The following is a 226,304-nucleotide window of genomic DNA, read 5'->3' on the forward strand; positions in this document are numbered from 1 at the left end:
TATATTGACAATATATGGCTATTTGAAAAGATGCTCCACCGCTGGAATGGATTTTTTACTATCAAAAACAGAAGCAGACGATTTGGTATTGTTTTTTTTTCAGTTACAAAAAGTTACTTTATTACACCTTTTCCACCATTGAAAAGTTTGGGCTTCTACTTCTAATAGTTTAAAAATTAAAAAATAATTAATTGATCCCGAAAAAATTCCCTCATATCCTATATATAGTACTAATTGCGCATGCACTAAAATGAAACAATTTATTTTATATTATTAATTAGACATACATATACAGATTATTTCAAATTGAGTATCATTTAACTTTAAAGTTTCAATTTAAAGTTTAATAGTATTCATGTCACACTGTGCCTTTGTAATGAACATGGAGACTTTAAGGTAAAGTGAAATGTTTTTTTTTCTCCCCAGACCATGACGACTGTACCACTGATGCATGTAATGGCGGTACGTGTATAGACGGTTTGAACACATACAGCTGTGAATGTCCAATTGGATTAAAGGGAGATCACTGTGAAATCAACATTGACGACTGTGCTGACAATGTTTGTGAGAACAACTCCACGTGTGTTGATGGTATTGGGAGTTACAAGTGTCTTTGTGATCTAAACTTCAAAGGAGAATTTTGTGAAATTGCAATTGGTATGAACATTTTTGTACTAAATCACAGCTTGATGGGTGTTTTTCAAAATAACATATAAAAAATGGTTAAACGATCAAAGAAATAATCATCATTTTGTGGTTGTCTCTCTGCATTTGATCCTTTAATTACAGATTCCTAGTTCAACTTCATTACAATAAAACAACATCTAGATCTCAGTAAAAATCAGAAAGCTTCCATAAAAATATTACAGCGTCGGCTTAATTTATACATTGTACATCTGAATAATTCGTACTTATTCGATTTTCAAAACAGTCCTGGTAAATGATCTCGAAAGAATTAGTTGATGGTGAGTGGGACGTGTTGGAGTAATTGGGACGACTTTGTCTACCAACTGTGGAGTAAGTACCACCTCCATTGTAAGGCTATGTGACAGCCCCTACTCCTGATAATGGCGGAGGAGATTGGTCCCCAAGCGATTGCTAACGAACACGACCATTTGAGTTTTTGTGACAATTGTCAAGGTAAACAATTCATTCAAATATAGCGTGACAACTGTAAATATTCAAGCTTTTACAGTGGCAGGACAATACATAATAGCAAAAGCGTAATATGATTAAGAAAAAAAAAAACCCCCCCCCCCCCCCCCCCCCCAAAAACTTTAACTACAGCCATTATAACTGTTGTCTTGTAAGTCGATAAACGGTACATAATTAGCAAGCTGACGTATACATATATCATCTGTTTGTATAGGTGTCGGAATGTGAGATACTCAACTTGGATCTGTATGAATGACTGTTCAGTAACAGCGTTGTACAAATCTGACACACTCCAGCCCACGCCGTTCCCTCAAGTGTCTGTGCGGACACGTCTGACGATCGCCATCATCTGTTGATACTTCTGTGAATATGGCTAGTATGGTGCTAGCACGCGCCCAAAAGGAGGTATCGGTTTGGACCGGATACCTTACATCTCTGTGACTGTTCAAACCGACGACAAATCCGATATTAGTAGACGTCCGATGCGTGACGGAGTATGTTGTATACCAAAAACGGGATTTGACTATATGCATACAAGTCATGTAAACAAGAGCAAATTCCCTGAGATAATGCGGACAATGTTTTGGCCCGCCTTTTTAGTTATTTTGTTTAGCATTAGCATCATATGGTTTTTATGTCTAATGTAAGTGGATACAGTTGAATACTATGAGATTTTGTTTGCACTGGGATATATCTTTTTTTTAACAAAAGGGTAATTAACGATTAAAAACTTGTATTTATCATGATATGTTCTCAAAATATACTTAACTATTTGTTCTTTATATCAAATGAAATAAAGAGTTATATATGAAGATTTCGGATCTCGATTTGAAGGTTTTATTTTTCAATGTTTGGATGTAGTTTTAATATAGAAATATTTAGATAAGCATTGCAGTAAAAAAATTATTATTCTTTTTTACCGTTTTGGCTCGCCTAATCAGATCTCGATACATTGAGATTAACGTATATCATTTATAATGATGACATAATCATCAAACTAATATATTGCATCGTAATCAAAATTAAAGTAAAACTCATTGTAATAGCTTGGAGGGGATTTTAAATTTAGTAATCATATTTACTGAGAAAATAGTCCCCAACAAACTGGAGTGGAAGTTCTTGGCATCCTAACGGTCGACCTGGGTTGTGACACCGATAACAAAAGTAGATCATATGTAGAGAGGGAAATATAAAGAAAGTAGGGTATGAACGCGACGGACTCTTTGACGTGCCAAAGTGACGGTTCGTCTTTCCTGGTAATCATTAGAATTGACGCGATGTCCTAATAAACGTGTTAAAACATGTCAAGAGAGCCAAACAACTAGACGGGGATCTCGCTGCAGATTTTAAATTGTGTTGCAACAAAGTGTAAAGTAGTTCTCTAATTAGTCTTTATCCGAATATTTTGATAATCAAAGTAAAAGTAAAATTACCGATATCGAGATTTGGAAATTTTCGAAAATGAAGTTGTCTTCGGTTAATTGTTTCATTAGAAATTTCGTGTAATTAAGAATTTCGGATAAATTATAAATGTCAAATATCGAAATACTCTTTGATTCATTTTAAGAAAAATGGAATGACTACAGTATCATGAAATTAATATATGCTGCATTTACAGTTCCATTTATTTAATTTTAAAATAATGTTTATGTCAGAGTTATGACTTATGTTGTGATGCGGTCCGAAATATTGTGTTTATCTCCATTAGTGAAATAAAAAACCGACACGACTTTTCCTACTTCAGTTAATTCCGATGGCTTGCAAAGAAGTCGGTTATCAAGGTATTATGAGATGAAATGCGTCGCGAAAACTATCAATATACCCGTTTGATTTCGACATAGTTCGATGGTAACGAATACCCTCATCAGGGAGAACAGTTCAATGTTCGGCGGGTCGGTCCTTAACTGCAGGGCTGGAATGGTCCCTGTTAACAACATGTAATTGTGGTAAGTCAAATGTTCTGGGGTCGATTCTCTTACTGTAAATGGGTCACGACGTTTTTCGTGTATTATTACGTCATTAATAATGGCCGAAAAGTCCCAGAGCAGGAACGGTGATTTTTTAAGCAAATTGAAAGATTTCATAAATGGATATTTGAATACAACAAGAAAATAATCTTTTGCTCTTTTTATATGCTTGGTTATAAAATAATATGCAAACCCAGTAATTAAGGAAGCCGAATTCGTGATCAACACAAAAAGTTGCCATAGCGAACAGTTAAACGTGACAGTATCAGCTAAATAAATTTCTCAATAAATAAATGCTAACATGTAACGAGTTTATAGTGACGCAAGTGTGCATGACATAAGTACTGTATGGAACCTTGGCATATGGTAAATTTAAATACCATAAGGAATTGAGGCGATTATTCCTGTGTTGATCTGCGGTTATATGACTTTATTATTAAATTGGTCCAATACTGTAAGTCATTAGCATGGGACCATAACGAATGTAATACTAGCGATTAATGCATGGTTTATTTCATATTAGTACCATGTAGCCGTGGTAGAATTCCCACAAAATACGCGACGAGTATGTAGCAGTGTAATGAGAGGATACGTTATCAGGGTTCTGATAGGGGAGTAAGAGATTCGTATCCCACTGTCCCTCCCAGCAAGCTTCACCCCACGAGAGGTCAGATCGGTGTGCTATGCTGCTACGAGGAATTTGAATTGTTTTTGTTAATGGTAATTTGCCAATAACTAGACAAGTTAACTTTAACGTGGGCAAAGTTGTAGGAGCGCGACCTGAATAGTAAAAAAAAAATCTATTGCGTGTGTGAACGGCAATAGTAATTGATCGTGCAGGATACGCTGAAAATTTTGCGTGTGAATCTCATTAAAAATATTATATTGGGCGTGCGTGTACGAAATCGTAATGCGGTGGCGATCCGAATTTGTTTGCCGTTCGGAGAATCGATAAATAAATTTTGCGTTTAGTGAAATCGCGATTAGGTATTAGCGGTAGCGAACGGAATAATTATTGTCGTGCGAACGGAAATAATTATTGCCTGTAGAACGCATATAAAGTAGTGGCGCGTGTAGAGAAAACGCAATAATTTCATTGCGTATTTTTTATTGCGGATAGTGATTGCGAACGCAGATTATTTGATGTCTGCGTGTGTGAACGTAAAAAGCGTTATTTAGCGTGTTGGCGAAACGCAATAAATTTAGATGCGCTAGAGTGGAACAAGTGTAGTATTTTCAGTGTGATTTATATTTTGGTTCTTTCGGTTGGTATTTATGCGTTCCACTACGGCAATAATTATGGATATGCGGGGTGGTTCAAGCGATTTTGGGACCTAGGAGAAGGTGTTATCTATTTTGATCGATGGTCTTAGCCAGACAATACGATCGTTTGTTAGCGTGGTAACGGCAAAAAAAGATCTAAGTGTGTGGCGTGCTGAGTAACATATATCTTCTCGCGTCATCGCTGACATAACTTTATCTATGGGATCGACCGGGTTAGGTGTACGGGTAGCAGCACATCTGTAGTTTGTGGCAAGGTGTACGTGCGAACACGGCAATGACAGTTACTTTTGGGCGTTGCAGCCACGCACAAATTATTGATACGGCACGGAGTAGATAGTTCTGGTGTCAACATCTGGTTGTTCTGTCGGTTACTAGTCTCAAACTATCTCACGTTGTGGACTGCCACTCCAATATTTTTGCGTTTTGAACCGCAAATTAATATTTGCGTTCACTCGCATTACTTTGTGCAGTGCCGCAACGCATTGCTATTTCGTTCGCACGCAATTATTTTTTCTTTAGGTCATGTCGCGCTCCCACGCCACCGTACATAACACATTATCCTCGAAACGTAACATTAAACACTACCTTTAAAACATTAAAATGAAACGGAAAATAATTTTCTATAATTTTCTGACGTATCTTATATTTATAGGACACCATTTTATGCCGTACATGCATGCTCCAATTAATCCATTACGCTCAAATGCACGCATTTAATCCCCCCAAAAGATATATTTACTACAGTACTTATAAATGTATAGTGTCGTCATGGAAATATAAAATATTACTAAAAGGTATAGATATATGAATAGTTATAAGAAAATAAACAGCAAACGGTTATATCTGTTAGACAATCGATGTTTCTCATTGACGAACTAATCATTATAAGACCGTGAATTTTCGTGTTGTTATTCATACTTATTTAATCATAAGCCTGGACTGTGATATCATACTTTGCGGTGAAAAAAAAAATCAAAACGCAAAACAGTTTAAGAGAAGAATATATTCATTCACCCCATTGAGATAGAGACAAAGTACATCTCAATCGTCAAGGTAAGATTCCTAAGCTATCAAACAATCAGCAAGCCTCGTGTTTGACAACTTCAAAGAATCTTACTCCTCGGATTGGAGATTTACCTGTCTCGCCCTCGAGGGGATGAGCGATTTTAAAATCTGAGTTCTTTACAATAGACCATTCTCTTAACCTGACATAATTTACCTAATTTTGAAATGAAAGGAATACTTACGATAACACAAATAAATGTTTTCCATTTACGAAAGATAGTAAAAGATGTCCAGATAGACACTTTCTCCGAACGAAACTCATTACAATTAGAGGGTCGACGACTGGATAATATATGTTACATACCACAATGTATGGTATCAAAATAAAACTTCAAACAATCTTTTTCATGTTTTCATTTAAAACATAAAGTATTCACTAAAGCAAATTATTACTCCATAGATGTTTTTTTATTTAAAAAAATGCTTCTTTAAATGCTTTCTAACTTTAATTCCGAAATTTCAGTGGGTTATTGAGGAACCTTCACATCATGGTAAGTAAACTCTATGCTTAAGTAAGAATCATCGAGATACATAACTACAGGATCGGGACGTGAAGTTTTCCCTTCATATTATCAATGTAGATTTATAATACGAGTTTAGTACTTTTTCATCAAGGCTCGCAAAAAATTGAAAAATTTGAAACTAGTATCATAAATCTAATATGAAGGAAAACTCATTACAGATTCTATTTATCGTATCTTGACTAATAGTTTGCCTTTTGTTTCTTACCGTTTGGAGGTTTTACGCAATGATGGATCAAATCAATCGAATCGGTTCCGATTCGTACCCACGATCTACTAAAAATCAATAGTCGGTCAAGTACCATTGCGCCGTAATAAAATAGTGCGTAAAATAGCCAGCTGTAATTTAAAATATTAATGTAGTTTTTTATCATGCAGATTATCTATCAAACTTAACTTTTCTTTATTGATTTATAACGTAAAGCGGAAAATTTATTGCAAAGAGAAAATTTGAAATTTATTACTTTTGTAGAGCATTAGCGACATTTTCTATTGTGGACTTTTTCATGACGTCCCACAGATTGACGTTTGGCGCGAAAACACATTCCCCAACAGGTCATTTATGGTTATCGTCAAGCACGACTATCGGGGTGTCGTTCTTTTTAGCTAAGTTTCTCTGTTTGATTAAGGAGATTTGAACGATGTTTTTCATTGATTATCATGTTTAAATCGATACGATGAAGGTGAGAATTGATGCTAGCTGGTACGCACCGTTTATGAATCAACAGATTAGTGTGTGGTCATCATAGTAAAATTCGTTTAGTAAATATAGGTCGTTACCCACGCGTAGAAATATTGTACCATTCATTGGGAACAACCACTCACTATAGCAGAGAGGGCAATATTACACGTCGTGTGTAATAAATCAATAGTATACATTTATGAAAGGGCTTTATTGAACTGGAAAAACACGGAAGTCATATGCATGAATGATGGATTATATGTGGTTTTAACACACAAATGCTGAAAAATATTGTATCGCGTACATGAAAGGTTAATTTTGAAGGTCTACAAATGTACACAATTTTGATTTTAGAATGTATTTTAACCATCTCAATAAACGCTAGACGGTGTCAAATCATCTCTTCTCGATACCACCATAGCAAATTGTCAACCTTCCTGTGAGTCGATGCATGACTAGAATGATATGATTGGTTGATAATAAAACTTATTTTGAATATTTTTAGAACAATACCTTTTCGTCGTGTTACCTCTAGGTATGAGAAATATATATCAAAAATTTTACGAACTGTTTTTCTACGGTCCTTTTATTCTATTTCATATCTGTGTTAAAATAATGGTATCAGTACTATTTATTCGTTACTCGCACAAATGTATATATAATTAACCGACCATTGGTGAACTTGTCTTCATGAGTGCGGCCTGTGTGTATGGGATTGCCGATCGGACTTTGTGTTGGGAGTTGCCAGTTTCTTTTTATTTCTGGCCATAATGCTTTTGAGGAAGGAGAGAAAAAACAGGGTATGAAACTTTATAGTCATTCACATTCTATCAATTTTTACAATATATTAAAATGTACGTTGCTCCTTTTGGTTTGACACAGTTATCGAAACACATCTAATATTATACGGATCCGGAATTTGCACTTATCGTTTAAAACTATAAATAGAAGTGAAAAGTTGCCGTCGGTGCATAACCAGACTTTCGTGTTATGCGACCAGCGGATTGAAGTGCATTCAATTTTTAGTTTACAATTCGCATCATAAACTTCTGGCAATGTTAAAACTGCAATGTTTACGATTGCAATATCTAAATACAACTACCAAATCTTTAACGTTATTTGATAATGTACGAAAAATTACTATTTTCGGAAAGCGCCGCTGACTTAGGGACCATACAATTTTTAATAGCTTTTAATTATTAACTGCCCATTTACCGTGCATGATAAATATTCATGTCTAATCATTGGGAGTTATAGGAAATAAAATTACACTGATGTCTTGCTATAAAAAATACTCGGTCGTCATTTGAGCTTGTCGTTTGTAGTTTTTGTGAAAAGATCGAGATAATAGAAAAGCCAAAGCTATAGAAATAATGATTTATTGCTAATCATTATAGGACCTCTTTTATTCGACTTTCTGTTGACCAAATGTCAGGTGTGACCTTTCACCTTTTAGGAAAAGTTAATGGCATTACTATAGGTGAAATATCAAACTTTAATCTTTTAAACTTTTTAGACCAATTAATTATCACTGTTATACAACGTTCAATATATGTAGAGAATATATGGTTAATATGTAACAGTACATAGTTTATTTTGTGTTCGACACAAAAATCAAAATGGACTCGGCAAAGTCTCGTCATCTCAAGCTTTTCTAACTCTCTCACCAAAATACACATTGAAATAACCATGCATTCTGTCTATCCTGTGACAATCTTTTCATAATATAGATTGCATTCTGAACGAAAGCAAATTACCGCTTATTTGCATGGTTTCGTCTGAAGCAAGATTTATTTACATAAACTTGACTAAAGAGTGTAGTTTCGTTTTACTGCACAGGAAATATATAAGGCAGTTCCAGTAATACACTGTTATGGTGCATATATCAGTGAAACAGACACGTGGTTTCGGACTGAATGGTTTGGGGTCAAATTACAAAAGTTCCGTCAGATGTGGAACCAAAGTACGTGGATCGTATTTACGGATAAAGCCATTTTCTTTTTTCCTAATTTTAACACTTGATCGTCACTTTAAGTTTCACAGAGAAAGGAAAACAGAAGAGGGAATTGAAGGATTTAGATGATTTTGTCAGTAGAATTAAAGGAAGACCAAAACACTTGCCTCCTGCGTAAGTTTATTAAAACTATACATGATTTTATTTGTTTCTTGATATATATAGGCCTATTATATATATTAATAAGATATCACTTAACATTTTTGCTCTTTGTATAAAATGATATCCGGTTAGTCAATTTAAAAACTTTTAAGGTATTCGTCGTAAACTCTATCTATTTGAAGTTTGCATACCGTATATATCTAAAGTGTACTTGAACATACTTAATTTAATAAAGAGTGTGTACGCGTCGGGCGGCTATCATCAGGTAATACCGTTGATTGGAATATTCTTGTGTAGCTATGTAAATTCTGAGAAAACATTCGAACAAAATGTTAGGGATTTCATGAATGCATAAGACTATTTATTAACTTATTAAGTTATGTTCAGTACACCTAAGAATGTGTTATATAGGCATACAACATATCACTAGTTTAAACAGGGGCTAATATCGTTACGTTTAATTAGACATTTCCCTCAAATGCAGCATTTTTATACTAACTGCTAGCATGGTATAATTCTTGTATTATTCTGATTTCTGTACAAATCCATGGCACAATCCTAATAAAATGCCAAAAAGAATGAAACATTACATTAGATATATGGTAAAAAATTAAAACGTTTCTTCATCTCATACCGCTTAATACATTTAGTAACTGTTTCTTTATAATAATTTTCTTTTTAACAATTTAGTTATTTCAAGTTACATGTAGCTTCAGATGATATTGTTTCTATGTATTATTAGATTCATTTACGCCAATTGGTAAATGTCAATTAACAAGATTCATACTATGAATTTCTGGCCACGCTAAAGTATTCATAGAAAATTAGACCATTTGCTTTTCAGTTTCATCAACATTTTTACAATAACAGAAAAAAGGTTTCAATTACCAAGGGTTATGGACTTATAATGAAGGTGCCTCACACCGACGACTATAGCCCGCTAGTGTTGAAATGTTATATACAGAATGATAATTTTCGTATTAAAATATAGAAATATTTTCTCAGTGGAAGTTTTTGACGAAATATAATCCAAAGTATATTATAACACAATGATAAAGTGACTCTTATAATTCAATAAAATATGTCGTAATAATTTGTTTACCATTTCAGTGACGAAATATTTCCAGTAGCAGAAGATTCAGTGGCCTAAGAGACATAATCCGAAAGATAAACATAAGTTCAGTTGGATTCACAGACGTATTATAAGTGATATACTATATAATTATCATTATCAATGTATAATTAAATCTTGCTTGCAACAAGCATTTACATGGCTTAAAATGAAGTTCATAAAGTAAAAAATGGCGTCGCTGTTTATAACGTTGCAGTTGATTGGTTGATACGACAGCGTAGTAATCTCTAAGAGAAACTAGTTCATCAATAAAAGTACAAAGAAAGGTAAAAAGATTAATTAAAAGGATTAACTTTATTATTTTATGGATATAATACACAATATCGGAGTGTACTCTCAACGTTAACCGCTTTGCGTTTTTCTAGTGTATACTAGGTACTAAGGTCTATTAGTTATACACTGTATCTCCATAACATAAGGAAGGATATTCTTTATATTTATTTTTTCACTATTGTAGATAATGTCTCTATGTTTCTAAACAACTTGTGTTATAATAAAAGAATGTGAAACAATTGTTGTTTAATTATTGACAACACTTATCTCCAACAAAATTCCTCCATATTTTTAAAGGGATGCTGTTTTTTCATATCAGGTTAACCGATTCATACATATCATGATAGCTTAAGTGACAACACGACATATCAAAGGAAAAATCTTTACAAGTCAGTAACTAGAAGAAACATCGAAGGCGAATCATGTAGCGTAAACTATATACAGATTTACCCACACTTTTCACACGGAGTTATTGCCCTTTGCACTTATAATTATTATTGGACTTTGTGAACGCAATAACTTGAGTAAATATAAGCCAGGCTTAATGAAACGTTCGCTGTCGAACCTGTGTTGCGTGCATTGTTGGGAGGCTGAAGTTGGTTCCGAGTTCCGAGTTCCGAGTTCCGTTTAAGCTAAACGGAACTCGGAACCAGTTCCGAGTTCCGTTTAAGGATTTTGTTTTTTAAACGAAATTTAAAAAATTCAATTTATGTAATTTGAACATATTACAAATGTTTTCTGTTGTGTTTTTTTCATGGATAATTTGTGATAGAGCTAGTTTAAATACGTTTTCAAATAACATCTATTTCCGTTTAAGTAAAACGGAACTCGGAACCAGTTCCGAGTTCCGTTTAAGGAAAATTCTCTATCATTTTACATAAAAGTTGTCAATGTGCTTTGGATATATTAGAAATGTTGCCTGTTGGCTTTTTTAATGGATTAATATTGGTAAATCCTCTTTAATTTAGTTTTCGATCAACTCCCATTTCCGAGTTCCGTTTAAGTAACACGGAACTCGGAACCAGTTCCGAGTTCCGTTTAAGGAAATTTTCTATCTATTTAGATAAAATCATTCTATATGTCTAAGACATATGAGAAATGTAGCCAGTTGTCTTTTTTCATGGGTTACTAGTGATGAATCCACTTTAATTCAGTTTTCGATCAACTCCTATTTCCCAGTTCCGTTTAAGTAAAACGGAACTCGGAACCAGTTTAGCTTAAACGGAACTCGGAACTCGGAACCAACTTCAGCCTCCCAACAATGCACGCAACACAGGTTCGACAGCGAACGTCTGAGAGAAAATTTATACTTATAAATACTTTTGTATTTTGTGAGTGCAACTGTGTTGTCAAAATCGTCAAGATGTGGTATATAGTTCTGTTAAAACAGCACTTTTTTCAAAATTAGAACGTATGTGGTATTAGGATGAACATTGTAAAACATTGAATAAATCATCTGGGAATGTGAATGTACATGAGATATATTTAGACAAGCACATTTACGTATCCATTTTTATATATATTAGATATTCATTTTGGTCGGAAATGAGAATATTTGAAAAAGAGAAGATCAATTCATAATGAATATGAATGCTTATATATAATTAGTTTGAAAATTGAAATTCACTGATTTAAGGAAGAGTCCTTAACTTAAAATTGTTTCCTTAACTTCTGTAATGCTTTCCCATGGGAATTTTAAGCTAATGAATTCCTTAAATTTAAGAAATTTCGGGAAACTGGGTACTGTTCAATTATTTAATAAACTAATATATCTCTCCATAAATCAACAAAAAAACTACAGCATGTTTTATGTGTAAATGAATTAATTTAAAAAGTATCCTGCGTTCAATGACCATATGACTAGTGTTATATCATGTTGTGCTGGACAGGACATTATTAGTTAATATAGATATTGGATCTAAAATAAACTTTTATAGGGCGAGGCGAAGATGACCCTGATAATGTTTATTAAAGACTCATTTTTTTTTTCGTTTTAGGTCACTCACTGTGTATGTGTAACGAATTTATCCCCTCGAAGGTCCCTTCAATTGAATAACTATATGATACATTATGTATGGAAACACAAAATGACTCAGAACTTCACTTCATTGATTAAATGACTCGAATGCATTGCAATGATCCATTTCTGTTAAATCACTCCTAGATAAGTCTTGCCGATGTCGTTTGCCTTTGAAGAGGTCATTATTATTCATATGTTTTGTTTCCATCTCTCTAAGCGCTGTTGTCGAGAAGCGTTACCTGACCGCCACCTTGTTGCTGATTACGTTAGTGGCAAAGAACGATAACTCTATCGTCCAAACCTAATAGAAATTCTACTAACTTAAAACAACTAAATCTTGGATATATAACATGACGTCTCTTTACCAAAGAGGAATACACTATTCTTTTCTGAGGCGGGATAAGGATTATGTGGACATTCCCAGTATCACGAGGTGCTGTGTGGTAATTAATTATTATCGTTTGTGTTATTGTGTAACAGCCCTACGCCGGTAGATGCGATCTTCGGTATAGTTTTGAAAAGTTAAAACATGAAATTCACCTGATTTAGTATAATGTCATCATAATTGCTATTTCCCTACATGAGATACATAAATGATAAGAAACAGATTTTATAATTCAGTATTTAAGTTGAAAATGAAAGTTGAATTTTTATATGCTTAGAAGTATAGTAATACTTTATATAGCTGTATTATTATCTCCATGTTGATTATCTACGTACATTTTTATTGACTCTGGCATGTGTGTGAGCTATATCGATATTACATTTATTTGCGAACATGTTGTTGTGCTTGTACACATTAAGACATGTAATGCTACAAACCGATGTGTTTTGTATAGATGAAGCTTTTATTTCACCATTGACAAATCACTGTACAACTCATGTCCGCTCATTCTTATTTCATTAGCCAAACTAATCAATAATACACAAATAAAACCTTTTATTCAAGACTATAGTATAGCATATAGCCAATTATAATATATATTTTTGCGGTTTTGCAGGCTATCGTCTTCGCCGTGAAAGTTGATCCATATAATCAAAACCAGATGCCGACATTTTGATTCACAAAGATTTCATCTTCTAGTTTCAAAGGATTTGTGCAGCCAAAAATTTTTTTTTGATAATACGTCAGGATATTGCTTTGGATGAATGAAAAATCAAGTCCCACCCAACGAATCGCCTAGCTTTTAGCGCTATCGGTTGATTTTGGTCGTGATTTATGGGTAGTGTCGACTACGGTTCAGAGATAATGAGCTAGGCGGTCACGTGGTCTTGTGATGTCAGAGTAGTCCGCGGCTACACAAGGTAAGCCTAGTACTATACATTTATACAGCATATATACGTATACATTAGATCTATAATTTGAGTTTTTCGAGTAAATGGTTATTCTAGCTTTATGATGTAGATATTTTCAGTTTCAAAACATTCCATTTACACCATTTCAAACATTCAAACAAGTATATATCTAACTTTAGATTAGATAATCAGTCCACTTTGATAACGATATCAAAATGATGTTCGGATCAGTCTGGACTGAGATTTAGATAGAATATTAATATTATGTTAATTTCTGTGTAATAAAAAACAGTATAATGTAACACTATCTTTTTACGAGTAAAATCACAAAAATAAGCATAAATATATCTATAATGCGTGTTTTTATTTCAAACTTCTGCTATAACAATGCAAACATGGCATAGTTTTTGAGTAAAAATAAAATGTGGACGGTTGCCAGTTATGTGATATTGGAGTAGCAGTACAGGGCCCGGCACCATAAAACTATTTACAGACAGATTTTTTACTCAAGTATATGATTTTACATAGACTTGAGTAAAAAATCTGTCTGAGAAAGTTTTATGGTCCCGAGCCCCGATCTTATACCGAAAATAATATGTTTATCTATATCGTTGCCTTTGAAACTTTATCCATAACGTTTATTAAAAAGCAGACATACAACAATGATATTTCTGATATATGATTTTAGATACAGTATAAGTGTAGATTTAAAAAAAAAAGTCATTATTTTAAAAATTATACTAATCCTTAAAATAGCCTATTCATTGTCGATCCTTTTGTATATCAATATTTTGATCTTTTATAATATCAAAAATAAATTCTTTCTACCACATGTTGAAACGTATTACGGTATTGTAATAAATGTATCTCAATTTATTCGGTTAGAAACACACAACACAATGTTTGTAATGATCAATCATCAGTGTGTACGTACATGTACGTCAAGCATCATATCCTCGATGCTTTAATCAAGGATTTCTTTACTTGTTACGTAAAATTTCATTTTACAGTCACAAACTTTGCAATTCACAATGTATCAAAGATACAGACTACAGGAAAATATTATCTAATTAAAGCTTATTCGTTGCTGAATTCCTCGACAATAAAAATCCGAAACTTTTATTTCTGTGCGGATTTTCTTTCATAATTACACGAAGATACCTGCAATTAGAGCATAAATTAGAGTATTTGAAACATCGAATTTCACTCTTTTAGTTATTTACATTCGAGCCAAAGTCATTGTACGATTAACTTCACTCAAAAGTAATCATAAAAAAATCTTTGATCGGCTTTTCCTGTGACCGTCGATATAAGTGATAGCACATCAGTTATGGTACAGCGATGAGCCACGGACTATTGTGACGTCACACGCTTTAGAGCTAGAAAATATGCATAATCGGGTGGTCAGAAAATTTGACCCCGATATCGACGGCTTACGGGTTATTCCGGTCGCGCACGGTACGGAGAGGTTTCTACACGTGCTAATAAAGCCATTTCCAGCATAAACTGAAATTATCATTTTTGACTGCACAAATCCCACAAGTCCACAACGCGAAAAGGTTGGCTCGCAAAAATAATTGACTATACAATATTATACAAATGTGGTTCGAAATTGAAAAGGAAAAATAATATGGTTACGAAACATACTTCATATACTGTGCAATGTTGAAACAAAATCAAATAAAACGATAGTAAAAGATAGTTACAAACAAATTTTAATGTATATATTGTTGATATCACAGGAAGGCTGTGCATGTCACAAGAAAAGCACACAGAACAATACCAAACGACTTAAACAGCAATATATGCACACTATACCTGCATACATACACATAAGAATACATATACATGAACATTTTATGTAGCTAAATATAAATTTTTAAAAAGAAGGTTATAATCATCACATACAAATAATGTATAGTTGTTTTGTATTAGTACTAGGACAATAATTATAATAAATATATGAATATATCACAGTTTAAATGATTATCACAAAGTGTGCATTGCCTAACGCTTTTGACGAACGTCATTATCACGTTGTTCTCAGGCTAGATATGTATTCTTGGGTGGTCTCGCACTTTGAACCATATTCATGGTGGCAAAACTCCCATCTTTGATTTCCTTGCTCTGGATCTGGAAAAATATAAATCCTTTAATTAGATATGGTTTTGATATCAAATATTTCAAATCGTTATTTTTCAGCTATATCATTGTACAATACACATTATGAATAGCTGCCTGATCAAATTATGATATACATGTTTATTATATGACTAATGCTTTTGCTGTCTTTTGATTGGCCGATACGCTTCTCAGAAGTATTCATCAACTGCGATATCAATCCCGAAATCGGCGGCGAAAAGCACGCGAGGTTACTGGATACCTCTCGCGAGTCCAGTAACCTGTGTCAAAAATAGATCGAGGAAAACTCCCTTGAATGTGACGTCATAATCACTTTTTAACATCGAGTCGTACCCAAATATAGCGTAACCGGAGTTTCCCTCATTCAATGACGTCGGGATAGTCTATTGTGACGTCATTATTATAGACGGCAACATATATGATACATAAATATATATATTTAAAAATTTAGATTATCATTATTCATTCACACGTTTTTTACAAATTAATGATAATGAACTTCAGAACAACTGATTAACGAATTTAAAAAATCATTAACATTGCTGTCTTTCTTCCTCTGTTACCTAGTACATATGTATATAACACGCATCAACTACTTAATTTACCAGAAGCAGTTTTTCAACTATGTAAAATTACTTATTTATTAAAGGAACAACGCTGAGATAAAATGCCAAACCTATATGTTATACATGTATAAATATGATATACAATCATGTATATGCTATTCACAGTGATTTATTTTCGCACTTCAGAGACAGAAATGATTCTTATGCCCTCTGTTCCATGCATTTTCGCAATAATTGATTTTCACGATTTTCACGATTTCAATCGCTAATGAAATAAGCTAAATCTAATCGCACGTGAACATACCGGAAGTTATTTCGCAGTATTGTACCAGAAGTTAGTTCGCTATTATTGATTATAAAAACATTTTTAAAATTACTAAAATTCTGACTGGTAAGTCACGTCCTTGCTGTAGTTTTATCTGCCTGTATGATTATACTGAGAATTTTTATTGTAAAATTCTAAATTATTACCGGAGATGGTTACGGATGCAGACTCCCAAAACAATTGCGCAAAGCACCACCGCGCCAACTGTACAGCCAATGATAACTCCAAGACTCCTATCATGATCATCGTCTGATTAAGGAATAAAATGCATATGCATGTGTAATTATATATATCATAATACTAAATAAAAAAGCACCCCCCAAACAAAAATAATCAAAAAATCCCAGTACAAATTAAGGAGTCCACTGTAGATATCTTAAGTAGTATTGGAAAATTGTTATTATAAAAATGAATGTTTTACTGAAAATTACCTGTACCTGGATATCCTATTTGAAATACATGTAAATATTATAGAAACTCAATGAATGAGAAATATTCAGTGCTATTCACATGACATCATTTATTGGGGATTTTTTAAATGCATTGCTAGATACTATGTAGCATTTGACATGTGACCATAAAAGATTTATATATAAACATATCATAATAGGAATTTACCTTCAGAGGTCGGTTCATCTTCCCAAGGAACTGCGACTGAAGTAATGAAAAATACATAATGTAAAATGTTAAATAAAGGGAGTAAACCAATAGATGTTAACAAAAGTGTTCTGGACATTAAATGTCAGAATATGACAGTATAATTACCATCTTAATTACAGATTACCTGTTGGTTAATGTTGATTTAATGTATGTATCACCTTAATTACAGGTTACCTGTGGGTTAATGTTGAGTTAATATATTTATCATCTTAATTGAGCAATTAAATACGTGGATATAAAATATATACGAGTAGGCCTATCTCCGTTGTTCCCGTTTTGCTTCCCTGTTTCTTTCTTTCTTTATGATTTATTGTAACGTTTTATCTTTCTTACTTTTCCTGTCGTTGTTCCATGTTATGTATGCATTCAAAAAGCCATAAGATAATCTAGTCTAACTTCTTCTTTCTATCTTTCTTTCTTAATTCATTTTTTTTATTTCTTCACTCCGTTTTTCTTTCCTTCTTAATCACTTTTTCACATTGGAATGCTGTTTCTTTGTTTTAATTTTTGATTTTAATTATTGTTTAGTTTTAATTTGTATTTTTTTTTTACATTTTCTTTCAGAATAATTAATAAATATATATCTGTATAGGAACATTGAAATTGCTAAATGAAATTGCTAACCTGAACAATCGCTTTGTGCCGAAGACCCTATGAAGGCCGTCGACAGCCCTTTGGGACATATTTTGCAGGTTTCTGCTCCTGATTGGTCTTGGTACTCTCCGTACGGACAGGGAAGGCATGTATCCCGGCCAGAACCGTAAGTCCCTAGGGAACAGTCGACTGCAAAGAACATGGAAGAGCGGTATGACGCACACAACCACATACTTATTAGGATTTTATGCAGGCACTTTTTCGGAATGGGAATCGTAAATCCTTCTTATACCACATAATTAACCATATTCAATTCGTAAACTATATATTGTTAGTTCTTGCCAGATCGAGCTGCTACAATGTGTTGTTTTAATTCCATGCAATACTCTACGAGATACGATCACAGACGTAGACTAATCATTTTTGTTGATATATTCATTGATTCTGTTACTAAAGACATAATATTTTTCCAAAACTGATAGTGTTCAAAGTTTAAACATGTTCTTCGAAGCTTCACATTAATCAGAGTCTTGTGTTGTTTACCACTTGGAATCTGAAATGGCTTTGTAATACAAATATACAAAAATTAAAAAATTAAATACTATTACGCGAGAGCAATACAAAGAAAAACAACGCAACAGCGTAGTTATTTACAAAATGTGTATTGATATGTAGACAACTGAGAAAGTCACAAACACATCAGGTGACCCGGTAGGGAAAAGTTCTTTTTTCGTCAAACACACAAATTATTCAAACTGAATTTTCTAAGAAAATGCGGCGATATCATAATAATGCTTTACCTACGCACCGTACTGAAAACGGGCCAAAATTAAGCTAATGATAGGCGTAATTATCATGGAAGAAAATAGTCAACTTTAGTCAATGTGTGACCTACTTACTACATACAGCCCCCAATCTGACCTTGCCCTTATTACAGCCGACACTGCTGGTGGATATTACAGTGAGGACGTTGTATGTTCTGCCATCCACGTTAAACTGTAGTATGTCCTGGGATGTGTTTAATTGTTGAACCGATCTCTCTAGGTCAGTAACAGCCTGTAGGAGCTTCAACATGGCCGGACTCACTAAAGCAGACAAAAACCTCAACAAATTGATTGACATAATGGTACATATACTAATTTGCATTCAACATCACTTTATCTGGTATGGCAACATCGATATTAGTGACTTCTAGTGTTCTAACTGTAAACAATTTCATCATTTTCTGTACAAACGTATCATTTCATGTTTTAATAATCAATAAGTGATGGAAGTCGTACCTGTGTTTGTGTTCGCAATGTCTTCCAAATCAAGATTGTCACCCTTCACAAGTGGTACTCGAAGAGTGATAACAGCTTTCACTCCACTTAGAGACCGTTTCGACCGATCACTGGAACAGCCTGAGGAACCAAAAACGTCGATGTTAATAAAATGGTGCTGATCGAATGGTAAATTACCAGTTGCCTTACATCTTAAGCTGTGGTAATAGGACATTAAACAAAACAAAAATAATGTTTAAAATTATATTTAAGTAGAAATAACGGTGGAAAAAGGTACATGTTGACCTGCTCTGTATACTTGACATATCTAAATTGGTAATATTTGTTTACCTTCAATGCTGACCGATATGTCACAGGTTTTGTTATTAGAGCATTGAAGCTTTTCTTTGGACTTCTGCAACAGCGCATCTTTGAACTTTTCCGGATCCTGACATGATGTTGCTGAACTATATTGTAGTGTAGTTGAAGTTTCTAACTCTGCAGGACTGTACACGCCTAATAAACATATATATCCTTAATTATTTAAATCAAATTTTGAATCTAGAGGTTAAGCAATTATTTCCATTCATCAAGTTCGAAAGCAACGGGAAAAAATCGTAATGATGGATCAATATTTCTATGTCATATGTACACTTTATACTCTAAAGCTACAGCTCACCTAAATAATTGAAGGCTCTTGTATGTTCTTATTTGAACATTTTATCTAAAAAAAATGGTCCAGTAGAACAAATATATTTATTAATTTGTTGTCCTCCCATAAGAAGGCTCTCATTAATCACTTATCATACTTTGTATACATTTAACATATCTAATCTCTGTTACTCACGAGAACAGGATGGTGGTTTTCCGTTCCATTGGTAGGCTGTTTCTTTGCCACATTTATACACATCAAGGGGGGTAAATCCCGGTGTAAACCACATACCATCCCGACAACTGGCTTCACAGGTAATCATGTCGTCAGAAGTATTACAGGACATGTGAGATCCGTAGGAGTGTGGCGTTGGTGGACAAACTTTGGGAAATAAAGTGATGATGGAGGTTATAATACATTCTTGATAATTCATAATTGAAGCATTGCAAAGCACAGAACTTATAATTGAATTAAGAATAAGGAGAAAACAAATTCATTGTTCTTTGTTTTCATATCAAATCTGGCTTTCTGATATGCCTATTAGTTTTTCAAACCACTATGAAATCCGAGAATGGCGCGAAAACCCGACGTTATCGTGAAACATTCACGTTGCATATCAATTTGGAAAAAAAATCCTTGACTTGAAAAAAAAGTGGAACGGTACATTAAAACGCATTATATTTTCTCAAAAGTAATTATAACCATTGATGTCACTATTTTTTTCATTTCATCGGAGTATAAATACAGCGTAGCGGATTCTCACAGTTTGCAAACATTTTTTTTCATACCCCAATTAATTAAAAAACATCAATGCTTAAATGAAAAGTCCACTATGATTACTCATTTAAAACATTTATGTGTCTCATTTAAAAGGCAGATATGGTGACTTCTATTAAGAACTAGTAGGTTTTTTTATCAACTGCGTTCGCCAAATAAATACAAGCAAACGTTAATCCGTACTACTTCTTAATCTTAAATGGTTACAAAACAAATGAAATTAAACTCCATCTATACCTGGGCACGCATTCGTATTGCATGCGCCTGTTTCCGTTGTCGGACCTGCACATGGTTTGCCATCAGGTTCTGGGGCTGGACTGTCACACTCCCGTATCCTCATCATTTGGCCCCCAGCACATGATTTTGAACATTGCGACCATTCTCCCCACGGACCAAATTTACCATCAACTGATAGTCAAAAGATACCGATTGCTGTGTGTCACCATTATATGAAGAGGATTTACGATAAAGACGAAATAAATATTAACATTATCTATGGTATGGGAACAGTGTGTATTACTTAATATAGTTATATTGTCATGGAACAACACGTGCAGTATTCAAAGGCAGTCATCATCATACTTGATTTCCTTCTGTTTGCTGTTATAAGTGAATACAATAAACAAAATATCTGTTGTCTTTAAATGCATAATTTTCATACAAACGGCTAGCATTACATTTTTTTTAATTGAAATCACGAATACCTATCCTGGACTCGCAGAATTGTCCCTTGAAGCCAGCGGAACACGAGCACGTGTAATTAGCGTGCATGTTGTGACAGGTGGCGCCGTTTTCACACTCGTGGTTCCTACAGTAGTCGGGTGGCACCTCACACGTATCCCCAGTATAAACCATTAGTACAATGACAGGTGAAAGTCTTCATTCCATCTATACATAAATGGCCATGGCATGGGTCGGGATTACAGTCGTCTTTTGCTTTAATGACAAATGAGAAATATGTATATAATTAAACGATTTATCATATCATTTTTTCTGTTAGTAAATTAAACCTTGTCATAGATATATCATAGATATATGGATGAGCAATATGGCCAGGATTTTTAAATTTTAAATCCATTGCAGTAGTAACAGATATTGCATAACCAGATAGGAAAACATTAATATACTTGATACAAAGTCTACAACATTAAGTAATATTTGTCATTAACTATACTGTAAAGTGCTTTAATACAGAGGTGTCGCTAAATATCGTGTTTATTAATTCTTAGTTCGGATTTATTAGTTTAACATCCTATTATCAGACAGTGTCATTTTAAGGACGTGCCAGGTTTGTTGGTGGAGGAAAACCGGAGTACGCAGAGAAAGCCACTGGCCAGTGGTCAGTACTTGTCAACTGCCCCACATGGACTTATAACTCGCAAAACAGAGGTGGAGGGTTCGTGGTACTATATCGGGACATCCTAACCATTCACCCATCTCGGCCCTATTTTGTATATTTAATATTTAGATTGAATTTAATTATTTAAATAATGAAAAGAAATATATTTATCTTTACATATCAAACCTACCTATATAAAATGATGTTATATATAAACGTTCACTTCCTGTATCGGTACTAGAATTTGAAAAAAAAAACTTCGCAAAATAAAAACACTTTAAAGTATAATTGTCGATATATATCACTTTATAGTTACTTTGACCTACTTATGGTATAACACAATGTTCACAATACCGTCACATGTAACTTGGTGATATGAGATCGAGACCATCAACTTCCGTCTCTAAGAGACGGCTCATCTCAAACTCTCCTATTTCTGTGTTGTAGCAGGTTGCCGTCAATGTCTTTATATCAGTATTCGACAAAACGGAGGCTTTCAGTAAAAATCCGGATATGTGTCCGACTGTAAAGTAATGCAAACTATATTTTTTTTAAAAAGAAAGAAAAAAAGATGCACATCTGGTAAAAAAATCGATGATAATTTAAGTACGAAATAAATGTACAAATTATTAATGGCATATAATGAACCGACCTAAACATGGTTTCATGGCATGATTTAGCAAATACAATAGTTCATAAGCCCTGCAATTATATCTGTTCTCATTTCTCATGAGTAATTTGAGCACATAACTTTAATCTATGAAAATGTAAACTATGAGATAATATATGTTACCGATACATATATGAATCTTACATGGAGTTGTTCATTTCATATGAGATTTTTATGAAACGAGTCTAAGAAGTATTTTTTATTTTTGCAAGGCTTCGGAGGCCGACCATCATTCAAATCTATATGAATTAAACTACAAAGGTAGGTGATCAAGCTAATGTTAAAAATCGAATAGAAACTGCCCACAGCCCAGTTTTCTTGAAACTTTGCATATTGAAAGTATTTAACTACTAGTTTTTTCCCTTTAAAAATGACAATTCTTTTTCCATTTGTAATTTTAAAAAGGCATAAAAGGGCCTGAATTCTTTGTAGTTCATTTTTCATTAAAACTACTAGCACATTACATGCCAAAAAAAAAGTTAGCCTTTGTTAATATTCTACTATTCATTTATTCATAAAGCTCATTTGACTAATTCCAAATTTAAAATATGAAATAGTTATATTTATCTACATAAAGAGAAGATTATCTTAATCATCTAGTTGTTAGCGCTTTTTGTACTGTTTGGAAAAAATGCTCATATGAAATTAACACAAAAAAAATAGTTAACAAAAAAAGCTATCACAACTTGTTGTTGTTTATTTTGGTGTCTAATAACAATATTAAATTTAAAGATCAACTTGAGCAATATTGAGTTTTTAAAAATTTAGCCCTGTCCTTACATACTATGAAATGCTTTTTTTCCATTTTTTTTTTTATATCCTGTTTATAATAACTACAAAAACCTACATAATCCTCAAATGACAAAGGATTTTTTTGCCGTGACTAGTTCTACACTAAGTGCTTACCGCAACAATTGGGAAATCACTTGGACCGTACTAAGCTTAATGACAGGGCTACATCTGCCCCTGATGGTGCCGTTATTGTTCCGACAGCTACAGTCGTTAGTTGTGTCGAGGATTGCTCAGTGCCCTGGACGTACACTTTCAATACAGTAGACGATGAGTCCCCACACTACCGCTACATGTTGCCAGATTCCTCTTTTTATCATTAACACCAGTCGACTTTGATGACCTGTAATCAAGTGATAAACATTGCAGTTAAAAACAAAACACACTAGCCAACACTTAATTTCTAATCTCGGTGTGATGGTTGGTTGTTTAGTTCCACTACGTGTGACCTCTAAATTGCCAAAATAATTGCAGATTAGAAATAATGTTTTCGGAACAACCGTCACTTCCAATGATGATTTTTAAGTTAATTTGAACAAGGAGTCAAAAATCGAAAAAATTAAAATAACTAACTTTTACTCTACTTTAGTGATTGTACAATTTTGTCACTGAATAACAAAAATATTAATTGTATTTAAAACCTTGGATTGAAAATTTCGCACTGGGTTCTTACCACAAAATGTCTACTGATACTTTTCGGCATTTTATGAGATTTTATGCCTCTCTCCAACTAGCAGATAAAAACTAATTTTTCGCAGGATATCTCAAATATATTTCTGAATATTTATATATATATATATATATATATATACCCTGATACGAAATACATATTTTTTTTTAATAATTAGTCTGATTGCCTTCAGGAAAATATAAACATATAAACAAACAGAAAGAAAGTGAAATAGTGTGAAAGAGATATTTTGATTGATTTGAAATAAAGAATGAAAGGAGAATGATATGTGAAAGCCCTCCTGCGAGAGGACAAGAGTTGTAGAAAAAAATGTCTTCTTTTTTCGAAGATAAAATATATTGCTTAAGAAAAGAGATTTTATGCCTCAATTTGAGTATTTATTGCAATAAAGAAACTGTTTGCTTTGTCAGGTAAATCAAAATAAAACTTCTGCAAACAATCATAAAACTAATGCAATGCATATATTTTTTTCACGATAATAAAATAAAGATAGAAAAAAACATGGTAAAACACATCACAAAATATATAGATATTGATGCCTCCTAACAAAATTGGTTACAAAACGGAATAATTTTTCATACCTGTGTAAAGATATATTGACCTGTTGTCCAAAGTCAATCATCAGTTTTTTGCGCTGCTCTACCGATGGATACATGTAGACTGACATCACCAAACCTTGGAAGTTTAACCCATGACGCCAAAGTGAAGCTCATGATGTCGTTTTTAACACTGCCCACTGTTGTCAGCAAAGTACCTCCCGGAATAGCAACGTCAAAGGCTGTAAGTTGTTAAAATAAATAGGTAAATGTTATATGTCATCTACTTTGTTTCTTATACAGCATATGATTATCTCAAAGTTGTTAGAAATAACGTGTTTTCCTTTCTTTACAGTTTGGTTAAAACATGTTGTGTTGACCAGCCAAAGACAATTTTGTGATATGAATTTGATCGACATTAAACTCGAAACTGTATCTAAAAAAGAAATTTGAAAAAAAAAAGTTAATTCGATTTGAGATACCTCTAGGCCATGGGCTGGGAGGGTCCCACATGCACCCCCCCCCCCCCAAATCTCCGAACCAATATTTTTCCTAACCCTCATGACCCACTGATCACAAATCAAAATGTTAACATTGCATAAGTTGGGATGAACTTCCAGTTATGACGTCATCAAGATGGCCGCCAACTCGAATTTCACTAAAAAATGTAAAATAATTATAACATTGACATTTTTCAACCGAAGTAGACAAATGAGATATCAAAATGACCACAATAGAACAACAAATACATATCAGGACCAAATAATCCAATATTTGTAGTGATTCTTACACAGGAAAAAAATTGGATTTTAAGCTCAAAAATGGTTAATTTTAGCAAATTGTTCATATTTGGCTTGACGCAGCAAAAAATGTTTTCCAACAGCAAACTATTATTTTTAATCTGTTTTTACCACTTATCAATCAGTTTAAACAACAACAGCAACAAAAACCAATGTTAACATTGTCCAGGTTCCGGCTATGACGTCATCAAAATGGCCGCCATCTCGAATTTCACTAAAAAGTGAAAAATAGTCATAACAATGACATTTTTCAACTGAAGTAGACAAATGAGGTATCAAAATGACCACAACAGAACAAAAAATACATATCAGGACCAAATAATCCATTATATGTAGTGATTTTTGCTATGTTAACATTTGATTTGTGATCAGTGGGTCATAAGGGTTAAGAAAAATATTGGTTCGGAGGTTGGGGGGTGCATGTGGGACCCTCCTAGCCCATGGCCTACTCTGTCAACCTGATCGACCCATGTGAGATTATATTAGAGACCAATCAACTAAAGGATTTCCCATTAGACCACATGTTAAAGTTTTGAATGTTCTATTCAAACTGCTGATTGAAATCCAGTTATCGTGCTCATTAACTAAAATTTAGGTTCTCATTAAACACCAGATATATCAGAACAGAACGATTGTGTCCTTCAGCTCAAACTCAAACAAGTTAGCCCTTTTGAAATAAGTTGCATTCTGCATTGAAAAAATTTGATATTCTATTTTACCTATTATTTATCAAAATTGATATTTTGAGCCTTAATCCCAATCTGGATTTCAAAATTCATATTATTGTTACCTATTGAATTATTTCTTGTAAGAAAAACGGAAGAAAAAAACATTTGTTTTTAACTTTTGAAACTCATAATTCTCTAATGACCCGGAATGTTCTTGTCCGAGTCTCAATTTTCTATATGAATGCGTCATTTCGAAGGTTTATTTTGCATTTAGCTGGTTATTTCCTATCAATCTATTCCATAACCAACCGCGGGATAGCCTTGTCTAGTAAAAGTGAAAGCCATATCTCAACATTAATGAATGGGTAGCACTCGACGACCGCCGTGTTGACACGTCGTGTTTACACTCAGTAATAATTACGTGGCTACCATACACGCAGCATAAAGTTGACGCCATCTATTTTGACACATAATGATAACCGCGGTAAAAATCCTTCTAATAAAAATTCATACTTTCAAACGTGGAAGGAAAAATATCTTTTAAAAAAAAAAGGATATCTAAACCCTCGAAAAAGATTTGTGTTACTCGCCAATTTGCTATTATTCTGGTAGATATACACTGCTAGACCGAGCCATGTAAGATTTTATTAATCTTTCTACTTATCGAGAAGCAAATAACTAAACTAGAGCCATAACATCGCTTTCATCAATATTCAGATTATACTTTCATGGAATATTTTATTGTTAGTAAATATTAAAATAACCCTTGCATCCAAAATAGTACCCAAAGTTAATTATAACACTTAACCAACCTAAGCAATCTGAAGCTTGTGTGCTTGCCGACGAATTTGTCATCAAACCTTTTCCGCATTTTTCACATTTTGTGGCCATATTGTTTGGGCCGTATTCCAGACGTGAACAAGGAGCACATGGTTCGACACCATCAAGAGAATAAAACCCCTTCTTGCATATCGCTGTAAACAAAAATCATTTCACGTATTATTGGACATGTTATGTATACGGTTTCGCTGCTGTCTATAAGTAGGTGTACATGTACATCAATATATACTATTTATATGAAATATCCTGCATATTATCAAAAATCGCTATAATAACATGAATTGTACCGGCATTATGCCGCTGGTTACTTGCAAAGGAAAACTTAACGCAAATTTCGTTAAAAACAGAAAGCGGTTTTAATTTTTTTGATATCTGACTTTAAAGATACATATACAATTCAACCATATCTCTTTTTCATTCGCGATAAAATAACCAGATATACGATATTTAAGATTTATTTGAAGTGTATATATACCCACGTGTACACTCTGTCGAGTTGATTGTTCCGTTGGTATGTGTAGATGTCCCTGGAGGACACGGTGAACAGTTAACATCACCATCATCATCACGGTACATTCCTTTTGGACAAAGGGTACACTGTCTTGTAGTAGCATCGTATATGGATCCCAGCGGACAAGATGCTGTGAAAAGTGTGGTACATTGTTTATAAAGCAAAACAGTATGTCATTGTGCTGAAGTGGTACACAAATTGTATATGTTCTGATGTTAAACTTTTAAGTAAAGGGTCTATTATCCCCTCGAATTCATTGTTATCATATGTTTTGTTGTTTAAGTGTGCAATGCAAAGTTGGGGAGTGGAAAAAAGTCTATTGATGACTTAATATTTCTTATACTTGATTCCTAGCACTAGATGATATATTTGACTTCAATGTAACAACATTTATAATGTTGTTTAAAAAAATCAATTATTTTCTTATAGCAATACAAGATTACCGCAAGTTCTCGTAGAGAGACGTGGGTATCTGCCTTTTTCGCATTCTATTCCTAGTTGTCCGAACAGAAGGGATGATGTATCAACTGAAGAATTAGCAACATCAAATGATCCTGAGCTGACTTTGGCTTGGATCATCGAACCGAGTTTTCTTGCAAGATTATCAAAGCCTTGGAAGTTGTCTGAACTAGAGTTTCCGATATTCCTCCATTGAAGTTGTATTTCAAATGTCAGCAAGATGGATGTGTCTCTGGCTCGGCGATATCGTCTATTGTACACTGCTCCTCGTCGTCGACGAGTTGTTCCACAAGTGATTTCCACGTTTTGGACATTACAGTCGTTTGCGTTCGGACATATTCCCTGATGTCCAGGATCTGTTTGTAAAAGCTGCATCTCCTGAATGAAATGGGCCTTGATTGTATCCTGTGTAGCTTTATCACTGCATGATCCAGAATAATAGTAGACTTCACCCGGCAACACAAAATTATTTGGATTTCGCCGCACTGAAATGGAACATGGCTGATATTTTTATCTAGGCAGACATTGAATTCAAGAAATATATTAATTTTGCTTAAATAAAAAAAGTATCAGCATTCTTAATAAATTACAATCCTGGCAAATTGTATCCTTGTACATGAAAGAAATCACCTGAACAATCTGGTACTGTATCAACAGGGCTCCATTTCCCAGAACTTGTAGAACAGGAGAACTGCCCGGTGAATCTAGCGACACTCCCTCCTCCAGCACCAGCCGGAATATCATAATGGTCATTACAGTGTAACATACACTGAAATCCATACATCCATTGATCGCAGGTCAGGGCTCCGTGGGCAGGGGCGGTCAGCAAGGGACATTTGTTTTCTGAGTCATTTAAAATACACATGTAAACAACACTATTTGCTAATATTCTCATAATTTCAATATTGCGTTACTTAACCAAGATGACGTTTTATAAAGAATTATGACATAAGAATACACAAATATTTAAGTAGAAAGAAGAAAATAATTATAATTAAGTAGAAAAATTAAGTAGAATAATATCCATAGAAATGATTTTTAAAAAATGATTTTGATTTTACTTTGAATTTATTTTGGCTTTTATTTCGGATTATTAATATACTAGCTTTATACCGTTTTTCCTCATTATGAGAAAAATAAGCCTTCAACAAAATACAAAAAATAATTAATTACACGCAGTTAAATAACTGAATATATTAATATGGTAATGTTAGACTATGGATTGAAATATCAAACTAATATTGTTATCACAAAACACCCACATTAAAAATCGTCGAATGGAATGCAAAAAAAAATAAATACGTAAAAATAAAGTTACACGTAACTAACGTTTACAGTAGGGTGTTGGACCACTTCCCCAGTTCCAATATGTTAACTTTGGGTTGGTTGAATTCCTGTCACAGTACATCTTGTCATTCCCTATCAGAGGGTAGCTCCCTCTACATGACACTGTACAGCTCGACCCGTAGGTGTATCCGTTAGGACAAGTAATGACCACGTACGGATTCTGTATAACTGGAGGTCCGCACTGCAACACTGTAGTGTAACGAATTACACAATTATCACCCATACAATTCTGAATACCACATACGTATAGTTGGTGATTCGTTTAGGATTCATCATATATACCAATGATCAAAAGACATTGATTATGAGAGGCGACCAAATGCGAATGCAAGATACATCTGTCGCTCTTAGCTTTGGAATTTAATAGTGGCTGATGATCTTAATACCTTTTATAATTATAATGTTGGTTTAATCATATCTGTATGTTTTCTAACAATATTACTTCCAAATCCTATATATACTAATTGCTATTTATATGTGATACATAAGCAATATCACCCATATGTGTTTGCATTTATCACAAATCGGGTACCGTTATTATTATGACGTTTTAATGATTTTTTAGAGTTTTGTAAGTTTTAATCATAACCGCTTACTTGTGAGTAATCTTAACACAGTGTCACGAGAACGTAAATTATCCGTACTGTTTGCAAATCACGCGAAACTTCATTTAGTCTACATTGTGCAAAATATAATCAGTATCTAAATATCAATTTCACATTGATGTGAAGCTGGTCAAACTATAATTCAAGAAACGAACACATTAAAAGTTCTTGAAACTAATGCTTTCTCATCTATAACATAAATTCTCCCAACATAGTCACTACATCATAGCTAGTCAAACCACGTCACAATTCATTTGCATTTTACTGTGTTTCTTGAAAACATTTAGTGTGTGCTATGAGAAGGAAGATGTGCAAGTATATAAAAAGGACTATGAAACGTTTGCAGTAACATTTTAGTCGCTAGATGACCTCGTCATCGTGGCCGGTTTATGCTACTTGTGTTGTAGTTTCCATGATTTAATGTTCATAGTCTAGCTAGTGTTCAGTTGGACGCATGGATAGCAACAGTTTAAAGAAATTGGATAGATTTGTTTCCTATCAGGTGAGTAGAGTAATCTACAGTTTGTTTCTTAAATCAAATTTGCTAGTTTCATCTGTACTGTACCGCGGGCTAAATTTAGACGGCGAACCCGTGGTCGACCGAACGCAATACTTACATTGATAGATACAGTATATCCAGAATTTACGGGATATGCTCTATTAAGCTATGTTGATAAACACATATGCAACCTACTTCTAGATTATTAGCATGGTATTTCAAGAATGCATTTTAATTACAGGTGCTATGTTCTTGATTTTTTGTTATTTCATGCTTCGACTGCAGCGGGGATTTCCCTAAAATGCGTGTATTCTGTGAAAAGAGAATTCCCTTTAGAAGTACTCCCGGCTAGTAGGGTGATTGAAGATCTTGTATCCAAATGTGTGATACAAACCAACAGAAAATATTCCGCGAAGTTAGTTGTATCTATATTGTAACATAAAATAGGTATGTGATTCATTGTTTGGATATAAATAATCAAACAAACAATGCTGTTCACAATTCTACGAAAGTGACTTGAGCCTAATGATTTGAGAAAAAAAAAACATCTACCGTTTCATCCTTGTATGACTCCTTGATGATACGGACAATATATCTATTTTAAGTTACGACCAAATGAAAAACAACTGGCTTAAAGCCTTGGTAAAGTGTAAGGTGCTTGACACATTATCTGAAATTAAAGTATACTTTTCCCAATAAAATAAACAATATATACATTGTAGAGTACTTACTCTCAACGATGACAAAAAATATACATTCCGGAGATTTGTTCCCTGTTGGGTCTGTAGCTATATATCGAATTTCATTGATTCCAACATCAAAGTGACTTCCGCTGGACTTTCCGACCGTTTGTGTTATAGTTACTATCCCACCAGAGTTGTCTGTGCCTGACGGAATTGTCCAATTCACACTTGCGTAAGTTTGACCCCTATCTGTATTGGCATGGATACTGGTTGGACAGTCTACTATTTCTGGAGGTTCAGCATCTACAATGAGAGACGAGAAATCATGCGATAACTGACTTTCGGCATGCTTCCTAACCTCGAACAAAAAGACAGGTTAACAGAAAAAAAAAATTTTAATTTGAAAAATATTACTAAATATATTTCAAAAGTATTTCTAATTGTATCTTTAATGTAAACTTCAGCTGAATAGTCTTAGTATAATTGATTCGTAATTCTGTAATTATTACTACTTTTCCAATATAATTTGAACCGGATAATGTGAACAATACCTTAGTTCGTTTATTTTCATTCATCAATGCATTAAGTATGCCAATTAGCCTCAGCAATAATTTTAATTCATCAATAATATAATATATACAACAGTATTTTATGAAAGTATATATTCAATTAAATATCCTCTTACCTTATTTTAAGATATTATAATTAGGTGATAAAAGATTCTATACATTTCATAAAAGTTAATAACTACAAGGAAATTTATGTGCACATATATTTGCATTTTAAGTAAAAGAAATAGCATCCATGGATGATAGAATTGGATTAAATATGTTACTTACCCTGACAAGAAGGTAAAGTCGTTGACCACGTTCCCCTGCTGGTGCACTTCGTCAGTTTGAAATTACTAGAAGGTAAACTGTAGCCCTTGTCACAACGCGTGGCACAAACATCATTATACTCAAATGTCGAGTCTGTGCACGTAAAATTTCCGTGGCTAGGATGTATGTTTGGCGCATTTCTTGGGCATTTCATAGCTAGGATATTTTAAAATAAAGAGATTAGGGAGTAGTTCTGAATTGAATCAACTTGCACATAAAACAAAATAAAGATTTAAAAAAATATTGATTTCAAATTTGCTTGCAAGAGTTGTTGAACTTTCTCTGGCTCTATGTTTGGAGCGATTCTTGGGCATTTCACAGCTAGGATATTTAAAGAAATATGATTAAGGAGTAGTTCTGAATTGAAGTAACTTGCAATACTGCTACAGTACCCGTCCTTCCAAAACTATTATATTAATTAAAATAACTGAGTTCTACAAACAGCTTCTAATATTCATTGCCTCAACAAAGGTGCAGGATAAGGATATCCGTTGAAATATATGTGCATCTAGTGACGAATTGTTTTACTGGAAAGTTATGATTTTAATTAAATTGTTACGGAATAATTGACGATCAATGACAATTTATCGCATATTTATTGTATTGATATAATTGATTTTTACCTTTACACTGAGGAGCACTACCGGAGAAAGCCCCATTAGTCTGACATTGTCTACGTGTATTGCCATACAATTGAAACCCATCCAAACAACTGTAGTAACATGTCGATCCCGTTATCCTTTCAGGGTTCTCACACTGCACAAAGCCATTGTGTGGACGTTAAGAGGTGTTTTGCAACTATGAACTAAAAATAAAGCAACAGAATGATCATAAAGAATACATGTTTCAAGGGTTTTGAGAAAAATAGAAATGTATTATAAAACATGATTATTTGTGTGCGTATACCTTCCACCTCAAAACTGTAGTACTTATAACCAATAAGTCCTCCGCTATCTACCGCCTGATATATGATGGTATGACTTCCTCTGCTGAAAGAACTTCCTGACGGTTGGCTAGCGACGAGGTCTACCCTGGAAGCATATAAATGTTTCAGACCTATCAGATTGTTAATGTCTATTTTCTTTCAAACACTCAGAAAGATGTCAGTTTCCAAACAGTTTTATTTGATTCCAACTTTGTAAACAATGGAATTTGATTTAAGACATTACAGTAATTATAAATATGTTTCACGATATGATACATTTCTTCGCACAATATACATGTATGATAAATTTTTATTAATCAATTGTCTCTTGAGTTAATCTATGATCACATGGAGAACAATAGAAACGACCATTTTTTAATGGCATATGTCATCGTTTAAATTTACTTGACATTGCCATCCTCGGGGTCTGATGCCGTCGGTGGTGGCCAGGTAACCTTCTTGGTTGTTTTTCCTAAATCCGCAATGTAGACGACGGTTTTTGGCATATTCCATGAGATGATAGGAGGATGGTTCGGTGGTCGTCGGTGGCCTAGGTATCGTATTGAATAAAAAAATATATATTCTTTCTAGATTTCAGTTATTAAAATAATCAAACTACTTACTAGTCGGTGGTCTTCATTTATATATGTTATATCGTCGCAAAATCGCAAAATCTTTATTGATTTCCAAACCCGGAAAAATATAAATGTAAAGAAAGCCGCATAATGCCGCAATGAATAAACAATTTAGAGCTTCTCTTTGGTTTTAAATAAATTTTCCTATTTGATAGTAAAACATCATATAGAACATTTCTGCATTGTTTGTTTCAATCGGTAATTTATACTTTGAATAAACGGGAAAGAAAAACATAGTTAGTAAACAATATCACTTACTGCAAAAAAGGAGGAAACACCATATTTTGTGTAGTCCTTTTCCGATTTCTTTGAATATTGATCTCTTTGTTAATTTGTGGGTCATGGGTTGTTTTGGAATGCTTAAGATGCGTTTTGCTGGAAAAGAACAACACAGAAAACATTCGATTGCAATAGTGTTTAGATTAATAAATATGATCAAGATTTTAAAGACATTATAAAGATAAATGGCAAGATAAAGGTTCAGAAGCATTAATATCTTTGAATATTTACATTTACTTGTTACTTCTACTGTATACACTAACCAAGACAAAGTGAAGTATATGTGGGTATAACTGACACCAAAACGTGTCTATTATGACGTCACTAATGTTGACGTGGTGACGTCAACTGATCACCGTCTAAATGGTTGTTCCATCCCGTGGATTAAATCGTAGTTGATAAACGGTTTTCCTGGTCTAGCTTAAACAATGTTAATGCAGAGACCCCAAAATGAGTTGATAATGTAAATATAAGCATTAAACTATCTTCCTATGGCATCTATGGTCTATATAGATGCCAGAGCTAGCGCATTATGAAGATTGTCTGCAAAGCTCTGGCATCTATATAGACCATAGATGCCATAGGAAGATAGTTAAATGCTTAAAAGGAGCATTGAATAGAAGTTCGGGAAGAGTAAGCGTTCTTACATCATGTAGATTCTCCGCCGACATCCGGCGTACAAACAAAAAATTAAAATCGGCTTAAGTTACGTACATCAAAATCTAAAAAAAAACAGTTGTCCGAAGATATATAAAGAACACCGAAGTTCACATTGCATACTGGAACATCATTTTCCCTGACAATTCCTTAGTTAACGTTATCCTAGTCCAAACAATCTTCATTATTTATCAGTCAGAATCCTACAACATTCACCAAATAATTTCAGCCCAATAAGATGATCAACGTCGTTTTCACATATTTTAAAACAAAACGGTTTATAAAGCATGTGATCTAATAAATGGCTTACTGTTCTGTAGATTAGCTTCACAAATCGTGAATCATTACCATGCCGCTGACGATCGCCCACGTCTTTGTATTTGCTGAAATAATGGACTATTCTTTAGCCCATATCAGACAAAACCTTACTAACCAAAATGTATATTTATTATAAACAACCAAGGAGTTACTGAATTCGAAAAAGCCATTTTTCATAACACTATGCCTGTAAATAATATAATAAAATTTATATAATCAGATAATAAGCAATATGTCCCAACGACAAGGCATGAAAATATATTACCCTACAGGGTATAATCCTACTATAAGTTACATTATCACACCATGGCCCTATTAGTGAAATTAAACAATCTTAAAGTATATAACACTTATCACACCATGGCCCTATTAGTGAAATTAAACAATCTTAAAGTATAAATTGTGATGTTATGATGAAGGAAAACAAAACATATCGTAGTTATACAAAAGTTCCATCATACAGTATTACACGTCTGTTTTATGCTTCTTTTGCCAAATCGCCAGAAGCCGTGACCGGCATACTTATGTTCGCGAATTTGGTTGTAATTGTCAAAAAATAATCAGTTCAATGATAACTAGGCGATTAGTCAATCAAATTTTATAGCAGAATCCCAAAATCAAGTTAGGGAAAACCCATTTCAACTTTTCACATAAAATCGCAAAGTTGTGACCAAGGAAACAACCGACTATGCAATTATGCAAAAAGCATGAAGTAAGAATACTAACTTAAGTTGTACCTCTAAACAGCATGTGAACTGTAATACCATTTTTCACTATTTAAATGTTACCTGTAGGGTTTTCAATCCAGACGCCATCCCAGCAGGTTATTACACGTGAAGTGTTTCTGTTGGTGTCATTTACTTTGCATGTGTGCCCATGGTTGGTTACTGAATTGGTCATGCAATCCGTCCTACTTATCGCAACATCTGTTGCGTTGCATGGTTTTGGTAGCGTGGGTGATATGACGCCCTTGACAAAGAAAAAGAGTATACATGTACATTTTGTATGTATTAACCTCTGTTATGTGATATGTTGATAACAACGACAGCAATACTATACAAACGATTTTCTAAATACTAATCGTTAGTTATGCTAATGGTAAATATCGTATTTATATGAACACTTGTCTGATGGCTTTCTCATTTTGCATTTTAACAAATGTTATTGACATGATATTGCAGTCAAAAGGATTGAATAACAGGCAAAGCATAGAAAGTATAACGCACGTTGGCGTGGTCATAAATTTTAAATTTTGTTCAAAAACTAAAGAATGGAACAATGGCACTTATTCGGTCTGGTGCTCATCCTAAGACCCTTAATCCTCTTACTATTGCTTAGGTTATTAAATGTAAAGTATTTCCATCTGTTTTACATGGGTGTGAATTATGCCAACTATCTAAAACAGAATTACATTTAATTAATTTAGATAGGACACAAAGTTTAATTGCAAAATCTATTCAGGGTCTTAATATGTGAACTAGAACTGATATGGCCAATTCCTTAATTGGATGGACATCCATAGAAGGATATATTGATATTATAAAGCTTTTATTACTTGGTCGTCTATGTAGGAATGAATAGTAAGTACATGTACCTATCTCATACTATATTTCTAAAACGGTTATTTATGTACCTTTTGAGTAATTCTTGTCAGCACGGCTTCATACCTGATATTGTAAGAATACTCTGTAAATATGATTTGTTCGACTATCGTTTGCATTATATTTCTGATGCCGTTTTTCCAAATCGTTCACAATGGAAGTCACGTGTTTATACCGCTGTCTGCAGCTTTGAAGAAATCAAAATGTTTAACAGAATGCAAAACGATACAGATTTTACTATATTTGTGCTCATTCATAACGTGATTACTCCACATATTATTATTTTTTTGGTATTTTCAATTATGACCGTATAACACATATATTTCTACATTGCTCCAAAACTGAAAGTCTTAGAGGCGATTTATGTTGTATTATTTGTACGGATTTTGATCCAGAATTAAGCATTTTCCTCCACTCTTCATCAGATTATAATCTTATTCATATACTTCTAGGAGGAATCCTACACTTCCAGTTGAATTCTACTGATAGAATGAAGTTAACTGAGTGCTCTATATATTCTATAAAAAAAGATGTTGCTACAATACGAACGATAGTGCAAACAATTAGTAAATGTAATAAAATCATATACATTAGATGTATTCGCATGGAACTGATCTTTTCCGAATTATTATATAAGATGTTATTATAAATCCTTGATTTTGTGTGTGTTTTTTTTTTATTATTAAATACTATTATTAATAATATTATCTAATTAACTGAGGATGGATTTATTTATTTATTCTCAGTAAATGCTATGTAATTTGTACCTGTACTTTGCTACTTAAATGTATCATGTTGTATTATATTATGTAATCTTCATTATGGAGGCAAATAAAGAAATAATAATAAAAAAGCGACTACACAAGCAATAGTTTTAATATTGTAACGTTTTCGTGACGTCACATTCTGACGTTTGGCACGAAATACACGTTTGCCAAAAGTCATTCATGGTTGTCGTCATGATAGACTTTCGGATGTTGTTTTTCACTGTCAGGTTTTAGTTTTACTGTTTGATATAGGATATTTAAAAGATGTTTCCATCAATTATGACGAGAAAGAATTATGACGAGGAAGTGAGAGTTTTACGCACCGTTATGAATCTACAAATTTGGTGTCTGGTTATGTCTCATTGTTTCGTAGTAAAAATTCGTAGTAAAAAAGAAGGTCGTTTGCCATGCGTATGAATATGTACAATTCATCGGAATCAACCAATACCGATGCAGACATTACACGCGTGTAATAAATAACATTTATGATTCCGTTTTATTAAATAGGAAAACTCGAAAGTCATAAATATAAATATAAATATAAATGTATCTGCGTAATGGTCTTACAATTGTAATTTAAACTTCCTAAATTATAAATGTATACCACTAATGTTTTGTCGTAATTTTCAAAATCATGTCAAGATTTGAAGTAGATCATTTACTGATTAACTTATATACTGGTATCTGCTTCACTGCGGGACCAAAAAATCATATTTTCTGAGTGATAAGCATCACTGAACGATAACATGCAACAAAAATATCAAGCCTTATTCCTATACAATCAACTACAGCACACACTCATTAACCGTAGCTCTTAATCTTTCTACTATACCAGTGACTTCGTTCGAGTGTCCGACCAGCACCAACACGGGTCCAATAGCGTCAGGTAACTAAACAGGTACAATAGTTTAAGGTCTGCTACCATTCTGGTGATGATAGTTCCTCTGTAAACTATATAGACTGAAACAAAAACAAGACCTTTACGTAACACGTACTACTATACAGCGCAGTAGGAGATGGTATAATGGTATTTACAGCTGCTTAATACCTATTGTATCTTTAATGTGATGAAATATTTTGAAATGAAACTACAGAGCTGTCAGACTGAATATTTATTCCCTTATACTGAAATTTATTTTTCGTCAGAAATGTCCATCTATAGAAAATGAATTTATGTTGAAAATACTACATATACACTCACCTGTGTCACTGTAAGCCTCGTATGATCGAAATGCGCCTTGGCGTCCCTTTTTGTTATCAGCTATATAAAGCCACGCCTTTGTGAACGCCTCTATTCCTCATTGGTTGAATAAAATGCTATAGATAAGAACATAAAGGGTGAACTTACCAGCGCGCTCGGGAGGAGGCTATGAGTTTTGAACAATGAAGAACACTCAGGTAAGATGTTGTTTATTGTAGCAGTGTAATGCTATATCATACTGTAATATTTACAATATTTACAAAATCACCGCAACTCCCCTTTTTCTTCTGAAATATTTTCTCTGTTTACTTTTTTGCATAGAGAGCTTTTTTCTGATATGCCATTTATAAATCAACTAGAGATTAAAAGCGAAGCCCATCATTTATACTAATTCGATCTTAACAAAATGTAGGAGAAACAAAGTTCAGGATTTCAATTAATCAGAAAGTTATTACAATAAGCAATTTAATGTACACAGACAAAGGTATCATTTTACCATATGTAAAAACTATTTAAAGCGTCGTAAGTGTCACAATAAAAAAAAGTTATTAAATTATGCATTCAATTTGTCAAGAATGTTCAAAATAATCTATTGTTTTTTATCGTATTGATTTTCTTGAATAATCTTTATCTTGATTTTATGACAGGTTAAACATGTCTTTACTTAACTTTATATCATACAGATATTTATCCTGGTATTTTTGACATCTGATCTTGTGATAGCGGGTAGAAGCTCAAAGTGGGACCACTGCGGTTGTCGCTGGGGCTCCTGGCAGAGCTGGAGTGATTGTACTAGGTCATGTGGAGGAGGAACTCATAGACGGGAGCGGCAGGTTTGGAATCACAACTGGCCGGAGTGTGAAGGTTTTACAGCATGTGCTACGGGTGACATGGCTTTTGATCATCGAGCATGTAACAATTTCTGTTACAACGGTGGAACTGTTCGATCGGGGTATTGTAGGTGTCCTGACGGATGGAGGGGAACATGCTGTGGTGAAAGTAAGTTATCGAGGGAATGTTACCGAACTGTACAGTCGATATATATGCATTTTCGATTATTGACAAAACGAATACTGACCTGTTTTTATTTTTGACTCTATCTTCTTATCTAGCGTATGGTTGTTTGAGTTCAGTCATCAACACATGTTTTCCCAAAACAACAGCAATATTTAAAGTACAGAAACAAAGAACACGTTTTTAAATTATCTGCAGAATTCTGTAATACTTTTTTCAAGGATCTAAATGATGGTCTCTCTAGTGGTAGGCTATTTTAACTTTGTTTTCGAATATTATGCCATTTCAGAAAAGATTTGCTTGGAAATCATGTTAGCTTTAATCAAAATGTTTCATTGTAAGTTCATATGTACTGTATATTATTTGATTAAGATTTTTTTATATTCCTAAATGCTTACATGTTAGCGTATCGTCATTCTGAAAACGAAACAAACAAACATGTTTGTGTTTCAGAAGGATGGAACTACACATACTTCTTTATAAATATTTCTTTATTAATCTCACCACTGTAAATTAGTTCAACTAACGATCTTGAACGCGTTTCTACTAAATATACGTCTCTATGACCAAGACAAATACAAACTTAAATGTTTATTTCAGAAACAACAAAGTAATAAGAAAATATATTGCCATATTCTCATATATAAACACATACACTCCACATATACTCCCTTACACACTTATCTATCTCAAATTGTGTACAAGTAGAGAACACTGAAATCGATACGTCATCAACTTATGTCCATTACGTATCGACCATGTAAGGCTTGGTCATGTGACCACTATTTCTACTAAATATACGTCACTATGACAGAGACAAATATAAGTTTAAATGATTATTTCATAAATAACAAAATAATTACAAAACGTATTGCAATTATAACGAGAAATAAAAATGATAGCTCACACTCTGGAAAAGAACGTGGAAAATAAACTATGTTTTAACATATTATAAAAGTTAACATATTATAATAAGTTAACATATCATAACTATAAAACTATATCAACTCCAATACCTTTTTATCACCACAAAAATCTTATAAAGTAATTATAAGCACATCTTCAACTTTGACTTTCTATCAATGTCATTCAACAGTGCGTATATACTAGTATGACTAAATTTACACATGATTCAAAAATATCGCAGGTGAAGTTAGCTGGGGTCTGAAAGTGCACATAATGTGCAAAAAACACCTCTGCGTTTTTCCATCTCCGAACCTTTCTGACTATTTCTGGGTCAATATTTTGTTCGATGGCTTAAGTATGCCCGTTGGTCTTAAGTACTTGGCACTGTACCCTTGATTCCCCAACCCACCTAACACAATTGCTTCATCGAGTATTTTAGCAATGGATGAAGCTTCAAGCGCTTTATATGGTGATTTTAATGTCAGGAATACTGGACCATCAGTAGCTCTTTATTTGTTTGTTCTAATACTATAGTCCTCAATTGTTTTAACTGGATCAATGACGGGGTTATTTCCCCTTGTTAGGTGCACTGTGAAACCAGTTCGTTGGATGTCATTTTTATCGCAAACAGTGTCACATTTGCTTAATCATTCATAAAGTTAACGCTGTTCACAGAAAATATTATTTTCTCTGATTTACCACTGTCAACATTGAAATTTACACCCTTAGGTGCAATGTCAGAAGGTCTCAACATTAATGTGGGAGATAACAGTGTTATTGTCTTTAACCTTAATGACTTGATGTCAATCTCCTGATTCACTGGCCACTTTATAAACATGTTATGAAAAGGTTTCACTTGCATTGCCTTAGATTTGTTCATTGGTACACCTGTGCCGGATTTTACTAGAGCAGTTACGACACCACGTATTTCACTAGAGTGTGTAAAATCGTCCTGTTGTTTGGTCTTATACCAGTTGCCTAGCGCGAAACATGTAGTATTAAGTACAGAACTAGGTCTTTCTGATGTATTAGCTATAGAACACGAATATTCTGCTAGACATACGGTACTATCAAGTGGAAAGTTATGCTTTCATTTCTGGCAATACTCAGAACAATGAATAAGGGAGCTATTGTAGGATTTAAGACTACTAGGGGCTAACCAGAATTTACACCTATCTGTACACTTCTCAGACCACCCGATATCTTTTAATTGTGCTTGCCACACACCATGCAGGCATATATCTTCAATTTAAGATTCCGGCTCGGTTCGGGAGTCGCTCCCATTACATGGCACGTATTGTGATTGTTCGGAATTTTCATAGGTGGCGCTATCGACATGTTTATTAGCCTTCTGAACCATGCCTGAGCTGGTCATTTTGGCGCTATTATTTTCGCTTACGCATTTTGATTTGACACTATTTCTAGAATTTGTGAAAGAATGCAGAAAGGCGGGTTTACAAAATTGTTTTCCACAGCCTAGTTGTCCTGTGCAATAGCGTCCAATCCTTCTGTGAGTGGCTCGCAGTACCGACTGTTGAATCTTGGTAATTGTGCGTTTTGACAATTCGCAAACCGATCGATTGTGTGGGGATCCCACAGTTTGTCTATGTATGCGAATAGGCGCGGATGAAGCATCCAGTTGTGTTTTTCCGCGGCTCGAGACCAATAATCGGCTTCACGATTCATTATGCCGGATATAAGCGCATACTTTATGGAACTTCCATTCGAGAACGCCTCTGTCCATATCGCTAATGCTAGTTTTGACAACTGTAAACTTGAAGTATTATTGAAGTAATATGGTGAACAGGACAGGCCAAATGGGAGAACTTTCCACTTGAAGTACAGCATTTCCAGTTTAAACTTAAATAATCTTTACATTCATCAGTTACAGGTATATACAAAAAACCGTCCTGAATGTCCACAGTAGTATACTTGTCCCCTTGTTGTAGAGTTCGAGCTACCTGTCGTATATCTTCATTTCAGTATTTTGGCACGCTGCAGAATTAATTTAAGTGTCTCAGATCAGTAATTAGTCTAAACTTTCCACTCTTCTTAGCTACACAGTAATTTTTTGTTACACTTTTCTATACAATCGTTGTCAATTAGTCTGTTGATTTCATCTGAAACAAACGTTGATTGTTTATGCGTAAGTTCATAATTGTGTAATTCAAACGTTGGTGGTTGTGAACTAGGCGGTATTTGAACGCCGCCTTCGATCCATATTAACACGTGATGTACCAATTAACCTCCAGATACTCAAATTGCCACGGATGGCTCCAATGCACATCAGTACAGACAGGAAACCACGTTAATCGTCATTCTCTATTGATGACTGCTCGCGATGTCTTCCACCGCGACCGCGATTCCCGTAATAACGTCTGGATGGGAATCGATTCTGAGAAAAACTGGAGAACACGTAATGTCCTTGAGCTCTGTACGACCCACGTCCACGACCACGTGCGCTGTACGTAATGTGGTAAGATGTACGTTTTTGGCTTGGTTTACCGGCTGCTGACAATGCCGCAGCTGATCAGCACGTGATATTCCCTGACGTGACTCATTTAGTTTTTAGTTCACTCGGTGATTTCAGTTAACTAACCGAATCTCTTAGTGCCTGTAAGTCACATTGAATATCTTCGCCGTCCCCAAAGGCACGAGGCTTGTTGTAGGCCCAAGTGGGTAAGGGTGGCCCCGCTAAATTCCACTGAGTTTTGGGGCTTAATCTATCCTCTTCCGCCCGATTCTCGGTTTCCATGGGTTGCAATGATACCTTCTTCTATTTTCGCATCGATTACCCTCAACTTGATATACACATCCTCAATAAGTTTGTCCAATTTTCCGTCATCGATCCAGTGCGTCGATCCGTCTTGTTGGAGCGTACAAGTAGAGAACACAGAAATCGATACGTCATCAACTTATGTGTATGATGTATCGACCATGTTAGGCTTGGTCATGTGACTACTTTTACACAATGTAAATACAATACCAAAAGTGTTTCGAGCGGTAAAACTTGTTAGTTTCGATTTCTGCTTTCTCTCTCTCTCCCTCATTTTATCTTATATTTTTCTTTAAAAATTATAATGATTTTCAACGAATTAAGGTATGAAAACATAATACTTGAATGTTATAAGAGGTTACCTGTGGAAACCCTGGAACGCTGACAAATGGACAAAGGCATGGCGATGCGTTTGACTTCGGTAAAACTGTTACCTACACGTGCAGAGACCAATACAACATGACTCGAGGTACTAGTGTAAGAACCTGTGACAAATACGGACGATGGACAGGATCTATGCCTCGGTGTATTTGTAAGTATGCTATGTACTTTCAACACCCGTTACCATGTAAGATCAATTTTATCAAATACTTTCATACCCATTTAGACTAAAACGTATCATATTTGGTAAAGACAGTGAGCAAACACATATATTTGTCGTATAGAAATAACGGAAACACATAGAGATCAGTGTGCTATAATTGTCATTATGATAAATATTTGTATTTATAGTCGCACAAACCTGCCTCAGTAATCCCTGTCAGAACGGAGGAACCTGTGTAGATGGTCTGGATCGGTATAGTTGTCTGTGTCTAACCGGCTGGAGTGGAATCAATTGTGAACGGGGTATGGGAATCATTGATTCAAAAATATTTCATTATATGTGAATACTTAATGGAATCTCGAATGATAATCGATGTGATCGATAGCCTGATCCTGATTGACTTAACCAAGAACTTTTTTATTATTCAGTCATCATCTGTTCAAGCATATAGACAAAAAACGTCCACCTGTTTTTTCAAAATGAAGAAATAGATAGTATCACAGATTTTGATTTGTACTAAACTTAAATTCACATGTGGTTCAAAATAAAAGGCATTGATATTCTAATCAATCAATTAGATTGAAAAGTATTTGTTCCACATTAAGTACAACTTTCTGAATCCCATTAAATTTGCTGCGAACATTTATTATTTGTTGAACTGTAAAAGCAAAACAATCCGAAAATCAACAAGTAGAAACAAAAAGTCAATTCGATTCAAATATAAAGCAAATTACATTACGGAATAAGTTTTTTTTTTCAGTTTTGAAATATTGTTTGTTACAAAACATGAATATGTATTTGCATAATTCGATGTCAGCAATAATAACTTAGTATATATTTCATAGATAGTATTAGTTTATATTTCACTGGTAGTATTTGTTTATTTTGCTTCAAGTCGTTACATTAGAATATTCGACTTATTTTAACTTTTGTTCAGATATACAACCTCCAGTTATGACAGACTGTCCTTCCAACATAAAGATGAACGTGTCCAAGCCCACCGTCCGCGTTAACTGGACTATTCCAACATTTACGGATCCAATGAAAACAACCTTGAAGAAAACACATAACTATCCCTCCAACCACTGGGAGTTTCCCTGGGGAGACTATACCGTCCAGTACTCTGCTGTGAAGCCGTCAAATGGTCTTAGGACCGAATGTGTATTCAACATTACAGTGCGCCGTAAGTACAGGAAGCATTGACAAACAATTACCGCGATAATTAATAGTAGCATAAACTCACCCCAAAGGATACATAAATATATAAAAAGACAATGTACGGCTCGATGGTACGAATTTTTCTGTAAAATCAGATTAATGCAATTGACTTGCACGGAAAAAAGTTTGATTATATCTTTCTATAACTAATTATCTTAAGTTTTCCTAAAGGCAGCACATTGAACAGAACCATATACATGTACATACCTCGGATACAATTCACATTTCTTTGGACTTTTTTTTTTAACTTTAAGTTTGATCTCTATTTAGTTTGTATTATTCAAACCAAAGTTTGCACTATGATTAAGATAATACATTTAGCAATACTGATTTTTTTTCCGTTATAGCCCATCCTTTGTCCTATCCTGAATGTTCCTGCTAGTGGTGCTAGAGTTTGCAATGGTTGGAAGAAAGACTTTGGACAATACTGTATGGTGTTTTGTGATAACAATCACGACGTTTATCCCGGAATTGACATCAACCAATGGTTTGTGTGTGGAGCAAGTGGCATCTGGAAACCAGGTAGTCAACTTCCCAACTGTGAAGGTAAGCATTTGTATTTTCTTCTGAGTACATTCGGTACCACGCTAAAGGTCATTTTCGAATTACAGAATTACAGAAATATCACTTACTTTTCGTCTAAAAAATTATTGGAAACTGATAATGCTTTCGGTAAATATATGCAAGCAGCAATGATTGAATTTGTTGAATATAATACAAATGATGCCATTTGATGTTTTTTGTTTCCTCGGCTTATACTTATGCTATCAAGATGCAGTTTTAAAAATCTTTGTTCCAGCGTCCTTGCCATTATCAGGAAATGGAGAAATACACTTCCGATCATGTAACGATACCATTGATGTACGTGTCCTACAAGACGAGTTCATTAGAAGACTTAAGAACTCTCGCTATTCCTACTTTTGCCACGCCTTCCAAGACGCATGTACACCAGAAAACGTGGAGGTTGTTTGTTAGTATAAGGCCAGATTATAGCATAAATAATATGAAACCAAACTCAATAAGTATTACTTATGAAAGGAATATTAATTCCAATTTTATCATTGAACTTATTTTAATTAATAAGCAATTTTGTATTTCATATAAATTAATGTTCTGATATTTTTACAAAGATTTTTTCTTGGTGTAAAAGATATGAATTGTATTCAGCCTCCAAATAAAAAGAAGAGTTTTCAAAGATATCAGACAGTGATTTCCACGAATATGGAAAATAGAAGATGAAAATGTATAATTTGAATGTCAAACCATGGCCTGAAATAACCACGACGACATAACATTATATTAAAGATGCTCCACCGCTGACGACTGGTATTTTTTCTCTATCAAAAACAGGAGCAGGCGAATTTGAATTTTTCTTCAGCTACAAAGGTTACTTTCTTTACACCATTGCCATCATTGAAAAGTTTGAGCTTCTTCTTTTGCTTCAAAAAAAAATATTTAAAATAATAAATTGCCTCCCGAAAAAAATCCACGGCATTATGCCCTATATGGAATGAAGTACTGATTGTGCATGTACCAAAATCGTGACGATCATATTATCGTAATTCAAGCTTTTATCTATTTTAAAAAGTCCAAAAACATCTGAAAACATAAAACTAAGATTATTTAATATAAACCTTATTAGTTGGAAAATTACGATAATATGCTGATCAGGGTAATAGGCATGTACCCGGCTGTAATAGTCATAAGATAATGACCATTGAAAACCAATATTCTGCTCAAACCTAATGACATTACCTTTTAGTCGAATTCCGGATGAGTCGAATTATTTTCGTTGGTCCGTTGAATTTCGAGATAACGAGTTTCGACTGTAGATTATTTTATAATTATTTTTTTGTGTTAATTAGACACAAACATGTATATGCACGATTAAACACCACTTGTCGGTATAAAACAAAAACGCCCTGACTGAGCGTTAGTATTGTCATGTTACAGTAGAAGGCGGACATGTTTAAAGCCAATGGCAGGGCGTCAATCTCATGTCTCATACTTATCTAACATTTCTACATCGTTATATAGAAAACTAGACATGGAAACTGAATGGCAATACGCCGATTCCGGGATACAAGGAACTCTTCTGGGTAGGAGGTAGAAAACGTTGATTTGGTCATGTGACCGCGAAAAATTTAGGGCACATTTTTCCGTCATGGCGGTGACACTTATAGGCAGAGAATATCAATGTCCGGGTAAAGGTCATAGTCGGTAATACTTGCTCGATAACGGAACTAAGATAAACTGTTATGTTTTGTGTTTCTTATTTGTTATTGATTTTTGGAAAAATGCACCAAGGTAAGTTATAAAATATATGTGAGTGAGACGTCAGCTACCGTTGATTTCCAACTGCTAGGCGACAGCTCCATTTGATGCTATAATTTACATGTCATTCCCTTATTAAGTGTCCAATTTCAATTTTCGTCCATATGAAGAGTAAATTAAATTTAATACAATTTGTTCTGATAATTAATGTTAAATGTTCTGTCATGATAGGTAATTTTCCACCCGTGTACAATCATTACATATGCCGCCATTTTGTTTCAAATGTGCCCTAAATTAAGTCACGTGGTGATGAAAGTCACATGACTAAACTGACTGAATGTTGTATCCCGGAATCGGCGTATTGATTTGCACATGACTCTTATGACCGACTGTTAAACCAAAGTGTAGACGAAACGAAAGTCCACCGGGAAAGCTGATTATGTTTTTTTGCCAGCATAAACGAACATTTTGCAATCAAAACATCAATACATGTATTTCTATTGAATATATCTGCACTTAGATTTTTGTTCAAATCCCCAAAAGTCTCGAAAATAATCACTAGGTAATTCTCATCCATTTGACGACTTTAAACACGCACTTGTAAAATACAAAAGAACGAAGTATCAATAAGTAGAAAATAAACCCCTCTGAAAGCTCTGAAAACTTGTCATACTCTGCAATTAAATATAATTTACTAATTTCTACCACAATTGGTGGGTATTATTCAACTCTCAGGGTATCAACTAAACAATGCATCCGTTTATTAACAATTTGTTTATACCACACGTTGTATAAACTCTATACACATTGTGATTGTCTCGTGAACTTTGACCGAACTACTTATTCCTCTGTGCCATGTCATCATTTATCAACGTCATCAATAATTGAGTGGCGTCATGCTATGTTGTGATCGCATTCATGATACCAAAATTGCTGTTCAAAAGCGCATGTGTCGTGGTCGTTGACATTTTTATGCGGGGTATAAAGTAATCTGTGTAACCTGTTTTGACGGAAAAGGATTTTACTGAATTATTTGGCAGACCTGATTGCAATGACTTGCTGATTATTTGGCGGGAAGTAGACGGCACGGTCCTGTCGTGTGCATGGTTTTATACATTGTATATCCTACAATGAGTGATATATGTTTGATAAAACTATGAAAAGTTAAACTCAATAAAACGATAAAATTTGAAATATTTGATCTTAAAAAATTACCATTTAGACCAATTTAATATCAATGGAATCTTTTTATCAGAATATGACTTTTGAAAATTAAGACGTGCTTTTTGCTGATGAAAATATCATTACATCTTATTTGCATACACGCTACCTTATCTTCGTCGTATTTCTATTGAATAAAAGCAGTAGAAACAGGTCACTCTACACTCGTAAATTATTTCTTTAACTTTTAAAAAATAACTCGCTTACATGGAATTAATTTAATAGCAAGCAAGCACTCTTTATGGGACTCGTTATGTACCTTCGAACTCGTTTTTAAGCAAAAAGAAGCTCGTAAATTATCACTATACCTTATGTTTAGCAGTGTCAATATTTCACGCAAATACAATATTTCACTCTCTCGCGCGCATTTAACAAAATGGTGTAACGGATCCGATAAACAGTTGTTATCAAAGCATCACAAACAATAACTCCTTTAATCAAAATATAAAGTATTAGTCACTTTAACAAAACTTAACATTTCGTTGATGTACTGGGATGTTTCCTTGTTCATTTTAATGTTGATTTTAACCAACAATTACTGATGTTTGATCTTTTAGTAGAATCAGAATGTCAAACGAAGTTTGGAGCCATGTAGGAGTCTTGTTTGTTTTTCTTCAAACTTCATAAAAATTCTGATTATAAGTTGGTTTTTTAATATGTTGAGGATCAAAAATAAAATGTTTTCTCTCACAGGTAAATAAGATATTGTTATTTTTAATATTTCGGAGTGAAAATTCAATATAAAAATTGAAGATAAATAGAACATGCAAACACGCATTTTCAAAATGACTGCAAAATAGGTCATTGCTTAACATTTTTGATTGATAATCTACAAACATTTGAAATACATTGTGATACACTATTCGTGTGTGACATCTGCAACAACTAAGGCGATTCTTTCTTTTTTCTTTCTTTCTTTCTTATACAAGTGTATTTTTGTTTTTAAATCTCAATCGCTCTTTGACTATGGATCGATGTAAGGCTCAACGAGATTGAAACGCCATAAAAACGTGTCTTTGTTTATACCATAAAAGTCTACGTCTCTATGGTGTCATGGAACTAATCAGTTGGATCTGTGACAGAGGAGGTAAAACAAGCAAAGTAAATTCCGCTTTATTGATCCATTTCTGTCATGTCTTCAATTCCAAATTTCTGAACACTGTGATCTTATACATGTTGACGATATCAACCCGGAAAATGCGAGGTTCTTATTTCAGGAACATGCACCTAAGTAAATCCTCTTCGTTTGAGAAAAATACATATATGTATATATGACGTGTCAGATATACTAAGTATATATATATATATATATTACAATGGCCAATATACGCCTTGTCAATATACACTTAAACAACATAATTTTGACAGTAGTTTACACAAAAACGTTGTCAGCAACCACAAAAGCAGTCGATTTTGTCAAGTGTTGTACAATTCTTTCTTGACAAATTCTGCTTTGCTTTTAGTCTCACTTTCCTAGCATTACAGTCATTTACTTAAAGCTATTTCTTTCCAGAAAAAAGACACGTGTCCGTCTTTTCGCATTCCGCTTAATAAGTCTTTATTTTTTGTCGTTGTTATCTTGTTTTCACGTTCTTCTTCTCTGTTGCATAGCTCGTGAACACAAAATATGGTATCATATATACAGATAGCACGCTCACGATGTTAAACTTTGATAATACTATGGTTATTGAGTCGATATGTATTGTTGTAATTGGAGATAGGAGAGTTTAAAACACGATAACTTTTGTATGTTTTGTGTGAGAGTGTGTGTAAAAGTTACCAATTTTCATGGTTCAATGTCGGCAGCTCTCATGAGCATGTATATAAAGAATATTTCTCCCCAAGGAAGTCCTCTTAAAATGTGCCTTTATTAAAAAAAATAAAAATTGCAAGAAAATCAACATATGACATATTCTGTCTTTGCATATTACAGTTTTTCGACTGGTATTAATTGTGAAGTCATGTGTTTGCGAGAGTAAAGTCATAGTTTTCAAAGAAAACGGCATGAATTTCGCTCACAAAAAATAACTTCACAATGGATAACTACCAACGAGGTAGCTAACTCTGTAATATTCAAAAACGGAATTCTTACATGTCATCACAGTAGAAATTTTAATGCTTTCTGAGATCCCCCCTCTTTAGATAAGTAAAATATAAAACACTTCGAATATACATTGCCCATACGTAAAATCGATTAAACAAAAAAAATGTATTAACTATATTTTAGATGTTTCGTTTCTACAAAATGATCTATATTGTTACAATTATAAACATTTTAATGTATATAGAACTTCTATTCTACTGAAAACTAAACATTACCTGACTTACAATCCATGTACCATATCAACAGTAGTATTTTTGCTACCTGGAATCCTGGTGATTGATTTTTCAGTCAAAATGTTATGCTAATCCTTTCAAATTTGAAAATTACGTAATTCACCCTTGGTGACCAATCTCTACCGGGTGTTGATATTACTGAATGTAAATAACAAAAGGATTTGTTAAAATCGATAACTGTTGGAATGAATTCAAGATCTTTAAAGAAGTGATTTAGTTCAAATATGATGTATAAAACCATAATGCTTTCCTCCTATAACCATAATAATTCATTTTAATAAAATTATTATGTCTTTTCTCGAGCACGTTATCAAACCAATAATACGAAGTTTTGAATAGGTAGCCTTCCAATGATTATATCTATATTTCATTTTAAATCACAGGTGTATGCTTTGGACGGTGCTTTCTTTAATTGATCAGTATATTTTTAAATAATTTAGTTTTGGTTAGTTTGTTTCCTGTGACTATCTATTATTCCTGTTTTTTATTCATGAAACTGTTAATATGCATGCTTTTGTCTTTGGTAAATTCATATTTTATTATGCCCACAGTTCCACATCTTTCTAATATTTTTATTAAAGCGGCCACATGTTGACATTTTTTGGCATTTAGGTATTACATTATACTGGAAATGAGGTGTTTGCTGTGCGGGACACAATTTAATCTATAACAACAGAAATTTCGACTCTTACTTACAACTAAATTGTCGAGTCTTTGTTATTGTCAACATATTTGCGAAATATACGTGTTCGAGCTCAGTCCCGAAATTACTCGAAATTTTGTATCTCGGGAAAACGAGGTGGTTTACAGTATGAAGAATGCGAAAATCAATTTTATCACCAGATGGTTCATTGCATGAATTGGCAAATACTAGTACTATTTAGATTTTGGAATATGACCTTCCAGTGATTTGATTGGTTTAGTTTATTTTCTTTTTGCTGTGTCTCGTCACAATTTGTTTTCGTCATCAATATTCGAATGACGCCATATACATCTAACAACTGCTTGAAGTATACGAACTCACGATGAAACAGACCTTTTACGGAAATCGCCATGCTTGCCCATCCGTAGCAAAAATATCTAATCAAAATACTATTGACTAGTATTGATGTTCACGCATCAATACACTGCTTTGATGATTTGATGACGGGAAGATGATGTCACTGCACCTTACATATGCCCCACATATTGTTATAAACATTGCGTCGTTTACTGTTAAAGTAACTATAGAAATCAACATTCCTAACGAATTACCTAAATAGGGTTCATCAAATAGTTATATACTGTATATTAAAACACTTGTAACTAATAATTCTTTATGCAATTGATACTTTTAAGCATCAAAAAGTGCATTTGCTAATGAAAATATCACTTTGCATATGTCGGCAATTGCAAGCTTACCATCTAGCCATACTTTACATTATTAAACTGTGGATGTTTCCTGTGTCTATCCATTATTCTTTAATTGATCAGTATATTTTAATTAATTTAGTTTTGGTTAGTTTGTTTCCTGTGTCTATCCATTATTCTTTAATTGATCAGTATATTTTAATTAATTTAGTTTTGGTTAGTTTGTTTCCTGTGTCTATCCATTATTCTTTAATTGATCAGTATATTTTAATTAATTTAGTTTTGGTTAGTTTGTTTCCTGTGTCTATCCATTATTCTTTAATTGATCAGTATATTTTAATTAATTTAGTTTTTGGTTAGTTTGTTTCCTGTGTCCTATCCATTATTCTTTAATTGATCAGTATATTTTAATTAATTTAGTTTTGGTTAGTTTGTTTCCTGTGTCTATCCATTATTCTTTAATTGATCAGTATATTTTAATTAATTTAGTTTTGGTTAGTTTGTTTCCTGTGTCTATCCATTATTCTTTAATTGATCAGTATATTTTAATTAATTTAGTTTTGGTTAGTTTGTTTCCTGTGTCTATCCATTATTCTTTAATTGATCAGTATATTTTAATTAATTTAGTTTTGGTTAGTTTGTTTCCTGTGTCTATCCATTATTCTTTAATTGATCAGTATATTTTAATTAATTTAGTTTTGGTTTAGTTTGTTTCCTGTGTCTATCCATTATTCTTTAATTGATCAGTATATTTTAATTAATTTAGTTTTGGTTAGTTTGTTTCCTGTGTCTATCCATTATTCTTTAATTGATCAGTATATTTTAATTAATTTAGTTTTGGTTAGTTTGTTTCCTGTGTCTATCCATTATTCTTTAATTGATCAGTATATTTTAATTAATTTAGTTTTGGTTAGTTTGTTTCCTGTGTCTATCCATTATTCTTTAATTGATCAGTATATTTTAATTAATTTAGTTTTGGTTAGTTTGTTTCCTGTGTCTATCCATTATTCTTTAATTGATCAGTATATTTTAATTAATTTAGTTTTGGTTAGTTTGTTTCCTGTGTCTATCCATTATTCTTTAATTGATCAGTATATTTTAATTAATTTAGTTTTGGTTAGTTTGTTTCCTGTGTCTATCCATTATTCTTTAATTGATCAGTATATTTTAATTAATTTAGTTTTGGTTAGTTTGTTTCCTGTGTCTATCCATTATTCTTTAATTGATCAGTATATTTTAATTAATTTAGTTTTGGTTAGTTTGTTTCCTGTGTCTATCCATTATTCTTTAATTGATCAGTATATTTTAATTAATTTAGTTTTTGGTTAGTTTGTTTCCTGTGTCTATCCATTATTCTTTAATTGATCAGTATATTTTAATTAATTTAGTTTTTGGTTAGTTTGTTTCCTGTGTCTATCCATTATTCTTTAATTGATCAGTATATTTTAATTAATTTAGTTTTGGTTAGTTTGTTTCCTGTGTCTATCCATTATTCTTTAATTGATCAGTATATTTTAATTAATTTAGTTTTGGTTAGTTTGTTTCCTGTGTCTATCCATTATTCTTTAATTGATCAGTATATTTTAATTAATTTAGTTTTGGTTAGTTTGTTTCCTGTGTCTATCCATTATTCTTTAATTGATCAGTATATTTTAATTAATTTAGTTTTGGTTAGTTTGTTTCCTGTGTCTATCCATTATTCTTTAATTGATCAGTATATTTTAATTAATTTAGTTTTGGTTAGTTTGTTTCCTGTGTCTATCCATTATTCTTTAATTGATCAGTATATTTTAATTAATTTAGTTTTGGTTAGTTTGTTTCCTGTGTCTATCCATTATTCTTTAATTGATCAGTATATTTTAATTAATTTAGTTTTGGTTAGTTTGTTTCCTGTGTCTATCCATTATTCTTTAATTGATCAGTATATTTTAATTAATTTAGTTTTGGTTAGTTTGTTTCCTGTGTCTATCCATTATTCTTTAATTGATCAGTATATTTTAATTAATTTAGTTTTGGTTAGTTTGTTTCCTGTGTCTATCCATTATTCTTTAATGATCAGTATTTTTAATTAATTTAGTTTTGTTAGTTTGTTCTGTGTCTATCCATTTTCTTTAATTTGATCAGTATATTTTAATTAATTTAGTTTTGGTTAGTTTGTTTCCTGTGTCTATCCATTATTCTTTAATTGATCAGTATATTTTAATTAATTTAGTTTTGGTTAGTTTGTTTCCTGTGTCTATCCATTATTCTTTAATTGATCAGTATATTTTAATTAATTTAGTTTTGGTTAGTTTGTTTCCTGTGTCTATCCATTATTCTTTAATTGATCAGTATATTTTAATTAATTTAGTTTGGTTAGTTTGTTTCCTGTTGTCTATCCATTATTCTTTAATTGATCAGTCTATTTTAATTAATTTAGTTTTGGTTAGTTTTGTTTCCTGTGTCTATCCATTATTCTTTAATTGATCAGTATATTTTAATTAATTTAGTTTTGGTTAGTTTGTTTCCTGTGTCTATCCATTATTCTTTAATTGATCAGTATATTTTAATTAATTTAGTTTTGGTTAGTTTGTTTCCTGTGTCTATCCATTATTCTTTAATTGATCAGTATATTTTAATTAATTTAGTTTTGGTTAGTTTTGTTTCCTGTGTCTATCCATTATTCTTTAATTGATCAGTATATTTTAATTAATTTAGTTTTGGTTAGTTTGTTTCCTGTGTCTATCCATTATTCTTTAATTGATCAGTATATTTTAATTAATTTAGTTTTGGTTAGTTTGTTTCCTGTGTCTATCCATTATTCTTTAATTGATCAGTATATTTTAATTAATTTAGTTTTGGTTAGTTTGTTTCCTGTGTCTATCCATTATTCTTTAATTGATCAGTATATTTTAATTAATTTAGTTTTGGTTAGTTTGTTTCCTGTGTCTATCCATTATTCTTTAATTGATCAGTATATTTTAATTAATTTAGTTTTGGTTAGTTTGTTTCCTGTGTCTATCCATTATTCTTTAATTGATCAGTATATTTTAATTAATTTAGTTTTGGTTAGTTTGTTTCCTGTGTCTATCCATTATTCTTTAATTGATCAGTTTATTTTAATTAATTTAGTTTTGGTTAGTTTGTTTCCTGTGTCTATCCATTATTCTTTAATTGATCAGTATATTTTAATTAATTTAGTTTTGGTTAGTTTGTTTCCTGTGTCTATCCATTATTCTTTAATTGATCAGTATATTTTAATTAATTTAGTTTTTGGTTAGTTTGTTTCCTGTGTCTATCCATTATTCTTTAATTGATCAGTATATTTTAATTAATTTAGTTTTGGTTAGTTTGTTTCCTGTGTCTATCCATTATTCTTTAATTGATCAGTATATTTTTTAATTAATTTAGTTTTGGTTAGTTTGTTTCCTGTGTCTATCCATTATTCTTTAATTGATCAGTATATTTTAATTAATTTAGTTTTGGTTAGTTTGTTTCCTGTGTCTATCCATTATTCTTTAATTGATCAGTATATTTTAATTAATTTAGTTTTGGTTAGTTTGTTTCCTGTGTCTATCCATTATTCTTTAATTGATCAGTCTATTTTAATTAATTTAGTTTTGGTTAGTTTGTTTCCTGTGTCTATCCATTATTCTTTAATTGATCAGTATATTTTTAATTAATTTAGTTTTGGTTAGTTTGTTTCCTGTGTCTATCCATTATTCTTTAATTGATCAGTATATTTTAATTAATTTAGTTTTGGTTAGTTTGTTTCCTGTGTCTATCCATTATTCTTTAATTGATCAGTATATTTTAATTAATTTAGTTTTGGTTAGTTTGTTTCCTGTGTCTATCCATTATTCTTTAATTGATCAGTATATTTTTAATTAATTTAGTTTTGGTTAGTTTGTTTTCTGTGTCTATCCATTATTCTTTAATTGATCAGTATATTTTAATTAAGTTTAGTTTGGTTAGTTTGTTTCCTGTGTCTATCCATTATTCTTTAATTGATCAGTATATTTTAATTAATTTAGTTTTGGTTAGTTTGTTTCCTGTGTCTATCCATTATTCTTTAATTGATCAGTATATTTTAATTAATTTAGTTTTGGTTAGTTTGTTTCCTGTGTCTATCCATTATTCTTTAATTGATCAGTATATTTTAATTAATTTAGTTTTGGTTAGTTTGTTTCCTGTGTCTATCCATTATTCTTTAATTGATCAGTATATTTTAATTAATTTAGTTTTGGTTAGTTTGTTTCCTGTGTCTATCCATTATTCTTTAATTGATCAGTATATTTTAATTAATTTAGTTTTGGTTAGTTTGTTTCCTGTGTCTATCCATTATTCTTTAATTGATCAGTATATTTTATAATTAATTTAGTTTTGTTAGTTTTGTTGTCCCTGTGTCTATCCATTATCACTTTAATTGATCAGTATATTTTAATTAATTTAGTTTTGGTTAGTTTGTTTCCTGTGTCTATCCATTATTCTTTAATTGATCAGTATATTTTAATTAATTTAGTTTTGGTTAGTTTGTTTCCTGTGTCTATCCATTATTCTTTAATTGATCAGTATATTTTAATTAATTTAGTTTTGGTTAGTTTGTTTCCTGTGTCTATCCATTATTCTTTAATTGATCAGTATATTTTAATTAATTTAGTTTTGGTTAGTTTGTTTCCTGTGTCTATCCATTATTCTTTAATTGATCAGTATATTTTAATTAATTTAGTTTTGGTTAGTTTGTTTCCTGTGTCTATCCATTATTCTTTAATTGATCAGTATATTTTAATTAATTTAGTTTTGGTTAGTTTGTTTCCTGTGTCTATCCATTATTCTTTAATTGATCAGTATATTTTAATTAATTTAGTTTTGGTTAGTTTGTTTCCTGTGTCTAATCCATTATTCTTTAATTGATCAGTATATTTTAATTAATTTAGTTTTGGTTAGTTTGTTTCCTGTGTCTATCCATTATTCTTTAATGTGATCTATCTATATAATATTTTAATTAATTTAGTTTTGGTTAGTTTGTTTCCTGTGTCTATCCATTATTCTTTAATTGATCAGTATATTTTAATTAATTTAGTTTTGGTTAGTTTGTTTCCTGTGTCTATCCATTTTTCTTTAATTGATCAGTATATTTTAATTAATTTAGTTTTGGTTAGTTTGTTTCCTGTGTCTATCCATTATTCTAAACTTTCTTTTTAATTGCATCATAATATTTTAATTAATTTAGTTTTGTTAGATTTGTTTCCTGTGTCTATCCATTATTCTTTAATTGATCAGTAATATTTTAATTAATTTTTTTGGTCCTAGTTTTGTTTACTGTGTCTATTCCATTAATTCTTTAATTATCAGTATATTTTAATTAATTTAGTTTTTGTTAGTTTGTTTCCTGTGTCCCTATCCATTATTCTTTAATTGATCAGTATATTTTTAATTTAATTTAGTTTTTTGGTTAGTTTGGTTTCCTGTGTCTATCCATTATTCTTTAATTGATTCAGTATTATTTTAATTAATTTAGTTTTGGTTATCAGTATATTTTAACGAGTTTTGGTTTTAAAGTGTCTATCCATTTATTCTTTAACAGTATATGAATTAAATATTTTGTTTTGTTTGGAAATATTATTACTTTTTTTTCGTTTGTTATCCATCTTTAAAAGTGATTTTTATTTTATTTGGTTATTTCAATTGTGTAATTTTATTAATTTAATTATGAATCCATTAATGGATCGATATATTTTAAAATACGAGGTTAGGAAACCAATGGTCTATCCATTTTGATCAGTTTTAGTTGAGTTTTGATTTTAAAGTATTTTTTAAAAATTTAGTTTTGGTTAGTTTGATTTTGTCAAACCAACGATGAAATTTCCTTTGAATTGATCCTGTGTCTATCAGTATATATAAAATAATTTTCGCAATCGGACGGAGTTGTACTATTTACTTTTTCGCAGCGAAAACTGGAAAAATCGTTATCATGCAAATGAATGGCGTTTTTTAAAAAGAGGTGTGCATCATTTTATAACTACCAACTATAACCCGATTCCGATAATGAAAACCGGAAATCAATAAGATTATAACTGTTAATTATTCAATTCTAACTAAGTGATTTTTCTACATCTTCATCAGAATGTACTCCTCAGAAATGTTATGCTAATTTAAAATGAATAGAAGAAAAGCACCATTTATTTCTTCCCCCGTACATCACAGCCTGTCCGCCCTCTTGAAGTCTTGGTCGAAGCGTAACGTCATAATGACGTCATATAATAGTTGCGTCAAAATACATTCGCGTTAAATATCGCGCCACTTCAATAGTGGCCGCTTCCCCAGGCACCCATCTGTGTAGCCAATCAGTTCAAGATTTTTTTGTGAAAACATGCATTTATATAGGTATGTGATTATAAATCACCTTTAGTGGATATCTATATTTTAAAGTGTTGTCTGTGTATCGATATGGCTTCAAATCCAATCACGTTGGTGTTCCAATGCTGAGGATCTATGCATACAGACAAAATGACCGCTGTGTTATGGGCTCGAAGTAATCCTCTAAAATTTCGATCTTCGAATATTTATTGAACATAAAGAAACGCATAATTTAAACGCACCAATATTTAACCAGAGAAGGCTTCGAGAAGTAACTTCGAGCAAAGATATTTCGATTAAGAAGTAATTGCTTATTTGTACAGGTATTTTCGAATTGGTCAGATACTGTTTTTTTAATAATTATTTTATAGAAATTAGTAAAGTATTGCATACCATAAAAATAACCATAACTATTGTTATACGATTTGTCGAGAAAACAAAACATAAATACAGCAGTGTAATCCAGTCTTGTACAAATCAATACCATGTTACATGGACACACACCTGTCTATCAATTTTTGAATAAAGGTACGTGTTTACCTGTACAGGTAGGGATACACGAGCCGTCTTCCGTGGAACCTACAGCAATGCACTCACTGATAACACTGGCGTTGAGCATTATCATCTTTCACAAAGCGGTAAGGAACTTTTTTTTTACATTAATCTAATATTAAAGTTATCCATAATATTACAAATGGCAGTAAAGTATTTTGTATTTATTTATATTTTCAAACAGTCATAAAACTCATATTGAATAACAGGAATGTTGTGATTAAACATACATGTACCTCAAACTATATGATTAACTGAATTGCGATTAAATAATTAATGCCCGACCTCTCCGACACAACACATTCTATGTTTACATTTTAATCACGATGTTTATTCTAATTTCATAAAAAGGATGTGTAAAATTTGCCACTAAATAGTTAAAAACATTTACTGTTTACTCTTGCTTTCCATTTTATTCCGAAAAAGCTTGCTCTTGTGACGTTTGATAAAATCATTTTTGTTTGTCTACTTTGTTTGAAATAATCTAGTGGTTGTGCCCGAACTATGCTTTGATATATCTTTTGCTGAAGTTGTGCGATGAAGGACATTCAGTAAGCTTCTTAGTATCTAGACAATTCCGTTCTTTGTCTAACGTTCTTTTTGCTACTAATGACCTAATGACTATAATTTTTATTGGTAGTGATATCAAGTTTGAATAGTACTCATAATTTTCTTTCATCTTACATGAGTGGCTATGTTATATGAAATTTATCAAGCGAGTATAATATTCAATAAATATTCAAATTTCAACTAATTATTTAACGAGTTTGACAAATTTACTATAACATAGTTACGAGTGTAAGATTCTACTTATCACATAACTTTTATTAATACAAATATAAGTCAAAATTTAAATTTCGTCTCCATATAAAACAGTAGAAATCCGGTTTGGATATGACGTTTCGTCTACTGAGACAATCATGCGATGTGATATATAGATTATGACGTCAAAGCTACATGTGGCGTCGTAATTGTGTTATTACTATTGTGTCTTACGACCTTAATGACATGGCCGTATGACAGTGGTGATGGAACGTAGCCTTTTAAAATCTTCCCGCTGAAATGACATTAGAACGGGATATTATCTTCTGACATCGGTTCATCACAAATAGAAACACACAATCGTTATCGGGTATCACGTAGTGCGTGAATTATTCCCATTATTGCATAACTAGTATTTTTATCAAATCTAAGCAGAATTCTCAGCAGAAGATAATTATGCTATGCCTCATATTTATCGGTTATGACCTGATTTAGAGGGCACTATCCCATCACGAGACAATAGAAATAAGCAATGTTACATCACGTGACAGAATACCGGATTCTGATTGGCTACACACATGGGCACTATTGAAGTGGCACGAAATTGAACGTGAATGTATTGTGACATCACCATTACAGGACGTCATTATCACGTTGCGCTTCGACCAAGATGTCAAGATTGCGGACAGGCTGTTGTGTGCGGGGATGGAAGCAAATGTTGCTTCTACAGAAGACAATTTACTCTTGCTCTATATTGATCTACTTTTACATGTAATCTTCATGGAGCTGAATCCCGTTTTATAGAAACACAGATTTCTGCGACAATTCATATGTTGTACTACATTATATGTTAATGTAACAACGTGGTGTGAAAATGCAGATAGTGTTGCGAGGTGTCGTTTGACGTGCTTCTTCTACGATGACATGAAAACGGGTCTCATATGAGGGTGATGTCTTGGGAAGACATAGTACCCTCACCCGCTTCCCCGGGCACTATTGGAAATACAGATGTAGCACCCATGTGAGTAGCCAATCAGAATCTAGTATTTTATCACGTGATATACTAAAATACGCTAGTGTACTCTTCGGTACCTTATTTTTTTAGGTTATGACGCATGTGTCTGCATAGAATTACAACAGTGTGTTTGCAATACTTCGTACACTTTTCAGTGACGTGCCAAAAGTCTTTCGTCATTTTGCGATTATGGATATTGCAACTTTAAAGAAATATAACTCAAAAACCATGAAGCACACCTACCTGAAATTTTATTATTTTGTTGCATGATCCTTTGCCTTAATTAAAGCCTGGATTCGTTTCGGTAACATTGTATGTAGCGCAGCAATATACCCCGGAGTAAAATAAGTCCAAATCTGAGTTACAGTATCGATAAGTTCTTTGTGACTTTTAATAGTATGTTGCATTCGCTGTAGACGAATCATTCTCCATACATTTTCTATAATGTTTTATATCTGGAGACTTAGCGGACCAGGTTAAACAATTAATATTGTTTTCTGTTTTTTTTCCACTGCTGGGCCGTTCCGACATGTGTGCAGGACAGTTATCATGTTGGAATATTCAAGGCTTATCAGGAAAATAGTTCAAGACAGCAGGCCATAGATTTTGATCTAATAATTCAATGTACCTATCTGTATTTAAATTTTCTTCTATTGGTCTTAGCACACCTACTCCGAAGGCACAAACACCCCCTCAAAACGACACCAACACACGGGAACTACCGTGACGTACAGTCCTGATCCCCAAACACTCGGGACGCCATTTCTCGTCGGCTTTTCTCCACACATACACTTTTTGATCAGTACCTAAAATTACTTGTGTCTCATCAGAGAATATTAAAGTGTTCAATTTTTCAGAAATTGTCCTATTTTTATGTCTACGGCACCACTCAACTCGGTTTTTTTTCCTGTTAACTGCCGATGTCGTCAACGTCTTACATACAGACCGCCTAGAATAACTCTCAAAATGTAATCTTCTCTGTACAGTACGTTTTGAAACTTTAACAGGAGTAAATTAATTAAATTGTGTAGATAAATCTGTCAATGTTTGCCGACGATCATGTTTTACTAGGCGAAAAAGTTGTCGATCCCCCTGTTCACTTGTTAATCTGGCCGCCCGCTTCGCTGCTTTATTTCAACACTTTTCCTACAATTTTGGCAATGTCTACAACTTTCCTACCGTCTTGTTTCACTTGTTCCTTTTCAGCCAATGTCAATTCCCGGCGAACCATCCTTCATTATTGTTGACGTCTGCTACAACACTAAAAATAGCCCCACGCGAATTTGACAGATATGGGAGATAACCCCCGCACTACATTTTGCACAACACAAAAGAGTTCCGATTCTAGTACCAATTATTAAATCGCGAGGAAAGAACCTGTAATTACTTCCTGGTATTGACCGACGACGCGTCATAAAAATGTGAAGGACTTTTGGCACGACACTGTATGTGTTGAGACATATTTAGATTTTGATTTTTGAAAACAAAACGTATTTAATAGAACAAAATATCGTTTTAATGATTTAGTAGAAAATAAAGTAACAATTTTGTTGATGTTAATACAAAAATATCGCAAAATATTTTATACAATCATGGCTATTCAAATCTTATGAACAATGAATTCAAAAATAGTTTTTGACCTTGACATTTTCCATCTCTCTCCTAGTTTCCCCACGCATCCCCCTCTCCCCCACCCTAATCCTAGTGTTTAAAATTCAGTCCCCATTATCCGGAATCAATGTACTAATTAAACGCTTTGAGAAAATCCAACCCTTCCTACACCCATGGATAACAATTAACACAAATGAATAAAAACACTTTCATTAAAGCAATAACAACACATGCTTTCTTTCTTTAATTTCTTCAAGGAATGGGGGTAGTTTTATTTATTTCTTAGTGAGAATCGGATATAGTATTAAAACATATGTTTGTTTGCACTATACAGATCGGAAAATGCATGATTAAAAATGAAGATTTGTGTGATGTCATGCAATGTACTGATAATAGTGGCAGACTGTACATCAGTAGAACGCACGCAGTAGATGGGTCGACTTGTTTTTTCCGATGTGCCAATGAAACCTTTACTACACGGAAATCATGTTCCGACGGAACTTGGTCCTTATCTCACTCAAAAGGTAAATATTTAAAGTTGTATGGTCTATAACTTTCGCTCTTTTTGTCATAGGGAAAACTGTTTAAGTGTTTTACACACTTTTCTCCGTATGTCTGAGGTTTAAACTTTCTACTTTTACCACTTTTTATAAAGTTGCAGCACTGGAAGCATTTTTAATTATAAAAATAAAAAATCTTTTTAACGTGTATACGTATAAAATAGGCTCCAAAGATGCCGAATCATTCCAAACTCTTCCGAACATCGTCGCGGCAATCTCGAAGTAACACGCGAGTTGTGAAACCAAGAGAAAATGTCAACAATTTTTCATAAACAAAACATGTACTCTGTGGACATATACCAGCATGATTTGCTCATATTAGCCAGAAGGAAAACGTAAACAAACACGTGTGCGCTTACGCTAGTTACCTGGCTCACCACGTGCAGGTCGTTTCGATGTCAGTCACGTGAGACGATTCGGAATTCCAACAATACCCGAAAGTACTGAACATGGCGGTGATTGAAGGCGCTTTATTCAAAACCAGGAATACATGATCCCTTGATTTCAGCTCTCTTATAGGCCGACATACGCTTTTGGGGAGCTAAATCATCAAGTTACATGTCCATGTTCAAATATCAAATGTTTAAGCGACATATCGTTACAGTGAAATTAGCATGAAATATAACTTTAAATAAATTCCTTATATTTTAATGTTTATTTTCTCGAAGTAATTACAGAATGTTTAATTATGTCATTTTGTGTTTGGCCTCACACATAAATATATAATCTAAATATACATTGAAATGGATGTCTACTTAATGAAAGTTTATAATGTTTTATTATATAGGGTACAATTTGCAAACTAGGCATGGTCATGAACAATTAGTGAGGGCAAAAAGAGGATTTTTGGGCAGTATAGGCGGATTTTTTGGAGGCATTATCAAGGGAGTAGCATGCGCAGCAACACTTGGAGCGCTATGTGGAGGACGACATCGTAAGTATCTCTCGATGTTAAAATTAGCAATCAAAATGAACAAAACTAGAATCTCCTACAAAATGTTTAAATAAAATTATGTGACATGATAATAATAATAACAACACCATTCATAAGTTTGATCAACAAATGAATTAGTGGTCTATTCTTAAGCCTACATTTTTTGTATATGCCGTTATACTCGTACAATGCATATGTCCATAGATCTTCGTATATATATCAGGTAACTACTAACTTATTAGCATATACGACATTGTGTTATTTTTCAAGGATGTGTTCAAATATAAAAGATATTTATGATTAATTTTATATCAATACTATCTGCATTAGAGGGTACCAGTACTTAGTGTCACCCCGAGGATATAACTGTCACCAGAGGCGAAGCCGAGTTTTCAAGTATTTGTATTCTATTGAAACATTTTAATTTCCATAGCAAAATAACTCACCGTCTGCAGTAAAATAACATATCAGCTTTCATACTGTACCGCTTTATAACAATTGCAATGTAAAAAAGAATATTTACATTGTGGTAGTAATTATATTTCAAAATGTCAACAAAACTGTAAAAACCTGTTTTGGAAAGATGTTTTCAAAAGTTGGTGTAAACTTACTTTAAAGTCTGAAAATATTAAAAAAAAAATGATAATGTTCTTAAAGTTCCTATTTGGCATAATAAATCAATAAAAATTAACAATAAAAGTTTTTTATAAAGAATGGTTTCAGAAGGGTGTTGTAGTCATGAATGATATGATAAAAAATAGTGAAAATGTTGTGTTTTACAGTCTATATGAGTTTAATCAGAAATTTAGTATGCATACAGATTTTCTTACATATCAAGTTGTAATCAATGCCATTAAAAAACTTTCTCATCAGATGAAATTTCCAATAGGATTTTAAATTACCCATTCATCCCAAAAAACTTAGAAATATTTGTTAAGCATAAAAAAGGAGCAAGTGATTTTTATAAGGCACTTTGCCAGAATACTATTGCTGCTACAGGAAAAAAAAAAAGGGATGATATTTTTGGTTTTGACAATCAAAAATGGAGACAAAAATACATTATTCCTTTTATCAGTACCAGAAGCACAAAATTGCAGTGGCTTCAGTTTAGAATTTATCAGTATATTTTAACCACAAATTCATATCTGTTTAAAATAGGCCTTGTAGACACTCCTTACTGTTATCAGTGTAAAACTGAAATTGAGACTATAGTTCATACATTATGGGACTGTCAAAATGTTCAGTTATTCCTATCAAATTTTGAATCCATATTAGAGATGCTTTTAATTCCATTTTCGTTTAATAAGAAATCTTTCATTTTTGGACTCTCTAATTGTAAAAATACTACAGATAATGTTGTCATTTTAGTACTAAAGCAGTATATTTATAGTGCTAGATGTCTCCAAATTGGTTTATCAATGAATGCGTTTAAAAATCTTTTGAGGGATATATACAGGACTGAAAAATACATTGCAACCACCAAGGGTGAAACACATACTATGAAATTTGTCAATGAGTGGAGAAAATGGGAAAGTTTTTTAGAATAATGTCACTTCTTAAACTTTTTCTCTTAATATACTTTAATTTCTTTTTTGCATGATCTTGGTGTGGTATCTAATCTTTTTACATATGATTTTATAAATCTCATTGAGAATAATGAGCCTTGTCAGTCCATTGCCACTTCTTCCTTCTCTCAGTTCTTTCTACTGTTCTTCTTTTTTACTTAATCTCTTCTTTTGCTTTTCTAAAAAAATGCAACTTGCAAATTTCTGTCATTAATCGTTCAATTAAAACTCAAGAAAATTACTATCATATTGTATAGGGAATACCTGGTACTGTAAACCACTTTATCTACACGGCAAATATTTTTTTCCCTTTTCAGATTTGATATAATCCAGTCGAGTATTATATATATGTGAAAACACATAATAACTAATTAATATATATAAAGCATATATACATATCTACAGAGAGAGTAAACTTTGTTTTTTTCAATGAACACCTTGAGAGTGCATTATATCTAGCAGCCCTTGTAAATAACTTCGTTTACAGTATTAGAGAAGTTCAAAGTTTATAAATGAATATTACGATTTAAATAATGAATATTGAATATCATATGTAAATGCTTTTTGTACCCAAAAAATAAAAAAATACAAAAAAAAAAAAGAATATTTACAATATGCATTCAGAAAGTATATTTTTGTTGTCTTGCCTGCATTTGTTAAAATGTTTTTCTTTTAAAGAGCAAATCCCAGTGAATTTGTGTTTCGTCCCGTCGTTTGTTTACAACATAAGTAACGTCACGAATACGCTTGTAATTGTATGCCTTCCGTTTACCTTATCACTGATGATAAAAACATAGCGTTTGAATGGTAAAAGAAAAGATATAAACGGAAAGCTCAGGACTTTGTGTGAAAAACAAATGTTGGTTAACAGACTAATTTGGCAAACGTATTAATAAATAGCTTCAAACAAAATATGGATGCGTCGCTTCAAAAAAAACAAAGATAACGTCGAAAAAAAAACGAATCCTCATCTTGTTCGGGCTGTTAACATTGTATGGTCTATAACTTTTGCTATTTTTGTCATCATGAAAACTGTTTAAGTGTTTTACACATTTTTCTCCGTCTGTCTAAGGTTTAAACTTTCTAACTTTACCACTTTTTTTAAAGTTGCAGAACTGGAAGTATTTTTAATTATAAAAGTAAAAAAATCTTCTTTTTTCAAATTCTATTAATCCCTCTCTTGTAGGCCGACATGTGCTTTTAGGGAGCTAAATCATCAATTTACAAGTCCATATTAAAATATCAAATGTTTAAGTGACATACCTGTATCGTTACGATGAAATTAGCATGAAATAAAACTTCAGTATTTATCACAGTCAAAATTACGCTATCAATCGTTGATATGGGGTTGCTATGAATGTGTCTATTGTCTCTTATTGTTCTAATGCTTACTGCTAAGTGACAGCGGGAAATGCTAAATATCTCTCGACCAATCAGAATGCATGATTCACGCCTGAGGTGTAATAAAACAAATTCTGACCGGATCGAAAGTTCTCAATTTTATAATTAGATAAAGAGTTTCGTTAACAAAAGTCAAAAGGAGTATTGTGATGTTCATGTCAAGACGATGACAATGAAGTTCACAAGCGCAATATCAATCTAGTTGTGACGTCACTATGTCTCGGTGTGTCTAAAAAGCAAACACCGGGTTCAGATATTATATATCGACATCCGCATAACATGTATAAGCCATTTTGAAAAAATAGAGCATATCTAATATGAAAGATCCTAATTTTTCATAAAGGAGATTCGAAATTATTTCACGATCATGCACTGGGGCAGCAGACACAATTCTAACGTTCTACCTTCAGTGAATGCTTGCCTTTTGTCTCATCCCTTTATTTAATAAAATTTGTTGAAATGAAATAAATTCAAGCTATCAAATTGTTGAACAATCTTAGTTTTCAGCAAAAATATTAAAGTTTTTAATGCTAAAATAGAACAAATATTTAACTAGGTCACTTTGACCTACTTTTTCAGTTGTCCTAACTGAACGTCACAAACCTAACATTTACATGCAAAAACAGCAAAAATATTATCCCTATTCTAATATTTAATTAAGTAGGACTTAAACTATGAAAATGTGAATTTTCACCCTTTGACCTTTGACCTCTGAAATTACCATGAGAGCAGAAAAAAATTGGATATTCTGATTAGCATACAATATGCAGCTGACCCTAAAGTATCTTTATGCAAAATATTTTGCTTATCACTGAGTGGCCATAAAACGACCCAAAGTGATACCCCTCTTTTACTTGATATCTATAAAGTTTTGAGATAACCTATCAAAACGTTTCAAAATAACTGCACCTACCACATTTCCTTTTCTATTTTACGTGTAAAAGCGTAATAATAGACATAAAAAGAAGATTGTCTTTTTAAAATTTGTGTATGGTTCAAAGCGAATATTTGATGGCGCCATTATTCTCACATGTAGTACTGGACGCAGGAAACGATGACATTCGGATGATCGATGCATTTTGAAGGAAATTTGATGCATAAAAAATCTTCTCGATACACAACCATATCAGAGTGAGACATTTTGAATAGAAGAAGGTATTAATGAAATAACGTTGAATCAAATCATTTACGTTCATCTAAAACTTCCTAGAAGCTCGTTCATTTCAGATATATATTTGAAAAATTATAGATCAATATAGTTGCTTTATGTGCTTTTGTTTATATGATACCATATCATAACATGTTAAAGGTATCATTTTTTTAAATCTTAAGCGTGTTAGACCAAAAGGTGAAACACACACGTTTTGATGGCGTCACAAAATTATTTCTTGGTCGTTATGCGTCTAAGAAACGAAATTATTCCAGATGTTATATTATTTTGAAGGTATGTTTGTTAAGGAATGCATGCGATAATCAATCTAGCCTTTTGATTAAAAGACCGATAACTGAAGCAAACATACTGTTAATAAACGCAAATTGGATTATGAAAAATGACCCTAGTTTTAAGTCAATATACCAAAATTTAATTCACTTTCTGAAAAGGCATTTGCTTTGTCTGGGGTTAATAGAATTTAGGTTTTATTGTTGAACAATGGTGCATAATTGTTGTAAAGTGTGTTAATTAGACTTAAAATTTAGGTATCTCAGATGGAATATGTTCTATGCAATAAAAGACTAACGTTCATATACTTTTTTAATATCATAATAAGGTAAAAACGGTATAAAGCTAGTATATTAATAATCCGAAATAAAAGACCAAAATAAATTCAAAGGAAAATAAAAAAAATCATCTCTATGGAATATATATTCAGCCACTATAGGGCCTTCTTCAGTCCAAAATAACACTAACACAACGTGTTCGTCTACATGTTTGTTTACAGTTTTAATTTACATCTATTGTGCGTACATGTACATGTAGGTCCGAAATGTCTAGACCCGCTTAATGTTTATGGCGGGTTATTTCGACACAACATGCTATGTGAACTAAATCACCCCCAGTCTGTTTAAAGAACAGTTATAATCACAAGATATTTTGCCAGATAGACATATACAGTAAACTGACGTATCAAATGGGATATTATATGCAATCACATGCGCGGTCGAAACGTCGGACGTATCACTTTATCAGTGATAAGGTGGCAGTCAAAACAAATTCAAAATTGCGGTCGAAATGTCTGAAAATCGACGAAGGGTGCGTTATTATTTTGAGATAACTCGTACCTTACACTATGCTGCAGACATAGTGCCTATCACATCAATCAAATAACATTTAGATTCCAATTACCATCACGTTTGATAAAAGGATCCGAGAAAATTCCACTAGGGTCCGCGTTCACGTAACCCTTGATAACAGTCAATCAAATTGCTGCCTGCAAAAACAAAAAAACTTTTGACAGTGATGTAGTCATCTCGCCCCAAGAACACAATATAGCTAACCTTATATAGGTACACTGATAGGAAATGTCGTTTTCACTTGATGCATCAAGGTGTAGAACATGCATGTGATCTTAAATACACATGGTAAAAAGGTCATCTGAACATGACCCCCATGGGACGTTGTCAGATCCTCTATTCACCGGAGTTGTAATAAGAATCTGCATTTTAATCAGATTGCCTTTCACATATTGCTGTTCACAGCCGTGGTTCCAAAGTGATCACCAATCTCTCTACGGCAGGTTGCTCCCATTCCGACTTGGAATTGAGGAGCTTGTCGGCAACTGATCCGTGTATAGCGACCGCCTCTGATACTTGTCGTCGTTCGAGTGGCTTGGAGAAGGGCTTGATGACTTCAAACTTGAAGTTTCTAATGTCACCGTTGTATTCTGGGTGCTGTTCGAGCAAGTGCGTAACCGGAGCATTAGAGAGATTACCGCTCTCTACTTGGCGCCTATGTTCCTGAAACCGTGTATAGGCATTCCGGCCAGTTTAACCAATATACTTATCCACTCTGTTGTGCTTGTCACAGATTTTGCATGTGGGTTTGTACAGCGCACTGTACCGGAAGTCCAATGGACCAACCCCAGAACCAGGGTTGCTCTGACATAGCACACACTCCCCTCGTTGACACTCATCACCAGATTTAGTGTCAGTACGAACAAGTTGCTGCTTGATCATCTCCCCACCTGTTTCAAACACCCTGATGTTAACGCCAACTCTGGGCCCCTAGACCGCGTACACGTCTGGCACCAGGAGTTGATGGTACGAAAATTATGGTGTTAGCTGGTCGAAACCACGATGCCATTTTCATGTTCTTCCTAGACCTGCGCTCATTCTCCTTCCAAGATCTAGGCTTATATAGGGGCGTATCACCGCGCTCGAAAGCGGATACCTGATTGGCATAGCCTCTGAGGGCAGCAATGATAACATTGGCCCTGAGAGACTTTGGGTATCCTGAGATGAGCATCATCTCTGCCAGATCTTCTATAAGCTCTTGGCGCAGTTCAGGTACCACATACACCGCTTTCTTGTAGATCTTCCCGTCCACAGACCTATCCTCGTCGCAAATATGGACCTGAATGTCGAGCAACGGCATAAATCCAAAATCATGGGGTAGTCAACCTCCATTCTTGTATATGTGCATACTGAGTTGGCAACCCTTTAATTATCTGCGCCGTCCTCTCATCTGCCGGTCTTATTCCATCCCCATCCACCTATTCATCCACAATCACTATCTTGCTCTCAACAAACCTACTACCTGGTGGTAACGCCTCCACAACAAGGTTCTGGTCACCTGGTGGTTATGGAAATTTGACACCATGGCTGCTGCTATTTTCTACCTGAACTGTCGGTACCAGAAAATCATATGGACCTAGGCCAACGCTCCAGATAATTTAAGACCAATGGGACCCCCCTTCTATTGGTGGTGTAAGTCTTCCCGAAACTTGTAGACATGGTGGCTCATTACCATTTTGATCCCCTCTTCCAAGGCTTACGTGAACATGAGACGTGTCTCGTCTGGACTAGACGTTCTCTAAATAGACTCTTGTCGGAGCCTGAGCTTAATATATTTTATAATATGACACGGATTATGGTAAGAGTACAATCATATTTTGTGTTATTGTTTCATAACATAAAACATTTATTCAAATTAATCCTTATTATTCTATTTCCTGTTTGGAGAGTTATTCACCTTTATAAATTAGGAAACAATGAACTGTTCAACTTTCAGTAATTAGTTTATTACATTTACTTATATCTCGTTACATATCTTATCCTTATGTATCTCTGACACAACTTCTATGTCTTGTACGATTTATTCAGTTATCAAATTGTTTTTTTAAATCAATAAATAATAACTTAACCTACTAAAGACAAAATTCTAAATTCCTTAGTAACTCTTTTTTATGAAATCATTACACAGAAGCGGTGTTACAAACGACAATGTCATTTTAAACTTTATTGGTTGATAAATGGAGAATACATGGTTAGTATCTTACAATACAAGGTTTATTTTGCTGGAAGACTTAGAAAAGCCGAGATGAGCACCAAAATGGCCATTGTGTTATACGATACTAACCGTGTATTCTGTTTATCCTGCAACAATTAAAATTGTATAACATTCAAATCAAACAGTCCGAGCCGCCGTTTGTTTACCTTTCTCGGGCTGGGGCAACGCTCGCTTCACCGCGCAGTAAAATATCCATTTATTGCCCTGAACCACAGAGATATCATTGCGTAATTACAAAATAGTTCCATTGTGTTTACTTAAAAAAGAAATTTATGTGACTTAAACATGTATGAAAATATGACATGTATACAGTAAAATCATAGAATTGTTTAATTTACAATTCAATCAAGTATCAATTCAAGGAAATATTTTACATATCGCAGGTTACACATTCAGGTTAGAGTTTATGATCATGTTGTAAGTAGTTACATCAGACATGGAACAAATTCACGTGAATCGCATTGACAGACAAAGCAATCGTATAGAAGAATAAAGCATAAATTTATCCGGCAGTAGTTATCAATAAGTATGCGGGACAGTTGCAGGATAAAAGTAAATATTAAAATCAATGAAATGCTAAACTGATTACTATTACCTTAACATGTCTTTATATATAATAATTTGCATTAATTTAACTTAGATGATAAGGAGGCCCCTGCAATTGCATGCCCACCTGATATAAGAAAGATTTCCGACGATTTGCAAGAGTACGCGACTGTTTCATGGATCGAACCCATGGCCAGTGACAACGGCCATTCCATCAGGTAGTTATTGCTTTAATGAAAACTTTCCGTTGATATTATTTTAACTACTTTACAATACGCAATAAATGTCCGTTTCTGTTTTTTCCTCAATGCATCAAAATAAGACGTTTAGGAAAATTGATATAGATGTTAGACAACGATTAGGGGCGGGGCCAAAAGGGGTCAAATAGGCTAAATCTTCTTCTGAAATTCTGGAACTGGTAAGATCAAATACTCTTCATAGATGGAATAGTCTTAAGGTCCTTTACAAAATGTGTGAATTATATGACCCTGGGGTCTTATGTTTCCCCCTGGGAAGGGGGTTAAGTTTACTTTAGTTTATATAGGAAAACATATTAATGAACGTTACTTGCCTATTTTTCATAGGTAATAAGTCAAACTGGGTAAGAATTTTTAGCCTGAGATAGCATTTTATCGTCATATCCATATTGGTCCTGGCCGACGCCCAGGGGCCATAGGGACAGGGCCTGAATTCACAGATTTGATGGAACCAAATACTCTTCATAGAGTTGAAAATCTTACGGCCCTTTACAAAAATTGTGGATTTCATGGCCCTGGAACATCATATCCATATTAGTCCTGATCGACCCCCAGGGGCCAAAGGGGCGGGGCCAAAAGGGGTCAAATTGGCTAATTTCCAAAAATCATTCTTCTGAATTCACAGATTCGTTGGAAAGAAATACTCTTCATAGATTGAGAGGTCGTAAGGCCCTTTACAAAATCTGTGAATTTCATGGCCCTTGGATCTCAGATTTTCCCCTGGGGAGGAAGTCAAATTTACTATAGTTTATGTAGGAAAAACACATTTATGAACATTATTTGCTTACTTTTAATAGGACATGAGTCAAACTGGGTTAGACATATTAGCCTGAAATAGCATTTTAAGACCATATCCATCTTGGTCCTAGCTGACCCTCAGGGACCAGAGGGGCGGGGCCAAAATGGGTCAAATTGGCTAAAATTTCAAAAATCTTTCCTCTGAACTCATAGGTTTGATGGAACCAAATAATCTTCATAGATCAAAAGGTGAAATTTATAAAATCACTGGCACTGACTGACTTTGGCAACATAAGAATCTAACCCTCGTGTTGAGATTCTCCTGTCTCACACCAAAGGTGGTGAAAAATGATGAAAGATGAACGATTCTATTAGTCTGTCTGTTCCATGTTCACTATATTGAAAGTGGTAGGGACTGCAAAATATCTGTGAAATAAGAATAGCGCATCTATTAAATGATAGATAATAAAAATGACATCTACATATTATACACCTAATTAAAATATTTAAAATATTAACCTAGGTAATATACATACTAAACATTTAACAATATTTATACAAAATACAATTGTTCAATGGTTAGGTAATAGATCAAGCACAAAATACACTTTGAAGAAATTCAAACGGATACTAGTATGATGGTTTACATATATGGATTCTTCTTTAAGGCCTTCACGTAACGGTCCTGCTCCAGGACTGCAGTTCTCCAGAGGCGAAACTACCATCAGCTACTATGCCAGAGACAGACATGGAAACATGGGCAGTTGTTCATTTAACATTCATGTAACAGGTAAGATAACCTGGCACCGGACTCACAACAATTGAACTATTATTCATTATTCTATCTATTTAAGTAGACTCGTGTTCTCTTTTTGTGTACACTCTTTTTAAAACTATTTAGTCCCCAGTCAAGATTCTGGCAGCAGCAATTTGATTGGCCATACCCAAAGATTACCAGAACGTGACCCCTAATGGGATGTTGTCAGACCCTCTAATCCAACGACGTTTGTTGTTCATGTACATTTCTATGATACACATCTGATCACTTTTTGTTTAGTTCCAATATGTCCTGATCTGTCAAATATAAGGAATGGATGGTACATGTGCCACACAAGTTTTGAGATGCGGAAAGGGACTCTATGTAACTTTGGATGCTACGAAGGTCATATACTCCGCGGGGAAAGATCTATAAGATGCACAGCGTCAGGCACATGGACAGGACGCCAACCAACTTGCGAGAGTACGTACGCGAGCTATAAGGCATTGCTTTCTTCTAGTACATTATCAACTATTTATACCATTATTTAGATATGTTCAATTTTAATGATTATTTAGATACGATTTAAATATATAATAGAGTTAATTGCACGTAACGTATGCGAAGAGTTTTCTTTTATTGCTCAATAATACTAAAACGTTTGGACGTGAAAATATACAAGAGATCAATGTCAGTCACCTCAAGGTATTATTAATGAGAATAAATTTAACAAACAACATAACGACATTTTGAGAAATGAATCAATGTGCGCTACACTTTTCTTTTATAGCCGTGACTTGTCAAAAGCTGATATCACCACCTGGAATGGCCATAAAATGTTCAGATAGTAATAACTTTCGAAGCAAATGTGCATACAGTTGTGGTGAGGGTTTCGATATCAGGCCAGGCATGACCAGAGTTCGAGTGTGTACTTCATCGGGACAATGGAGAGGGAACATACCGACCTGTATTGGTAATATAGCTATCTTAAGGAAAAGTCGTATTAAAGGATTCATATTTTTTACTCACTAAGTGAGATGACTTAACAAGGCCTCGTCATCTCAGTTTCCCGTGTCTCGCACCAAAATAAACCTTGCATTGTAAGACACTAAAATAACCGTGTATCATGTTTATCTCGCAACCATTTCCATAAAGTCAAATTATCGGTTATTTTACTCGGTTTTGCTCGTTACCAGACGCTTCTTTTTGGAGTGCATGAAAAAATCATTCACTAGACCAAATATGAATGTGTAATTTCTGTTACTGCTGTGGGAAATATATAAGTGCCTTTACAACAGTTTTAGTAATTCAGTGTTTAAGGTTCAGAGTGTACTTTCACTAAAATAACATGGAAATACTTATAAAAACTATCATGCCAGATCAACGAATTATTTACATTACATACCTTTGTCATGAGCCAAGAAAAAGTTGACACCACATATTACGTCGTTCCGGTAAATGTGACGTCACGTTTGGCGCGACTCAATGACTATCCATTGATAGAAAAAAAAAATCCGTCAGACATGAAACAAACTCACATGATCATGAACATTGACGGATAAAGCATTTCGTATCGACGGATAAAGCACCAGTTTGTCCGGCAGTAGTTATTGCTCAGTATGCGCGGCAGTTACTTGATAAAAGAACATTTTCTGATTCATGAATTTGACGATAAGACAAAAAGAACAAAAAGGAAAATAATATTTGAAAATAGATCAACATCAGTCAACATTCAGTCAGAAAGAGACGTCAGGATACTTAGTGTCTCTTTTTATTAACAAAGCTGTTTGTTTTTACTAGATATCCTACCTCCGGTAATAACCAACTGTAATGGTGCGATATACGGATACGCTGACCGTGGAAGTGTCACTGGACGTTTGGTGTGGAACGAACCGTCGGTTTCTGATAATGCTGACAAAAGGATATCACTACAGCAAACGGCTGGACCAGATAACTACATGAACAACCTGAAGGCGGGATCATACCTCGTCACATACGATGCTACAGATAGTGCCGGCAATAAGGCATTGCAGTGTCAAATGAAGATTGTGATGAAAGGTACGATCCATTGATGACCTAAAACCCAACATAAAATTTCAAACAATGTCATTACTTCTGCATATTCAAACAGGGGATAATACAAAAAAAGTTGAAAATAAGACGCGGCTTATTTTCTTTAATAAGAAGAAATTGCGTGCTTATTTACGAGTTTTTTTATTGATTTCTTTATTACTTTTACGTTTTCAATTAAATTTTTACAGTAAAAAGTCATTATTTTTTATAACAATGGCAAAGATAATACAAGAAACTGAACATATATCTAAACTTTATTTTGAATTATTTTCAATTATTATTTTTTTATATACAATTACGTTTAGATTTGACTTCGTATTAAAACGGAATATCCCATCCCCGTTAGTCAGATTACAGGTGATGTAAGCAAGCATACCGAGGTATCGCTCCGTATATCTTGAACTATAGGTGTGTGCGTTCAGGCGTGAATGTGTGATACCCTGACCAAATCAAACAATAGGCAGTGATCTAGTGTTGGCTGCTCTATTGTTTAGAGGACTACGAGCCACTCTATAAAGACATCCTAACGTTTGATTGCTTATAATTTTAACGCAGATTTAGAAATCATATACTGTAAGTAAAATTGTAACACGTGATATTTAAAACAAATTTACAAGATCTATCTACTGTGTTGTAACATATATATGTACAATGTACTTATACCATGTATACAGTGTAATTGGATGTATACACTTTGTATCTCTGCTAATGTAAATGTATATCAATGAATTATAAAAGTACAAGTACTCTTTCTGGAACATATATCGAATTGCACCAAATGATTATATACGTTATTATATGTTATATACACAGTTATTGCTAACAAGTATTATGGGTTTCATTTTGTAAATTTATCTGATAGATTATAGAAAAAAATATATACATTGTCAAGAAACCGATGACATCAATTGTGGAATTTGACTACCTGTATACGATTTCCGTCAGTTACTTTAAACAGGCTTATTTTCGAATCAGGCTTATTTTCAAGATGGTTTTCCCGTAGGTAGTTACAGGCTTATTTTCGAGTACGGCTTATTTGCGAAGTCGGCTTATTATCAAGTTTTTAGGGTACGTCCTTATATGATAAGTCTAGCATTTTAACATAGAGTACAACAATATCAACGCAAACTTCCGAATGAGTAATTCTGTCTGCATGCTTTAGTTTTAAGATGCCCGAAAATCTATAGTCTGCCTCTACAAACGGTGACGTGCGAAGGCGGAATAAAGTTCGGAGCTTTATGCAACTTTACATGCGCAAACGGGTCTGTGATCAATGGATCAAGTGAAGCGAGTTGTGAGAAAGACAGCAATGGCCAGTACGTGTCCTGGAGATGGGGTTCACAGCAACCCTTTTGTGAAGGTATGTGGTTTGTTTCATTATAGTTATAAGTAAAGGGTGCGTATTGTGTCTTCTTGTGTGGTGCAACTTTTGCCCTTTTTAGAATGCTATATCATTGAAGCATTCCACCGAAGACACCAAGAAAACACACGGCACCCGGTCACATTATACTGACAACGGGCGAACCAGTCGTCCCACTCCCTTATCACCACTGTTATAGAAGGGCGAGAGCTCAACCAAATGTCAAAAGTGAAGAAAGTGAAGTGAAGAGAACGTTAGTGAAGGTATGTGCATAGGTCTAACCACCGTAACACTTTGGTGTGGCAAACGCAGAAATTGTTGCATAAAAAGAGATTATTAGACATTTAGTTTTGTTAGTTTGTAGCATCAAATCCTGAAGTTAATTTGGATTTAAGGCTTTGTGAATATTTGTCATCAAATATATGATACTACTCTTAATCCCCTTATCGATTTGAATTTGTAGCCAAACATCTTTGTGAGGATCGACTGGAACCCCCATCACATGGTGCTGTTGCTTGTGATTACTGGTTGGGAGGACAGTTTTGTCAGATGTTGTGTAGAAAAGGCTACGATGTACCTGTAGGTTATCAGTTCCCAGACATGTATGTGTGTGGTACAAATACTGGGAAATGGACACCCGAATCCATACTGCCTAGTTGCGCACGTACGTTGTAATACTTTATTAAAGATAAGACAGTATGGCGATCATAATTAGGTACACCCCTTATAATGTTTTAAAGTATAGTCAAATACATTTGAAAAAGGAATATTTCATAAACGAAGTTACATTCAAATAATCATAAGACATATTGAAATACCATTATACACATTAAAAAGAAACGATTTTTGAAAAATTAATTGTAAGGAACAATAATTGCATATTGTTCATATAGTATACTATTTGCATTTCTTGTTTTCATATTGTCATTAATACAATCTTATTCAAAATCTATCAAAGCAGTTTATTCAAATCCATGTGAATGTAATAATATCGGACCTATCCCAAATCTGCATTAAGCATACATATCCACATCCTTTGTATCAGTTCATTTAAATTTATTATCATTTGACTTGCATAGGGATCATCTCAAGTCATCAAGCAATCGTTGGCTTAAGTATGGACTATTATTTTGATGGAGACTGTAGTAATACCACTGTTGCTAATACCATCCGACAGCAGTTTATACAGGCTCTGAACCAGTCATCCTACAAAGATGCATGCATCATCAACGAGGAAAGCTGTTCTCCTAGAAATGTTGAGGTGGTTACATTGTTTAATTCATTATTGTCATTATTTAACCGAAAACGACATAATAAGTTACCATTGTCTCCTACAATGTGCATACATATGAAATAATTCCAATGCTATTAACATCTAGATATTTATGATAAAATGCACATAAAGGTGCAGGACATATCAATGTATTAGAAAAAAACCATCGTTTAGAGTATTTTGTTTCTTATTTTATTCGTAAAAAGATTTTGCATTCTAGTGAAAATGTTCAGATCATAAAATGTTCGTCAAAACGTTTTAGCCTAATGCTCCTAATTTTATTTGTAGATTCGCAATATAATTATATTTGTTCATGTGTTAAATAAAGAAATCTGACTTTGTAGGTAAAATGTGGCATACAATCTGGTAAACGATCCGCCGGTATCACCATTGATTTTAACATAGAAATAACTACAAAGAATGCTTTCGGAAACCATTCTTTTGCCAAGTTAAACGAGAAGATTAAGTCTTGGGTTGTCAAATCTCGCGAGGGAAACGATTCCCTGGATCTACAGTTGGACAATCATACTCTCATCGTTCAGGACGTCCATAGTGATGCTCTACAGATTGTTTGTGAAGGCCAAACCATTCCATCAGAGGCCAGCGAATCCTGTGGTATGTTGGCAAATACATACTGTGAACGAAATTATTTCAACGACGTCTTCATTTTGCGATGTAGTGTCATAAGGTTCCATTGTAATTATACCTCCTACTTTTTTCTGCCGCCATTTAATCCAAAACTGTATTTCTTGTTTTATTTGACGAAAACATAAAATTAACCTCTTACTTTTTTGGCATTAATTTATTTTCGGGATTTTTATTTGTCTTGAAATCTAATCTATCGCATTCAACTCAGTTGGTTTACAATACACTGCAATTGTTTTAATTGTCGGCTTCTGCTGTTGATAATATGGACACACTGTCATATCGTCAGAGCAAACATTTTTATTACGTACCATCAAGATTCCGCCATCCAGCCTTTCTCTTTTTAAAGGATGTGTAACGATACAAATAATACGTATATCAATGAAACATACCAAAAATCACATCTCATATGATTACTACAGGATTAACATATGTTTAGTTACAATTTCACAGACCCTTCCACATTTTACTACTGCCCTAACATTTTTTCCAGTTGAGTGTCCACCTGGAACCTTCTATGATGAAGATATACAGGAATGTCCTCTCTGTCCCACTGGTCAGTACCAACCAGCAGCAGCCCAGACCGATTGTATTCAGTGTCCAGTTGGCAAAACTACACGGCATAAAGGGGCAAAATCAGGAACGGAATGTGAAGGTAATGAATATAAGTACGGGTGTTTTTGAGATTATTTTGGAAGCTGTAGTATCACTGATTTTGCATAACGTATTGTTACGTTATTGTGTAATGCTAAATAATCCTTTAATCTTTTTGTAGTATAATAGGATTTTTTTTATATAAAACAAAACAAAAAAGATTGGTATAGAAGTTCCCAACAAGAAAAAAAAAATGATCAGACATTGTGTGATCTATGTGGTGTCATCTGTCAAAACAGCATCCGCAATGCAAATCAAAGATCATATCTAGGTCAAGATACAAACAATAAATATACTATTAAGAATTTCGGGTAACGGTGAGGTTAAGTCGAAAAGGAAACATAGATTTATGCGATAATAATTGCAACATAAATCTTTCAATAACAAATCTGTTGGCGGGTAGCTTTCAGCGACCATGCGGTTGTCTTCTTCAATCCTAACTGGCCAATCCTAACTGTGGCCAGTTAGGAGCTTTATCTTTATATGGTATGATTGTGTTGCTGCAAGATCGCACAATTAAACTTGGAAATGTAGGAAACGAATGCCTTATGTTGAAATTTGTAGTTGCCTGTAGCCCCGAGACGTATTCCATAAACGGCTCGCAAAAATGAAAACTTCTTAGACTCGTTTCATAAAATCTCACATGAAATGTACACTAATGTAAGATCCTATATACCTGTAATCTGCAGTTGCCTGTAGCCTGGGACGTATTCCATAAGCGGACTACCACCGTGTTCTCTGTGTGATGTTGGGTCGTTCACAGATACGTATGGTTCCACGGAGTGTTCTTCATGTCCGGGATCTCGTACAACATCCACGAAGGAGAAACTTCTGAGGCGAGCTGTGAAGGTCAGTAATGACAAAATCTTCCCGGACAAAAGTCTAGATATAATGTAAAGTATGTTTTCCTGTAGGTGTAAAACAAGACCTAAGCTTATAACTAAAGCAATTGATTTTCGCGGTGACGTATTTTCGCTTTTTTATTTTTCACAGCGATTTAATTTCGCCATTTATAGTTCAAAAAAGTTATTTGATTTGTTCAGAAATTTCAAATTAAGTTGAATTGATTTTGAAACGTTTTCGCGGCTATTTGTTTTCACGAATTTTAATTGGCCGTTAAAAACGCTAACTTTAGTCACGTGCAAAAATGAATTGATTTACAGTATATTTACCATTTGTGGAAGCAACGTTGATTTTATAAAAGCTTCATGCATTTTTATATCAAATACAATACTTATGTTACGAACTCACTTGTCATTTATTTACTAATAAACCCATGACGATTATTTCAGATTTTGACCTTGTAATTACAAGTAATAATGGAAGTGCTGTACATCCGTTAACCTCTACCTTAAGCCGAGGTAATGGATTTACTGTCAGTTTCTGGATAAAGATACAGGACGATGTTGAGTTAGGGTCAGTTATAAAGGTTATATATCCAGACCAAAAACTTAAAGTTGCATTGAATCGAAGTAGTGTGGAGATCGAAGGAAATAGGTAAGTTAATGTGTCATGTTTGTTTTATATTAGTCGCTTTTTCAAGAGTAAAGGCGATTTTATTTAAGAAGCCGATACTCATTTGAAATAGTCCCCTTGCTTAGATTTTGACTTAAATAGTAGATGCTGTCGGTGATGCAGTTTACTGTTACCATCAGGAAACGCATGGTTATATCATCTTATTTTTTTTTTGAAATATTTAAATTTACTTCTTCATGTTTTGTTAAATTACTGATCATTTTTTGCTTCGATTTTCGTAACCATATCGGATTTAAATAATCTTGATCCAAGAGCAAAAACAGTATCAAAGGATTGCTGATATGATTAGCTTTTCGCTATCTTTTGTTTCTTTTTTAAATATTTTGTATATTATCATTTCGGATGTTGTAATTAAATGAGTTATCAAATTATTATTCGGGGTTTTATGTTACATTTATCTTTCAATACAGTACTTAATTTTTCATTTTTTTCAGATTTAAGGCGACATCAGATCTAACTATAAATGACACTAGGTGGCACACCATTGTGGTCCACGTGAACAAGTCAGATGTAAAGTTATATGTGGACTCAGCGGTGATTGGTCTCCAGCACCATGCACACAGCCAATCAGCTCTTTCTATCAACCACCATCCGCGAGTTGTTGTAGCTGGTATGTTGATTGAAAGTTGATATTATATATTATCAATAAATCAGTCAAATTAATGTTGTTTGAATTTTACAAAAAACATCTTCGTGAAATGACATGTAATTATGTAAATTTGTACATATGACATTACCGCACACACCATCCTTAAGTTGGCTAATGAATAATAACTATTGTATGTTGAACGATTCTTAATACAGTATCTAAAACATTTTAGAACAATTCTTCATGCTTTACTTTTTCGATATTGTGATAAAAGGCTAAGTATGCATCATGTTATATATTTGGCATCGCATGTGTGAGTCTTACAATGGTATGTTCTTTGCTATGTGTATTGAAAACCATTGATTACAGTCTACTGATTCTTGTTGTTTACAGAAGGAGATTTTGTAGGCAGTTTATCCCAACTAAATATATGGTCCCAACATCGTGACGTCAGATCGATAGTGAAGGAGACCTCGCATTGCCACAGTACCACACGAGGGGATATACTAGGCTGGAAACAATTCGAGACAATCGATGATGACCATGTCTTTTTACAAATACCAAGTGAATGTGACGGTAATTCAGAGCTTTCGTGTTAGATTTATTACAAATATATGTGGATACCAATAAACGTGCTGTAAGTTTTGATAACATTGATTACCTAGAGCTTAGTTTAAATCATTTAAAACATTCATGTTTATATCGATATATATATATATAAAATATCTTATATCCCATATTGTGCCTTTGTAATGAACATGAAGACTTTAAGGTAAAATTAAATATTCTGCTGTCACCAGACCATGACGATTGTACCACTGATGCATGTAATGGTGGTACGTGTCTAGACGGTTTGAACACATACAGCTGTGAATGTCCGATTGGATTAAGGGGAGATCACTGTGAAATCAACATTGACGACTGTACTGACAATGTTTGTGAGAACAACTCCACGTGCGTTGACGGTGTTGGTGGTTACAAGTGTCATTGTGATGTTAACTTCAAAGGAACTCTTTGTGAAATCGCAAGCGGTATGAATTTGTTCTTACATCATCCTCAGCTTTATTTTTTTATTAATTGAATTAGAAAAAATATGTTTCAATTACAAAACCTTATGTTTCTTAATCACGCAGGTGGTTAATGCGATAGGTTAAAATGTTTGTTCACGTTTGAGCTTAACGTGAAAATAGTATCAGATGTCTAAAAAAACAAACACTAAAGCTCTATAATATGTACAATATTTCGGCGTTAATATACTTGTGATGATGTACATTGTTTATTCACATACAATAAGTAATTAATGTTAATTAATTTCTAACCGTTTTAATGATAGTTGATGGCGAATGGAGCGTGTGGAGTAATTGGACGACGTGTTCTACAACCTGTGGAGAAGGAACCACCTCCAGAGCGAGGCTATGTAACAGCCCCACTCCGGATAATGGCGGGAAAAATTGTCAGGGAAATGCTATCGAATACGACACATGCTTTTTTGGAAAATTGTACAAGTAATACATCTTGACAACATTTACAAAAACAGCGCAGTCCCACAGGCGATGTAAACTTATAGAATTATAGAGTTATAGAATGATCTGCCAGATATCCGGTGACTTTGCCCATGTCATAATTATGCATGTGACTCTTTGTGATATAACTTGAAGTGCATATTATTGGTTGAAATTATATTGTGATGTCATGAAAATATCTTGAAGTTATTTTTATTTCATATTAAATGATATAAAAGTCGACGTTTTACGTTTTGCTTGCACAAGGCTTTACCAGATTCGCCAATAAAAAGTCTACGAATCGTTTTATAAAGTCTCATACAAAATGAACACTCATTTAAGATCCTGTATATATGCGAGATTAACCTTTAATATTTTGTGATGGCCGCCATTTTTTATCTTAATGAAATGACTGTCTTCGTAGAATGTACCAATCTGACAACTCCCGCACACGCTATCCTTGACTGTCTATGGGACACCTCTGACGATGCCATCAACTGTAGCCTGTCGTGTGAAGATGGATATGATTTCGATCACGCTGCCAAAGAGAGTTACCGCTGTGGACCGGATACCTTCCATCTCTGGGACTTCCAAACCGACGACAATCCGTACGGGAGACTTCCGGATTGTACAAGTATATTTCATTCTGCTAAAATGCAGACAGAGCAGAATTAGAAGTTATGATTGGGACAATAAATGGCTTTTTACAGAGTGTATGTCTAATTCATGCCAACAATTCATGGATTATTTATATTTTTCCATTCGTTACGGAGATGTAGCGCAAATGGTGTTCTTTTACTTCTCTTTACATGTTTTATTTAAAAGTGAAATATAACTATTGCAATTTTAATGTAAACCTTATTACGCTATCAGAATCGTAATATGTATATATATATTGTTTTGTGTTTGTATGTACATTCGTTTATATTACTCTTTATACATCATGGTATTTCGCCGCTTCATTTTCGATAGATAATAATACAGTTTTGGTTTTTCAAACTGATATTCTCAAACATCAATGGAAAAATCCAAAACAATTTTTTCAATGAGGAAGTAAATATAATATGTTGAGAAAGTTTGGAAGAACTCACGATAATATATTTTGTTTTAAAATGTTATTAAAAGAGTTTAAAAAATAGTGAAATTACGGAAACTGGCGGTAAAAGTTCCCATTAATTTGTTTACCAATTGTTCGGATGCTCATACAAATACTTTACCAAAGTATTTTCCTTTCGATCTTTACCTTGTCCAAATGTTTACTTGTGTACCGTAAGTTACCCGTAACATCTTTAACAAGCTCAGCTTTTCAGTGTAAATTACGGTAGGCTGATTGTGGGTCATGTTACAGAGAAAATGGACGGAAACAAACTGGACTGGAAGTTCATGGCATCCTACGTCGACCTGGTGTGTGACACCGAAACAAAAGCTGACATTGTAAAGAGGAAAATAAAGAAAGCTGTGTATGAGGGGAACGGAATCGTTGACGTGCCAAAGGGACGGTTCATGTTCCCTTGTGGACATAGAAGTGACCGGATGTTCTAAGGACCGATTTAAACGTTCTGTAAGCCAATCAACTGCGGGCTTCGCTGCAGACTTTACATGCGATTCAATAAAATGTAAGACGTAATGATGTTTTCTTTTAATGTGAAAAAGGAAATAAAACATATAAAATAATCAAATGAGTTTAAAACTTTAAATTACGTTCTTCTGGTTTTAATTTTTCTTAAAAAATAAACCAAAAATATAACATGACGTGAAATAAGCATTCAAAATCGTAATCAATTAAACAGTTTAAAGAAAGTGATACATGTAATATACAGAAAACATAAACCATATTTTCGCAACTTGCTTGGTTAAGTACTCGAAATCTAATAATGGTTAAATCATTAATATGACATGATACGTGTTGGTTTGTTTATACATATCGTATTTCATCAACGTGTAACTCCAGGTTTAATAAAACTAACACTTTTTATCCACTGCAGTTACTTCTGATGGCTGTAAAGACGTCGTTATCAGTGTATTGAATGAGATGCTCGCTAAGATAGCGGGAAACGCCTTTAATACGCTAGTGGACGGGGCAGAATACACCATCATGGAGAACAGTTCAATGTTCGGGGGTCGGTCTTACTGCAAGGTCGGCATGGTCCCTGTACAACATTACTGTGGTAAGTCGAATGTTCGGGGTCGGTTTTATTTAAGGCATTATTAATTTTATTCTAAGGAACTTGGATATAATAATACAACATCCAATTTAAATAAGAGCTTTCGAGAGCGATTTATTTTTTCGTTTTGCAAAAAAAATGTTTGTATTTAATTGCTAGGGAAAATGAAATGGGCTTTAAACACGCCATATGCCAACTGTGTCAATGTTTTTCTCCCTCAAAATTGCAGCAGAAATGTAAAACATATGTAAATGTTTCAGTACCATGTAGTCGTGGTAGATTCCAGCAGGGCGACGAGTGTGAGAAGTGTACTGAGGGGACGTATCAGGGTCAGATAGGGAGTACAACATGTACCCACTGTCCGGAAGGCTTCACCACAGAAGGGCGCGCCTCTAAAAGCATCAAGGACTGTACTGGTAATATTAATACTAAACATTTTCGAATTTCAAGACTTTGTTAGCGGACAGGTGCATCGGAAATAATCTCAAACATTTACTCGTTAGTAAATTTGACTACTCGATGGAAAGCAAAATAAGTTCAATATCGTCTTTAGTCTCTCCAATCAAGTGATATTAAGTCCATTTTCTTAAAAATCGGAAATATCACGTATTCTTCCAAAATTAAAATACCATTCAACAGATATTTAGTGAAATCATAATTAAGCATTTAGATGCGATGGAAATATTTCTGATAAAATTACGACAGACTTGGGTTAAGTTTCCATGTGTAGCATATTAAAGAGGCATTTATAACAATGTTACCAAGTACCGGAACTTGCTATGTAAGTGATTGACAGTTAATTAAAGTGAACAGTCGGGCAAGGATGACTAAAGTCGGTAATTTCTTATGGAATAGAAAAATAAACTTTCTCGTCAAAATCTGTCTGCGTAAGTAGAAATTGATTTAAAGTTTGGGAATCCTAAAACATCCTCCCGGCTGACTATGTCCGTGGTTACATTTCCACGCAGCCTCGCTTTCAATGCTTTCAACTTTCCTTTATTTTAATGGTCAGAACTAGGAAACGTAAGCAGAACTTGGCCGTCGTATTAATATGTGAGAACTTTTGGAAGGCCATTGGACGCATTTAGACTGTTTTTCTTTGCCCGACTATTCACTTTAACATTTTTGTATCTATGATAGATTTTAGAAATTGTTAATTTTTTTTTTTTTTTTTTTTGAAAATTCACGTTTGGAAATGAATTTGATTTTATTTGAACAACGAAGTCAAAGGTGTTTGTGAATGATGTAAATTGAGCGCAGGGACACGTATCTGATAACATCTTTGTTGAATTTCCTCTAATAAATCCACAAGAAATTCATGGTTATAAATTTTCCGGTTTCGTGGTTGAATAAAAAATCTTCTAAACGCGGGAACCCATCTTTAAGAATAGACCATGCATACGTCAATTTGTTATTGTAATAAACTATGTAAGTACATTTTGGTAAGGTACTTGAATAGAACACAACATAACAAGGAATAACAAACGATCGAAAGATGCTGATCAATGTACCTAATCGAAGTAGTTTGGATTGATTATTCCCTAAATATGTGTCGTGATTTAATTTAGGTAATAAAAATGAAGAATTAATAAAAACTGAAAAAATAGAATTCAAGCAAGACAGATTTTAAAAGTATTCAGATCGAACACTTTGCAAACACAATGAATTAAATTGATTCAAACGAAATTTACTATGGAATGAATTTGCGCAATTCAAGCAGTGATTAAATTACTGATAGATGTAATCGTTTCTTTTAGAAGCAAAGTAAAACACATTGATTTCTTCCTATTTTTGAGAAAAATATTAAGACAAAGTGTAAACAAGAGCAAAGGAATGCTTCCATATACGAACATTGGATCCTAATGATGTTAATTACGTGTATTTTTCTTAATATGTCTTAATATGTATAAATCCAAAATTTCAGTGCCCCTGAAAAGAGCATCTGATTATGGTAAGTTTAAAAATCAATTTCTTTGCTAAATTAACCCCAATAAATAAATACTTATATATATCTCTCTCATGATAATGCTAGATAATATAAAAAAAAAAAGATTTTATTAGAATTTTTAGATATACAGATAATTATTTTGAAACTTTTTTTTTTTCTTTTTTTAATTGCATCGCAATTTCTCCTATCATGTTTGACTATAATGACATTTTTTAAACTTTCGACAATGCCATTTACTCATTTACCCCTGAAGACCCATTTAGGCACTTCTAAATCAAAGAATAGAGCAGTCCATTGTGAACTTTCAGAGGTAAATGGATTAATGGGTGTGATCTATCTTCATTAAGTGCCTGACTGGGTGTATGGATTGTCCATTGGACTTGGTGTTGGGATTCTTTGCATTCTGACAATTTTACTTTGGAGGAAAAACAGGTATGAATTCATTGTCGACTTTTATGTCAGTGACACATGTCATGTACTGCCTGAAGTTCGGTTATTTTCTTCTGGTACTCAGGCTTTCCCCCTCCTGCCAAGTTTGACACATCCTTTGGCTGTTAAAAATAAATCTAAAACCCTTTTAAAACTAATGTACCCGACATATGTCTCTCTATATCCTGTGTATATTTGTCACTTGTCACCGAGGTATCATATTCGGTGCAGATACTTTTTATGATATGACTATCGTAAGTTTTGTATCTATTACATACATGTAATATAACCTATATGGAATTAGCTGGAATGTATGTATATATTTTCGCTTTAGAGATTATAAGAGAGAGTGAGGGTCATCTGATGGAATGATTTGTGATCTGCTTTTTACAAATAACTCGCATTTACCTGAATAAAGGCTGAGAATGTCTAAATTTCACATTATAGGGAAATAAATCCTCTGTCGTAAACATGAAATATCCGGTTGATTTTGGAACTTCCAGATGTCATCATACAAGTAGAAAGGAAATTATAGACGCTACGGAAGTCATGCTTCTACAAACCATTTTATTAAACAACTTTATTCCGGTATCTCGAGAGACAATCATAATCAGCTAATTATAAACTCAATATAAGGCTCTCCTAAAAGCATATTTTTTCTTATGAATTTATGATTGACCTTCCAGATGCGTAGATAAGGCTAATGACGAAGCAACTCAGCCAATACATTGTGCTTACACAGAAACGTCAACCTTTAATTTCAACCTTTTACGACCTATCATATATCACTTTTATATCAACTTTTGGTATATAGCTTATATATTTGGCGAATCTTCTCCCGAATAACCTTTAAGACATAATTGCCCTGTTTATATCACGACAGCAATTCTGGGTGTCGGCGCTAGTGATAAAAAACAATCGGAAGTGTCTAGTGGCATTAGTTGGAAGACATACGGCACTTATTATTGGTTTCTGTAACCAACAAAAAACAATGGTTCTCTACCTTTTCATTGATTACCGGATTCAATGCCAATAATCTTTTGGAACTTGAAAAAAAATCCTCTATATACATTTAACATACAGTCTTGGCAATTAAAAAATATCCGTAACTACTAACTTCCATATTCAAATGTTTTATCTAACAATTATAAGATGTTTATACTGTTATATTTTATAAACAACACTTTATCCTATGTATTTTGAGATACAATGTTTTTGAGCAATTTTACAAAAGAAAGCGAATGCGAATTCATATGTTACGCAGATAATTGTATATGAATGTACTAATTACAGTACAGACCGCTGATGTTGAAATTATCGATTCGCAAATGTGTCGAAAATAAGAAGACGCAAAATACTCAAAACTCGAAAATAAAGTTGTATTTCATGTCTTTTGCCTGATTTTAACATGATCGTCACATTATTTGTAGAGAGGGAAAACAGAAGAGGAAATTGAGGGATACATATGCACTTTTTGGTGATAATTATAAGGACTTGTCAACACCACGACCAAAACATCTGCCTTCTCCGTAAGTCTACAAAATATTTCATATTTCTTCCTTGTTATAGATATTACAGGTTTTTTTTTTCATTCAAACAATTGAATGATGCCGCTTTAAAGCTCGAATCATTGCTTTTTTTTCTTTCAAAAGATTTAGTAAAGGAAGATGTAAATGGTTTCATCATGAACTCCATTCACGAAATACTATTATACATATACCGTATAACCTGTTATTTTCAAGAGTCAGTTTGTTTGTTTAAAAAAAAATGCTAGATTAGGACTTAAAACGAGAAAATTTAATTCTAGCGGTTTAAAAATTTGCGTTTTGGCTGTAAAAGTATCCATACGATATTCATTTTTTTCCTAGATCAGATTTTCGCGACCATGTTAATTGCTCGCGAAGCTGAGAAAATATCAACCCCGCGGAAATAAACGGCTTTATGGTTATGGTAATACTGATCGTAATGTACTATGCTTTACAAATATGTTTATCATTTCAGTTCTGAAATGCCTCCAGTAGACGGTTAAGCGACCAAAGAGACATAACACAAAAGAGGAACACATGTTCAGTAAAATACACGAACATGTTTTATGGGTTATAACTCCAATTATAAATATATATTTGTAAGTAGAGGACTCTCGATATTTATTCATTTTTCACTATTGAAGATAATTTTATGATAACATTCCTATATATTCGATATGATTCTTAAACAGCATATATCTTACATAAAACGGATAAGAAACCATATACTTGTTGTTTTATTTAATTAATCCAAACATGTATGCAACACAATGACTCATTTTACAAAGATACCGTTTTGGCATATCAAGCTAACTAGTGTGCTTGTTTCATGTTAGCTTGAAAGTTGTAAGAACAACTAAGGAAGTGAGTAATCAGGAAAAAAACAATGGAGACAAGGTCATGTTTGCTGCCTTTACCTATGTTAGACCAGATGTAGGAAACATATAGCGATACTGAGAAAGTCATGAACACTACATCACGGCCCAATTTCACGAATATTCCCAAGCTTAAAATTCTGTGGAAACCATTAAAGATTTTAATGAAGGCTCCTCAAGTTAAGTTTGTTTCCTTAACTTCTGGAATGTTTTCCTATGGGGAATTTTAAGTTAAGGAATCCCTTAAATGTTTGGAATGTTCGTAATACAGAACCAAATTATTTAAGAAACTAATATATTCAAATTAATATACAAACTTCAGCAATGATATATGCGTAAATAAATTAAAGTATCAATGGCGAGATGGTCATATGGTTACTGTTAATGCTGTACTGGACACGACATAAATATGTATGGGGACACTCCCATTATCACGATGTGGTGTATGTTAATTAATCATTATCGATTGTGTTATTTTCCCCAGACAAATAAGATCATATGGTCAATTTGGGTGGGTCAGCTTAATGTCACGTGTTCTTTATCAAAGCGTAATGGCGCTCTCAGTGATCTCTAAAAATGAATATCACATTGTTTACGACAAGTTTTAATGTTCGCAAGATATGGCTGAGAAAGCTGACTGACGCTCTTGTTTGTAACTACCATTTTCATTGGCATATAAAATGGCATCGCTGTTTGTAACATCGTCCCTGATTGGTTGTTGAAACAACGGTGTAATTACTTTAACGAAAAGAGAGAACCTCAAAACATTTGGAATATCACGAAATTACATTGAATTACTAAGAATGATTAACTTGGGATGATGTTTCATGCTATTGAATTATTCCATAAAAATCAGAACGCACTATTTTCATAAACAGCTCTTAGAGTACCGTATGATATTTGTGTTATAACATAATTCTATATTACTTAACAAAGTTTAGATACTTTCTTAATATCTGACTAAAGTTAAATGATGCATTTTTTTAATATGCATTTTCCATACCATTATGAAAAACACATCTGAGAATGACGTAAAAATATGGCGTTAACGTGATGTCAAAATAGAGTTTACGTATTACGATTTGGAAAAAAATTTCTTTGAAAATCAATGGAATGGTACGTTTAATATTTTTTTTATTTCGTCGTGGTATTTAATTTCTTCTTGGTATGAAAGAAATTTTAGTGACATCCATCCTTACATAATTAAACGTAAGTCAATCATTCAATAAATTCAAATAACCATAATATATATACAGTAGCTTAATAATAAAACATTATGACCATTTATAAAATTGCCATGATGTGAATACTAAATATGTGCAGTACGAAAAGTATATGAGCTAGCAACCCTACCATTAATGTGTGTGTGTGTTGTTGTATAATTCATCCATGATATGAATGTTTTAACAATCTTTTTAACAATATTGTAAAATTCAAGTTACTATACATTGTTCTTACTCGTTTCACGTCGGAAATAAAATATATATATACATATCGATGAAAACAAAAACACAGAAATCTCGATTAAGAAAACAGACAAAACATGAATAATCAAACATTACGTCTTTCAGATGTTATGTCTCTGGAGTCAGTTACTGTACACTCCTATTTTTGTTTATTTTTTGTGTTTTTTGAATCGATATCCTTAACACAACCAGATTCACAGTTCATCAATTCAATTTATTAAAGTTTCAACAATGTAAACACAGCAAAGGTTATTTCTCCATTTATATAACGTATATTGAAGAACTTCATAAAGTCTTGGCAAATTCAGAATCAATGAATACAATCATGACAGACAGCGGCAGTTGCTTACACACGAATTGCCTATAATTTATAAACATCTTTAATTCCCGGTGATTATGATAACCTATTGCAACTGTGTAGTCTTTTACGAGAATATACAGCACAGTCAAAATGACATCCTACCTTGCCGAATGTTAAGTATTGATTTGATCTTGGAGTTAACCTCGAAGCCTTTGAAAAAAGTAACGATTGCTCAAAATATGAACACGTCACGCTGTCTATAAGTAGAAAACCACTTGTTTTGATAATCATTGAGTTAGCAATAAACATCACTCTTTCAAATTAATGGTAAATTCATATTGAGAATTGAAAGAGAAATTCACGACATTATTTCACAAAGGTCACAACAGTCCTTGACCTTTGTTACGTAGCAACATTTGCAGACCGTGTCTCTAACGTAAAACATATCTTTAAACGATTTGGATCTTCTCGGTTTGGGTCCAGGGTTATTCCTATTGCATGCCAAGCAACACAAAACCCTGTGGCTACTATGACAGCAAACACACGTGTCAACTCCCTCCCACCCTCTCTTACGGTAATCACTGCTTTGAGGAGGACCAAAGGCGTTGATCACTCGATAATGGAGATTGAGTCCTTCCCATCCACGTTTTTCGCGCATTGCCCGAGGTGTGTCTACCCCAACACCTAACACTACGTCCATCCCTGCCCAGTTGTCCTTGGAATCAGAACCGTCGTCACGCTTTCCAAAAGAAAAATCCACACCATCCCAACCACGTTTTTGTTGAATATTTCCATTGGAGCTCTTTCTCTCTGGGTTTTCATTAGTATCAAGATCATTTTTGGAGAGTTCTGTATCTACTGAACGCCTTCCGAAGGAAAAATCAACACCGTCCCACCCTCTTTTGTGTGGGTCTTTTTCATCCGAATTCTTTTTATTTCGGAAGTCAATGGTATCTTGTCCATTTTCATGAGATTCGTTGTCGACCGAACGCTTCCCAAATGTAAAGTCAATACCGTCCCATCCTCTTTTATGTGTTTCTATGTCAGGAACAAAGTCAGCTTTCCCCCAATGACTTGTTTTAAACTCATGTAGGTCATCTGACCGTTTTCCTGTGTTAAACGTACCACCAATCCAACCTTTTCCTTTGGGATATTTATGAGTATCAAAGTGGAATTCAACACCGTCCCATCCACGTTTTCTGTCCCGATTTTGGTGTTTGTCAAATGAAATGTCACTCTTTTCTCTACGCTTTTCCCAAGGGAAATCAACTGCATCCCATCCCCGTTTCATGTTTGATATGAATGGTTGCCATCCCCATCTACGCATGTCTGTTTCATCTTTGACTGGTTTGTCTTGGTAAGGTTTGTGTAATTGCGTGGATTCCCTGTTTCCGTCTCTTTGATTCCAATAACTTTCAACAAAATAACGCTTCCGTCTGCTAAGCTCCATGGCTTCCCATCCGCGCTTGTCTTCGTTTCTCTCCTCTATTGCTTTCATAACGTTAATATCATCTTTTGATAATGTGAGGTTGCCAGCTTTCGGTTTCGTCGAAGTTTGTTTACTTTTAAATGAAGGACCCGCATCTGTTAAATACATAAAAAGAAGTGTTTCAAAGAAACTTTCGATTTTCATTATTATAAAGCATTATAAAGTGATAATCTTACTTTAATATTGAATAAAAGTCATCGAAAAATTCAAAACCGCGTTCAGTCCGTACAGAAAGTGTTCCAAAAGAGTTAGCACCACCTGTTTCTTTACAAGGTATTCTTCATGATTATAGTGCAAATAATTGTTGTTGGAGAACTATTACATAAAAAATATTGTCTATCTGATATGCCAAAACATTCCAACTTGATTCAATGAGCCAGTGTTTTGAATAACCAAAATTCTTCGGTTGTTGTTCAATTTGCAATATCGAAATGGACATGGAGCTTAAATGATTAAAATGTAAAGCTTAATTGGAGTTAAATTATAGCAAACATTTTTTTTTATCGGGGGGGGGGGGGGGGGGGGGTAACAACATCTATTTTGTAGAATGCATTGTTCTCACTTATAAGGATATTACATATTACAAAATATAAGTTCGTGTGTAGAGCAAAGTTCAAAACTAATAATGACATAATCATGTTGTCACAAGGAATGTCTTTGAGTACTCTTTGTTATATTGCCCTTCAATCTGTTATTTGATTAATAAAAAATAAAACTCTCAGAACTCAACAGTTAATCGATATTGCAGTACATGTAGCTTCATTGTGGGAGGCAAATTTCTCAACAGTTTGTCGTTAATTGTTACTGACTTGGCACTTCAAATAAAACCAACTTGATTGCTATTTGACGGAAGAGTGACAAAATCTACCGAAATACGACGTGTTATGTCGTAAAAGTAAAAATGTTGTGAGTCGTAAAATAAACTGTTAAGGTGTTTCTTACAATCATAATTATGTGATACTGTACTGAAAGCCATACAATAAAAATGTTCAGAAATAGTTTAAAAGATGCAAGTGATGTTTGTATTTTGAATTATTATATAAACCGATATACTGTAAATAAAACTTATTTTCACGGCGACTTTATGTCGTATTTTCATCTTTATCGCGGAGGTATAATTTCGCGGTTCATTGTCATTTGGGACTACTTTACCTATGATCTGGGCCCAGTTGTTCAAAAGGTGACTAGGCTAATCACAGTTTAACGACACGTTTCAAAGTTCTAACTCCACTCTTTACCTACTTGCTGAGTTTAGTAAAGATGTAATCACAAATTTTGCAGCAAATGAGAACTAAAAAATCACTAATCATGTGATTAAGCTTATCATGCTTTGAACAACCGGACCTTGAACAGTTTCTCGGTGATTAATTTTCGCGGTATCTTGTCGCCCACGAAATATACGACATTAAATCGTAAGTGAAAATAAGTTGACTTTCAGTAGTGCCAAATGATGAACAGAATCATACTAATATACGACCGTGTTGTTGGAGGACTCCAGTAATGATAAGGATAAGTGGAGCGAAAGTTTATTCCAACGAAAGCAATTGTCACCATTAATTCAAGAAATGTCGGGGTTTATCTCCAGATTTATTTCAGAAATATTTTCCGACTATATTTTTCTGATTTATATAAAAGATACAATAGCAAATTAAATAAAAATTGTAAGCAGGAAAATCTTACATAAAGATCTGCTTGTATTTATAGGACTAGTCAGTAACTTTTATAGTTGAAATTGTCATTAGTTATAAATATAGCATTCAGGATTAATTGTTTCAGTTCATAATGGACTAACAAAACTGCAAATGTCTCAACGACGATCGAACGGTTCGATGATTGTTTACACAATGCGACGTCTGTCCATCACAATAATTCGACACTAGTATATATCACAGTCATATTGTTTGCCTTTTTGTGAAATTAGAGTCTATACAAAACATCACTGCAACTTATTCAAAATTGTATTGATACTTCCTTTGATTCTCGTGGTACAATCGCCACACAGCATCATCCACAAACAATCATACCATAGACATAAATAATGAAAATATAGCGACAAGAGGAAGACGAAGATTTCGTATATATCTCATTTCATATATAGTTATTATATCTTTTAATATTACTCATATGACGTCATACAAGTAAACAGTTATTTTTCAAATAAAGTATTTGCACAAAGAATTCATATATCATAATACATATTGAATCAAACCATGAAACATGTCTATGATTCAAAACGCATAATCCATAGGTTTGATTGGTTTGTTTTATTTATCCATGTGACGTCATGCACTTTGCTTAAAGGCCCACTTCTTTCCAGTCTGATTAAAATACAGATCCTTTTTATCACTACGTTAGATAAGAGGATCTGAGAGAATCCCATTAGGGGTCATGTCCAGGTGACTTTTGTAAATGGCCAATCAAATTGCTGCTGGCAAAATTTTGACAGTGAATTTCAGGGGTTTGAAAATATGTCAGAATTATTTCCGCGTAGGTAGTCATCTCGCCCAAAGAGCACAATAAAGCTAATCTATTTGTATGTTGGGGCGAAATGGCGTTGTCAATTGACAGAGCAACGTGCAGAAAATGCATTTGATCTGAATTACACGTGGTATAAAGGTTATCCGAACATGACCCTTAATTGGATTTTCTCAGATCCTCTATTGACCGGAATGGTTATAAAGATCTGTATTTCAATCAGAGTGACTTCTTTCCGAACGGCTTTTGATTTTTAGAATGGCAATGTACAACAAGATTGACAATTTTGTAGAGATGCAAAAGTTACTACATATATAGCTTAACATTTGTCACCTTCTGAGCAATTTGATTAAATTAAATATTTGTTTCCCGCCGTCGTCTTAATTTCCGCATGTTAGTTGACTATCACTGTGGCAGACGGCAAAAAAGCGAAATGAATCTTCACTATCAACATCGATTACGCATAAGAGATTGCACGTTATCGTAGACAAAATATATATTTGTTAACCATTTGGGTTTTTATAACGAAACTTTTATTTTTTGTTTCGGAATGGTTGTGGGCCTAATGGTCTCATGATGAAAAATGATAGAATAAGTTGTAAATTGCAATTGACGTGGTCAATTGTACATTGTTACATTGCTTTAAATATACCACTTTCAAATTTCAGGAAGTAAAAATTATAACAGAATTGAAGAACCAATGTTGAATAATGGTTCTACGCTTAGGAAGTGGGAGTATAGTTATCAAACGATGGTCTCCTCCGATTACGAAATAAATATTTTCAATATAATTTTAGCCTTACTTGAAGGTAAGTAATTTATATCAATGGGATACGATGTGCCTTTCTGTGCTCTAATTAAATTGATTGTAGATATATGGGTTTTCTTACACGACCAACATGTACTATTAGCTCTTCATGTTGACCTTCAGCGTCAAACTCACAATAGACCAATGACCTTTGATATTATAAGAAAAAAACATATGTGTCAATAAATCGGTACTTTAAAAGACTTTTAGATTCTGACTTTTTGTCCAAAGTAGGATAGATAAAGCGTCTAATCATGGAAGGAGAAATGTTTTATATTTATTGCCGAATATCATCAAGAGTCGAAAGGTCAACGGTATCATTCAAACAGCTGCATTTACGTATTAAGCACCATGGTCCCGAAAATAGCTCTATTTAAAATATTTTACATGGCGATATTTAAACAATCTATGACTTGTGGCATCCTAAATAATATTTCTTTTTTTCGCTAAATGATAAATGAGGTAGCCAATATTAGTTCATTTAAGTTATAGTACTTTCCGAGCTTAATTTTATTCTATACATACCTTTCTTAATCTATAAAAGGTAAAAATATCACATTTGGTAACTCGGTAATAAATAAATTTCAAAAGGTTTTTTTTCCTTTTTGTGTCAGCAGTATGCTATATCCATAGCCTGATATTCTGTATACGTTCATATTTTAGCGAGTGCTTAAATTTCACGATAAGAACCTCGGGGAAACAGTTCGCGTCGGCGATTTTTTTCGCGACATATATTTATTCATTACATTTTTCTTAGTGAAATAAAAGGTGTTACGGTGAACATAAAAGCGATATACTTCACTCCAGTGAAAATATCAATTTTGATATTTTCACTCGCTTTGACCAATTGGAATGAAACATTGACAGTGAAAATAACATTTTGATTGTTATGAAAAAATGATGTCATATTTTTGTGTACAATTACGACGTTATGCTCACAAAAATACGACATAATAATCGCAAGGGCAAATATATCGGTTGAATTTGATTTTTAAAACGGCTTTAGTATACATAAATCAAAATATTAAAATAAGAAATATATCTAACCAATGTGTAGGAAGCAATAAGCGACATGTTTATGGTTTCCATACAACACTAAATATGAATTTAAAAGTTCCCATGATGCCACGAGAGCAGTTATAACGATGGATAACTACGATCAGTGTGTGGCCTTCTTTCACAATATATATCACACTGTGCATTAACGGATATCAAACCAGTGATCATCAGCTTGTGTTAAAGATAAAATCATCGATACGCCTTGTTAAGTGTATTAGATGACGGTATTTTCAAAAGCATACACCTAGCTCTGTGACTTACAATGTACAATAGTTCCTGCATGTATTCAACATTTTTGTAAGCGTTTACACCGAATGTTCTAAAGCACAAAGGGCTAAAATCAGATAGCTATAAACTTCAAGGTATATTAAGAGTAGACACATTTTTTTCTTAAAATTATTCCTTATATGTAAAAAGTCCTGGATATTTATAAAGTCTAAAATCATTCCCTCGAACCAAAGCTGATAGGAAAATAATACAAATGATTGTTAATAAACACATAAACTGATATGCAATTGTATATTTTTTTAATATTAACCAGGACAAATCTTTTAAAGATAAAAGAGAGTGTTCTGCACTTAAATATTTCAAAGTTATATATGCCGTAATGTTAATACTGACAAAGCAAATACAATACTTAACATCATTGGTTTTATTTTTGTTTGTAAAAGTAACAGCAGAAAATGAATTTTGGTTGTGCTGCCAAAAATAATTATTTTTGCATCTACAGTGCAGTGAAATGAGTACATACAGTCCAGTCATGAAGCCAATTTGTGATATACAATTTCATTGTATAACAATGTTATTGGTAATTTTAAAGTTATTTTTGTAGGTATGATTTTAGATACACATAATGGAAACATGGAAATAGACAAAGTTATTTTCGAAATGTCAAAATGTATCTTTGGTACATATAATCATAACATTGCATTTACAGAACATCGCGCTGCATATACTATAAATCGGGATATATGTATTTTATTTTGGCGTCAGAATATTTTGACAAATTTCAGAATGATAATGTATATGTCAAATTTTGCGCACACTATAGCTACATATGTATGTAGTGGTTTCTTAGTAATGGCTATATTTCTAGTCTATCCATTTATCAAAATCAATACAGAAAAAACCTTCGCTTTGATTCCGGCGTAGCTAAAGTATGTTTATTAATTTTGGTTGGCGCTTTAGCTCCAAGGATCAAATAAGCCAACATATCACCATATCAAAACTATCCCAATTTACGATTCTTTTTAAGGTACATATTGTTTTTCGCGTGCGATTTGCTTTTGCGAAATGCGCGATCCAGGTTTTTTATTGAAATCATATCTCCGCGATTTAAAATCTACATCCTTGATAATGATTTGAATATCTTTTTTTTGATATCCGTGAATATTATTCTTCGCAAAATTGTATTGAAATGAAAGAAAGTTTACAGCTTTATGTAATTCCTGATATGTACTTACCGACTTGATGTTGGAGTCTAAGGCAAGTCAGTATCACAACAACAATGTGGAAAGAAGATCTGAAATCAAGAGATAATGATAATTAAAATGAAATGTTATAATACATTTGAATCGTACAATATGATGCAAAGTAGCAATTCGTACAATGCGAACAATAAGGATTATAAATACAAACAGGATATAGAAAACATTTCCGGTCACATAATACAAAGATAACAATAGATATAATAGGATAAAATGTAAGATAATAGTATAATGATAGGAAGTTCAAGAAATCACCAGAGGCCCATCATTTACAAAAATATAAAACTATACTTATGAAGTTCTGAAAAATAAAATGCATATTTTGATAATAAATTATAATGGTAAAAACTTAACACACTAAATTAACTTACCGGTTGCCAATGGTATTTGCCATGGCTTTCGGATTTGACCAGTATCAGTAGCCTTGAGCTGACATCGAGAAAAGTGCAGGGTTGTCCCGTGATTGGTATGGCCAGTCCACACAACCCACGATTGTTTTTAAACTCAGAAAGCGCGTGGTCGGAAATTTGTTATGTGTTGATGACGAGATATACAGCACTAAACAACTAAATGGTGAAGTGGTAGTTATATTACTGCAATTACGTATGTCTGCTGTCACGCTGTCCAATATCCACAGGTGTTAATTTGCAGAGGATATCCGTACAATACATGATGATAGCTCTCCACCAATCGCCGGTGTCGCCCTGTCAGAATGTGTGATCACGTGGTTTATGGTAACCCTGTACGGCCAATGATTTTGTCAGCTTAATATTGCAAGAAGTAAGTATTTTAAGTATAGATATCAATATTTGATTTAACAATTCTTTTATAAAAATTGGCACTGCTGATTTTATATTATCAATGGAAACCTGATTAAGTAAAACTGTTCAGTCTTTTGCTAACATTGTACTCACTGGCAGGCGTATCAGTTATCTTTGAAAAATAGCATGTGTCCATTATACCATTGAGTGCAAGTTATCCGCAAGAGCTTTGAATTTACACAATCATCAATGGCATCGAGCTGGACATTCCTTGGTGTAGTTGATATGCAGTAAATTCCCAAGTCAGTCAAGCCCTTATGGCTAATTACGTGACAGCTCCCACCAGACGAAATCTGCTGTCTTTATTAACACCACTAATTCAGTATAAAGCGTCCACTTTAATTGATATTCGATCAGAGCCTCGTTATATATTCATGTTTTGCCATCGAATGTAGTGTTCGCCATCTATCATTATTAAATCGTTTGTCAAGACAATTACTGCAGTCTCCTCTCTCTCTTGTCTGCCCGTGAAGACAAGGTACCATCACTTTCCCCATATCTCCTCTTCTGCTACACCTAACAGAACGTTTCGCCTCTGACATTTTCTGTGCTTGACAGTGTGTCTGTAATTAGCTTTGAGGTGTAAATCAGAAATTCCCTTTAATGAACCGTTCATGAACTTCAAAGTTAGATATTAGAAAAATAGAGTAGAGCTTTTGGAGGTGTTTTACTATTAGAAGTGGGTGTATTTATGACCTTGTTACGTTATAAGATGACGTATAAGTGTCAATACTGCAACATCACAACACACAGAGGAAACAGCAGAAGACCAACACCGTCACAAACAACTTATCTATTATCTCATAGGAAAAAAGGTATTTCGTTTTTCTCCAAACAAAAATACTTTTAGCTTGGAGGTAAACTTGTCAGATTTGAAATTAGTAAACAAATATCCAGACTATTATGAATTATGCATATTATATATAATATAAAAAATGTATTTCGTTTATTTAATGTATTTACACTTTATTTATTTACTTATTTTTGATCATTTTGTACAATTTCCTAAAAATGAAATCCAAATTGGAGCTTAAATGAAAAACAGAAATCATTGTTAAAGTAAACTTTTTTTCCAAAATCTATTTGTCATTATTTAAATGTCCATCTGCTATATTTAAATATTTTTCATAGTTTAGATATGAAGGTCGCCTTAAGTATAAATCATGTTTAAGATCAATTTGAAAATGTGTCTCCACTTGACCAGAGACTTGCATCTGAAACTAAAGAAAGTTCCATGCCCGCAATACTCGGGCCAAGTAGTTTGTTTTCGGGTACCACACTTAACGGAAATGTTAGTTTTGACATCGGCAATAATAGCAACAAGAAGCGAAGAGTGTGTGTCATAGAATCTGATTCTGAATGAACTATATTACCGTTTCAACCAAGTGTTTATATATATTAGAAAGTTAAATAAAGTTTTTTGTCTAACTCTAGTGTTCAAGTATATGATAAACATAATCAAACATGGCAAAATCCATACCATATGTCATAGCAGTCCTCGACCAATATCATAATATAGCAATAATATAAAGCTAAAGCCCTCGGCATGGTATTGGGTCCTCGGGCTGATTTGACATGACATATGAATTTTGCCATGTGATATTCTCTATGTAATACACACATCATCTGATATACTTGTAAGATTTAGGAGTCGACCAAATTCTGACATGATTCAGGATATATTTATCCGTATTCCATGTGTTTTATATCACCATATTCTATAGAGAATACACGGTTAATATCTTACATTGCAAGGCTTATTTTTGGTACGAGACTCAGCCGAAATGACGAGGCTTTGCTGAATCATCTCGGCTTTCCGTGTCGAGCATCAAAATAAACCTTGTATTGTAAGGTACTAACCGTGCATTCTGTTTGTCGTGCAACCAGTATGACATTCAAAACGAACGCAAATTGCCAGTTATTTACTTGGTTTCGCTCGAAGCAAGACGCTTTTATGATGCAGAGGAAAAGATTCATTCACTAAACCGAATGAGAGTGTATTCATTTTACTTCCCTGATAAATATTTAAGCGTATTCGCTAACAGTGCAAGTAATTCCTATTCAGTGTGTAACATCACTGAACCGATATGGAAATACTCAAAAACAATAATAACACATCAAAGAATTACTTTACAATAATTTAATTTCATAAATGTTACATCCATTTCTATTGGTTAGATCTTTGAGGTTATTTTTCCGTAGACCGAAAGAATTGTATTATACATATTATGACGTCAAAAATACAAAACGTTTTCGCGGGGAATTTCAAAACGGCACAGTTATTGGCCAAACTAAATAATTAGAAAAGATATCAATGCGCCATAACTCATTATGTTTTTTAGTAAAAGTAAAAAAAAATACGGAAAGTTATGCCTTAGTAGTACCTGATTGAGTTGTCTGAATTAAATTATAAGCATTAACGGGTCCGATACTTTCAAGCGCTATATCAGGTTACCTGAGTCATGCATGCTTCAAATTCTTTTGTAAATTTAAGTACTTATCCAGTTACTCTAAATATAGAGCATTGGATCCTTTTGCTCTTATTTTTCTCCTTGTTTTCTGATACTCACCAATGGGCTAATTTTAGCCTTAAGATTTCAGGGAATCCAGTACGTAGAGTTTACATAGTAGGCTCTTCACATGTGAAGAGTGCATCATTTCACACTTCTAGTCGTCTGAGTGGCAGACATCTTGGTCTTAAACACAAGATTTGTTCTAAATGGTGGAGTGGTCAAAGCGGTATGAAATGGGATTCGGTTGTCACACAAGTATTGGACATGGTCAACGTTTCAGGGGAACCATTTTGCTCTTAATCCATTGTGGGGCTCGTGACATAATCGAGGTTGGTCCTCTGGTTCTAGGGAGCAGATATGTAGGGACATAAGCTATCTTATATAAACACTGCCTAGTACAGCTTATAGTATGGTCTCAGATGTTACTTCGAGGCACTTGGCGACGTTCTGAGAACGTTTCTGCTGCCATTCGTGCATGTATTACTAGTTAACAGGGCAGTGGCAACTCCTGTGTTGGACTTAGGTGGTGGCCACATAAAATACTCAGATCTTCAAGTCGATAAAGTCGAACTTTTCAACAATGATAAGGTTCATTTAAGTAGCATTGGTAATAACATTTTTTCTTAACTTGATTCAGTGTGGTATAAAAATGGTATTCGAGGGGACAAGGATATTTCCATAAAAAAAATTCAATCTGTATGTTGTAGAATAGGTATCGCCTCGGCTTGATTTGATTCATTGCACTTTATGTTTATTCATGCCAATGGGGCAGTTAATGACGCCCCATTTTGATTCTTGTTTTGTATGGGCAGTGATTGACTCCTTCTTGATTACATGGGCAGTTATTGACGCCCTCTTATCTTGTATGGGCAGTGATTGACGCCCTCTTGTTTGCATGGGCAGTTATTGACGCCTTTTGCTTGGTATGGGCAGGTATTGACGCCCTCTGGCTTGGTATGGGCAGTTATTGACGCCCCTATGAAAATAAACACCGTGGCCAATACTTTCATTTTGTATTTGTTGTTGTATTTGATAATATATTTCTGCATTACATCACAATCCTGATTGAAATTAAAATCGTTATATTTCATTCCATATTAATGTGGCACCCTGGTAAATTAGAATGTTTATTTATTATTTAATATGTTATTAATTTATTATATTATTGAAATGTCAGTGTTTTTTGTATTTCTTTGTATTCATCCGTAAGTCCGCGTCTACTTTCGGTTTCGTCGCGTGTAAGTTTGTGTACACTGTATGTAGAATAGTAGATAGTAGGCCCCGATTACGCATACTGGACATACTATGCATATAGCATATATATACATGTTACATATAATGTTACGGACATTGACCACTTGACCTCGACATGCGCGTTAACTCTTTCTTTCCTTTCCCGCCTTACTTCATTTCTTTTCTTCACTTCTTATTGGGATTCTTGATAGACAGGGCGATCATCTTTGTCGTCGTTGCTAAAACATATTTAATGAAAAGTCTTCACAAATACGTTTAGGCTAATGTAAATTATTTGAATATGTAATTCAATCTTTCTAAATCAGTAAATTATCTATTTTTCATATATCAGTAACTTTTTTTATATATATTTTCCTCGATCGATCATTGCCGATCGAGTATGGTAATTTTGTATTATTTGGTCGTGGTATGTAGTGTATAAGTTGTTGTGTTTGAATATGATATCAAACATCCCTTTGGTTTTACTCGTAACTCGATATTTGTATTTGTTGTGGAGATGTGTGAAATTGTTCGATAATATTTGAATTCTCCGAATCTAAATGAGAGTTTTGTAAGTGTGAGTGTAATCAATTGGAGTGCGTTCGATTGTGTGTTAATTAGTGTTATTTGTATATTATATAGTGACTGATTAGAACCAGAAATCCGAATAATAAAAGATGCTAAAGAAATCACTTACTTCCTGGTCGTATGTTGAAGATCGGCCCTCCAAGAGGAACCAGCTGAAACCATGAGAAATTTTACATTAGTAATGATAATCTGAGAGATTGAGTAAAAGACCTTGTGATGCATAAGATATGACCAATTTGTTTTAGATTAATAACAAAACATAGGAAGATTTTGATTCGAAATATACGCTGTTATTTATAAAATGAATTATTAAGTATTATAAACACCTCAGCTAAGATCGGAATTAATGAGCGTTATCCTAACAAAATTAAATCAATAAAATAGCTTCATACAACTTTATATTGAATAGTGATTCTACAATTTTGCCTAACAGCGCAATGACTATAAATAAAACCAGCAATGTAATGTAAAAAAATCAAATGGAGCAAATGTTCATCGGAATAAACAAATTTAGAACGTAAATGTGAGAGACAAACCACCCTCATAATCATAGTAATTACACATATTTTGGATGTATCACAGAATTGTCCCTTGAAGCCAAGCGGAACACGAAGATGTGAGCAACGTGGTAATTTGCGTGCAAGTTGTGACAGGTGGCGCCGTTTTTCACACTCGTGTGATTCCTGACAGTAGTCGGGTGGTACCACACACGTATCCCCTGATATAACCATTTAGTACAATGACAGGTGAAAAAGTCTTCATCCCATCTATACATATATGGCCAGTATACAAGGGTCGGGATTCACACGTCGTCTTTTGGCTTTATTAAAAACAACATGATATATAATTATGCTCTGTTTCAATACAAATTTTATAAGATAATACATATGCCATGGCAGTATTGGATGCCGTGGAGATATTTGATGATTTTAAATACTCAAAAATGGATGCTGCAACCGACAAAACATTTATTTCATGGTGTGTTAGAGTAAAATGATAAGATATATAATCTTGTTGATTTTTCTTCAAAACATTAGACAAATATACGAGCTCACAATTTTGCGCAGTTATATTGTAGAAAGTAATTTTGTCTGTGCATTTTTTAAATGATTTTCACAACATAATTCACACCAAACCTTATGATTTTCCAACACATATCTGAAAGGTAAAAAAACATGTCAAAACGTTCGCACAGAAATTGCACACATAATAACTTTATAGTGAAATAATTATGGTTATGTACTGTAGTTGGCCATGCCACTGTTTATAGAGCTAATGCTTACTGACCACACCAACCAATTATGCAATGTTACACTTACCATCACATGTACTTGGCGATATGAGATCCAGGACATCAACTTCTGTTTCTAGGAAATTACTCATGTCAAAACTCCCCTATTTCTGTGTTGAAAGCAGGATGTTGCTAATGCCTTGATATCAGTAATTCGATAAAACGGACGCTTTCTAGCAGAAATCCGGAGACGTAGTCCAACTGCAATTGGAGACAAAAAACACTGACGTGAAGTTTTTAGAAGAAAAAATAATATTAAGCGTGTTGCCATGAATAATCATAAGTCATTGCACATTTCCATACAACAGTTCACATATGAATATATATATAATTGCAAAATAAGTGAATTTTTTCAGCTGGTTACATAGCAATGATATGCAAAAAAGAGACAAATATTTTGATTTTGTCGATTTTATATAATAAAATGACACACAAATGCTTACGAGAATTATCCATATTTACAAGACGGATCCCCATAGAACAACATAAAATTCTACGCTGTACAACCTTCCCGAAGGATTCCCGTTTAAAAATGCATCATATTACCCTAGTTACTAGGTATACTTAGATAACAAATAAAATGAACCCACCAGCGACGTTGGACCGTCAAATGACAGGCCTACATCTGCCCCTGATGGTGCCGTTATTGTTCCGACAGAGCTACAGCCGTTAGTTGTGTTCGATTGATTGGCCTCAGTGCCCTGGACGTACACCTTCAATACAGTAGTACGATGAGTCCCACACTACCGCTATACATGTTGCCAGACTCCTCTTTTCATCATAACACCAGTCGACTTTGATGAACTCGTAGTTAAAGGATTTGTGCAGGCCAACATTTTTTTTTGATAATACGTCAGGATATTGCTTTGGATGAAAGAAAAAAATAAGTCCCCACCACGAATCGCGCCTAGCTTTTAGCGCTATCGGTTTATTTGGTCGTGATTTACGGATAGTGTCGACTACGGTTCAGAAGATAATGAGCTAGGCGGTCACGTGGTCTTGTGATGTCACAGTAGTCCGCGGCTACACAAGGAAAGTCTGGTATACTAATACATTTATATACAGCACATACACGTAAACGTTAGATCTATCCAATTTGGAGTTTTTCGAAGTAAAAATGGTTATTTCTAGCTTTTAATGAGTGTACATATTCTTTCAGTTTTTCACGAACATTCCCATTATACACGACCATTATCAGACTATTCAAACAAGCATATAATTCTAACTTTAGATAAGATAAATCAGAATACCAATTTTGATTGCGATAATCAAAATGATGAGTTCGGAATTCAGTCCCTGGACCTGAGAATTTATAATGTAAGATTAACGTACCATAATATGTGTAAATTTCTATTTAACTAATAAAACAGTAATTATCTTAACACTATCTTTTTTATACTGAAAGTAAAAATGCCCAAAATTTAGCATGACTTTTATATATCACTACGCAATCCATTGTTATTACTATTTCAAACTTCTGCCATAACATGCAAACACGGCACAGATTTTTGTAGTAAAAATAAAATGAAGGATCGTTAACATTTATATTGTAACAGTACCCGAACTTTAAACCGAAAATAATATGTTATTATCTATATTGTATCTGCCTTTGAAACTTTTATCCATAACGTTTTACTTAAGAAGTAGCAAATACATCAAGTGATATTATCTGACATATGTTTCTAAATTACAGTAAAAAAGTGTAGATTTAAATTCATTTAATTTCAAAATTATACTAAATCCTGTAAAATAGTATATTCATTGTATATCCTTTTTGTATATCATACCGATAATTTAATAGTATGATATATGAGTAGCATTAATCGTATAATCCAAAAAGTAACCACATATAGTGTGTTCTAATGAAAAATGAAATTACTTGTATACAGGCATTATAAAATAGATATAATATCTTGTACCTTTTACAAAAATATACTTATTGATATTTTAAATAAGTTAATATTTAGTGTGGTAATGCTGTAACCCTATATATGTATGACTAATAGCATGCAATTAAGAATTGCGAAACGGTTAAAATACATGCTTAGAAAATTTTTTACTAATACCTTAGAAAAATTACTGGAGAATTGCTATATTGTCACGCTTATAGTTCCGTGATTACAGTACTCAAGACTGGAATAATTTTATTTTTTAAAGCCCCCCACATAACCTTTTCCGTAAACGTGTTTTTTTTCTGATATTTTTTAAAATAGTGGTAATGTAAAACAAGATTAAATTAAATTTTGTAGAGTTGCAAAAGATTATTAAACTTAACGTGTTAATACTCACACTGATTTATCTACCGTCCTACAACAAACAATTAATTAAAATAAAATAAAATAGTTAATTTTCCATAAATCACGGGTCGTCTTATGAATTTTCCCCCGACTCGGCCTAAAAATACCGCGCGCTGTATTTTTGTACTATCACTGCGGCTAAGACACTGGAAAAAATAGCGAAATACACCCTCCATTTATTATTATCCATACTAGTTCACCCAGGAAAATCTTTTAGCCAATGGTTTTGTGTGTGATGTTAGCCCCGTCATCTTAGGTCAACCGGTATATATTGGTCCTGAGGATAAATAAAGTTTTTAAGAGAAATGTTCATATTTGCCTCTCATGGAAAAGTTATTGAGCCCCTTTAAAGGGTTTCTATCTATTCTTTTAGTTGACATAGCTCTTAGAAACCATTTTGTTTTCTGAATAAGTCAATCTTACCAATTATTGTTTTTACCCTGTGTACGGACATAATATCAATTACATGTAGATATATAAGTTTCCCATAGTGTAATGATCAGGGATGAGATTAATTTTCCAGTTTTGCTTTTACTTCTTCATTTTAAAAAATGGAGGCCCGACAATAAAAAAAAAAACCATGAGTCATCAGATTGGACGGGGGTTTCGTATAACCTCCAAATTACAATCCAAAAATTTTTTTTTTAAAAAAGGGATGACCCCTCACCTGAATGACAGTTAAGGACAATAGCAAATACCCGTATAATAGTCATCCACCTAAAAGCATATTGCTCGGCGGCCGAGGTAAATTACAGTTGAGTTTCGATGAATGGCGTTTTAGTTTACAAGGAAAAACACATCCAGGTCCAGGTTAATACATAACCACGTCAAACCACAGGCATGGCTAAATATATATATCTAGTATCGGAGTATCCTACTACGTTATAATTCGATTTTAAAATATGAAAGCGACCCGGCAAAGTGGTCTGAAAAAATAGTTTTATGTGATTGCCAAAAATGGTTTTTCAATAAATTTAGAAATTTTTATAAAAAATACAAATTCTTTCTACTATATGTTGAAACGTTTTTTTACGGTATTGTAAATAAAATGGAATCTACAATTTGATTCGGTTTAGCCAACACACAACACAATGTTTTGTAATGATCAATCATGCGTTGTGTACGTACGCCAATACTTTAATCAAGGATCTTCTTAAATTGTTTTTCGTAAGAATTTCATTTTACAGTTCACAAACTTTGTTGATTCAACCAATGTATCTAAAGATACCAGATTACAGTGAAAATCACCTAATCTCATTAAAGCTTCTTTCGTTGCTGAACTCCTCGACAAAAAATTCCGAAACTTTATTTCTGTGTGAATTTTCTTTTCATAATTAACACGAAGAAATTACCCTAGCTATTAGTGGCTTATTTTACAATAAGCGATATACGTTATAGGGCGCATATCTATAAGCGATAGCCGTATTTTGAAGGGGGAGCGATCATTAATCTATAAAAATTTGATGAATTCTTCCCACAATCTATAAATAAAACTAATGTTAAGCGTCAACTTATTTTGGATTTTGCAATGAGAATGTATTTGTGAATATGCTTAGCCGTGTTAGATATTTGTTTCCAATGTAAGTCTCTGGATAGATACATGATTTGGACCTATAATGGCGATGAAATCGTGCACATTCATCGTCCCATGGGGTGTGCACCTGGCCGGGTTGGAGAACCATAAAGGAGCGGAACTGATCGCTAGTCATTAAGTAGTAGGTTCATCGGAGCGGAGCATTGTCTAAGTTGAAGAGTAAATATAATGAATTTTAATGTTAGGGAATATTTCTCATAACTTTTATCAAATTAAATTATAGAAAATACAGATATAGTATTGAAATCCTAGGTGTTTAGTGGGGCCATTTCCAAACATTCGATCGCCCAAAGGGGTCATGGTTAGGCTGGATTGACACCTATAGGTTTGATAGCTATTTTACCTTGGATATGCCAAGTGGGATGTGCTAATTGCTAGGCTACTACATATATTCTGTCTCCAGCTATCTGAATCCATGACGCCCAATTTACATCGAACTCAAATTCGCCGGCCACCCAGCAATTACGTCCAAAAGAACCTGCTTCCGTTGCCTTCAACATACTTATTCAGACTGCTACCGAGTATTTGTTTTGAACATATAATTTACCAGCTGAAAATTTTTTTCGCCTTTTTATTATCGGACCTTTATCTCAGACAACATGTAGAGAGGACAATGACATTGAGATTAATTGTTCCTGTGTGCCTACCTTGCGCAGCGTAGAGCTGATCCTGGTTTTTTTCACGATAAATGTTTATATTACAAGTGTGCCCTGTTCTTTTTACTTTGCAACTTGTTACGACCACCAATATAGCATCCTTAATGACTGTCCGTTTTATTCCTAGTAACACATGCATGCAGGTACATGAATCGTGCGTTGTTCACCGCTCTGGAGACAACACACATACGCTCGAGTTGTACGTTAATGACCGAAAGGGAAAGCATTAATTGACCAAATATGACTCGGAACACTCACAGAATATTTGTACATATTTGTAGATATAACATTTTACTATTTATAGACGTGACTATTTAAAATCTGTAATGGATCACGAATAATGAATGCATCCCCCTCAAATACTGTTACCGTATCCGTATGCGTATACGTTATAACCGCTTATTGTAAATAGCCCTATTATCGAGCATAAATTTAGAGTATTTGAACCGGACTATCGAATTTTCAACTCCTTTTAGTTATTTACATTCGAGCCAAAGTATTGAACGATTAACCTTGCTCAAAAGCAATCCATAAAAATAATACATCTGCCCCTGATGGAGCCGTTATTGTTCCGACAGCTACAGTCGTTAGTTGTGTCGAGGACTGCTCAGTGCCCTGGACGTACACCTTCAATACAGTAGCTGCTGAGTCCCACACTACCGCTACATGTTGCCAGACTCCTCTTTTTATCATAACACCAGTCGACTTTGATGAACTGTTGTTAAGTTATAAACATTAGAGTTAAGTACAAGACCGAAATCCTAGTACTCCATCCTTGAAAAAACAAAGTATCATCATATAGATAAAAAGTCTAATAAATTACAAATTATATCAAGATTTAGTATTCTGAACGCATTTTTTGACTAACTCATTATCAAAATTGTTTTCTATACCTGTGTAAAGAGATATTGATCTGTTGTCCAAAATCCATCATTATGTTTTGCGCTGCTTTACCGATTGAAACATGAAGATTGACATCACCAAACCTTGGAAGTTTAACCCATGACGCCAAAGTGAAGCTTATGATGTAGTTTTTAACACTGCCTACTGTTGTCAGCAAAGTACCTCCCGGAAGAGCAACATCAAAGGCTGTAAGTTGTTAAAATAAAATAAATAGGTGAATAATCATAGCATCTTATATTACGTCTCCCATATCCTTCAGGATAAGGTTGCTAGAGAAAATTTGCCTCTTTCTCCCTGACATAAGGGTTTTTTTTGTCGTTGTTTGGAAAAAGATAGTTATACATGTTATACATGCAACGTTACCGAAGCGTACATGTATGACGGCATTCATGTGATGTGGCGCGAAAACGACCCCCTTACAACTGAATATCATCTATTATCTTTAAAGTTTAAAAGAAATAAAATCAAACATGAGACATTCAAGTACACAACAATGTATCAATCCTCATTAATATTGTGGATGGTCAGCACCAGGCAAGCCTCGTGTTAACAATTAGACTCTTACATGGTGATCGAAATGTCCTTTCTACTTGAAACATCCATATTTAGATTCCATTAGTTATACACGTGAGGTTAGGGACAGCGCATACATTTTATTAATTGCGTGACATCACAAATACACACCCCATAAGCAAGGCACACATGTCAAATAGCACAATTACATTTGACGCAATAATGATAATACAGTGTAAAGCAACGACGAAAATCCTCCTAAACTAGTAAAACACCATAACTTTAAGGAATGGAAGAAAACATTTACACAAAGGTATGTCAAGTCGATATGGATATGACAACCACCGGAAATGATTTTGGCTGGTCAGCACTATGCAAGCCTCGTGGTAATCAGCCAAAATTTGTTTACTGTGGTTGATGATTTATATCTCTATAAACTTGACAGCCTCCAATAAATACTATATTGAAGCTATATCAATATTTTTTTTTTATTCATCAATATTAAAATACCTCATGGTTATCCTGTATTACAATAATACTCATAGTCATATCTGATCAATAAACCAACCTAAGCAGTCTGAAGCTTGTGTGCTTGCTGAGGAGTTTGTCATCAGGCCTCGTTCACATTTTTCACATGCTGTTGCCATTGTGCTTGGACCATATTCCAGGCGTGAACACGGGGCACATGGTCCGATACCATCCAAAGAATAAAATCCCTTCTTGCATATCGCTGTCAACATTTTGCGTATCATTGAATTTCATGGTTATATAGTTCTTTTGCTGTCTTGCCTTTAAACCCTAAAGTGTTAATTTAGAAGATCTAGAAGATCTGCAGATTTACATTAATTATTCTAACTAAATCTATGAGGAATTTATGTAGTTTTAAAACATTTTGTATACTTAAGATCAAACCAGGTTTATTTGTATCATATATGTTACCATTTTTGTAGATTAACTTGATTAGAAGAAAAATAACAATGATTAAAAGTAAGGTATCGGATTAATAGTAAATGACAATGAGAGATGTATTAGATATCTGCTACTCACGGCTACAGTCGGTCGAGTTGATTGTTCCGTTGGTATGTGTAGATGTCCCTGGAGGACACAGTGAACAGGTAACATCAGTATCATCATCACGGTACATTCCTTTTGGACATAGGATGCACTTCCTAGTTGTAGCATCGTAGATGGATCCCAGCGGACAAGATGCTGTGGAAAGTATGGCATTGAATGTGTAATACTCTTAGGATAATGGAGTATTCTTAGAAGAGAATAATTTTATAAGTCCCAGTTTGAATTGTATGAAAGGAGTATGAAATTGAAATGCATAATAAGCATCGGTAATTTAACAAGTCTGAGAACGATCTAATATCTCTGTCCGCCAGTATATGTTAACAGATTGAATGTTCTTTACCATGTCAAGCAAAACAATATCACTTTCAAAGTCCCTGTTATCACCTGTTGATCGAACGTTCAACGTAATGTTGGTAATAAAATCAATTGACCGATAGTAAACTAAATTACCACAGGTTCCTGTAGACGGTCGTGGATATCTGCCTTGTTCACATTCTATATCTAGTTGCCCAAACTGAAGGGACGAAGTTTCAACTGAAGAATTAGCGACATTAAATGTCCCGGAGCTGGCTTTGGCTTCAATCATTGAGCCTAGTTTTTTCGCAAGAGTATCAAAATGTTGGTAGTTGACCGAGCTAGAATTCTCAATATTTCTCCACTGAAGTTGTATATCAAATGTCAGCAAGATGTATGTTTGTTTGGCTCGGCGATATCGTCCAGTATACATAGCTTTTCTCCTTCGACGAGTTGTGCCACATGTGACTTCCACGTTTTGGACGTTACAGTCGTTTGAGTTGGGACATATTCCCTCTCGTCCAGGATCAGACTGTAATCGCTGCATCTCCTGAATGAAATGGGCCTTTATTATCTCCTGTGTTGCTTTATCACTGCACGATCCAGAGTAATAGTAGACTTCACCTGGTAAGACAAACTTCTGTGGATTTCGCCGCACTGAAATGAAATATATATTTAAACATCGGTTGTCATATTTTTGACATAAACTGGTTTGTAACATACACTAGATGTTCTAGCATATCTAATTGTGCGCGTTATGTACGTTTAACTAGTCATTCCCGTTATGAAAAGAAGACAATAGATGAAAAATAAACCAAGAAAATAAAACGTATATAGAGACAAAATGTCATTTAATGGAACAGTCTATGTTTTGGCAAAGAAACAGTGAATGTCAACCGCTGCCGGTATGTTGTCATGGGCAACCAACTAAACAATAACAGTAGATGAAATAGTATTACTGATAAACCGGATATAAAAAGATAAATACAACATTTCAATCCATTTCAAATACTTTAATTAGAATGTATTTTCATATTGATCAATTGTTTTTAATATTATTCGGTGATTTCTCACACTGACTTAAACCCATTTCGTGATCTCTTGGACTCTGAAGAAGGTACTAGTACGCCAGAGCATAACTGTCAATGTTAATATTCGGATTTTTTTTTTAAACCAATTACTTTATTCCCCAGACATGATAAACGTAGATGACTGCCAGGGTTGGGACCCTGGATTCAGCATCCGTACATGATTGTCCTCTTGCAAGAGGGCTTTCATTCAACATTCATTTCCCTATATTCTCTCTAACCTTCCAATCATTCACTTACTCTTTCTCTTTCTTTATATTATTCATTGATACATTCGTTCTGTGAATCTTTCATACTCATTTATTACTTTTCTTTCATTCTTAATTCATCCTCGCATTCTATAGCTAATTCCTAAATTTATCTAAAATATTCTGAACATAATTTATTGATACAATTTTCTTTTTCTTTGATTTTATAAACATTTCTAAATTACTTAGAAATAGGTATTGGACTTTCCTAAATATATGATCAACAGCAATTTCTATTTTGTTATACTTAATTTCATTTCTACATTTCCAAATGGACCATTTGAAGGACAATAATGCGGTATTGAGAAGAACTGACATATTATCTTTAGCTTGAAATCCCAAAATCACAACATCTGATGTCAGCATATCTTCATTAAATCCCGGAATGGTTTTAAATATATGTACAGAACAAATGTTTAGAATATTTCTGACAATACCACATTCAAAAAATAAATGTACAATATCTTCAGTTTGCGTTTTGCAAAAATGACACTTGCCATTCGAATTACCAAATTTACTTATTTTTGATTCTGTATATATAATGTTGTGTATACACTTCCATTGAAATTCTTTTACTTGATTTGTTGTAACGGTATTTTGTACATTTTTCCATATTAATTCCCAATTGAACTGTTTTTGAAATTCGATTTCCCATTTTAATTTGCAGATAGGATCTGCATCAGGATTTCTTTTACACGTTATCATTTTTGGTTTCAGACTTTTGTATCCTATCGGTTTGTTATCTTTCCCTATAATATTAAGATTGGCGTCTATATTAGGATAAACAAAATCTGTCGCCCCAGCATCAATTCCTTTTAGAACATTCAACCGTTTTGTCGGAAAAGCGATCTTAAACCTTGCTAGTACAGCGATACAATTTCTTTTGTCAGTTAACATGTTATATATTTCGTAATCCCCTTTAAAATTATTTCTGCGTTCATCCCATAAATCTTGTATTGTAAAAATATTGCTTTTGAGAAAAGAAGGAAAATATATGGCTGTTTTATTATATTGGATGAAATAATTTCCAAAAATTGGCTGTTCTAGTATTTTGTTTTTGTTGAGAGTTGAGTGGCTAGATTTTTGGAAATTTGCCCATGCTTCAAGAAGATTTCTGTAGAAAAGTGGAATTTTTGATGTGTCAATAGTGCGTATGTCTGATAATTTACATAGAAAATAGGTTACTCTAAATTTTTCATCCATATAGCCTAACCAGTATTTACCTATTGCGTTCCATGTCTCAATATCACTTTGCATAATTTTATACATTGTTTTTATTTGCCTTCTGAAAATGAATTCTCTGATATTAACAATTTCTATTCCCCCGTCTTTGAACCTTTTTGATGACATATTCCTGTTGACTAAATCCCTTTTCCCATTCCATACAAATTCCCATATCAATGAATCGATTTCTTTTATATAACGTTCTGAGATACCACGTGCTTCAATTTCATAACCTATAAGTGATATTACTAAAGACTTAATAACTAAACTCTTACCATATAGTGTTAAATTTCTACTTTTCCAAACCTGCAAGCATGATTTAATTTTTTTGAATTTTTTCTTTCCATATGGAATTGTCATCGATGACGTATCCATGATGGACTCCTAATGTTTTCACACAAGTTTTCGACCAGGATATATTTGTATATATTGGATCTTTATGCTTCCATCTGCCTAAATATATACCTGTTGTTTTATCTAAGTTATTTTTTGAACCAGAAGCTGATTGGAATATATCTAAAATATTGAATATTTCTACGTTCGAATGTTCGTCCCTTACGAATAATTGTGTGTCGTCTGCAAACATGTTATTAGTAGTTTCTTTTTCATTCGGAAGTTCAATACCTTTTATATTTTCGTTTCGCCTTATAGAGCAAGCTAATGGCTCAGCTTGTAGGATGTATAAAATCGGAGCGATTGGACAACCTTGCCTTGCTGATCTCGATATCGGGAAATATTTACTGACATACCCATTTGTTTTAATGCATGTTTTTGAATCTTTTTAAAGCATTGTTATCCAGTTTAGATATTTTGCACCAAAATTAAAGTGTTCTAGGCATCTGTTAACCAATGACCATTCTACTCTATCGAAAGCTTTAGATTGATCTAGGAAAATTATCGCTCCCTCTGATTGTTCTAAATCCGTATATTCAAAAACGTCTTGAATAAGTCTATTAGCATCTGAAATATTTCGACCAGGAACGAAACCTTTTTGATCCGAATGGATGATATGTTTTAGATACGGTTTTATTCTATTAGCCAGAACCTTTGCAATAATTTTATAATCAACGTTAAGTAAAGTTAGCGGTCTCCAATTTTGAATAAGTTATCTTTCTCCTTTTTTATATAATAAAGTAAGCATACCTTTAGACTGAGATTCAGATAATGTATTTGAAGCAAATATTTCTGTTAAAACTTCGAAGAATTCCCCTTTTATAAGGTACCAGTATTGTTGATAGAATTCGGATATAATACCGTCTTCGCCTGGAGATTTGTTCTTTTTCATTTGACAAATGCTGTTATGTATTTCATTTTCGGTTATATCTCTTTCTAATTCGCCCCTCTGTTCATCAGTTATTTTAGCATTTACATTTTCTAGAAGAGAGTTTGCTGCATCTCTATCCCAACCCTCAGAAGAAAATAACTTTTTATAAAATTTTGTTTGCTCATCTAAAATAGCAGATATTCCTTCTTTATAATTACCGTCGTCTGTTTTAATTCTGTGCCACAACTTTTCTTTTGCCTTAGTTTTTTCCAAATTAAAAAAATACTTAGAAGACGTTTCATTATCTTCATAATTTTCCATTCTAGATCTTATCTTATAACCATTAACCTTGTGTTTGTAATGAGCCTTAATCTCTCTAGTTAGTAAATCGATTTGATTATTTTGATATTCTCCTATTTTAATCATTTCTTCAAGCTCCTGTTCTTTTTTCCTTATTACATCTTCTCTCTTATTAATTATCTTCGAAACGTGTATGGTTAGTTCTTTTATTTTAATTTTTGTCATTTCCCACCATTCTGTAAGTTTCCCATAGTGCACCTTTTGTGTTTTCCAGTATGACCAGAAGGTTTCGAAAAAATCTTTAAAAAATTCTGATTCTATAACTGATGGATTCATTTTCCATACGCCAGGACCAATTTTTACCTTGTCTATTTTCAATTCCGCAGTCACCATATTGTGATCACTATATATGCACGGAATTATTTTTGCATTAACCATATCATTAAACAATTCATTACCTACCAAAATATAATCTATTCTAGATCTTGATTTCCCCCTTTTAAATGTAAATTCTCTACTTTCGGGATTTCGTTCACGCCATAAATCTTTCAGTTCATATCTTTCAATAAGCTCCCTAAATTGTTGTGTGGTTAGATCATTAGTGTTTGTTGTTGGTATCCTATCATAAGTATTATTTAACGTACAATTGAAGTCACCCATAATTACACATTTTTCTCTATTTCTGTTTTCGTCAATGCTGTTCAGAAATAGTTTCCTCTCTGCACATGTGTTTGGTGCATATACATTTATAACGCTGAATAATGGAGCATCATCTTTATTGATGCAACACTCTAAAAACCTACCATCTCTGTCACGTTTTGATTCAGTGATAGAAATATTGATCGTTGATTTGGTCAATATTGCTACCCCCCTTGACGCAGAAGTACCATTATTCCATATAGATACATTCCCGCCCAAACTCTTCCATTCTTTACTCCATATATATTCATCTGCTTTAGTACAGTGAGTTTCCTGTAAAGGTATTACATTTAACTTCTTTTTTTGATAACCATAAGAAAAATTCTTGCCGTTTTGATTTATCTCTTAAGCCATTGATATTAATAGATACAATACATAGAGATGACATTTATATAAGATATGAATAAATATTTCAGATATTTTCATACTTTTATAGTGTTAATTTCTCTATGAACTATCAGTTTTGCATATCTTGTTGGCTTGACGTTCTGCAGACTGTGGTGTCGCTGATCTGTCGCTAACAGTTCTTTTTCGCGCGCCCGCGGGTGTACCAGGATCCTCTCCAAATGGAGCCGTTAACTGGATTTTGGCATTGTCGATGTACTTTCGCATCGCAGACCATAATTGCGCAGCGCCCGATTCACTGACATGAACTCCCGCCGAATCATTGGAATCGAACATTTCTTTTACTACATGCCCTTGACGTTGAAATACAATGGGAGTATCCACATATGTTAGGAAGGAATTCCGCTCGCACATCTTTTTCGCGAATTTGTTAACACTGTTCGTTGTCTCGTTGGCCTCTCTTATTTTTTCACTTTTGCCTTTACGTGGAATGATTCCACATACGCCGACTGCAGTATATGGAAAGATTTCCTGCACTTTGTTGATGGCAGAAGACAAATTGCAGATCACTTGTTCTGGATCGTCGATGTTTTTTGTAACGTCGTTCGTACCCAAGCATAGTGTAACGTTTTTAATGACCGCGTTTTCGGGAATTAATGACACAGCTCGCTCTATGAAGATGCCAACTTTATCAAGAGATGCACCGGAAATGGAAGCGTCTATGACGTTCTTGTCTGAGATTATCAGACGTTTAACATTGGATGCTCCTAGAATGACCGATACCTCGCTCTGTTTAGGTTGTTTTGAAGATGATTCCTCATCGATTATCTGGGCGATATTCGGAATTATTAAACATATGGTTTAATGTGCAGTAGCAATGTAGATATATATACATTTTCGACACTATGAAATGATATTTTGAAAAGTAAACGCCGTTTTCAATTACAGTGGACACAAATATTGAATTCAGGAAATGGATTTTCTAAAAATAAAGATCAAGGATGAGAATTTCATAATAATTAACAAACACTTTCGCAGAATCAGATTGTATAGATTCAGTTATATAATGAAAATTACCTGAACAATCTGGTACTGTATCCACAGGGCTCCATTTCCCAGAACTTGTAGAACAGGAGAACTGTCCGGTAAATCTAGCGACACTCCCTCCTCCAGCACCAGCCGGAATATCATAATGGTCATTACAGTGTAACATACACTGAAATCCATACATCCATTGATCGCAGGTCAAGGCTCCATGTGCAGGGGCGGTCAGCAAGGGACATTTGTTTTCTGAATCGTTTACAATACACATGTAAACAACACTATATGCTTATATTCCCATATTAATATAACTATTAATATTGCGTCACTTAACCAAGATGACCAAGACTGTCAAGATGACGATTTACAAAGAATGATGACACAATAATACACAAATAATAAAACAGAAAGAAGAAATAATGATAATTAAGTAGAAAGAAAAGGCCGTCACCAATATACCAAAATTTTTAATTAATAAAAAATACAATAATTTAAAAACGAAAAACGACAAAACACACAAAATGTATACATGATGTAACTTACGTTTACAGTAGGGTGTTGAACTTCCCCAGTTCCAATATGTTAACTTTGGGTTGGTTGAATTCCTGTCACAGTACATCTTGTCATTCCCTATCAGAGGGTAGCTCCCTCTACACGACACTGTACAGCTCGACCCGAAGGTGTATCCGTTAGGACAAGTAATGACAACGTACGGATTCTGTATAACTGGAGGTCCGCACTGCAACACTGTAGTGTAACGAATAACGTAATTATCAACCATGGAATTCTGAATGTCACATACGTATAGTTGGTGATTCCGTTTAGGATTCATCATATATACCAATGATCTTAAGACATAAGTTATGATAGGCGACCGAATGCGGATGTAAGATACATTTGTACCTGTTAGCGGTGGAATTTAATAGAAAAGAGTGACCGATAAACTTTATACCTTTTAATATTATTATTGGTTTAAGCATATATATGTATGTTTCTAACGATATCACTACCAAATCCTATAGACACGAATTACCATTTATATGTGATACATTATTTGGACATAAATAATCAAACAATGCTGTTCACAATTGTACCAAAGTGATTTGAGCCGTTTCATCCTTTGATACTAAGGACAACAGATTTATTTTAAGTTATGTTATATATATGTGTTTCTCAAATATATATTTTATTGACCATCAAGTATGTATCCGGAATTTTAATGTCTTTGTATGTTATTTTGTACTATTCCGGAATATGTGTACGGCCATCACCGGCAATTGTTATGTACTTGGGGAGTTAAAAATAAATGTTGGAAGAAGACAGACGTCTTTTTGTTTCACTGCAAGCAAGTCCCCACAACTATCTAATTTAAACACGACAGTTACGACCAGATGAAAAAGAACTGGCTTAAAGCCTTGGTAAATGGGAAGGTGCTTGACATATCATCTGAAATTAAAGTATACTTTTCCCAATGATTTAAACAATATATACATTGTAGAGTACTTACTCTCAACGATGACAAAAAATATACATTCCGGAGATTTGTTCCCTGTTGGGTCTGTAGCTATATATCGGATTTCATTGATTCCAATATCGAAGTGACTTCCGCTGGACTTTCCGACTGTTTGTGTTATGGTTACTATCCCACCAGAGTTGTCTGTGCCTGACGGAATTGTCCAATTCACACTTGCGTAAGTTTGGCCCCTATCTGCGTTGACATGGATACTGGATGGACAATCTACTATTTCTGGAGGTTCAGCATCTAGAATGAAAGACGAAAATTCATGCGATGACTAACTTTCGGCATGCTTCTTAACCTCAAACAAAAACAGCTTAACAGAAAAAAAAAATTAAGATTGAAAAAAATAATACCTAATGCATTTCAAAAGTATTTCTAAAAGTATCTTTTATGTAAACTAAAGCTGAATAGTCTTAGTCTTTATTAATTTGTTCGTTCTTACATATATTGTGACGTCAACAAATCTATAACCTCAACTTGTAATTTTGTCATTGTTACTACTTTTCCAATTTAATTTGGACCGGATAATGTGAGCAATACCATAGTTTTATTTTCATTCATCAATGCATTAAGTATGCCAATTAGGCTCAGCAAAAGTTTTCATTCATCAATAATATAATATATAATATAATATATACAACAGTGTTTTATAGAAGTATATATTTAATTACATATCCTCGTACCTTATTTAAATATAACATAATTAGGTGATAAAACATTCTATACATTTCATAAAAGCTAATAACTACAAGGGAATGATGTGCATAAATTTTTGCATATTAGGTAAAAGAAATAGCATCCATGGATGATAGAAATTGGATTCAATATGCTACTTACCCTGACAAGAAGGTAAAGTCGTTGACCACGTTCCCCTGCTGGTGCACTTCGTCAGTTTGAAATTACTAGAAGGTAAACTGTAGCCCTTGTCACAACGCGTGGCACAAACATCATTATACTCAAATGTTGAGTCTGTACACGTAAGATTCCCGTGGCTAGGATGTATGTTTGGCGCATTTCTAGGACATTTCATAGCTAGGATATTTTAAAGACAAGATATTAGGGAGTAGTTCTGAATTGAATCAACTTGCACATAGAAAAATTTAAGAATTCAAAAAAAATGTTGGTTTCAAATTTTCTAGCAAGAGTTGTTGAACTTTCTCTGCTCTACATATACGATGTTGACGCAATACTGCTGCAGAACCAGTTCCACCAAAGGCATTATGTTAATTAAAATAGGTGATGTACTGCTATTATTCATTGCCTCAACCAGAGTACAGGATAAGGATATCCGTTGACAAATACGTGCATCTAGTAACGACATTTCTCACTGGATAGTTATTATTTTTAATTAAATCGTTACGAAATCGTTCATGATCAATGACAATTTATTGTATTGATATAATTGATTTACCTTTACACTGAGCTGCATGACCGGAGAATGAACCATTAGTCTGACATTGTCTACGTGTATTGCCATACAATTGAAACCCATCCAAACAACTGTAATAACATGTCGATCCTGCTATCCTTTCAGGGTTCTCGCACTGAACAAAGCCATTGTGTGGACGTTGAAGGGGTGTTTTGCAACTATGAACTAAAAATAAAGCAACAGAATGATCATAAAGAGTACATGTTCAAGAGTTTGAAAAAAATAGAAATGGATTATAGAACAGGATTATTTATGTGTGTAAGTTATACCTTTCACTTCAAAACTGTAGTACTTATAACCAATAAGTCCTCCGCTATCTACCGCCTGATATATGATGGTATGACTTCCTCTGCTGAAAGAAGTTCCCGACGCTTGGTTACTGACCAGGTCTACCCTGGAAGGATATAAATGTTTCAGGCAAATGGGTTTATTTTGTGTTTATTTTCCTTCAAACACTCAGAATGATGTCAGTTTCCAAACAGTTTTATTTGATTCCGACTTTGTAAACAATGGAATTTGATTTAAGGTATTACACTCATATAAATATGTTTTACGATATGATACATTTCTTTGCATAATATATATGTATGATAGATGTATTAATCATTAATTGCCCCTTGCATTATCCCATTGTCAGATAGGGAATAATAGAAACGACCAATTTTTAAAAATAACATATTTCTTCGTTTGATTTTACTTGACTATGCCATCCTCTTTGTCTGATGCCGTAGGTGCTGGCCAGGTAACATTCTTAGTTGATTTTCCGAAATCCGCAAAGTAGACGATGGTATTTGGCATATTCCATGAGATGATAGGCGGATGGTTCGGTGGTGGCGGGTCGCCTTTGTACCGAGTGGAATAAAAATATAGTTTTGTAGATTTCAGTTATTAAAATAATCCAACTATTTAATACGAGTCGATGATATTTCTCTATATATGTTAAATTATGCCCAAATGTTTATTGCTTTCCAAACCGGGTAAAATACGTATGTAAAGAAAACCGCATAATGCCGCAATGAATAAACAATTCAGAGTTTCTCTTTGGTTTTAAAGAAATTTTTACTATTTCAAATAAAACTTCCTCTAAAACGTTTCTTCATTTTGACTAAACCGAAAAAAACCATAGTAAGTAAACAATATCACTTACTGCAAAAAAAGAAACACAATACTTTGTGTATTCCTTTTCCAATTTCTCTGATTAGTGATCTCTTTGTTAATCTGTGGGTCATGGGTTGTTTTGGAATGCTCAAGATGTGTTTTGCTGGAAAAAACAACACAGTAAATACTCGATTGCAACATTCTTTAGATTTATAAAAAATGACCTTGAATTTATGCAGATAAATGACAAAATAAAGGTTCAGAAGCATGGATATCTTTGAAAGAAGCATTAAATAGGAGCTCTAGAAGAGAAGCGTTCTTAGTTTCTGCGGCGACACCAGTCATATATAAAAAAATTCGGCATACTAACTTGTTACTAACAACATAATTTTAAAACCAGTTGTCCGAAGATATATAAGAACATCGAAGTTCATATTGCATATTGAAAAATTGTTTTCACTGACAATGCCTTAAAGTTTCCCCAGGCCCCATCATTTATCAATCAGAATTCGACATTCACCAAATAGTGGAAGCCCAATAAGATGATAAACGGCGTTTTCACATATTTCGAAACAAAAATGGGTTAAAAAGCATGGTTTGAAGTTCCTGAAAAAAACGTATTCTTTCATGCTTCATGGATTTACAGCACAAACCTCCAGCGTCATTACGTTAGAAAGAAAGAATTCCATTAGTGTTTTAATTGATATATAATCACTATGACTGTTTAATTTGGTTCTATGGCATGTATGTGTGCATAAACGACCTTGTAAAAAGAGAGCGTCGTGTTTTCCCGAATATCTATATGTTTCTGAAAGAAAGTGACATAATTAATCAATCATTACTTGGATGTGCCTATATACCAAGGGATAATTTTAAGTTGGAAACTCTTGCGGTGAGTTAAATCCTTCACGTAAAGATATCACACACATTTTATAACTTTAAGACGGTATGACTTAATCTATGTCTTACAGTTCAAAACGTATTTCACCATCACGTAGAAATTGTGCGAAACCGTCACATGGTTTCTGCAGATTAGCTTTTGAACAACTCGCGTATCCTTACCATGCCGCTGACGATCGTCCATGCCTTTGTATTTGCTGAAAGAATGGACTTTTTTTCAGCCCATATCAGTCATAACCTAAGCAAAATGTATATTTACTATAAACAACCAAGAAGTTACCGAATTCGAAAAAAATTTTGTTTTCCAGAACACATATAACTGTAAATAGTGTAATGCAATTTATATATTCAGTAAGAATATTCGGACGTGAATCAGATAATAAGCAGTGTGTCTCAAATTCAAGGCATGGAAATACATTTGTAACATTACTAGCCCGTCCAGCCATGTAATACGACCATATCATAAATACTTCGGTTATTGTTCGCGAATTTGGTGGTAATTGTAAAAATATAATCAGTTAAATGATAACTAGGTGATTAGTCAATCCAATTTTACAGCAGAATCCCAAAATCAAGTTAGGAAAAACTCATTTCCTCTTTTTCACATGAAATCGCAAAGTTGTGACCTAGGAAACAACCGACTATACAATCATATAAAAACACGAAACAAAAATACTACGTTAAGTTATTATTATAAACAGCATATGAACTGTAATATCATTTTCACTATTTAAATGTTACCTGTATGGGTTTCAATCCAGACGCCATCCCAGCAGGTAATTACACGTGAAGTGTTTCCGTTGGTGTCGTTTATTTTGCATGTGTGTCCATGGTTGGTTACTGAATTGTTCAAGCAGTCCGTCCTATTTATCACGATATCCGTGGCGTTGCATGGTTTTGGTAGCGTGGGTGATATGACGCCCTTGACAAAGAAAACGAGTATACATGCATGTATGGACCTCTGTTTTGTATTATGTTGATAACAACGACAACAATACTATACAAACGATTTTATAAATACCAATCGTTAGGCATACTAATGGTTAATATTATATTTATATGAACACTTGTCAGATGTTTTCTCATGTATATATAGATAAAAAATCTGTTCCGCGAACATATAATGCATGAGATTTAAATACTAAGATAATATAAAATGACATTCTATGTAAACTTTTTACTTAGTAATTGAAAAAGACAACACTGAAAATATAGAAGTTCTTTCTTGAAAAGACAAAATGACAACATAATTTAAACGACGAACAATTGTTGATATTTATTGAGCACACTCTCATTCACTCCGACACTCAATGAGATGACGGATATTTACCTAACTTTGATTATGCAATTGTGAAAACTCTACAATGACAAGTGTCTAGTTATGTTTTTATGTACTTTACCAGCGACTCAAATGAAGTTTCTGGTGAGCTCAAGCACAGGTCCAACACGATCAAGTAAACGACCGCGTGCAGCAATGCAAAGATTTTCATCGTCCAGGTATCCAAGTAACAATCCGCATGTCAACCTTAGGAAATGAAAATATTTTAAGTGATCACTATCCATTTTAAAACTTTCATTCTATTTTTTCTAGAACCAACAATTTAATATTATCCTATTGATAACGAATATGGTGTAGGGAGAATTGAAATATGACACCTACCTGGCTTTAGTTTCACCCCCCTTTTGTGGGTAAAATATCATTTAACTTCCGCTTTTGTGACTAGGTGGGGACCAGTCATCAAAACCACACCTTTATGGATGTATCTAGCCCTCTATTGGTTTACAGTATATGAGGTAATATCAATCAGGGTATACAGGTAAGAAATATACTTGTACAATACAAATAGGATCACGTAGATAAGGTGTGTTTACTTTTGCAGTGTAGTCAAAAAACAATTTTGTATCTGATTATAAATAGCAAAGTGATATGAAATATATTCTGCTTAAATGGAATTTAAAAATTTGAGTAGAAAAAAATATTTAAATATACAGGTGAATGTTCTTTATGATGTCAATACTGATGTGAATAAAATAGCTCCAGACAAAAATTACATCCATTCATTTCATTAGATAATAATGAGCCCCAAACACAAACATTAAGATAAAGATATATCTGAAATATTTCATTTAGATGAGCATTAACTGCAGTTTATTTAAATATGTGTTTGTAGAGAGGCAAATGGGTTTTTTTTAATTTCAAATTCAGACATTTTAATTACTTGTTGTACGTTATATGATACATCAACTTTAAGCAAGATTTAACTATTTGTGTATTTATAGTTTCATTACCATTTATTTTTACAAAACTTGTCATGAGGAAAACATCACTTTGAATCGGAAGGAATCACATACAATACATTTCTTTGGCTGGGAACGTAAAATATATTGAGCTCTATGGCCGCTGTAGCTAGGTCTGTCTTCTAAAAACTAGGTCAAACTTTGTAGAAACCACAGAACCAAAAAGTTCATCTCACCCACCTGTGAATAGAAAATTTAAAGATTTACCATTTTGTTAAACTTTCATGTAGGAACTTCCATCTTGTATTGAATTATTGAATTTTGCACACACAAAAAAAAAAGCAATACACTTTATATAGACATATGACCTCGCAATCCCTCATGTTAAAAGGTTTCTGGACAACTCGCAGTAGTTTCAGAAATGGACTGAACTTGACGATATTTCTCGGATTACTCCGAGTGGATAAAAGCTTTATTAGTCAGAGATACAGGAGGTGCAAAATGAATATTTCCTGAATACAGTCGTGTATTTATATTTTGAATAAGTAAAGTGATGTTTCCGAGGAAGAAATTGGATATTTTTTAAAATAATGAAATAAAAAATGAATTATTTCCTATCAAACTGTTCAATAAGGAGTTGATTTCAAATACACACGTATTTTCTGGGTTTTTTTCCACAGTTTATTAAGCAGCTGTGTTAAAACTTAGATTCTTCATGTGCCCTACGTCAAACGGTTTGGTATCAAGTGGTCATTCCATTTTCATAGCAGATGACATATAAATATACAAACAATTAACTTTCATTTTTTCGCAAGGATACAAAGGAATTTTATTCATATATACATGTATTTCCATTCTACTTTCAATTTCCCGTTTAATCTATGTTAAACCAGAAGGGGAAATCAGGCTATGAACTCCCATCTGGTATGAATATTTAAATCTATGTTTCCGTCACGTCACTAACTATGTATACGATGTTTACTTACGCCTATACATATTGTCAAATAATTTAAATATTGATTTTAAAATTGCGCGGTCTTTAAATTTCAATTGTATTATCGTGTTGCCAACTAGCATGTATTGAAAAATATCATCGCATGGTTTTCATTTATTCGCTTATTTTAAACCGTTTTGGGGTGGAACTATATCCAGAAGCTGATGGCTGTTCCGTTTATTGAACTTGGTGACGTAAACACTAGCGCAAGCTGGAAATTCAAAATATATGTACGTATTGTTTTGAATATAGTGGTTGTAATGGAAATTTAAGTAATTAACTGTAATAACAGGCTATTGATAAGTAACAAACTGTCATAACAGTTTATTGCTTAAATAACCATAATATAGAACAGCAAATATTTGTCTTAATTTCCAAAGGAGAAAACCAACAAGAGAATGGTCCTTTGAATATTGCTGGCATTTTACAAACGCAATCCCCTCCTATATGTACAACATATGCACCTCATTTAATGTGATATTTGGATTTTACGTTTAAAAGATTCTCCATGCATTTTGTTTTGTTTGTAATTTGACCTTTTGATATTTACAATTACATTTTAATTGATTTGTTTTTTCTATGTAAATACTTTCTTTTAAGTACAGAAAATCGGAATATATGTTTTGCTTAAATGTTACCCCACACGAGTATTATATAATAAATAGATCGATATTTTGTGCACCAATTTGACCACAAAATATAAGACACATTCCATTTTTTATTGAGATATTTCAGGTTTGTTTGGCAACCAACGCATTTATCTTGCTTAACGAAACGTTAAAAAATGAAGTCATGACGTTATCAAAAAGGAAGTTTAAATCGAAATTAAAAGCTGTGTCCCCCTCTGATCAAAGGTTTAGGTTAAAATGAATGTTTAGAGTTAAATATAATCTAAATTTAAGTTTGTTTTATGAGAGAATCTCAAGTAACACCTACATTGCAAGTATGTTGTTAGAACTGTGTCTGCTGCCCCATTGCATGATCGTAAAAGGCGACTAAATATGAAATTTTTATCTCATGACTTTATCAAACAATATAATGTATTTAACATCAAGTGTTCTTCATAATAGAGTATTATCTTCCATATAACTTGTTTGTAGTGTCAGAAAAGTCTTCCCGAAAAAGAAACATTCTCGATGATGTTTGAGACAGAAGACAGAATATATATTTTGATTTGGGTAGCCACAAGAATTGAGATCCCAGATTAAGTCGCCTTTTCTGATCATGCACAGAATGAGCAGGCACAATTCAAACATCAGCATGCCTGCAATGTAGGTATTGCTTACTATTTTCTCTTAAAACAAACTTAAATAGTTCAAACATTTTCTTTAAACATGGAAATTCAAGAAGATACTACGTTGACAGACAAAATCGTTCATTGAATGTTACCTAATTTATGCTCGTGACCCAGCAAATGTGACCAAAAGATGTAATCATCTGAAGTACATCATGACAAAATCAAATCAAGTGCTAAACATTACTCTAAAGCTTTGAAATGGTTGAAGGTTTAAATTATTTTTATCTAGGTAACCACGAAATTAAGAATCCAAATTTAGTCGCCTATTACGTCATGCAGTGGGATAGCAGGTACAATTTCAACATCCTACCTTTATTGAAAGCATTGCCTGAAAATATCTGATAAAATAAACCTAAATGATTTAAAATACTGCTTTAAACATGGGAAAACAGAGGATGCTTTGTGGACAGATTATATCATTCATTGAATATGACCTAATTTATACACGTGACCTAGCCAATGTGACCCTAAGATGTAATCATCTTAAGCAGGTTATGTTAAGATCCATATGCAGTGCTATACATCAATCTCAAGCAAACGAATCTTTGAAAAATATTAAAGCCAATATTTTCAAGCAAAACTACATATAATATTATCTCGGTTGTAATATTTGATCAACACAATAAAACCAATTACACTTAAAATGAAATTAACTAGTTATCTTCAAGAAATTTTGCCTTATGTAAATATAGAGTCAGCGCACGAAGAATTATGTAACCTCGAGTAAGACCACGTTAGTATCTATTTTCGTTCATTAAAGTCCTATTAACAGCTATAGTCAAAATGCCCATAGTATTTAGGATAAATATTAAGAGAAGTAAGAATCGTTATGCCATATATAACAATAAAGCAAATCTATTTTAGTTGTACATTTATTCAGTTTTGTTTTCATGAAATCTGAACAGTCTTGCATCAAACATTACGAAGTGATTACCAAACCGAAAATGAAAACAGAATTCCCTCGACCTCCTGATTGCAATTCCGATGCTCAGATTAATTTGTTGCTAGGAAATTGTTTCCCCCCGATGTTCGGCTTTCAATAAACGTTCTTAAATGACCCTACATTGGCAGGAAACTTAAACATATATCAAACATGACAAAAGGATAAACACTACAATACTAGGAATCCTCGCGTGAGGTTGGTGACTAACAATGAGCAATATCTACAGATCGGACTGATCAAAACAGGTTACCCATATAGGGGTTAGACAGGATAATCTCGACCAGAGGGGTAGAATTCTTTGGTTGTTAATCAGGAGCCATGTCACTATCTGTTCTTTTTCTCTTACTCAGTGCACCACATTGGTAATCTATGTTTGACGTGTGAGCAATAAAAGCAAGGACTTCGAGATATGATTAAATTATCATCTTGAACTCGTTATGACGTCATTGCATTGTTTTCGTTACGTTATACAAATCTCAATATGACATGTACATGTACATTGTCCTTACCTTAGGGTTAAGTCTCACAGTGTTGATATCTCTAATCAGGTAAAGAGCAAATTGTTTTTGTGACTAGGTTGCCATGGAATCTGTCATATATAAATCAAAAGTCATGTTTAAGTTGCCTTAACACTAATCAGAATGTATGAGCTATCAATTTATGAAATGTACATGGTGCATCAAAGCTCAAGTTCGGACTCATGGACATTTTTTTCTAATCATCTTTCACTACTCATAGAAAGTAAAAACAAGTGTGTGTTGACATCGCCACATTCACTTACCAGTTTGCGTATGTTTTAGCAATATTGTCATATCTTGATAGAACATGATCTTCAAACATCAATACTATTGGATTTACATAGGTTTTTGTCAGAAAAACGCCTATGTAATTTTAGAATGCATTATGAATACTAAGACACATTTCACAAAGGTATGTGTCTTTTATCGAAAATTGCGTAGTTCTACAAAACTAATTTATGGTTATCTAGAGATGTCTTTTCTTAAAGTTCTCTGTGGGGCACAATCAATTTTTAATTTATAGAAAACAAACTAGGACATCCAGATAACGTATCATTACACATGTTTATCCAAAAATAGTAATGTGATGTTTGTTAGTATCACATTTCAATGTGATATTTACGTAATAAACGACAATCTAGGAGTTATGAATGTGACTTTGGTTTTAGCAAATCGATTACTTCTTTGATGCAGTTCAACAGTTGATCTTGATCAAACGTGTATATACATCACGGTTAGGCTTTGGTATTACTGGTAATCTGTTTTGTAGTTTTGTTAATTTTGACAAAACGTGCGAAACAAATGTACGTTTCAGGAAAAAACACTCCAGATAATGAAAACATTTCACCAAATGGTTACTGGCGTGTATAGCAGGTACTACTAGTGTCTGTGTGACCCAATTAGACTTTACAAAAAACATATACATTTATAATTAGTCCTTTTGTTATCTTGGCATAAAATGGCGGTTGTAAACTTTATGACACAAAATTACATAACGGAATATAGGAAAACTAAACATGAAAATAAAAACCGGTGTTGCGAACAAACGTCAAATCGCTGTGTTTGTGACAAAACATAGATTATTGTAATTGAATATATGCATAAGCATAAATTAAAACGGCTTTATATATGTGATACTATGTGGTATTATACTAGATCGAAGTTCTACAGTAACACGAGCATTCGGATAGCTCCAAATAAAACAACACATCAAAGATAGATAACATTGACAAAGTGTGGAAAATCAATACGATTTATTTCAAAGACTTCTGCATATACTATACAGATAACGCGAAATTCACTCGAAAGGCATCCTCGATACTCCAAGAATTCCGATCACTTACGATCTCTACGCCCCTGGACTATCTTATAGAACACTGAAGACAGATCAGGCGAACAAATATGAACCAATCACAGGTTTGCAAAACATTTCTTTGAAGACTACAGAGAGAGCGGTGCCTGTAGTATCATGTGTATTATACTTTAGTGGTGTGCGACCTTAAATGTGACTAGTCGAGTTTACATGTTAGAGTTACTGCCCCTAGTTCGCTCTCTAATAAAGCGCCATCTTTGAAGAGACGTTTCTGTGGTTTGTCCGATTAAATTCGTCGATTAGATTCGTTAGACACTACAATTTGGCGACGAGAGATGTGCCAATTGGTTAATAAAATCACCAGTGACATTTAAGAATTGAATTCGAGTGGTGAAAAGGTAAAATCATGGCACAAATCGAACTCAATGCGGTGAAAACCGTTCGACGCACATGGTGATCCAGGTCACGTGAATCAGGAATGGAAACGCTGGCTTCGTGGGTTTGAACTGTATGCTGAGGGGAAAGGTGTTACTGACAAGAAACAATTAAAGTCGTTGTTATTACATTGTGCAGGCTTGTCTGTTCAAGATATTTTCTTCACGTTGACACTAGAAGATGGTGATGATGATTATGACAAAGTAAAAAAGACACTGAACAAACATTTTGAGACAAAAATAAATGTCCCCTATGAACGTTATGTTTTCCGATCAATGAATCAAGGTGATGAATCAATTGAACAATATATAACAAGACTCAGAACACAGGCATTATTGTGTGAATTTGGAAATGACAGTGAACAAATAAGAGACCAAGTGATCGAGAAATGTAAATCTCATAAACTCCGAACAAAATGCTTGGAAAAGGGGAAAGACTTGACATTAGATCAGTTAAGAACTATTGCTGCGACAATGGAAATGGCAAATGTTCAGGCCAAGAAAATGGAAAATCCATCAGGATCGGTCAACGTTGTAAATTTGGACAAAAGTAACAAACCCTCCGCAAGTTCTAGAGCAACTAGTGTAAATAAAGGAAACGCCTGTTACCGGTGTGGCCTCGAAGGTCATTTCGCGAAAAGTCAGAACTGTCCGGCTAGAAACAAGAAATGTACAAAATGTGGGCGGATAGGACATTTTCGTATCTGTTGTAACACGAAAAACCCACAAGGTCAAAGTTCACAGAGGAGAGGAGATTATGTGAAACTTCCACAAAAAGGTCAAGGTCGTGGAAAGGTCAATGTTGTCGAAGATGATGACGATTCGTATGCATTCACGCTACAAAGAGGTCAACACGAAAAGATAGACATTTTAGTCGGTGGTCAAAAAGTAAACATGATAATAGACAGTGGTGCAAATGTCAATGTTGTTGATAAGTACACATGGGAATATTTGAAGCGAAATAAAATCGTGTGTCGTTCCGAAAAGACAAATAGGAAAGTCTACCCATATGGTTCAGATGTACCGTTGTGTTTGCTTGGAAAATTCAAGACGTCAGTGTCTCTCGAGAATAGTGATAACAAGATTGATGTTGACTTTGTAGTCCTCGATGGTAAAGGTGCTTCACTCTTAAGTAAATCGACAGCGATGGATCTCGGTATCTTGAAAATCGGCGTGAACGCAATATTTGACAGATTTAAATGTTTTGAAGGAATTGGAAAGTTGAAAGACTATAAACTGAAACTTCACATTGATCCGTCGGTGAAACCAGAAGCACAATCCATGTACAAACTACCGTATAGCCTTCAAGGGAAAGTCGGAACAAAAGTCAATGAGCTCGAAGCTCAGGATATTATCGAGAAAGTAGATGGCCCAACGCCTTGGGTAAGCCCAGTTATAGTCGTGCCCAAGCCAAATGGCGACATTCGATTGTGTGTGGATATGAGACGAGCTAATCGTGCCATAGTCCGTGAGAGGCACCCAATTCCGACCGTTGATGAGATATTGTACAATATGAATGGAAGCACGGTCTTCAGCAAGATCGATTTAAAGTATGGCTATCATCAAATAGAACTGGACGAGGAATCGAGGCAGATTACAACTTTCGTAGTGCCGCAAGGTCTTTATCGGTACAAAAGACTTATGTTCGGTATTAGTAGCGCGCCCGAGAAATACCAGCAAATCATATCACAGACGCTTCATGATTGTGAGGGTGTACAACACATCTCGGACGACATCGTGATCCACGGTAAGGATCAGCTCGAACATGACCAGAGACTTGAAAAAGTGTTACATAGGCTTGAGGAGAAAAACCTGACCGTAAACAAGGAAAAATGTGAACTGAGTATGGACAAAATAACATTCATGGGACATGTGTTGTCTAAGAACGGAATCGGTCCGACGTCAGAGCGAGTTGAAGTGATGAAAAATGCAAAACGTCCGCAAAATGCAGCCGAAGTGAAAAGCTTCCTAGGTACTGTAAACTTCAGTGCGAGATACATTCCGAATCTAGCTACCGTGTCAGAACCGCTAAGGCGACTCACAAAGTCAAATGTAAAGTTTGAGTGGGGACCTGAACAAGATCAAAGTTTCGAGGCACTGAAAGACTGTCTGGTAAAAGCGGACACATTAGGACATTTTCATTTAAACGCGACGAAAACTCAGTTAGTGACCGACGCAAGCGATGTTGGTCTAGGTGCTGTGCTCATTCAGGAGTATGAAGGTGAAACGAAGGTCATATGTTATGCGAGTCGTACTCTGTCCGATGTTGAGAGGCGGTATTCGACTACAGAAAAGGAAGCCCTGGCCATTGTGTGGGCATGTGGGAAGTTAAACGTCTACCTGTACGGAATTGACTTTGAAATCATAACCGACCACAAACCTTTGGAATTTCTGTATGGTCCGAAATCCAAACCCAACGCACGTATAGAACGCTGGGTGATGAAGCTCATGCCGTACACGTTCAGCATAAAGTATCGTCCAGGAAAGACAAACATAGCTGACGCGTTGTCTCGACTCGTAGTGAAAACAGAACATGATGGTCCTCGTGAAAAGCTAGAAAAAGAGACTGAACATTACATTAGATTTGTGGCGGAGAGTAGTACTCCGAAAGCTATGACTACACGCGACGTAGAGGAAATGTCGAAAAGCGATCCCGAACTGGCGCAGGTCAGGAAGTCGTTGACAGATGATAAGTGGGACAAACAGTGTGTGAAATATTTCGCAGTAAAAGACGAACTGTCGCGAATCGGATACTTGGTGTTACGTGGAACCCGGATAGTTATTCCGTCTGCGTTAAGAACTGAATGCATTAAATTGGCTCACCAAGGACATCTGGGGATTGTAGGTACAAAGCAACAATTAAGGACAAAAGTGTGGTGGCCGTCCCTGGATAAGGACGTTGAAAACTATGTAAAGTCATGTCGCGGTTGTCAGGTCGTAAGTTCGTTACCGCGGCCAGAGCCAGTTACTCCGACGCCGATGCCGTCAGGACCGTGGCAAGATTTGTCGGTCGATCTCTTAGGTCCGTTACCGTCTGGACATTACATCTTTGTCGTCATAGATTACTACAGTCGGTATTATGAAATTGAGATCACCAAAGACGTGTCAAGCGAGAAGATGATAGATGTGCTCGAGAATATGTTCTCTCGTTACGGTCTACTGTTATCAGTGACATCCGACAATGGACCACAGTTCACTTCAGCAGTCTTCGAAGAATATCTGTCGGACAACGGTATTCACCATAGACGAGTTACGCCGCTTCATCCAGCCGCAAACGGTGAGGTGGAGAGACAGAATCGATCTATCATGAAAAGAGTCCGAATCGCTCATGCAGAGTCTCGCGATTGGAAAAAAGACATTCGAGATTATCTCTTTGCGTACCGGAGTACACCTCACAGTGTAACAGGTGTGTCTCCAGCTGAACTCATGTTTGGTAGGAAACTGAGGAATAAGTTGCCTCAAATTGAACTAGATCATGAGAGAAAACGGTCGACGAGGGAGTCTGCGATACAGACTGGTGCGCGAAAGTGAAGAACAAACTGTACATCGACGACAAACGCGGTGCGAGAGAATCCGATCTCATCGAAGAAGACCAGGTGTTAGTAAAACAAACGCGAAAAGACAAACTGAGTGCTCCGTTTAACCCAACACCGTTCAAACTGCAGCGTAAGATAGGAAATCAGTGTACTGTAGTTTCGCCAGAAGGAGTCGAGTACAAAAGAAACAGCACTCATGTAAAGAAGTACTTAAATCCAGAGACAGTCGATAAGCCCGTTATGAATTCCGACAATGTTAGTCCGGAAATACACGCGAACAACCCGATGACGAGTGGAATCGAACCTGGAGCGACGAGTACTGATGACGTCATGTCGAGTAAGTCGAGTGAGGGGGGAGATCACGAGACTGTACCCGACATTCCGCGATCAAGACCATCACGCGCAAGAACTCTTCCGAAACGTTTCGATGATTACCACATGTACTCTTGAAAATTAGTGGTAAAGTTTTGTACATTTATTCGTTCGAAAGTTAATTTTGTGTTTCCGAAGTTAAAAAAAAAAAGTTAATAGTGTTGGAATTCTCAGACAATGAACAGTGCAGTGTTTGAAATGTGTTGAAATATTCCAAATAGGAATAAATTTAAAGTTCTATTTTCAAGGGGTTATGAAACAACTTTACATAATGATAACGGATAAAGGTCAGAAGCTAAAATGTGTATAATTGAATGTTTTCAATTTTCAGGTTGAATAATTGACATTAATTCTAATGGACAAAAAAAGTGTTTAATCGATTGGAATTATGAAAGTGGAAGAATTATGGAAGTATTTTCCCTGAATATTATGCATAATTTCTCAAAAGAGGGGAGAAGATGTAGTATCATGTGTATTATACTCACACAATGTAATGTGTCACTCGCAGATCCTGCGCTCTTCGAGAAATGTGTGATTTGTACTCATACATGGCTCTATGCGAGATGATCGCTCAAGTGTAGTACAGTCTCATGTATAAATGCTTCGTATGTGGATCTGATCCATGTGAATAGATCATACATGCGTGTGTTAAATCACATCTGCCTCGACTAGTACTTGATGGGGCTCATACTCGATAAGCAGATGCTATGCACGTCCATGAGAGACATAGATAGTTCTATATAATCGCTCTCTTACTATCCGTGATATCACCAAGCATTGATGAGAAGATGCCTCACACACGATACCAGATAGTAGCAGACATTTTTCATAATGTTCAGTTTTCAGCGTATACGCAACTCTGTTGTAGTCTATACTATAAAAGATAATGTAGTGTCTCTTAATATGTCTTATATCTTGCTTTCTGATTGTAGTAACTGTGGAAACCGCTGTAATTTCTTGCACGAAAAACTCATTAGTGTGAGCGTGATCTCATGTGTTATATGTGTGAGAGTATATAGTCGAAACAGCCGCGAGCAGAGGGAGCAATCGTAACATAGACAATTGTTATCAGTTATGTGATATGTAAGTTCCTTGAGAAGTGACTAAGTTAGTTGAGATGTTGAGAGTGACTTTGTCTTTCCTTCTTAACTACTCTCATTGATCTCCTGAATGAATGCTCAGGTTGCCTACGCATGTGTCTGATATTTTGGCCTTCCGACGCGATGTGGAAGCTCGTTTTGACAAGTCGAATCCGACTACAAAACAACGCGAATCCAGTGAGTAAAATCTATACGACACTAGTACTCTCTAATAAGCCTGTACAATCTGGCTCGTCTTCGCTCCGAATCTTATTTAATCGTCTCAATGCTCGCCTATACATCTGCATCTACTGAAAGACTTCATACATTATCCAACTGCACTCTCAAGCGTGTAAACCCGTAACCTTAGCCACATCATTACGACACAACAGTAATACCTACCCAACAGCAATACCTAAAGTCTGATACATACACATTTTTATGTCCACAAAAAGGCACCCAAAATATCACTAGTTTAAACAGGGTCTACAACCTTGATGAAGACGCAAAGTATTGCATATACATGGACATGAATTTGAGTCTGGTGTAAAGGATATATTATCCTGTACCAGAAATTTGTCATGAAATGTCATTAAATGAAGAGGTTTACTTATGTTAGGGAGTAATAATTGTATAATTTGATGCAGACATTTTCAAATTAATTACATCTATTTCATTTTCCAAAGAAATGATATAGTACAATGATATGGTATCACCAAGTATTTGTAGAGAGAACACTAGAAGACGACAGCGTGATCGAGTTTTAAACAAATCTCAATGCCTCGTGACAGGGATATATACACACCTATCTCTGAAAATTCTAATAAAGGTACGTGTTTACCTGTACATGTGGGGATACAGGTGCCGCCTTTCGTGGAACCTACAGAAATGCGCTCACTGATAACACTGGTGTTGAGCATTGTCATCTTTCACAGAGCGGTAAGGAAGATTTTGTATCTTGTTAAAAAGATAGACATATAATTGAAATTGAGTAACCACTGTGATTTTGAACAATATCATTTTTTAAAAACAGAAACACAGTTTTTATGTGTATTTATAGAGATATATATACATACACTTATTAGCAAATTGGATAATTCCCGGCCCGTTGTTATTAAAACATACTACGAACAATATGATTTATTTCTTAATATCTTTCAACTCTTTCTTATATAACCCTTTATGGTTTTACATTTTAAGCGTAACATTTATACTTAATAGCATATGTTTCATTCGTCAATCACATTCACTGAAGAAATACTACACCAATTAATACATCTAAATGTTGGTATTCCCTGTGTTCTCACAGAAAGAGTATACATGAAATAATACATGTGACGAATTTATACTCATATAACGTTAAATAAATCTATTTCTTTCATACCTACGGGTGTAATACTGGCTGGTCTAGGGCAATATACTCACGTCGCCTGAGGCTGTATTGCATGGCTACCCATGCAATAAAGCCTTCGTGACGTCACGGTGTCAACAACATTTCTATTGCCTCGGTAAAAATTTTAACATTTTTTTTCACAAACTTGACTGGTTTTACTATAAAAGATGCAAACAACGGAATTTTTGTTGAAGATATCAAGTATTTTTTCATGTATGGAAAATTGACTTTCAGTCGTGGATTTCTTCGAATTTATTTCAAAATGGCGGGATATTGTACTTGTAAAATTGCAATAAAACGTCGAGGTATGAAAGAAAAATACTTTTTCAAAAGTGGATATGAAGGATAGGGATATTCTACCCTCGGGATCACAAAATGTTGCAAAACCCTCGGCAAGCCTCGTATAAACATATGAAAGAGTCTTATATTCTATTCCTTGATATCTATGGGTGAAATTGATAAATAGGAACATTAATTTACACGATTCCTAATCATCACACAACTCAAGTAGTCATATGTCATTATGTTTAACGGTTGACCAACCTTGGCTAAAAAAAGAGGAAGCCTAATGTTCTATTGGTGGTTAAGTATTCATTTCTCATTGTATTCATAAAATAGAGGATTTTTTCATGAGGTGCTTTGTATAAGAAACATGTATTAGTCGATATTTTGATATACAACTAATCTTTATGCGATTGGAATATAAAATAATTGTAAGTAATTATAAGTGTTTTTGAACGTCTACACCTCCCACGCCCGCCTCCCTTTATTTTTTATTTTGATTTTATGGTCAGATGTCTTTAATTAACCAGGAACCACTTTTCGTCATTCTAACGATTTTTGCTTATATATAGTGAGCATTATTTTACAATAGATGTCTGCCAAAGCACCTATAAAAAATTGTTTACCTTTAACAGGGAATGTCCGTTATAAACACGTAATTTGATACAAATTGCACCACATATACCCCATTAATGAAGGTTTTTTTTTAAAGTCCGTTTTAGATGAAAGTTTAAACCCCTACCGTAAGCGTTTCATTGCCCATGAGTACTGATCATGAACAGTGCTATGTAAACAGAATACCAGAAATCACGTGTCTAATCATGTGATTTATAGACCAGATTTGTAACAATCGCGGTTTGATAAGGAAGTCATCTGTCAAACGCAGTAACATTGGAGTCTTTCGTCTTTTACATGTTTCTGTACCATGGCTGTTTTCGGCCTTTATTTTGGTACAGAAATATATAAAAGTGACTGCTTATATAATTACTGCTTTCTCATCTTTGAGTACCATTTAATGATTAAAAAGCGTAACAGTCTTTTTGCCAGGTTCTTGTCGGCAATCGTACGCACATATTACATATAAATAAACATTAATGCATTACGCTTTACATCATTTTCTCCAAGGTCGAAAAATAAATCTGAGAAAATATCATTGTGATGTTAATGTGAGGTATAACTGATCGACAAAGGCAAATTTTCTCTTTATCCGTACATGGTTCAATCTTATACAATACGCCCTGTTTGGCTATGACACCAACGCAGAAATTCACACATATCACTCTACCGTGTCTTCTTCTCCTGAATTTTTCGATTCGTCAACCAGTATGATCACCAATTCCTGTGTGTGAATGTGTTTTTGTGTATATTACAAATCTTTAATATTTGATAGCAGGAAGGAATGGTGTAAAACACCACGATTCAAACGTGACATCAGGCAATTATGCAATAACAACTTACTAATAACTGAGCTTACTTTAAATAAAATTTTATAATATGGCATTGCTGTACTAATGTACATCTGATTTTGAGACAAAATTTGGCCGAAATTGAAATTTCATCAGATTTCGGTGAATAGTAATATATAGGGGTTTTGAAATACCTAATATAATGATACGACAGCGATTGGGGGATCGCCACTATAATTCGCACTTGCTCATTTAACAGCTCCAATAAGTATGGTAAACACATCATATCCCTCGTAAAAGAAATGTTCTACTCATCTCATTTACTATTTTAGGAATCTAACTTGACGGTTTTTATACACAATGGTATAATAACGTGGACTTCAACAAAGTGGGACTACTGCGGTTGTCACTGGGAGCCCTGGCAGAGTTGGAGCCAGTGCACGGCATCATGTGGAGAGGGGTATCAGAGACGGGAGCGCCAGGTTAGGATATACACCAAGCCGGATTGTGAAGGTTTTACAGCGTGTGCTGCGAATTACATGGGTTTTAACAGTAGAATATGTAACAATTTCTGTTACAACGGTGGAACAGTTGGATCAGGGTATTGTAGGTGTCCTGACGGATGGAGAGGAACATGCTGTGGTGAAAGTAAGATATCATAATGTAACTTTCCATATATAAGCGTATTAACAACTAATATTGAGGTGCGTAATATTTGACAATGTATACTGGCGATAAACACGCATTTTAAAAGACGGTCGAAAGGTTGTTAATCCCTTTTGTATACTTTTTTGAGTGTATTGCTCTTTTAAACATATTAAAATAACATTCACATATATTGAAGTTATTCTTTGTTTCGAAAAACAAAGGATATTGGCAACCGTGTTAGTTTATCATGAATGGATCTGGGACTGCACAAAACATATATTCTAATATATCTATTTATCTTATAAACAAAAGCATCGTATAATGTAAAACAAAACTTTTAAGCTAGTCTTGATTTTTATATTTATTAATCAATGAAATTATAACAATGAAAGCTTGGACTTAACTATATATTTACCAAGTGTACGAGTGACACAGATGTAAATGAATGTTATAGGATAAAAAACGTAACTTATTAAAGAATGATGATAAATGTTTCGTTATAAGAGTTTAATGTCCTCGATAGGAAAAATATTATATTTCATCATCTGTCTCATCAAGTTGTGATGACGTATATAATATACTATGCTGCTTCTCTTCTTTAATGATATAATATATTCAAGAGGTTTTCCAAAAATGAGAATTTGTTCCCGATTTCATTAGATTTAACTCTGCGGGTGATACAGTTACACAGCTGTACATGAATGTTATGGGAACAATTTAGTTGATAAGAACTATCTAGAAATAAACAACATTAAATTATAGCTTATTTATATTATTATTATTATGTTTTAAGAGCCCCCCTTTTAAGCTCCAAATAAGATACTTATGTTCATTTTCTGTCTGATTAATTTGATTTACGTTGGCAATACATAATAGTAATAATTTCATTTGTAAGAAATTACCTGTGGAGACCCTGGAATGCTAAAAAACGGACAGAGGCGTGGAGGTGCGTTTGATTACGGTAACACCGTTACCTATACTTGTGAAGACCGATACAACATGACACAAGGTACTAGTGTGAGAACCTGTGACAAATACGGACGATGGACAGGATCTATGCCTCGGTGTATTTGTGAGTATGTCATATTTGAATATGTCAATGCACATATAAGGTTTCGTCATGTACATAACATTTATCGTCTTGTTTCATCCAATATTTTGTGCATACATTGTTATTGTAAAATTGCATTGAGTGTTATGTTATGCCAGGCAAAAAAGTGACGTCATAATAGGAATACAAAATGGCTGACTCTCCTGGCATTGCTAAAATTGATTTTAACTTAAAAATTAATATTATGTAACATTCTTGTTATGTGAAAGCGTATCTGAACATCACTGACACCGGTATACCATAACAAAGTATATGAAACTGGCCAAGATTTACAAATACAATATCCCATGGATTTTAAGAAGGAACATGTTAAAGATTTTTCTAGTTAAATGTATTTGACAAGCACAAGGTGCCCGTACCCATCAAATATTGGTCCAATGATAAGAAATATAGATAACAAAATCCCCAAGAGACCTATACGTTTTAATAGTCTAATGCTCGATTGTATTTATAGTCGCACAAACCTGCCTCAGCAATCCCTGTCAGAACGGAGGAACCTGTGTAGATGGTCTGGATCGGTATAGTTGTCTGTGTCTAAACGGCTCGAGTGGAATCAATTGTGAGAGAGGTATACACAATATCACGTCAACATCAAACAGCACATATTGTTTTGATGTATATTTGCTAATTAAACAAAACAAACCAATCTCAGATTTAGATACGAGAACCACATATTTGGACTATCGTAATAGTAAATAAAGTTACATTATATTGTAATGTTATCATTGTCTTGAGTTATTATGATGATGGGTAATTTTCCATTTTTAATTACATGGATATTGACTGGAAATAAGGAGTATGCCCCCTCTCCTCTTTTTAAGGTAAAAATTTAAATTCGATTTAAAACATATATTTTCTGTTTACATTTAATTGGTTTTTTTTTTCTATCACAAACTGAAACATTAAACACATCGGATCCTGTTAGATATACAACCCCCTGTGATGACGGACTGTCCCTCCAACATGAAGTTGTTTGTATCCAAACACACCGTTAGCGTTAACTGGACTATTCCAACATTCACGGATCCGATGGGAACAATCTTGAAGGAAACACATAACTATCCCTCCAACCGTTGGGAGTTTCCCTGGGGAGACTATACCGTCCAGTACTCTGCTGTGAAGCCGTCAAATGGTCTTAGGACCGAATGTGTATTCAATATTACAGTGCGCCGTAAGTATAGGAAGCTTACAGAGTGAAATTTGAGTGCGGATTTGAGATCAATACGGATTTGAGATCAATGCTATATGATTAATTTAATCACATCAACGTAGTCCCAAAAACAATAACTGATAATTATTTAAGATGAACTCATCAGCTATCTTAATTTATCATACTCCACTTGTGCTGATTTTATTTTGTTCTTACATTAAGGTTTAGTCAAAGCGTTTTCCGCTGTGTTTGGTCTGCAGTTGAACCCCGTTATCATGAAATATAAGGTGTCAAGAAGATTGACTTCAACAAATATTTACTTCAGCGGGTTTTCAGACATTTAAGAGCGTCCGAAGTGTTTTTGATTTTAGGTATGGTCACTAATAGACTTTATCGGTTGAAACGGCAGTATTACTAAACATCGACGATAAACCATGCTAGCATTTCGGCTTTTCCTTTACAGCACACCCATGTCCTAGTCTAAATATTCCTCCCAACGGTGCGAGAGTTTGTAATGGCTGGAAGAAGGACTTTGGACAATACTGTATGGTATTTTGTGACATGAGCCACGACGTTTATTCAGGGATTGACATTAACCAATGGTATGTCTGCGGGGCTAGCGGTGTATGGAAACCAGGAGGACAACTTCCAGACTGTGGAGGTGAGTGTTTTATCATCTTACCATGGCATTAATTTTATAGCTAAAGTGATTTTAAAATTTTTATCCTGCAAATTATTTGTAATGCAAACCAAGATAATGCTTATACAATTTCTAATAAAGATGTTTGTCGTTTGTATGAAATGTCAGCTTTCATAATGTAAGTGATTTACTATCATCAGTAACATTACATCCATGATGCTTTTATTGTGTAATTTACACAAATCATGTCCGTAATTCATTGAACATAAACACGTTACGTTTATGTTAAACTTGTTTCATAAGCATTCCCTTATAATTGATTCTATGCTCATATTATGTTCAATCAAAAGGCAAATTTAAAAACCATTTGTTTCAGTAACATTGTCCTTATCATCACCTGGAGATGGAGTGACACACTTCCGATCATGTAACAATACCAGTGACGTACGAGCCCTACAAGGCGAGTTGATTGAACGTCTGAAAAACTCTCGCTATTCTTACTTCTGTCACGTCTACCAAGATGAATGTACACCACAGAACGTGGAGGTTACGTGTTAAAATGAAGCATGAATGAAAAGAAACAAAAATACGAATGGTTTATTTTAATGTATTGTTGGAATCATTTAGATTTATAACTATTAATCTAATAGTTGAATCAAATTCTTATCGCACAAATAAAAAAATTTATGTGAATTAGTTTTATACTTTTTTATTATTATAATGATACGTTCTCCTTAAAATAGAGTTATTTCCAGGAGCACACTGAAAATCAATTACTTTTCAATATTCCGTCTTTGCATATTACAGAGTTACCTCTTTTGCAGATTGGTATGAATTGTGACGTCATTATTTTGTGAATAAAACGTTTTCTCTAAAAATTATAACTCTGTAATATACAAATACAGATTATAATCTTATAATCCAGCTGTATATAATGACGTTCTTATCAAGGGTACTACGCATGGTTGTTAATGTTGCATCACAAAAATAAAATTCAGATATGTACTAATCATAATGAAAGACATATTTTGTCGACATATCCATGAACCAAATGCTATTGAAACAAATTCAACATCATCTGCGAAAATCATGATCTGTGATTTGTTTCCAGAGCAAATCAATTCATCATCCAATGAAATCGAGCAAAGCAAAATTTCAGTTCAGGTCGATTTCATTTTTATTATTTTATTTAATTATATCGGCCAACGCAAGATTCAATTGTTAATTGTTTGTTATTACAAACAATGGGTGTCTGTATGTGGGAGCTGTTTGAATTTGCAGTATATTTGCAGTAAATAAAGAGATTGTCCAGTAGGTTACCGAACTAAAACACCATATAGACATTAATTTTTCCATTATTGAGGCATTTTACCACTGCTCCCACATATTGTTATTTATGCTATTAGCCACATAATCTATGCGTTATTGATTTGAATTATATTCGGGAAAAGGGTACGTCGACCCAATCTACGGAGATAAAGTTAATGCTGTTCACGGTTTTAGAACTCTGCTGTGTTGTACAATACGCCATAGCAACAGTAACTTATGGAAGCGAAAGTGAAACTAGAGAAAGTTGTAGTCTGACGGGAAGTCCATCGTAAATTTCTAGATAATTGAAAACACAGGTACAATTACCATTTGCATGTAGACCCATGCAATACGGGATCAGTAAATACTGTGACGTCATCAGACGTCATTGGAATGTTTAAGTTTCGACAGTGAACAGTTGCACAGTGAGCTACTGAATGATTGACACTTTTGATTCCTAAATGTACATTAGGCTTAGATTGACCACTTCAAAATTTATTTCACACATACCTATCGGTAGGAGTCAGAAAATGAAAAAACACACTTCACATGCACATCCGTCATGATGTCATTAAGATGGTCGCCATATTGAAATTTAAGTAAACACGTAAACATTAGCATGGCTGTTACTACAATTACATAATAGTAAAATTTCTGTAGAATTTCTCTAATATTATATTGTTTCAAGTTAAATTACGAAAATATCAAGATTACATCAAAAAGATCAAACCTTTATAGTGAAAATGAGATATTAATTTATTTATTTATTTCGGATTATTAATATTCTAGCTTTATACCGTTTTGCCCTCATTAGGATATTAATTTAAAACAAATATAAATAAATGGACTGACACAAATGTTTTTACCTCAGATCAAAATCAATTTTTGCGTTTGTAACAACAAACATGTACTCGCTTTCTTAATCTCATACACAAGTATTTTGGTCCCGGATTATACGTTTAATGTGCGATTCCATTAATTTATCAAGGATTTTTTTCTAATATACAGGTAATGTTAATATGTATATTGTGACGTCCCATTTCCATTCCAATAATTTCTCACTGAGGTATGAAAGAAAAAATATGTCAATCAATCGGTTAAATTTAGTAAGAAAACAAAGAAAAATATTTAAATTCTTTGATACAAAATCTACAAACAATCTTTTTTCTTTTCGATTTGCCTTTTTCACAAATATCTATAGTCCATAAACCGTTTGATCCAGGTAAAAAACTTTAACGATATTGAATACTGAGAAGAGAGAATCATTTAATCAATAATAGCATTGTAATTGTTGAAAGGTTTCTATAATGTCCTAGATATAATCAATTCGATCTGTCACTTAGGAAATAAACAAAATAAAGTAAAATATCTATCAGGCCCTCGATTCTAATCAGAGTTGGTAAATGCCCATGTCATCAGTCTGGAAATAGATTACCTCTGGCAGGTTTACCTTGTATCGCATGAAGTGTGTGCAATTTTTAGATATCATCATTTTTCAAAAACCAAAATAAATAAAAGTTGTTGAAATAAATTCGTACTTTTCTTTTAACGTTTATTAAAGGGACAATTCAGCAAGGCTAATTCTGTTACATAACCACGAAGCAAAATATGACATAAATATTTGCTCTACATTCCTTATGACACATATAACAAGAAACATTGACAAATTGCATGACATTGTTAAGTATTTTGATTGATACCATTGATATTCCATATCGTTGATCAATAGATTAAGCAGGTACAACATGTACGCTGTACCCATACCCGAGCCAAAGTCATGCACGTTAAACAAATGCAATACATAATCACTGAGGAGTTGATGAAATTATTTTCAGACAAGAACATGCATCTAATAAGGTAAACACATTACTGTAAGAGTGATTTGAGTAGTTCTAGACAAACAATTCTTTACTACACTGGCAAGGTCCAGGGTTCGGCATACAAGACATCCGACCACTATGTGTAATGGCGAACAGTAAGCGAGTTTGAACATTTCATATACAGTGGGCTTCTCTGGCATATCACAGTAAAACCAACTAATCTAATTTCTATTAGAACTAGTTTGTTTCCGAAATATGTGCAGATTTTAATGTACTCTTAGACTGAATTGTCCCTTTAATTTGTAAACATCAGAGGTTTGTGGATACATGTATTTATCAATCATTTGCCAACAATTAGATTTGGTTTCATTAGGCGACAAAGTTCACTATGAATAGTTTTTAAGAGACCTCCAGAAGGGAAACTAATGTGATATGGAATTTAATAAACGAGTTCAATAATTTGATACATCATGAGCATTTAGAAGTGTGGTATATCAAATTATTTAACGATACATTTTACAGTATATACACATGTAAGATTCTATTTATCACATCTTTATATTGTCGTTATCATAATTCTTTCTATCTCAATGCTCACTTTTAAGTAAAGAAAATTAAATATGAAAATGACATTTTATTTTGTTGTTACCTCAATCCTTTCAATAGATCTAGGATACCGATTTCTTGTTTGAAACATTGCATGTTTTCTCGGCAACCAACGTATTTCTCATAATTAGTCACCTGCCCCCTCATTGTTCATTTTCTATTCAGATACCATTGTCCACTTAAAATATCGTGTTGGCTGCAATGAAAGCAAGACAACATGTCAACTGATAATCAATAGTTATTGGAACGAAGTCACGATGTTATCAAAAAGGAAGTTTAAATCGTAGCAAGACAATGACAAGTTTTTAAAAAAACTGTGCTCTCCTCTTATATAAGTCTGATATACTTAGCTTCAAATGAATGTTTTGAGTTTAATGGCCCACTACCTTTTTAAAATCGGAATGTAAAACGATATTGATAATTTTGTTGTTTTGAATTCAAGTTTAGATAGTTCTTTTTCTACATAAAAGGGAAAGATATTTTTGTTTTTTTGGGCTTCATTTGTGATTGAAAATTAATTTCTTTCCAATTATTATCTTATATCTGATATTAAGATAACTATGTGTTTCATCCAAGATCATATCTAATTGATATTTTCTAATGTAAGCAAATATTTAAGAATATAAATGCACTAATTATACAGTATATATGTTAGTTTACAAATTTTGAATTTAAAACCACCTAGGACAAATATTAACATTTCCACAAAAATCTTACGGGCTACATGTAAAAATCAGCCGTTGAAAGTTATTTATCTGGGTTTCAACTTATTTGAAAAAAAAACCTGCTAAAAGATTATGCCTATGTCATGTTTTCAAAAATTGTTTAAATCGGTAGGAGTTGGTATTATAAGAGTATTTGTAACAAACTCAAAACCTTTACTCTTATCATGTCAAACGTTTTAATTTTATAGCTTGAACAATCAATTTTTAGTCAAACTAATGTTGAGACCCATGTCTTTTTTTTAAAGTTAAAAACCGAAATTGTATCAAACATAAAATTCAATAAACGCTCAGGCTTGTTAGAAATTGGGACCTTTTTTTAATGATTGACATCGAATTTGATTTGTATAAGTTATATGACTTATTTCGCAATCGATGTAAAACAAAGTTTAAACAGTGAATCAAATCTTTCTAATACTGACTTAAAAAAATGTAGATATCTATCAAAGATATCTTAGTTGTACTTTTGTTCAGTTCTACATTTATGTATCTCACAGAATCGATATAAATATTTCGAAAGGGTGATCGAAAGAGAAAAATAAAATAAAAATATCCACGACCTCCTGGTTGCGAGCTCGAGACTCACAGCAGGGGGTATCTGTTGCAAAGAAATTGTTGCATTTCACTGTTCTCTCTCGGACATTCGCCCCCTCCTCAAGAAAGCTTGTGCCGTTATAAATGACCTCGCCCGCAGAGAACCTAAACCTATATCAAACAAGACAAACTCTTCTTTTGAAATACTACAATACTAGGAATACTTGTGTTGCAGTTCGTGTTTAATAATGAGCAATGTCTACAGAACGGACTGATACAATCTGAAATTCCAAATCAAACATGCCAATATCTCCTATCGAAAAGAGGGTTTGCTATCACAGTACACCTCCTGGATATAATATTGACATAAAGCATTGGGTTATTTTATAAACTATGTAAAGCATATCAAAGTAACACAATGTAATGCAATACCATAAAAACATTTATATTTTTCATATATTTTATATGATATCTTACAAACGACGAGATTTGGAATAGAAAAATTAAGTTTCCCTTCGATGTATTCCAATAAGCCCATGTAAGCTACTGTTTTTCATTTAGTATTTGTAAATTTTCAATTGTGGAATGCAAAATCAGCCGTAATTTGATTTTTCAAATGAAACAGCACATTTTCTTTTATTTGTTACAGTACAATGTGGGAGGCAACCCGCAACAATATCAATCTATTGTGAAAACGAAACAACAAAATGACCATTTATTTCGAGTGTTTTTGACTGCAAGTACATTATTTGCCATCTACAGTAGTTTTATATCTGTTAGTAAAAACACACCAGCCAGATAACAATAGTGTAATTGTCTCGTGTTACCTCATCTTATGAAAAATACGTATATCTATATAAGATATCTTGGCCCTGCAGGTAGGGCGTAAGAATTGTACCTGCTGCCCCTATTGCATGATCGTAAGAGGCGACTAAATTTATCTTTTCTCTTCTTCCTAACTGACTTTATCTTTCCTAATGCCTCCCTTGGCACCGCCTAACTGTTGGTCTTGAGTTGAGCGTTCGCCCCTGTGAGGAAGGCTCTGGGACGACTGGTTCGCCCGTTGTCAGTATAATGTGACCGGGTGGGGTGTGTTGCTTGGTGTCTTCGGCGGCATGCTTCAGTGATATAGCACTATAAAAAGGGCAACAGTTCCACTATACAAGAAGACACAACATGAATATACCGCAGTCTCCCAAAACACGCACCTCGCACAACATACACGCAACACAACGCATACATGGGAGGCCGTCCTTACATGACCATAGCTGTTAATAGGACGTTAATTAATCAAACAAATGAAAAATACGTATATCTATATAAGATATCTTATAATGTGTACAAAATTTCTTTAAGACATTTGATGAATTTTAAATAAGAAATCTTATATTTTGATATAAAGAGCCGCGCTTTTCGAGTGGTTAAGATCTCTGAATACTGATTGGATTCTATGTGGGCAGTTACCATATACTGACAGCAGGTCGGTAGTGTTTCACCGAGTACGCCATTTTTCCTCCATCATCAAACCTGGCAAGCTCTTAAATGACACTGGCTGTTAATAGGATGTAAAACTAAAACAACCAATATATGTTTATAAGAAAACGATATGTTATAACTAATAAGATATAAATATATAAGATATAAACAAAACTTCAGTAATACAATTGATTTCATTTATGCATGCGTGTATTTGAGAAATCTTAGGAACGATATTGAATTGATTGATATGGAATTAACTGTTTTGTTATTATATTAAAGTATTTTGTATCATCTATGACAAGCCAAAGTGTCATTTATTTACGTTGGTCCAAAATACAACCAAATCTGTAAGATATCTTATAAAGGATATAAAATATCTTATATATTTATTACTACCGTATACGTATATAAGATATATTAATTCCATTCCTAAAAATTCTCAAATATTAACATGCATACATAAAAACAGTTATGGGTACTATCAAAATACATTATACATGTGTTGTATTATTGAAGTTTTGTTTAGAAAACAAAAGTACAGGACGTCAGTGCAGCCGGGTGCAGTTCAAATAGATAGTAAATTACTTACATATACCTAGCTAATAGATCTACATAAAGGTATGTGTTTACCTGTTCAGGTAAGGACTACAGAAATGCACTCACTGATAACACTGGCGTTGAGCATTATCGTCTTTCAAAAAGCGGTAAGAAACATTTTTATACTCTTATTTAAGAGACATAACATTGTGATTGAATCAACGTTGGTGGTATTTGTCTTTAGTAGTATAATTTTTCAAAAAGACGAAAAAATAAACTACAAACGCTTTGATAAAATCAAATCAACATGATCAATGACTGAATAATTCGTCAACAACTTTCACTGCTTTATTACACAGTCTAATGAATATATGTGTAATTTAAGCTTTTTGCCATGAAAGCTTATGTAACATTAAATAATGTTGTTTTATGTCGATTTGATATCAAATGGTGGCTTCGTCCGAACTGTGCCTCAATATCTATGACTTGAGTTAATGATAAGGGACATTTATTTTAACTTCCTTTAACACAAGTAACAATACAATCAACAGACTAAAAGATGACATAGCAAAAGTTCTTAATAGTCAGCAACTTGTCCAGTTCTGAAAATTAATGCTTTCTATCTGTACAGGGTATTATAGTTACATACATGCACAACTTATATAAGATTCCTTTTTTGTCTAGAAAGGATTTTGAAAGCACTTAAGAATCAGCTCTGGTGGGGTTTCAGTCTCGTTTAAGTTTCGTTTCAACAATAATCAAAGAGTTTATGTGATTATCAAAATTGTCTCTATTCGTAGCAAGTTGCCATATACAAAATAAATCGAAATATTAGACTTTTATTGTTAAAAAAATATACACAAATTTTAAGAGGTGGTTAATTTGGCGGTTATTTTGAAAAAGTGCATTTCTTACACTTTGTAGAGGGGCGAAATCTCAGGAAAATTTGACTTTTCACTAGAGCAGATTCCTAAATCAGATAGGTTTGATTTTTAGATAAAGCAACAAGCTACAAAGGACTAGATGCGGTAAGGGCTCTTTTTGGCCCCTAAATTTACCAAATTTCAAACCAGGTATTTAGAAATTAAGTTGCTGCGTTTGAAATATTGAATAGGCCCCTGATAAAAACTTAAAGATGCTCAACCGCCGACAAAGCATAAATGATATTCATCAGTTGAACAATAATTGGTGTTTGATCATGTATATATATGTCTAATTAACACAAAAAATAATATAAAATAATTTATTTCGCCTTTGGTGCATGCGCAATCAGTACTTCCTTCCATATAGAATATAGTGACACGGAATTTTTTCGGGATGCAATTAATTATTTTTCATATTTTTAACTTGAAGTAAAATTAGAAGCTCAAACTTTTCAATGGTGGTAATGGTGTAAAGTAAGTAACTTTTGTAACTGAAGAAAAATACTAAATCGTCTGCTCCTGTTTTTGATAGTGAAAAAATACTATCCGTCAGCGGTGGAGCATCTTTAATATAATGAAATGCTTATTTGCTCGACAGAAAGTATGTTTTTGCTAAATAACCATGGTAACTTTGCATAAATTATGCAAATTTGAAAAATTGGTCAATTTTGGCCTATTTTGATAGTTTTTCTTTTAAAAGCAATAGAGCACAACCTAGAACAAACTTTATATTTTAAGGGAATTTGCAGACACGAAGAATACATCATTTTGAGAAATATAAAGTTTGTTCTAGAATGCGCTCTATGTTTTTTTTTTAATTCAGCTTTTTTGTTGTTACATTCATTTTCCATGTTACAAATTAACACACAGTAAGAAAAACAAATGGCATACATGTACTGAAAGTTCAGGAAGTTGTCAATTATAACTACATACATAAACTATGTAAATCTAATTTGTATCTTTCTTCCGCTAATCTCCAAAAAAATGGCCACAAAAATCCACTTTTGCTTTATTTTGTTTTTTTTTTTCTCTCTGAATATGAAATTAAATCAAAATTTTCAATTTCTTTGTAAAATAAAGTATAAGCTTTCCACTCTCCAATAGAAGGAGTTTTTGATTTTAATTTACAATAGTATATATAATATTTCAGCAATAATATCAAAAAATTCAATTCATAGCTAAAAACATTGTCTACAATACCAAAAACCATTATCATTGGGTCTCTGCCCAGCTCAATTTCATAGTTTGATTTTAATAAATTCAAAAAGGATGTCCAAAGAGATTGAACATGGCAACATTCCCAAAAGAGGTGCATGAGTGTTTCTCGACCATCTTTGCAAAAAGAACATCTTTCTGTTTCACTCATTTTACATTGCATTAATTTGCAATTGGTATATATTATTTTATGGAGAAATTTAAATTTAAAGTTTTGAAGTTTTATATCATCTGTAACATTATAAGGTATGATAAAAATCTTATTCCAGACCTCTCTTGGGATGTTGACATGCAAAATCTCCTGCCATGAATTTTGACTTTTAAGTGGATATTCAATAATAGGTTTTAGCATAAGATGGTAAAAGTATTTTGTAATCTTATCATATTTCATAAGATATTGAATATTTGTTTTTATTCAAATTGATTAAGTCATTTTCCTATTGAAGCAATATACTCTTCCATTGCCTTGGAATTGAATTCATTACACTATAAAATTCAAGAAAATTAATTGTCAGGTTATATTTATCACAAAACCTTTCATAAGTTACAAGTACATTGTTTTCTATCAAATCATTAATAAAAAAAGATATTTTTTTCACACCAATGTTTGTAGATAAAAGTTTTGTTATCAATCTTAATGAAATTATTTAACCATAATGGTTGTGAGGCAACTAAAACTGGGGTTGTGGGAAGTTCCTCTCCACTTAACTCAGCCCATATCTTAAAAATTTCTTTTGCGCTCTATGTTAACTAGATGAAAAACTACATAAAAATGCCAATTTTGATGAATTTTTCACATTTTGCATAATTTATGTATAATAAAAATGGTTGCCATGGCAACTGGAACTGCTATATTACCAAAAAACACTATCAAATATGTCAGGTATATAGTTAATATTTGAAATGCAAGATTAACGTCTTTAAATAACATATTTTTAAAAAATAGCAGATTTGGGGGCCACAAAAGACCCTTACCATACCTAGTCCTTTACACACGTATATGACGTAATAATTTAAAGATATGGAAAACGGAAAAGGACTTTCCGTATCTTAATACTTTAAACATAGAATTATTAGTGAAAATTTGTGTTATCTTCAACTTTATGTAATATATTTATTTGCACTTAATAGATCGGGAAATGCTTGATTAAAAATGGCGATCTCTGTGACGTCATGCAGTGTACGGATAAAAGTGGCAGATTCTACATAAGCAGGTCACACGCAGAAGATGGATCTACTTGTTTTTTCCGATGTGCCAATGAAACCTTTACTACATGGAAAACATGTTCCGACGGAATTTGGTCCTTATCTGACTCAGATGGTAAATATGTGATAAATCCCTTATTTATAATTTTGAATGTGATCCTGTTGCTCACATAATTACATTTTATTTACGGATTGATACTTAAGGTGTTAGTTTCCGATGATATTGAACCTGGGCCGTTTTCGTTTATTCGGAACAACCGGTTCGACCGTTGGTTAAAGTAATTATTTCAAGTATAAGTCCTGACGGACCTGCAGTTTTTGATACAGGCCTGTGAGGGCTTTGCCAAGGCTCGTCTGAAAACAATATACAATCACCAGGTCCGTCTTTAATTAATAAACGAACAACTAGGTCCAACCAGCCAAACCGTATAATCGAAAACGGCCCTGTTATTTTATCTAAATGCATTCAAAGTAATTTTCTTCTATACATGAAAATCACCATTAATAAAAATGTTCTTTGATATATGTATTCTTAATAATTGTTATTTATACGAATGCATTTATCAAGAAGAAATGCATAATTGATTTCTGAGAGTAATGATGTAAAAAACAAATGCGTTTAAATTACGTGAAATAAATTCGCAAAAAAAAAGATTAATCAAAATTTTGTAGTTTAATTGTTTATTCATTATATATTAGACATTAAATATCAATATAAGTTTTGTGGGGTTATTAATCTTATCGTTCAAAGTTTTTTTGATAATTTATTCATAATTTAAAACGGAAAATTGTTCAGGGGTTATTGGAGCTTGAAGCATTGTCATAATTCGAGCGTCTGCATGAAAACATCACGCGTACTCATTCTTACCTTCAAACTTCATTATTGAGTTCGTCATTAACATTAGTACATGTATCTCATTACTGGCTTCATATATAGCTAAATATAATTTCAATTTATCATACATATATGTCATTGAAATGAAATAAATTATATGTCTGAATTATCATATAGGATACCATTCACAAATACGACATGGTTATGGACAATTGGTAAGGACAAAAAGAGGGTGGTTTGGGAGTTTGTTCCACACCATTTCATGCATTGGAACTTTAGGACTGGTGTGTGGACATCGACATCGTAAGTATTTTTCATAACTACACAAAATTTATAATAACATTATTCATAAGTTTAATTAACAGATAATACTCATGTGATTGATTATTTTACGATAGCCCATATTGTCATTTTTATTGACTTATATTGATCAAAGACACAACTAGATTAATGTATCTTTAAAAAAAGTAAGCATTGTTTAAAGATATACCATGAACTTTTAAAGATATTTCATACAGTTTATATGATAACTGATAATTTGTATATTAGGCCAAACAAGATATATGTCTGTTTAGGGTTACAATGGCAAAAAAAATTAGTAGGTCGGGATTTTTTACTTCTTTCACTCTAAAATAATGGCCAGAACCAGAGTCTGACATCGAAATTCCGACTTTTAATTTTTTTTCGTAGAAAAGTGGAGAAAGAAATTAGGGTCGGGGGTAAAAATTAGGGTCGGTCGGGTAACCGTAAGCAGACATATTTTTTGACCTAAAGACGTGTTTATATTTGAATTAGACAGGTAATAAAAACGGTACCTTATTTACTTTTTGTCGTAACAAATATGACATTAAATAAAATTAATGGATAGTTATGGATTTCAGCGTTTAAGATATATAATCAAAATGTTTGAAGATGGCTCCGTAAACGAAGGTTGGGAAGTAAATATACTCTAAATTAGATCTTTTACCTTTCACATACCTCATTATCTCTACATCAGAGGGTCATGTTAACGCTAAGAATTGTCCATTAAAAAAGCATTTGAGTCAAGTGTTTTGAATATAATGGTCAGCTGTGTATATACTAAGTTTACTTATCATGATGATACTAAATGTTAAATGGTGGCAGGAATATGAAAACTTATAGATAAGTTCATCTTGCTGTCATATAAGCAATACAGGCCCTTTGGGACACTTATATTGTTGGGTCATGAGTGCATAGAATTTGTTGCAATAGATGCGATATATTTCTAAATCATTTTCCTCGGCAAACATTTTGTTTGAGATGATAAAATTTGATTTATTTTTATCAGTGCATGTGGCGAATCTAACAACCTGTAGTTAATGTTCCTTTTTAAGTGGAAATGGTATCCAGGGTAGGTCTGATTGGTAGTCCAGGGGACATAGCTCATCATGGGGTAAAGTGATAAGGGGAGGTAACTCTCCAGCAGATGGGTGATAGATCCAAGGTTAGGTGTTGGTTACGAGGTCATCAAGGTGTTTTATATGCAACTGCTTGGCGCACGGTGTTCGCCTGGTTTCCCAGGGAACGGCCCTATAGTGTTGCTGTTTGTCGGGTCACCATACAGGTGAGCATTCAGCTAATTGCTGTTTGTCTGTCACCATGCGGGTGAGCATTCAGCTGGTTGCTGTTTGTCTGTCACCATGCTAATGGACATTCAGTTGGAAATATCAGACTCTTGCTAAGTTTAAGGTTTATGTATTTATTGATTCATGCTGCTTCCTTATGATTCATAAAATATGTGTCCTTTCCTCAGCAAAGTGTTTTGTGTTATTTTATGGACTAATGGTATAAAATACATGTAATTGCAAATTATAAACTTATAGTCAATGAATATTATTGATGGGATGGGATTACGGAGGGGGAACTTGTATGTTTCTTAATCTTTTAATTTATAGTGTTCACAAATCAACAAAGGAATACGAATGTCCACAAATACATGTAGTTTCTAAAGCTCCAAACAATATCAAATATTTAATATACATCCACAAAAATATGTTGTAATAATCTAAGTTAAACTCACTCTATATTGTAGTTCTCCCATTCTAAACTAATATGGCTGAAATAATTAAAGATAGTACACCATTGACGAATGGTATTTTTTCTCTATCAAAACAGGAGCAGACGAATAAGTAGTTCTCTTCAGTTAAAAAGGTTATTATTTTACACCATTATCACAACTGAAAGGTTTGAGCTTGTTATCTTACTTCAAGAAACAATTTTTCCATTTTACTTTCAGTTTCCCGTTTGATCTATGTTAAACCAGATAGGCAATATCAGGCTATGAACTCCAATCTGGTCAAGCGTATGGATATTTAACGTTTCCGCCGCGTCACGGACAATGTATACCATGTATACTTACGCCTATAGATAACGGTCAAATGATTTAAAAAGTGGTTTCAAAGTTATGCAGTCTTTGAAATACAACAATATTATCGTGTTGGCAAAATAGCAAGTATTGAAAAACATCATCGTATAGTTTTCGTTTGTTCGCTTGTTTCAAACCGTTTTGTGTTGAACTATATTCAGAAGCTGATGCCATGGCTGTTCCGTTTATTCAACTTGGTGACGTCAACACTAGCGCAAGCGGGAAATTCAAAAGCTATACGTGTATAATTTTGAATTTTAATAATTGTTATGGAAATATAAGTAATAAACTGTTACCAGATTGGACATACAGTTGATATGAAGCCCATCCGTCCGAAAGATAAATATTCATGGCGCCCTAACGGGCGCCATTCTATTTATTTTCCTTCTGGATGGGTTTCATATCAACTGTATGTCCAATCTGGTAACAGTTTATTGCTTAAATATTTCATTGCGTCCCGTAAAACCTCCACGGCACTATGCCCCATATGAAATGAAGTACTGATTGTACATGCACCAAAAGTAAAAGGGATTATTTAATATCTATTTTTGTGTAAGAAGACACATCGTGTATGCTCTGGTGCGGTGGAGCATCTTAAGATACAAAGACATAGAACTTGAAATGCGAGTTCCATTCACTCTCCAGTGATATGTTTAACTTAATTGACTACCATTCAAACAGCGAATTATGTACAGCAACTCTATTTTGATGTACAAGGTTCTAAACAATCTAGCTCCCGATTACTTAAACAATGTTAAGTTGTCATCGGAAATCCAAACAAGGACAACAAAATCATCAACTCAGAATGTGTTTTACTTGCCATCTTTTTAAACAAATATATTCAAGAGATCTTTTATGTAAAAGTCTTCTGTCTTTTAAAAAATGTGCTAAACAATATTTAATGTTGAAGCTAAGACAACAAGTACTTATTTTGTTCATTTTATGAACAGAGAATTCATGTGATATGTAGTAGTCTGAAATGTTTTAACGATTATGGTGTGTGCACAAACATGGCCAAAGCTCAGTTGACGTGGCTATAGTTGATACGACCAACACTGAGGCTGAGCTCTCGCCAAGATTAATCAGACTACTTGTGATGCGAAAACACTGTGGTACCTCTTGTATTTTTTTTATTTTCTTCTACATCCAGTCTTAATATTTCTATTATTATTCTCTCTCATTTTTTTTAAATTGAAGTGTGATATGTTGTTATTTGTCATTCGTCTTCTAATATATATATTTTATCACAAAATTTCTACATTATGCACTTTTACTACCCTATAAATGTAAATATTATATAGATTGTACATTTGTACTTGACCAGATGTTAGACGAGTCTTTGGCTGAATATGTTATCAAGTCTAAATAAAGTATATTATTAATATTATTAACTTTCTGGAAATAGATCATTTCCCCTCCCCCTTCTTAAAACCAACATTCTTTACCACTCTAACAGGGCCCGATCGGTACATCACCTTGTTGACAAGTACAACCTAACTTCACTCTATGAATGCTAGATAATGGATAATATGGCTGAAGGAGTTCTCTCCCTTATTTGATAATTAAAATTGATAATTAAAATTTATGTATATATATAGTGGTATAGTGTTATACAAGAAATATAAATATTATTATCAGATAAGCTTAACATATGTTGTTAAAAACACAACATCTCTTTGGAGTTGAAAATGTACAAAGAAGACCATCAGTGATACTATGCACACTACCTCATCTTTTAAAAAGACATAGAATGCGAAAAAAGTACCTTGTATAAAGATAAATGATGACTACTTAACTTCCTTCATACATACGTCGTCTTTGTTAAAATGATGTTTACAATTACAACATGGTAATGACTATTTTCCATTTCAATAACAGATATGAGTGTACTGTAACCCCAATATGTATATAATGTTTTATGTTTATACCACTCAGGTGATAAGGAACCACCATCGGTGACATGCCCACCTGATATAAGAAAAGATTCCGATGATTTCCAAGATTACGCGACTGTTTCATGGATGGAACCAATGGCCATTGACGACGGGCATTCCGTCAGGTAGATGTAGTTTCATATATACATGTACGTACATTAATCAAATTAGTTAAAATGTGTTGTTTCTTGTCTTCGCACGTAAATGTGCAACTATAAATAATTTAATAATATTCTTATCTTTATTATGACTTTATGCATTGAATTAAACGTTTATGAGACTGAAGGATATCCTTGAATTAAACATTATCCTATGAACAGTCAATGTCATCTTATTAAAAGGAATGTTGTGTTTTGTCTCTTTGCAATTTCGTGGAAACACCTGCAAATTGTCTAGTGCTATTTCTTTGTATCATGTTGTCAAAAACCCTATCCAGTCACACCATCAAACCAATGAAAGGCATACCATATCCAGTCGCACCATCAAAACACTGAAAGGCATACCCCATCCAGTCACACCATCAAAACACTGAAAGGCATACCCCATCAAGTCACACCATCAAAACCACTGAAAGGCATACCCCATCTAGTCACACCATCAAACCACTGAAAGGCATACCCCATCCAGTCATACCATCAAAACACTGAAAGGCATACCCCATCCAGTCACACCATTAAACCACTCAAAGGCATACCCCATCCAGTCACACCATCAAAACACTGAAAGGCATACCCTATCCAGTGACACCATCAAACCACTGAAAGGTATTCCCCATCCAGTCATACCATCAAAACACTGAAAAGCATACCCCATCCAGTCATACCATCAAAACACTGAAAGGTATACCCCATCCAGTCATACCATCAAACCACTGAAAGGCATACCCCATCCAGTCACACCATCAAAACACTGAAAGGTATACCCCATCCAGTCACACCATCAAAACACTGAAAGGTATACCCAATCCAGTCACACCATCAAAACACTGAAAGGCATACCCCTTCCAGTCACACCATCAAAACACTGAAAGGCATACCCCATCCAGTCACACCATCAAAACACTGAAAGGCATACCCCATCCAGTCAAACCATCAAAACACTGAAAGGTATACCCCATCCAGTCACACCATCAAACCACTGAAAGGCATACCCCATCCAGTCACACCATCAAACCACTGAAAGGCATACCCCATCCAGTCACACCATCAAAGCACTGAAAGGCATACCCCATCCAGTCACACCATCAAACCACTGAAAGGCATACCCCATCCAGTCACACCATCAAACCACTGAAAGGCATACCCCATCCAGTCACACCATCAAACCACTGAAAGGCATACCCCATCCAGTCACACCGATCAAACCACTGAAAGGCATACCCCATCCAGTCACACGATCAAACCACTGAAAGGCATACCCCATCCAGTCACACCATCAAACCACTGAAAGGCATACCCCATCACGAAAGGTCACACCACCATCAAACCACTGAAAGGCATACCCCATCCAGTCACACCATCAAAACCACTGAAAGGCATACCCCATCCAGTCACACCATCAAAACACTGAAAGGCATACCCCATCCAGTCACACCATCAAAACACTGAAAGGCATACCCCATCCAGTCAACCATCAAAACACTGAAAGGTCATACCCTATCCAGTCACACCATCAAACCACTGAAAGGCATACCCCATCCAGTCACACCATCAAACCACTGAAAGGTATACCCCATCCAGTCACACCATCAAACCACTGAAAGGCATACCCCATCCAGTCACACCATCAAACCACTGAAAGGTATACCCCATCCAGTCACACCATCAAACCACTGAAAGGCATACCCCATCCAGTCACACCATCAAAACACTGAAAGGTATACCCCATCCAGTCACACCATCAAACCACTGAAAGGTATACCCCATCCAGTCACACCATCAAAACACTGAAAGGTATACCCCATCCAGTCACACCATCAAACCACTGAAAGGCATACCCCATCCAGTACACAACACATACCCACCAGTCACACCATCAAACCACTGAAAGGCATACCCCATCCAGTCACACCATCAAACCACTGAAAGGCATACCCCATCCAGTCACACCATCAAACACTGAAAGGCATACCCCATCCAGTCACACCATCAAAGCACTGAAAGGCATACCCCATCCAGTCACACCATCGAAAACACTGAAAGGCATACCCCATCCAGTCACACTATCAAAACACTGAAAGGCATACCCCATCCAGTCACACTATCAAAACACTGAAAGGCATACCCCATCCAGTCACACCATCAAAACACTGAAAGGAATACCCCATCCAGTCATAACATCAAAACACTGAAAGGTCTATCCCCATCCAGTCACACCATCAAACCACTGAAAGGCATACCCCATCCAGTCACACTATCAAACCACTGAAAGGTATACCCCATCCAGTCACACCATCAAAACAATGAAAGGCATACCCCATCCAGTCATACACATCAAACCACTGAAAGGCATACCCCATCCAGTCACACCATCGAACCATTGAAAGCATACCCCATCCAGTCACACCATCAAACCACTGAAAGGCATACCCCATCCAGTCACACCATCAAACCACTGAAAGGCATACCCCATCCAGTCACACCATCAAAACACTGAAAGGCATACCCCATCCAGTCACACCATCAAACCACTGAAAGGCATACCCCATCCAGTCACACCATCAAACCACTGAAAGGCATACCCCATCCAGTCACACCATCAAAACCACTGAAAGGCATACCCCATCCAGTCACACCATCAAAACCACTGAAAGGCATACCCCATCCAGTCACACCATCAACCACTGAAAGGCATACCCCATCCAGTCAACCATCAAACACTGAAAGGTATACCCCATCCAGTCACACCATCAAACCACTGAAATGCATACCCCATCCAGTCACACCATCAAAACACTGAAAGTTATACCCCATCCAGTCACACCATCAAAACACTGAAAGGCATACCCCATCCAGTCACACCATCAAAACACTGAAAGGCATACCCCATCCAGTCACACCATCAAACCACTGAAAGGCATACCCCATCCAGTCATACCATCAAAATGTACACTGAAAGGTCTATACATCCAGTCACACCATCAAACCACTGAAAGGCATACCCCATCCAGTCACACCATCAAACCACTGAAAGGCATACCCCATCCAGTCACACCATCAAAACCACTGAAAGGCATACCCCATCCAGTCACACCATCAAACCACTGAAAGGCATACCTCATCCAGTCACACTATCAAAACCACTGAAAGGCATACCCCATCAGTCACACCATCAAAACACTGAAAGGTATACCCCATCCAGTCACACCATCAAACCACTGAAAGGCATACCCCATCCAGTCACACCATCAAAACACTGAAAGGCATACCCCATCCAGTCACACCATCAAACCACTGAAAGGCATACCACATCCAGTCACACCAAATGGCAATGGGTAAACCAGTCTTCTTGCTCTCGTTATGCTGAACGTTAAACAGGATCATGAATTACCACTTGAATATACTATGGTGAGTGTCTGGGCTGGGGACAGAACCCAGAGGTTTCCTCAAACACAGAGAATACCCAACAGGTAAAAACGAGAAAAAACTTTAGAGGAAAGAGACACTCAGCAATATAAAATCAGGGGAAAAAAAAAGAAAATATTATTCCCAAATTCCATTGCCCTTTATGATAATGCTGTGAGGACAGAGGTACAATTCTAACGCTTTACATACATTGAGGACTGTATGAAATAATTGTCATTAATGTCTTTACAAACAACTTAGGTAGTTAAGGCAGTTTTCACTTCATTTACGAGATAAAACACTTTAAAGAAACACAAAAGGATACAAGGCTATACATTAATCTTCAAAACGAATTCTTGTTTCCGATCTACGCAGTTTTTTTAAATGAATGCATTGTATAAGATGTTCTTCGGATATGATTAAAGCCAAACCAGCAATGATTTCCATAAAAAATTGAGTTCATGTCATCGCTTCATAAAGTATCAGATTTTCATTTTTGTAATACCTTGTTGGATAAAGTATTAGTCTTTGATATTTCAGTGATATAGAGTTGTTTAGATTAGAAATTGTATTTTTTGAATAGACTTTTTAAACTAGGAGATCTTTATTGTTACGATTAAATTTCAACTAATTTCTACTAATTAAGACTTTTTAACTTGTACTTATTTTTTTAAATATCTATTTGTTGTTTCTTTCATGTTTTCTTGTTAAATGTCATTCTTTATATTATAAAATGAAATAAAGAGAATAATGCTCTTCGGATATGATTAAAACTTAACCGGTGCTATGATTTTCATAAAACTATATCAAAATGTTTATAGTCGCATACTAGCAAACTTTAATACTCCTCAACGAGTAACGCATGGGCATTTACCTGATAAAATCACTCAGTAGAAAACTATAGAAAAAAGATATTATTTTATACATCCAATAAACTCCTCTTTCAGGCCTAGACGTGTCGGTCTTGCTCCGGGTCTGCAGTTCTCCAAAGGCATTACTACCATCAGCTACTATGTCAGAGACAGTAGTGGGAACATGGCCAGTTGTTCATTCAACATTCATGTAACAGGTAAATTTCGTCGTCTACATTATGTTTTCAGTTGAAACGATATCGATTAATTGATGATTTTAATGCAAAAATTTGATACAGTATTACGCATATTCAATAAGCATCTTGGTATAAATATGAATATTTACATTTTGCCATACAAATTCCCATTAATCTAATGACAATAGTGTGTATTATAAGTGAATAAATACAGTCTCGATTTGGTGTCGTATTAGATATATTCATGAATAGAAGGCCTTTTTACTGACACTTAGTTATACAGTCTCGATTTGGTGTCGTATTAGATATATTCATGAATAGAAGGCCTTTTTACTGACACTTAGTTATAACAGTCTCGATTTGGTGTCGTATTAGATATATTCATGAATAGAAGGTCTTTTTACTGACACTTAGTTATAACAGTCTCGATTTGGTGTCGTATTAGATATATTTCATGAATAGAAGGCCTCTTTACTGACACTTAGTTATACAGTCTCGATTTGGTGTCGTATTAGATATATTCATGAATAGAAGGCCTTTTTACTGACACTTAGTTATACAGTCTCGATTTGATGTCGTATTAGATATATATTCATGAATAGAAAGCCTTTTTTACTGACACTTAGTTATACAGTCTCGATTTGGTGTCGTATTAGATATATTCATGAATAGAAGGCCTTTTTACTGACACTTAGTTACACAGTCTCGATTTGGTGTCGTATTAGATATATTCATGAATAGAAGGCCTTTTTACTGACACTTAGTTATACAGTCTCGATTTGGTGTCGTATTAGATATATTCATGAATAGAAGGCCTTTTTACTGACACTTAGTTATACAGTCTCGATTTTGTGTCGTATTAGATATATTCATGAATAGAAGGTCTTTTTACTGACACTTAGTTAGTGTGGGCGTAAATTGACACGCACAGTAGTCAAATGAGCCAGTTCAGTAATCAAATATCTTTTTAAAGTCTGGATTATTATTGGGAAACTGAAAGGTACAAGTGTAATTGCAAAACAGCGAATTTTGTCCTTTAGCAAATCGTTATATGAACTATTTTATCACATTGGTTGTTAAGTTTAAATGGATGAAGCGGGGAAATTAATATCTCATCTAAAAATATAAAGTTATGTTTTACTGTAAAATAGAAAATATAAAAACAACAATTAAAGGATCAGTTTAGATGAGGTTTAGATAACTACATATAGATAAGAACGACACAAAATATACTGGTCAAAAAGTTATACTATGTGTGTTGTCAAGCGCACGACACCGTCAGCCGTGACGTCATGATACCTGATACCATAGATAACGCATTTTTGATACATGGCATTTAGCTTAGTTTTCCGCCTTTGATAGAAACAAGATTGAACTACGGTTCAAGTTGAATATATTTATCTGTCGTGTGTATGACCGAGGAACTGTCGATATCCTGTAAATGAAATATATATATCAATTATGGATTATCAATTATTTTTATATTAGATATGTCGTTTCATTAACAAATGTCAAGAACAATATCTGATGTGCAAATCAATTACAAGAAAAGCATTGGTCAAAGAACGTCACCTTGAAGAATGCAGCGTTTGGTCAATGAAGTTCGCAAATGGAAAAACTCAAGGCTCTCAAAAGTAAAAACTTCTTAGACTCGTTTCATAAAATATGATATGAAATGAACACTCATTTCACATCCTATATATATAATGACATTGCTAGACACAAAAACACCCGTCAATAGTGCTTTAGAACTGGATTTAGAATTTATTTAAAGTGCGACAAAAATTTGATAACCAGACCGCAATTTGAATCTCATGAAAAAATGTACATAATTATATAACGTGTTTAGGTTACAATTCTGTATTTATATGTAGCTGAACTCTTCCAGGAATTTGCCTTAAATTCATACTATCGCGAAAATCACCTAGTAGCAATCCCTCTTCCAATACGTCGGTTTCAAGATCCAAAAACGACGTGGGTAAACTAGAATTTATCATCGATTAGTCCAACATTACCGAAAAGTATGATTAATCGAATGTAAATTTCACTTTACCCAAGTCGATTGGGTATCTGGAAACCCCGTGTATTCAAGTATTTTCTGTATAATACCTGAATGGAGGGGGGTTGGGGGGGACTCTGGTATAATCCTTCCGGTGTACATACGCAATAAATCACTTGTACATGAAGACTTAGCATTTTTTATTTATCAGATTTTGAAATGGCATTACCGCCGATTTCTTTCAGGAAAAATCTAAATCATTTAAAACAGATATCTTGTGTGATGAAAGACAAAACAACCTTACAGCATTCAATATCTTGATCTAATTCATCACATTTTGGGTATACATTCAATTGAGCTAGGACTGTTTTCAGGTTTTAAATTTAGGGTAATGATAATCTTCTGTGAATTACCATCATAAGTATGTGTCCTTTGAACATTTCTATGTGACTAATTGCATAACACTGATCGTCTGATCAATTTGTGTTCAGTTCCAATATGTCCTGATCTGTCGGATATAAGAGATGGATGGTACATGTGCCACACAAGCTTTGAGATGCGGAAAGGGACTCAGTGTAAGTTTGGCTGTTATGAAGGTCATATACTACGAGGGGAAAGGTCCATAAGATGTACCGCGTTTGGCACATGGACAGGACGCCAACCAACTTGCGAGCGTAAGTGTTAAGGTTCTTTTTCATTACTTTCTTAGGAATACCTGTTATCATCGTACTTTTATGTTTTTAGAATATTTAGGTGTAATTTTCAATGCATACCTATTTTGACTTTACTCCATGTTATATATATTAGGACATATTGCTCGATGGCATACTAAAACATTTTGACGAGAATAATCATATAATAATCAAATCCAATATATAATAACGTTTAATGTAACAATAGGGAAAACGTACAGTTTATTTACTTAATATACGTTTTATCGAACAATTGCCGCTCTTATCAGATAAATAGGACAACCGTTAATATGTTGCAATTTCCTTAAAGGTGTGACTTGTGATGAGCTAATCGCTCCACCGGGAATGACGTTAACCTGTACAGACGGTAATAACTTTCGAAGCAAATGTACATACAGATGCGGTGAGGGTTTCGATATCAGGCCAGGCATGACCAGAGTTCGAGTGTGTACTTCATCGGGACAGTGGAGAGGGAATATACCAACTTGCTTTGGTAATACAGTTATCTTGAGGAAATATCGTATATGGAAATATATAAATAATAAGTTTGAATTTAATAAATTTGATAAAATTAAGGATAAATTGGAAATCACAACTAAGAAACCAATCAATAACTGACATCATGGATATATAATAGACAGTTATGATTGTTTACCACACCTCTCTATGTTTAATCTTTTTCAAATCTAAATATCTTTTTTGTTATAAGATATCCTTCCGCCGGTAATAACGAATTGTATTGGTGCAATATATGGATATGCTGACCGTGGAAGAGATACTGGCCGCTTGATATGGAATGAACCCTCCGTTTCGGACAACTTTGACAAGATGATAAAACTTCAACAAACGGCTGGACCAAATAACTACATGAACAACCTGAAGGCGGGATCATACCTCGTCACATATGATGCCACGGATAGAGCAGGCAATAAGGCATTGCAGTGTCAAATGAAGATTGTGATGAAAGGTACGATCATTTAATATGCGGCTAAAACCTACATAGCTTTGCCATAACTTCTTTATTAGTCTGTTTGATTGAATGTTTTGTGTTTGTTCGATTTGAATTTTGGTGGAATGTTTAGTGTTTTTGTTCGGGATGTATGTATACGACCACACAAACGCTAACAATTTCTTTAAATATAAACTTTACTCTTAACACTGTATCCAAAATCAAACCTGCTTGACCCAGTGAGAGGCTATAGTATAAAGATCTACTTTCCATTTCCTGAAAGCTACACCCCTGCATTCTCAACCTATATTTTGTATTATATTTACATATTTACCATTGCAGAATTGTTCGTACCGTCATACATTTCGTAAAATATGTTTACAATGTGATGATTAGATTAATATATAACTAGGTTAATATATATTAGGTCTATTTACATTCTTAATATGAGGTAAACGTATTCTGTACTTATTGATATATTTTTTATGTTGTTATTGCCTACCATTTATTTAAAAATTGAAACTTTGTGTAACTGGTTCAAATGTTAAAATACAGTAAAAATTTGATTGAGTATTGTGATCGCTTAGGGGTCTAAATCTTTGAATTAATCACACGGCAATCTGAGAGATTATATCTACAGTACTCCTATAATATATAGTCCATACTCCAAGAAAAAAGTACGTGTCCATGTAGAGTTGAATATATAAAAAATAAAAGTCAACGGACTTTCCTCTTGTACATTCACCATTTCATGATGGCTCTTCAGGAGTAGAAATAGTACATACTCCTATATATATAGTACATACTCCTATATATATAGTACATACTCCTATAAACAATAGTTATCGTCTTATTTTACTTTTCTTCGTCAAATGGCAGACATGAGATATGTTTACCAAGCTCACGAGCATGTCACCTTACCTGTACTCGATCCACTTGAAATCTTGAAACTTCCTCTGTATACATGCAAGCCATTTCACCTGATACCACATACATGGATAATACATAGTAGAAAACTTACCGATTAAAATTGCTTTACTGTTTTTTTTTTAAATAAGGAACACGTGATTCGTAATTATTTGATTTTACAGGACATAACTGACAACCAAATATAACGTAAAATCTGTAATTCTGTCTGCATGTTTTAGTTCTGAGATGCCCGAAAATCTACAGTCTGCCTCTACAGACAGTGACATGCGAAGGCGGAATTAAGTTTGGAGCTTTATGCAACTTTACATGTGCAAACGGGTCTGTGATCAATGGATCAAGCCAAGCAAGTTGTGAGAAAGATAGTAATGGCCAGTACGTGTCCTGGAGATGGGGTTCACAGCAACCCTTTTGTGAAGGTACAGTTGTATATCAACGTGTTTCACTATTGTATTATAAGAGGTCAACATTACTGTGCAATAGGGACGAGGTAATATAAAAAATACGGCATTGGGTACGTGAAATAAGTCGGCGCATACATAAATTAGGAATGTCTGTGTGTTTTGTCTTTTCCACATCAATTACCGCTATATATGATTAATATTATACACTTACCTGCGAAACGATTTAAAATTTTAACCTCCCCCCCCCCCCTACATGACGTAGATTAGTACATATGGCTTTAAATTTGTGACGTGTTTATCATCTAATATAGTATTATTACTTATTTCCATTATTTGTATGTATTTGTAGCCAAACGTCTTTGTGAGGATGGGCTAGAGCCCCCTTTAGATGGTGCTGTTGCCTGCGATTACTGGTTAGGAGGCCAGTTTTGTCAGATGTTGTGTAGAAAAGGCTATGATGTACCCGTAGGGTATCGGTTTCCCGAAATGTATGTGTGTGGTGTAGATACCGGAAAATGGACACCCGGATCGAAATTGCCTAATTGTGCACGTATGTTGAATTAAAACTTTAGAATAAGTGATCTAATATTGACACAAGCGTTAGTATAATAATTAAAATAATGAGTTGATTGAGTTTGATGACTTTGATGTGCCGTTAAAACTGAGTCAGGACACTCATGATTTACTGCATCCTTATAATAATAAGAATTAAACAAATAAAGGTCTATGAAAAAGTCATTTTTCGTGTGCCAATTGAAATTCGTGAAAATAAATCGCCGATTAAATGTTTCAGTTTCAAGTCAAATCGCCGTGAAAAAGTCGTTAGTTTATTAATTTATGTATCCACAATGAAAAGTGTTTTCTTAATCAAAAAGGCATTTAGTCGTGCAATAATCTAAAGCTGATCTCAAACCTGCCTTAATCAGACAATCAATCCCATATCTTTTCTATATATTTATTTAAAGGTGTTATTTCTTCATTTTAATTGATAGGGACGACATCAAGTCATCAAGCAATCGTTGGAATAAGTATGGACTACTACTTTGATGGGGACTGTACTGATGCCACTGTTGTAAATACAATCAGACAGCAGTTTATACAGGCTCTGAACCAGTCGTCCTACAAAGATGCATGCATCATCAACGAGGAAAGCTGTTCCCCTAGCAATGTTGAGGTGAAAAATGCAGTGTTAAAGGATTTTCGTTCAAGTTAGCTTTTGTTCTGAATTGGAAACAAAATCAATTCAAAGTTAACATTTCTCCTATAATAAGAAATATTCTAAATTATGCAATTCAATTTAACTTACTCGAAATATTGAGACTTTCTTTACGGTATTACAAATATTTTGCAATTTATATGCTCTTATCATGAAATTGACGTTTGGTAATTAAGCTGACGGGGGCAGATTTGTCATACAGACATTTCTACCCGTATTTATTGTCAGGTTTCATTTCCACGTAAGACCTAAACATCTTCATTCTAGAATTTCATTTATAACTTGTAAGGACGTTAGTAGTGTTGTAATTCTGTATATGTTCTCAATCTAAAAATCTACTTAGAATAGATGGATATCATTGTACACAATTATTAGATGTATTGGCATAAGGCTAGTCAATTACCATGACTAATTCCTAGACATTTGAGCTACCCACAGATTCATTATTACTTTTACGTGTGCCTTGTTCCAATACAACAACAAAAAAAGTTGTTTTATCGATCCCTATTTAATGGTCATAACACATGCGTCAGTACTGATGGTTTTACGCAACGAGGAAGGTACAATTCAATTTCGTCTTTCGGTTTCTCTTGTTTTACTGATCTTCCCCCCCTTACAGAAAGGATAAGAATCAATATTTACATTTACTTTTCACTTCTACTATATAAACTATCCAAGGCAAAGTGAAGTATATGACGGTATAACTGACACCCAAAACGTGACCATTATGACGTCACCAATGTTGACGTGGTGACGTCAACTGACCATGGTCATAATGGCTGTTCCATCTTGTGGATTAAATCGTATTGATAAACGATTTTCCTGGTCTAGCTTGCGGAGACCCTAAAATGAGTTGATAATGTAAATATAAACATTAAACTATCTTCCTATAGCAACTATGGTCTATATAGATGCCAGAGCTTTACAGATAATCATCTTATAATTGTCTACAAAGCTCTGGCATCTATATAGAACAAAGATGCCATAGGAAGGTACTTTAATATTTAAATACGTTATTTTTGTAATTATGTTTGTTCTATTTTACAACCAGACAAACGTCATACTTTGTTAGCAATAAAATATAATTATCATTGTTTGAATTATCAGTTAGTTTAATGAAGTTTAGTTTTGCAGGTAAAATGTGGCTCACAGTCCGGTAAACGATCTACTGGTGTAACCATTGGTTTTGCCATAGAAATCACTACAAAGAACGCTTTCGGAAACCATTCCTCTGCCAAGCTAAACGAAAAGATAAAGGCATGGGTTGTCAAATCTCGCGAGGGAAATGATTCCCTGGATATACAGTTGGACAATCATACTCTCATCGTTCAGGACGTGCATAGTGATGGACTACAAATTGTTTGTAAGGGCCAAACCATTCCATCAGAGGCCAGCGAATCATGTGGTATGTTAGCATTGCAGTATGAAACCTTTGGTTGTTGCATTTTGACATGCATTGGTGTACCTCTTGTGTATCAATGTGAGGGCTGTGCAGGCATTGGACATCACTATAAAACAGCCCTTTTATGTCTCTTCTGCATTTGTATGAGGTCTGTGCAGGCTGGTTTTGCAATGTTAATATGTATTCTTGCTAAGTAGCCTATTATATGATACACAGAAATGTAAATCAAAATGGTTTTTATTTATTTATTTTATTTTTGCAAAGATTTTCTAATATATTATATAAGCATATAAAGGTACGACCATGCATACGCACTTACCCTACACTGTCATACTTCCATACACACCTCTATTTTGGACGGACAAACAGTTGCAAATATCCCTGAACTACATGACTAAATGGTTAGTCCAGTGTATTTACAAATTAGCGGATTGAAATTAAATATACAATATGAGTTTATACACTATTTAACGTCAGTTGAATCCAGTATCGAACACCCATATCAGAACGTGAGAATGCGAGGTATGACATTGTAGAAGTATTGACAAGGAGCCAAAAGGTATGCCTCATAGATAATCTATATTAGGCTCTGAAGACCCACCTATGTTGCAATATATATATATAAATAACGTATTTTTGTGTCAAGGTTAACACTCATGAGCAGATTACTATGCATGTTTAGATGGCGATTTCGTAAAGAAAAAAAACAATCGTCACTTCCTGTATCACGTACATGTTTTTTTTCTAGTTGAGTGTCCACCTGGAACATTTTATGATGAAGATAAACAGGAGTGTCCTCTCTGTCCCACTGGTCAGTACCAACCAGCTGCAGCCCAGACCGATTGTATTCAGTGTCCAGTTGGCAAAACTACACGGCATAAAGGAGCAAAATTGAGGAAAGAATGTGAAGGTAATGTTTTCATATGTAAGGTTTTTCTGTTCTAAGATGAAGATGTAATATCTGTGTTTTCGTAGTCGGTGTTGTGTCACCGTTTTTTACACACTGGAAAACCGTTTACGTTTTTGTGTATCGTAGCTAGGTTATGTAACAGTTTCCATCTCTCCAACAAAAATGTTCAAACATAAAATAGGTTTGTGTGAAAAAGAAAAAAAAACATCCTGACAAAAGGGAAAAACCAGAAATTATACACAGTTGCCTTCTAAACAGTCAAGATACAAACATTAGCAATAGACATATCTGGTTCCGTTGACGTCAGATTGCTAGGGAACAATATTTTCATAATGTTTGTCTCATCACAAAAAGATGATAGTGCTTTATATATTTATTTATCGCAGAATCCGCCTGATATCCAGTGATTTTGCCCGTGTAATAATTTTTCATATGTCACTTGTGTAATATGACCCTGAGCAATTTTCATTAGCTGCAAATTCATTATGACGTCATCAAAGAAACAATAAAGTGACGTCAGGTAGGCATAAAATGACGTGACGTCAGGATTTTGAGGACGGCTGGACAAAAGGCGGCCTCCGCTGGATTTTCGCAAAACATTTTGACGTGAGATTCTTCGAAATGTAGGTTGTTGTAGTTAAGTGATAAAACGTATCTTATATTTGTGCCAAAGCTCGCAAAAATGAAAACTTTTTAGACTCGTTTCATAAAATCTCATATGAAATGAACACTCCTGTAAGATCTTATCTACCTCTAATTTGCAGTTGCCTGTAGCCCTGGGACGTATTCCATAAGTGGACTACCACCGTGTTCTCTGTGTGATGTTGGGTCATACACAGACAGGTATGGTTCCACGGAGTGTTCTTCATGTCCAGGATCTCGTACAACAATCCACGAAGGAGAAACTTCTGAAACGAGCTGTGCAGGTCAGTTATGACATATAAGTATGTGTAAAGACGAAGTATGACGTCTGTTTTCTTTTCTGCTATGCTTACGGTGTAATATAGCAAAACTTGAATGAAAATCATCAGTAAAATGATCATGAATACATACTTTAACATTGTTGTCATTTTATCTAGTGTAAATGCAATGCTAATTTCGCAAAAACACGTATTCCAAGACCGACTTTAAACTTGGAAGCAACAAGTACGTCTAGTATTAATACTTATCGTAAATGTATGCAATTGTCTTGTCATTTCTTTACAAATAAACCAATGACGTACGTTTCAGATTTTGACCTAGTATTTTCAAATGAGAACGGAAGTATTGTTCATCCGTTAAATTCTAACTTAAGCCGAGATGACAGTTTGATTGTCAGTTTCTGGATAAAGATGCAGGACGATGTAGAATTAGGATCGGTTCTAAAAGTTATATATCCAGGCCAACAGCTCGATATTGCGCTGAATCAAAGCAGTGTGAATGTGGTTCTCGAAGGAATCATGTAAGTCTTTATTACAAAACTATTATTATTCATTAAAATATCTTTATTACTCAATATTATACTTTTATGGAAATGCTCACATATTAAAGGGCCACTACAAAAAATGAAAGTTTTTAATACAAAAATAGCAAGAGAAAATATTGAATTATTATTACATGACTGTAATCGGCATATTGTGATCTAATTGTGCTTTTTTCAGATTTAAGACGACATCAGATTTTTCTATAAATGATACAAAATGGCACACCGTTGTGGTCAATGTGAATCAATCAGATGTATTGTTATATGTGGATTCAGCGGTGATTGGTCTTCAGTACTATGTCCACAGCCAATCAGCTCCTTCTCCTTCTGCCAACCACGATCCACGTGTTGTCATTGCTGGTATGAACATGTACACCTCATTATCATTTTAAGTGTTAAATTATTTGCCATTTGATTTCCAAATACATAGGTATGCAAAATACATTTTGTATCTCAGACTTAAAATTATGTTGACGTGTCTTGTTTGAGAAAAGTTGCTAGACGACAATTGTTTGACACGCAAACCTACTCTTTCGCTGACTGTAAAGTAAAACAAATCGTTCGGTTTGCTAGTCAATTAGTATATAAAATAACATCTTTGTATTTTAAGATGAAATTATAGTATTATGAATTAATCAAGTTATTTATTTGGTAGGAGTGCTAGTGTGATTATTTTTCTGTGTCCCTCTGGACTTTTATTAAAAATCATTGATAATATTGATAAAAAATCTACTGATGTCTATTGTTTACAGAAGGAGAATTTGTAGGCAGCTTATCCCAACTAAATATATGGTCCCAACAACGTGACGTCAGATATATAGTGAGGGAGACCTCGTATTGCCACAGCACCACACAAGGGAATATATTGGGCTGGAAACAATTCGAGACAATCGATGATGACCATGTCTTTTTACAAATACCAAGTGAATGTGACGGTAATTAAGTCATCATAGTAGAATAATTATATATGTGTTTTAAGGTTCGATAACTTTCAGAAGTAAGAGTATAATTGATATTTATTAATCAATTAAGAGCATATAATGATTGCGTAGGATTGGAAAGCAAGCTTCAATTTAATACCTTTCTTAGACAAAGCGTTTGAATGATGGGAAGATAATAAACTATTAGAGTAATTACCTTGGTAGTCTAGAATAGAAATTAAATATTGACATCAATATATAGCTTATTGAAACTATTATGACATATTAAGATTATTTCAATTTAAACGTTTAATAGTATGCATAATGTGCCTTGTAATGAACATGGAGACTTTAAGGTAAAGTGAAATGTTTTTTTTTCTCACCAGACCATGACGACTGTACCACTGATGCATGTAATGGCGGTACGTGTATAGACGGTTTGAACACATACAGCTGTGAATGTCCAATTGGATTAAAGGGAGATCACTGTGAAATCAACATTGACGACTGTGCTGACAATGTTTGTGAGAACAACTCCACGTGTGTTGATGGTATTGGGAGTTACAAGTGTCTTTGTGATCTAAACTTCAAAGGAGAATTTTGTGAAATTGCAATTGGTATGAACATTTTTGTACTAAATCACAGCTTGATGGGTGTTTTTCAAAATAACATATAAAAATGGTTAAACTAAAAATAAATAATTATCATTTTTTGTTCTCTCTTCATCATTTAAGGCTCTGTTAATACAGATGTCTATTCGAATTCATAACATGAAAACAACATCAGATAACAGTAAAAAATCAGAAAGCTCCATAAAATAATACATTTAGGCCTTAATTATACATGTATTTCTGATAATTTCTACTATTGATTTACAAAACCGTCTTGTAATTGATCGAATGATAGTTGATGGTGAGTGGAGCGTGTGGAGTAATTGGACCACGTGTTCTACAACCTGTGGAGAAGGAACCACCTCCAGAGTGAGGCTATGTAACAGCCCTACTCCGGATAATGGCGGGAAAGATTGTCAGGGAGATGCTATCGAACGCGACATGTGTATTTTGGACAATTGTACAGGTAAACAAGTCATTTAAATATAGCGCATCCTAACTGGCAATGTAATCTTTAAAGCTTTTACAGTGGCAGGACAATACATGAAAACAAAAGCAAATATGATTAGCTTTAACTTCAGCCATTATAACGTTTCTTGGAAGTCATAAACGGTACATATGTACGAAGCTGACTTAAACATATATCATATATATATATATGTATAGTGTTGGGAATTTTATATTTGATCTGTTTGAGATGACTGTTCATTACAGCATGTACCAATCTGACAACTCCTGCCCACGCTGTCCTTGATTGTCTATGGGACACGTCTGACGATGCCATCAACTGTAGCCTGTCGTGTGAAGATGGATATGATTTCGATCACGCTGCCAAAGAGAGTTACCGCTGTGGACAGGATACCTTCCATCTCTGGGACTTCCAAACCGACGACAATCCGTACGGGAGACTTCCGGATTGTACAAGTATGTTGTATTCCAAAAATGTGATCTACTATACAACATGTAATACAAACGAAAGAGCAAATTCTGGAGTTAAATGCGGACAATGGATTTGCTATAAGCATTAGCATCAAATGTTTATGTCTAATTAACGTATACAGATGAATGCAAGGATATTTTTTGCACATGGATATATCTTTTTAACAAGAGGATAATAATATGAAAACATGAATTTATCTTGATATTTTCTCCAAATATACATACCCTTTGTTTTTAAATCAAATATTTGAAAAATGAATATGCAGATGTCGGAACTGGATGTAAGGTTTGATTTGTTTTGTCATTGTTTGGATTTAGTTTAAAATAGAAATATTATTGATTAAAATATTATTCTTTTTACCTTTTTGCTCGCTAATCTATCATGATACATTGCTATTAACGTAAAACATCTATAATGATACATAATATAACATAATATATAGCATCGTAATCAAATTAAAGTAACTCATTGTAAATCTTGGAATAGTAATTAGAAATCATTTTTACAGAGAAAATGGACGCCAACAAACTGGAGTGGAAGTACATGGCATCCTACGTCGACCTGGTGTGTGACACCGAAACAAAAGTTGACATTGTAGAGAGGAAAATAAAGAAAGTTGTGTATGAGGGGACGGAATCGTTGACGTGCAAAAGGGACGGTTCGTGTTCCCTTGTGGACATAGAAGTGACCGGATGTCCTAAGGAACGAGTTAAACGTTCAGAGAGCCAATCAACTGCGGGATTCGCTGCAGATTTTAATTGTGATGCAACAAAGTGTAAGTAGTTCAAATTATTCTTTTCTCCTAATATTTGAGTATCAAGTGAGATAAAATGACCATATGAGTTTGGAAATTTCGAAAGAAGTTTCTTTGGTTAATTGTTTCATTAAAAATATAGATTAAATAATAATACGAAAATGATAAATTCAGATTCGTAATACCTTAATCATTTTAAGAAAATGGAATGATACAGTAACAATAAATTATATTTTGCTGTATTACAGTTCCAGTTTTTTAATTTTAAATAATGTTTATGTCAGAGTATGACTTATGTTGATGCGGCAAAATATTGTGTTATCTCCATTAGTGAAATAAAAACCGAACTACTTTTCCTACTTCAGTCACATCCGATGGCTGCAAAGACGTCGTTATCAGTGTATTGAATGAGATGCTCGCTAAAATATCAATATACGCCTTTAATACGCAAGTTGATGGTACAGAATACACCATCATGGAGAACAGTTCAATGTTCGGGGGTCGGTCTTACTGCAGGGCTGGAATGGTCCCTGTACAGCATTATTGTGGTAAGTCAAATGTTCGGGGTCGATCTTACTGTAATGGGTCCTGACGTTTCGTGTATTATTACGTCATTAAAATGGCCGAAACCCCAGAGCAAGAACGGCAATATTTAAGCAAATAAGGTTTTCATAAATTTACGACAGAAAAATTTTCTTTTCTCATGTTATATGCTTGGTATAAATGATATGCACCCAGTGATTACGGAAGATAAATCGTGATGTCACAACAGTTGCCAATGAGCAGAAAACGTGACAGTATCAGTAAATAATTTCTCATAAATAATGCAGCATGAACGAGTTATAGGACCAATGTGCATAATAAGTACTGAATGGTAAATAGCGCTGATGCTGTGAGTGAAATTTGCACCTTGACTATGGCAAATGTGAATTACCGTGTAATTTGATATGACAGTTTTCTGCGGAACATGACTTAATATTAAAAGTCCAATACAGTAAGTCATGCATGTACCATACTAATGTAACTATCGTTACTCATGTATATTTCAGTACCATGTAGCCGTGGTAGATTCCAACACGGCGACGAGTGTGAGAAGTGTACCGAGGGGACGTACCAGGGTCAGATAGGGAGTACAACATGTACCCACTGTCCGGAAGGCTTCACCACAGAAGGTCGTGCTTCGCAAGGAATTGAGGATTGTTTTGGTAATTATTGCCATAACACATTATCCGTCAAAATATAACACTAAACACTACCTTTAACACATAAAATGAACGGCAATAATAATTTTCTGACGTATTTATACAATGGAAATATATATATATATATATTGGCACCATTTTATGCCGTACATGCATGCACCAATTAATCATTACGCTCAAATGCAAGCATTTATCCCCCCAAAAGATATATTTTACAGTACTTATAAATAGTGTCGCCATGGAAATATAAAACATTACAAAAAGGTATAGATATATGAATATTTATAAGTAATAAACATCAAACGGTTAATCTGTTAGAATATATTTTACAGTACTTTTAAATAGTGTCGTCATTGAAATATACAATATTACAAAAAGGTATAGATATATGAATATTTATAAGAAATAAACAGCAAACGGTTAATCTGTTAGAAAATCGATGATTCTCTTGACGATCTAATCATTATAAGACCGTGAATTGCGTGTTGTTAATCAAACTTATTTCTCCTAACCTGGACAATGATATCATACTTTCGGTGAAAAAATCAGAAAGCAAACAGTTTAAGAGCAGAATATTCATTCACCCCATTGAGATAGAGAAAAGTACATCTCAATCATCAAGGTAAGATTCCTAAGCTATCAAACAATCAGCAAGCCTCGTGTTTGACAACTTCAGAATCTTACTCCTCGGATTGAGATTTACCTGTCTCGCTCTCGAGGGATGAGCGATTTTATAGATCTGAGTTCTTTACACAGATCATCCTCTTAACCTGACATAATTTACCTAATTTTGAAATGAAAGGAATACTTAAAATACACAAATAAAATGTTTTCCATTTACGAAGATAGTAAAAGCTGTCCAGATTGACACTTTCTCCGAACGAAACTCTTACAATTAGAGGACGACGACTGAATATATGTTACATACCACAATGTATCTATCAAAATAAAACTTCAAACAATCTATTTCATGTTTTCAATAAAACATAAAGTATTCACTAAAGCAAATTATTACAATCATAGATGAAAGAAAAATGCTTCTTTCAATGCTTTCTAACGTTAAATTCCGAAATTTCAGTGGTTATTGAGGAACCTTCACATCATGGTAAGTAAAACTTTATGTTTAAGTAAGATATCATCGATACATAACTACAGGATCAAACATGAGTTTTCCTTCGTATTACAATGTAGATTTATAATACTAGTTTAGAACTTTTCATCAAGGCTCGCAAAAATGAAAAATTTGTAACGAGTATCATAAATCTAATATGAAGGAAAACACATTACAGATTCTATTTATCATATGACTAATAGTTTGCCTTTGTTTCTTACCGTTTGGATTTTTACGCAAGATGATCAATCAATCGATCGGTTCCGATTCGTACCCAGATCACTAAAAATCAAAAGTCGGTCAAGTACCAATGCGCCGTAATAAATAGTGCAATAAATTGTCAGCTGATTTAAAATATTAATCTAGTTTTATCATGTAGTTATCTATCAAACTTAACTTTTGTAAATGATTTATAAATAAAGCGGAAAATTCATTGCAAAGAGAAATGTTGAAATTTATTACTTTTGTAGAGCATTAGCGACATTTTCTATTGTGACTTTTTCATGACGTCACAGTTTGACGTCTGGCGCGAAAACACATTTCCCAAAATTCATTTATGGTTATCGTCAAGCACGACTATCGGGTGTCGGTTTTTTAGCTAGGTTTCTCTGTTTGATAAAAGAGATTTGAAAGATGGTTTCATTGATTATCATGTTCAAATCGATACGAGAAGGTGAGAATTGATGCTAGCTTTACGCACCGTTATGAATCAACAGATTAGTGTGTGGTCATCATAGTAAAATTCGTAGTAAAAAAAACGTTCCCAACGCGTAGAAATACGTACCATTCATTGGAAACAACCACTCACTATGAAGAGGGGTAAATTACACGTCGTGTGTAATAAATAGAATTTATGAAAGGGCTTTATTGAGCGGGAAATCACGGAAGTCATATGATAAATTATGATTACATGTTAATAACACAAAATGTTGAAAAATGTACCGTACAGAAGGTTAATTTTGAGGGTAAAAAATGACACAATTTTGATTTTAGAAAGTATTATAACCCTCTCAATAAACGCTAGACGGTGTCAAATTCATCTCTTTGATACCACCATAGGAAATTGTCAACCTTCCTGTGAATCGTCATGGACTAGAATGATATGATTGTTGATGATAAAACGTATTTTGAATATTTTTAGAACATTCCTTTTTTCGTTACATCTAGGTATGAAAGAAATATAAATCAAAACATGTTTACGAACTGTTTTTCGTCGGTCTTTTATTCTATTTCATATCTGTGTTAAAATAATGGTATCAGTAATTTTTTATTCATTACACCTACAAATGTATATATAATTAAACGACTATTGGTAAACTTGTCTTCATGAAGTTCCGGCCTGGGTGTATGGATTGCCAATCGGACTTTGTGTTGGAGTTGCCGTTCTTTTTATTATGGCTATAATACTTTGGAGGAGGAAAAACAGGTATGAAACTTTATAGTCATTCACATTCTATCCTTTTACAATATATTAAAATGTACGTTGCTCCTTTTGGTTTGACACAGTTATCGAAACACCTCTAATACTCACGGATCCGGAATTTCACTTATCTTTAAAACTATAAATTTAAAGTGAAAAGTTCCGTTTGAGCAAAACATACTTCGAGTTATGCGACATAGGGTTGAAGTGCCTTAAATTGATTGTTTACGGCTACTACATAACGTTCTGCAAATGTAAAAATTGCAATGTTCAGATTGCAATATCGAAATTACGCATGAAAAATGTTAACGTTAATTGATAATGTCGTAAAGACTTCAGGGGACCATACAAACTATTATAACTATATTAACTGCCATTTACCTGCATGATAACGATCATGTCTAATCATCGGGTTTAAAAGGAAATAAAATTACACTGATGTCTTGCTATGAAAATACAGGTCGTCATTTGAGCTTGTCGTTTTAGTTTTTGCGAAAAGATCGAGATAATAGAAAGCTAAAGCTATAGAAATAATGAGTTAAAGCTAATCATTATGGACCTCTTTTAATCGACTTTCTGTTGACCAAATTTCTGTTTGACCTTTCACCATTTAGGAAAAGTTAATGGCATTACTAAAGGTGAAATATCAAACTTTAATTTTAACCTTTTTAGACCAATTATTTATCACTGTTATACAACTTTAAATATATGTTGATAATATATGGTTAATATCTTAGAGTACATAGTTTATTTTGTGTTCAACACAAAAAATCGAAATGACTCGGCAAAGTCTCGTCATCTCAGCCTTTCTAAGTCTCTCACCAAAATACACATTGAAATAACCATGCGTTCTGTCTATCCTGTAACAATTTTCATAATATAGATTGCATTCTAAACGAAAGCAAATTACCGCTTATTTACATGGTTTCGTCTGAAGCAAGATTTATTTACTAAACTTGGATGAGAGTGTAGTTTCCTTTTACTGCCGCAGGAAATATATAAGCTGTTCCAGTAAACACGTTATGGGTGTTATATCAGTGAAACAGACACGTGGTTTCGTACGCAATGGTTTGGGGTCAAGTTAACAAAAGTTCCGTCAAATGTGGAACCAAAGTACGTGGATCGTATTTACGGATAAAACATTTCTTTTTTCCTAATTTTAACACTTGATCGTCACTTTGATTCACAGAAAGGGAAAACAGAAGAGGGAATTGAAGGATTTAGCTGATTTTGTCTGTAGAATTAAAGGAAGACCAAAACACTTGCCTCCTACGTAAGTTTATTAACCATACAAGATTTTATTTGTTTCTTGATATATATAGGCCTATATATATTAATAAATATCACTGAACATTTTTGCTCCTTGTATAAAATGTCTCCGCTTAGTCAATTAAAAACTTTTAAGGTATTCGTCGTAAACTCAATCTATTGAAGTTTGCATACCTATATATCTAAAGTGTACTTGAACATACTTAATTTAATAAAGAGTGTGTATGCGTCGGGGCTATCATTAGGTATTACCGTTGATTGGAATATTCTTGTGTAGCTTGTAAATTTTTATTAAACATTCGAAAAAATGTACATTGCATGAATGCATAAGACTCTTTATTAACTTAGTTATGTTCCAGTACACATAAGATGTGTTATATAGGCATAAACGATATCTCTAGATTAAACAGGGGCTAATATCGTTACGTTTAATTAGAAATATCCATTAAATGCAGCATCTCCATACTAACTGCTAGCATGGTGTAATTTTTGTATTATTCTGATTTCTGTACAAATCCATGGCACAATCCTAATAAAAATGCCAAAAAGAATGAAATATTACATTAGATATATGTACTATAGAGGAATAATCGTCTAATAAATATTTCAAGAATTCAGATATATCCATCTTCTGGAATGAAAAAATGAAAAAAGAAAAAATGAAAACGTATCCTTTTCTCATACCGCTAAATACATTTACTAACTGTTTTTTATAATAAGTTTCTTTATAACAATTTAGTTATTTCAAGTTATATGTAGCTTCAGATGATATTTTTTTCTATGTATTATTGGATACATTTATGCTAATTGGCAAATGTCAATTGGCAAGATTCATACTATGAATTTCAGGCCAGTATTCACAGAAAATTAGTCCATTTGCTTTTCAGTTTCATCAACATTTTCACAATAACAGAAAAAAAGTTTCAATTACCAAGAGTTATGGACTTATAATGAAGGTGCCTCACACCGACGACTATAGCCCGCTAGTGTTGAAATGTAATATACAGAATGATAGTTTCGTATTAAAGTATAGAAATATTTTCTCAGTGAAAGTTTTTGACGAAGCATAATCATATGTATATTATAACACGATGATAAAGTTACTCTAAGAATTCAATAAAATATGTCGTAATAGATTGTTTACCATTTCAGTGACGAAATATTTCCAGTAGCAGAAGATTCAGTGGCCTAAGAGACATTACCTGAAAGATAAGCATAAGTTCAGTTGGATTCACGGACGTAATTAAGTGATATACTATATAGTTATCATTATCAATGTGTAATTAAATCTTGCTTGCAACAAGCATTTACATGGGCTTACAATGATGTTATCAGGCTGTTTATAACGTCGCAGTGGATTGATTGATATGACAGCGTAGTAATCTCTTAGAGAAACGAGTTCATCAATAAAAGTACAATGACAGGTAAAAAGATTAAATTAAAAGGATTAACTTTATTATTTTATGGATATAATACAAAATTCGGAGTGTTCTCTCAACATTAACCGCTTTGTTTACATTTTATCTAGTGTATACTAGATACTAAGGTCTATTAGTTATAACTGTATCTCCATATTTATTTTTCACTATTGTAGATAATATGTGTATGTTTCTTGTGTTATAATAAAATAATGTGAAACAATTGTTGTTTAATTATTGACAACACTTATATCCCACAAAATTCCTCCACATTTTTAAAGGGATGCTGTTTTTTTCATATCAGGTTAAGCGATACATACATATCATGATAGCTTAAGTGACAACACGACATATGAAAGGAAGAAATCTAAACAAGTGAGTAACTAGAAAAAACATGAAAGGTGAATCATGTAGCTTAAAATATATAAGATTTGCCCACACTTTTCTGGAATCAATCCGATCCGCCCAACCTATAAACGTTCTTATGCTGACAATAAAAGTGTAATGTAAATGGAAATTGTTCGTATTGAAATAAAAACAAATCTTCCAAATGATTTACGGATGACCACTATGTATCGGTTTTCGTTTTAATAAAAGATGCTGACGGGCATTTTCGTGTAGGTCATGTAGTGTCCGGTGCATATATAAATAGAGCAACTGTTTCCAAACAGCTTTTCATTTCAACACTGAACGTGCACATGTACATAGTACATCACGAGCCAATAAAACAGTGCACTCATATCATGACGTGTTATTTACATCAAGATTGTCAGAACGTATCAGTTTATATTCCATAATATGTCCAAGATGATAAATGAAATTTAAACAAAAAACGTAAAATGCTCATGTATACATACCAAAATCCACATGTTGTACAGTGTAAATGCTTTGCTGTAAATGGTATAACCAGACACATTAAGGTTACAAAACAAGTTATTTTAATGAAGAATTTATATAGTTGTTTAGAAACGAGAAATTATATTTATTTAATGCGTATTTGAACTGATTCTCAAATATTTGCAAATAAGTGTATCTCAAAAAACAAGAATTGTTGTATATTGACACAAACATCATCTGCTGTTGCCTAATCGCTTCCCGCAATTTTATCTGTCGTTACTGCATGTATTATTTATACAGTTTGTTAGGGATCTAAAACGGAAAAAATATAGGGTCTAAAAGTAACTTATATCGGGCGAGGCGAAGCGGCTCTTTGGAACATAAAAATAAAACATATTAAAAATTCAAATATACTAACCAAATGACTCAGACCTTATGCACTATTTTCTCATCGAATGACTCAAATACGTTGTTATGGTTCCTTTCTGTTAAACAGTCCTGGTCGATTGTCCTGGTGTCACCTACGTAAACTTTCACTGCCATCTGCGCATAACATTTCGTTGCCGCCATCTTGTTGCCGGTGACGTTACAATCACGTTATGGACAAAGAACGGCAACTCTATTTTTGAACCTCATTAAGATAATATATCTACTATCCTAATACGACTAACATATTGCATGTGACGCCAATGGAATATAAGATTCGTGTCTGTGGCGGGATAAAGTGAATTACAACAATTACCGTAATCTGTTCCATCCACGCTTTCGTAAAGACTCGACCAATTATGTTTTTGTAACATTTTTAATTGTACAAATAATGACAAAGGTTATCACCTAATGACGATATTATTTGATATGATAGTTTATCAGGTTTGTAATTAAGTTTTCGAGAGATTCCGTACTTCCGCTACACTATATATATAGACAAAGCACAAATGGGTATTAATTATCAATACACTGTATATGTTGACTGTCAACGACAATGAATATTCATCATGATATCAACGTTAGATTTGCCAGATGTAAATAAAGCAAACCTTTATGTGGGAACCCATTTACTGCTATATGTCTCGTTTTTATTAAATAGACATTTGTGCATGCAACCAAAAATACAGACAACACATGTTCGACAGCCATCGTATGAGGGGTAGGTTAAACTTATTAATACTCAGATCTTTTGTATTTTGTGCGTGCAACTGTGTTGTCAAAATCGTCAAGATTTGGTATATAGTTAAAGAAGCACATTTTTGTTTTGAAAGTAAGAAACATGTGTTATTAGGATGAACATTGTAAAACATCAAATAAATCAAAACCTGTTCTAAATTCCTACGTGTTGTCGACACAATAATAGGACTGATCATCTGGGAATGTGGAGGTACATATAGTCCAGGTGCCAAATGGTGATTTTCCACCCAACCTAAAAAAATAGTTCGCGTAAAATGTTTTTGCACAGAAATGTTCTTTAACATGTCCTCCATCAGAAACTGGATGATGCCACCGTGGCATCATTGGGGAAATTGAAATATTCAAGATGGCGGACAAGATGGTTGACAAACTGCAACATTGATATATTTTCATCCTAATTTGATATTCTTGCTATAAAATCATCAATTCTTTATGCTCTTCGATAAAATTTTGAGTACATATTCGTCATACCGTCATTGAACAGAATTCTTAATATAATAAAGTTACCTCTTGTAATTAATGTTTAATAAATAATTTTATTAACATAGTTTTCAAATCGGTTATTGCATGATAAAATTGCTTTGTTTTCATTAGTAATTACATGTAGATTGGTATTTTGTGTGGTTTTCATTAAGACCATATTTTACATTTTGCTGGTTTCGGTGTCTATAGCGTTTTAATTCTACCTTTTTGCCCATTACATGATCATAAAAGGCGACCTTTGGGGCTTTATATATTCTTTTCTTCCTAACGTCTTCCTTGACACCACCTCACTTTTGGCCGCTTTGAGTTGACCGTTTAGAAAGGCTCTGGGAACTGTTACTTGCATGAGACACGTCTATTTACTGTAACCGTACTTATTTTAGCAGTATTGAACCATCGAACTGCGTTTATTTTACATCCGCGCCCATAAATAATCATTTACAGATGTTCGCCTTGCGCTACAATAAGGTTTTTTTTTTACAGAATATTCATATTCATTGTTTCTGCTCTTGCTTAGCATTCAACAGAAAGAGAGTGAGACGACTTCTATAGCCGATGTCAGTATGACCGACTGGGATGTTCTCCCAGTGCATTTGGCAACATGTTTCAGTGATAATGTATTAAAATGTTTCCACCATTAAAAAAGGCACTCCTGATCATATCACAGCCACCCGAACCAAAGGCATCCCACAAAGCAACATGTGTATGGTAGACCGTTCTTAAAATGACATTTTCTGTGAAAAGGGCATTATACGTAATCAACCAACCAACACTTTTAATATTTACAGATTTTCTTCTACCCAAAATGGAATTATATAGTAATAAGCTTCATGTGATTTTTATTTACATAGCAATATAACTAATCTTATTATAATTATTGGTAAGATGACATGTTCAGTCATACCTTGTTAATTTGTCTGCAGGTAGGGTGTTAGTATTTAGTATTGTACCTGCTGCACCTATTTCATGATCGTAAAAGGCGACTAAGTGTATGATCTTATCTTTTATCTTCTTCCTAACTGACGTCGGACTCCTAACGTCTCCCTTGACAACGCCTCACTTTGGGCTTTCGGTTGAGCACTCGTCCCTGTGAGAAAGGTTCTGGGTTTGGTCCCTTGGCTGAGACACACTAAAGTCTGTAAAAGTGGTAGTTTCTGTTCATGCGTAGTGCTCAGCATACCGTGAGTGGGACGACTAGTTCGTCTGTTGTCAGTTTAATTTGACTGGGAGGGTTGTATTGCTTGGTGTCTTGGTGGCATGCTGCAGTGATATAACAAAGGGCAAGAGTTCCAAAAGTTCCACTGTACAAGAAGACACAACACAAATACATGTAGATTGGTATTTGCAATACATGCAATACATCCTTATCATAAAATGAAAATACACACTTCTTGAAATTGATTTTTTTTTTTATAAAAAACAAGAATAACTTTTTATTTAAATATAAACATAGTGTATTGCCTAAATATTTGAAGGTATAACATGTAATAACGATGTTTTGCATGCTTCAATATGTAAGAAACAGTTCAGAATCAAGCAAAAAGTCTACCAAGATATACCATATTGATAGAGAAATTAAGCTGAATCGTTTACAGGACAAACGTGATTAGAAAATTGAAAACGTCGTATTTACAGCTAAAGTCATTTGAGGACGGCCTCCATTATACGAAGTGTTGAGTGTGCTCCGAATGCCTTGGGAGGCTACGGTATATACATGGTGTAGTGTCTCCTTATATATGTATTAGTGAATTACGTTTGCCCCCTTTGTAACACTTCTGAAGCATGCCAAATGATACCAAATTTCTCCCACCATTCACCGATTTATCACCGTTTTAGCCGTGGGAGATTTCTCAGTCGACCCCTAGGGTATGACTGATTACGTTACGTCATGACTTCATGCGATGTGTCCGTGGCTTGCATTGTCAACGACGTCATCAATATTGACGTGCAGACGACGGAACCATGTTCATATCGCGGTGAAAATAAACGCTTCTTTTTAGGATATTATCTCTTCTTTTTCTTTGGTATATGGGAGAAAAAGAATCATTCCCTACCTCGGCATGCCTCGGATTAGACGTTCATGAATTACCCCTCGGGTTGTGATTTCGTTGTCACACCTCTAAGTAGGGAAATTAATTAATTTATTAATTACAGCCCACGCGGTCACAGTAAAATGACAACGGGCAAACAGTCGTCCCCATTCCCTTTGTGCTGACCAGACACTGCGACATTTTTGAATAATGTGAGGCTCCGCCAGGGGATGTATTCCCAAAATGGGGCGAGAGTTCAACTCTGACAAAAGTTAGGCAGCGATGTTGGGAAGAAAAAAAAAGATACCAAAATTAAGTCGCCATTTACGATAATGAAGGGACAGCAGGTACAATTATTATGCCCTACATACAGAGCAACTGGACAAACTTTCAAGACAGATATTCAGTTATTATTTAATATAGTAGGAATACCTTTGTTTCGTAACCAGTTTGAATATAATTGAGATGCACAAAGATGTTATGAGGCGATAAAACATTGAACCATCAAAATGTCACTAAAACATTTGATTCAGTACTTCGATAAAACCGTTTCTTTACTCATTTTAATGTACAATATACTTGGCAACGTTATCAGTTGAAAGATATAGCAACTGTAAAGGGTAATGCTTACCGATGATACATTCATTTCCAAAATAGTTATCAGATAAAAATGTTATACTTATTATATGTTAATTTTGATATTTTTCGAAGGCCAAATTGAATTTGTTGTTCTTAATGGTTTATGATATTTATATTTTTAACCTGGTTTTGCATAATTTATTGGTTATACATGTATTAACTAGCTTGAATGTAACAACCTTAGAAAACAAGTTTTAGTTAATTTGATATGGGAGTCCAAAATCCACAACATTCCAATATAACGAACAAGAACGATCTTTCTGTGGGATGCTTGATTGCATTACTAAGATTTTTTGTAACTTTTTAAAAAATGTATGATTAAATAAATGGATCATGAAGATAGTAAACAGATCTTTATCTAGGTCAATACATATAATACACACAAGTCTTATTGTATGTAAATGGATGTGGGTATCAATTTATTCTTAAATAATTCAATTTTGCTTGTTACAAGCATTTTCATTGGCCTACAATTTACTTTATCAGCCCATAAATGAAATCAATGGCGTCGCCGTTTGTAACGTTGCTTCTGATTGGCTGAGATGACGGAGTAATGATTTCATAGCCAAAATAAATTTTGAATATAGAAGAGATTATCTTTAGTAAATTGAATTATTAGGATTAATTTGAATAGATTTGTTATATTATGGAGATATATAAATAAAAACCTGAGTGTCGTAAACGGCTTCGCGGTTATGTCCTGTTGTGTTATATCTTCATAACATAAAAATCTATTCAAGTTAATCCTTAATTAAAATCTAATCTAAATAAGTGTTTAGGATTGGGTTATAAAACAAGGTAGTTGTCCTTATTACTGTTATTCGGGATTATTAAAACGTTTTACCACTACCAAAACAGTATAAACTAGTGTTTAAAGCAGAGGGCTTAGTTTTATAAAATGTCGGTAAAATGATCATATCAAATCCTTTTTTCTGAAAGTATAGTAAATTCATAAATGTATTATCAACGACTTCTCTTGGCCTTTAAATCATATAATAACAAGTTACAAGTCACTTGACAGGGTTTTTTTTAAATAAAAAACCCCAATCTAATAGGCAATTTGCAAGGGCTAATAAAGCCTGATACATGTTTATTTTAGACTCACTATTTTCCGTATTAGGTCGCTAACAAACTGTGAAATGAGTTTATCCTGTCGAATGCCCTTTCAATTAAATAAATGCAAAATACATTATATATAGAAACCGAAATGACTCAGAACTTCACTTCATTAATTATATGACTCGAATGCATTGCAATGATCCATTTCTGTTAAATACTCCTAGGTAAGTCTTGCCGATGTCGTTTTGCTTTTGAAAGAGGTCATCAACATTATCATTCACATGTTTTGTTTTCATCTCTCTAAGCGCTATTGTCGAGAAGCGTTACCTGACCACCACCTTGTTGCTGATTACGTTAGTGCAAAGAACGATAACTCTATCAACCAAACCTAATAGAATTTCTACTAACTTAATACAACTATTTCTTGGATATAACGTGACGTTATGTTAACAAAAAAGGAATACACGATTCTTGTCTTAGGTGGGATGAAGATATGTATGTGGACATTCCCAGTATCACGGGGTGCTGTATGGTAATAAATCATTATCTTTTGTGTAATTGTGTAACAGCCTTACGTGGTAGATGTTATCTTCGGTATAGTTTTGAAAAGTTAAAACATGAAATTCATCTGATTAAGTATAATGTTATCATAATGTTTATTTCCTATATGAGATACATATAAGAAACAGGTTTTATAATTCAGTATTTCAGTTTAAAGTGAAAGTTGAATTTCTATATACTTCTAAATAAAGTAACTTTGTATAACTATAATATTATCTTCATATTGATTATCCACTTACATTTATAATTGACTCCGGCATGTGTGAGGTATATTGATATTGCATTTTGGACGTGTGTTCTCGTGCCTATACACATTAAGACATGTCATGCTACAAACCGGTGTTTCGTATAGATGAAGATTTTATTTCATCATTGACAAATCACTATAACTGTCAGCCCATTTTAAGTGATATATCCCCATTACATTAGCCAAACTAATCAATAATACAATAACACACAAATAACACTATAGATTCAAGAATATAGTATAGGCGTATAGCCTTCTACAATATATATTCTCGATTTTGAGGGCTATCGTCTTCGTTGAGATATTTGATCCATTGAATCAAAGCCAAATCGAGATATTATGATCAACTGAGATTGTGTACTTCAAGAGTCCAAAAGGTTGGCTCGCAAAAATAGCCAACTATACGCTATTATATAAACTTGGTTCAAAAAGAAAAAGGAGAAACGCAAAACATACTTGATACTGTTCAATGTTGCAATAAGATAAAAAGAACGGAAGTAAAATATAATCACAGACACGATTTAATATATATATATTGTTGATATCACAGAAAGACTGTGCACGTCACAGGGAAAGCACACAGAACAATACCAAACGACTTAGCATAAATATATACACATTATACCTGTATACATACGTATAAGAATAGACTATACATTAATATTTAATGTAGCCGAAGTTTTAAAAAAATAAATAGAAGGTTATAAATTATTTCACACAGAAAATGTATATTTGTTTTGTTGTATTGGTATTTATGGCAATAATTATTATAAATATGTCACAGTTTAAATAATTATCATATAGTGTGTTTTGTCTAACACTGTTGACGAACGTCATTATCATGTTGTTCTCAGGCTAGATACGTATTCTTGGGTGGTTTCGCACTTTGGACCATATTCATGCTAGCAAAACTTCCCATCTTTGATTTCCTTGCCCTGGATCTGCAATCACGATAAATAATTTAATTCTGTGTTGTCAGTTATAATTTTGTTATCGAACATTTCAAATCCCTGTATTCAGTGATTAATATTCCGTTGTTGTATGTTGTTTCTGTCCAAAAGGATGAATAACTGCCCTGTCATATTATGAAAAATATTCTGCGTCTAATAGAAAAGGCGATGCATCTCCTTTAGTCTACCCAACATTAATTGAAAAATGACAACGATACTCCAATACATGACATGAGAATATCATTGATAGATATAGATATTTATCTCTTATATATAGTCTCCATAGCCACCATTGGCATGACAATATCAAAAAGGATTCGATGTGTAGCTTTCGTAAAGTCGAATACAGTCAAACAAACGCTCATATAAACACTAATGAATTTAATGGCATTGTAATATGGAAACAGAAATATGTACCGAACCCTGTGGACTACGAATCAACAGTAATAACTAAGGTTAGGACGGGTTAATAGTCATATTTTAGCAACTATGTTGTGTTAAAGTAACCTAAGAAGTGATATATAGATGTACCAAAAATCACTAGTTTAAACAGGGGCTTAAACCTTAATGTAGTTTAATTATCATCTTAATGCAATATAGTTGCAACAAGGAGGCTTTATTGCCTCTTAGTTACAATTTTAACATTGCTTAGTTATCATACTTGACATAATTATGATGATTTATTTAGAAAAAAATATCATAATTCATTTATATGTTTTACAATGTTAATGAACTTCAGTAAAAATGATTTGCTAATTTGAAAATTCATTAACCTTGCTGCCCTTGAACTCTCTATTATATTCTGATAGTATATAACATGTATCAACTAATACATTTACCAAATGCAGTTTATACGATATGTAAAATTACCTTTTTAAATTACCTATAGAAACAACCCTGAGGTAAGATGGCAAACATATTTGTATATACATATACATGATATACAGTCATTACAAAGTAGATGTTATTCTTAACGATTTAATTTCGCAAGTTAGAGACTAAAATAATTCTCGCAATGATTGATTTCACGATGAAATACGCTGAAAGTTATTTTACGGTATTGTACTATTACTGATAATAAAATCTTTTTTAAAATTCTGACTGGTAAGTCACGTCATCGATGTAGTTTCATCTTATTACACTGTGTATTTTTATTGTAGATATTCGAAATTCTTACCTTAGATGGTTACGGATACAGACTCCCAAAACAACTGCGCACAGCATCACCGCGCCAACTGTACAGCCAATGATAACGCCCAGATTCCTATTATCGCCATTGTCTGATTAAGAAATAAAACACTCATGTATGTTATACTAAATAAAAAACCACAAAAAATATTGTAAAATTGTTATAATGAAAGTGAATGATTTACTGGAAAACTCTTCAGGAGAAGTACCCATACATGGATATCCTATTTGGAACACATGTAAATATTACAGAAATTGAACGTATGGAAATTATTCATTGCTATTTACATGGCATCACTTATTGGGAATTTTATAAATGCATTGCAATACACTATGTAGTATTTAACATGTAACCATAAAAGGTTTTTACCGTCAGAGGTTGGTTCATCTTCCACAGGAACGGCAACTGAAGTCAGGAAAAATGTATAAATAAAATGTAATGGAAAGTGAAAGCAGTAAAACAATAAATGTTAACAAAAGCGTTTTGGACATAAAATGTCAGAATATGACAGTATAATTACCATCTTAATTACAGGTTACCCGTGGGTTAATGTTGAGTGTAAAACATGTATATATCATCTTAATTGAGTAATTAAATAAGTAGATAAAACACATGTAAGTAAGCCTTTCTTTGTTTTTGCGTCTGTCTGTTTGACGTTGTTGCATGTTTTATGATCACCTTCATATAGCAAGTTTATCATCAAGAAGCATTTTTTTCTTTCTTACTCAATTCATTTCGCTATTTCTTCTTTCTTTATTTCCTTCCGATTTTCTTTCCTTATTTATTTTTTTTTTTTATTCAAATTTGAAATGTGTTTCTTGGTTTCAGGTTTTTGTTTAATTTTACTCTTTCTTCTTTCTGAGTAATTAAATATGTATTTGTATAGGAACAATAATATTGCTAACCTGAACAATCGCTTTGTGCCGAAGACCCTATGAAGGCCGTCGACAGCCCTTTGGGGCATTGTTTGCAGGTTTCTGCTCCTGATTGGTCTTGGTACTCTCCGTACGGACAGGGAAGGCATGTATCCCTGCCAGAACCGTATGTCCCATGGGGACAGTCGACTACAAAGAATTACCAATGCCATTAAACCAAGAAAATATATAAAAGATCATAACTTGCTGAAAATTATTCGAAAATTGTAGAGCGGTACAATACAAATAACCACATATATATAAGGATTTTTATGTCGTTAATCCTTTTTATATCACATAAATAACCATATTCAATTGGTAAAAAATTGGTATTTCTTTGGGCCGTTTAACGGCCACTCAGTGATAAGCAAAATATTTTGCATGAAGATACATTAGGGTCAGCTTCATATCGTCTATTCATAATATCCGATTATTTCTGGGCTCGTGGTAATCTCAGAGGTCATAGGTCAAAGGATGACAATTCAAATTTCATTGTTTAAGTCCAAATTGATTTAATACTACAATAGAGATAATATTTGATTGCAGTTATTGACTGTGAGTATTGGGTTTGTGAAGTTCAGTTCAGAAAAATGTAGGTCACAGTGACCTTGTTAATCATTTGCTCTATTTAAGCATTAAACACTTGAATTCTTTTGTTGAAATTTAAGATTTTTGAAAGATTTGATAGCATGAAATTGAGGTTTAGTACTGCATGTGGATCTTGACATGACCTGCTTAATATCATTACATCCTAGGGTCGCATTGGCTAGGTCACGTGCATAAATTAGGTCATATTCAATGAATGGTATCATCTGTCCACTAAGCATATGCTGTTTTCCCATGTTTAAAGCTGCATTTTAAATCATTTAAGCAAGAAGTTCTTGTATCCTAAAACAATAAATTATTCATACTGAGTTTTATAAGAAAATGCGGCTAAATTAAAATAATGCTTTACCTACTTACCATACTGAAAACGGGTCAAATTGAGCTAAGGAATGGCGTAATTACAGTAGAAGAAAGGAGTAAAATTAAGTCAATTCGTGACCTACTTACCACATATAGCCTCCAATCTGACCTTGCCCTTGTCACAGCCGACACTGCTGGTGGATATTACAGTGAGGACGTTGTATGTTCTGCCATCCACGTTAAACTGAAGTATGTCCTGGGATGTGTTTAATTGTTGGACCGATCGTTCTAGGTCAGCAACAGACTGTAGGAGCTTCAACATCGCCGGACTCACTAAAACCGATAAAACTTTCTCAACAAATCGATTGACAGGAAACATATACTTATTTGCATTCAACATCATTTTATCTTGTATGTATCGCGAAATCAATTGCAAAACAACATCGGTATTAGTGATATCTAATTCTCTAACAGTAAACAGTTTCATCATTTCTGTTCTACAGCAAAACAAGAGTATCATTTCATGTTTTATTAATCAATTAACGATGGAAGGCGTACCTGTGCTTGTCTTTGCAATGTCTTCCATATTTAGATTGTCCCCCTTTACAAGTGGTACTCGAAGGGTGATGACAGCTTTTACCCCACTTAAAGAGCGTTTCGACCGATCACTGGAACAACCTGAGGGAAAAAGTATCACCAGTGATGATAAAACGGCTTCGCCTTCTAAGCCTGGAAGGTCGTTAAATGACCCCAGCCCCGGCTCTTAATAGGAAGTTAAACAAATTAATGACACACCCAAATAAGTCAATCTTTTTATCGAATTTTCTTCATCTACCAAACTGCCAACCTGTTTAGAAAAACAGTTATTTTGGTGATAACATGTAAACATATAATAAGGCTTAAAATTGAGTTTACGCAGTGACAATTGTAAAAAAACATACTACATTTTGACCTGATCTGTACTTGACATAGTTAATATTGGTAATATTTGTTTACCTTCAATGCTGACCGATATGTCACAGGTTTTGTTATTAGAGCATTGAAGCTTTTCTTTTGACTTCTGCAACAGCGCATCTTTGAACTTTTCCGGATCCTGGCATGATGTTGCTGAACTATATTGTAGTGTAGTTGAGGTTTCCAACTGTGCCGGACTGTACACGCCTAGAAAACAAATATATTGACCCCAAATTCAATTCTCAATTGTATTTCGCAAATGCTATCATTGTGTGAAATTTGATAAAAATCAATCAATTCGTTTGATGTTCTCTCAACTTATCGTATGGAAACTATCATTTTGTGAAACGATCTATTTTTTGTAGGAGTGACCTTTGTAGTTGACCTTTTGACATCATATTTAGTCCCAGGTTGTATTTTGTTATATGCTACTAATGTGTGAAGTCTGATCACAATCCATCCTTTCGTTCTCAAGTTATCATCTGGAAACCAAATACGGACAGACAAACAGACAGGGCCAAACATTATAGTCTCCTCGGGTTTCATCGACAGGGGACTAAATACCGTAACGAAGGAACAATATTTCTACGTTACATGTACACTCTATACTCTAAAACTACAGACCTACCTAAAATGATCTATTTTCTTGTATGTTTCCTATTGTTACATTTTATTTATTTTTTCAGCAGAACAATTAGATGTATTTAATAAATCGCATGTGCCTGACATCTGTCGTCCTCACGTAGGAGGGCTCTCACAAATCAATAATAACTGATCATACTTTCACGACATTGTTAATGTTCCTTTAAGCATTTTAATAAATTTCAACTCTACATTAAACATATCTAATCATTATACTTACGTGAACAGGATGGTGGTTTTCCGTTCCATTGGTAGGCGGTTTCTTTGCCACATTTATACACATCAAGGGGAGTAAATCCCGGTGTAAACCACATACCATCCCGACAGCTGGCTTTACAGGTAATCATGTCGTCAGAGCTATTACACGACATGCGAGATCCGTAGGAGTGTGGCGTTGGTGGACAAACTTTGGGAAATAAAGAGATGATGCTGGTTATAATACATTCTTCTGACGCTTTTGTCGAATGGCAGCATTACAAAACTGCCACAAAGCTCAGGCCTGATTATTAAATTAAGAATAAGTATAAAGAATAATGAATTGTTCTTTGTCACTAAATCTGGCTTCTGATTGATCTATTGTTTTTATACCACTATGAAAACAAATCCAAAAATGGCGCGAAAACCCGACGTTATCGTGACAAAGCGTTGACGTTGCATATTCGATTTGGAAATCAAATTCCTTGAAAAACCAACGCAATCGATTATTAAAAAACGTATTTCATGTTATCAAATAGTCTAAAAAAACTTATCAATATGAATTTAAGCCGCGGAAGAGGGCAGCTACATTTAAATACAGATTATAACCTCATAACTTTATCTGTGTCTATAGTTTTTCTACGAGATTAACTATGTATATATATTTTATTGACATACACAGATTATCAATAGAAAGAAAGAATTCGAAATAATCCAACTGGAATAGGTCAACTTCCATTCAATCTTGTTTCTATCAAAGGCAGAAAAATTGGCAACATGCCATGTTATCAAAAATGCGCGGGAATATGTGCCGTTATATTTGGCGTAAGATTTCGTGACGTCACTGCTGACAGTATCAAGCCCTTGAAAACACACGGAGTATATCTTTTTTATCAGTTTACTGCGTCAATCTTGTCTATGTGTAGTTAACTAAAACTACAGTACTTCCAAAGCGTATCCCGATGACACGTTTCGTCTATACAAAAGATTTCAAATTTCCTCGTGTCGATAACGAGAATTAAAACTTAGCTGCCTACATGCAGGCGCGAGTCTTTTCCCGCGGGACACGATTTCAAAGTTCAAGGGGCAGGGGAATGTATTGGAATCTCCATGCTCACACACGCGTTATGGTTAGTTGAACTTCGCTCTACGCGGCACTTTAAAAACCATTTATGTCACAATTTTTAAAAATTTTTATCGGGGTATGAAACAAAATTGGTTTGCATACAACGTAGCGGAATGTCACAGTTAGCAAACAATTGTTTTTGCATACCCCAATGAAATTGAAAAAGATAGTTACATCAATGCTGAAATAAAAAGACCGCTATGGTGACCCGATAAAACAGTTTCTAACTAGGATTCTAGTAGGTATCTTCTTTTTTATCAAAAAGAACATATATGAGCTAATCCGTAATAAATCATAATCTTATGGAAATGGAGTGGCGATAACTTCTCCGTTAAACACAATCAATAACAGCGATATATTTAAGCAATTGTTTGCGCTATACTTGACTTGTCAGTATGTAAATTGCGTGTTACAAATGTAGCTAAAATCAATCCATACCTGGGCACGCATTCGTATTGCATGCGTCTGTTTCCGTTGCATGTCCTATACATGGTTTACCGTCAGGATCTGGAGCTGGACTGTCACACTCCCGTATCCTCATCATTTGACCTCCAGCACATGATTTTGAACATTGCGACCATTCTCCCCACGGACCAAATTTACCATCAACTGAAAAATACGATTTCTGAGTGTCTTTATTATATCAAGAGGATTTGCGATATAAAGGAAATAAATATGAACATTATCTATGGGATTGTAACAGTGTAAATTGATTACTATATATAGTTATATTGTCATGAAACACCACGTGCATTGACAGTGGTCAATCATATCATACAGGATTCTCTTCTGTGTGCTGTTATAAGGAATACAATGAAGAAACTCTCTGTGGTATGTTAATGCATAATTTACATTTGCTTTAATTGAAATCACAAATACCTATCTTGGACTCGCAAAATTGTCCCTTGAAGCCAGCGGAACACGAGCACGTGTAATTAGCGTGCATGTTGTGACAGGTGGCGCCGTTTTCACACTTGTGGTTCCTACAGTAGTCGGGTGGTACCTGACACTTATCCCCGGTATAACCGTTAGTACAATGACAGGTGAAAGTCTTCATTCCATCTATACATATATGGCCGTTGCATGGGTCGGGATCACAGTCGTCTTTTGCTTTAATGTCAAATAAGAAATACAGATGAAACTAAAACGATTTATCGTATCATTATTCTATTAGTATCGTAATCTAACAAATTTTGCCTTGTCATGGATGTATGACATGAACAGATAATACATAACCAGAAAGGAAAATAATAATTTACTTCATAAAATATCTACAAAACTAGATTAAATAATATTAGTTATTAACTATACTGTAAAGTGCTTTAATACAGCTGTGTCGCTATAATATTTGCGTTTACACATATTTAGTTTTGTTTTATTAGTTTGAACGTCCTATCAACAGTCAGGATGATTTAAGGACGCGCCAGGTTAGTTGTTGGAGGCAAGTCCTCTGTACCAGCGGTCAGTACCTGGGCAAACTGCCCCACATGGGATTTGAACTCGCAACCAAGAGGTGGAGGGCTTTTGGTAATATGGCTGGACATCTTTTACCATTTACCCACCGAGGCCCCATTTTTTCGAATAGGGAACTTAGGTATAACATTCGCGCTACATTGGTTTCTATAACGGAGAAGACAATTTGGGAATTAAAAATATTCAAAGCAAAATCGTGAAATTTTTGTTTTGAAATAGTGAAAAGAAATATTTTTATGTTTACACATATCAAAACTACCTGGGAAATTGAGGTTTTGCTACATATATAAACTCACTATATGTTTTAGTACTGAAATTGGTAAAAAAACACTTTACGGTATAGTTGCCGACATGCAACATTTACCTACTTAAGTTATAACACTATGCACACATACCGTCACATGAACTTGGCGAAATGAGATCAAGACCATCAACTTCCGTCTCCAGGAGATGGCTCATCTCAAACTCTCCTATTTCTGTGTTGTAGCAGGTTGTCGTCAATGTCTTTATATCAGTAATCGACAAAACGGAAGCTTTCAGTAAAAATCCGGATATGTGTCCAACTGTAAATTATTGCAAAGATATTTTTTTAAATCCATGCACATCTGGTAAAACAAATCGATGTTGATTTCAATGCACAAATTATTAATGACATATAAGGTTGTTTTTATGGCACATTGTAACACGATAAATAAATTTAAGACAATATTTCATAAGCACTGAAATTATATTTGTTCTCTTTCCCTCACGAGTACTTTAGTTGAGCACACAATTTATGAGCTATAAATATGTAGAATGCGAATATCTGGTAACATATATGGATATGTTGAAGCGTACATGGATTTGATAAACATTTTATTCTATTTGCAGATTCGTACCAGTTGTATCGATACGAATCTGCTGTATCTCAAATGGAACGCACCGTACCAGCAGATATGTACCGGTACAAGTGGTTCGTTTTCAGAAGCGTACCACTTGGATCCAAGATGGCGGACTCGAGATTTTTCATTTGTAATCGAAATGATTTCTTTGTTGAAAACAAGACAGGGGATATTTATATTCGATAGAATTACATGAATTATTTATTTCAATGTATGCCGAAACTATTTAGGTATTACTTTTATATCAATTTTATTGTTAACAACGAAGATTCTTGGCTTTTTTATTCGAAGCGTAACTTTCATATAGGTGCCGCCATCATGGAAAATTCCAAACGCGTTCCATTTGGCTGTGTCGTATCAAGTTAGCACAACTGGTACGAATCTGCAAATGGAACGCACGGTAAGCTTACCAGTGGATGTTGGACCGTCACATGACAGAGCTAAATCTGCTCCCGATGGTGCCGTTATTGCCCCGACGGTTACAGTCGTAAGGTGTGTCGTGAATTGCTCAGTGCCTTGGACGTAGACCTTTAATACAGTAGCCGCTGAATTCCACACCACCGCTACATGTTGCCAGATTCCTCTTTTTATCATAACACCAGTCGTCTTTGATGAACTGTAATCAAGTGATTAATCAAGTGAAAGCTAAGTGAAAGCAAGCATACTAACAACACCTAACTACAGAATCCAAAAAACAAAATAATTGTATAATTATCCGCAATATAATTGGCTGAAAATAACAAATTTTCAAGTATAGAATACGGATATTAATAACAATCTGCGAATATATTACGAACAAATGCGGATATTTCACGAATAAAAGCGAATACGATAACGGATGCTCTCCCGTAAGGGGTACAATTGGTAAGATTATCCAACAATGAGGATACGAAACAAACAATAACGAATATATAACGCATATATTGAGGAAACAGATTGGAAATTTTGCGATTGTTACGGAAATATTACGAATCTATTAATAATGCATTGCGCAGACGTAGCGGAAAGAATGCTTGTATTGCGCATGTAGTGCATGCCTTTCTTACTTTTCTCTTTTCTATCTTTTAAACACTTTCATGACTTGAACAAGTTGATTGATATGTTGTTGGATACCATTGTTATGCTGCATTGGTATTATTGCCGAGGACCCATTATTACGCCTGTGCTTCTCGACGGACTGGAAATTTTTGCCAAGATTTATAGAGTAGTTGTGGTTTACGCGACACCTTTGTATACATTCGCAAAGTATTCTCAAATCAAATGCAAAACAGACGCAATACAAACGCAAAACTCAAGATGCATTCGCTAAATATTATTTTAATTCGTGATGTAAATGTGATAGGTACATGTGATAGGTATATTCGTTCTACTCACTGTCCCAGTTCGCTATAAAGCCGCAAAACCATGTCAATTGCGAATATCAACGAATAACAGCGGATATACAGCGCATATAATAAGCATGTATTGAGTATATATTGCATACGAATAACGTATCTAATAAGAATGATTTTCGCAATCAAAATTTTGTGCAATTCAAAAATCCTCGGAACAGAAAAACACGCCATTGCGGATAATTGCAGACGTGTGCGGATTTACGAATTTTGCGTATGTTCAGCGAATATCAACCAATTTTGTGCGCAATGTATTCGCAAATCTTCCTAAACGCCAGTGGAACCAGGCCTCTCATTTTATCAACACTTTATTAAACTTTAGACCCGGGATTAAAAATTAATTTCGTACTAGGTTTTAACCACATAATGTTCGTACTAGGTTTTAACCACATAATGTTTATTGAAGCTTTTTGGCATTTATTTAGATTATATGCGTCCATTCAGAGTATATATTATGCACTTTGCAATATAAAGCGATCATATACTCATTGCGCAAAACTTATCAGGTAAATCAAAATAAAACAAAAATACAAATGTTGTTTCATGGTAATAATAATAATAAAAACATGGTAAAAACACATCACAAATTTAAATTGTATAGATGTTGATGCCTCCTAACAAAATTGCTTACTAAACAGAATATTTTCCATACCTTTGTAAAGATATATTGACCTGTTGTCCAAAGTCAATCATCAGTTTTTGCGCTGCTGTACCGATGGATACATGTAGATTCACATCACCGACCTTTGGAAGTTTAACCCATGACGCCAAAGTGAAGCTTGTGATGTCGTTTTTAAGACTGCCCACTGTTGTCAGCAAAGTACCGCCCGGAATAGCAACATCAAAGGCTGTAAGTTGTTAAAATGAAGTAAGCAGATGAATGATTATAGGCCACGTACTTAGTAAAATGTTTCAAATACATCATATGATTATCTCAAGGTTAGGGAAACCTAACAATGTTGTAGCTCAAAAGAATTCTCGACAGATAATTATGCCATCTTTAGTGCCTATGTCTGTTAAAGGAGCTTTACACTTTTGTATGCATGTTATTGAGCAACTTTTATATCCCTTACTTACAAAGCAACGTATACAAGATTTAAGTCTCTGTCAGATATTATTTTCGTTACGTATAAATATAGTGGTCTTTTCAAAGGAAAATGCATCTATAAGCATGAAATAATTAGAAACATATAAAAAGCGTAGAAATGTCTGCCCGAGTGATTATCTGCAGCAGTGCTCAACTAGCATACATAGAGACCATTTCGTACCCGGCCGGAAAGCATAGTAGACCTGGTACATATTACGGATATTCGTTTTATGGAAAACCGTGTTCTCCCTTCCTTCACAATTTGTTCCGCGGTCAAAACATCACAAAAATGTCGTTATACATGCACGCTTCCGCTACGACATATGTGCAATTATTGTTTCGAAGGTGTCTCTAGAAAGATTTTGATTGTCCAACCCTCGACAAGCCTTGTGTTGACCAACCCAAAGACAATTTTGGTGATGTGAATTTTATCGGTATTAAACACAAATCTATTTCTAAAAAAAGGTAGAAAAATACTTCGGTTTTAGAAATTTCTGTCAACCTGATAGACCCATATGAGATTATAATATTATTAGAAACCAACCAACTAAAGGATTTCCCATAAACCACGAAGTTTTGAAATGCTGTATTAAAACCGCTAAACGAAATTCAGTCATCGCGTTCTATAACTAAAATTTAGGTTCTCATATAACACAAAATAGAGCAAAAAATATTAGGTCCTTCCACTCAAACTACCACAAGAGTAGCCCTAAGCCGTTTTAAAATAAGTTGCATTCTGCATCGAAAAATCTTAAAATTCTATTTTCTTTACCTATTCTTTATCAAAATTGATATTTTGAACTTTAATTTCAATCTGTATTTCCAAATTCATATCATCGTTGCCTATAGATCATTACTTTTCAGAAAAAAAAACAAACAGAAAGCATATTTTTCACTTTTGAATTTTTTTTTTTAATCCGAGACTGACTCTTCTAACACAAGAGTCATTTTGAAGGTATATTTTGCATTTTGAAGGTATTTTTTGCATTTAACGGGTTATTTCCTAATCAATTTCTTAATCTCTTCCATAGTAACGGCGGGATAACCCTGTCAAGTAAACGGGAAAGTCATATCTAACAATTACATGGCACCATTACATGCAGAATAAAGATGACGCCATCTATTTTGACACATAATGGTCCAGTGATGACCGGGGTAAAAATCCTTCTACTCAAATTCCATACTTTCAAGTATGAAAGAAAATAATTATGGGTCTTTTTGAAGATCAGGATATCTAAACCTTCGGAACAAATTTATGGTCACGCTGACTAGCGAAATTACTTGTATTCTGATAGATATGTACTGCTAGGCAGAGTCATGAAACATTTTATTAATCTTTCTTCTTATAGAGAAGCAAATGATTAAATAAGAACTATACGATCGCTTTATACAAAATTCAGATTACACCAACGTAGAATATTGTATTGTTAATGAATATTTACATTTCCTCTGTATTAGTTAATTTTAAAACTTAACCAACCTAAGCAGTCTGAAGGCTGTGTGCTTGCCGACGAGTTTGTCATCAGGCCTCTTTCACATTTTTCACATTTTGTTGCCATTAAGTTTGGACCGTATTCAAGACGTGAACACGGGGCACATGGTTCGACACCATCAAGAGAATAAAACCCCTTCTTGCATATCGCTGTAAACAAAGATCATTTCACGAATTATTGGACATGTTGTTTATACGGTTTCGCTGTCTAAAAACCCTAAAAGTAAGTTAACATCAGTATATTAATCCTTTTGAAATATTCTGCATAACAAATCAATAGTGATTTTAATATACACTGTACCGCAATTATACTGCTGATCATTTAGCCGGGTCAGAATTACCGCAACTTTCATTAAAAAGAGAAAATTAAACTTTTTAAATTTTCTTGGTCTGGCTTTTAAGGTATATAGAATTCAACCATATCATTAATTCCGTCAAACATTTCGCTATTATATTAAATATAATTATCAGCTATAGGGTATTTTAAATTAAAATAAAGTGTATAACTACGTATACCCACGTGTACACTCTGTTGCGTTGGTCGTTCCGTTGGTATGTGTTGATGTCCCTGGAGGACACCGTGAACAGGTAACATCATTATCGTCGTCACGGTACATTCCTTTTGGACAGAGGGTACACTGTCTTGTAGTAGCATCGTAGATGGATCCCAACGGACAAGATGCTGTTTATAAAGCAAAACAGTATGCCATTGTACATGTACTTGCATTGGTACAACTATATCGTGCGTTCTGATTTTGAACTATAAAGTAATGTGTCTATTATTCTCTCAAATTCAATATTACCATCTCTTTTGCTTTTTAAGCGTACAATGGTTAAGGGTTTTAGGAGTGGGAAATAGTCTATTGATAACTTTGGAATTTTAGGATTTATTCCTAGCACTATATGGTATCATTTATACGATGTGACAACAGTTATAATGTTTTTAATAAAATCAATTGATTTCTTATAGCAATACAAGATTACCGCAAGTTCCCGTAGAGAGACGTGGGTATCTGCCTTGTTCGCATTCTATTCCTAATTGCCCAAACTGAAGGGACGATGTATCTACTGAAGAATTAGCAACATCAAATGATCCTGAGCTGGCTTTGGCTTGGATCATTGAACCAAGTTTTTTTGCAAGATTATCAAAGCTTTGGTAGTTGTCTGAACTAGAATTTCCGATTTTCCTCCATTGAAGTTGTATTTCAAATGTCAGCAAGATGGTTGATGGCTGAGCTCTGCGATATCTTCTAGCGTACATAGCTCCTCGTCGTCGACGAGTTGTGCCACATAATACTTCCACGTTTTGGACGTTACAGTCGTTTGCGTTCGGACATATTCCCTGATGTCCAGGATCTGTTTGTAATTGCTGCATCTCCTGAATGAAATGTGCCTTGATTGTATCCTGTGTTGCTTTATCACTGCACGATCCAGAGTAATAGTAGACTTCACCCGGTAAGACAAAATTCTTTGGATTTCGCCGCACTGAAATGGAAACATACACAATGGTTGATATTTGCCAATATAAAAAAATATCTTGAAAATCAAGAGATTTTTATCTAAGGATACATTTAATTCTTAAATATATGGAATTTGTTTAAATGAAGAAAGGTGTGAGCATTTTTTACAAATTATAATTATGCAAGAGAGATTTTAGCAGCTTGTTCAGATCCCGGTGTATAAAGGAACAATTACCTGAACAATCTGGTACTGTATCCACAGGGCTCCATTTCCCGGAACTTGTAGAACAGGAGAACTGTCCGGTAAATCTAGCGACACTTCCTCCTCCAGCACCAGCCGGAATATCATAATGGTCATTACAGTGTAACATACACTGAAATCCATACGTCCATTTATCGCAGGTCAAGGCTCCATGTGCAGGGGCTGTCAGCAAGGGGCATTTGTTTTCTAAATCATACAAAATACACATATTTATCATACATTTCTTACATATCAGAATTTATCTGAGTCTTCTTTTTTGAGTCTCAAAATATTGAGCTGCTTTTCCTGATCAGCCGAGGAACACTTCTACCTCGATACGATTTTATACCTTTGTTGTCGCGGCTCAGAATTGCAGATTCCGTGGTCGAATACAGAATAAATGAAGTTCATAATTATAGTAGTCTCAACCACTACTGTATTTCTGTACCCACTGTAGAAAGATCAATACATATCATGTAAATTTTTCAGTGAATTATTATAATTAACTACAGCAAAGAAAGAAATGGAGATAACACGCAATCATGATTATTTAGTTGAGTACAAACAGAAAAGGAAAATCAATTTACGTTTACAGTAGGGTGTTGAACTTCCCCAGTTCCAGTATGTTAACTTTGGGTTGGTTGAATTCCTGTCACAGTACATCTTGTCATTCCCTATCAGAGGGTAGCTCCCTCTACATGACACTGTACAGCTCGACCCGAAGGTGTATCCGTTAGGACAAGTAATGACCACGTAAGGATTATGTATAACAGGAGGTCCGCACTGCAACACTGTAGTGTAATGTTAGCGATTACCAATTAATATTTAGTGAAATGTTAAGGGTTGGAAAGAACCTCAATGAAATTATTATAAAGAAAAAGGCAACACAAACATACGTAATGCAATAAAGACAAAAAGAAGGACAGGGATAAAATATGAAATTATGGTATATATTACGAAGAATGTTTGGGGTTAAGTATGGTAATTATACCAAACAACCGGTCACATCTGGTGTCGCATGCAGGGCCTTCAGTTTTACTATGCCATATTTAAGGGGTGGATATAGCGACAAAAAAAATCTTTTAATATCGAGGATGGGTAAAGATAGTGTCTCTATTTAGTTTCATCATTGGTTCCAATAATAAAGTGGATTCGATCACGAGAAAATGTGCCGTTTTTATAAAGTGGATTCGATCACGAGAGAACGTGCAGTTTGTATTTTTATACAACAAAATAGAAAATATATCCATAATACACAGGAGGGGCAAAAGACCCATAAAATTATAATAGTTGATGAACTTGATACCTTTCTATATATTTTTATACAGATGTAGTTACAAATGTGCTATTGGTTTATTCATGCGTGTAAAGGAATCACTATTTAATATAATGAAAGCGCGTCTTATCGTAAATATATGGTAAGTCGTTTGGACAAAAACAATTTAACAGCACTATTGAATGTATGTTACCTTAAACAAATATATGCGAAAGACAAACAAGTGTTAGATCAATATACTGTTCTATCCTTGTCGGCCTCGTCATTAAAACTAAGGACGTATATAAATATAAACAATGTATATACACTTGGTGAATTGCAAGGTGTAAGTAACATTTTCTGAAATTAAAGCGAATAGTCGGACAGTTTAAATGCGTTCATTGGCCTTTCAAATGCCACTATATATCAAAACGACGGTCAAGTTCTGCTTACGTTGTCCAGTTTTAACCATGGAAGTATGGAAAGGCCCGACGTAAATTTAACACAGTACTAAAATTAATTCTTAAAGGGAGACTGCGTAGGAATGTCAACATGGACATAGCCATCCGCGAGGACGTTTTAGTATTCCTATAATATTAATTAATTTTTCTCGCATACAGAGCAATTTTAATGGGGAATTTTATTTTTCTATTTCATAAGATTTCATACTGAATATATCAACACCATTTTTACCGACTTTGGCCTTTCTTTGCCCGACTAGAATATTATTTTCAAAAAGTTAAATAAACAGGATATTTTAAAGTACTTACATTCAACGATGACAAAAAATATACATTCCGGAGATTTGTTCCCTGTCGGGTCTGTAGCTACATATCGAATTTCATTGATCCCAATATCAAAGTGACTTCCGCTAGACTTTCCGACAGTTTGTCTCATAGTTACTATCCCACCAGAGTTGTCTTTTCCTGACGGAACGGTCCAAGTCACGCTCGCATAAGTTTGACCCCTATCTGCGTAGGCATTGATAGTGGTTGGGCAGTCTGTTATTTCCGGAGGTTCAGCATCTACAACAATATCGGTACAACTGTACTTCATATCAAAGTATCTTGTCATATAAAATGCAAGCTATGTGAATCCGCGAAGTGTAATATCTCAAGTTTGCAAACAATATTTGTTCCAACCCATATGAAATTAAAAGACAGTGACATCAATTATTTTATGATATTACTTTAGATAACAAAACGAATCAAATTTTGATATACGATTCCATTGATTTATCAAAGTATCTTTTTTTTTTCAAATCAATATACAACGTCAATGTCTCTTAACGCACCATTATCAATTTTCGTTTCATAGAGGTATGAAAGGAAAAAAATAAACAATCAGATTTAGTATGAAAACAAAGAAATCATTCCAGTTTGGATACCCCCATAGTATTTGAATAAAAAAATGTTTGTTGTCACCTTCATACATTTCGTTTACATTTGACATAAATGATGTATTATCACTTTCTCTTCATATGAGACTTATCATACGAGATCGGGACTTGTTTTATTTTGTCCTTTTTAAGTCTTTGGATATCAAAACTAAAGCTATGGGATATCTAACCATGATGCTTATACTTTGTTTATGAAATGCTTATCCATATCGATCAGCTGCTCTGTATAACTTTTGTTGTATCACTGAAATTTAAAGTCAGTTAAGTGCACTTGAGCTAGAAACATAGGGTAAAAAGAAAATATTAGGAACCTTTCAATTAAAATAGTATTTCCTGCAGTTTTCACGTTAACAAATTGTTATAAAACCTACAATGTGCGATACCAGTATAGATAGGAAAATCCCGAGTCGTACCACGTGGCCAATATCGGCAATACACAAATAGATCGGAACAGTCCGGAGACTTCTGAGCTATTTTTAACGTGTACACGCGAAAAATCAATATCTATATTTGATTACTTTGCGAATACGAATTTTACAAAAGTCGGTAAATAAGAAAATTTTAAAACAAGTCGGCAAATTCGACACCATCTAGTTTTACTTCTTATCATAGATTTTTACCACCTCTGTCATTAATAATTACCTCTTCTTAAAATACAAACTTAGCGCCATCTCAGATTTGGTGTTACTGTTATTTTTCACCCGTTCACAATTAGATCACCATCATGCGTAGGAAAACTTACCACCTATCGAATATATGTCTATTTGGTGATAAATGGTTCTTGATTCCCTTACGTGAATGGCTAATATGTTTATAACGTAATTGATAGCCAGTATTTGTTGGGTGGATAGAACTTGTAATATTATTATTTAAGTTGACTTTAAAGAGTTACAGTAAATAAAAAAACAATTGAAATATTTTTCTTCATCAAGGAGTTACCTCCACTTACCTTCAAAAACCCTACCATGCATATATGCGTCAAACAATGTTTTTTTTTTGTTGTTGTAGCACCTGTATATGGGAAGGACTATGATAGATTATGCCCGATGTCCAATCCTTTTGACATTTCACATTTTGGCAATAAAATGTTTGGAAATTACAATTAAAATTATATTGCATTAATGCGTAGAATGGGTGGTCATATGAGAAAATAGGTCATTACTACTATTGCTTCAAGAAACAGGTAGAATCTAGTAAGAACTTCGCGGGTTTTTTTTATGGCATGGTGCCTCGATTGGAATTTTTTCATGATATTAAGATTATAAACATGTATGTAATTAACATCTTGTAAACAATTCATGCTAAAAATAATATACCTTACAATGTGTTAAAATGGTGTTATATTCAAAGTTAAAATACATCGTGCCGGGTTTTTATATCGTGTGATTTTGTGCTCTTATCGTCGACTACAAATTATAGTTCAAGCTAAGATAAGTAAAATATTACATACATTTAATGAGACAGTGATTGGATATGATACTTACCCTGACACGGCGGTAAAGTTGCTGACCAAGTACCCTTGCTGGTACACTTCGCCATCTTGAAACTATCAGAAGGAAGACTGTACCCCTTGTTACAACGCGTGGCACAAACATCATTATACTCAAATGTCGAGTCTGTACACGTGTAATTTCCATGGCTAGGATGTATGTTTGGCGCATTTCTTGGACATGTAACAGCTGATATTGAAAAGGTTAAAAAATGACTAAGGTAAGATAAATCAAACAACGTGTAACAAAAACTATTGACAAAAACACCATTTCAAATTCATTTTTATTTTTGGTCACTATGCAATAGAACGAGTTGTTCCCCTTTCTATTCTTCGCATTATTCATTTAATTGTTGTCGCCGTAACTTCTATCTAATTTAAGCCTTATTTATAGCCGATGCAAGATTCTGTTTAATATCTGTTATTTTGATACATCAAAGTCGCAGTAAAAAGGTAGAAAAGTAATTTACTTTGATAGAATTGACTTCAGTGTGAAAATGCATTGTCAGTGCAATATTCATATACCATATTCCTTTATTAATATTAACCGCACTCTTCACGCATGAATTTTCAAATCAGTAGAATGTCATTTTAGGTATTTTTAACCTCGAAACCGAAACTGCAGATGACAAACGATTGAAAAGGCAACCTTTGATAATGACGGTGACTTTAACTACACAGGAAAGCCACAATATAAATGATTACCGAAAACACAATAATTTCATAAAATCACTTTTAGGAATTTCACTATTTTATTTATCCAATTATCGAAGTTTAATTCATTTATGTGTATCCATGATACCTATGCTTTATTACCTTTGCATTGGGCAGCCTGGCCGGAGAAAGAACCGTCAATCTTACACTTCCTGTGCGCATCGCCGTTCAATCGGAACCCTTCGAAACAGCTATAGGTACAATTGGATCCTGCTATTCTTTCAGGGTTTCCACATTGTATAAAACCGTGTCCTGGCCATTGAAGTGGTGTTTTGCACACATGAACTGAAACAAAATCAAACCAAATATTAAATTGAAGGAATTAGGCGTTTATGGGAAGATTTTTTTTTTTTTTTTTTTTTTTTTACATAAATGCCATATTTATAGAATATTTTATTTTATATGATGATACCTAGCACTTCGAAGCTATAGTATTTGGAATCAATAAGTCCTCCACTATCTCGTGCTTGATATGTGATGGTATGACTTCCCCGACTGAAGGCTCTTCCAGGGGCTTTACCGGAGACGAGCATGACTCTGGAAGTAGATTCGTCAAAATGTTTAGTAGGGAATGAAACAGTTGATTTTAATTTTTGATTTTACAATGTATTATGGTTCCTATTTCTTAAAATGAATATTGAACGCGTTCACAATAAAAACAGAAACATTTTATATATGCATTTCTTCAATACAAAACTATCTTTTACAGGTTAGCGAAACGATGAGTTCGCATAATCATCGTATACACTGTAAATAATATACAGAATAGTATTAGATCAATCCTTGTATATACTGTATATAATATACGGAATAGTATAAGATCAATCATTGTATTTATACAGAATACTATTAAATCAATCATTGTATATACTGTATATAAATATACGGAATAGTATTAGATCAATCCTTGTATATACTGTAAATAATATACAGAATACTATAGATCATTGTATTTATACAGAATACTATTAAATCAATCATTGCATATACTGTATATAATATACGGAATAGTATTAGATTAATCCTTGTATATACTGTTAATGATATACAGAATACTATTAGATCATTGTATTTATACAGAATACTATTAAATCAATCATTGCATTTACTGTAAATAATATACGGAATAGTATTAGATCAATCCTTGTATATACTGTAAATAATATACGGAATAGTATTAGATCAATCCTTGTATATAATGTTAATAATATACGAAATAGTATTAGATCAATCCTTGTATATACTGTAAATAATATACGGAATAGTATTAGATCAATCCTTGTATATACTGTAAATAATATACGGAATAGTATTAGATCAATCCTTGTATATACTGTAAATAATATACGAAATAGTATTAGATCAATCCTTGTATATACTGTTAATAATATACAGAATACTATTACATCATTGTATTTATACAGAATACTATTAAATCAATCATTGCATATACTGTAAATAATATACGGAATAGTATTAGATCAATCCTTGTATATACTGTAAATAATATACGGAATATTATTAGATCAATCCTTGTATATACTGTAAATAATATACGGAATAGTATTAGATCAATCCTTGTATATACTGTTAATAATATACGGAATAGTATTAGATCAATCCTTGTATATACTGTAAATAATATACGGAATAGTATTAGATCAATCCTTGTATATAATGTTAATAATATACGGGATAGTATTAGATCAATCCTTGTATATACTGTTAATAATATACGGAATAGTATTAGATCAATCCTTGTATATACTGTAAATAATATACGGAATAGTATTAGATCAACCCTTGTATATAATGTTAATAATATACGGGATAGTATTAGATCAATCCTTGTATATACTGTAAATAATATACGGAATAGTATTAGATCAATCCTTGTATATACTGTAAATAATATACAGAATAGTATTAGATCAATCCTTGTATATACTGTTAATAATATACAGAATAGTATTATATCAATCCTTGTATATACTGTATATAATATACGGAATAGTATTAGATCAATCCTTGTATATACTGTAAATAATATACAGAATAGTATTATGTCAATCATTGTATTTATACAGAATACTATTAAATCAATCATTGTATATACTGTATATAATATACGGAATAGTATTAGATCAATCCTTGTATATACTGTAAATAATATACGGAATAGTATTAGATCAATCCTTGTATATACTGTAAATAATATACGGAATAGTATTAGATCAATCCTTGTATATACTGTAAATAATATACGGAATAGTATTAGATCAATCATTGTATATATTGTAAATAATATAGAGAATACTATTAAATCAATCATTGCATATACTGTATATAATATACGGAATAGTATTAGATTAATCCTTGTATATACTGTTAATAATATACAGAATACTATAAGATCATTGTATTTATACAGAATAGTATTAGATCAATCATTGTATATACTGTAAATAATATACGGAATGGTATTAGATCAATCATATTTTAGTGCATGAAGCGCTAAAATAAGAATAGTACTATACATAGACATTTACAGTAATCCAATGATTGATCTTACTTCACAGTATGGTCCTCAGGATCTGATGCTGTTGGTGCGTCCCACTGTACGACCTTGGTTGTTTTCCCAGGATCAGCAAAGTATACAGTAGTACTAGGATGATTCCAAGAGATGGTAGGAGGACGGTTTGGAGGCGGTGGGTCGGCTTAATATAATAAAACATAATTGGAACCATTTATTTTCCTTTTTTCATTGTAAGATATATAAATTTATTTCAATTATTGTTTTCTTAAGCATTCTATAACATTTTACTGATACTACGAGAAAAATGAAACGTGATTTTTATAAATAAACATTAAAGATCGAGAATGATATTCCACAAAAATATGCAAAAGGACAACTGTAAAAGTATGAAAATTGTTTTTCATATCATAACTAACAAAACTAGAAAGATTATATATTTCAAAAATAAATTGTAGAGAGAATATATATATTTGTCAGAAATGCGTTCTCAATGCAATGAGTAAGTGAAGCGGTGTGTGAGAGTCAGCCAACCAAATATGCTTTCATCAAATGCGAATAAACGGAATCCGACCAAAGGTGAGTCTTTTTCTCCAATAAAAGTTACCTAAATGACAGATAAATACTACCCACCTTTTGTAATAGAAACGTTATCAAACATTTAAAACACACATTGTAATGTAAAACGTAATTAATTTATCTATAATAATTACTCCAATACTTTGTGACGTTGTACATCAAAACGAGATGACAGAACAATTGATACTCACAATGATGGCAGAATATTTCACAGACCAATCCAAAAACAGCTCCGACGCCTGCTCCTATTGCTGCACCAACCGGACCGAATGGTGCACCAAACTCTGCACCAATTACTGTTGTTTGTAACATCAGGTCGCCGGGTTGTCTTTGGGCGTTAGCATTTTGATTTGCCTGTCGTTTATGTAGGCGCACTTCAATCACAGAATTATAGACACATACATATCTTTTATACTAAAGGGGGGGGGGGGGGGGGGGGGTTTTTTTTATGTTTTATTGCTCATTTATTTCTATTCCGAATAGATGTCATACAATATACTATAACTTTTGGGGATACTTTAAATGCATATGACGGCAATATATACATGCATTTATCATTCCCTTCTACCAAATTTACCTTATGATTATATTTAACTAAACTAATGCTAACATTTTGCACATTAGCATTAGTTTAGACAAGGTTTATATATATAACATTTTTATTCCTGAAGAGACATCAAGAAATGGCGAAAGTACTAGAGGAAGATCGTTGAGATTTATATTTTTTATATATAATATATATCCATATATATCGTTGATTTCGAATATCGTATAACTTTTTAATTGGTTTGCCAATTGCCTCAAATGACATATATATGCCATACATATATATAAATATATCCACGTGCATTTAGAACAATTTTTGTGTGTTCTCAAAAATCTTCAATCTACTGGTAATCAAAACAATACTGTAGGTGTAAATATTTATCATGTGATAAAACCAATTCCATGGAGTGTAAAATATTTTATAGAGATGTTTTTTTTTCAATAAGTATGTTTCTCAATTGCATACAACAATGTCTAGAAAAAAAGATATCTATACCTTCCTTTGCTCCTATCCAGACGCCATTCCAACATGTGATTACGCTGGTTGTGTTTCCTTGGGTGCTGATTACTCTACACGTGTGTCCATGACTGATTACTGTTTGGCCTTTCTTAGAACAATCCGTCATGATGACTGCAACATCTGTTGTATTGCATGTTGTCGGTTGACTAGGGATTCTTACAGCCTTAATAATAAGATAGTTATTACGTTGTGGGAACATGACATTGTTTTGAATTTTATACAACAACTAAGTAATACATTAATAATATGTTAATGGACATCCTCAAGATATTTGTACCTAACCGATGGTCATACCGTTGAACTTTGAACATCCGTACTTTTAATATTAATAATTTATCAACATAGTCGCAAAAATATCATGATTTGTAGAAAAAATCTAATTTGTTGATCAACATTTGTATTATACTAGCATCTGTTTGACGGTATGACCATATACATCAAATAACGTGTATTTCCTAACTAATATTCATGAATGAACAATAACAAAACAAAAATGAGAAGAACGTCACTCCTTCTATCAAACTGCTGCTGAGAAATGTAGATATGTCATCCACTCATTCCCCATTCACTCTACAATACCAGTGACTTAGTTGGAGTGCCAGGCGAGCCCCAGCATAGGTCCAATAACGTCAGATAGCTAACCAAGTACAACAGCATGGGGTATGTCATCATTCTTGTGATGGACTGAATAAAAAACAAAGCCGACGATATGTCACAGATCCATCACACAAGACTACTGTTACATAATCTTTGGTACCAACACACAGTGTGGTAGGAAAGGACTTTAATAAACAATGACCGACCGATGTTTTAATGAAATATAATTTACAGAACGGCCAGAGCGAACATATTTCTGCTCATATTGAAATGTATTTTGCTATAAGAAGTCAAAAAAATAAATCTACCAAATAGATAATGTACTAATGTTATTGGTAATACTACATACACTCACCTGTGTCATTGTAAGCCTCGTATGATCGAAATGTGCCTTGGCGTTCCTTTTTGTTATCAGCTATATAAAGCCACGCCTATGTGAACGCCTCTATCCCTCATTGGTTTATCAAATTCAAGTATAAAATGCTATAGATAAGAAGAGAAGGGTAGAGTTACCAGCGAACTCCAGAGAAGGGCATGTATTTTGAAATATGAAGAGCATACTGGTAAGTTTTCGTTTTCTTTATCATTATAATTTTTCTATACCATCTTCCAAAATAATTTTAAACATATTCTATACTTGCGAGCTAAGGATTTAGTAGGGTGGTTATGACAGGTCGGTTTATTAATGAATGTTGATACAATGTACAACGTTTTTGCGTGGCAAATACTTTCTGGACATGGCTAGATACATTCCACTTTAATAACCACATGCCCGTTTTGAAGAAATGCATTGCAATTCCCTCAACTCTCATCTATATTATCGCAATATTGTGTTTAGTCCTCACTGTTCATGTAACCAATCTGACGAAACTTCATTTTCTTCTCCAGTGTCCCAATCCCAAAAAACACAAATGGTATGTTTTAGAAACCTGTCCGATGACTTTAAACTTCATTTATTTTACATCATTTGCGAAACAAGTTAAACAACTTATGCAAATCACTTTCGATGACCCGGATGTAAACTTGCGAGGGGTCGAAGTATGGGAGGGAAACCGGAGATCCCGGAGGAAATCCCACGAGATCGGACAGGTGACCCCTAGCCTTTTCACGTGGGTGCCGGAGACCGAACCCAGACCGGCTAAGTGAAAGGCGAACGGCTTAACCACTACACCACCACCCGATCACCTATAATGTTAACATTTTACATGTTTCTCATTTTAACCCTAATATGCTCGATCAGTACAATGTACAACTTGTACTTACGTGTAGCTCTTCATCACTATAATAAGGCAAACATACTTAGTAAAGCATGACGTCTGCGTTTAAAGTAGAATTAATACTTTAAGTATATATTTGGTGAGATAGAGATTTCTTTAAATATTAAATCAGGATAATTATAAGTTTACATACTCTTATCGATTGTATCTATATAAAAATGCTATTAAAATGAAACATAGCTTGTTTCTAAATAGGTCATATTTCATGATTAATATCCAACAAAGACGAAATTTCTCAATGTAATGTTATTGTTTAAAGTTCAGCGTACTGTCTTCTTTACAGTTTCTCATCCTGGTATTTTTAGTACCAGATTTTGTGACAGCGGGATTAAACTCAAAATGGAGTCTTTGTGGGTGCAGTTTTAATCCTTGGCAGAGTTGGAGTCAGTGTACGGCATCGTGCGGCGGAGGAGGAACTCGAAGACGGGAGAGATCAGTGCAAAGTTACACTAACGAGGACTGTGTAACTTTCCGGGATTGTGCTTCTGGTGATATGGCGTATGACTATCAAGAATGTAACAGAATATGTTATCACGGAGGAACGATAAGGTATGGATATTGTAGGTGCCCGGACGGTTGGAGGGGACCATGTTGCGGAGAAAGTAAGTCTATTCTGTTTTTGTCATCGTTAATCTGTCAAGTGTCTTTTGTTGAACGATAGGTGTGATCAATTCATTGGAGTCACATACTGTAATACATATTTTTTTCCTTTTCAAGTATATGAATAAACATAGCGCAGATGATAAAGTATATATATTATAATATATTGGAGAGAAGAATATAAAAGATAAGCAGTTAAATATATTATTATTAAATACTATACTGATTCTTCTCATACGTTGATGATTAATCAGTGAAATGTGAAACTATATTTCTGTTACAAGGGGTTACCTGTGGCGACCCTGGAACGCTGACAAACGGACAAAGGCATGGTGATGCGTTTGACTTCGGTAAATCTGTTACCTACACGTGCAAAGACCAATATAATATGACTCAAGGGACAAGCTTAAGGACATGTAACAAGTACGGACGATGGACAGGATCTATGCCTCTATGTGTTTGTGAGTATGTCCATTTCTACATCCGTCAACATGTACTGTCGTTTTTACACGATACATTCCATGCACCGTCCGTTTTATTTAGACTTTATCCTTTTTCCTAAAGGCAGTAACCAATAAATATGATAATTTTGATTAAATCAACAAGGAAGATAATTCATAAAGACACTAGTCTTTGATAAGCTCGCGTAGTAAATAAAACATATTCATTATATATCAATTACGGAAACACATAGAGACGGTGTAATATATATACATGTAGAAGATCTTACATGAGTGACTATGTAATATGAAATTTATCAAACGAGTTCAATTATGACGTCGCATAATTGTCTCCGTACATGGAAACGTCAAATCCGAGTCTATTTATATAGAGGCGAAATTCAAAGTTTAACTTATATTTCTTTTACAAAGTTATAAAACTCGTGATTGTGTAATATGAAATGCTGGTTGCATATCAAATTATTGAACTCGTTTGATAAATTTCATATTACTAACCACTCATGCAAGATCCTCTATTTATAAAATTTAATTGTCATTACAGTCGCACACACCTGTCTCAGCAATCCCTGTCAAAACGGAGGAACCTGTGTAGATGGCCTGGATCGCTATAGTTGTCAGTGTCTAAACGGCTGGAGCGGAATCAATTGTGAACGGGGTATTGGAATCATAGATTAAAAATGTTCATAAGTTTTCATATGGTTTTGATGAATGAAAAACTATATGGAATCTCGAATGATAATCGATGTGATCAGCAGCCTGATCATGATTCACATTTCCAAGAATTTGTACTATTTATTCAGCCATCATCTTTTCGTGCAAGTTTGACAAAATAAGCCCACTTATTTTCCGATATGAATAAAAAGATAGCAAAAAGTTGTGTTCTATTTTGATGAAACATTAAATGGACGTTTCGTTACTGATAAAATATGTTTTCATAATGTAATTTGTATAGAACAGAAAAATGAGTGTCATTCTGATTTGTAATAAGATTAATCACGTAGACATGGCCATTTCAATGCTTAAGTATAATGCATATCATTATGCGACGTCAACAATACTAACTTTCAGCTTATATTTAACTGATAATATTTGTTCTTTTTGCTAAAAGTCATTATATTAGAATATTCGACTAGTTTTAACTTTTTTTCAGATATACAACCTCCAGTTATGACGGACTGCCCATCCAACATGAAGTTGAATGTGAACAAACCTACCGTCCGCGTTAACTGGACCATTCCAACATTCACGGATCCGATGGGAACAAACTTGACGGAAACACATAATTATCCCTCCAACCACTGGGAGTTTCCCTGGGGAGACTATACTGTCCAGTACTCTGCTGTAAAGCCGTTAAATGGTCTTAGGACCGAATGTGTATTCAATATTACAGTGCGCCGTAAGTACAGGAAGCATTGACAAACAATTACCGCTAAAATTAATAGCAACACAAACTGACTCCAAAGCATAAAAATGGTAGAAAAAACTATTTTAGGTATTATTATTATATGGGCCCGATGGTGCGAGGGTTGCTGTTAAGTCACATTAATGCAATTAACTTGCACGGAAAAATAAGTAATTTATTTCTATAACTAATTATCTTGTTAACTGAAGACAGCATATTGAGCAGAACCATATAATACTAATGGTGTTAATCGCATTTCTTTGGTCTTTTTTAAACTTTAAGTTTTATCACTATTTATTTTATATTATTCAAACCAAAGTATTATGGTTAAGATAAGATATTTAACGATAGTGAAATTGCTTTTTTTCCGTTATAGCCCATCCTTGTCCTATCCTATCCTGAATGTTCCTGCTAGTGGTGCTAGAGTTTGCAATGGTTGGAAGAAAGACTTTGGACAATACTGTATGGTGTTTTGTGATAACAATCACGACGTTTATCCCGGAATTGACATCAACCAATGGTTTGTGTGTGGAGCAAGTGGCATCTGGAAACCAGGTAGTCAGCTGCCCAACTGTGAAGGTATGCAGTTTTATTTTCTTATGGGTACCTTCGGTGCCACGCTAAAGGTCATTTTCGAAGTTTTTTTTAATTATTAGGTCAAGCAGATTATTTGTAAAATAAACGAGAAAAAAACGCTTCAAACATTTTAATAAGACATTTCTGAGTTCAAAGAATTTTTAAAGAATTACATAAATATCATTTATTCTTCGTCTAAAAATTATTGGCAAATGGATATGCTTTTAGTTTATCAACTTATTAATGGTGTTGCTTGCTGTAAATGTATGCAATCAACAATGATTGAATTCATTTGAATATGATACAAATGCTGAGTTTTGATGAATTTATTTCCTCGACTTTTATTTATGCTAACAAGATTCAGTTTTAGATATCTTTATTCCAGCGTCCTTACCATTATCAGGAAGTGCCAACAGAGAAGTACACTTCCGATCATGTAACGATACCAGTGACGTACGTGTCTTACAAGACGAGTTCATTCAACGTCTGAAAAACTCTCGCTATTCCTACTTTTGCCACGCCTTCCGAGACGCATGTGCACCAGAAAACGTGGAGGTTGTTTGTTAGCATATTATAGCATAAATGATATGAAACTAACCTCATTAACATTATTTTATGAAAGAAACTCTAATTTCATCATCGGACTATCATGTGAATTAATTAGCAACCTGGCATTAAATATATATAACAATGTTATTACATAGATTTTTCTTGATGTAAAGGCTTTGATTTTCAATAAAAAGAAGTGATTTTCAAAGATATTTGACAATGATTTCTAGGAATATGGAAAATAGAAGATGAATACCTCAGCATAACATGTATAACCACTGTTAATTAAGTTATTTTGATTATAATTATTTAAGGCATTAGTTCTACAGAACACATGACCTTCGGAAGTGACCATTCATTGAGTTCTAAAACGTTAAAAATCCTATCATATATTTCATCGTTGGGTGTGACAAGCATGATTGTAAGACTCTTTTATATATAGATATGAAGGATAGGGATATTTTACCCGAGGGTCACAAAATGTTGTAAAACACTAGGCTTGCCGAAGCTGGAAAACAAACTGGAATTTCATCATTTTTTCTCTTAAATGTGGAAAAAGAAACAAACATGGGTCTGTCAAGTGGACAGGGATATCTCAACCTTTGTGAAAGATTTTGGCCGTCAAACCCCTGCGAGCCTAGGGTTGACAAGCCAAATATTTCACTCGGGTTGAGATATTCCTGTCCACTTGACTGACCCATGTAAGATTCAATAATTTCACGAAGTAGGACGGACTAGTTTATTTGATCGAAGACATCCATTCCCAAAAAATGTTCTACAAAATTAATATACACCTATATATCTATCCAACCTAATTTTTATCACCGTCTTAGATATGAAACTCGAAACTTTGATAATACATTATTACCCCAATTCTATGTTAATCCACCTCTAACAAACAAACAGTCATTTCATCATCCACTATAGATCACTGAACAAACTTACTTATAATATTAGATCAAACCCAACTACTTGAATAATTTCTTGATAAAAACATGACAAGAAACGTACCTTTTTATTTATTACAACATTTGAACTCATAAGGGATAAATTTATCATGCCCGTTTACATATGCAATGCAATTCCCTCAATGAACACCTTTTTAACACAATTTGATCACAATCCACCGTTTTTATTGTACTAGGTATGACGAATTTCGAAGACGATTTATACGTTCACTTAAATCAATTCCATATACTATTACTGTAGATCGTCTTCAATTTGGGAACGAAACACTATTTATACACGAAAACAAGGTAAATAATGATATTTTTTCAAACATTGCATCAGTTAAATGTTTATGCGATGTTTATTTAGAATATATTATTATATTTATATTAAAGTTAAATGTGCCGTATTTTTTATATTCACAAATCAGGAAAAGCTTTTAATATCTTATTCACCACCAAAAATACCACCATTTTGAGGAATACAATGATTTCAATGCATACATTTTATATTTACAAGTACAAATAGATAATGAAAATGATTTTTTGCAGTACTACATAAAATCCTTATAAATTGTATCTACATTGCAGTGAATTGAATACCATAAAGCCAAGGCATGGCTTATAATTTCATTTCATATTTGTAAATTGTTTATAATAATTGTAAAGTGATTTCTGAAGGCATGTTTCCATCTAAGGCATAAAAACAAGATTTTTACAGTGCCTAAATTTTTCTTTGTAACTACCGTTTATAAGGAATCATAAATGGTTATTTGAGAATCTGAATGATTTTCACATCATAATTTATCAACCCTTATGGTTTTCAATCGTAAGATACTTTAGAAAAAATAGCATGTCAAAATTTTTGCCCTGGTGTGGTGAATATAACTTTAAAGTGATAGAGATTAAGAGTCTTAGACATTTGTTTCTATTTTCCTTTATATCAATTGTATATTATATTTAAGCATTTATGTCAGTATTTTTAACTTCATCGGAGTATGAAACAAAATTTCATAACCCAATGAAGTTAAAAAATAGTTTCAAATGCTTACAATTAATTTTTCAGACTAAATGATAACATAAAATACATTTAAACGTCCTTTGATTTTCCATTTGATTATTTTTTCTAAATCAATGTGGAACGTCGACGTCTCTATTTTGACGTCATGATAACGTCGAGTTTTAGCGCCATTTTCGGATTTATTTCTTCATGGTAGTATAGAAAAAAAATATCAGCCAATCAGAAAGTCAGATTTAGTATGAAAACAAATAAAAAAATAGTTATTGTTGTATTAAGAATTCAAATAAAGAAAGTTTCAATTAACTAGGAGACAGATGGAATATTTCCTCAAAACACGACATCAATACTGACGGGAACAGATAATTAATAAGATGAGAGCGATAACAATCAGACTTTGACATCACATATCATGCTACACCACAAATTTTGAATGGCATTTGTTTTGCAATTGACTGATATGTCCAACTCAACTGTTAAACAAAGCGTAGAGGAAACGACAGTTCACTGGGAAAGCTGATTATGATTTGAAAGCATGAACGAACATTTTGCAATCTCAACATCAATATTTTCTATTGAATATACATGTATCTGCACGTAGGTTTGTGCAATTTCCCAAAAGTCTCAAAATGATCACTGGGTAAAGCTGATTGATAGTCATAATAGCGGATTTGTTAACAATAACAGATATCAAAGCGTCACAAACAATAATTATGTAAAATAAAACTGAACTTATTAAACATTCAACATGTTGTACGTGTCTGTAATGTTTGTATAGGAGAATACTTTTAGGAAGATGAATATAAGGTTTTCAGCGAAAAAAATGCTATATACATTTAGATACCAAATATTCATTATTCGATCTGTATACTATCTTAATATGATTGAGCTAATTATAATACACGAACTGGTCCTCTTCCAAGTGGTTTGTCACCTGTAAATGGAACCATTAGTTAGAGCGAAAAATGCCAGTCGTCATGTGAAAGCTCAGTATGAGAATTCATGTATTTGTATTGAAATCTATTTTTACATATTATTATACAATCACAGTATTAGCACTTCTAAGTCATCACACATATGAATACTTTACCGAAATAACCCCACCTTCCTTAACTTATCACATACGAGATTTTTACGTCAGTATTGCATGACGTCATTTTAATGTTCCACTGGATCATGACGTCATAATGGTAGATAATTACAGAAATAGGCGACGGTTTCAAAACAATGTATACTAAGTAACCAAATATTTCAAATGACGAAAACAATAGTTTCCAACAAACCATGTCTATATCTGACATTTTTGCTGAGTTGTATATATTTATATACCTTAACCAAGTGAACTGTATATAATTTTATGATTTTTAACAACTTGGATAGACTTCAAGCATAAATCATTGCTAAACAAAACATTGAGAACCTGTGTAGGCAAGAATGAAGTAAACGATAGCGACACGTTTACTAATAATAAAATGACTAAATCTACATCTCCAAAAGGTTTGTTATATATGCAAATTAAGGAAAGGTCATATTTTCATTTATATTTCTCAAAAATACTATCTTTTGAAAATTGGATTTAAATAAAATGGAATGAAAATTGTATCTGTATGTTCATTTTATAGCAATCGTAAATCAAAGATGACTATATTTCTCAACATTCATTGATATGTAATTGGTTTCAGCCTTGAGGCATTTCTCTGTTCTTCCTAGAATCCGTCAAAACAGGTGACGTTTGAATAACGAATAACTCTGCTGTTCATGGCACGATATATTTTGTTCATTTTGGTAATCTCTCATTTTTGCCAAACACGAAAGTGTACTGCAATGTTTTCTTATATTTAATAAAAGTGGAAACGATGATCTTTATAAATATAAGATATAGCAGTATCCTATTGCACTAACTCAGAAGAGTGATATATATGTTACCGCTACTTCTAAATTTTGACTTTCTTTTACAAATTAACCGTGATTCTATTTAAAAGTGAAGCAGTTTTTAAATTAAGAGACCACCTTGACTTCTTTTTAATATCTAAGTACTGTAAAAATGTAATCAAAACACGTATTGGCCCAAAAAGTGGCAACGGAGCAACCGCTTTGTCAGATTTTTCAACTTTTCTTAAAGTGCCGCAAAACCGACCATTTCTGAAAGTTTTTGGATAAGAAAAAGGATATCGTTTCTTTGAAATTAGCTTTAGAAATATAATATTGATTATCAAAAAAACAAATTTAGTATGATATTTTTCTGTTACAAAAAAAACTGGCAATTCTGAAAGTTTTTTTCCTTGTTTATCGAAATATGTTTATTATGTTTTTATCTAAGAGTTTTCTATTGATTGACATAAGACTTCAAATAGTCTGAAGTCCTATAGCTATATCCTACAAGTTCGAGATTCATCCTAAAACAATAATAACCGTTTTTCATTGCCCTCATGAAATGAAATCACGCGATCTATGGTAGCAATTAGAAAAAAAGGGGAGCAATACTGTGACAGGGGAGTTAAAAAATATCCCGTTTATAATTCATAACTGTCAAAACTTAGTTTGGGAAAAAATCTAAATCGTGTGTGTGATCTTCTACAGGTTATCATTTCTATAAAAATAATCACAATAACGGCCCGTATTTAAACAATATTTTGAAACTTAATAAGAAGCATCTGGTACTTGTATAATTTCCCTAATTATATAAATGCGTTCATTTTCAATTATCACCTGGTTTAAAATTAAAACATAAAATTACTGGCCACAACAAATAATGTTTCTTTTACACAAAAACAGGGTAATGTGGATAATACCATATTCGGGAAATTGTCTTTGTTCATGTTTTGATTTTAAGATCTTTGACTTTTTTGTAGAAAAAAATCAGGGTTTTAATGTCAAACGAAGTTTGGAGCCATGCAGGAGTCCCTTTTTAATTCTTCTTCAAAGTTTATAAAACAAAACCTGTGTTATAAGTTATAAGATTTTGAATACGAATGAGGATAAAAAAACTCAAACATTTTTTTTCACAGGCAATTAAGAAATCGTTTACTTTGTCAATATATTTAAATGTAAAAAGAGCGCACAACATAAAAATTGTCAAAATGATATTAGAGTAAAAAATTACAGGTTTCATAAAGGCAAAACTACAAAACTACGAAATATTGTGTTTAATCATTCAATCAATTCAATAGTAATGACGTTTCTATTTTTCATTCGATTGTTTTTTAAATTGTTTTTGTTTTTCTAATCTTTAATGACACTTTAATATATTAAGGTCGATGTAAGACTTCAACCGAGACTGAAATGCAATAAAAGATTTGCTTGCTCCCATAACCTAAATATCTTACACGTCTCCATGGAGTCGTAGAATCAATATGAATCTGTATCCAGAGGAGGTTAAAACAAACAAACTAAATCCCGCTATATTAATCCATTTTTCTGTCAGGTCTTCAACTCCCTTACGCTTGATTGGTAAACTATCTGAACAGTGGTGAACGTATACATGTTTTACGTTTATCAACCCGGAAGATGTATAGTCCAACGCCACTTGATTACAAACACGGATAATACAAAAAAACCTGGTCTATAAAACGAATAAATTGAAATCTCCTGCAGATTGCATTACAATATTCTTGTATTCATTTCAATTTTTAGTCAACGAAATCGCTTAATACGAAAACCTGGGTATTACGTAAATATTTCCTAGTCGCCCCCGGGTACTTTTTGTTGTGTTGTTGTTCAAACCCATACAATGTGAGGTGCCAAAACCAAAGTTTAGTACTTTGTACGAAACCCGTATAATACGAAACGGTTTTGAAGGGTTCTCAGGAATTCATAATTAACCGGTTTCACTGTAATTGCTAAGTTCGTTCATTAAAGGGACATGCACCTACTTAAAATGCCAATATCTGTGACGTGTGTGATATCTTAAGCAATATATATTGAGATATGCTCTGTTTTCCCCACTATTTTGCATTGGTTAATAAGGACTCCACGAAGTGCGAATCACTTCTCAGGTAACAGATAACACGAAAATATAAGAAAAAAAATCCTTCAAATGTCAATCCTACACACTGACAAGCTCAGTTTGCGGCCCCATTTTTTTTCATACATAAGGAGGTTTGCGTTTGCTCGAGTACTGCTCTCCCCCGTAAATACATATTTAACTAATGCAAATACATAACAGGAGTAATTAAACTTTTTTTTTATTATTTTTGAAATAATAATTATAACACTTTGAAAATTAAAAGCTATAGAATGCAGTCAAAATATCTACCAAGGCGAAGATGAGCACAAGGACTCATGACGTCACAAAACGTCTCCAACAAATGGCGCGAAATCCATAGGAATTCGCATACGTGGGCACTCCAGGCCATGAATGAACACTGATAAATCCGAATCTTTGAGTTCATTTCTTTGAGTTTATGCTAGACAATTATTACATCATATACTTCTATAGTTCAAAAGCGCCGTCCTTTTATTTCTAAATTATGTCTTCTACATGAAATAGAAAAATGAAATAACAAGTAGAGGTTCGCTCTTCCTATGCCAGTGTATGATTCATATTAAAACATCTAGCAGCGCCCTTTAAGGCCTTGCCTTCAGTCATATTACATGGTCACGTTGACGCTCAATATATAGCATATTGACTCAGTGTAATTTCATTTTTAGAAAAACCGAGTCAATATTTATTTGTGAACGTTATTCCCCCAAACGCTGCATTCTTCAGGATGACGTTCTTTGACCAATGCTTCCTTGTAACTAATTTCGCACAATGAAGTTAATTTTTGACATTTGTCAAAGAAACGACTTATCTAATTTAAAAAATTAAGGACATTTGTTTCGATCCATATGATGTCATATTGCCCTTGTAGAATTTAAAATAT

General features: G+C 33.8%; 8 protein-coding genes, 1 long non-coding RNA gene and 1 pseudogene across 10 annotated transcripts; 7 read left to right on the forward strand and 3 right to left on the reverse strand.

Moving 5' to 3' along the window:
- Positions 1 to 15,059: 15,059 nt before the first annotated feature.
- On the reverse strand, positions 15,060 to 21,417 carry LOC138323712 (uncharacterized). Its single transcript, XM_069268513.1, has 10 exons — positions 21,191 to 21,417; positions 20,724 to 20,894; positions 19,905 to 20,090; positions 19,409 to 19,573; positions 19,079 to 19,198; positions 18,698 to 18,883; positions 17,829 to 17,987; positions 17,163 to 17,198; positions 16,691 to 16,793; positions 15,060 to 15,644 (listed from the first exon to the last, which is right to left on the reverse strand). The coding sequence occupies exons 1-10, from the start codon at positions 21,339 to 21,341 to the stop codon at positions 15,602 to 15,604; spliced, it is 1,320 nt and encodes a 439-aa protein (XP_069124614.1). The 5' UTR covers positions 21,342 to 21,417; the 3' UTR covers positions 15,060 to 15,601.
- Positions 21,418 to 23,445: 2,028 nt separating this feature from the next.
- Positions 23,446 to 125,749, reverse strand: LOC138323711 (sushi, von Willebrand factor type A, EGF and pentraxin domain-containing protein 1-like). Of its 2 annotated transcripts, none has more exons than XM_069268512.1 (16): positions 125,621 to 125,749; positions 125,361 to 125,485; positions 124,702 to 124,882; positions 123,110 to 123,223; positions 122,660 to 122,804; positions 122,232 to 122,356; positions 121,945 to 122,127; positions 121,371 to 121,565; positions 120,522 to 120,776; positions 119,558 to 119,761; positions 119,051 to 119,263; positions 112,962 to 113,462; positions 112,485 to 112,646; positions 112,006 to 112,167; positions 24,557 to 24,753; positions 23,446 to 23,627 (listed from the first exon to the last, which is right to left on the reverse strand). In XM_069268512.1, the coding sequence occupies exons 2-15, from the start codon at positions 125,448 to 125,450 to the stop codon at positions 24,590 to 24,592; spliced, it is 2,694 nt and encodes an 897-aa protein (XP_069124613.1). In that variant the 5' UTR covers positions 125,451 to 125,485; positions 125,621 to 125,749; the 3' UTR covers positions 23,446 to 23,627; positions 24,557 to 24,589. The 2 variants fall into 2 exon arrangements, with proteins under 2 accessions (XP_069124613.1, XP_069124612.1); XM_069268511.1 differs by lacking the exons at positions 23,446 to 23,627; positions 24,557 to 24,753 and adding exons at positions 106,188 to 106,278; positions 110,915 to 111,110.
- LOC138324174 (protein eyes shut-like) lies at positions 38,277 to 44,627 on the forward strand. The gene is made up of 5 exons (XM_069269254.1): positions 38,277 to 38,381; positions 38,868 to 39,183; positions 43,236 to 43,412; positions 43,613 to 43,726; positions 44,362 to 44,627. Exons 1-5 carry the CDS (start codon positions 38,367 to 38,369, stop codon positions 44,625 to 44,627), a joined length of 888 nt encoding a protein of 295 aa, XP_069125355.1. The 5' UTR covers positions 38,277 to 38,366.
- On the forward strand, positions 45,004 to 45,962 carry LOC138323716 (uncharacterized). Its single transcript, XR_011208587.1, has 2 exons — positions 45,004 to 45,188; positions 45,442 to 45,962. It is a non-coding gene; the product is annotated as an uncharacterized lncRNA (long non-coding RNA).
- On the forward strand, positions 58,699 to 84,593 carry LOC138324175 (sushi, von Willebrand factor type A, EGF and pentraxin domain-containing protein 1-like). The gene is made up of 22 exons (XM_069269255.1): positions 58,699 to 58,801; positions 62,438 to 62,627; positions 63,451 to 63,597; positions 71,711 to 71,834; positions 73,280 to 73,401; positions 73,669 to 73,851; positions 74,159 to 74,341; positions 75,169 to 75,426; positions 76,604 to 76,801; positions 77,265 to 77,465; positions 77,881 to 78,062; positions 78,419 to 78,689; positions 79,213 to 79,374; positions 79,938 to 79,978; positions 80,073 to 80,226; positions 80,666 to 80,870; positions 81,344 to 81,519; positions 81,892 to 82,074; positions 82,299 to 82,522; positions 82,832 to 83,003; positions 83,425 to 83,634; positions 84,349 to 84,593. The coding sequence occupies exons 1-22, from the start codon at positions 58,751 to 58,753 to the stop codon at positions 84,540 to 84,542; spliced, it is 3,831 nt and encodes a 1,276-aa protein (XP_069125356.1). The 5' UTR covers positions 58,699 to 58,750; the 3' UTR covers positions 84,543 to 84,593.
- Positions 84,992 to 89,801, forward strand: LOC138323715 (signal peptide, CUB and EGF-like domain-containing protein 1). The gene is made up of 6 exons (XM_069268515.1): positions 84,992 to 85,168; positions 85,426 to 85,581; positions 87,090 to 87,116; positions 87,461 to 87,545; positions 88,973 to 89,071; positions 89,544 to 89,801. Exons 1-6 carry the CDS (start codon positions 85,033 to 85,035, stop codon positions 89,569 to 89,571), a joined length of 531 nt encoding a protein of 176 aa, XP_069124616.1. The 5' UTR covers positions 84,992 to 85,032; the 3' UTR covers positions 89,572 to 89,801.
- An 11,735-nt stretch (positions 125,750 to 137,484) lies between the features above and the next one.
- Positions 137,485 to 143,980, forward strand: LOC138323714 (uncharacterized). Its single transcript, XM_069268514.1, has 7 exons — positions 137,485 to 137,622; positions 140,097 to 140,412; positions 141,308 to 141,484; positions 141,978 to 142,091; positions 142,449 to 142,694; positions 143,137 to 143,334; positions 143,690 to 143,980. The coding sequence occupies exons 1-7, from the start codon at positions 137,572 to 137,574 to the stop codon at positions 143,869 to 143,871; spliced, it is 1,284 nt and encodes a 427-aa protein (XP_069124615.1). The 5' UTR covers positions 137,485 to 137,571; the 3' UTR covers positions 143,872 to 143,980.
- A 6,351-nt stretch (positions 143,981 to 150,331) lies between these two features.
- On the forward strand, positions 150,332 to 182,948 carry LOC138323717 (sushi, von Willebrand factor type A, EGF and pentraxin domain-containing protein 1-like). The gene is made up of 27 exons (XM_069268517.1): positions 150,332 to 150,486; positions 153,589 to 153,778; positions 154,676 to 154,801; positions 158,820 to 158,943; positions 163,329 to 163,450; positions 165,920 to 166,102; positions 166,431 to 166,613; positions 166,830 to 167,087; positions 168,218 to 168,415; positions 168,750 to 168,950; positions 169,393 to 169,574; positions 170,751 to 171,021; positions 171,767 to 171,928; positions 172,693 to 172,854; positions 173,159 to 173,369; positions 173,569 to 173,750; positions 174,143 to 174,325; positions 174,697 to 174,927; positions 175,217 to 175,387; positions 175,636 to 175,845; positions 176,370 to 176,636; positions 176,981 to 177,163; positions 177,665 to 177,820; positions 178,896 to 178,922; positions 180,261 to 180,354; positions 181,538 to 181,621; positions 182,770 to 182,948. The coding sequence occupies exons 1-27, from the start codon at positions 150,403 to 150,405 to the stop codon at positions 182,807 to 182,809; spliced, it is 4,485 nt and encodes a 1,494-aa protein (XP_069124618.1). The 5' UTR covers positions 150,332 to 150,402; the 3' UTR covers positions 182,810 to 182,948.
- A 7,579-nt stretch (positions 182,949 to 190,527) lies between these two features.
- LOC138323718 (sushi, von Willebrand factor type A, EGF and pentraxin domain-containing protein 1-like) lies at positions 190,528 to 214,693 on the reverse strand. The gene is made up of 26 exons (XM_069268518.1): positions 214,592 to 214,693; positions 213,989 to 214,175; positions 213,138 to 213,320; positions 212,407 to 212,551; positions 210,247 to 210,371; positions 209,937 to 210,119; positions 209,116 to 209,310; positions 207,003 to 207,257; positions 205,565 to 205,768; positions 204,972 to 205,184; positions 204,261 to 204,761; positions 203,797 to 203,958; positions 203,265 to 203,426; positions 201,350 to 201,545; positions 199,717 to 199,922; positions 198,821 to 198,988; positions 197,832 to 198,062; positions 197,391 to 197,561; positions 195,852 to 196,037; positions 195,032 to 195,196; positions 194,594 to 194,713; positions 194,183 to 194,368; positions 193,121 to 193,279; positions 192,585 to 192,620; positions 192,204 to 192,306; positions 190,528 to 191,017 (listed from the first exon to the last, which is right to left on the reverse strand). Exons 1-26 carry the CDS (start codon positions 214,682 to 214,684, stop codon positions 190,927 to 190,929), a joined length of 4,626 nt encoding a protein of 1,541 aa, XP_069124619.1. The 5' UTR covers positions 214,685 to 214,693; the 3' UTR covers positions 190,528 to 190,926.
- Positions 214,694 to 215,111: 418 nt separating this feature from the next.
- Positions 215,112 to 219,531, forward strand: LOC138323719 (uncharacterized; annotated as a pseudogene).
- Positions 219,532 to 226,304: the final 6,773 nt, after the last annotated feature.

The sequence above is a fragment of the Argopecten irradians genome, chromosome 5 (assembly GCF_041381155.1).
Source record: "Argopecten irradians isolate NY chromosome 5, Ai_NY, whole genome shotgun sequence".
Classification (NCBI taxonomy): domain Eukaryota; kingdom Metazoa; phylum Mollusca; class Bivalvia; order Pectinida; family Pectinidae; genus Argopecten; species Argopecten irradians.

Excerpts from the sequence above, each read along its gene's own strand:
- LOC138324174 (XM_069269254.1), top strand. Across the intron at positions 43,413-43,612 it reads ATCTATGCCTCGGTGTATTT|TCGCACAAACCTGCCTCAGT; the intron begins GTAAGTATGCTA and ends TTGTATTTATAG. Across the intron at positions 43,727-44,361 it reads TGGAATCAATTGTGAACGGG|ATATACAACCTCCAGTTATG; the intron begins GTATGGGAATCA and ends ACTTTTGTTCAG.
- LOC138323715 (XM_069268515.1), top strand. The coding sequence starts at position 85,033 with ATGCTCGCTAAGATAGCGGGAAACGCCTTTAATACGCTAGTGGACGGG. Across the intron at positions 87,546-88,972 it reads TTACTTTGGAGGAAAAACAG|AGAGGGAAAACAGAAGAGGA; the intron begins GTATGAATTCAT and ends CATTATTTGTAG. Across the intron at positions 89,072-89,543 it reads CCAAAACATCTGCCTTCTCC|TTCTGAAATGCCTCCAGTAG; the intron begins GTAAGTCTACAA and ends TTATCATTTCAG.
- LOC138323714 (XM_069268514.1), top strand. The coding sequence starts at position 137,572 with ATGCGCTCACTGATAACACTGGTGTTGAGCATTGTCATCTTTCACAGA. Across the intron at positions 137,623-140,096 it reads TTGTCATCTTTCACAGAGCG|GAATCTAACTTGACGGTTTT; the intron begins GTAAGGAAGATT and ends TTACTATTTTAG. Across the intron at positions 140,413-141,307 it reads AGGAACATGCTGTGGTGAAA|AAATTACCTGTGGAGACCCT; the intron begins GTAAGATATCAT and ends TTCATTTGTAAG.
- LOC138324175 (XM_069269255.1), top strand. The coding sequence starts at position 58,751 with ATGCACTCACTGATAACACTGGCGTTGAGCATTATCATCTTTCACAAA. Across the intron at positions 62,628-63,450 it reads GTCCTTATCTCACTCAAAAG|GGTACAATTTGCAAACTAGG; the intron begins GTAAATATTTAA and ends TTTATTATATAG. Across the intron at positions 73,852-74,158 it reads ACGCCAACCAACTTGCGAGA|CCGTGACTTGTCAAAAGCTG; the intron begins GTACGTACGCGA and ends TTTCTTTTATAG.
- LOC138323712 (XM_069268513.1), bottom strand. The coding sequence starts at position 21,341 with ATGGTTTATACTGGGGATACGTGTGAGGTGCCACCCGACTACTGTAGG. Across the intron at positions 20,895-21,190 it reads ATTCTGCGAGTCCAGGATAG|TTGATGGTAAATTTGGTCCG; the intron begins GTATTCGTGATT and ends TTTGACTATCAG. Across the intron at positions 19,574-19,904 it reads AAAACCACCATCCTGTTCTC|GCGTGTACAGTCCTGCAGAG; the intron begins GTGAGTAACAGA and ends TATGTTTATTAG.
- LOC138323718 (XM_069268518.1), bottom strand. The coding sequence starts at position 214,684 with ATGATGACATACCCCATGCTGTTGTACTTGGTTAGCTATCTGACGTTA. Across the intron at positions 212,552-213,137 it reads TGAAATATTCTGCCATCATT|CCGACCCACCGCCTCCAAAC; the intron begins GTGAGTATCAAT and ends TATTATATTAAG. Across the intron at positions 209,311-209,936 it reads CCAGGCTGCCCAATGCAAAG|CTGTTACATGTCCAAGAAAT; the intron begins GTAATAAAGCAT and ends TTTCAATATCAG.
- LOC138323717 (XM_069268517.1), top strand. The coding sequence starts at position 150,403 with ATGTGTTTACCTGTTCAGGTAAGGACTACAGAAATGCACTCACTGATA. Across the intron at positions 150,487-153,588 it reads TTATCGTCTTTCAAAAAGCG|ATCGGGAAATGCTTGATTAA; the intron begins GTAAGAAACATT and ends TGCACTTAATAG. Across the intron at positions 166,614-166,829 it reads GAATATACCAACTTGCTTTG|ATATCCTTCCGCCGGTAATA; the intron begins GTAATACAGTTA and ends TTTTGTTATAAG.
- LOC138323711 (XM_069268511.1), bottom strand. The coding sequence starts at position 125,450 with ATGAAAATCTTTGCATTGCTGCACGCGGTCGTTTACTTGATCGTGTTG. Across the intron at positions 123,224-124,701 it reads CTGGATTGAAACCCATACAG|CAAAACACATCTTGAGCATT; the intron begins GTAACATTTAAA and ends TGTTTTTTCCAG. Across the intron at positions 111,111-112,005 it reads ACAAGCTTCAGACTGCTTAG|CCTTTGATGTTGCTCTTCCG; the intron begins GTTGGTTTATTG and ends AACAACTTACAG.